The 243,793-nt window shown below is 43.4% G+C and overlaps 1 protein-coding gene and 1 long non-coding RNA gene across 3 annotated transcripts; one reads left to right on the forward strand and one right to left on the reverse strand.

Annotated features, from left to right (window-relative positions):
* Positions 1–29,691: 29,691 nt before the first annotated feature.
* Positions 29,692–224,104, reverse strand: WWTR1 (WW domain containing transcription regulator 1). 2 transcript variants are annotated; one of them, XM_033958447.1, is made up of 6 exons: positions 223,135–224,104; positions 111,464–111,603; positions 74,483–74,688; positions 41,108–41,247; positions 36,872–36,984; positions 29,692–32,549 (listed from the first exon to the last, which is right to left on the reverse strand). In XM_033958447.1, the coding sequence occupies exons 1-6, from the start codon at positions 223,542–223,544 to the stop codon at positions 32,365–32,367; spliced, it is 1,194 nt and encodes a 397-aa protein (XP_033814338.1). In that variant the 5' UTR covers positions 223,545–224,104; the 3' UTR covers positions 29,692–32,364. The 2 variants fall into 2 exon arrangements, with proteins under 2 accessions (XP_033814338.1, XP_033814339.1); XM_033958448.1 differs by lacking the exon at positions 223,135–224,104 and adding an exon at positions 152,187–152,455.
* Positions 68,780–69,880, forward strand: LOC117366710. Its single transcript, XR_004540639.1, has 2 exons — positions 68,780–68,902; positions 69,645–69,880. It is a non-coding gene; the product is annotated as an uncharacterized LOC117366710 (long non-coding RNA).
* Positions 224,105–243,793: the final 19,689 nt, after the last annotated feature.

Here is a 243,793-nt window from a genome sequence, read left to right on the forward strand (position 1 = left end):
AGAAACCACCTCTCTGAATGGGGTTGGCACTCCTCCATCAACTTCATCTATGTCAAGTTACCCAACTCCAGGCTAGAGACTTTTTAGTCAGTCTTGGGTTTGAACTCATATCACCAAAGCAGTGTAGGATTTGTAGTGTCTGATCCTTACCATTGATGGGGTGGTCAGAAATCCAGAACTGTCCCCTAAATTTCCAGCCTGGAAATGGGTAACTTGGTATCTTTGGCTCCAGAAAAAAGGACAGATTGAGACATCTGGGTCTTACTTCCATTGCTTTCAAGGCCATAGCAGAGAGATTAAATAAAAATATGGGTTTGATTCATTTACATATTTTTTATTATGGAAAGACACAGAAGATAATTTAAGAAATTTTGTTGATTTTTTTTTTAATGGTTGTCATGAAAAATTAAAATTTACCCTGCAATATGATCCTCATTCAATATCTTTTTTGGATGTGAAGATCTCTAAGACACCGAGTGCCTTCACCACCACAGTTTTTTGAAAGGATACAGACAGAAATACTCTACTGGATTATTGGAGTAGCCATCTGCAAACTTTAAAGGAGAGTATTCCATTCTCACAGTTCCTGCGGTATCACAGGATCTGTTCTACTGATGTTGATTTCAAGGAACAAGCTGGAGAGTTATACGATAGATTTATCAACAAGGAAACTGGAGTAGAATAACTATCACCAGGCTAAATTTAACAACAGGGGAATTACTCCTTTCTCACTGAGTGGAATCCAGGAAGGAGGTGGATACCTTGACATGTGTTCTGAAATTTACATCTGCAGCACTGAAGATTGACCAAGTGATCAGAAAGCATTGAAACATCTTGGCTACTGTGCCAGAGTTTGCATATAGCTGGGGGAAGAATTTAAAGGAAATGTTCTGCCCCTTGAAGTTGCCTGCACTTGAGCAGACATTTGAATGTGGGGCATTCTAGGTGTGGTGAATATTCCATCTGTGAGATCACATTGGCAGATTTGGTTATCATAAATCCACAAACCCAGCAATAATACTGTTTGAGAGAGACTCGGTCTTGTCAAACGGACTATGGGCTAGATTCACTAAGCCCACCAATCAACTTCTGACAACTTAGCGACCCCTTTACGACCCAATTTCCCTCCAACCTGATTCACTAACCTCTGTCCCGGTCATCCTCCAATCCGCGCATGCAAATGAGGGGGAACGGCATTCAAATGAAGGCAGGAAGCGATTTACTAAAATAAAAAAGCAACACCAACTGGACTGGCCGATCCAAAAATAAGTGACTCCTGAGGACCAGTCGCTGATGTCCTTTCCGACTGCCCTGCCTTCTGCTGCCCTGCTCTCTGCCCCGAATCTACTGCTCTCTCCTGCCTGCCCCGAATGAATCTGCTGCTGCCTGCCCCAATCTCCTGCTCTTGCCCTGAATCTCTCCTGCCGCCCTGCTCTTGCCCCGAATAACTCCTGCCGTCCCAACTCTCCTGCCCTTCCCCGCAGTGCAAGCCTGTGGTTTTAACCTGCAGGCTTAAAGTGGGTTAAAACCACGGGCTCACAAAAAAGTTAAAAACAGTTTTTTTTTTAATTCTCTGCCGGGCTCGGAGGGCCAACACAAATGCAGACCATCTACAGATGGTCTGCGTATGCATCAGGATCACTATAGAGCGATCTGGGCAGGCGGTTGGGGGCATGATTCCGATCACCCTCATTTGCATGAGGGCGATTCATGAATCAGCCCCTGGACACGGATTGGATTGGTGCCCTTAATGAATCTAGCCCTATGTAGTTTATCGTATTGTATGTCTATGTTAAAAAAATTGTATGTTGGACACATCTCTCGGAGGTTGTGTGTGTGGATGTTGGAACACAAAAGCAATATTAAAACTCAAACAATACCACTGTCAGCCATTCATTGCAGGGAGTTTGCTGTGTAACGCTACTATGGATAGTACCACTGAACCACGGTGGTGATTGACATAAAATGTTGCTACAAGAACATAAATGGATTTTTCGGTTGGATACATTAGAGGCTTTAATGCCCAAATTGACCGCTATCACTTTTTAGTAACCTATAGCGTGTGTTTAGCACTGGTTGTTGCGGTAACATCTCCGATGCTCGGAGCTGTTACCGCCACGACTGGCGCTACAAAATCATGCTTTGGTTTTGTAAAGGGGGGGGGTAAATTTTAAATTAAATAACCTACTTTTTTTTCATATTCTGCAAACAAAGCACATCTGAAACTGTAGGACAAGTGCGCTAACGATTTCACTTTCAATATACTACAATGTAGTATCCTTCAAAAGGAGTGTCGTGTACAGCTCTTCCAAATCTCAATGCGTTGATGTATTGCTCTTATAAGGCTTTAAAGCAGTGGTTCCCAAACCTGTCCTGGAGGACCCTCAGGCCAGTCGGGTTTTCAAGATAGCCCTAATGAATATGCATGACAGATTTGCATATAATGGAGATGCCAGGAATGCAGATCTGCTCCATGAATATTCATTAAGGCTATCTTCAAAACCCGACTGGCCTGGGGGGTCCTTCAGGACAGGTTTGGGAACCACTGCTTTAAAGTAATGCTGTATGTTTGAAAAGCATAAGGTTACTGAGATATTGTACAGTCTCTATACTGAAATATTTAACCAAAAGAGCTCTTATCAAATGCAGAGTTAATATACAGTTTATTGAAAGATATAAGCCAATACCAGAAGACAGTTCTAAAAACTTGAAATCAAACTGCTCTCTAAAACACTTTGGGGGAAAGTCTGCTGTGAGGCTCAGAATAAAGCCATTGGCTGGAGCAATACGAGTTCATATTCAGTAATCCTCTACATATATGTATATGTTTTGGAAAACAAATCATATATCTGAGTCGCAAACAATTTTCAAAACATGCTTTTACATGTTACACGTTTAAATATTATTATAAAAAACATTTGTACTGAGCCAAGGAGAATCCCTACTGGAAAACACAGCTTGACTTTCTGAATCTGGTGGCTGATTATCCCCCCGTTTTACAAAACCACGCAAGAGGTTTTTAGCACCGGCGCGCTGAATGGTCTGCGCCGCTCCAATGGTGATAGAGTTCCTATGAGCGGCGGAGCAGCGCTAAAAACCTCTTGCACGGTTTTGTATAAGAGGGGTAAATGACTGCATATTTCTTTGGTTAAATCTGCTTGCTAGTCTCTTGTGTGGTTCTTCCTGAATCTATATAACCCAGAGCCCTTAGGTGGCAGTGTGGATTGTACTTTTGATTTTGACAAACCCAAAGCGTTTGTTTTTTATTTTTCTTGGCCTCCAGTTTGTGCCTTGCACACAAATGTTTCAGTTTCAAGTTTATTTGATGTACATTATACTCATGTCTAAAAGAAATGCACATGAGGGTCAACAGACGGTTTCTCTTTGCGGAGTTCAAGTCTAGAAACAAATTGCACAGAAGTGCTATTGGTATGAATGCGAGACCTGCCTAGGCTCCAGCCCTGTTTATCTGTAAGATATATCTGTAAATACAGATCAGTACTTAGGTGGAATTTTGACATTTATGTGAATTATGTGAATACGTGTGTGCACATACAGTAAACCTCCGTGAATTTGCGGTTCGCGGACTCAGTCTTTCGTGGCATTTTCCAACCGCCTCTTCCTGGTACTAAAGTCAGGCTACGCCAGGGATCTCAAAGTCCCTCCTTGAGGGCCGCAATCCAGTTGGGTTTTCAGGATTTCCCCAATGAATATGCATTGAAAGCAGTGCATGCACATAGATCTCATACATATTCATTGGGGAAATCCTGAAAACCCAACTGGATTGCGGCCCTCAAGGAGGGACTTTGAGATCCCTGGGCTACGCCAATCAGGAGCTGCTGTGACACGCTATCTGGCATGTCAAAGCAGCTCCTGATTGGTGGCCTGACTTTAGTACCAGGAAGAGGCGGTCAGAAAATACTGAGAATGATCCCACACCTGATTTTCAGCACCCGCCGGCGCCCCAGCTGCCCTCTCCTGCCTTCAATCCGCTCCTAAACCGCATTCACGATTTTAAAAAATTTGTGGATGTTCCTGGAACGGAACCACCGTGAATTTCAGGGAGTAAAGTACTGCATTCTAATTACTTACACAGGCAGCAATGCCGAGTGTCACCTTCCTTCATTACACCACTAGTAGTAGTAATGAGTGTGTGGTGCAGTGGGTAGAACTACAGTCACAGCATCCTGAGGTTGTGGGTTCAAATCCCATGCTGCTTCTTTTAACCCTGAGCAAAGCCATTTGATCTCCCGTTGCCCAGGGTACATTAGGTAGAGTGTGAGCCCACCAGGACAGATAGGGGAAAATGCTGAATGTAAACTCTTAGGCTATAAGTGGTATATAAATATTAAAAATAAATTAATACATGTTAGTGTCTATTTTATTGAATTACTGTTAGTTGTGATGTGGTGGAGATTCACTTCATTAACTGCAAATACGTACTTCACCAAACTAAGAAGCAAACCTGGGTTAATGGGGCAAGCTCCCTTCTCCTGCATGGCTGAGTCTCTGCTGCTGAACGATGGGCTGGCCTGATTTTATATGGTATTTGAGAGGTTACATCGGTGGTCTCAAACTCGCGGCCCACCAGGTACTATTTTGAGGCCCTCGGTATGTATATCATAATCACAAAAGTAAAATAAAACACTTTCTTGATCATATGTCTCTTTAGCTATAATTAATATATTATTATTAAGACTTATCCAAAAGGAAAGATTTATAAACTTTAAAGTTTTACCTCATGCAAAATTGTCATTTCTTTAATAAGATACTATTTTTTCTGAGGCCCTCCAAGTACCTACAAATCCAAAATGTGCACCTGCAAAGGGTTTGAGTTTGAGACCACTGGGTTACATGAACAAGGGAATAGATATTTAAATTTACCATTAAGCAAATCTAGATGCTTTATTCTGGCTTGCCTGTGATGGATGCGGTTTCAATGACTGTGTAAATTTTAAAAAAAAAATGCCGAGAAATGGAAGGCCTCCCTAGGATTCCTCAAAAGCGCTTTCAAACAAGGATACGGATTTTTGCTCATACCTTTTTCAGTAGTAGATCAAGACAAGCTACATGCAGCTACGCTAGGTATTTCTCTGAACTTTCTCCGGGTTTTGAAAAGCTTCCGATATCGGGACGGCATCCGCAAATGCGCAGATGCCACGTGGTGACATTGTGCCACATCCGTGCATACGCGGATGCTGTTCCGACGAACAAACAGGTAAAGGGGGCGGGGCTGGGGCGGCACATGGGCAGAACTGGGTGGGCCTGGGGGCGTGGCCAAGGGGGGTCCGGATTTTCCTTCGGGAAAATCTGGTAACCCTAAGAGCTCACAACTGAAGTTTGCACCTGTGGCAGGTTAAGTGACTTGCCCAAGGTCACAAGGAGCAGCAGGGGGATTTGAACTGGGCACTCCTGAATGTCGAACCCAGTGCTTCTTTTACAAGATGATATTCATGGTACCAGGCAGTCCCCGAGTTACAGACGCCTGACTTATGTACGACTCATACTTAAGAACGCAGATGCGGCTGTTAAAAAAATTGTATGTTGGACACATCTCTAGGAGATTGTGTGTGTGGATGTTGGAACACAAAAGCAATATTAAAACTCAAACAATACCACTGTCAGCCATACATTGCAGGGAGTTTGCTGTGTAACGCTACTATGGATAGTAAGTTCAAGTTCAAGTTTCAAGTTTATTTAGCTCTTGATGAATCGCCTATTTTGAATTTTCTAGGCGATGTACATAATATAATAAAGCAACTTTAAACATAATAACATAAAATTCCAATAATAACTAACATGAAAAGAAGGAAATGAGGTAAAGTTACAATAAGGGCACAGAAAAAAAGGGAAAAACGAAAGGTAGGGTAAATAATTTCAAAGCACACTTTGTGAATATTAATTAAAACAAAATAGATAATTTTTAAATTTTTAAAGGTCATAAGCATCCTTAAACAAATAAGTTTTTAAGAAATTTTTAAAAGCTGAAATATCTTGTTCTATTCTAATGTACTGGGGAAGGGAGTTCCACCATTGTGGACCTGCGACAGTGAACATATCTGCTCTTCTCGTTCCGATGATTTTTAAAGAAGGGACAGATAGTAAATTTAATTCGGATGAACGTAAAGATCGTTGGGGTTTGTATGGGATCAGCGATTTAGATATGAATTGTGGTTCACTAGATGTTAGGGTCTTAAAGATTAAAAACATCAGTTTGTACAAAATCCTATGGTTAATTGGTAACCAATGCGCGTCTATCAGCAATGGGGATACATGATCAAATTTTTTGGCGTTGTAGATAAGTTTTATAGCCGTGTTTTGGACAATTTGGAGTCTCCTTTTTTCTTTTTGAGTAATGTTTAAAAATAGGGCATTACAATAGTCAATTTTTGCGATGATGAATGAATGTATTAGGATTTTTAAAGAGGAAGGATTAAGAAATTTGGCAATGGCTCTTATCTGACGTAGTTTGAAGAAACAATTTTTGACGATAGAAGAAACGTGTTCGTGATAAGATAAGTTATCATCAAATATTACCCCGAGAATTTTAATTGAGGGTTCCATACTGATAGGTAAGTTATTGAGAAGAAACGGTTTTGTAAGAGAAATGTCTTTTTTCCAGTTAAATAGAATAGATTTGGTCTTATTAATATTTAATGCTAATTTATTTGAATTCAACCAGTTATGTATTTGTTCTAATTTGTGGTTTATGGAGGCGATGTCTGTGCCACTTTCGGGATCTAAAGGAAACTGAACCACGGTGGTGATCAACGTAAAATGTTGCTACAAGAACATAAATGGATTTTTCGGTTGGATACATTAGAGGCTTTAATTGACCGGTATCACAGATTTCATAGAGCAGCATTTCCAGTGGCATAGTCTCTTATACGTCTCCTGTAGCAGATTCAAGAATGGTGCATGGCCACATTAAGAATAGTGTGTGGTTGTGTATGTTGTACCATAGAGCAGTGGTCTCAAACTCGCGGTCCGCAGGTACTATTTTGAGGCCCTCGGTATGTTTATCATAATCACAAAAGTAAATTAAAACAGTTTCTTGATCATATGTCTCTTTAGCTATAAATTACAATATTATTATTAAGACTTAGCCAAAGGGAAAGCTTTATAAACTATAAAGAGTTTTACCTCATGCAAAATTGTCATTTCTTTAATAAGACATTAACTATTTTTTTCTGAGGCCCTCCAAGTACCTACAAATCCAAAATGTGGCCCTGCAAAGGGTTGGAGTTTGAGACCACTGGCTTAACTGTAACCATGACATTCTGTTTGCCTTTGGGAAGCAGAGCTGAGCTTGTGATGTCATAATGCCTCATTCCACCAATAAGAGCCAGCCTCATCAGTGATGTCACAATGGCTTGATTGTCCTGTTCTTCCCTCTGCCCTCCAATCCAGCCAGCAGATTAACGCTATACATTCAACAAAGTATACAAACAGTTAAAAAAAGTTCATCAAGTTTCACATTTTTCAAATAATTTAGTTTTTAATACCTTCCTAAAAGAGTAATAAGAATCGACTAAAAGAATAAGAGAGCTCAACCAAGTGTGTTCATTTTCCCTGCTTGGAAAGTAAATGTTCATTCATGAAATCTCATATATCAAACAGATTTTTAAAATGCGTACGTCAACTGAGAGGAATGATATTCAGGAACTAGGCCAAATAATGCCTTGAAACAGATACATCCAAATTTGAACAAAATTCTCGCCTCAAAAGGCAACCAATGAAGCTTTTGATAAAAAGGACTCACATGATCGAACTGTCTTTGCATTAAACGCAATCTGTATCGGATCTTTTTATGGAACCCTAAATAAATTATGTTACAGTAATCAAGAACTGATAGAATGGAAGTCTGAACTACTAATCTAAACGATGTCATGTCAAAATATTTTTTGATTGTTCGTAGTTTCCAAAACAAGAGCAACTGTGGCTGAATTTGAATTTCCTCACTAAGGTAAGCCTTTATCACCCCATTTCCCCTTTTGGGTCATGTCGTTAGCAGCATGTTTAGTACTAGGAGAGACCCTGGGTGGATTATAGATGAATGAATGTAGAAGTGAAGATTATTTGAAGATGTGGTGGTGGTGGTTTTACTGCAACATGTTTCAAACTTGTACTATTTGAGTGTTCTAATCTGTGCTTATGAGGTGTTCATAGGTATTTTGCTGACGTTGTATTATATTTATTTAAATTTCTATCCTGTTGTCCCCAAAAAGCTCAGAACGGGTTACAGGTTAAACATACATAGGGCTAGATTCACTAACCTGAGATCAGTGGTGATGATGTTCCTACATAACGGTATGAAATCGATTCTAAATTCAGCCTTTTCTCTGCGCTGCTGGACTGCACTGAACCTGATTTTCCTCACCGAAGGGTTTTATAGCCTCTTAACTTTAGCAAACATTTAATAACACGACACAAAGGGAGAATGAGGCGATAACAGCATATTTGCTAATACAGAGGGTAATTAAAGATGTATGAATGTACAATTAAACCTTTTGAAGATGTGGTGGTGGTGGTTTTACTGCAACATGTTTCAAACTTGTACTATTTGAGTGTTCTAATCTGTGCTTATGAGGTGTTCATAGGTATTTTGCTGACGTTGTATTATATTTATTTAAATTTCTATCCTGTTGTCCCCAAAAAGCTCAGAACGGGTTACAGGTTAAACATACATAGGGCTAGATTCACTAACCTGAGATCAGTGTCCGATTGCAGGCAGGCTGACGAATTCACTAAAGGTCTGCATGCAGATGGGGGGGGGGGGGGGCGATCGTTGGCAAGCCCCCTACCGACCGCACGGATCGCTGGAGACCGATCCTTGATCATGCACAGACCATCTTCCTTGACTGTAGATGGTCTGCGCATGCGCTGGTCCTTCGTACCCGTCAGAGTTTTTTTTCTGTTTTTACTTACTGTTTACTATTTTTTTTTTTACTTCGCGAGCCCCTGGTTTTAACCTGTTTTAAACCCGCACTGCGGGAAAGGACAGGCGAGTTGGGGCTGAGCAGGGCTGGAGAGTCGGGGCAGAGAGCAGGGAAGCCAGAGCAGGTGAATCGGGGCAGAGGGCAGGTGGCCAGAGCAGGTGAATCGGGGCAGAGAGCAGGTGGCCAGAGCAGGTGAATCGGGGCAGAGGGCAGGTGGCCAGAGCAGGTGAATCGGGGCAGAGGGCAGGTGGCCAGAGCAGGTGAATCGGGGCAGAGGGCAGGTGGCCAGAGCAGGTGAATCGGGGCAGAGAGCAGGTGGCCAGAGCAGGTGAATCGGGGCAGAGAGCAGGTGGCCAGAGCAGGTGAATCGGGGCAGAGGGCAGGTGGCCAGAGCAGGTGAATCGGGGCAGAGAGCAGGTGGCCAGAGCAGGTGAATCGGGGCAGAGGGCAGGTGGCCAGAGCAGGTGAATCGGGGCAGAGGGCAGGTGGCCAGAGCAGGTGAATCGGGGCAGAGGGCAGGTGGCCAGAGCAGGTGAATCGGGGCAGAGGGCAGGTGGCCAGAGCAGGTGAATCGGGGCAGAGGGCAGGTGGCCAGAGCAGGTGAATCGGGGCAGAGGGCAGGTGGCCAGAGCAGGTGAATCGGGGCAGAGGGCAGGTGGCCAGAGCAGGTGAATCGGGGCAGAGAGCAGGGTTTTAGCACAAGCGACTGGTCCTCACCAGTTGCTAGTTTTTTGATCGGCCAGCCAGTCGGTGTGCCAGAAGAAAGCATAGTGAATCGCGTCCTTCCTGCTTTGCATGCCGATTCCCCTCATTTGCATGCACGGATCGGATCGGTACATAGGTTAGTGAATCGGGTCAGAGGGAAACCGGGTCGCAAATGGCTCACAAACCGATTGGTACATGATTGGTTTGCTTAGTGAATCTAGCCCATAGTATATAGTTAACAGGTTACAATTTACACTACATTGGCCATCTTTTCAGTACAATTTTCCGATACAAGTTTTTTCCTAGCTAGATACATATTAAGGGTCTAATACTAATATGCATGATATACATTTTGCCGGTTATAATTTACCCTGGTTATTCTTACAGTGCAAGTTTTATCCTAGTTGACACACAGATAGTTTATAGGTTGGATTTGCCATAGTTATAATACAAGATTTTACCTTATAAGCTTCCCTTATGTGATACATACTGGGTTTTTTCACCAATGAACTTTTCTTTGTAGTCCATAGGTCAGGGGCAGGGGGGTTAGGTGAAGCGGTATTTTTTTTTTTTAATTGTTTTCCTGACGTTGAGGAGTCCGTCAAGGGATCTGATCTGTGGGATGCAGTCGATTCCAGTGGCTCGGTATGTAGTGGAAGTAGGAACGTCGTATCTCTGTTGTTTGAAGTTCAGTGCTGTTAAATATGTATATTATTGATACTGTCATTTTTACAAATAGGTGAAGTGGAAAATTAAAATATATACTGCTACAAACTACTCCACTCGTGGAAAGCTGAGAGTTCACTCAAATGGAAGAAAAGCCCCAGGTTTTATCGGCAGAGCTCAAGCTCAAACCACCCACCACATCATTGGCAAAAACTTCCAGAAAGTGACAATCTGCTATTGAGGTTGAAATTGTTGAGGACTGAGATATTTTGCAACTCAATAACTGTGTTCCAAATGAATAAAACAGTCTGATATGTGGCCGACGTTTCATGGCACTAAGCCGTTTCTTCAGTGCTTATCGACCACTTCAGTTCACACAGGTTTGTAAAAAGTAATTGTATGATGCATATCACTTTCCTATCCACTTATACTTCTACTAGTCTTTAAGCCCGTTACATTAACGGGTGCTAGAATAGATGTGTGTGTCTTTCTTTCTTTCTCTCTCTCTCCCCTTGGCCGCTTTCTGTCTCTCTCTTTCCTCGGCTGTCAACCATCACCCCTTGCCTATTCCACCTGTCCAGCAGTAGGCCTTCTCCCTTCCTTTTACCTCCCCCTGTCCAGCAGCACTTCTTCCCTGCTCCCCTGTTCCTCTTCCCTGCTCCCCTGTTCCTCTTCCCTGCTCTCCCTGTCCAGCAGCACTCCTTCCTTTCTCCCCCTGACCCTCTTCCCTGCACCCCCTGCCCAGCAGCACTCCTTACTTTCTCCCCCTGACCCTCTTCCCTGCTCCCCCTGTCCAGCAGCACTCCTTACCTGCTCCCCCGTCCAGCATGCGGCTCCTCTTCTTTAAAACAGCCTACCGGCTGTAACGAACATCGCAGGCTGTTCTGAGGCACGGTTGACATGGTCACTGTATGTTTGGGGTTTTTTTACTGTCTCTCTGTCTTTTTAATTGGCTACTGTATGTGTGCCTTTTTTTTCCATCTATCTCCTTGGCTGTTGTTTGGTTGTTTGTATTTTTTGTTCTCTGTCTGCTTTATTTACTACAGCGTTGCGCTCACGATCTCACCCGTGTCCTAAGCGCTATCACCTCAGCGCCTCAGTTTTCAAAGGGAGAATGTATTTATTATTGATACTGTTTCATAGTGGTCCTATTATTAAATTTCAATTTGCTGATTTTTAATTTCCCTCAATTATTGCATTTATATTTAGGGGCATATTTGAACATTTTGCTATTGTTTTGCTGTTAATAAAAGTTTTATGTTGAACTTTACTTGCTGTGCACAGTTGCTTGCACCGGCCTTAGTGATCCCTGTGTCACGACTACTATTTATCATTTCTATAGCTCTGAAAGGTTTACTTACACGTGACCATACGTCCCATTATGAACGGGACCATCCTGTTTTTAGGGAGCCTATCTCATTATCCCCAAGCACAGCTTTGGGACACTGAAATGTCCCATTTTCAGAAAGAGAGCAACTGTAACAATTTAAAAAAAAGGCGCTGTGACATAGTAACATAGTAGATGACGGCAGATAAAGACCCGAATGGTCCATCCAGTCTGCCCAAACTGATTCAATTTTAAATTTTTTTTTCTTCTTAGCTATTTCTGGGCAAGAATCCAAAGCTTTACCCGGTACTGTGTTTGGGTTCCAACTGCCGAAATCTCTGTTAAGACTTACTCCAGCCCATCTACACTCTCTCAGCCATTGAAGCCCTCCCCAGCCCATCCTCCACTAAACGGCCATATACAGACACAGACCGTGCAAATCTGCCCAGTACTGGCCTTAGTTCAATATTTAATATTATTTTCTGATTCTAAATCTTCTGTGTTCATCCCACGCTTCTTTGAACTCAGTCACAGTTTTACTCTCCACACTTCTCTCGGGAGCGCATTCCAGGCATCCACCACCCTCTCCGTAAAGTAGAATTTCCTAACATTGCCTTTGAATCTACCACCCCTCAACCTCAAATTATGTCCTCTGGTTTTACCATTTTCCTTTCTCTGGAAAAGATTTTGTTCTACTTTAATACCCTTCAAGTATTTGAACATCTGAATCATATCTCCACTGTCTCTCCTTTCCTCTAGGGTATACATATTCAGGGCTTCCAGTCTCTCCTCATACATCTTCTGGCGCAAGCCTCCTATCATTTTCGTCGCCCTCCTCTGGACTGCCTCAAGTCTTCTTACGTCTTTCGCAAGATACAGTCTCCAAAACTGAACACAATACTCCAAGTGTGGCCTTACCAATGACCTGTACAGGGGCATCAACACCTTCTTCCTTCTACTGACTACGCCTCTCTTTATACAGCCCAGCATCCTTCTGGCAGCAGCCACTGCCTTGTCACACTGTTTTTTCGCCTTTAGATCTTGGGGACAATGGGATAGGATAATGACTTATTATCAACATATTTCCTTTTCAACCCCACCACTTTCATTTGGTATTTCTCCATCCTTCTTCAACACCCTCCCCCCTTTAAAAACTTGCCTTTCAGTTCGCCAGCATCAACAGAAATTCATGCAAGTTGCCTTCAACTGAACCTTTGAAATTTCTCCTCTCCCTTGTCCCGCCTCCCTCTAACGAGACCTGCTCTTCCTGCAGCATCATCTTTGACGCAACTTCCTGTTTACGGCTGAGGGAAAGTTCTGGGGCCACTGCAGGCTAGCTGTCTAAGTCGCTGCTGTCACCACCGGCGACCTCAAAGACCAGTTTGAAGGTAGGACGCTATAGATTTGGCACTAATCATGCATCTTTGTCATAACTGCATTTAGATGCCACTGTATAACATTTCTCCCTAAACTTTTCTTTGTCATAGACACAGGTAGGGAAAACACCTTTGATACATCAGGCTTTTAATGTTTTCCTATAGTAAGTTATTTTACCCTCCCATATCTAAGAATAACATTTCTTATGCTCAGGAGGAAGGAAGCCCAAGAGCAGCCGAAGGTCCCCACCAGGAAGCAGGTGGATCGGCAACACTCCTATGTTATCCTCATGGAGCCCACTGGAATAACAAAGCTAAAGCATCATATACTTTCATACAGGGTCTCTCTCCAGGACGCCTAGTGACGTATCATAATTCATTCATGAGTGTTACAGTAAGATAGCTGATAGCATTCACGAGGATTGAGAAAAGAAAATACAGTTCAAGTTAACTTGTTGCTGAATTTGGTATTTCTTATCATACGGGGTGAGAGTTATGTCAGCCTGAGAAAGTCTTTTGTGAGCTTGTTATATTTTCTCAGAGTACAATGTATGCAGATAACGGAGCCTGTATTACCTCAGAATGTCTTATGTTATTTACCAGTGTGAGAGATTATAATCATATATTATGAGAGTGTGTACATACTGAATGTGTGTTCAGTGAAAGTATGTATGAAATGTGAGAATGATTATGAGGCAGAGAATAAAAAATGGTGTACAAAGCTGTCCTTGGGATATACCCAGCCAATCGGGTTTACAGGATATCCACAAACTATGAATGAGATATATTTACAGTATATCATCTCCATTTTATACAGATATATCTAATGCTTGGCCATTGTGGGTATCCACTGGGTTGAGAATCACGGACTAGAACAAACATTTAACTCTGAACTCCCTACTCTTCCAGCACTAGCCCTTTAAAGGTGAATTTTGAATAGTGTTTCAAAAATAAGGTACCCGTTAAATGCAGATTGAAGTGCTATGGAATAAAATAGGCAAGTCCCTATTCAAAAATACTTATGCAGTCAGCACCTGATGCTAACCATCAGGACCAGATTAAAGGGTAAGCCCAGTAGGTTTGTGCCTTGAGCCTGAGGAGGACAGGGGGGCCCGTTGTGCTGCTCCAATGATGTCACATCGTCTACTGGGCCCCATAGCTCCAGCAGACCCCGTGGCCTGGCATCTACCATCTATTTTACAGCATGGCCCAACATTGCCCCACCTTCCCCCTCTAATCCACAAAATCCATCTCCCACAGCAGCAACTCCTATTGGCCACCTTGAAGATTTCTATTACTATATTGGAAGTTGCTTGGGAAGGCGAGGACAGAATATGTCAGAAAGCTCCAAGGCAACTTATCTGAGTTGCTGCCATAGGAAATGACCTCTGCAGACTGGAAGGTGAGGGGGAAGGGAGGGAAACATTGGACTGTGCTGGGGAGAAAGGGAAGAGATACTGGGCTATAGGGCTCCCTGGAGCTATTTTAAGTTTGCTCCAGGGGGAGAGGGGATGAGATAGAGGGGGAAATGCTAGACTAAAGAAGGGGTAGAGGAGCCCGGAGAAAGAAATGATAGGCCCAAAAATGGGATGGGAAGGGAGGAGAGAAAGATGGCAGACAGATACTGGATGCAGAGGGGATGAGAGAGATACTGGATGAACAGCAGTCAGACAGCAAAAGCATGTTGGTCCTGGGGATAAGAAAGAAGGGAGAAATGCTGAACAAGGAGGGGGAGATATAAATGTGGGACTGAGGGGAGGGAGAGATTTATTTATTTATTTTAGAGATTTCGGCAGTTGGAACCCAAGCACAGTACAGGGTAAAGCTATGGATTCTTGCCCAGAAATAGCTAAGAAGAAAAAATTAAAAAATTTAAATTGAATCAGGTTGGGCAGACTGGATGGACCATTCGAGTCTTTATCTGCTGTCATCTACTATGTTACTATGTTACACTTAAGCAGCTTACAAAATACAATCATAATATTAGGACATACATACAACATAAAAAAATGTAAATCTCCATAAAAATAGTTTTCATTCTCTATAATACCTCTGCATACGATGATGTCAACGATTCCATAAAGTATTAATTTTCATTTATGTATGAAATGTGAGATGTTGGATAGGGAAAAAACAGCAGGAAAGAGGAAGCAGAAATAAGATGGGGGGAGAAAGAGGAGAAGGGAGATGGGCCAGGAAGATGGGGGAGGGAAGGGGAGAGGAGATACTGAGCTACAAGAGTGGAGGGATGGGAGATACTGGAAATAGTGGAGCCAAGTGGTTGAGATCAAGGAGAGGGGTGGCAAAGAGATGAGTGAGAGGAGGGTAGTAAGTACAGAGGTAGAAATGTGATAATGAGATACAGATGAAAGGTAGCAGGGTAAGGAGATAGGAAATGGGAGTGCTAGAGCATGCGAGAAGATGAAAGTTGAAAAATTAAAAATAAAACGGTGAGAAAAAGGGTGAAATTTGAATGGACGGGCAGAAAAGAAAAAAGAGGAAAAACTAAAAGGGAATGATCAGTATTATCAGAGACAGATGTAGTGAGGGAATAAAACAAAACAGGAGAGGTGAGAAAAGCCAAATGGATGGCAGACACTGGAAAGAGAATTAGCAGAAGACACAGAAAGGCAGAAGAGAAACTGGGAAAAACATGATGGAAAACCAAAATGTCCAGACAACACAGATAGAAAAAAAGGTATTTTATTTTGGAATTTATTAAATGGAATATGTTAGCTTTGTATTGTTCGGTGGCATGGCCAGACAGGGCCCATCGAAGGATTAATCCTGCCCTGCTAACCATGTACGTGCTTTTGTAAAAAAAAAAAAAAAAAAACCCAAACAAACAAATAAACAATGTTCTGGCTAACTGAAATTCTGAATGGACAGCTCTATGGCCCAAATTTATCCATTTTAATTCAAGAGGAGCTGGGGCATTTTGCAACTGGAGGCAAACTTACATTACATTACATTAGGGATTTCTATTCCGCCATTACCTTGCGGTTCAAGGTTCTGGCAGAATCCTGCACAACTGTGCAACACGGAATTTGTGCAGCATTCTCCAGGTACACAGAAATACCTGTGTAATGCACAGAATTACTCCCTCTCGGAGCCAAAATTGCAAATCTCTGCCAGCAACATCTTCGGGAGCCTGTGTGTTCTCTGCAGATTTCCCCTTACTGCACCCCCGCCCTTAACGATGTCACTTCCTCTTTCTTCAGGCAGTTCTGCAGTAGAGGAAAGCCTGCAGAGCCGGCAGCAGTTTACCTCAGTAATCGGCATTGCTGAGGTACTGCTGGATTGGGGTCAATGTGGAGTATGGGTAGAGAGTCAGAAGTGCTGGCTGGAAAGGATAGGGGTGAGAAAGATGCTGGCTGGGAGTGGGCAGGGGCGACAGAGGTGCTGGCTTGGGGAGATTAGGAGTGACAGATGCTGGCTAGGGGGGGACAAGGATGAGAGTGGTGATGGCTGGGGAGGGACAGGTGTGAAAGAGGTGCTGGCTGGGTGTGAGAGAAGGTGAAATATGCTGGTTAAGGAAATGGCTCAGGGGGATGGGGAGAAAACATGAGATGCTGACTGGTGATGTTGGCAGAGAGAGAGAGAGAGATTCTGGCTTGAGAAGGGAAATGGGAGAAGGATGAGTTAGAGATGCAGATTTGAGGGGGTAGGGGATGGAGGATGGCTCAGAGACAGGGACACTGAAGCAATTCTGGGCAAGGAGAGGAACAGACATGGAGAAGAATACTCGGGGGAGAGAATTTAGACAGAGGCATAGAAGGGCTGCTAGACTAGAGAGTTGCACGGGGACAGAAATCTCACCCATCCCTGCCCGTCCCCACCAGGATCCTCTCCGTCCCCACCCGTCCCCGTCAGGGTCCTCTCCATCCCCACCCGTCCCCGTCAGGGTCCTCTCCGTCCCCACCCATCCCCACCAGGATCCTCTCTGTCCCCACCCGTCCCCACCCATCCCCACCAGGATCCTCTCCATCTCCACCCGTCCCCGTCAGGATCCTCTCCATCCGCACCCATCCCCGCAAGGAATTCCCTCCATCCCCGCCCATCCCCATAAAAAGCAACAATTATTTCTGACAGGATCATCAATTTCACAGTTTTTTTGTGTTTTGCGCTGCTGTTTTCCTTGTGGAATCTCTTTGGTGGAACCCTTTTTTTGTTTTCTGTTCAGGTAATTAACTTATAAACCCCCTCTTTTACTAAGGCTGACGTGTCCATTATATTATATGGATGAACCCCGCTTCCAAAGCCTTCCATCCCTGTGGGAGTCCCGTGAGCCAGAGGGGGGTCCCCGTGGGAGTACCATGGGTTAGGGGGGATTCCCGTGATCCCCGTTCCCATGCATCCCTCTATGCTAGACACAGGGTCATTGCTTGAAAAGGGGCGATTCTGACTGAGGGATGGATGGATGCATGGGAATGGGGAGAGGAGTAGCTCAAGATAGAGATAAGGGGGACAGATAGGGACAAATTGTAAAATGGACAGGCAACCCTGGGAAGACAGTTATAATAAAACAAAGAAAAGCAGAAAAAGAGACTCTAGGACCTAAGTCAGGGGTGTCAAAGTCGATCCTCGAGGGCCGCAATCCAGTCGGGTTTTCAAGATTTCCCCAATGAATATGCATGAGATCTATGTGCATGCACTGCTTTCAATGCATATTCATTGGGGAAATTCTGAAAACCCGACTGGATTGCAGCCCTCGAGGACCGACTTCGACACCTGTGACCTAAGTGAATGGAAAATTCTGTTCAGAAAACACTGTTCAGAAAACAAAAACATAGAACAAATGCTTTTTATTCTGAATTTATTGAAATGTTTTTCGACAACATAAAGGCAAAGTGAAGTACTATAAAAACAAACCAACCAAAGCTCATTAAGCTAGGCTTTTACAAAGGTGTGCTACTAGAAGAAAGTCACTAAGGGGTCCTTTTATTTAGGTGCGCTAGCCGTTTTAGTGTGCGAGAAAATCTTTGAAGGCTCTATTTTCTCTAGTATAACTTAATGAAAATACTGAATTGTACTGAAATTCTGGATAGTAATCAGCAAAAACATTGTTTAAATATTGTCAAATAAACTTGCAGAGCTTTGAATTATTTTTTTTTTTTGCGATGAATTCCGCCAGAAGTGACATTTTAGGCTGCGAGTGACGATATTCACCAGCTAACAGCAGACCCTACTTGAAACGAACAGGGCTGTTGATTACTGGGAATAAAGACAAATGGGCTGCTTCCCCTTATGCAGTAGTTTAAATACTGATCAGGGTTTGTTATTTCTTATTCTAGCTTCAACCATTAAAGCTTTTAAGTAGCATTACAATGGCTTCCGTAGTTGCAGCACGAGGCAGGAATGCTCCAGTCTGGACATGCATCAGCTTGGAGAAAACAGATTTTGTGTGGGGAGGGGGGACAGAACAAACCAGGAAGGGAAGAGTTAGATTAACCCCCCTCTTTTGCTAAGGTGCGCTAACCCATTAGCACACGCTAATCGAATTAGTGTGCGCTAAACGCTAACGCATCCGTAGACTAACATGCACGCGTTAGCGTTTAGCGCGCGCTAAATCAATTAGCGGGTGCTAATCGGTTAGCGCACCTTAGAGCTCCTTTTACTAAGCTGCCTTAGGGCGTTAACGCGTGGAATAGCGTGCGCTACAATGCTGCACGCGCTAAATGCCAACGCCAGCCTTGAGCTGGCGTTAGTTCTAGCCGTGTAGCGCGGGGTTAGCGTGCGCTAATCTGCAGCGTGCGCTGAAACCGCTAGCGCACCTTAGTAAAAGAGGGCCTAAGAAGTGTTTAAGTAAGAGGATTGTTGAATGTTTGTCAGCACAGCAGGGGGAGAAATCGATGCTGGCTTAATTTGTAGATGCCAAATTCATATTTTAAGAAATGTAACATAGTAACGTAGTAGATGACGGCAGATAAAGACCCGAATGGTCCATCCAGTCTGCCCAACCTGATCCATGGTGAGACCCCATCTGGAATACTGTGTACAGTTCTGGAGACCACATTACTAAAAAGATGTGCAGAGAATTGAGTCGGTTCAGCGAATGGCCACCAGGATGGTCTCAGGACTCAAGGATCTCCCGTATGAGGAACGGCTGGGTAAGTTGCAGCTTTACTCACTTGAGGAACGCAGAGAAAGGGGAGACATGATCGAGACATTCAAATATATCACAGGCCGTATCGAGGTGGAAGAAGATATCTTCTTTCTTAAAGGACCCACGGCAACAAGAGGGCATCCGCGGAAAATCAGGGGTGGGACATTTCATGGCGACACCAGGAAATATTTCTTCACCGAAAGGGTGGTTGACCGCTGGAATAACCTTCCACTACAGGTAATCGAGGCCAGCAGCGTGCCAGATTTTAAGAAAAGATGGGATTGGCATGTGGGATCTCTTCATGGAATAAGTTAGGGGGTGGGTCACTAGTGTGGGCAGACTAGATGGGCCGTAGCCCTTTTCTGCCGTCATTTTCTATGTTTCTATGTAATTTAAATTTTTTTTAAAAATTTTTCTTCTTAGCTATTTCTGGGCAAGAATCCAAAGCTTTACCCGGTACTGTGCTTGGGTTTCTACTGCCGAAATCTCCGTTAAAACCTACTCCAGCCCATCTACACCCTCCCAGCCATTGAAGCCCTCCCCAGCCCATCCTCCACCAAATGGCTATATACAGACACAGACCGTACAAGTCTGCCCAGTACTGGCCTTAGTTCAATTTTTAATATTATTTTCTGATTCTGAGTATTTATTTTGTATTTCTTTTTGACAACTATTGAGGCTATCTACATTCATTCTGTAGGGACAAAATGAATCTGGCTGGATTCAGCTTATTGTAGTGCATTAGATCTAAATTGCCGCTGACGTTAATAGAATTTGATTTTTTGCCAGGCAAAATTCAAATGCTACCAAATCTAGTAAAGTCAAACATATCATTAAGGACGCATTTTCTGTAAATCTTTAATAAATGCCCAATTGAAGGCAGGGAAACTTGAATACTTCATGGCCGCCAGCTCTGTGTTCTTATAAACAGGACCCAGGGAGATATAATTAAGTTCTAATAGGTGTTTATGTTTGCACTGTTCACATTTGATTATTCAGGTCTTTGTTCTAAGTAAGTATACGCTGGCTTTATACCTTCAAAATTCTAAGCTTGCCATAAAGAAAAAACATTGCAGTAATAAAATAAGAACTAAAGATTACATTTTGGGGAAAAGAAACAGGTCCCACAAGCCAACCTGACACCAAAGTCATTTAGAGAAGGCTTAAAGAAATAACGAGGAGATTACACCGTTCCTCAGAAGGAGCATTTTTTAAAGGATAATGCTTAGAATCTAGTCACCACATTTAAGAGAATACCCTGGGGCATGAGAGCAGAAACAGAAAAAAATGTATTAAGCTCGAGGCTATGGGTTTGGGAATCAAACTAATAATAATAATAATAATAATTTTATTTTGTATACTGCCATACCCAGGGAGTTCTAGGCAGTTCACAACAGATAGATGAATTACATAAAGTGCGATTGAAAAAAGAACATAACAAGGCAATCATAGGGTCAAACTAGTTTACATTGACAATTTGGGTGAGGGAAGGGCTAAATACAGAGCACATACAGTATGTACTGTAAGAGAATACAATTGGATTTATGAGAAGGGGGAACAAAGCATATTAGATGAGAGGGGGAGCAACAATCTTGGAAGGGTGGGGGGGAGGAGGGGGAAAAAGTAAAGGAAGAGGTGGGAAGCATTAAGGAGGGGGAGGGGAGGGTTAAGGATTTGATCTGTTGCAAAGAGTTTTTGATCTGTTTTCTAATGTGGAGAAGGGGAACGTTAAGGCGGACGTGGGGAGCATTAAGGATTTGGTCCATTGAAAAGTAGAGTTTTGAGCTTTTTTCTAAAGTGGAGGTATGAAGAGGCGTCAAGTATAATTTGGGTGAGCCATGAATTTAGTTTGGCCGCTTGAAAAGAGAAGGTTCGTTCGAGGAATCTTTTAAGATGACACGATTTCAGTGAGGGAAAAGCGAACATAGGCATGACGATGTTTCATTGATGTCTTTTAATGCTGACTGCAGTATTTTAAAAGTATAATGTCCAATATTTATAAGATTGTGTTGCCTCAAATTTCTGCTCTTTATAAATCATGCGTCTTCCCTTTACAACAGGACAGCTAGAGGATTGTTTGACAAAAAGACCTTTCACACATTAATACTTTGATTATGACTAAAGTTGATTCTTGCAATATCATTTACACTGGAATTTCAAAGACCTTAATTGAAAAACTACATACAACTCAAAATTGTGCTGTTTACTTTGTCCTATAGGAAGATTTACACATATCTCGCCATTCTTGAGAGTGTCTCTGGCTCCCTATCGAACAGCGAATCAAATTTAAAATTCTATTTTTGATATAAGAACATAAGCAGTGCCTCCGCCGGGTCAGACCATAGGTCCATCACGCCCAGCAGTCCGCTCCCGCGGCGGCTCAAACAGGTCATGACCTGTCTAAATCACCAGAAGGGGCCCCCATGCCACCTTGGTTTCCTGATGAGTCCTATCTTCCCATCGAAGTCCTAGCCCTCCGGTCTTGCACATGCACGACCTGGTTGGGTTTCTATACTTTCTCAGTATCCCACGATCCCTTTATCCCCCAGGAATCTGTCCAGTCTCTGTTTGAATCCCTGTACCGTACTCTGCCCGATCACTAATTATGGGGTCCTTTCACTAAAGGCGCACTAACTGATTTAGCGCATGCTAAATGCTAAGGCCCCATAGAATATAATAGACCGCCTTAGTATTTAGCGCATGCTAATCTTTGGCACATGCTAAATTGGTTTGCATGCCTTCGTAAAAGGGTCCCTATATCTCACACTCCTCTATGCTCACTTCAATTTATCAATGATCATCGATTGGTTTTGCCTGCTCCACGTAATGCCCATTTAGAAACCACGTGACACTGCTTTTTTTCATTTTGGCACCAGTATTATGGAATTCTTTACCTTTGGAGATTCGTGGTGAATCATCTTTTAAAAAAAGTTTAAAACCACGATTAAAACCTGGCTTTTTGAACAAGCTTTTTCAAAGTGATGATAGGCCTTCTTGGGATTTGATCAGATCCATCGTGATTTGATTTGTTGTGGTTTTATTTAATTTAATTTTGGTTACTATTATTTTATTGTGCTCACTGAAAAACAAGTTTGAATGCATATTTATCTAAGTATGGCTATTCCTTTCCTATCAGGATTTGTACTTCCTATTATTTTACAAAAGTAGGATTGTATACAACCTTGCTCTACTACCATAAAGGCGGCATAGTAAGCCTAAAATAAATAAATATCCTGCTTATCTTAGACTAGAGAATGACACTGGGACAAATTTTTCCCCGTCCCCGCAGGAACTCATTTTCCCATCCCTGCCCTGTCCCTGCAAGCTCTGTCCTCATTTGCACAAGCCTCATACATTTTAAAATCATAAGTGTCTGAGGCTTTTGCGGTTAACGCAGAACTCACAGGGACAGCGACAAAACTTGTGGGGATGGGGAAAAATTTGCCCCCGTGTCATTCTCTACACTGCACCACTCTAGAAATCAAAATGTACTAAAAGTGAGCCAAGTAAAAGACAATCAAGCCATTGTGACATCACTGATGAGGTTGGCTTGTAGGCATTGGTGGACTGAGGCATTATGATGTCACAATACCAGCTCTGGTTATCAGAGACTGAAACTTATTACACTATTTGTTTATTTAATTTTCTATACTAAACTAAACTAAACCTTGGGTTTATATACCGCACCATCTCCACGAATGCGGAGCTCGGCACGGTTTACAGGAAGAAGGATGAGAGAGGAACTACAGTGGAGAGATTAAAGAGTTAGGTGTAAAGGGGGAAGGTGAGAGGCCTAAGAGGGGGGAAGTGTTACAGTTTTGAGAATAGCCAGGTTTTTAGGTGTTTGCGGAAGAGTTGGAGGGAGCTTGAGGTTCGGAGAGGGGAGGTGAGGTTATTCCAGATCTCAGTGATTCTAAAGGGGAGGGATGACCCAAGTTTGCCTACATGGGAAATACCTTTTATGGAAGGGAAGGATAGTTTAAAAATTTGGGAGGATCTGGAGGAAGTAGGGGTTGGGGAGTTCCAGGATAGAGGGATAACGGCAGGAAGGATGCCATGTAGGATCTTGTAGGCCAGACACGCACATTTGAAGTGGATCCTGGGGATTACTGGGAGCCAATGGAGCTTAGACAGGAGTGGTGAGACGTGATCAAATTTGCTTTTCGCAAAAACAAGCTTAGCTGCGGCGTTCTGAATCCGCTGAAGTCTGTGGAGGCTTTTCTTGGTTAGGCTGAGGTAGATAGAATTGCAATAATCCAATCTGGAGAGGATGATGGATTGTACTAGGACTGCGAAGTGTTTTTGGTGAAAATAGGGTCTGACTTTCCTTAGCATGTGAAGGCTGAAGAAGCATTTCTTCACCAGGGATTGGAGATGTTCGTTGAAGGATAGAGAAGAGTCTAAGGTGACACCCAGAACTTTGCTTGAGAACTCGAGCTGTAATGGGGTGCCAGAGGACAATGGGATGGAGGAAGGTAGATGGTCTAATTTTGGGCCGAGCCAAAGGAGTTTTGTTTTGGACTCGTTTAGTTTCATATGCATTGTGAATGCCCAGGATTGGAGGTTCTTTATGCATGAGGATATGTTCGCGGAGAGGTTAGTGAGGTTCGAGTCGGTCTCAAGGAGGACGAGGATGTCATCAGCGTAAGTGTAAAGAGTTTCAAGGGGGGATAGTTGGAGTAGTTTCAGGGAGGACATGTAAATGTTAAAGAGGATTGGGGAGAGGGGTGAGCCTTGTGGGACACCACAAGTCGGGGTCCAGGGGGAGGATGAGGTGCCGCTCATGTTAACCATGTAAGAGCGGGAGCGCAAGAATTTGGAGAACCAATCAAGAACTATGGAGCTAATGCCTATCTCGGAGAGTTGGAAAATTAGAATGTCGTGGTGGACAACGTCAAAAGCTGCGGAGAGGTCGAATTGTAGAAGGACAGCAAACTTGTTACGAGAATGCAGTTGCTGAACCTTAGAGATTAGAGAGGCCAATAGGGATTCAGTGCAGAAGTTGGGTCTGAAGCCATATTGGTAAGGTAAGAGGATGGAGAATCTTTCTAAGTAGGAAGAGAGCTGGGTAGATATGATAGACTCGAGCAGTTTGGTGAGGAGAGGGATATTTGCTATTGGACGGTAGTTGGATGGTATGGAGGGGTCTAGGTCAGCTTTTTTCAGTAAAGGGGTCAATGCGATGTGTCCCATTTCAGTGGAGAATAGGCCTGATAATAGGACAGAATTTATGAGTTTGGTAAGAGATGTGATGGCCTGTGCAGGGATTTTCTCAAATAGGTAGGAGGGAAATGGGTCCAGGATGCAGTTGCATGATTTTAACTTGAGGCAGAGTTTAAGGGTCTGAGAATCAGATATGAGCTCGAAGACAGTCCAGGATCTGTCGGCAGGGATGGGGTTGAGAGCAGCTAGGATGGGGTTGGGTTCGGGGGGCACCAGAGAATTGTAGGAGATTGCGGGCGGGAAGGAGCGCCTTAAGGTAGAGATCTTATCATTGAAGAATTTTGCTAGGACCTCGGCTGAAGGAGATGAGGGAAGAAGGGTGGAGTCATTTTTAGTGGTTAGGGAGCGCCAAATGTTGAAAAATGTGCCATTCTGGTTTTTGGATTTGGAGTTCTTATCTCCATAGAAGTTCTTCCTTGCTTTTTTTAATATTGAGTTGTAGAGTTTGATATTGACTCTCCAGGCCTGTCTGTCAGATGAGGATTTGGATTTTTTCCATTTTCGCTCTAAGGCTCGACATTTTTGTTTCAGGTCTCTATGGAGTGGAAGGTACCAAGGGGCTTTATGGGGATAGGTGATGGATTTAGTGGTTTGGGGGGCGAGGGAGTGGTAGGTGGACTTGGAAAGGGCGATCCAGTTGTGCCAATTGTTTTCAGAGTCTGCAAGCTTGGGAATGTTCTCCCACGTAGAGAATGAAACAGGGACAAATTTATCCCCATCCCCTCAGGAACTAATTTTCTCGTCCCGTCCCCACAAGTTCTTTTCCTGCCCCTGCCCCATTCCTGCAAGCTCTGTCCTCATCTGTACGAGCCTCAAACACTTTGAAATCATAAATGTGCGAGGCTTGTGTGGTTAAGGCACAGCTTTCAGGAACGTGGCAAGGAAAGCAACAAAACTCGCGGGGATGGGGACAAATTTGTCCCCGTGTCATTCTCTATCTTAGACCTCAGAATAATGCTTGAATCTTAAAAGCATGCTTTAAATGTATTATGATAATTTAACCCTCCTTTTCATGTAGAAGCGGTCTTCTTGACCTAAAATAGTACTCAGATGTCTGTTATGCCCCTCCCAATAAATGGTACTGAACGGTCTGAACCATTAAGGTAACTTCCTCTAAATATTGGTACATACAGGAAGTGGACAAGGAAGAAGTACATCTCCATTTGCAGCTGTCAATCATGCTTTCCAAGTTGGGCACATTTTTAATTAGTGCCAATTACCATCAATTATGAGGTGTGAATGGTCAATTATCAGTACAGATTAAGCCAATTAAGTTGTGCGCATACATTGGTTATGTGCACCAATCTGCATGTATTACCTTAGGTTCAATATACTGAATTGTGGGGGGGGGGAGGGGGGGTCTGCCCTGTATGCTAAATGCAGAACAAAATGCTGGGCACATCCTCTGTATTTAGCACAGAGGATTTGGATTTATCGCACCTAACATTTAAAGTGTAACTAGTGCAAAACATTAACTGCACCTTAATAAACCTGTCCCTGTTTTGGTTGAACCAGAGCCTTTTGAAGGTAAAGGAAGAATTAACACTAAGGGCCCGATTCACTAATCTGCCTGATCATAACCGATTCTGGAAGCCAGAATATTCTAATGGGGACGATCGGAGGCACACCCCCATTCGCCGACACGGATCACTAGGTATCGATCCCGACGCATACACAGACCATCTACTTTGCCTGTAGATGGTCTGCGCATGTGTTTGCTGTCTTTTTTTTTTTTTTTTTTTACTGGCCCTGAGTCACCTGCTCTCTGCTGCCCTTCCCTGCAGTGCGAGCCCGTGGTTTTAACCAGCAGGTTAAAACCATGGGCTCGCACTGCAGGAAAGGGTTGCAGAGAGCGGGAGAGTCGGGGAGGCAGAGAGCAGGTTTATTTCAGGGCTGCAGGGTTGGCAGGACAGTTGGAAAGGACGTGAGCGACTGGTCCCCAGCACTCACTTCTTGTTGATCGGCCTGCCCAGTCGGTGTTAAAAAAGTTTAGTGAATCGCGTCCCTGCCTACTTTGCATGCACGGATCGGAATCGGATCAGTACACAGGTTAGTGAATTGGGTCGCAAACTGATCGGTACACGATCGGTTTGCTTAGTGCAGGGGTGTCCAATGTCGGTCCTCGAGGGCCGCAATCCAGTCGGGTTTTCAGGATTTCCCCAATGAATATGCATGAGATCTATTTGCATGCACTGCTTTCATTGTATGCTAATAGATCTCATGCATATTCATTGGGGAAATCCTGAAAACCCGACTGGATTGCGGCCCTCGAGGACCGACATTGGACACCCCTGGCTTAGTGAATCTAGCTCTAAGACACGTATTGATTCTGTGCTTACGTTCACTGTAATGAATACTTCACTTTGAAGCAAGTAACTGTGGGTGCAAAAAAAAAAAAAATAGAAGAAATGAAAAACAAATGAATTTCAATTGTTTTTATTTTTCTTGTACAAGATCAAAGACATAACACCAGAGTCAAACTGTGCTTACAATAGTTTGATCTGGTTGATTAACTGCATATGCCCTTGTACGCACAATATTCTAAATTTTAAAAAAAAAATTGCACACATATCATAACTAAATGAAGTAAATTAAAAAAAAAGTTGAAGAACTAACACATCAGTGGATGCAGTACATTAGAAAACAAATAGTTTATTTGATCATCCCTTTCCCCATTTAAAACAATGTACATTTAAAAAAAATCATTTTTCATAGCTCTCTCCCCCCCTACAAGAAAAGTTACATTATAGTAGTGTTATCAAACTAGGCGGTGCATTTCGTAACATTCCACTTGGAACTGCCTTCCGTGTCACCAGCATCAATGCATACCTGGTGACTGGCAGCAGCAGCCCTGGAACGTCTGCATATATTTCACATAAATAGTGTAAATTCTGTAAAACAAAATGTTATTTCACATCCTTAAATAATACAGTGAAATAAGGTTTCAAAATGAATTCAGTTTCAAGAGGATTAATGTCAACGCTTCCATCCAATCTTGGGGCTACATTTACTAAAGGGAGCTACAATGTTAGTGTGCACTATTCTGGTTAACACATCATTAGTGAATAGGTTGCACTGCATATAATGAGACCTATGGTACATACTGTGCATTAATGCATGACATCATAATGGCATCCCCTAGCCTTTAATGAACTGTGAAGTTAGAAAAGATTTAACGGGAAGATGGTTTGTGGGTGTGTCTCATCACCAAGGCTGAGTTTTCTGCTTTGCCCGACAATATCAACCATGAAGGACAGAGGAAATGATCCTTAAGGTGATGTCAGGAAGGCCCAGAGATCACTCATGTTCTGGTTAACTGTGCATTTCAGAGCACATCTACTTGACTGAGTAGGTATTGTATGAAACATCATATTGCATATACTCTAGTATAAATCGATTCAAATATACTCGAGTATAAACCGATTTAAATATAAAATAAAGTAACCTTTTTTTCTCCTAAAAAGGTTAACTCAAATATAAACTAAGGCTTTATATTCAAGTGCCCTGCCAGGCTCTAAACCTAGCCCCCTCCCTCCTTTCCCTGCCAGGCTCTGCACCCAGTGCCCCCTCCTTCCCTCCCAGATGCCGTATAGGCTTCTCTAAAGGCTGCCCTAGCCGACTCTGAAATATCCTACCTGCCTCCCACCTTGAAAGCCCTGGTGGTCCAGCGGTGAACTGGGACAGATCTTCCTATGCTCCTGCCACATGCAGAGCCACTGTCTAAAATGGCTGCCACAAGTTCCTGCGGTCTCATGAATATGCAGTAGGAACTCGCAGCAGCCATTTTAAGATAGTGGCTCTGCACGGGGCAGGAGTGGTGGGATGTTACAGATTTGGCCAGAAAGGAGGCGGGAGGGATCCCTCCTGTCCCGGCTCACTGCTGGACCAATAGGGCTTAAGCCGGCCCAGGGGAGGCCTGCAACAGGTCCAGAAGGGAGGCAGGTGGGCACGGACTTGAATATAAACTAAGACCCTCATTTTTGGGCCATTTTTTTGGCCCCAAAATCTCAGTTTATATTTTGAGTATATACAGAAACTGAAATGCTATTTTTCCTAAGGTCTCTAGTATCCGTATGCTGTAACATTATACAGTATTATACTGTATATATGAAAATGCTTGCAATTAGGGGACAAAAGAGACACTCTTCATTAATGTTTTGTCAATATAATCATCATTATTCTTTCTGATCCTTTAGGGATATTTTGCTCCTTTAGGATTTACACTTATGGAGTGATGGATAAGAGTGACGGGCTGCCCAATTCTGGTCCTTGAAATCTAATGGCAGGTCAGGTTTTCAGAATATCCACAATGAAAATGCATGAGAAAGATTTGCATACCAAGAAGGCAGTGCAGGCAAATCTCTCTCATGCATATTCATTGTGGATATCCTGAAAACCTGGCCTGCTAGTAGATCTCGAGGACTGGAATTGGGAACTGGACCCTCTCTTTCTCTTCTTACAGGAGCTGAAAACAATACCTTTGAAGCATCCTCTGCCCCAACTGGCCCAGGGGATAGGGCCAAATCCTCCACAAGGCAACCCACAGCTCTACTGGGTTGTACTTCAATCAACTTGCCCTGTTATTTTCCTAACATCAGGCTTACATAATAGTAAGGGCTATTACTAAGAGGATTTACCTCTACGACAGGCCATATATAGAATCTCAGAATATCTACCAGTTAATGTTACCTTCCTTCATCCTTTATTTCCACTTTAAGAATTGGGCATATATTACTTTCCATCCTTTCTGAAAACCAAATCTGGATATATTTCAACTCGTAAAACATATATGGGGTAATTCTATAGGCCTGCCAGGAGCTGTGTGTCACTTATGCATACCATAGGCGCCTTCAACCAGTGTTTCACACATCAATGTATTAGGTGTTATTCTATAAAATGTGCAACTCCAAGAGGGGGCCATAAAAGTGGAAGGAACCTAGGCAGACCATGGGTGTGGCACCAAGTAACAATCTTAGCTTATAGTATACTATCCATTATGTGTGTCACTTTGCGCTCTTAGGTATAACCATTTACATCTGCCATCAACATTTTATAAGGTATCACACCTAGCTTTTGGGCGTGCTAACGTGACTACAGATTTGGCACTACGCATTCCACTGTAGGGTCTCAGCCCTTTCAGGACCATAAGGATCGTAGGCCAATTTTTGTGGTTTTGACGACATTTTTATGGTAAAAAGGGCTTGCAGATGCCAAAAAATTGATTTTTTTTGTGAAATATCATTATTTTTTTTTTAAAAAAATCACACTTCTGGCTTATGGACAGTGTGGCAAGTGAATCTTCTCGTCAATCTGGCAACGACGCTAATGAATGAATGTCGGAACCAGTTTGTTTACATAAAGGCAGTATCATATGGAATCCGTACATATCAAATTTAGAACTGTAGACTATCCCAATCAAAATGTATAGGATTTTAAAGTTATGGGACAAATATGTCCCTTGGTCCTGAAAGGGTTAGGCTTCTGTGACTGGCATCATGGTTGTTGCAGATTTTTGGGTCTCACTGCATCTGGGTAAGTCGAACTGAAGCTTCAGCCATCAAATTTGTGATCAAAGGACTTTCCCGCCTCAATCACCTCAAGCCCCAGCCAATCAGGTTTGAAGACCCACTCTATATAAAGACATCACACCCTGAAGAAAGCCATAGCATGATGGCTGAAACATCAGTTCTGCCTACCCAGATGTGGCAAGACCTGGAAAACTACAACAACCACTCCATTGTAACACCTAAATCAAGGTGCCAAATTACAGAATTGCCCTTATACATTTGTCTGCTTTAAGATCTCCCTAGATAAAATCCATTTCTCAGACTCTTCTCAGATAAATTCTGCTCTACTAATAAGTGATACCACAGGGGGGCCATCAGTTAAACTGATGTTTTGACTGTGGTGCTTCCCCCTTTGCTCAGCCCCCTGACTGTTCAGGAAAACCTTCCCTCCGGTAATAATCCATTCTAGCGTCAGTAAAACAACCAATTCCTCTACATTTTCCGGTGAGAAAATACAATTGAAAATATTCATATTCAAAAATAAAAAAAAAACCACATCCCCTTCCTGTAAAGTCCTAAGATTTCATTCCCTTTCTTTAAAAAATAAAAAAAAAAGTATGCAATTAGTAGTTTGGGATACACCTTTTTGATGCGAGGTGCTCCGATTTCTCCCACAAGATAAGAGGAAAAGATTCATAAAGTTCCAAATATTCTAATTCTAAAACTGCCAGCTCTTTCCAAATTAATAATCAATATCTCCCTCCGCAGTGACCTTTGCTTCTGAATCCCCATTACAGTTCTGGTGACGCGTCAAAAGCGTGGAGGACAGTGGCTTGCGCCGACATTTGCGCGCAGGAGAAATGCGCGCCGCCGTATGATGTCTGAAAAAATTCTACAGGTAACAGCTTCTCTGCTAGCACCTTCTTTTCTAATTTCATCTCAGACCCTTTTCACTTGCCTCCTTCAAACATGACAGAAGAAATCCTTCACCGTCAACAATCCTGGTGTGTGCTGAAAGATCTATCGGACTCTGACAAATATACACCCACACGGAGTGCAAAGTCCCTTGCCTGTTATTTTTAAAAAAACCCAAACAACCCACAAAACAGGAACAAGCTTAGAGACTTGGCTTAATAATGCCTCTCACAAAAAAAAAGCGTCTCCCCCTCAAGAATGAAAATAAAAATGTTTAAACTAGCCTTCTATTATAAAACCACATGCATTTAACAAATACTTCAGAATTTGAGGACATCAGTAGCGTTTCGTGACCTGCTTGATGCCTGCTCAGATGCCCATAGCTCAGATCAAGTCGTCTTTACAGATTACATGACAGTTTTGGAGTTTAGGAATGGAGGGGAATGCTCCCAACAAAAACCTTCTCTACTCAATGGCAGAGTGGCCTTAAATGGAAATCAGCATCCAGAGAGACCTGACCAATGAATGACTTGTGTCTCTTGTAAGAATAAAGAGCTGCTTACACGTTATTGCATTATTCAAATAGCTCCACCTACGCGGTCAGTCAATGCGATGCTCTTAAAATTAAGAAACTCAACATTTTGCTTCTGTTTTTCGTGCTGTAAGCCGATCCCTGCAACTCTTCCCCGATATTGCAATGCAAACATCAGGGATCCTGTTGGCTTATATGTTATCAACAAAATTTGGTTTGCTCACTGAAATCAGTTACAAAATTATAGTGCTTTACAAAAGAAACATGTAAAATGCATTAAAAATAATACAAACAAAAGTAAATCACATTGTTCATAAAATCCATGGTAGCTAGTACCAATCTAGTCTATCCAACAATATTGTAGTAATTGTTCCTTTTTGTTACCAAACACTTTGCTACTTTCAATTTGGAAGTATTCATTATCATAAGCCATACAGTAATATACTGAACAAAAAAAAATCTACAATAGTACTGTTTATGCATGTGCAAATGTATAAGTAAAAAAAAAAAATAATATTATGGGTAAAGTTCAATTAAAAACTACTTTTTACTCCCTATACAGCGAAACCTTATTAATATTACAAAGATTTTTAAAGCTCAAGTTATAAATAGGTAAAAATGCATTTGGTACTATTGCCATAAATACAGTTATTGGACTGCCTGGATCTGGCCGATTCGGTGCAGGTTTTCAGAACCAACCTGCTCTTTACATGCCAAAGCACTGGGCCAGCCTTGCTGGTTCATTATTTAACCCAATAACCATTGTGTTTCATCTCACAGATAAAGAAAGGGTAACTTTCTATACTTCTACGTGAGCAGTAAAGGACACACAGGCCTCGCACATGTAAAAGTAGTTCTCTGGAATATTAAGAAAAAATATATATATATATTTTATATATATTTAAGTGACCAATGAGATCCAGCCAAAGATGAAAATTACTATAAAACTGTAATATATCAAGAGTCACTAAGGCAGCAAATTGGTTGTTGGATGGTTTTCTTCATGCTCTACCTTCATTTCAAGAAATGTTGGATACTGGAAGGTGAACGGATCGGTAAGACCACCCATTACAGCCAGGTGAGGAAAGGCTCCGTTTTACTGAGTACTGACTCCACATCGTTGAGAATAGGGATCAGGTCCTCGGACTCCAGAGTGCCCAGATCCACATTCGTGCCTGGGAGAGAGTCGAGGAAGTCTGGGAAACGTGTGGACTGCGGGTTCAAGTTCATTATTGGCTGTACAACGGCCTCTCCTGTAACAGAATATGATATTGCAACAGTTCGTTATCAAGTTTGGTATACAAAGTGTACAATGCAGCAAATCGGTTCCCAGGGCACCCTCCACTAATATGTGAAATGGCTTGTGAAAATTGTCAATCGCCGTTCTGCTTCTAGGAACTCTTGCCTACTAGTGGCCTATATATACAATTATCATTCCAAAGGGAAGCTCATTTTTCCACTTGGCAATGAATGTCTGTGTTCCTCTCTTATATGCCAAAACGTCTGAAAATGGGGCTGCGAGAACCCCCACCCCCAAAAAGATTTCCCTACACTAAGTTATATTTGTAAATGTTTCTGCAGGTGATGATAAAAATATTTGTGGAAAAGTTTCAATTCAAAGAGCTGTAATACAGTTCCATCACTTCTTTTCAGAATCCAGAGCAGAAAGGGTTTTTGCTCCAATACCCCCCTTTCAAGAAGCCTTCGGGGAGAAGGAAGGGATGGAATGAGCTTGGAGCAGAGCAGAGAACAGTCACTTTACTCCCTAATTCAGTCCATGTTTTCCTGTTGCTTCTGCCTTTGGCCCACCTGCCCGGCTCCACAATTCCACTTCCTTTCTTGTCTACAAATTAAACCCTATGCAAAACAGCTCATTAATTATTCGTTTTGCGAAAAGCTTGTGTATGGAAACAGCCTCGTAGGACAGTTTTTTGAAAAAATAAATATATCACTACATCTCACAGAGGTACACTTTTTACTTTCTTGCTGACTTCCACTTACAATTTGTCTAAGAAATTTGGTTTCAAATTATTTTGCTAATATCCACCATTTCCCACTGGCAGCCAGCTCACCATTGTATTACAGTATAAAACTGTTGCCAGCACTTATCTGAGTATTCAAACCAGCACCGTATAATGTCCTGATTGAAATTATGCCAGGGTTTTTGCTGATCTAACTTTACGGTAAAAAATTTTTATTCAGAGCTAAAATTGAAATACAACCAGCACTGAATAAACACCGAGATTGACACAAAATACAGTGGCACAGAAGACAAAGTCATTATTAATGTTCTATTATGACCTAAGAGTTGTTATGAGCAGTTCCTAAATCCTTAATCCCCCTTTATTAAATCTCCCTGTATTTAACCCCCCTCCCCTCCAATGGAACCAATAAACTGTGAACATTTGCTGGCGCCTGAAGCAACTTAGTTAATTGTTCAAAACATGACTGCATCAATAGAGCAAGGGTGTCCCAAAAGGGAGCCCATGTTTGTTGAAAGATCATGCCCAAATGGAAGTCCATATCAGAAGTGGAAATGCTCTCCATTCTCATCTGCGATATCATACCTGCTCCAGGTTTGCAAAGACAGCTTCAGCGGGGAAAGCCAGACCTTTAATACTGAATTACACTATTACATGTTAAACCCCCTATGGATCGTTATAAATGCCGGCTTTTCTTAATTATGATGGGAATAGCCATGCAGATGATAACAGGTAATTGGAAGAACTATGATCGCCTTAACTTTCCCTTTTGGTGGGCAAACTTATGCTACAGCTACAAATATGAAAAAATGAATGCTGAGATATTGGGGCATAATAATGTATTTAACTTGGTGTGGGGCCCATTGGCATCTTTCATTGCTTCTATATAGTTGTCATTTCTCTTTATTTTTGTCTGATTTCCTTACACATCCAGGGTGGGAATGTATCACTACTTTAAATAAAAGTGGGTTATTAGAAGAATAATTGCATTTATATTATTAAGTAAAGTGGGTGTGGGGAAAAGATTACTTTCGAATATTTGTAAGTGCTTTTCTTGATTTGTTATACGTTCAGATTCATATATATTGCACTGTTACTACTTGAAAATCAATAAAGATTTATTTTTAAAAAAATACTGATTTAAGAGTCAAAAACAGAACTGGGTTCAGAAACTACTTCATTCCCCTTGGGACTGGCAATTCTAAAGTGTAGACACCAAAGAGCTGTTCTAACTTTATAGCAGAATGAATATCGCCACTAACCAGGAAACCATCCAGATAGTGCTAGAATGGTTAGTGATCTTTTTTAGTGGTATTATCCAGATAATGTCGCTGAAAATCCACAGCGGGCTCCAGTGCACGGCACTTTAGGAACTGCTACTCCCCGGAAAAAGTGCCCTAAATATCGACCACTTTGAGTTTCATACCAAATATACTAACAAAGCCTTCATTTGTTTTTCTCATTTCTTAACAAAATAAAAAAGTTTTACATGTTTCTCTGTCCAAAATAATGAGTAGGATTGCATGTGTGTTAATAGTCACCATAAGTCTTGTTCCACTTTACATGGCCACGTGTAAAAGTATAATAACGGTCACTACACTCTGAGTGGAAGAACAGCCTAATGGTCAGAGCATCAGGATGACAACCAGGGTTCCTGGTTCAAATCCCACTACCACTCCTTGGGATCTTGGGCAAGTTACTTGGACGGTGTGGGGGTGGGGTGGGGGGAGGAATTCATTAAGGGGTGCTAGCATGTTAGCACATGCTAAACACTAAAGAAGCCCATAGGACTATAATGGGTGTGTAAAGTAGTAGAATTCCTTGATGAATCCTCCCTCTTAATATCCTATTGCCTCAGATACAAACTTAGGGGGCCCATTTAAAAAGTTGCGGTAAGCACTAATGCATGCTTATCACAGCAAAAAATAAAAAATAAAAAAAGGCATACCGCAGGGCACGCTGAGACATCCCATGGTCATTGTGCCATGTGCGCCTACTACCCATACATTAAACAATAAAATTTATTTTTTAGCATGGGAGACTGTCTGGAAGGCAACGAAGGGTGTGTTCAGTACTAATCAATTAATGCTGCTACACTGCTGCACACTAACCAATTAGTCAGTGAGCCCTTAGGCTCGGATTCTATAAAGCCTGACTAAACTTAGGCGCCAATTTGATAAATAGGCTTAATTCGGTGGTCTCCAACTCAAACCCTTTGCAGGGCCACATTTTGGATTTGTAGGTACTTGGAGGGCCACAGAAAAAATAGTTAATATCTTATTAAAGAAATGACAACTTTGCACGCGGTAAAACTCTTTATAGTTTATAAACTTCTGGCCCCCCACTCCCCGAAGGCCTGCATGTTCTCCTCTCTTCGCAGCGTCCTCCATCTTCCCCCTGGCCTTCCGGTCTTAGTTTCGGCTAATTACCGCAGCCTGCAGAGACGATCACCAGTGCTGTAGTGTTCCTTGCAGGCTGCCATCGGCTTCCGCAGCACGTTCCCTCTGCCGCGATCCTGACCCTCCTCTGATGTCAGGGGCAGGATCGCAGCAGTGGGAACGTGCTGCTGAGGACGACAGCAGCCTGCAACGATCGCTACAGCGTCAGCAATCCTCTCTGCAGGCTGCGGTAATTATTTGAAGGTAAGAGTGGGAGGCTAGGGGGGAAACCGGAGGACACTGCAAAGAGCGGGCAGTACTAGTACAGACTGCGGGCCGCAAAATAGTACCTGGCGGGCCGCGGGTTTGAGACCACTGGCTTAATTGGTGCTGATATTGGCACTCAATAGGCTAACTTTGGTCATAATTGAAAGTTAGGCGCCTAACTTGAAAAACTCACTTCTATAAAAAGTAGATGCCTAGCCCAAAGCGCCAACACTAAAACACTAAAAGTGGGTGTGGTTAGGAGCGGATCATGGGCGTGTATTCAAGTTAGGTGCCTTTTTGTGAATCAGTTGTTCATAGGCATAGAAAACCCTGGCATAAATTGGGGACGCCTAAAAGCGTGATTCTATAATGGGTGCCTAAGTTTTACAGAGTCAGTGCTGAAAGTTTTAGGCGGACTTTATAGAAACAGGGCCTTACCATCTACATAATGGGTGGCAGTAAGGGCTTACACACTAATGACCAAGCGCTAATGGCAAAACTAGAGCCTGGCCATTAATACCAAAAATAGGAAATTCAGTGATTTTACTCCAATGCTAAAAAATGGCCTCTGTGCAAGGGAATGACCCTCTTGCATGCTAAGGCCCCTCTTCTACGAAACCGCGCTAGCGTTATTTAGTGCAGAGAGCCGCACTGAATGGCCTGCGCTGTTCCCGACGATCAATGAGTTCCATTCAGTGTGGCTCTCTGCGCTAAAAGCCGCTAGCGCGGTTTCGTAGAAGAGGGGGCTAATGTACCTGAATGTAACTTAGTTTCTCAGTAGTATCTTGAGATAAGTACCAATACAATTAGCAGACTTAGAACAATATGCTTAAGTGAATAATATTTTGTTTCTTCTGGGGCACTTTGTCAACTAAAGACTCCCAAATGACAGAGAATTGTGATAGGCGATCATATATGCTTTTTTTTTTTTTTTCCCTTTTACCCCACCTGTGTCCATCTCATCCACATTGCTGAGAAAATCTTCAGGAGTGGTGGGTATACTGTAGCATCCTAATCCCAAGCCACTGTCTGTGCTCTGTTCTCTGGAATGGTATGGTCCACTGTGAATTGAAAGAAAACGACATTTCAGGAAAGATTCCGACTGCTGGATGAAATCCCCCGCTACGGTCTTGTCAAAGGGCAACTCAGCGGTCTAAAAACTAGCCTCAGGCGATCAAGCATAACATCCCATAAAAACCCACTTTTATAACGCATTACCGTTAAGTTCTCTGCGGTTTACAAAAGGACTTAGGGCTCTTTTTACTAAAGTGCGCTAGTGTTTTTAGCACACGCAGGATATTACCGTGCATTACACCGCACGCTATGCGGCTAGAACTAATGCCAGCTCAACGCTGGCGTTGGCGTCTAGCGCGCGCTATTCCGCGCGTTAATGCCCTAACGCAGCTTCGTAAAAGGAGCCCTTAATGATGTGCACAGTGAATAAATGAACAAATATGTTTTTTTAGAGATCACCTAAATTGTTGATAGGTGTTACAAGACGTGATTAGGTAGTACATATCCTTGTCCCACGATGACACTTGATAGGACAAAAGACGTTGATATCTTTTAAATTTGCAAACACAAAACTTCCCACTTAACACTTTTACAAGTACAGTGGTACCTTGGATTACGAGCATAATCCCTTCCAGGAGCATGCTCGTAATCCAAAATGCTCGTATATCAAAGCAAGTTTCCCCATAGGAAGTAAGGGAAACTTGCTTTGATATGTTCCCACCCAACCCCCCTTCCCGAGGCCAGCAGCGCTGCTCCCTCCCCACGAGAACTGGCATTGCTCCCCCCGAAGGCCCCCCCGCAAACCGGCACCCTCCCCCCCGCGATCCGGCACCCCCCCCCCATCGGGCCCCTCCCCGCTGCCATCGGGCACCCCCCCCCCGCCGCGACCTGAGGTCCCCCCAACCCACCCGAACCCTCTTCTTACTTTTCTGTAGCCTCCGCAGCGGTACCGGCATCAGCATGTCCTGTGCATGCCGGTGCCTGAAGATCTGCTTCCTGTGCTGGACCTGAGTGTTCACGTCGAACGTGAACTCTCACGTCGAACGTGAACTCTCAGGCCCAGCACAGGAAGCAGATCTTCAGACACCGGCATGCATAGGACATGCTGATGCCGGTACCGCTGCGGAGGCTACAGAAAAGTAAGAAGAGAGTTCGGGTGGGTTGGGGGGACCTCAGGTTGCGGCGGGGGGGGGTGCCCGATGGCAGCGGGGGGGGGGTGCCCAATGGCGGCGGGGGGGGTGTGCCGGATCGCGGGGGGGAGGGTGCAGGTTCGCAGGGGGGGCGCTCGCAAATCGAAGCGCGCTCGGTTTCCGAGGCGCCGATTTTGCGAATGTTTTGCTCGTCTTGCAAAACACTCGCAAACCGGTGCACTCGTAAACTGAGGTACCACTGTATATGGGATTTCTGTCCCTAGCTATCATGGTCTTCTTGAAAAAACACACATTTTATTCTTGGCATACAATGATTGCTACAGTAGCAAAAAAAGTAAAAGCTCAGACCGCATTAACCTAACATTTTTGCCATATTTTATTAAAAAGCAGTAAGATAATTTCCCTTAATATCAATAAAGTTCATAGTCTACTTTTGCCTCAATGTTCATTTCCACAGCTCAATCTGTATTATTTTGACTCCTTTTTTTTCTAAACCCAAATTATTTTACTTAACTACACTTTGTGTATTCTGCTTCAACCTTATTTGTTCTGTTCTCCCCCTTGAACACGCTATAGACTAGACTTTCCCATGCTGATAAGACTGCCTTCAGTTTAACTGCCAAACCAATGTTTTAATGTTAAAGGATATAGTTATTCATCCTGTATTAACATTTAGCCTTGAAGCCATCCTTCCTTCCGACTTAAAAAAAGATGAATCAAAGGAAGCAGATGTCTCAACTATCTTAAGTTCATCAGGGACAAGTTTTAAAACTTCAATTTTTACTATACTAAGGGGGCAATATTCCAAGGATTCAGGATCCTAATTTGACCTCTTTGAAAATGTACTAGGAATGAGGGTCAGATTCTCAAAACTCACCGGTAAAATCTGGCGAGTCGATGTAGTGGCCATAGTGAGCAAATTTTTCTTTTACGGGCAATTTTCAGCATAATCTAAACTAAACTAAACCTTAGGTTTGTATATCGCGCCATCTCCACCAGCGTAGAGCTCGGCACGGTTTACAGAGTTAGGAAGAAAGGAACTCCAATGAAGGGTTATAGGAAAGGAACAAGAAGAAAGAGAGGGACAAGGGTCCTAGAGAGCAGGAGGTGTTAGATTTTTGAAAAGAGCCAAGTTTTCAGGTGTTTGCGGAAGAATTGGAGGGAGTTTGAATTTCTGAGCGGGGATGTGAGGTTGTTCCAGAGTTCTGTGGTTCTAAAGGGGAGGGATGTTCCTAGTTTTCCTGTGTGAGATATACCTTTTGTAGAAGGGAATGATAGTTTCAGTTTTTGGGAAGATCTGGTGGAGTTAGGGTTAGAGGAGTTCCAAAGGAGTGGAATAACGGGAGGAAGGATGCCTTGTAGAATCTTGAAGGCTAAGCAGGCACATTTAAAGAGGATTCTGGAGTGTACTGGAAGCCAGTGGAGCTTGGACAGGAGTGGAGAGACGTGGTCGAACTTGCCTTTTGCAAAAATAAGCTTAGCCGCGGCGTTCTGAATTAGCTGAAGTCTATGGAGGTTTTTCTTAGTTAGGCTTATAAAAATGGAGTTGCAATAATCCAATCTAGAGAGGATGGTGGATTGAACAAGGACAGCGAAGTGAGAATGATGAAAGCAGGATCTCACTTTCCTCAGCATATGAAGGCTAAAGAAGCATTTTTTTACCAAGGAGTTGAGGTGGTCATTGAAGGAGAGAGAGGAGTCTATGATGATGCCCAGGACTTTGCTTGAAAACTCGAACTGAAGAGTGGGGCCGGAGGATAAAGGGTTGGAGGAGGGTAAATGATCTAATATTGGGCCGAGCCAAAGTAATTTTGTTTTGGACTCATTCAGTTTCATTTGTACAGATTGGGCCCAGTATTGGAGGTTCATTATACATGCGGATATGTTCTCAGCGAGGTTAGTGAGGTTCAAGTCTGTCTCGAGGAGGATGAGGATGTCATCAGCAAAGGTGTAGAGAGTTTCTAGGGGGGATAGGTGGAGGAGTTTCAGAGAGGACATGAAAATTATATGCACGCTATTTGTGTGGAGAATCACCAGTAAAGTGGGGAAGGAACTGTGCCTGGCGCTTGCTCAGATTGCTAGGAAAGGCTACTCCCTCCTTATCAAGGCTGCTCTCCCTGCCCTGATCAACTGAGCCGCAAGTCTTTCCAAGTTCTGCTGGCTCAGCTGATTGACCGGCAAGGAGAGCAGCAGAAGGAACAATCCCCCCCCTCTCGCCAACACCCCTCTCACCTGCCGCTACCCCCTCCCCTCCCCTCCCCACCCTGTACAAGATTGGCAAAATCAGACACAGCGAATAAATGTAGGCCTAATCTGGGCACCAGCACTGAAAACAGTTCATGCACTGCCCAATATTCAGACAGGCCTCTGGAAAACTGCCCAGATAAAGCAAGGGCTGCCCCTTTTGCTGCCCAACTTTTATCTGGATACATTCCCAGTTAGCAGACTGATAACAGGTAAATCCTGGCTCTTCCCCAACTCTATCCCTGGACCGCCTCAGCACTAACTAGACAGTGCTGCAGTAGCTTCCCTGGATTGTCAGCAGCACTATGGCACCACAAATCCGGAGTCACCTGACCAGCATGATTTAATCAGGCAGAAGTCCCTCCTGCCTAGTTAAAAAGTTCTTTTTAAAAAAAATATTTAACCTTCATCTTCTTTGAGTATTGAACCCTAAGATTTTAATTTCCTGATTTATCATCAATATACAAAGGGCTCCTTTTACAAAGCCACGCTAGGGCCTTAACGCACGGAATAGCGCACCCTAAATTGCCACGTGCGCTAGCCGCTACCGCCTCCTTTTGAGCAGGCGGCAGATTTTTGGCTAGCGCACTCTATAGCCAGCGCTAATCCAGTGTGCGTGCTAAAATGCTTAGCGCACCTTCGTAAAAGGAGCCCAAAGGCAGGACTGCAAATCTAACAGTGCTCGACACAGGATGCTGAAAAACGAAAACAGACTCAGGACAAAATAATTTGTCGAGTGGTATTAAAAAAAAAGGAGCAAGAAAACTTGCCTCACCTGTTAAGGAAAGGATCAGAGCCATTATTTGTGACAGATCTCATGTCCTGGGTCATGGCAGGTGTGTTCACAGCGGTTTGGACCGGGGCCGGGGCCATGTTCTCCGACTCCATAGGAAGTTGTCTACACAAAGCAGCCTCCTAGAACACAGAGAAAAGCAGAACATTTGATTATCTAGACAATGCAAATGGGAAACATTTCACAAAAGTTCCATTAAATGTACATTTATTATAGGTTATTGCATATTCTTGCCTAAGAGGAGATAATAAGAGAAAAGTTGCATGGGGAACTGAACAGTTATTTTATTTCTTTCTTTCGTTTTTTTATCCCGTTCTCCCCAATAAGCTTAGAACGGGTTACATGTTAACAGAATTTCGAGTTCACACCTGACGACGTCTACTACGAACTGGCAAGACTCAAGGTGAACAAAGCCATGGGACCGGACAATCTACACCCCAGGGTGCTGCGTGATGTCCTGCCAGAACCGCTATCAGGACTCTTCAATCTCTCCCTAGGTTCGGGGAGAGTCCCCATAGACTGGAATACAGCTAATGTCGTTCCACTGCACAAAAAGGGTTGCAGGGCAGAGGCTGCAAACTACAAACCAGTGAGTCTCACATCAATAGTATGCAAACTCATGGAAACACTAATCAAACGTAAATTAGACGCAATCTTGGATGAGGAGAATCTACGGATCCCAGTCAACACGGATTCACCAAGGGTAGGTCCTGCCAATCCAATCTCATCAGCTTCTTTGACTGGGTAACAAAACAGCTAGATTTGGGAGAATCCGTGGACGTCGTATACCTAGACTTCAGCAAAGCTTTCGATAGTGTCCCGCATCGCAGGCTGTTGAGCAAGATGAAATCAATGGGGCTGGGAGAAACACTAACTACATGGGTCAATGACTGGCTGAGTGGCAGACTTCAGAGGGTGGTAGTTAACGGTACCCTCTCTAAAACATCGGAGGTGACCAGTGGAGTACCGCAGGGCTCAGTCTTGGGCCCGCTCCTTTTCAATATATTCATATGGGGCCTAACTCAGGGGCTTCAAGGTAAGATAACATTATTCGCTGACGACACCAAACTATGCAATATAGTGAGAGACGGCAATTCACCCGATAGTATGACACAGGACCTACATTTGTTGGAGCTTTGGTCCTCGACCTGGCAGCTGGGTTTCAATGCTAAGAAATGCAAGATCATGCACCTCGGCAGCAGAAATCTATGCAGAACTTACACCTTGAATGGTGAGACCTTAGCTAGAACTTCAACAGAATGAGACTTGGGAGTGATCATCAGTGCAGACATGAAAACTGCTGATCATGTGGAGAAGGCTTCATCTAAGGCAAGACAGTTGTTAGGTTGCATCTGCAGGAGTTTCGTCAGCCGGAAGTCTGAAGTCATAATGCCATTATACAGAACCATGGTGAGACCTCATTTGGAATACTGTGTGCAATTCTGGAGGCCACACTACCAAAAAGATGTGCTGAGAGTAGAGTTGGTGCAACGGATGGCCAACAGGATGGTCTCGGGGCTCAAGGATCTATCGTACGAGGAAAGGCTGAAAAATTTGCGGCTGTACTCACTCGAGGAACGTAGGGAGAGAGGAGACATGATCGAGACGTTTAAGTATATTACCGGCCGTATTGAGATGGAAGAAGAGATTCTCTTTCTCAAAGGACCCTCAGCCCCAAGAGGGCATCTGCTCAAACTCAGGGGCGGGAAATTTCATGGCGACACCAGGAAATATTTCTTCACCGAGAGAGTGGTTGATCCTTGGAACGAGCTCCCAGTGCAGGTGATTGAGGCAAACAGCGTGCAAGAATTTAAGAGCAAATGGGATGCCCATGTGGGATCCCTTAGAGGGTTAAGCCAAGGGAACCTGTCATCAGGAGAGGGATCCCTAGGATAGTAGACTTGGGGGTGGGTCAGTAGAGTGGGCAGACCTGATGGGCTATGGCCCTTATCTGCCGTCATCTTCTATGTTTCTATGTAACACACCTATGATACATTCAAGACAACCTAACTTGCATAGAATACAGTCAAGTCGGTTAACATACATAGAGTACAGTCAAGCCAGGTTGCAATTGTTCGGTTTACAAAACAATATGTTCATCCTTGATTTATACAGAGGATCTAGTTCCAATATATATTTATTTCTTCATTTTTATTCACATAGTAATATACATTCCTTTCTTCAGTTATTTGATATACCACCTTTCTGTGGTACAACCAAAGCAGCCTACATTTTACATGTACATACAGGTACCACCACTGTCCTTAGGTGGCTTGTAATCTCAGTTTTTACACCTGGGGCAATTGAGAGTGGCTTCCTCATGGTCACAAGGAGCATAGTGGGAATCAAATCTGCCCATCGCAGTAACCATTAGGCTACTCCTCTCAATAAATTTCCAGGGCTGGACACTGGCGTCCTCTCAGTGGCTAAATGAAAATTAAGCGGTATATCAAATGTTAATAAAACACAAACATATGTAATAACGAGCCTATTGATTGTTCACAAGCAATAGGCTCGTTATTACATATGATGCATGCATGCAAATATACCAAAGCATTTTGGTCAGACATGGAAAGTTCTTGAAAATATTTTTTTCTGTTCAAATGGACATTTCACTTTCCATAGAGATTTTCAAGTCTTCTAGATATCTTCATAGATGACTCTTACTCAAAACTGTTTGATATTTTAATAACAATTGCACAAAAACATATATTGGCTAATTGGAAATCTTCCGAGCTACTTTCTGTACAATTCTGATGGCAATCGGTTTTACATCATCATAAATGTGAAACAGTGATTGCTGAAAAGCTTGGTACTACTCGCTCTCACAATAAGAACTGGTTATTATTGCAATCCTACTTGAATTCCATTACTAATCCTGTCTGCTTTATATATCTGTATGTGTATCTGGCAAAAGTTAGTGGCTCTGTCCCTCAGCAAACTTTGTGATATGCCTGTCAAACTTGTTTGTACATTTTACTGTTCTGTATTGATTACTAAAATGTAATAAAATATCTTGGGGGGGGGGGAAATCAAGCTATCAAGTTTCACAAGGTGGTTAGATTATGTGCCACAAGAAAAAGGAATGGGGCCAAGGACTGAGGAGAGGAAAAAGCACACCTGTAGGGGAAGGAATGTATCTTAAGTGAGCGTCACTCCCTCTCCCCCAAATCCAAGGGAACTGTAGTTTAGTAATTGACAACAGATGAAGACTTATATGGTCTAGATAGTGTGTGCAACAAGGCAGCCACAGTTGTATCTGGCACTTTTACACGATTTTTCACGATTAAATATTATTTTTAGTCACTTTTTATTGTGAGTGTCATACTGTTACCCGCATAGAACTGTTGGATACGTGAGCTCTAAATAAATAAAATATTGGCATCATAAACAGGGCAGCCAGCAACTGACCACATTATCAACCCCACACAGGCAATTATATGACAGTACCACTAAGGGCTCCTTTTATTAAGGTGCGCTAGGGCTTTAACGCAATGAGTTGGCGTTAGTTCTAGAAGTGTAGCGCACTTTCCCACAACAGTGCAATACAACTAATGCAATGCATAGTAATACAATAAAAGCACATTCTTCTTTCTCATGTTCATAATCATCCATTTTCCCCCATCCACCCAAACAATAATCATTCAGTATAACACAAACATATATTATCATAAATATCCTACCTTATTCTGAATAATGATATCTTCTCACCCATCCCAATTATGAATATTCAAAAATTAATTTATGACATAAAGAATCCCCCTCCCACCCTGGATATGTACCAAAGTAAAGAACAAACTGACTCACAGTCAACAAACAATTACAATGAGGTAACATAGGATGCCAATGGGCCCCATATTAATTTAAATATATTATCATGCCCTAAATTTTCAGCATCCCTTCTCTTCAAAATCACGGGCCTTTGGAACGATCTCACTATCCCGCTGCGGAACCTGGGCTCCCTCCAATTATTCCACAAACAACTGAAAACCTGGCTTTTCTCTAACATATAACATTATTTCCCCCCTTTATCTTCCCTCTATTTATATGCTCTTGTAAATCTTTCTCCTTTCTCTTCTTATATTTTTTAAGCTTTGTAAACCGTGCCGAGCTCCACTTCAGTGGAGATGATGCGGTATATAAACTTAAGGCTTAGTTTAGTTTAGTTTATTCTTTCAAATCTATAACTAGAGCAAAGACTTGCCCACCAGAACAATCACAGTTCTTCCAATTTCAAGTGATCATCTAGATGGCCATCCCTGTCATTATAAGGAAAAGACGACCTTTATATTTATCTATAAGGGGCTTAACATGTAAAATTGTACCACAAATGACTGCCTCATACGTTAGAGGAATTGATGATTCTAAAATGTTATTAATTCTTCCCCATACTGACTTCCAAAAATTGAGTATCAAAGGACAATAGAACAATAGATGATCCAGCGTCCCAATGATATCCCTTACTTTCAATTATTGCTGTTCACTACAGAACACAAACGTTTGACTGGTGAATTGGCAATGGCTTACGAAGACCCATTTTCATTCTTCCAGTTTAACAAATCCTCATAAAAAGATAGATATATATGTTAACTGAAGACTAAACAGGTAGGCTTCAAGCTAAGGTAACAGCAACATAATTTGAAAATTTGGTTTATAAGTCAATTGGAAAATAAGATAATTTTTGTGCAGATGTATTATGCGAATCAGCAGGCTATCAAAAAAAGTTCAGATCTAACCCTGCTTAAAGTCACACTGTTGTATTTGGGTACTACGAACAGCCCTTCCTCAAATAACCACACACTATATCCAAGCTGGAGAGTTTCTGTAGCTCTGAGGCTTTGACTTGCTGGTGGGGTGGCTCCAGCTTCATCTAACATTTTTGCTATATGAAACTTCTTGATGTTCCCCTAAAAAACAGCTGATGGAGAATCAAAGGAACTTAACTTGTTCCTATACAAAGCACCTGTGCTTTAAAATGCTTGGCAGCACAGCTGACAATGAGTGAAAGGGGGGGGGGGAGAGAGAGGGAGGAAGAGCAGGGGACACGAATATATGACAAGAGAGCTTGAAATGAAATGCTTAGTTTCAAGTTTCATTAAAATTTGATGTGTACGCAATGTCAAATATTTCAAAGTGTATTACAGATTAAAATAGGGGAAAGACTACAACATTTTATTACCAAATAATATACAAGATTCAATACAGACACAAAAGGAAAGGGGCCAACCAGAAGGCAGAAAGAATAGTGATGCACACCATAAAATTCATTCTCTACATGCTTTCCTTCTTGCTCCTGGTAGGAATATTTGAGTATTTTTTAAGATAAAAATCCAATTTTTAAAAAATGTATAAATTTTATTTCATTTTCTAAGAACATGTTAGAATGCCATTCCTACACTCCTGCAATGGAAAAAATTTGCACAAGCCTAACTGCTCATTGTATATGTATCAGACACTTTGTAAATAAGGCAAGACCTCAGTTCACGGGATGTTCTCAGTTTAAATGTGGCATATTCACCTGTATATTTATCTCTTTGTACAAAAATACATAAAAGCAAAGCACAGACTGCCACTGATGACTTTTAGTGGCAATATCAGGAGTGTTTTTCTCAGAGGTACTGAGGATATCAAAATGTTATTTTCTTGATCTCAAAAGAGAGGAGGAGGAGCCTAACGGTTAGCATAGTGGCCTGAGAACGTGGGGAACTGGGTTCAATTCTCGCTGCAGCTCCTTGAGGCTCTGGGCAAGTCACTTAACACTCTGTTGTCCTGGGTACAAAATATGTAAAACCGCAGTATATTAAGGTCCTGTCTCCTTTGTTATTATTACTTTTCACTGTGTATTTTTTTTAGAATTCATTTTACAGTGATTTTTATTGCCATGAGTCCAATTTTCTTAAATCTGAGGCCGAGAAGGTTATGGATTTGGTTTTCATTAATTTTTTGGCCAACAGATATCGCATCCTCTAACACAGATTAGAGACAGGTCAATATTCCGAGTTGTAAAGGGGAGGGTGCGCGAGGGGGTATCTTAAAAATTAGATCCACAAAATGTACAGAATGTGGTCGTCCATTAACTGTTAGCAGAGTCTGGGCTCTTTCATTAATTCTTGGGGAGAAAAGGTCACTTTTAGCAGGCAAGAGAAAAGGTGCCAGTACTCGGCACCCCCTGATAAAAGCCCTGTATAGGACCATTTTCCGTCTCATTCATTCAAAATGATAAAGTTTGAAGATCTGGTACTCTAACAGTGAACCTTCGTTTTATCCAATCTGAAAAACTGGTACTATGACATCATACTTTGTTGCTCGTAAACAATGAGGTCATTAATACAAGACCATGTCTTTTCAAAATTATAATGAAATTCAGCACTATGGGGGTAATTCTATAAGGAGCCCTCCCAGTTTTAGAAAGTAGGATGGCATGTAAATAGCAGTCAATGAACTCACAGAATACTACCTAGCAGAAAGTACATGCCATGATTTGATGGCGTGCACTTTGCCGTGGGCATGTGCTTAGGTGGAATTTGAACAGGTGTGGGAAGAGTGTACCGTACATGTATACAAGTAAATTATAGAATTCTATCATTTGCATTCATATGTGGTCATATCTTGGTGTGATCACAAAATAAAACAAACCACACCACGCAAACCAAACAGTATAAAAGGAGCAGAGATGACCAAACCAAACACCCCTCAAAGAAGGGGGTTGAATTCGATTTGACAATGTTGATCAGATTAAAACGTACAAAAGTTTCATGAAGAAAGGACGCAACCCGAATTGTGTTTCGGCATGTTTGCCTGCATCAGGAGTCTACCGTCATCTGAATAAACATGAATGGTAAGAAAGACAATTGCTTAAAAATTTGAAATACGTTAAAAAACAACAACCCAAAACCACAATAGGAATTCTAAGCCACGGTGTCAAACAGCACTACTCCCAGCAATCTAGGTGTGGCCATTTACAACCGCTCTAAGCCAGGTGTAGGTGATCACACCTTAAAGCAGGGGATTTTGTCTTCTCTGGGCCACTTTGGCCAGAAAAAATGTTTCTAGGGCCGCACAAACGCTGCAGCAAGACAGAGGAGGAAGCCGGCAAGACAGAGGAAAACACTGCATCGCCCTCAACCGTGGCCGCACAAAATACTTCACTGGGCCGCAGGTGGGACACCCCTGCCTTAAAGCACACACGTGTTTTGCTATTTGCACTAGTATTATGCAAAGAAAAATAAGCACCTACTTTTCTTAATAAAATAAGCACCATAACTAGTGCATATGGAAGGTGGAAGTTTGTGTGTGCTGCCTGATTGCAGCCTATTAACTATTTGGATTTTTAATGACTTTTATATATAAAAGTCACTCGGAACAACCAAAAAAATTGACCCATTTCACTCCACAAAAAGCACACACAAGAAAACAAAAAATTGTGTAGAATCGATGTCCAAGTTGATGGCTTTATTGGGACAAACAAGTAATCCACATATATACATCTAGGGCTGGAACCTCTAGAAACATATGGACTCTACACGGTAATTGTCTTCTTCAGGGGTTCCTCTGGTCCTAAAAGTGAACTTGTGGGTTAAAGCAAAGGGTCTCTACATAAAACTGACGCGCTGAAACCGACACTTTCGAGCCTGGGAGCTTGGAGCACGACTCTGTCGGTTTGAGCATGTCGGTTTTACGTAGAGACCCTTTGTCTTAATGTACACATGACAAATAAAATCCATAGGAATTGAGTCAGGAGAGGATCCAACACGGTCCGTATTTCGATTGTAAATATCTTCCTCAGGGGTCCTAAGAATGTCAGGTTCGCAGTATCAATGCAAGCAAATTAAATCTTAGAGAGCAACATAAAATTGAAGGCAGCACTGTGTTTGGAGTTGTGTTGGGTTCCTCCTTGTTCTAGGTATAGGTTTCTCTGCTTCACTCCATTCTACACCAAGACTATGGCTATTTTGTGACTTTTTTCTGTTGTTCCTTTTTTTTGTATAAGACAGACAGCCAAGGACCCATTAAGACCCCTGAGGAAGGTATTTTTAGTTTTGCCGAAACACGGCCCGTGTCGGGTCACTTGTAATTTTATATTTGTTTTTTACTGTGGGTTACTTGTGACTGTTTATATCCTTTGTGTATTGCTTTTATGATTTTTGAATGCTTATTAAGCTACAACTGGCACATCTGATCCTGTTCCTCTGTTTTAGTTCTATTGTGGAACCCCTATGGTGCTATTCGCATTTTGTTGTTTTATAGAATTACCCTCCACTAGAGAATGACACGGTGGCTGTTACCCATGGGTAGCCATGGGTAACCTGCCGAAACGGGGGAGAGAAAAGGATTGGTCGCCGCGGGTATGGGGAGAAGGCCATTCACCACCCCGTGCAGCAGTGAAAGGCCTTGTTTCCACAGCGCGGTCACCAATCGTGCTCACTCCCTCCATATTGCTAGTTGCCACTGCCGCCCAAGCATCTCCCTCTCTCCTGATCGCTGCCGCCCGATTGCCGCCGCCTGAGCATCTCCCTCCCTGTTCGTTACCTTCGCGGCAGGCAATTTCTCTAAATGTGCTTCCTACCAGCAGCCAGAGCGTTGAAATCGCATGTGGCTACCATAAAGGTAATTTCTGACACTACTGGAAGTTGCATCAGAGACAACCTTTCCTGCAGCCATACATGATTTCAACACTCTGGCTGCTGGTAGGAAGCATATTTAGAGAAATTGCCTGCCACAAAGGTAAGGAGCAGGGAGAGAGAAAGGGAGGAAAGGTGGGGGTGGAAAGAACAGATGTTGAAGGGACCTGGAGAAGGTGGGGTGTGGAGGAACAGACGCTGAAGGGAACTGGGGAAGGTGGGCTAGAGAGGAACAGATGCTGAAGGGAACTGGGGAAAGTGGGGTAGAGAGGAACAGATGCTGAAGGGAACTGGGGAAGGTGGACTAGAGAGGAACAGATGCTGAAGGGAACCGGGGAAGGTGGGGTGGGGAGGAACAGACGCTGAAGGGAAATGGGGAAGAGAGAGATTCCAGGCTATGGGGGGAGTGGAGGGAAGAAGATGGGTGGCAGACCAATTGGGGTGGGGGTGGGAGTGGAGGGAGAGATGGATGGGAGAGGCACAGTAACAGAGCATATGGAAGAGTCAGAGAAGGCAGACAGTGGATGTAAGGAAATAAATGAGGAGAAGATGAGGAAAGCAGAAACCAGACAACAAAAGGTAGAAAAAAAAATTATATTTATTTTATTACTTTAGGATAAAGTAGTATATTAGTTGTGTTGATAAAAATTTATAAACAAAGCCCTGCCAGCTGAACATCTCTTTCTCCAGTTCAGCAGCCAGAACTTTGATTTATAAGGAAGGAATAAGCTAAATATTGCAGTACTGAGGCTTGTACGGATGCTGCGGGGACGGGACAGTGGTTGTGGGGATGGGGCGAGGACATTGGTCGCGGGGACAGGGTCGGCAGTCGCGGGGACGGGGACAAATTTTTTCCCCGTGGCATTCTCTACCTTCTACATACTGAAAAATCAAATGTGAAATTTCTTTGTTAGAAGTAATGAAAGCATCAAGCTTAGTCTATCGCCTGCCTCTATTGCAGTGTCTCACAAACTCTGCGAGCTGACAGCACGCTAAATTGGGGACTGTGTCTCGAAGGCATGATGTCATCACGTCAACATCCATGCATGCACGGAGAGGCCCTCCAGACGGGGCCCTGAGATGCCAGTAGGGGGTGCTGCTGAAAAGAAAAGATGCGGAGAAGAGGAGAGACGCCAGGTAGGACGAGAGGCGCAGGCTGACTGCCTACAGGATGTGCCTCTCGCCGTGAGAGGCAGTCAGCCGGCGCTGGCACCTCTCCTCCTCCCTGGCATCTGGCAGCACACTATTTGCAATGCTCTATGGCTTCATCTTCCGATTCTAATCTAGCATTTTCTTTCAGGTTTACCCTCAAAAAAAGTTATTGCGTGTGGTATCAAACTTTTTTTTCTTCTTCAATAAAAGTTGCACATCTATTCCTATGACTACACCTACACCCTGTACCTTCTTTCCCGTCTCTGTATTTTAGGCTCTTTATGTCATATTCACACTGTCACGTATTCTTTAAGATTTAACATGTCATCAATGACACCTGCAGGAGATATGCTAAATAATAACCCCTCAAGAACCCGATGTTCAGCTACCAAATGGGGGGACTAGTATTAGAGGGAAGTAACCTTGAAAGAGATTTGGGTGTACTGGTGGATACAACAATGAAGTCAACGACGCAATGCGCAGCAGCCGCGAAGAAGGCGAACAGAATGTTGGGTATTATTAAAAATGGTATTACGACCAGAACAAAAGAAGTCATCCTGCCGTTGTATCGGGCAATGGTGCGCCCGCACCTGGAGTACTGTGTTCAGTATTGGTCACCGCACCTTAAGAAGGATATGGCAATACTTGAGAGGGTCCAGAGGAGAGCGACACGAATGATTAAGGGCATGGAAAACCTTTCATACACTGAAAGATTGGAGAAGCTGGAGCTCTTCTCCCTGGAAAAGCGGAGACTCAGAGGAGACATGATAGAGACCTACAAGATCATGAAGGGCATGGAGAAAGTGGAGAGAGACAGATTCTTCAAACTTTCAAAACATAAAAGAACAAGAGGGCATTCGGAAAAATTGGAAGGGGATAGATTCAAAACAAATGCTAGGAAGTTTTTCTTTACTCAGCGGGTGGTGGACACCTGGAATGCGCTTCCAGAGGATGTAATAGGGCAGAGTACAGTACTGGGGTTTAAGAAAGGATTGGACAATTTCCTGTTGGAAAAGGGGATAGAGGGGTATAGATAGAGGATTATTACGCAGGTTCTGGACCTGTTGGGCCGCCGCGTGAGCGGACTGCTGGGCACGATGGACCTCAGGTCTGACCCGGCAGAGGCATTGCTTATGTGCTTATGAATGAAATACGCATCAGAATAAAAAGGCAAATCAATGCATTTGTTTGTTTTCTCAAGGTGAACTGGTATACTATACATTAAATATAGCACAGTTACTTACCGTAACAGGTGTTATCCAGGGACAGCAGGCATATATTCTCACATGTGGGTGACGTCATCTACGGAGCCCCGGCGCGGACAGCTTTTCAAGCAAACTTGCTAGAAGTTTCAAGTTTGCACACTGCACCACGCATGTGCGTGCCTTCTGCCCACTAGAGGGCGCATCCCACCTCGTGGTCCTCAGTTCCATAACTAGCTTAGAAGCCATCCCCGGGGAGGTGGGCGGGTTGTGAGAATATATGCCTGCTGTCCCTGGATAACACCTGTTACGGTAAGTAACTGTGCTTTATCCCAGGACAAGCAGGCATGATATTCTCACATGTGGGTGACCTCCAAGCCAAACCAAAAAGGGCAGGTGGGAGGATGGCAATTTTAAGAAAACAGATTTTGTAAAACTGACTGGCCAAACCGGCCGTCACTCCTGGACAGAGTGTCCAGACAGTAGTGAGAGGTGAATGTATGAACCGAAGACCAAGTGGCAGCCTTACATATGTCTTCCATCGGGGTGGAACGGAGGAAGGCTATCGAAGCTGCCATTGCTCGGACCTTGTGCCCCGTGACTCGACCCGGGGGAGGAAGGCCAGCCTGAGTATAGCAAAGGGAGATGCACGCCGCCAACCAGTTAGACAGAGTGCGCTTGGAAACTGGGTGCCCTAATCGATTGGGATCGAAGGACAAGAATAATTGCGGGACCTTCCGATGGGACTTGGTGCGTTGAAGGTAAAATGCCAACGCCCTCTTACAGTCAAGCGTGTGAAGCGCCGTCTCGCCAGGATGGGAGTGGGGCTTAGGGAAGAACACAGGAAGGACAATGGACTGATTGAGGTGGAAATCAGAAACAACCTTCGGGACAAACTTAGGATGGGTGCGGAGGACCACCTTGTCATGATGGAATACGGTGAAGGGTGGGTCCGCAACCAAGGCTTGTAGTTCCCCAATCCGCCTAGCGGAGGTGAGGGCAATCAGAAACACCACCTTCCAAGTCAGAAATTTCAAGAGGGACTTGTTGAGTGGCTCAAAGGGTGGTTTCATCAGTTGAGCTAAAACCACATTCAAATTCCATACGACTGGGGGAGGTTTGAGCGGGGGACAAACCCTGAGTAATCCTTTCATGAAGCGTGTCACCAAGGGATGGAGAGACAGAGGGCGTCCATCCAGGTGTTGGTGGAAGGCGGAAATCGCACTAAGATGGACACGCACCGAAGTGGTTTTCAGGCCAGAGCGCGACAAATGGAATAAGTAGTCCAGAACCGAGGGTACCGGGGCCGATACCGGGTCCAGGAGGAAAGAAGAGCACCAGGTGGAAAACCTGGTCCATTTCTGCGAATAGCAAAGCCTCGTCGAGATCTTGCGGGAGGCTTCCAGCACTTCCCTCACTGATTGAGACAGGTCCGGAGGGGTCAGGGAACAAGAAACCAAGCTGTCAGGTGCAATGACTGCAGATTGGGATGTAACATGGATCCTTGATTCTGAGATAGCAGAGAAGGACCGACAGGCAGAAGAAGGGGTTCCCTGGCGCTGAGTTGGAGCAGTAGGGAGAACCAGTTCTGACGCGGCCACCGAGGAGCTATGAGAATCATCGTGGCCGTGGACGATCTGAGGTGTACCAACGTTCGCATGATCAGAGGGAAAGGAGGGAATGCATAGAGGAACTTCCCGTCCCCAATCGAGAAGGAAGGCATCCGCCTCCAGACGATCCCGCGAGTACATCCGAGAACAATATAGTGGTAGTTTGTGTGCCTCCGGAGAGGCGAACAGATCTACCTGTGGCGTTCCCCAGCGAGCGAAGACCTCGTGCAGAACTGCTGAGTGTAGAGTCCACTCGTGGGGTTGCAGGAGTCGACTGAGTTTGTCCGCCAGACAATTCAGTTCCCCCTGGATGTAGACCGCCCGGAGGAAGATGTTCCGGGAGGCCGCCCACTCCCAGAGGCGAAGGGCCTCGGAGCAGAGGGGCCACGACCCCGTTCCCCCCTGTTTGTTCACATAGTACATTGCTACTTGGTTGTCCGTGCGGACGAGGACCACCTGGTCCTGTACTACGTGAACGAAGGCTCGAAGTGCTAGGAAGATGGCCCGAAGCTCTAGCACGTTGATGTGACAGCGACGGTCCTCCGCCGACCACAGGCCCTGTGTGCGAAGACCGTCGAGGTGGGCTCCCCACGCGTAGTCCGAGGAGTCCGTGGTCAGAACCTTGCGAAATGGGGGAGTGCGAAACATTAGTCCCGTGGACAGATTTGAAGAGTCTGTCCACCAACTTAGCGATTTCCGCAAAAGCGGAGTCACCGAAATGAGGCGCGACTCCGGATCGCACTCCTGGCGCCATTGTGATGCGAGTGTATACTGAGGGATCCTCAGATGCAGCCTCGCAAATGGCGTGACGTGTACCGTCGAGGCCATATGGCCGAGCAGCATCATCATGCGCTTGGCCGACACCCTTGGTAGTTGAGAGACCTGGCGGCTCATCCGTACCAAGACTTCCAACCGTTGGGTCGGAAGGTAGGAGCGCAGGCGCACCGTGTCCAGCACCGCACCTATGAATTGAAGAGACTGAGCCGGCCTCAACTGAGACTTTGGAAAGTTTATCTCGAATCCGAGGGTTTGCAGGAAGGCAATAGACTGTCGGGTCGCTGAGATAACCTCCTCCCTGGTCGGGGCTTTGATGAGCCAGTCGTCCAGGTAAGGGAACACGTGGAGCCCGCGAGACCTCAGGGCTGCCGCCACTACTACCATGCACTTCGTGAATACTCGTGGGGACGCGGCCAGGCCGAAGGGCAGGACTCTGTACTGGAGGTGTAGGTCTCCCACCTGGAATCGTAAGAATTTTCGGCAGGTGGGGTGCACCGGGACATGGGTATATGCTTCCTTCAAGTCGAGGGAGCACATCCAGTCCCCTTCCTCCAAGAGAGGATACAAGACCGGGAGAGATAGCATTCGAAATTTCTCCCTGGCCAGGCATTTGTTGAGCTTCCTGAGGTCGAGTATGGGGCGCATGTCCCCGGTCTTTTTTGGGACCAAAAAGTAACGGGAGTAAAATCCCGTCCCCCACTGGTCCTTGGGGACCGGCTCGACCGCCCGAAGCTTCAGGAGAGCTTTGGCTTCGGTCAGAAGGGTCGGTAGTTGCGACCGGTTGCACCAGGCTAAACTTGGGGGACTGTCCGGTGGTGAGGACACAAAATTGAGCGAGTAGCCTTCGGAGACGATCCGGAGCACCCAAGCGTCTGAGGTAATCGCGGTCCATGCCTTCCGGAAGGACCGAAGACGCCCCCCGATAGGAAGGGGTTCTGGTGAAGGTGCGGAGGGGAACCCGCCCCGTCCGCTCAGCCCGTCAAAAGGGAGGCGCGGGCTTAGAAGGGCCCTGCGCCGGGGCTTGGGTTTGTCCCCCTCTGCCTCGTTGAGACGAACGTCTCGGAGGCGGTCTTGAGAAGGACGGGGTCGACTTCTGGGGGTACCGGCGCGGCGGAGGCCGGAAAGGTTTCTGTGGCGGGGGCCTAGGTTTGGGGCGGATCAGGGATGCTAAAGAGCGTTCCTGTTCCGACAACCGTTTGGTCGCCGCCTCCAAAGACTCGTCAAATAACTCGGACCCCACACAGGGCAGGTCTGCAAGACGTTCCTGCAGGTTTGGGTCCATGTCGAGGGTGCGAAGCCAGGCCAAGCGGCGCATGGCCACTGCGAGGGCCGACACCCTCGAAACCAGCTCAAAGGTGTCGTACACTGAATGGAAAAGGTACAACCGCAATTGAGACAGGTTGGACATAAACTTATCGAATCCTGCTCTTTTGGAGTCCGGTAACGAGTTCCGATATTGAGGAAGGTCCTTCACCATCCCACGCAAGTAGGAGGAAAAGGTGAAGGAGTAATTTAGAACTCTGGTGGCCATCAGAGTGTTTGAATAGAGGCGACGGCCAAACTTGTCCAGGGTCCGCCCCTCCCTGCCGGGTGGAACCGCCGCAGAAACCCGTGAGGGCTGTGATTTTTTAAGGGCAGATTCCACCAGGAGGGACTGGTGGGAGAGCTGCGCCTTATCAAACCCTTTCGGGGGAATCGTCCTATACTTTGATTCCATTTTTGACGGGACAGACGTGCCTGTAAGAGGGCTCGACAAGTTCTTCAGCCAGGTCTGCAGGAGGACACTGTTGAGAGGGAGTCTAGGTACCTCTCTAGGGGGAGTGGGAAGGTCCTGTTCCTCTAGAAATTCCTTGGAATATTTGGAACCTACCATCAGGTCAATCCCCAGGGCTTGGGCCATGTCCTGGACAAAAGATGAGAAGGAGGACGGCCTAGCCTGGGGGGACGGGGTTCTCGACCGTCCCACCGAGGAGCGGGGGGAGGCCTCATGGGAATACTGAGGATTCCTAACCGATCCTGAATCCCAGGATCCTCTCTCCACGGCCCTCGAGGGGGAGGGTGAAATCATCCTCCTAGGGGAGTCCCTGGGGGAGGATCCCGGGGTCCGTGGGGTCCTCTCCCGTTTCCTCGGCGAGGCGGCGCGGGAAGACTTTCCCCGAGGTGAGCGGAGGAGCCTCGGATTATCGAGGCGCAACTCCGACACCTGCAGCGCCTCGCCCCCGAACGACGAGGAACGATCGCGCCGAGGCGAGCCCCGGGGTCGCTTAGGCTTCCTCGATCGGCGCCTCGTCCGAGGTCGCCTCGAGGGCGAGGCGTCCGGGGAAGATCCCGAAGCCGAGGAGGAAAGTCGGCGCACTCTGCGGAACTTTTCTTTTGGGCGGACACTGCGCTCAGGAGGCTCCCCCGAGGTCGAGGTCCGGGGCGGGGCCGAGACCGAGGTGGACGGGGCCGCAATACCCGAGACCGAGGTCGCCGAGGCCGGGGCTCCCGAGGTCGAGGGAGCCGAGACCGGGGCCTCCGAGGCCGAGGGCGCCCCGGCCGAGGTCGACGTCGCCGGGCCCGCAGCACGCTGCAGCACTTCCAGGGCTCCCGACAGCTCCGATGAGATCAAGGCTCGAAGGAGATCCTGGAAGGCCGGAATCCCCACGAAGGTGGGGAGTTCCGAGTCCGGGGCACACTCCCTGGAGGGCGACCTCGGTCTCGAGTATTCCCTCGGGGTGTGCGGAGTCGAGGTCCGATGCGGGGCCGGGGTCGACCCACCCGCTTTGGCCTGACTCGAGGATGGCTTCTTTGCTGAAGGGGATGGAACAGAGGACTTACCCGAAGCTGGCTTCGATGACGACGGCTTCGAAGATGAGGGCCGAGGCGACGCCGAGGCCCCCGAGGACGCCGAGGCCGAGGTCAAGGCCGGGGCCGAAGCCGGGGCCGACGTCGAGGCCTTGGGCGGCGCGTCGACGGCGAACAATTCCGCCATTCTGGCCTTACGGCGACGGAGGGCCCTGTTCTGGAAGGTAGCACAGCGATCACACGAGGCTGTTGGATGTTCGGGCCCAAGACAGACAATGCACCACCGGTGAGGGTCGGTGATGGAGAGTAGTCTCTCACACCGGCTGCATTTCTTGAATCCCGTAACCGGACGGGACATCGACGAGAAAAAGAAGAAGGCCGGGAACGACCGACGTTCCCCGGCTCAGGCTTCCGGGAGCCCCCGGAGCCCAACGAAAAACAATTATTATTTTTTTTTTTTTTGTAAGACGGACGAAAAATAAAGCAGCACCGCGATTAATCCGATCAATAAACAAACTAAACGCGGCAGCTAGAAGGCAAAAACACTGGAGCTCAGATCCACAGGGCTTTCTTGCTCCGCGGAAAAATTTGAACTGAGGACCACGAGGTGGGATGCGCCCTCTAGTGGGCAGAAGGCACGCACATGCGTGGTGCAGTGTGCAAACTTGAAACTTCTAGCAAGTTTGCTTGAAAAGCTGTCCGCGCCGGGGCTCCGTAGATGACGTCACCCACATGTGAGAATATCATGCCTGCTTGTCCTGGGATAAAAAATGTTTCTGTGAGCTTCAGTATCTTCCCCTCACAGATTCCGTACAAGGTTTTCTTAAGATTAAAGGCAGCCAGTTTAGTTGAATCATACACAATCGGCCTCTTTTACAAAGCCGCGCAGCAACAGCCCCGAAGCCCTTTGAATCTCTATGGGCATCAGGACCGTTAGCGCTGCTTTGTAAAAGAGGCCGAATGAGACAGCAAAATTAGGTAAACTTTGAAAAGTTGCTTCTTACCAATTTGAAACTACTCTTTCTTAATATTTCCCATCCCCCCCCCCCTTCCTTTGGAAGGAAAAAGTATTTAGTCAAAACTGCCTACGCTGCACAAGTCCAAGCTAGCCTCGCACTCACTATTTAAAGTTTAGAAGCAGCTGGGATTCCACTCAGCCTATAATTTTTCCAGATGAACTACTATAACCCCAGCTCAGTACAGGGAATTAAGCAGCCTCTCAGCCAACCACCAATTGTTCTACTGCAGAAAAGGGGATAGGAGCTGGGCCTGAACTCAGTAAGCATGGATTTCTGGGTGTTTGCAACTTCCTCCAAACTTTTTAGCAAGCAGTTTGGGTGTGCATTTGTGTCCCTTATAACTTATGGACTTAATATTCATACAATTTGACTGGTTTACTTCAGGAGTTAACCATATGAATCTTTACATTGCAGCCAACTGGTTCTCTTTTGTCAGTGCAACTCAAGGTCTGCCTAAAAAAGATAACAGGTCAAAGAGAAGAGTGGGTGGGTTATATTTAAATGGTGAAGCGTAGTCAAAAAAAATTGCTGGTTTATAATTAACTGGATAAGTGTAATGTGATCTATGCTGGGCTTTCCCTATCACATCTTAAAAATTTATAAATAGGACTGCAGGTCAATTAAAATGTTAATCACATGATTAATTGTGTGATTAAAGGCGGGGCATAGCTTGTAGTCCATGAAGGGGGGCACGCATTTCCTCTCCCTCTACCTCACATTAGGTATCATACCTTGGCTGGTGGGGAAGCCAACGCCCTACCAGACGAAGAAATCCATTGCCAAAGCCACCTTCCTTGTACATGAACTGAGCATGCTTAGAAAGTGCAAGCGATGGCGACTGGAGGAATGCTGCCAATTGCCTCACTCCTGAAGCAATATGAGGAGGAAGGGGGCCACTCAGGCAGCAGATTTCTTCAGCTAACGGGGCTTCAGCTACGCTACCAGACATTGAAAAAGTACTGCAGCTTTGGAAGGCGCCTGAGCACAAAGGAGGTAGGCCAGGCTTCCGAGGGTCTCCCATATTTCCTTTCTCTTGGTATCAGATCCAACTCTCTCTCTCCCCCCTCCAGTCTCCAAGCCCCCAGGTCCACCTATCTCTCTCTCCTCCAGCTTCCAGGTCCACCTATCTCTCTCTCCTCCAGCCCCCAGGTCCACCTCTCTCTCTCCCCTCCCCCTCCCCTCAGGCCCAACTCTCTCTCTCCATCCTCCACTCCACCAGCTCTAATGTCCAATTCTTTCCCTCCCCCCCCCAAAGCAGCAGCTTTCCTTTTCTCTCCCTCTCCATACCCAACGCGGCTGCTTTCCCTTTCGTCATCCCCTAGACCCAACATTGCTCAGTCTACCTTTAAACACAGCCTCCCTTTAAATGCAGGCCACTGCCTGTGTAAGCTCCACAAAAGGCAGAAGATACTAGCAACGATGGCTGCGATACTGTAGGAGGGCCAGGAGCAGCAGCAGGAAAGGTGGGTAGTGGAGAATAATACGGGGACAAGTTTTTCCCTGTCTCTATGAGTTCTTTTCCTGTCCTTGCCCCATTCCTGCAAGCTCCGTCCTCATCTGCACAAGCCTCAAACACTTTAAAATCATAAGTGTTCGAGGTTTGTGGGGTTAAGGCAGAGTTTACAGAAATGGGGCAAGGGACAGCGACAAAACTCGTGGGGACGGAGCAGGGAAATTGAGTTCCTGCGGGGACGGGGACAAATTTGTCCCCGTGTCATTCTCTACTTCCAACAACTCGCAGAGCTATTTCCCAAAGCAACTACCAAAAATGCCCGCTGTCAATCTCCACCTCCATATTTAAGAAGCTGTCACACTAGTACCTATAGTAGAAGCTGTTTAATTTACCCACCACAGCTGGGCCGTAAATTTAGAGTGAACACTCGTGTTTGAATGTCTGCTTCCAGGGTGCCAAAAAGCCATTATTCATATTCGGCCAAACAGTAAAATATGCTATTTGGTACAGCTCCAGACCACAACAACAAATATCTCCAAAGCGTTCCACAGAAAGACGGAGCAATGAAACAAAAGCAAAGCTGTGGAACCGATGCTCTTGATGAAAAGGTTCAATAAAAGTCTTCACAGATAATGCAATACAACAAAAGTATTCACAAATAAAACTATGTAAATCAATAGGTTAATCCATATGAAACACAGCAATGAGTGTGGCATGGACCCGACATGGTACGTGTTTCAGTTAACAATAACCTTCTTCTGGGGTCCTGTCCAATTGTACCACATCGTTTGAATATGCCACAAAGCATATGAGAAACTGTGAACACGTGGGTTCTGGAATTCTTTGCTGGGAAATGCAGTAAAAGCAGTTGGTGAGCATGTTTCTGGAGGAAAAGTCCATAAGCTGTTATTAAGGTAGACCTAGAGAAAGTCATTGCTTACCCCTGAAAATCTGCATTCTTGCTCCTGGGAGAAGCCAAACAGTGTGAACAAGAATGCAGGTTTTCAGGGATAAGCAATGACTTTCTGTAGGTCTACCTCAGTGGTCTCAAACTTGCGGCCCGGGGGCCACATGCGGCCCGCCAGGTACTATTTTGAGGCCCTCGATGTGTTTATCATAATCACAAAAGTAAAATAAAACAGTTTCTTGATCATATCTCTCTTTAGCTATAAATGACAATATTATTGTTAAGACTTAGCTAAAAGGAAAGATTTATAAACTATAAAGAGTTTTACCTCATGCAAAATTTCTTTAATAAAACATTAACTATTTTTTTTTCTGAGGCCCTCCAAGTACCTACGAATCCAAAATGTGGCCCTACAAAGGGTTTGAGTTTGAGACCACTGGTCTACCTGGACTTTCTAGGTCTTTGGGTTTTGGCCAGGTACTAGTGACCTGGATTGGCCACCGTGAGAATGGGCTACTGGGCTTGATGGACCGTTGGTTTGACCCAGTAAGGCTATTCTTATGTTCTTATTATGGATGCACTAACCAGCTAGTACGCTGGTGATGTCTGCACAAGCTGAATAGCGCTTCCATGCTCTCTCCAAACCCCCCCCCCAAAAAAAAAAAAAAAAAACCCATGTGTTTAGCTTGTGCAAACAGCAAAACTAATGCAGAACGCTTTAGTGGGTCCTGAATTAGGCCATTTTTCCTGTGTTGAGGGAGGACCCCTAAACTACATAATCACAAAGTACTATCCCCACTAGTCTTTCTCTCCTGAGAAATGAATGAGCCCTCTCTCAAAACTATCCCATTTATGCTGGTTCAAACTGAAACTCCCCCTCCCCAACCACAGAGACAACTCCTATATACCACAAACTTGGGATCCGAGGGAAAGGCATCCCTAATCTGGAATCTCATGGCTGCAGGAACCCAAACCTATATACCACAGACTTGGGATCCGAGGGAAAGGCATCCCTAATCTGGAATCTCATGGCTGCAGGAACCCAAACCTGGAGCTCCTGAATATGGGATCCCTAACTTGGTCTGTAGGCGACAGTTTTTGAACTTTCATGTACGTGCTTCCTATAGAGCTCCTCCAGGGCTAAAATAATGGTGGTAATTCCATATGCACACGATTTACATGTATTAGCATAGGAAGTGTGCTAAAATTACTGTGGTTTTGTTTTAGAAATATTTTTGATGAGCAACCATCCTTCCTAGAGCAGAAGTAAAATCGCACACTAAAGTACACCTACTGTATTACCCCAGCTTTTCATGTTGTTGTTTTTCTCTATAAATCTGAGTTCCATAACTCTTATCATGCACGTTCTCTGCTCAGAGCCTAGCCTAAAGGGTTCCACAAAATACTATCCCCACTAGTCTTTCTCTCCTGAGAAATGAATAAGCCCTCTCTCAAAACTATCCCATTTATGCTGGTTCAAACAGAAACTCCCCCTCCCCAACCACGGAGACAACTCCCTGAAACTCATCTTCTTCCCCGGCTGGGTGTGTCTCTCCCTGAGAAGCAGCAGCTGGTGGGTCAGGAAGGGCTGGAAAGGGCCAGCCTGCCAGCAGCTGCTGACAACTCAAAAGGATATATAATGTAAGGCCTGCCAAAAGAATTCCACTCCCTTTCACCCAAACTCTCTGCGCCTCACCTCAAGTCGCCTGGCAACTAGGTCGGCACTTACTCAGCAGTTTTCTCAAGGCAGGTTACATTAAGAGAAGCAGAAGCCCCTGTAGTGAAGGACTAGCTCAGAAATAACAGGGCCTCAGAGGGCCTCAAGCTCTCACTGTAGAGAGAAAGTAAAAAAAAAAAAAATAAAAAGTCACCCCACTTAAGTGGCTACTACTATTTTGAAAAAAAACCCACAGTATCTGCAGTTTATCACTGTGCTCAGAATTATTTTACTTTTAAAAAAAAGTGCAAAGAGGCATGTTACATCAGTGAAACAAGCCAACATATTGGAAAAACTGACCACTGCACCAATGATTTTATGGTGATACATAATGACCACACTCCGGCTACAAGATATTCTGTAACTATGTGCCATCTTCAAAGGGGCATATTTTGCAGGTGAGCATTCACAATTATTAACATAAATTATAGAATACTAAGATTTGCATGTGTTCTTTAATGAACTAAGTGCAAGCACATAAAAAACATATAAAACAATGGCAGATAAAGGCCATGTGGCCCATCCACAACATCTATCATCTCTTCCTTCCCCTAAAAAATCCCACATGCTTGTCCTATACTTTCTTGAATTCAAATATAGTCCTTGCCCCGACTACCTCTGCTGGGAGGTCATGATACGTATCCACCACCCTTACATAGTAACACAGTAAATGATGGCAGAAAAAGACCCCTCGCGGTCCAGCCAGTCTGCCCAACAAGGTGACCAGAGCCTTGTTAAAATGCTGGTTGTGAAGTTGAAGTCACCACCATGCCAACCATGATGGGAATGGAATAATCTCGCAGCGACAGCTGGAACAGTACATAGATGAAAGAAAGCGTGAGGGACAATCGCGCAAGAACAAAGGAGCTCAGACAAATGTACGCAGGACGTCAGCGCGCCGGATTAAAAGTTAAGTTTGAAGCACTCCGAGGGGGTGTGATAGAACCTCCCCAGTTTACTTAGAAGTGTTGATGATGCTGTTGGGGGGCTTGGGGGAGGGGAACCCCCCTATTACAGAGGAAGGAAGTATAATTTTTTTCCTGTTTTAGGGAAAAATTACAGTCATTCCCCCCCCCCCCCCACGGTATGTGCTACGCACAAATATTAGATTAAATGTTGTGTACTGCTGACAGTGTTCAACTTACCAGTCAAGATGCCTCCCCCTCCCCCTCCAAAGCTGCACAGTTCCCCCACTCGCAGTAAGATGATCAACACACTGAATATGTTGAACCTTCACCTGTCTCTTGCCATGTGCAGGACACGTACAAGTCTGTCCAGCATCAGGCTTCTGTTCCCCCAAGCTGGATTTCCGTGAAGAAGTATTTCTTTAATTTTGAGTCCATCCCCTTCAACTTCATCTTATGCTCTCTTGTTCCAGATCTTCCTTTCAGTTGAAAGAGCTCTATGGCTTGTGTACCTATTTGCACTTAAAATACCCTTTTTTTTTTCAAAATAGACTCCAAATAGATGCATTCTTGGTGCCTAAGAATAGGCATTCTTTTATAGAATCGCCCTCTAATGGTGGAGTCACACCATCGAGCTATACAAGAGGCATTACGATAGTCTCCATTTTACATTTTGTTCTTTTCCTAATAAATCCCTGACCAGTTTTGGATAGCAAGTTCTTCACATGAAAAAAAACCTTGCTGAATCAATATGGCAGTTTGCGAATAATAAATTATGCAACATACCTTTTCTCTGTTTCTTAGAATTATCTTTAATGTCATACTGGTCAGAGACTATATGAATTAATTAGCTTTAAGAGGACATCTTCATTTCTTCCAGTCACTCTGAGGTAACGCTGCATCATTCTGCCCAGGCTTATTATAGATTAACCTAATGGCCATTTAGATGAATTAGTATTATATTGTTAGACAAAAGGGTTGGTGTCACTATACAACTGCTAACATTTCTCCATATGCTGACCCCATTTCCACCACACACCCAAATTACAGGGTGGCCATTCGTGGTAATTACTATGTTACTTTACAGCAGCTTCAAGACACGAGATGTAATTACTACAATAACTCGTGAAGAGTAGACAAGTTGGCACTACCCCTTCTATGTGGAGGATGTCTGTGAAAAATCTGCTGTGTAATTGGAGGTGGTAACCACAGCTTCCTGTTTGTTTTCTCCATAATCTTCTCTGAATTTTCGGTTCTTATTGTCTACGTTCATCAATGGAACTAACCGGCTAAAGTTCAGGACTATATGTTGAGGCCTTTTTCTAAATTCTTGTTATAGAGTTAGTTAAGGTAGGTTGAACTGTGATCATCACGATATAATTTAGTGAAGATTGACAACTTATAATTTCCTCTGGTTTTTGAGGTTACCTTAAGGAGGGTAACATTAGTATGTGATTGTACTGTAATTGATAGCGTTATCCAGGTCTCTAAACTGTGCCACAAATTAAGATCCTGCAAATGTGACCTGGACCCGTTCCCTTCCTACCTTTACGAGAAAATTCCCGCGCAGGCTATTTCATCTCTCACCAGACTTATCAACTCAGCCTTACTATCTGGCCTATTTTCCGTACAAATGGGACACATTGCCCTGACCCCACTTTTGAAAAAAAGCTGATCTAGACCCATCCTCCCCTTCCAGCTATCGTCCTATAGCAAATATTCCTCTCCTGACCAAAATGCTCGAGGCTATTATATCCACTCAGCTCTCATCTTACTTAGAGAGATTCTCCATTCTATTACCTTGCCAATATGGCTTCAGACCCAATTTCAGCACTGAATACCTGCTGACCTCTTTAATCTCAAAGATCCAACAACTTCAATCTCGTAATATTTTTGCTATCCTTCTACAATTCAATCTATCTGCGGCCTTTGATGTTGTCCACCACGATATCCTAATTTACCAACTTTCTGAGATAGGCATTGATTCCACAGTCTTAGACTGGTTCTCAAAATTTTTACGATCCCGCTCTTACACAGTTAACATGAATGGAACCATGTCTTCTCCTTGGAGTCCACTATGTGGTGTTCCCCAGGGATCACCTCTGTCCCCTATTCTTTTCAACATTTATATGTCTTCTTTGAAATTCTTCCATCTAGCTCCCTTTGAAACTCTATTTACATATGCAGATGACATCCTTTTCCTTCTCGAGATAGATTCGAACCTCACCGAAAATATAACAGCTTGCATAACGAAACTCCAATCCTGGGCCTTGTCTGTACAAATGAAGCTGAATGAGTCCAAAACAAAACTACTCTGACTTGGCCCAAAATTAGATCAGTTACCCATGCTCATTCCACTACCTTCTGGTCCCACACTGCAGATCGAATTCTCAAGCAAAGTTTTGGACATCATTATTGACTCTACACTTTCCTTTAATGATCATCTCAACTCTCTGGTAAAAAAATGTTGTTTTAGTCTTCACATGTTGAGGAAAGTGAGATCCTGCTTCCGCCAACAACATTTTGCTGTCCTTGTACAATCAATCATTCTTTCTAGACTGGACTATTGCAATTCCATCTATTTAAGTCTAACCAATAAAAATTTTCAAAGACGCTAATTTGACCATGTTTTCTTCTGTCAAAACTTCACTGGCTTCCGGTGATTTATAGGATTCACTTTAAATGTACCTGCTTAATATTCAAGATCCTACATGGCATCCCCTAATTCCACAATCCTGGAATTCTTCAAGACCTGACACTACCAGATCCACCCACAAACTCAAACTATCTTTCCCCTCGTTAAAAGGCGTCATGTATGCAGATAAATTAGGGAAATCCCTTTTCTTCAAATTCACTGAGATTTGGAATAACCTCCCTGTCCCGCTGCTGAACCTAGGCTCATTCCAATTATTCCGAAAGCATTTGAAAACCTGGCTTTTCTCCAAAACATAAAGCTATCTATTTAAAATGTAATGCTAGCTATCCTCTTCATAACCTCTAATTTCTTATTATGTCCTTCCCTCATTTATTGAATTTACCTGTAAACCATGCCGAACTCTATCTTTATGTGCGGTATGATGATGCGGTATACAAACTTAAGGTTTAGTTTAGTTTAGTTCAAGACAGCATCCTTGTATGCTGTCTTGAACTATTGTCAACGTTTTATTGTTAACCGCTTAGGTATAGGTGGTCTAGAAATTTTAGAAATAAATAAATATGCAGTTCAAGGATAAAGACATGGAGCTGGATTTCAAAATGACCATTTGCCAGATTTGACCTAGGGTTTCTGGCTTTACCAACCAGATCCTGGTCCTCTGGAAATTCACCAACTACACATTTTATGTATGTAAGCATTTTGTAAACTGTTTTGATATAAAACGGGATAAAAATTTTTAAAATAAAAAAATTTAATAAATACATATAGAAACATTTAAATACCCATGTGACATAAATATGCATGAGGGGGAGTCTCTTTCAACTGAAAGGAAACTCCAGAGTGAGAGAGTATGGGATGACGTCAAGAGGTGATAGGCTCAGGAGTAATCTAAGGAAATTCAAGAAAGCGTGGGACAGGCATGTGGGATCACTTAGAGAGAGAAGAAGATAGTGGAAGATGTGGAAGGGCAGACTGGATGGGCCATTTGGCCTTTATTTACTGTCATGTCTCTATGACAAAAAGAGACAGAAAGAGACAAAAAGAGACAGAAGTATTAACTGGAGGATAATGTGCAGAAGTTAGCGAAGGCACAGGACAGAAATGGAAAACTGCAGGAATGAAGAACAGGAGAAGGGAAAAGGGATAGGGCTTGATATACTGCCTTTTTGTGATTACTGTCAATGCGGTTTTACATGTTACATACAAGTACTTTTAAGTGAAAAAGTGAAAGAGGAGGTTGCGGGGCAGTAGTGTAGGCAGATATTCAATTTTGGGTGGGAACAAGAACCCCCCCCCCCTCCAAGTGACCCAGGGGTCTCTTTTCCACCACCTCCAAAATATATTTTAAATGCCACTTCTTCACCGATGGCAAGCAGTGAGCAATGCACACTGCCCAGCGCCAGCTCACAACCTTCTCTATGATGCAAGTTCTTGGGAATATGAGACATCACTGCTTGCTGCAGGTGAAGAAGTGGCATTTAAAAGGTATGTGAGGGAGAGATGCTGAGAGTTCTCAACTGGCAGGGCTTAGATATTTCTTACCAGCCACATACATCAAAGATCTGGGGCAACTGGGTAGGCCTGAACCCACCTGGGCCCACCCATGGCTATGGAGAACAAAGAGCAGACCAAATGAACGTACATTCTGAAGAGCTTTATTAAAATGCCAGAAGTGGCCACGTTTCACCAAAGGCTGCATCAGAGGCAAAATACAAAAAGAATCTAAAATCTTATACTTCCAGAGAGGTGAACAGACAACACGTACTTCTCTCTGGGTCAGCAAAGTATGTAAAACTGCACAGCAACAATTCTTCATCCAGAAGTAAACAGATTTACTAAAATCTGGACTAAATTAGTAATCTAAAATTTTGTAAATTTTAGATTTCCTAAAATCATAGACTAAATAAGCATATGAAAGAACCAGGAACAATTTGACGACCAGGCTAAGAAATTAAAAAAAAAAAACAAACAAAGAGAAGTTAGTTGGGTAAAAAGCTAGAAAGAAAAAGGAGTGAGAGAGACTAAAGTTTGAAAAATATATTTTTTTTAATTGACAAAACATTAAAACTAAAGTAAAGAAAGATGAATCCCAGCATGATTGTAGATATTACATACAAAAGATGACAAAGTATAAAAGCTGAATGGCTTACAATTTAGCTGCAGAGGTCCAGTTTTACAAAAATGAACAGGACTACAGTCAAGGACTGCTTTGCCTGCTCAAAACAGCAACAAAATCATGGGAGAGGTACACAGGATCCTTAACGACTGGTAAAGCATGGTTAAAATGTGCAGTCTGTAGTTCTGTAACAGGCAAAAAAATGGCCAGACCAGATGGCCCTTGCACTTTTTATGTGATGTCATATTCTCTGCTTTGTAAGTAATTTTAAGAAACAATTATCAGCCAATCGGTTTATCTCTAGTTCTTATAAAGCCATACCCTCTCTATCCCAGCTTTTTCAGTTCTGCCTTGTGATATTGCATATAAGGTCACTTAACCCTTTCCCATGTATTGCAAAACACATGCCATTGTTCTGGACCATATGAGAAAAACAAAAATAGGATAATTTTTGATATTTTTTTCTGGGTTTTTTTTCTAATTTTCTTACCATTTACTCATGCTATGCAATTTTATTGACGAGTTAATTTTTGATCTTCATTTATTCAAAACTAAATGAAGTCCTAAAACAAGCGTAGGTAAGTGTATGTAATCTTTGGGAGGCTGTTCTGGTCTGGAACACAGTGTCTCAGCTTTGCTCCAACTTACAAACTGTTCCAGAATCCACATAAGGCACATCTGATAAGAGGAGAAATACTAAACGCAAGCAAGACTGACTTTCTGACAGTGCAAGCCAAATCTTCAGCAGCTCTGGAATACATAAAATCATTCCTGGGATTGGAGTCATAAAAGCAAATCTGATGGAAGACAGTAGAAATACTTCTTATAATCTGTGGACCCCATGGAGAGGCGATGGTATAAATTTCCAGCTTTTATTTGATATTTCAACTGTATTTTGAGGAAGGTGGTACATGTATATTTTAGGTATATAAGTTCATTAAGAGCCCAATGATAGGGCTTACTTTCAAGAACTAGGTTAAAACTTCCTTCTTTCAAGAAGCTTTTGGCCAGGATTCAATTGAATCGGAGCTCATTCTTATTTTCTGATGGATTTTTGGGCCATTAATCAGAAGTTCTGTGGTTTTTTTTAATTTTTATTAGTTAATGATGTGATTTTTTTTTTTAAAGAACATAAGACTAGCCTTACTGGGTCAGAGCAAAAGTCCATCAAGCCCAGTAGCCTGTTCTCACAGTGGCCAATCCAGGTCAATAGTACCTGGCCAAAACCCAAAGAGTAGCAATATTCCATGCTACCGATCCAGCGCAAGCAGTGGCTTCCCCCATGTCTTTCCTCTGTGGGTTTTTTTTAAGAATTGTAATTTTCCCCCTTTCTATCCTTTTGTGCTACCCTTCCCCCCCCCCCAAGTAAGTCTGTTTTCGTACTGTTTTTATCTTTTATTTATTTCTAATTTTAACTGTACAACGTTTTGAAATGTTATGTAAAATGTTTTATCAAATTTTTAATAAACTATAAACTAAACTATGTATTATTGCACTCATTTAGGTGTGAGTGTTGTCCTGTACGATTGGTTTTGTATGGATTAGGTCTATCCTATTTAATGATGGAGTTCTTTTATTTTGTTTTGCTCTTCTGCAGTTTTTCACAGGTCGAGAGGCTAAGGAGACCAAGCTAACGGTCACTAGGATGGACCATTTTGGTTTTGCCTGATGTCATTTGGCCCGTGATCCTTTTCCAGTTATAAGTCTGATGTTTCTCCTCCATTCATGCAATGTGCAATATGTTAATTTACGATATAGTTCTTGGACTCGACAGAAAAGTATTATTTATAAAAATCTTCTTACAAATAAAAATAAAAATTTCTTCTTCTTATATATTATTGTACTGCAATCAGAGTGGCCAGAGGACCTTAGTTGAAGGTTTAGAAAAGTGTCCTGCAAACTTTCTCGAGCTGCGGCACACTAAAGGTAGTGGCCGTGGCTCGAGGCACCTGGGAAGTGCACGGATATCGCCGTGATGACATCACGTGCATGCGTGATATCATCATGTCGATGTCCGCATGTGTGTGAAGGCCCTCCATGCGGCCCCGATACGCCAGTGAGGGGTGCCAGAAGGCAAGAGGACCAGAGAGGATAGGTGTTGGCGCCCACTGATTGCCTACAGGACATGCCTCTCGTCCTGTAGGCAGTCAGCTAGCGCCTCTCCTCCTCCCCAGTGTTCCGCGGCACATCTGAAATCTCAGGAGGCACATTAGTGTGCCTTGGCACAGTTTGAGATACACTGGTTTAGAGTGATTGATACTACTTTTTTTGCTATAATTGTTGGAACTATGGCATGGAATAGAAATTCCAGTAAAAGAACTAGCAGAATAGCCCAGAGACTGAGGAATCTCATCCTAGCCATGATTTAATTTTTTCCTTCATCCACAGTAAAAATTGTAAAGAACATAGAGTTAGTTACGTGATGACGCCATGGAGATTATGTTTTTCCTAAAGTACTGACCAGAACAGTTTAGCAGTCCAGAAATTTATGATCTTCTACGTAGGGGTTAGATAAATGGGAGGATTAGAAATCCTGTAAATTATAACTCAAGCAACGTCCAAGTCTAAATGAAACATTCAAGTAAACAGATTATGTTATGCAACTTTCTATCTGTTCCCTTCACTTCAGGATTTGTATATAGTGTTTAAACCGTTAAACGTCATTGTGGTCCTCCCTAGATGGCCGATTAGCTACAAAAGGCAGAACAAAAATTTAAAATATAAAAAAATTAAATAAACATAATGAAAAAGGTACTAACTATTCTCAAGAAGTAGCAGTTCCCCTGTCTGCCTCTGCTTTTTGATGAAGTCGTTACATATGTAAATGACCTCTTACAAAATGATGCCTGGCATAAAGATATGCTTCATAACACGACAGCATGCAGCTTTCTGGTGGGTGTGCAGAGGTGGAGTTAGCGTGCACACACAGATTTAAGAAATACTTTGATCTACGCCAGGAATTCTAAACCCAGTCCTCAGTCTGTCAGGTTTTCAGGATGTCCACAATGAATATGCATGAGATAAATTTGCATGCACTATCTCCACTGCATGTAAATATCTCTTTTGCCTATTCATTGTGAGTATCCTGAAAATCTGACTGGTTAGGTGTGTCCAGAGGACTGGTTTGAGACCACTGATCAATGGGCGTCAGGTATGTGCCTTCATTTGCATAAGGTCTTGAGCGGGCGGGCGTGATTGTGCTTACGTTCAAGGTGCATTCTTGGCCACATACATGCTTTATAAAGATAAGTAGATGCCTGCTTGTCTTTATAAAATATTCTATAGGTGCCTATCCATGGTATGTTATAAAATTACCCTCATTAGGTACTATAGACCAGTGGTTCCCAACCTTGTCCTGGAGGATCACCAGGCCAATTGGGTTTTCAGGATAGCCGTAATGAATATGCATGGAGTAGATTTGCATGCCTGAAGCATATTCATTGCCTGGCCTGGTGGTCCTCCAGGAGAGGGTTGGGAACCACTGCTATAGACTATAAAAGATGTTTAACTGAAGATCAGTTTAAGATGTTCTATGTGAAAGGTTCTGTTTTATGTAATACTCTACCTTTAAAATTGAAGAAATTAACATCAGTCATTTCTTTTAAAAACAGATAAAAGCTTGTTTTGTTGCAAGGAAGCATACTGTATATGTCTTGTAATGATACATAAAATTTCAAATTGGAAATATATTATATAGTTTTGTAATGTCTGTTGGTTGTCGATCTTGGAATTTGATATATGAGTGTTAGTTGTAACTCACTTAGATTATATTTAATGCAAAATAAACATTTGTTAAATAAAATAAACAAAATTTAATCTGTTAAGTTTGCACAATCTTGATACAGCCAAGTCACAGAATCCTACATCATAATACATATGTATAAGGGCTAACTTCCTGAAGCAGAAGTGCATGAGGCATCCTAATAAGGTGTAGTTAAAGAACATAGAAAATTCATCAAGCTTCTATGGAGAGGCTGTGCTTTTCTTCTTTGGATTCTGAACAAGGCCGCTTATTTTGTTCTCGTTGGACACCATTTTGTGATACACTGACGCCTAGAGCTCGTAGTAAATTTTTGAATGTTTGAGCTTCTAGAGGAGACCATACTGGAATGGATTTTGTGTTCTTCTGAGGTTTGAGTGGGTTGGGGGGGAGGGGAGAGAAGGGAGGTGGGGGGAGACTTCACTGAATGTCAGGTGAAGAAGTGCAGTGTTCTGGTGTTCATTCTTTCAATTGTACACTTACATTCAGGAAAGTTTGTGTTTTATCCTGAAAATTCAATAAAATATACTTTTCAAAAAAAAAAAAAGAACATAGAAATGGGTCATTTCCGTGCTTAAGTGAACTATGAAGCTATTCTATAAGGCAGTGAGCAAGTGCTTTAGAGTGTTACTGCAAGTGGGGTGTATATGTGTACAGAGCTTGAGTTGGGCATGGGCATATCTCCAATTTACGCATGTAACTTATAGAATACTTATTTATTAGATGTGGGGGATTAGCGCTTCCATTAGCAAATAGGGCAAAATAGGAATTTACCAGAAAACAAGCTTCTTATTTCATTGCTTCTCAATGGTGGAATCATCTGCCCCACGACTTGAGTCAGGAAACAAATATTAAAGCATTTAAAACCATGCTTAAAACTTTCTATTTTCAAGAGCAGATCTAAATGTTTCAGAAATTATTCATATACAGTGTTCCCCCGCGGATTTGCCGACTCAGTTATTTGTGGTATTTTCTGACTGCCTCTTCCGGTCAGAAAATACAGGGAATGAGTCCACGAATCAGCCTTCTGCACAGCCGATTATTCCTCCTCTCTCCCCAGTCAGCCAATCAGCCTTCTGCACAGCCGATTCCTCCTCCTCTCCACCCCGGTCAGCCAATCAGCCTTCTGCACAGCCGATTCCTCCTCCTCTCCCCTCCCCCCCCCCCCAGGAGCATACCGGGTATGATTTACTGCACCCGCCGGAGCCCCAGCTGCCCTCTCCTGCCTTTTTACAGACTCAAAACCGCATTTGCCGTTTTTTGAAATTCGCGGATGTTCCTTGAACGGAAGCCCTGCAAATTTGGGGGGGGGGGGGTGAGTACTGTATACTAGAAGAAATGGATGGATGGTAGAATCCTTTAACATTATTTATTTATTTTATTGTTTATATACCACTTATAACCTAAGTGGTTTACATTCAGGTAATTTATCATATTTCCCTATCCATCCTGGCGGGCTCAAACTCTTATCTAGTGTACCTGGAGCAAGGAGGGGATTAAGTGACTTGCCCAGGGTCACAAGGAGCAACAAGAGATTTGAACCCACAGCCTCAGGGCCTATCCATGGTATGTTATAAAATTACCCTCATTAGGTACTACAGACCAGTGTAGCTCTAACCCCTGCACCATACACTACAAGAACGTTTGAGAGCATGATTGTTTGATGTTTGTTTTATATAGGTCTGTCCTATTTTAATATATGGAGTTCCTTTCTATTTGCGATATAATTGTAAAACCGCTTGGACCTGTCTTAAGAATGAGCAGTATAACATTTTTTAATAAAATATAAAACACTTGGGAGGGAAAGGAATGGAAGGAGGAAGGGATGTGTGGATATGGGATAAATGTGTAGAAAAGATGAGACCAGGAGAATACTTTAGTCATTTATGTTTCTACTTTTTTCTGAACGCTGCCAGTTCTGTTGAATGAGTTTCAGATAATTTAACTTGCTGTTGGATTCATATATTTCTAACATTCCATAATGTTTTTGTATTTGTCACCCAGTTGGCTCTTAAGATATAAAAAAAAGAAAAAAGGAATACTGTGAGCATGGAACACTTAGGTGTGCCCACTGATACCTGCCAAAAACTAGGGACACTCGAAGTTACAGAGTGATACTTTTAAAACCAATAGGAGGAAATATTTTTTCACTCAGAGAATAATTAAGCTCTGGAATGCATTGCCAGAGGATGTGGTGACAGCGGTTTTCAAAAAAGGTTTGGACAAGTTTCTGGAGGAAAAGTCCATAAACTGCTGTTGAGACAGACATGGGAGAAGCCACTGGATCGGTGGCATAGAATGCTGCTACTATTTGGGTTTTTTGCCAGGTACTTGTGACTTGGATTGGCCTCTGTGAAGATGGGATACTGGGCTGGATGGACCATTAGTCTGATCCAGTAAGGCTATTCTTATGTTCTTATGGTGTAAATGATCGCATCTAACATTAGATGAGCCAGTGTTGAATTTCATTAGTATTCTATAACAGCATCTTGGTGCAAAGGTGCCATTACAGAGCATAGAACCACTGCCACAGTGCCAGCTGAAGAGCTGCTCTGATAACTACAGCTACAAGAACTGAAAGTTTCAGCAGCTTAAAGAACCCACCCATCTTCCATCTCCATACCCCTGCTCTATGAAATAGCCACAACAAAGAATGGGATATTTCTTGGTCTTACCTGTCTTATAAGCTCCTCCTGACGCATCCTGATTCGCTCTCTTTCCATCTGGATTCTCTGCAGCCTCAGCTTCTGTTGCTGCTGCTGCTGGGAAGTCAGAGCGTTGGGCAAGTTAATCATTGCTGCTTGGGGATTCTGGGCGGGATGAGATTGCTGTGTCAGGGTTGTGCTGGACGTCATTTGTTGCTGATGCTGATGATTCATCACTAAGGTAAAAAGGATGGATATGCAGATATGACCAAATATATCACATCAGAATCAATGCTGTATTACTGTCAGATTTATGCTATGCTTTTCAAAAGTTCAACGGTTGTTACGTATAACATTAATATTCCCTCCCCCCCCCCTTTTTTTTTTTTTACAAAACCGTAGTGGGTGCTCCTAGGCATGACTCTATAAATGGCGCTTAACTTAAGGTTGACATGTACTATGCATCGCATTCCTCTGTGCTTTTTACAGAATTAGGGCCCGTGTGGACACACAAAATTATAGAATAAAGTACTTTAGTACAGTGGTTCCCAACCCTGTCCTGGAGGACCATCAGGTCAGTTGGGTTTTCAGGATAGCCCTAATGAATATGCATGGAGCAGATTTGCATGCCTGGCACCTCCATTATATGCAGATCTCTCTCATGCATATTCATTAGGGCTACACTGACAACCCGACTGGCCTGGTGGTCCTCCAGGAGAGGGTTGGGAACTACTGCTTTAGTAGGTGACTGGCTCTTAAGTGCATAAGTGCTAGTAGGATGTCTAAACGCTACTCTCTAAGGGTGCATGTTAAGTGGCATAGGAGGGAATTCAATAAACAGCACTGAAACTTAGGCACCGAAAAAATTCATCACTAAGTGCTAGCCTACAAAGGGTGCATGCCTTATACAGAATACAGCTTAGGTGCAGATACCACTCCTAACTTTTAGGCACTGGACGTATGCCTGCTGAAACCGGATGTAAATCTCAGCACCCAAGTTAGGTGCACTTAAGCCAAAGTCTGGAATTCTGTGTGCAACTTTTTGAAAGGCACCCGATGCCCCCACTGTGCCTCCTTTTCAGATATGCACTGGAAAGGTTGGGCGCTGCTCTTTATAGAAGAGCATACAGCCAGGTGTGCGTGCAACCTCTCAAAACCAATTATTGCAAATGTTACACCTATCTTCAAAAAGGATCGAGAGGTGACCCAGGGAACTACAGACCGGTGAGCTTAACCTCAGTTCCGGGGAAGATGGCCGAATCATTGATCAAGGAAAGTATCAATGAGCATTTAGAAAAAAAATAATCTGATGAGAACAAGCCAGCATGGTTTCTGTAAAGGAAGATCATGCCAAATGAACCTACTTCATTTCTTTGAGGGGATAAGCGAACAATTGGACAAGGGTGACCCCATAGACATTGTATATCTGGATTTCCAAAAAGCCTTCGACAAGGTACCTCATGTGTGCCTACTACGAAAACTGTGGAGCCATGGGGTGGTAGGGGACGTGCACAAATGGATCAGGAATTGGCCGGCGGACAGGAAACAGAGAGTAGGAATAAAGGGACGCTACTCTGACTGGAAAGGGGTCACAAGTGGTGTCCCACAAGGGTCAGTGTTGGGACCGCTGCTGTTCAATATATTCATAAATGACCTGGAAACAGGGACGAAGTGCGAAGTTATAAAATTCGCAGACGACACAAAACTCTCAAGTAGGGTCAGAACTGTTGAGGAATGCAAAGATCTACAGAGAGACCTGAACAAACTCAGTGAGTAGGCACAAAGATGGCAGATGAGCTTCAATGTAGAGAAATGTAAAGTCTTGCATATAGGGAAAGGGAACCCGATGTACAGCTATACGATGGGAGGGAGGGTACTGGGGGAAGGCAACCTAGAAAAAGACTTGGGGGTATTGGTGGATAAAACAATGAAGCCGGCGGCGCAATGTGCAGAGGCCTCAAAGAAAGCGAACAGAATGTTGGGCATTATAAAAAAGGGTATCACTACCAGTACGAAGGAAGTTATCCTACCACTGTATCGAGCGATGGTGCGCCCGCATTTGGAGTACTGCGTCCAATACTTGTTGCCGTACCTTAAGAAGGATATGGCGATACTTGAGAGGGTCCAGAAAAGAGCGACTAGGATGATAAAGGGCATGGAAAACCTTTCGTATGCTGAGAGGCTGGAGCTCTTTACCCTGGAAAAGCAGAGACTTAGAGGGGACATGATAGAGACTTATAAAATCATGAAAGGCATAGAGAAGGTGGAGAGGGACAGATTCTTCAGACTAGCGGGGACAACAAAAACAAGAGGGCATTCAGAAAAATTGAAAGGAGACAGTTTCAAAATGAATGCTAGGACGTTCTTCTTCACTCAGAGGGTGGCGGACACCTGGAATGCGCTCCCAGAAGAGGTGATAGGACAGAGTACAATATTGGCTTTCAAAAAGGGATTGGATGACTTCCTGAAGGAGAAGGGGATTGAAGGATACAGATAGAGGATAACTATACAGGATACTAAATGAATAGGGAATACACAATTTAGGTAAAGGATCACTTACAGGTCATGAACCTGGGGGGCCGCCATGAGAGCGGACTGCTGGGCACGATGGACCCCTGGTCTGACCCGGCAGAAACAATGCTTATGTTCTTATTAATCAATTAAGTTATGCATGCAATTTTAGACGTGATATATTGAATCCAGGGGATAGTGTATAAATTCAAGGGGCCGAATACGAGTGGAGAATGGGTGGAGCACCCACTTGCATGCATAAATTAAAGAATACCGCAAGTTACATGTGCCCGTGCCACATTTACGTGACTGCATTTACATCAAGTCTATAGTTGGTGTGACCTTGGGTGTGTAAATGTTAAAACATACTGATGCCGGGTTATGTAAGTATTCTGAAATGAAATCCGTGCAGCATCACACAAGCATAACAAATAAAACTATATAATTATTAGGATGCCGTACAGTCCAAAAACATTAACCCAGCATATAAAAGAATATATTCATGCTTTGCATCAGCAAAGTGTTACGGGATTCGACCACCACACCTTCACGTGTGCAGTTCATTTTCAGGCCTAGAAGCAATTGTTTTCCCTCACTTGGGGAGAATCATTGGGATGACAGGGATTTTGAGAAGGGACTGTCTCTCTATGTTGTAATGCACGGTGTCGGGTCAAAAGTGCGCCGGGACAAAGGCGCGCCCAGACAATTGAGCACAGCGCGCGCCGCCGCACCGCTCTAAATTACTGTTTTTAGCGCTCCGACAGGGGGGTGTGGGGGGGAGGAACCCCCCCACTTTACTTAATAGACATCGCGCCGCGTTGTGGGGGGTGTGGGGGGTTGTAACCCCCCACATTTTACTGAAAACTTCACTTTTTCCCTGTTTTTAGGGAAAAAGTTCAGTTTACAGTAAAATGTGGAGGGTTACAACCCCCCAAACCCCCCATAATGCCGGCGCGATGTCTATTAAGTAAACTGGGGGGGTTCCCCAACAAACCCCTCCTGTCGGAGCCCCTAAAAACTGTAATTTAAAACGGCGCGGCAGCGCGCGCTGCGCTCAATTGTCGGCGCGTGCTTTTGTCTTTCGCGCCGTTGTCTATGAACCGTAATGCACATCACTACGTATGTCTAGTAACGCTATAGAAATAAGTAGCAGTGGTAGATTTGCCTACCCCAAATGATATCGAGCCACTTGAATCGACTGCCCCCGCAGATCCCTTGAAGGACTCCTCAGCTTTAGGAAAGCAATAAAAACAGACCTCTTCGCCTAACACCATGGGCATTGTCTTTCTTATCAGGCTACTTCTTATGACAAAGATTTCCGTCCATTGTTGATTAGATCTATATCTTATAAACATTACAGAAAGCTTTTGAAGACTTTTCTTTTCTCCAAATTCTTGGCTAGGTAAATTTATTTGCATTGCATTATTTCTGTATTTCTATATTTTCCCATAGCATAATCTTTTGTTAACCACACTGAACTAAATGGGTATGCGGTCTAGAAATCTGCTATTATGTTATGTGATGTTAGCCCCCTCTCCCCTCCCCCCCTTGACCGATGGATTAAAAAGAAATGTATATTGGTACTGAATTTCAGTACGTGTCGCATAAGGAAAACTGTATTGAGAAATCCTGCACTGTAACTAGGGCAAATTTAACTTGTACTCTAATCCCCCCTCTTCTACGAAACTGCGCTAGCAGTTTTTAATTCATTGGGGAAATCCTGAAAGCCCAACTGGATTGCGGCCCTCAAGGAGGGACTTTGAGACCGCTGCTGCAAACTGTATATTATGTATATTAGTATTAGACCCCTAGTACGTGTCAAGTTAGGATAAAAACTTGTATCGTAAACTTATACTGTAATTATGGCAAATTGTAACCTGTTAACTATATTATGTATATTTTATAACGTATATTATGTATGTTTAACCTGTAACCTTTTCTGAGCTCTTTGGAGAAAACAGGCTAAAAAATGAAATAAATAAATAGTAGTAACATAGTAGATGATGGCAGATAAAGACCCGAATGATCCATCAAGTCTGCCCAACCTGATTTAATTTAAATTTTTCTCTTCTTAGCTATTTCTGGGCAAGAATCCAAAGCTCTGCCCGGTGCTGTTCTTAGGTTTCAACTACTGAAGTCTCCGTCAAAGCTCACTCCAGCCCATCTACACCAGCAGTGTTAAAGTTCCTCCTCGAGGGCCGCAATCCAGACGGGTTTTCAGGATTTCCCCAATGAATATGCATGAGATCTATTAGCATACAATGAAAGCAGCGCATGTAAATAGATCTCATGCATATTCATTGGGGAAATCCTGAAAACCCAACTGGATTGCGGCCCTCGAGGAGGGACTTTGACACCCCTGATCTATACCCTCCCCAGCCCATCCTCCACCAAACGGACACAGACCGTGCAATAGAGAGATGCAAGGGGACAGAAATCCCATCCATCCCCGCCAGGATCCTCTCCATCCCCACCCGTCCCCATCAGGATCCTCTCCATCCCCACCCATTCCCGCAAGGAATTACCTCCATCCCCGCCCGTCCCCATAAAAAGCAGCAATTACTTCTGACAGAATCATCAATTCCAGTTTCTTTTGTGTTTGCGCTGCTGTTTTCCTTGTGGAATCTCTTTGGTGGAACCCTTTTTTTGTTTTCTGTTCAGGTAATTCACTTATAAACCCCCTCTTTTACTAAGGCTGACGTATCCATTATATTATATGGATGAACCCTGCTTCCAAAGCCTTCCATCGCCGTGGGAGTCCCGTTGGCTAGAGGGGAGTCCCTGTGTGAATCCTGTGGGCCAGAGGGGGGTCCACGTGGGAGTCCCGTGGGTTAGGGGGGGATTCCTGCGGGACCCGCGGGATTCCTGCGATCCCCGTTCAGACCTCTACCGTGCAAGTCTGCCCAGCTCTGGCTTTAGCTCTTCAATATTTACTATTATTTCCTGTTCATCCCACGCTTTTTTGAACTAGTAGTAGATTTGCCCTTCGCAGCAGTACCCAAAACTGGATTATTCTTCCTGCTGTGCATCCCTTTGCATTTTTGTCCGATGCCAGGCTAAACTAAATAGACAGCACTAATGGTGCTAACTGCATTAAACATCTACCGTATTTTCACGCATATAATGCGCGCATTATACATGATTTTTACAAACCGTGCATAACCTTGCGCATTATAGGCGTGAGCGCGTTTTACAACGTTTTTTTTACATAGTTCCCTCCCCCCGACGTCCGATTCACCCCGCAGGACCGCTCACACCCCCCCCCCGATGTCCGATTCACCCCCCCGCAGGACCGCTCGCACCCCCACAGCCTCCCCCCCCCATCATGGAGAAACTTCTACCGTTCTCCTGCTGCTTCCTCTGCTGGCGGTCCCGGGCCTTCTGTGAGCCCTGCTCTGAAATGCTTCCTGTTCCGGCGGTTCCGGCCCTTCTGTGAGCCCTGCGTCTGCGCTGCTTCCTCTTCCGGCGGTCCCGCCCTTTCTCTGTCAGAGAAAGGGCGGGACCGCCGGAAGAGGAAGCAGCGCAGACGCAGGGCTCACAGAAGGGCCGGGACCGCCGGAAGAGAAAGCATTTCAGAGCAGGGCTCACAGAAGGGCCGGGACCGCCGGCAGAGGAAGCAGCAGAATGGTAGGAGCTTCTCCATGATAAGGGGGGGTGGGGAGGCTGTGGGGGTGCGAGCGGTCCTGCGGGGGGGGTGAATCGGGGGGGGGGTGCGAGCGGTCCTGCGGGGTGAATCGGACATCGGGGGGGGGGGATGCGAGCAGTCCTGCGGGATGAATTGGACGCCGGGGGGGGGGGGCATCAGGCTTTCAGGGTGTGGACAGGACTTCAAGGGGAGAGGAGAGTCGGGGTGGGCAGAGGAGAGTCGGGGCGGGCGAAAGGAGAGTCGGGCGGCGACGGGAGAGTCGGGGCGGCATGCGCGGTATACGGATATTTCGGCACGTCCTCTTGCTGTGCTTCAAACTTCTTGAACCTTGCCTTCGCTGTGTTGATCCCACAATCTTGTGCCAACGGATGAGATATTCTCTCCCAGCCCGTAATGACGTGCACAGAACCAAGACCTCTGGTTCGAAGGCATAACACAACCTACGTTATTCCCCTACGTTTAATCCCTTTTTCGTTCTCTTTCCTATATTGATTGTAGTTCTTCCCTGTACCTTCCTCTCTTTATACAGTAAGTCAGTATTGTCCCAAAAATTGTCTGTCTCCCCTTTTTCCTGTTTTTTTTATCATTGTACATCGCTTTGAATTTATGAAAAGCAATTTTATCAACTTTTAAATTAACTTGAAGCTTCATTTTTTCCCTTTTCCCCTATTTCCCCCATTAACACTTTAAGATGCACTAATTTGTAGGTTTACATGTGTTATGGTGTGAATAACAAGAAGAAAGACCTGGCGAAGCTTGAAGAATGGTCTGAAATTTGGCACCTCAAATTTAATGCTAAGAAATGCAAGATCATGCATTTGGGCTGCAAAAACCCATGGGAACGGTACAGTTTAGAGGGTGAAGACCTTTATGTGCATGACGGAAGAGCGGGACTTGGTTGTGATTGTATGTAATGATCTTAAGGTGGCCAAACAAGTTGAAAAGGTGACGGCGAAAGCTAGAAGGATGCTAGGTTGCTTAGGGAGAGGTACGGCCAGTAGGAAGAAGGAGATATTGATACCTCTGTATAAGACTCCGGTGCAACCTCATTTAGAATATTGTGTACAATTCTGGAGGACCTTCAGAAAGATATAAAAAGGATGGAGTTGGTCCAGAGGAAGGCTACTAAAATGGTGTGTGGTCTTTGTGATAAGGCGTATGGGGACAGACTTAAAGAGCTCAATCTGTATACTTTGGAGGAAAGGCGGGAGAGGGGAGATATGAGATGTTTAAATACCTACATAATATAAATGTGCATGAGTCGAGTCTCTTTCATTTGAAAGGAAACTCCGCATTGAGAGGGCATAGGATGAAGTTAAGGGGTGATAGGCTCCAGAGTAATCTGAGGAAATATATTTTTACAGAAATGGTGGTAGATGCATTGAACAGTCTCCCGGAAGAGGTGGTGGAAACAGAGACTGTGTCTGAATTCAAGAAAGCCTGGGATAGGCACATGGGATCTCTTAGAGAGAGGAAGAGATAATGGTTACTGCGGATGAGCAGACTGCATGGGCCACTTGGCCTTTATCTGCCGTCATGTTTCTATGTTAAACCAATTGAGTATGCACTAAATTTGTGAAGGCACACTAACAAATCAAATGTGAACTAATGAATATATGTGCCAGTTCTTATAGTATCTACAACATATTTCTTCTTAATGTTGCTAGCATTTTGTGTAATATGTACCATGATTAACCAAATGGATTTCGCCTTAATTGTCCTTTTCATAACAGGATATACATGGTTTATCTAAAGTGTTCTCACAATCAAAGAACACAAGTGAAATCATTCTGTTCATTATAAACAATGGTCTGGAAAACTCCGGCAATAGAGTGCAAATCATCTTCCTTTTGGCATTAAAACTTTAAACTAGAGAAGAATTCAATTGATTTTTTTCCAAATGTGAAACTGACCTAGTCCATCTTATTGAAGAAAAAAATAAAAGAGAGAGAGAACATTATGCACCACATGAGAGGAGTACGTGATTTCCCAGGGCTAATATAAGGATATTATGTTAGGTATCAAGTTTCAAGTTTATTAAAAATTTGATATACCACCTTATCAATTTATTTCAAGGTGGTCATATATTCTAAAATAGAGTAAAAACAAATAATACAAATTAACATAACTTTAACAAAAAACACATACTCGACAAAACAACAGCATACTAGACTAGACAAAACGGGTTCGAGTGGAAAAAAAGGGTAGAACTGGGCAATCACAATTCAAAGATTGTGGATTACAAAGAAATGTATATTGGTACCGGATCTTGGTATGTGTCACATAAGGAAAACTGTACTGAAAAATCCTGCACAGTAACTATGGCAAATTGTAACCTGTAAACCAGGGATCTCAAAGTCCCTTCTTGAGGGCCACAATCCAGTCGGGTTTTCAGGATTTCTTTAATGAATATGCATATTCATTGGGGAAATCCTGAAAGCCCGACTGGATTGAGGCCCTCAAGGAGGGACTTTGAGACCGCTGCTGCAAACTGTATATTATGCATATTAGTATTAGACCCCTAGTAAGTGTCAAGTTAGGATGAAAACTTGTTTTGTAAACTTATACTGTAATTATGGCAAATCGTAACCTGTTAACTATATTATGTATATTATATAACGTATATTATATATGTTTAACCTGTAACTTTTTCTGAGCTCTTTGTGGAAAACAGGATAGAAAATGAAATAATTAAATAATAGTAATACCCTGTTTCCCCGAAAATAAGCCCTAGCATAATTTTTAAAGATGCTCCTAATATAAGCCCTAGTTAAGATCAACCCCCGAATGTCCCCGACTCCATCCCTGACACTAGTGCTGCCTCATTTGCTGAAAAAATTGGACTCATCGATTCAGCAACCCCCACCCCTGCTGCTTTAGGAGGCCTCGGAGCGGAGGTATGTCAGTCTCAGGGTGGGAGGTTTGGTGGGGTTCTGCTGCACAGGGGGATGGGAGGGGAGAAAAGATGCTGTACATGGGGGTGGGGAAAAAAAGAGGAAGAAATGGGGTGGAGGAGAGGAAAAGAGAAATGAAAAAAATAAGACATCCCCGAAAATAAGCCCTAATGCATTTTTTGACCCAAAATTAATATGACTGTCTTATTTTCAGGGAAACATGGTAGTAGTAGTAGTAGATTTCGATTATTCACGGTTTTTAGCTGGCTGGCTCCTCCCCCCAAATTACATCAGCTTGCATAGAAAAATCGCCGATTCCAAGCGTTGACAGAGAAAATCGCTGATTCCCAGCACTTTCTTCACCATGTTTGCCTCTCCTTCAAGAGCAGGCCAGGTCTTCCACCATGTTATTTGCGGTTTCACTGTATTCACGATAGTTTTTAATCGAAAAGAGCGAACAACGTATGAAAAAGTTATTTGTGGTTTTTCTGTATTTGCGGTTCTGTTAATCCCCTATCACAGCAAATAAGGAGAGAGAAGTTTAATATTTTACCATTAAAAGGCCCTACATGTGACAACAGGTGAGAAGGCCCGTGCTCTACGTTACTCCATACTATTTAAAATTCAGTATAACTGGGCTGTTTCTTCACTAACTTGAAGAAAGAGATGGTAACTTGAAAATTTGTCACAGATATATTTAGTCCAATAAAATATGTATCACCTACAACTTGTGTGCTAACTATTTCCACATACCTAGCAGATTAACCTGGCAAGCACAGTTCCCAGATTTGCTGCTGTGCTTTTATTACAGCTCAAAGTTTTTAAACTAAATCCCCTTGCCAGTAAAATTATTACCATCTGAAACCTAACCTCTAAATTATTATTATTTTTTTTTACCTTTATTAAGTTTGCAAAGCTAACAAAAAGTGCAAAACAATATACATACATATATTAATAATCATAATAAGCACTTATAACCTATCAGTAACAATAATACAGAAAGAATAAAAACCACTCTCCCATCCACCATTTTCAATCAGGGAATAAAACCAATCAAAAGAGATACCCCCACCCCCACCCTCTAGATTCTGAGAAGAACCCTTTTTGAAGAAACCACAGCCAGAATAAAGAAAGAACAGAGCTCATGACTTTGGAAGAAACCTAAGGGCTGCCGCATTAGCGGCTTTATCACATGCACATTTTTAGCACGGGCTAACCCCCGCGCTAGCCGAAAAACTACCGCCTGCTCAAGAGGAGGCGGTAGTGGTTAGCGTGGCCGGCAAATTAGCGCATGCTATTACACACGTTAAACTGCTAACGCGGCTTCGTAAAAGGAGCCCTAAATTGCCTTTACTACATGAAAGGGTTTTTTTCCCCAAAACTTTAATTGGCTCAGAAGGAAAAAAAAAAACAACTCCTTCAGGGCTAAGTGTGGAATGGGAAGATCATAGGGCTACTTCCAAGCAGTTTCTCATCAGCAAGGTGAAGTGGACATCAGGCTACTTATCCCTTGTCTTCTGTGGACCACAAGCAGGTAGGAGAATAACAGTGAAACCCAAAGCAGTTTTCATTGCCTGAAGTCAGCCCTAAAATTGGAGTGCATCAGCCTTTCCAGAAACATCTGTTGAAAGTTACTGGTCATCGCCATAGTGTACCTTCTGTAAGGTACACCCTATATAGCATGTTGCCCTTTCCTGATGAGAGAATCAAATTAGCCACTATCATTATGGAAAAGAGTTTATTTTGATTCCTTCCCACGAGACACAAGTAGGGAACTCGCATTTTGTACTTTTCTGCTGTTGATTTATTGTCAGAGAGAAATCCAGTTCTCTGCTGGTGTCCTGTTGCCTGACAAGAATGAGTTGGAGGGAGCAAGGCCTGACCTTGACAACATATGTCCTGTAAGCACTAGGAACAGCAAGAAATAAAACCCAAGAAATGAACAAGCTGGGTCTTCTGTAAAAAGGTAAGCCTTACTTCACTGGTATTTCCTGAAAGGCGAAATTAATGTTTAAACCATAAGATAGTCAATGCTAGCTATACATGGATACTAAAGCAGAAACACAAAATAGAAGTAAAAGAAAAATCAGCAGTAGAAAATGTTCAAGTTCTAGATGGCACTTTTAGTAAAACAAAGATGCTTCCAGAAATAAGATTTAGTCACAAACTAACATCAAAAGGCTCACTTTTGGTATACACCCTAATCTAATCTAATACTTGGCTTTATATTACGAGTCTTCATCCTAAGAAAGCTCGACTCGGTTTAGAATAGTTAACTTAAAAAAAATAAGAGCCATAAAAGAAAAATTTCATAAAGAATTAATTTCCAAAGTGTTTAGTGAATAAAGTAGTTTTCAAAAACTTACGAAAAAATAAAAGAGAACCAGGATTTCTTATAGGGAACGGGAAGATCGTTCCAAAGTTGAGAAAACTCAAAAATCAAGGATTGGCCAAAAATCTTAACTCTTCTAATCCCTTTACTGTACTTTCAATGGCTGTTTACCAAGCCTTGTGACATCTGTTATACAACACCCCAGAGAAGAGTCACTGCAATACCACTTCTACTATTTAGAGCAAGTATATTTGTTGTAGCCTTCCTGTAATTATACTGAGGTGGGTATCCAGACTGTAGCTCCATCTACTCTCTGATGTCATTTCCTGGCACATGACTTCACAGAGGAATTTTGCCTTACAGGTCATACAAATTCTACATTAAGGGGTCCTTTTAATAAGGCACGCTAACCGTTTTACCATGCGCTAAACGCTAACACGTTCATTATAGTCTATGGACGTGTTAGCATTTAAGCGCACGCTAAAATGGCTAGCACACCTTAGGAAAAGGACCCCTAAATGCTATTGACTATGATGGAGTCACATATAGCTGCATCATGGTCTGTGTACAGTGCTGAACGTTGAACGTTGGTTCACAGGAATTTGACACTGAGTGCCAGGTCCCTTTGCATGCTTCTTCAAGAACACCTACATTCTTGAGCAGATTTCCTTCTTCATTTTCTTTTTCAGATTTTCTGAAAATTCAAGAAGATGTTAAGTTGGTAAAAGTTGACTAACTAATCTGGTAAATTTAGGCTTGTATACTTCCTGTTTGCATTTGACCGAGGTGTCTTCACTAGTGTTTTTTAATCAATTTGAAGGTTACATTAAACAAATCAATAAATTGCTCAAGAGAAATAAGTGCACGCCACTAAATAACCATCAATATACAATAAACTAACCACTTACAATGCTCGTAGCAAAAGAAGTTAGTGTAAAAGGCCTTTTATGTTAACTTCTTTCACTATGAACATTGTAAGTTAGAAGCTGTGATACTATCATTGAACATCTTTTGGTACCTTAGATTTGTGTAATTCATCAATAGTCTCTGCTGTTCACATCCAAGTCATGGATAATCATCAGGACCCCTGAGGAAGGCAAAATTGGGCCGAAACACAGCCCGTGTAGGGTCCGGTTTCTATCTTGTGAACATTTAGCATATGGTGAAACTATTAAACATCTTTGGCAAAGACTTTCTGTACCTAAGAGGCTTTCATTGTTATGACATGATATTCTAAGTGCAATAAAATATTTACACCAAGCTTCCACTACTTGTGTTTTGGGCTATAGAGGCAGTAGAAATTCAGTTACATCCTAACATGTCTGCCAGTGTATGGCCATATAATTGAGTTGAAGGGGGAGCAACTCCCAGGCCCTACCCCCATATGGGTAGCTGAAATTTCAGACAGGGCCTCTATTTCCTGGGAATGAGGTGGATATTAACCCAGCAACAGCCTGATGCTAAGTGCAATAACTGACCATAGATGGGTAGCAGTCCTTTCCTTAGGTTAACCATGTACTGCAAGATTTTATAATGAGTTGTTTTTTTAAATTTTTATATATATTTATTGCCTTGAAGTGGGTGTTGGGTGTATGTACTATAATGTTTGCTTGCAACCTGCAAATGGTTCTTGAGCTTCAAAATCCAAGCTTGGGCTGTTGGTAACAAAGCCACCCACCCTTCAAACTTCCCCATGACCAGGCCTCCTTGAACTTCTATGGCAGGAGGAGAGATTATTAACCTCCTACTGTCTTGCCCAGCACTGTCAAACTGGTATTTTCTTAATTCTGCTTCACATTCTGACTTCTATGTAGATGGAGCCATGAAGCTTGCATGATTTTGACAATAGTGGAAAACACAGCAGAAATCAAGAACCTTATCTTCTTCCTACAAAAGGGTACAGATGAGTCAATTAGACTTCTAGAACCTTGGGCAGACTAGTTTTTTTGAGGGGAGGGGGGAGGCAGCAAAGATGATAGTTTTTTTGAGGGTTCTTATTATGTGCTGAAGACAGATAAATAATCAGAATTTCTCTAAAATAGCCTTTTTTGTGTTGGAATGGGTGTGTTGGTATGCTAGCCTTCTCTCCCACCCTGATGTCATTAATTTTCTCACAAGAGAGTTCACATGCGGGACAGGAGCTTGGAAGCTCAGTATTTCTCTTTATTTAAATATGTATTTAAATTGTTCCCCAATCACACAGCAGCAGCACACTTCCTGGTGGATTACCAACTTAAGTAGCCACAGAGAGAAGAAAGAAGGAGATTGAGAAAATACTTGAGGGAGGGAAGTTCTGTGCATTTTAAGGCTGGCTACTCTCCCTGCTTCTCTGCTTCTTCCCAAACAAATGAGCTATCAACCGCTTATGTCCATATCCTGAATCAGCTGAGATTGGGGATACTGTGGAGCAGTTATAGCCTCTTCAGGGGTGATGGTCTCTGTATAAGGCTGGATATAGGGTCCACGATTGTAGGACATCCAGAAAGAGGTTCAACCCTTAGCTCTTGGACTAGGACAGTCATTGCAATGACCAGGCTAGGTATGTTGGACTGAAGGAAAATGGGTAATATGAAATATTGGTAAGTGATAAATTTCTAGATAGTTAAAAATGAAGGCTCACGGGATCAAATCCCTTCTCTGATTCCACTGGAGCTGAAGAATGAAATGGCACTTAAAAAAAAATGATTTGCTCATCCTCACATTTTAGTAGAAATCAGGTAAATTTTATGTATTATATAAACTTGGAGCAGCCTCTTTGCTTGAAATAAGTGCCCAGAATACTATAATGTTTCTCCATTTGGTGATACAGAAAAGGGCCACTAATACATATGTGAGCATGGTTCTCTTGAAAGAATAATTCAAATATAAACAAGTAGGATTAGCAGAGAGATAGGAAATAACATCATTGGTGACCTCTGGGCAACCACAGGATCAGTTTGGAGACAGTTTATTTGGGAATTGGGAAAGGCTGCTCTATAAGCATTGTGGAAGGTAGTTTCCCCAAAATGGATTTCCAATTTGACTTCAGCAATAAACATTGAAATGCTAATTGCACTGTAGCTCATGTGTGACCAGATTTTTTTTTTCAGGAACAGCCCCTACAGCTCAATCCCCTTCTTAAGGCTTTCTTGTCTGATTTGTGGCAAGTTTCTGTTATGCTTTCAGAAAGGGATATGATAGCTTTGCCACGAAAGGTGAGGCCTATAAGAACTTCACTTGTTATTTTGCTAATTGAAGGAACTAATGTGTCATTTCTGATAGTTCTCTGAAAACAGAAGGCAGTAAAACTTTTAAAATATCCTTTTTCAACACAAAAATAGGATGAGAGAGAGGTTAGAGAAACTGGGCCTCTTCTCCCTTGAAAAGAGAAGACTGAGAGGGGACATGATCGAAACATTCAAGATATTGAAAGGAATTGACTTAGTAGAGAAAGAGAGATTGTTCACCCTCTCCAAGGTGGAGAGAACGAGAGGGTACTTGCTGAAGTTAAAAGGGAAAAGATTCTGTACAAACGTAAGGAAGTTCTTCACCCAGAGAATGGTGGAGGTCTGTTATAGGGGAAAGCACCCTTCAGGGATTCAAGGCAAGGTTGGATAAGTTCTTACTAGAACAGAACATACGCAAGTAAGGCTAGATTCAAATAGGACACTGGTCTTTGAACTAAGGGCCGCTGCGTGAGCGTACTGCTGGGCACGATGGACTACTGATCTGACCCAGCAGTGGCAAATCTTATATTCTTAAGATGGAGAAGTAAAAGGACAAAAAAAAAAAAAAAGACAGAAAGAATTCTTCAACACAGCATTTACTGAATGTTCAAATGCTGAGGATCACTGTCTGGGCACCAAGACCTGCAGGTCAATGGCAGCCAAAACACACAGGTGGAAACTGTTTGATTGTACCAACTTCTGTTATTTCACTGTAAGCAGTGTCTGGACCCAGTTAGAGAATGTTTTTCCCCTCTGGAGTATTGGGCAAGTCTGTGCCATAATTCACGTGGACTGATCACAATCAGGTGTCAGGCAAAGCAGTCAAGATGAAAACCACATGTGCACAGAGGTGAAGTGAAAAACCCAGCCGTGCTGTCTTGCTTCTGCCTTAATCATGATACTGTGGATCTGAAGATAGAAAAGAAAAAAAAAATCTCTCTCTCTGCCAACAAAGAACTGCTTGTTTCACTTATTTCCCAGAAACAGCATTAGCCTTCCAACAAGGTCAGCAAAAACACCGCTTTTCAATTGGGGTGTGCAATGTTCCAAAAATCTGCAAAGTATTATGAAAAAAAAAAAAAAAGGTTGCACTAACCCTCTTTCCACACAAGCCCCTTTTATTCTGATTTCTGGGCCATCAGCAACCACACAGTAATTTCTCAACATCTTCAGGGGATGGAGGGGGGTGGCTCTTCTGCCACCATTTACGTACGCAATGTAGTACGTCATATTAGCTTCACTGGCTCAGATGAGTTTTACAGCTTTTAGTACAAAGAGAAAAGCTTGCGCTCTGCTCGACCCTGGTAAGCTGCCTGCCTGCCAGCTATGCCACCATTCTGGGAGCTGTGCTCTCTGTCACCAGCATATGAGCAGGAGGACTGGCAGCATTCAGTGGTTTCCTGGTTCACCCTTGCTCCTGGCAATTGCAGCGGCTGTGCAATCTGACTTGTTCCTGATTTCCTGTTTCCGGCCAGCTCTGCTTGGATCTGTTCCCGATTTCCTGTTTCTGGTCTATTCCAGTTCGTGTTTCTATGTGCCTCGTCTCAACCTGTCTGTTGTTACCTCTTCCTGCCAGCACCTTGTCTGTGATCTGACCTCCTTAGTCCACTGACTTGCTTTCTGGATTTGATTGTCAGCATTCAGGATGTTGCCTCTTGCTCCTCCAGGTTTGTCCACTTCCCTAAAGTTCTCTGCCTTGAATATATTTTGCTCAGAAATGAAATCTGGCCCTCAACTGCATATTAAACTGGATCCTTGTCAAGTACTCCTTAGTGGTCACGATTCACAAGTCAGTGTACTTTCCGTCAAATGTTGCAGCTACTTCAGAAAATTTAATGCAGGGTCTTTGGACCTCTTACTAAGAGTTATGTACTCCATAGCATAGAGTGTATGGGTAATAGTGAGAGTAGAGTGAACTGAACCATTTACAATCCAGCGATTGGTCAAAATTTTCACAAGATTCTAAGAAAGAGGTTTGGAGGGAGAAAGGGAGAAGGGTTAAATGTTGTTTCCTCTTGAGAAAGATTTTTGGGAAGGTGGAAAGAAGAAAGAAAGAGGCTATGCTCCTGTTCCTGAATACCTTTGGAGCTGGAGGAAACTGGACTCCTGTATATATCTGTTGGTGGATGTAGAAGACTGGCCCTGAAGGACCCTGTAGATTAGAGCATGACAAGGAGAGAGCCACCCAAATGGTGCTTGGTCCAGAAGTCCAGAAGAGAGGCGTAATGCATTGCAAAAAAAAAAAAAAAAAACTAGAAGGCATTAAGATTAATGACTCTTAAAAGGGTACCTGAAGAATCAGGGAGCCCAGCAAAGATCCAGTGACCATCCACAATCCAAAGGAGGATATCCCAGAAGTCTTTGAAGAAAAAAAGGGATCAGACCCCTTAATTATGCTTTTTGTACTTGGGCAGCTGTATCTGAAACAGTTATCACATTTGACCGCATGATTTGAAGAAACAGCAATAAAGCCTTTTATTTTGGAACACCGGTGTCTGTCCGGAAAGTCTCCTTGAACTATTGATAGGATGCCTTGGGACCTAGAGCAAAAGAATCCCTTCTCTATTCAGAGAATTCAAACAGTGGTGCCTCACACAACGAACTTAATTCGTTCCAGGAGCAAGTTTGTTATGCGAAAAGTTCGTTATGTGAAACGCGTTTTTCCATAACAATACATGTTAAAAAAAATAATTCGTTCTGCAGCATAAAATATGCTAAGATGACATAAAAAAAGATAAATTTGTCAAAATGGTGAAAATGGTGGTCTTGCTGAGGCCAAACTCTTTGACGAGGTCACACTGTTTTACCCCACATTCACTCCTTCTAATTATTTCCCGTTTCATTTCAACAGAAATCACCTTCCTGCTTTTTTTAGAAGCCATGATATATAAAAAATATTGAGTTTATCTTAAAAGGACGACTGTATACAGTGAGAGAGGGCAGTTAAGCGCAGTGACTAACGACTGCCTGCAGTGCCTGCGCGGAAGGATGCAATACATCGGCAGCTCGGGCGACTTCGTTGTGTGAAACGAAGTTCGTTGTGTGAAACGAAGTTCGTTGTGTGAAGTTCGTTGTGTGAAACGAAGTTCGTTGTGTGAATCAAGACATGAAGTTCGTTGTGTGCAGCGTTCGTTGTGCGAGGCGTTCGTTATGCGAGGCACCACTGTAGTGTGTTTACACACATATTACTTAAGCCTGGGTCTGAGGTATATAATAGGTACTTAAAGGAGGGGCTGCAATCATCACAAGTAACATAGGCTTCATCAAATAATATATAATCCCCATTTCTCAGGGACAACAAGTAGTGGAAAACTGGTAGCAAATCTCACTTGTGCCTTGTAATTTTGTTCCCCCTCCTCTTCCCCTAATCAGTCACTCAAATTAAAAAATAAAAAAATCAAACAAAAGAACCCTACTCCAAAAACTGAACAGTTCATTGAAAATTTGAAAAAGTTGTAGGAGAACAAGCCCAGTTTCATAATTTTAGTTTTTCCTAAAGCAGGCAATTCACAGTCCTAACATGAAACAGACAAAATACAATGCAATGGTGAAGATCCCTGGTGTCCCAACTGGCTTTTATCTCCAAGACATTCACAGAATCGGAACTAGCTCTACTGTTACAATTACTGTTCTTTCTGGTACCTAAATTCTACAGTCTCCCCATCCATGGCTCCACTCTTCTCACCTTGAGATGGACAACCTCCAAAAGCTATATCCACAATGTTTTTACTGGCCTTTCCTTCCCAGAAATCAGATACAACCAGTGGCATAGCTTTGTTGCCACATGGGGCAGAGCACTCCCCGCCCCATGCACCCACTGCCCTCCGGTTCATAGACAAAATCGCGCGAGACAACGGCGCGCAGACAACTGAGCGCAAGGTTGACGGCACGCCGAAGAAAAGCACTATTTTAAAGGGTTCCGACGGGGGGTGTTGGTGGGGAACCCCCCCTATTTTACTTAAGAGACATCGCGCTGGCGTTGTGGGGGGTTTGGGGGGTTGTAACCCCCCTCATTATACTTGAAACCGAACTTTTTGCCTGTTTTTTAGGGGAAAAGTTCAGTTTTAAGTATAATGTGGGGGGTTACAACCCCCCAAACCCCCCACAACGCCAGCGCAATGTCTGTTAAGTAAAGTGGGGGGGTTCCCCCCCACACACCCCCGTCGGAGCCCTTTAAAATAGTGCTTTTCTTCGGCGCGCCATCAACCTTGCGCTCAGCCGTCACCCTGCCCTCCAGTATGGGGGTGCATTGAGCAGTTGCAGAACTGCAGTCTACAGGCATGTGGCTGTTGGCTCCATCAAACCACTGCCTTAGAACAGGAAATTAGTCATGGGGGGGGGGGCAGGGGACCAGCAGAGCAAACAGCCATGCACCGGTAAGGGTAAGGGTAATAGATTTGATATACCGCCTTTCTGTGGGAACAATCAAAGCAGTTTACATATATTCTATATGCAGATACTTTTTTCTTTCCTTAGTGGGCTCACAGTCTAAAGTTCTATACCTGGGGCAATGAAGGATTAAGTAACTTGCCCAGGGTCACAAGGAGCTGCAGTGGGAACTGAACCTAGTTCCCTAGGTTCTTAGCTCATTGAACTAACCATTAGGCTCTTCCTTCCTGTAGACTGCAGCTCCACAACTTCCATACGGCGGTCGGCAAGATGGCGATTTGAGCAGACGTTGGTCTGAGAGCTCTTTTTCGAACGGCAATTTTTTCCGTGTTAAACTGTTTAAATACTTTTCTTTTCGATGCCTAAAAGAAGGGGAAAACAGAGAGGTTTTCCTCCACCTTTCTCTGGCTCTTCAACCCCACGACAGACTGCTATAACATCATATACAGTCCAAACCTACTCACCGGGTGTATCTGCTGCTGTGACTGGGGTGGATCACAGCTTGGACGGCGAACTTTCGCTGAGCCCCCGAGGACCGCACACGCCCCCAATGCCCGGCAAAACTTCGGGAGAGCGGACGCAGTTGGAGGACATGCCGAACACATCAAGCATGACGCGCACTGCACCCGAGGCTGACCCGGATGTGATTTCAGCGGTGCCGATTTTGGGACAGGAGTCGTTGCAACATGGGAGCGCCAAACCTGAGGGAACCAGCGGTGGGGAGGGTGAGGGAGCCCGGAGTTTGCCCTCTGGGGACTCAGCCTATGGAAATCTGGCAGTCATCTCCCCCCTCAAGCCGCTGGAGACACCACAGGCAGTGACCCTTGACTCTATATGGTCTGCAATTGAAAACCTGCACTCGGTTTGTACAAACTTTATGTCTATTACTTTAAACTCCTCTTCCAGGATAACCCTTTTGGAGACATCAGTTCAACAGCAGAAGATTGATTTTTCTAAATTAGAGAAACTAACAACTGAGAATAAAAATTTGCTGTCTAAACAAATGACTGATAGAATGATGTTTCTGAGGAAGATTGAAAATTTGGAAAATCAGCAAAAAAATTTGAATCTAAGGATTCTTAATTTTCCTACAGCAAAATTTATGTCTTCTCAGGAACTTTTCAAGAACTTTATGATGACAGTTTTAAAAGTATCAGAATTGAATCTTCCCCCGACACAGAGAATTTACTATTTAAAGAATGCTCAAAAAGAAAAAGTTTTAGAAGGTGGAACTGAGCAATTAGATGTATCAGCAATATTGCAATCTTCTGAAATTGAAATACTGGGTCGGGCAACATTATTAGTTTCTCTTGTATTCCTACAGGATAAAGAAATGCTGTTGAAATTATATTTCAAGTTGAAACAAGTCACCTTTTTAGGTGAAAGGGTATATATATTCCCTGACGTCTCGAAATGGACACAATCCAGGAGGAAAGAATTTTTGCAATTTTGTCCTAAAGTTATTTCAATGGGGGCAACTTTTCAGCTAAGATTTCCTTGTAAATGCTTTATTACCTATCAAGGGAATAAATATATATTTTTTGAGCCTGCCCAATTAGATTTTTTCTTAAAGAGTAAAGGGATTCCATTGCAGCCATAATGAATCAAGTGATTAGTGCGTAATTTAGTTTAAATAGTAGGTTAATATCTATGTACTGCTCTTTTCTTTACATTTTTGTAAGTGTCTCCCTTCTCCCCAGGGGGTTTTCTTTTATGTCCTGCCTACCTCCCCACTTGAGGACTATAATAATGAGTATATTGCTTTGTACATTGTTTTCAGTCTGTATTGACTTAATATATGTATTTCAGTATTTCTCTGTACCGTTTTTATTGGTTGTATAAAAATTATAAATATAAAAATAAAAAAAAATAACATGCACTTCCATACTGAACACACCTGTTGCCCTGCATTTGGTAAGCTACTGGATACAGCTAGCTCATTCCAAAGCCAATCAAATAGTGAAAAGCCTGAGATGCAGGCCCACTCTACGAGGCCTTCTCATTAGAGACACAGAACTGGGAGAAGCCTCTTCAAAGAACAAGCAAACATCTTCTCTGCCTCGCTCCGCTTTTCAACATGTCTACTCCCTTTACCGCTTTGTTAAGCTACCTATACAGAGTAGCAGAAAAGGAACCCACTCATGTGGACGGGCCACAGTAGTCAGCCACTCCCCTGGCCACTCCCAGAACTGGAAGTCTCCAAATTTTTCCTATGTCGAAGGCCTAGTAAGCTTTACAAATATTTTAATAAAGTATTTTCCCAAGCAGGGTGATAAAAACTATGGGGCCTATATTCAGCCGGTAATGCTCAGTGCTTTGCTGACCAATACCAGTGTTATGTCCAGAAATTCAATACCAGATCATGCGCAGGTTTAGCATTGAATTTCTAGGTTTGTAGAGCACCACAAAGATAGGAATGAATTTTATGTAGAAACATAGAAATATGATGGCTGATAAAGGCCAAATGGCCCATCCAGTCTGCCCACCCACATCATCCACTATCTCCTCATATCCCTAAGAGATCCCATGTGCCTGTCCCACACTTTCTTGAACTCAAAGTCTCTGTCTTCAACCTTTCTACTGGGAGACTGTTCCACGCATCTACCACCCTTTCTGTAAAAAAAAGTATTTCCTTAGATTACAACTGAGCCTATCACCTCTTAACTTCATCCTATGCCTTTCATTCTGGAGCTTCCTATCAAATGAAAGAGACTCGCTTCACATAGTTATTTAAACATCTCTATCATATTTCCCCTCTACTGCCTTTCCTCCAAAGTATACATATTAAGATTTTTAAGTCTGTCCCCATATACCTTATGACGAAAACCAATGAGCATTTCAGTAACCTTCCTCTAGACCGATTCCATCCTGTTTATATAAGAACATAAGAATTGCCGCTACTGGGTCAGACCAGTGGTCCATCGCGCCCAGCAGTCCGCTCACGCGGCAGCCCCCAAGTCGAAGACCTGTGCCCTAACTGAGACCAGCCCTATCTGTGTTCGTTCTGGTTCAGCAAGAACTTGTCCAACCTTGTCTTGAATCCCTGGAGCGTGTTTTCCCTTATAACAGACTCCGGGAGAGCATTCCAGTTCTCCACCACTCTTTGGGTGAAGAAGAACTTTCTTACGTTCTTACGGAATCTATCCCCTTTTAACTTCAGAGAGTGCCCTCTCGTTCTCTCTACCTTGGAGAGGGTGAAAAACCTATCTTTATCCACTAAGTCTATTCCCTTCATTATCTTGAATGTTTCGATCATGTCTCCTCTCAGTCTCCTCTTTTCAAGGGAGAACAGGCACAGCTTCTCTAATCTCTCACCGTACGGCAACTCCCCCAACCCCTTAACCATTTTAGTCGCTCTTCTCTGGACCCTTTCGAGTAGTACCATGTCCTTCTTCATGTATGGCAACCAGTGCAGTCTCCGGAATTGCATACAATATTCTAAATGAGATTTCACCAGAGTCTTATACAGGGGCATCAAAACTTCCTTTTCCCTACAAGCTATATCTTTCCCTATGCACCCTAGCATCCTTCTAGCTTTCGCTGTCACCTTTTTGACCTGTTTGGACACCTTAAGATCATGATATACTATCACTCCCAAGTCCCACTCCTCTTTCGTATGCATTTAATATAGTCTAACATCCATGACCTGCCAAATCAAAATGACTAGAATGTTGGGGGGTGGGGGTTCCATGTGCTCTTTAAGGATCTTGTCAGGCACTTGTGACCTGGGTTTGCCACGGTTGGAAACAGGCTTGATGCACATTCGGTCTATCCCAGTAAGGCAATACTTATGTTCTTAATAGTGTGCACTCTTCCATATGACTGTGCATTCTTTCAAGAGTACACACTACTTCTAATCAACAAATGGGGTGAAAACAACCCAAGTTACCAACTAAATCTAGAACAGCAACATCATAAAATCATCCATGGAAGGAGTAAGAAACCTAGGAGTATGGCTAGACCCAAACCTAGACATGACAATACACATCCAATGCATTATGAAAAACGCTTAGGGAAAACTCTATTGGGTCGGAGGACTAAAACCCTCCCTAACCCATCAAGCGATGTCCAATGTAGTAATATCCCTGGTACTCTCAATCTTTGACTACTGCAATGCAGTCCTGCTGGGCATCCCAAAATACATGATCAGGCAGATCCAAATAGTACAAAATGCTGCAGCTAGAGTTCTGTGGGAAAATCGAAGCAGACGAGTGTCACCCCGCTACTGAAAGTTACACTGGCTCTCGACTGAAAGAAGAGTGAAATTCAAGATCACGTTGCTGACACACAAAAATATTCATCTTTCAGAACCGGAATACCTGGCAAATAGAATAGACAACCATAAACCAACTCGCGCCCTAAGCTCAAGCTTCAGAGACATCAAACACAAAAGTGGCAGGAAAAGAATGTTCTCAGTGATGGCCCCAATGTGGCGGAACTCCCTTCTGAGGGAATTAAAACTAGAAAAGGGCACCAAAAAGTTCAAGAAGGAATAAAGACGATACTCTTCACAAAACACTTTAGCAAATAAAGAAACAATTAGGGGGAATAGCAACATGGAGGAAAGAGTAGGCGTGGAACATGAAAGGGTGAGCTCATGAATAAAAAGAAAGATGAATATATGATATACAGATGGCATAAATAGGTAAGATTTACATATATTTAATTCATATATTGTAACACCATTATTGAAGCTCATGCAAACTGCTCTGAATTGGCTCCCTAGTCATTAGTGGCAATATAGAAGCTTCCAATAAACAAACTATTTTGCAAAGAGTATGCATTCTTCATGAATAGAGTGTATTCTTTGCATATATGGCCTAATTTTATAGATGGCACTATACATTGACAGTGGACATTTGCGCATGTGTCCAACTTCAGCCAATTAGCATCAATAATCATTCTCTAAGAACATAAGAATTACCATACTGGGACAGACCGATGTTCCATCAAATCCAATATCCCATTTCCAAAAATAGCCAACCCAGGTCCTAAGTACCTAGCTCGTTCCCAAGTAGTAAAAAAGATTTTATGATGCTTATCCTAGGAATAAGCAGTGGGTTTCCCCAAGCTATCTCAATAATGGCCTATGGACTTCTCTTTTAGGAAATTATCCAAGCCTTTTTAAAACCCCGCTAAGCTAACTGATTTCACCGCATTCTCTGGCAATAAATTCCAGAAATTAATTACACGTTGTATGAAGAAATATTTTCTTTGGTTTGTTTTAAATCTACTGCTTAGTAGCTTCATCGCATGCTCTCTAGTCCTAGTGTTTTTAGAAAGAGTGAACAAGTGTTTCACATCTACCCTTTCCACGCCACTCAGTATTTTCTAGACCTCTATCAAAACACCCCTGAGCCGTCTCTTCTCCAAGCTGAAGAGCCCTAGCCGCTTTAGCTTTTCCTCATAGGGAAGTCGTCCCAAACCTTTTATCATTTTTGTTGCCCTTCTCTGTACCTTTTCTAATTCTGCTATATCTTTTTTGAGAGACGGCGACCAGAACTGCACCCAGTTTTCAAGTTGCGGCCATACTATAGAGCGATAACATTTTCATCTTTGTTTTCCATTCCTTTCCTGATAATTCCTAACATTGCGCTGAGGGTTTCAACATATCCTCAACAATGACATCTTTTCCTGGGCAGCGACACCAAATGTGGAACCCTGCATCACGTACATATAGTTCAGGATCCTCTTTGTACTTGCTCACATTAAACGTCATCTGCCTTTTTGATGCCCAGCCTTCCAGTCTCACAAGGTCCTCTTGCAATTTTTCACAATCCTCTTGCGATTTAACAACTCCGAACAACTTTGTGTCTTCAAAAAAGTTGGAGAGGGTACAGAGGCGAGCCACGAAACTAGTCAAAGGCATGGAGAATTTAAGCTACATGGAACGCCTCGGAAAACTGGGACTGTTCACCCTCGAAAAGAGAAGACTGCGTGGGGATCTAATAGAGACTTTTAAAAAATTAAAGGGATTTGATCAAATTGACCAGGAAGCAGCATTACTGACATTTTCAGATGTGACGCGGACAAGAGGTCATAGCCTAAAACTGAATGGCAGCAGGTTCAGGACAAATGGCAGGAAGTTCTGTTTCACACAAAGAGTGGTGGGCGCTTGGAATGCTCTCCCGGAGGAGGTGGTGGCAGAAAATACTGTGCTGGGTTTCAAACGCATGTTGGATGCACACCTTCTTGCAGATCATATTGAGGGATACGGGAAAACCGGGTCTCCAAAAAGGAGCACCTAAATGGGCCTCCGCGTGTGCTGATCGCCGGACTAGATGGACCTTGGTCTGATCCGGTGAAGGCGTTTCTTATGTTCTTATAAAACCAATATGACACAACCAATAATGTTCCGAACCCCACCTACATTACCAACTACTCCTTAGCAAATTAGAAAATGTTCAATCTATTCCTAAGTACTTCTTGATATCTTTTCAATATGTACTTCTTAAGATCATAGCAATTCTTATGTAATTTGCCTTGAACCGCAAGGTAAAGACGGAATAGAAATCACTAATGTAATGTAATGTAATTATCTCACTAGTTATTCCTATCTCTAGATCATTGATAAATATGTTAAAAAGCAGCAGTCCCAGCACAGACCCCTGGGGAACCCCACTATTTACCCTTCTCCATTGAGAATATTGATCATTTAAACCAGTGGTTCCCAACCCTGTCGGGTTTTTCAGGATAGCCCTAATGGATATGCATAGAGCAAATTCACATGCCTGGCACCTCCATTATATGCAGATCTCTCTCATACATATTCATTAGGGCTATCCTGAAAACCCAACTGGCCTGGGGTCCTCCAGGACCACTGATTTAAACCCATTCTCTATTGTCGGTCTTTCAACCAGTTCTTAATCCATAATAAGACATTACCTCCTATCCCATGACTTTCTAATTTACTCTGACTTCTTTCATGAGGGACTTTAAGAAAATGGACTGTAATTTTGAAGGGGGGGGGAGTAAGGTTTCGATCTTCCCTAATGTATCTAAAAGGACACAGAACAGAAGGAAGCTTTTTCTTGCTTTATGTCAGTGAGTTTTGGCTCTGAGCACAACATTTCAGCTGCACTACTCTTGTAAATGTTTAGTGAATTTACAGGAAGTAAATATATGTATTTTTGAGCCATCTCAGCTGCAATTTTTTTGGGATGGTAAAGGAACTATGGGCTTCTTTTACTAAGCTGCGCTAGCGGTTTTAGCGTGCTCTTAGCGTGTGCTAAATTGCTGCGCGTGCTAGATGCTAACGCCACCATTGAGCTGGCGTTAGTTTTTGGCGCATAGCGCGGGGATAGCGTGCGCGGCAATGTAGCACGCGCTAAAAAAGCTAGCGCACCTTATGGAGCCCTATGTCAGAAGTGAATTTCAATGTCATTGCATTTAGGGCCTATATTATTTTCTTTATTATTAATTGTTTCTTCTAGCTTCTAGATTTTTCTTACTCTTGGCCTCCTAATTGTGGGCTAACGTAAGTGCAACTAGATATATTTCTAGAGAAAATAAGTAGAATAATACACATTTCTTCTTTTTTAGGGGGAGATTGCTGTACTTTTCCTATGAAAGATTAATTTCTTTAATTTTTAATGCAATAAAAAAGTGGTCTTGAATCAGTTGTGATGGTTTAAAATATTGTACTGTATTTCACAAATAACTTCAGAATAGCCACTCCAACAGTTTTCTCCATCATTTTCAATTAAATTTTTGCTTATTTAATTATCTCAGAAGCTCTATGGTGCTCGCTGCATTTTAGGTTCCATTATGTAATGTTGCAGCCTGTCGGGGATAGCTCTGAGAGTCACGCAGCCCTCTGTGTACACAGGTTGCCCTGCTCTGATTTAGATAAACGGTGGATTCAACTGTTCTACAGAACTAAATTGGACGCGGCCATCTACACCTTGACCCCAATACTGGAATTTTAGAGAGATCTAGTTTTGAGTTTGATGTCTTGGCTCACTAATGAGAAGATGAAATTGGTGCTTCTTTAAAAACAAGAGGAAAGTCTGCACCCACTTTCATATCAGGATATGGAAACTCTAGCTCATGTGTTCTGTTGCTCTGAAACTGGATTATTGTACTGTATTCCCATTGTTCAGTGCTTCCTGACTGATTTTAAAAACTGCCCTGCAGGCGGAAAAAAAAAAAAAAAAAAAAAAAAAAGGTTACAGCACAGACTTTGAAACTAGGTCCAAACGAATCCTGAATGTGCTACTTCAAGTTTTGCACCCCTTCATACTTCAAGTTTAAGTTTCAAGTTTATTGAAAATATTTGATTTGATCGCAAAATCCAAATCCAATGCGATTTACACTTAGTTATAAAATTGGGTTAAAAACCCCCCAAAAAGTCATAATAATTAAACTAGACAGTTAATACTATTTTAACAAAACAATACATGTGAAAAAGGGAGGGGAAAAAAATTAAAGGATACAGGAGCTTTGTTCATTAGTATTTTAAGTGTGAGTAATGCTATTTTATATGTAATTCTGTGATTTACAGGTAACCAATGCTTTTCCTTTAAAAGGGGAGTTACGTGATCAAACTTTTTTCTTTCAGTGATTATTTTTATTGCGGTATTTTGAATTTGACCAGAAAGAGGCTCTATCTACTCCCTTGAAAAGTTGACTAGATTCATGTGCTTCCCAAAGGGTATATGAGGCATGTATAATTTATTTTAAAAATTTCTATTCTGCTTAGAACCTAAGCGAATTACAATAATCACATACACAATTTAAGTCATTATAACAAGACACAGCAGCTTTCACAGATCTACAAACCTAACAGCTGAATATAAAAATATAGCACAGCTACAAATATACTCAAACAAATAAAATAAGTTTTTAAAAAATTTCTTTAAAAATTTCAAATCTTGACACCACCTTATTGTACCTGCCATATGTGACCAAGAGAATTCATATTGCCTGCCATCGTACAAGCCATGTATTCAGAGAGACTCTGAACAAAGCAGCAGTGCCAAATGGACCAATCAGACACTTCACATTACAGTATAAGCTAAATTGCTCCCATTCACTCCACAATCAATAAACAATAAGAATAATAATGATAGGGAAGGAACAATCGACTAATTCAATCCACCTCAACCAGACACAGGAGAAGCCACACAATATTCACACACCTACCAACCAAAACTATCAAACGAAGAAAACTGTATGCCAACCTAATGGCCACCAGAACAGTGAAACTGGACAGACAATCTGCTGATTTCGACCACAAGACTACCTAACCTTCAAAAAAGAAACAAAAACTCTACTCTTCAAAAAATACATAAAACCAATATAATACAACCAGACATGTCCCAAACTTCACTTGCAATACTATCTACTCCTTAGCATATTAGAAAATGTTCAGACTATTTCTTATGTACTTCTTAATATCATAACAATTCTTATGTAATCCGCCTTGAACTGCAAGGTAATGGCGGAATAGAAATCACTAATGCAATATAATGTATCCTCAGTGTGAAACAATAAGCATAAGGGATGATGAAAACTCACTGTTCCAATGCTTGTTAGAACGCTCAAAAAACAAGCCACACACCATCATAGGATACGCCCAGTGTGCTGAATAGTGAAAATAAGTGCACTAAAGAATTTAAATTTAAGTGTTCACAATCATAATGAGAGCAATTTAGTCACTGAGTAACAACAAATTTTCAAAATGTGAAGTTCTGAAAAATTCCAGGCCTCCTCCGTGCAATATGTACAGAATTAATGGACACTTAGCTGGATCTTATAATAAGTTCAAGCAGTTCAGCCCCTCCTTTTGCCTCCTTTTGGTTTCAGGCAGTTGTTTCAAATGTCGCGGCTGCCTTTGATGCTGTGCGGTCGGTGTCAGTTCCTGAAGAAAGGGCTTTGTATAGCCCTGAAACCAGGTTGGTCGAAACTGCCATGAGGTTTATGATTTCAACAAGTAACCTCAGTAATCCAAAACGATTGTCAGCTTTTTTTAATGGGACAGATGGTGCGCATTTTAAGTCGCGCAGAACATCTGTCCCATTTTAAAAACGCAGAAGCCCTGACAGCAATGACAAGAGGCCGCTTCTCCTGTCGCAACAGGGTCAGAGGAGAAGATTCAACAGCTCAAGCAGCCGCGCGCGTGGCGTATCGAAAGCATGCGGCTGGCAGAAGAATTCAAGTCGGACTTGGCAGACACCTAAGGTGAGGTGGAGGGAGGGAGATGGCAGGATGCGGCGATCGGGCGGGAGGGGGCTTCTGGACCGCACGATCCATGATCGCGCATGTTCCCTCACACTAGGAAGGAGGGAGTAGACAATAGTCATGGAGACGGGGCGGAGACAGGGATGGTGGTCACAGGGAAGGGGACAAATTTTTTCCCTGTGTCATTTTCTAGATGCAGCACAAGATTGCATTACAGAAACGGATGCTTCTACTTTATCAATTTTCTTTTCCATTACAGCCAATTGAGTTTCTTGCTCAGCCACCTTACTTGTTATTTCAGACGAAAATTGACAAAGCTTTACTACTGTGCCTTGTAAAGAGTTTTCAATTGTTATTCACTACAGTCCAGACGTCTTGAAGCATTGAAACAGGAGTTACAGAAACAAATTGTTTTCCCATTGAGGATCTTTTTGGGTCCAGCTCAGATAGTTGTGGAGAAGTTGAGTCTGAACCTAATATGGAAACGGAATCATCTTTCTCTAACAAAGTTAAGATAGGTTGAGGTGGACAATTCTGAAGAGAGATTCTAGAACGCATTGACAGAGGTTGTGGTAAAAGCGGATAGCGTAGCTGGTTTTAAGAAAGGTTTGGACAAATTCCTTGAGGGAAAGTCCATAGTCTGTTATTGAGAAAGACATGGGGGAAGCCTCTGCTTGCCCTGGATTGGTATCATGGAATCTTGCTACTCTTTGGGTTTTGGCCAGGTCCAAGTGACCTGGATTGGCCACCATGAAAACAGGCTACTGGGCTTGATGGACCATTGGTCAGACCCAGTAAGGCTATTCGTATGTTCTTATGAACACAACCAATCTGCCTCCACTAGTAACCCTTTCACAGAGCAGGTAACTAGTCTGAACAAGCCAACCACAAAAAGCACAGGAGTAGAGGGAAAAACCTCCCAGTACAATCTCAAGCAGTCGTACTTAGTTAACACGAACAGGGTCTATAGTTCACAAATTTGAAAACAGATTTGGTCAGTGCAGACTACAATAAACATACACCATTATTTTAAAACTATTAGCCCAGCAGATTATAACATAGAAAATAAATAAAAACAAACAAAAAAACATAAAAGTTTCTAATTAACCACTAAAATCAATTAAATCACACAAATATCCAAACAAACAAAAACACCTCCAGGTATCATTCAAGGTTGGCTAATTGATAAAGGCAGCTCTTTTATCTTCTTTGAAAGACCAGATAATCCATTTTCAGTCTTATCTCAGGGGGGCAATATATTCCGAAGACAAGACTCCACAATTGATAAAGAGCACATCTAGCAACAAAGCAAGCCTGGCAAATTGAAGGCACTACAACACTATGGTATATGGTACTCTATGCGAATGAGCAAAAAAAACCCTCCAACTATCCCAAAAATGGAAGGAAAAAGCCTCAAACAGCTCCAGGCTAGAGAATGACATAGGGACAAATTTTTCCCCGTTCCCACAGGAACTCATTTTCCCACTCCATCCCAGTGAGTTCGTTTCTGCAAGCTCTGTCCTCATCTGCACAAGCCTCAAACACTTTAAAATCATAAGTAGCAACATTCTAGAGCTCAGATTGTGATGTCATAATGCCTCATTCCACCAATGCCTAAGCTCCGTCCTCATCTGCACAAGACGCAAACACTTTAAAATCATAAGTGTTCGAGGCTTGTGCGGTTACAGGAACGGGCAACGACAGCGACAAAACTTGCGGGGACGGGGAAAAATTTGTCCACATGTCATTCTCTACTCTAGGCTAAAAACGCTTCAAGAGCTAGAAAAAACTTTCAGCATCAGCATAAAAATCTTTCCATATCTTTTGAAGTGTTAAATTTTCTCTCTTTTATGCAATTTTTTTGACTAGAAAAAAAACACTTCGCTGACGGCATGCTTTTTCTTCTTACGCAAAAAGGTCATTCCCCACTCAACATAACCACAGCCCAAAGCCAACAGTGGCCAGTGTTTTACTCCACTTCGTCAGGGCCAGTAGACCATAGCTCTTATATTTGCTCTTAATGTAATAAAGCTCCTTTGCAACTGGATAAACTGGGAACTTGGCAAATTTAGAGGGGGAATCTGTGCAGCCTCAACAGCTCACTGCATTAATCACAACGAAAAAAAGCAACATTTTGACCTCTCCAACTGTGACTCTTGTGGTCTGCAGCATGCATTCACGTCAGAGATTTCTGGTTGCTTCAAGCCCTGCTAGGATTTGGTGCTCCTTCATCGCATTTACTTTCTTTTAATAAAATGTTTACGAGCACTTTTAAATCTTTCCCAAAAAAACACAGCTGAGGGCCGAGTAAAAGCCAAAGCAGCTTAGTGGCACAAAACACACACAAAACTTTCCATGTCATCGCAAAACGAAGCAAGGAGCACACGTGTTTTTAATTTGTTGTACAGACCAGGCCTCAGACCTGAAATACTTAAATCTGTGCCTCGAGATGGCATAGCTTCAAACAAATCTCTTTCATCCCTCCTCCCCTTCCCCCCAATTCCAAAAGCATTCACAAAAACAACGTTAAGACAACAGACAGGCACCAGCTTTTAAAAATATATTCTGAGTTTAAAGGTTCTGCACTGACTGCTGTCCAAAGGGTGGTTTAATTTGCTCTCCAGATTTCATTTTTCCTGTTATATCCGGGAGGATGTGGGCACAAGAGGCCAGATTACTGATGGAAGAGAATCATTCCCGCATAATATGCTTAGCTAAATGTCAGACCTCAGCTTGGCTTGGTGGATTCAGAGAGAGTACTACCACAAAAGTATCTCCTAACAATCAGTTTACCAGAAAAACGCTCTCGAGAAAAACAATGCCATGTGTGGAGTGTGTGGCGCAGTGGTTGGATCTACAGCCTCAGCACCCTGGGGTTGTGGGTTCAAACCCCACGCTGCTCCTTGTGATCCTGGGCAAGTCACTTAATCCTCCTTAGCCCCAGGTACGTTAGATAGATTGTGAGCCCACTGGGACAGATAGGGAAAATGCTTGAGTACCTGATTGTAAAACCGCTTAGATAACCTTGATAGGCGGTATATAAAATCCTAATAAAACTTGAAAATCCTAATAAAACCCATGTAAAGAAACTTCTAAAGCAGTGTATCTCAAATTGTGTGCCACGGCACACCAGCGTGCCTCCTGCGATTTCAGGTGTGCCGTGACACACTGGCAAGGAGGAGAGGCATCCACGTGGCGAGAGGCACATCCTGTAGGAAGTCGGCCGGCGCAGATGACTCCCCCTCCTGGCTGGCGTCTCTCCTCCTCCTCCCCGCACCTCCTAGATCCCTCCCCCGAAGCGGGTCGCGGTATGTCGGGCCTCCGCCCGCACATGTGACGTCGTTGCGTTGACATCCGCGCACTTCCGGGTACCAGCGTGCCGCCGGCCGGAAAGTTTGCAAGACGTGGTTCCAAAGGGATGGGAAGAGATGGAAAGAACCGCAGGGATGCCAAAGATGGGGGGGGATTTAGCTCACGCCTTTTCCAGCAGCAGTTCACAGGAACAGGACCTAAGTTTGTACCTCAGACAAGCCACGTTTCCACGTTTATTAATTATTAATATACCGCCCATCAATGGAGGTTGTCTAGACAGTTTTAAATTCAGGTACTCAAGCATTTTTTCCCTATCTGTCCCGACAGGCTCAAAATCTACCTAGTGCACCTGGGGGCAATGGAGGATTAAGTGACATGCCCAGCATCATATGGAGCAGCTCTGGGCTTGAACCCACACCCCTCAGGGTGCTGAAGCTGTAGCTCTAACCACTATGTCACTTCTTGCCCAAGATCACACAGAGCAGCAGTGGGATTTGAACCAGGATTTCCCCGGTTGCCAGCCAGGATTCCCTGGTTGCCTCCTCTGGCCACTAGGATACTCCTCCACTCAAAAAAGCAAGCTTTTGCAGAAACTGTGCCTGGGGTTTACATCGAGAAAAATCTAAGGGCCCAATATTCAAAACAATTTAAATGGCCAGGAAAGGCTCCTGGCCATTTAAATCGCCTGTCTGGGGATAATAGGCCATTGAAAAAGCCCAGTTAGTGCGTGAGCCAAAACTGGTTATTTTGTAAGCATTCTGGAGGCAGAGATGGCATTTAGCCAGTTTAAGATCTTCAGCACTTAACAGCTATGATAACTGCATAAATAGGACCGTCTAAAATACAGTCCTATCTTTCCCCCCTCTTTTATGAACGCATAGCGTGGGTTTTAGCGCCGGCAGCGGCGGTAACTGCTCCGACGCTCATAGAATTCCTATGAGCGTCGGTGCAGTTACCGTCGCTGCCGGCGCTAAAACCCACGCTATGCGTTCGTAAAAGAGGGGGAGTTCATGCAGTCTTCGTAGGTTGGCTACGTTTTCATGAGCTCTGTATAGCCAGAAATTCAATACCAGAGCCCAAACATGGTCCAGCGCCGACTTTCTTGGTATATAACGCCAGCGGTGAATAATCAGGCCTTAAGTGTCATATTGCTTTGCATAACTAATAACTAAATAGGCTAATGCTGGTAGGTTAGTGGTGGCTGGGTAGTATCTGGCAAGCCCACAGGTGACCTAGAAAACTCTATGTTTGGGCCACAGCTTAAAAAGGTTTGGTAGCTGCTTAGATTATTACAAAGCTTAAGGCAAGGACATGGGATGGGAAGAGGGGAGGGGCATATAAACGAACATAAATATGGGTTCTTGTAAATTAATCAATCAAGGATGGGGTAACCTTGACCAAGTGGTTACCGTATTTCCCCGCATATATGCCGCCCCAGTGTATAGGCCGCAAAAAATGCCTATACATGTTTTTAAAACTGGTAGATAAGCCGCCCCATTGTATTAGCCACGGCTCATCTACCAGTAACTGGGGCAGCCTAAAACTGGGGCGGCCTATACAATTTTAAAAAATCATCTCCCTCCCCCCCCCCCCCCCACTCACTGGACTCGCTGCTCCTCAAATCGCAGCGGTGCAGGGCAGGAGAGATCTATCCTTCTCTCTGGCCCTCTTCCCTTCTGGCACCCCCCACTGGCATCTCAGGGCCTGCCTGGAGGGCCTTCACACACACGTGGATGTGTGTGATGTCATCACGGCGATATCCGTACACTTCCAGGTGCCTCGAGCCACGGCTACTACCTTTAGTGTGCCGTAGCTCGAAAACGTTTGCTGGACACTGCTCTAGAGAGACAGTCAGGTTCTCTGGAGACATGCAGAGCTTGCCTAGCCCTCACTACTGAAAATCTGAAATAGTACCCATTACTGTAGGTCAGGGATCTCAAAGTCCCTCCTTGAGGGCCGCAATCCAGTCAGGTTTTCAGGATTTCCTCAATGAATGTGCATTGAAAACAGTGCATGCACATAGATCTCATGCATATTCATTGGGGAAATCCTGAAAACCCGACTGGATTGCGGCCCTCAAGGAGGGACTTTGAGACCCCTGCTGTATGTGGAGGGCTCCCACTCAGTTTAGAGCAGGGGTGTCAAAGTCCCTCCTCGAGGGCTGCAATCCAGTCGGGTTTTCAGGATTTCCCCAATGAATATGCATGAGATCTATTAGCATACCATGAAAGCAGTGCATGCAAATAGATCTCATGCATATTCACTGGGGAAATCCTGAAACCCCGACCGGATTGCGGCCCTCGAGGAGGGACTTTGACACCCCTGGCTTAGAGGGGACAATGTAGATCAGCTATATGTGCAGCTACTAATTAGCACTTAAGGCCAATTACCAAGTAACTGCCAATTAAGCCAATTAGATTATGCTCATGCTGATCCTAGTCTATAACTGCATGCCCAAACTTTGAGTGCCCTTTATACAATTTGGGGGTATACATGCCTTTGAACATCTGGTTCCCAAGGTTTTCAATGAAGAAAATCCTGGCAGCATACTGGCTCAAAACTCTGATAAATCCCCATTTCTCCACTCCTGATTCCCAGTGGTAAGATATTCTCACCACGGTGTCAGGTCAAAAGCGCGCCGGGACAAAGGCACGCCCAGACAATTGAGCACAGTGTGGAGGTGCGCGCCGCTCAAAATTACTGTTTTTAGGGCTCCGATGGGGGGCGTGTGTGGGGGAACCCCCCCCCACTTTACTTAATAGACATTGCGCCGCGTTGTGGGGGCGTTGTGGGGGGTTTGGGTGTTGTAACCCCCCACATTTTACTGAAAACTTCACTTTTTCCCTGTTTTTAGGGAAAAAGTTAAGTTTACAGTAAAATGTGGAAGGTTACAACCCCCCCAAACCCCCCATAACGCCGGCGCGATGTCTATTAAGTAAAGTGGGGGGGTTCCCCAACAAAACTCCCCGTCGGAGCCCCTAAAAACAGTAATTTTGAGCAGCACCCGCCTCCGCGCTGCGCTCAATTGTCCGGGCGCGCCTTTGTCTTTCGCGCCGTTGTCTATGAACCTCTCACCACATTCTCTGGTTCACGTAAACATGAGCTCTGCAAACTCTCAAATGCAAACTATTTGCTGCAGAATGGGACAGAAGCCACCCAAAAAGGAAAGACTTAGGGGACTGTAATGATTCCTTGGATTCATTCACTTTGCCAGAAGATGGCTCCATAAGAAGAACAGTCATACTGGGTCAGACCAATGGTCCATCTAGCCCACTACCCTGTTTCCAACAGTAGCCAATCCAGTTCACAAGTACCTGACATAAATCCAAATAGTAGCAACATTCCTTGCTACCAATCCCAGGGCAATCTTCAGGAACGTATCCAAACCCTTTTTAAACCCAGCTACGCTAACCGCTGTTACCATACCCCCCTGACAATGGGTTCCACAGCTTAACTATTCTTTGTGCTTGAATGGAAAAATATTTCCTCCTTATTGATTTTAAAAGTTATTTCCATGTAGTTTCATGTATTTTTGAGAGTGAAAAGTCGATTCACTTTTACCCGTTTTACGGTTGCTCAGGATTTTGTAAACCTTAATCATATCCCCGCTGAGCTGACTCCAAGCAGATGGGAAGAGGCAAAGGAGACAAAATATGACATATGTCATGTGAATATCCCAAGCTCTTTACTGCTCTATAAAAGCACACTTCCAGAAATTAGTACAGTGGTGCCTCACACAACGAACTTAATCCGTTCCAGGAGCAAGTTTGTTATGTGAAACGTTCGTTGTGTGAAACGCGTTTTCCCATAAGAATACCTGTAAAACAAAATAATTCGTTCTGCAGCCCTGTTGTCCCATAAGAATACCTGTAAAACAAAATAATTCGTTCTGCAGCCCTACATTTCCCTCCCTCCACCTCACCTCACATGCAGAGCCTGCCAGCCTTCTCCCTCACCCAGCCGCACGATCTCAAAAAGCTGTGCACGCGCAGCTGCTGGAGTTGATCAGTGTTCTCTCTCCTGCAACTTCCGGTTTCCGGTTGCGTCAGAGGAGAAGATTGAACAACAGAGCATGCGCGCATGTGCTGCTCTTTGAAAGTGTGTGGCTGGCCGAAAAAGAAAGCCGGAAAACTCGGTTTTTAAGGTAAGGTGGAGGGAGATGATGGAACACTGCATTCAGACAGGAGGGTGCTGCTGTTCCCGGCTCACATTAGAAAGCGGCGAGAGTAGTTCCGCCCCCCCCCCCCCCGGGCCCCTCGGGCGACTTCGTTGTGTGAAACGAAGTTCGTTATAGGGAGCAAGACAAAAAGTTCGTTATGCGCAGCGTTCGCTGTACGAGGCGTCCGTTATGCGAGGCACCACTGTACTTCCCATCTTGTGTTTAGTACATGAAACCTAGCACAAGCCAAAACAAGAGGTTGGGACAGGACAGCTTCAAGCGCTTCTGAGACTTAAGAACACGTGTGTAACTCTTTTTCATTCAAACGCAGATCATGTAAAATGGCTCTCTCATAAGAGACACCTCTGGAGCTTGCTTACCCTGGAGGTTGGGCTGGGAGAGTGCCATCGACCTCTGTGTCATAGGGGTAGAAGTGGCGACAGGGTGATGGTTCATATGAGGCATGGGCTGAGCCATCGTCTTTCGAGGGTCTTGCCATGTGGTGATCTTTTCAATATGACTGCAAAACAAGAGGAAGAAAACCGATTAATTACTAAACTACAAGCACAAAGCAGCTGGACCTCTCACTCATAATCGGAAAATCTGGTCACTGTTATTATCTCACTGCAACGTATATCAGATACTTGATCTTTGGTATAGGTGTGTCTTTCTCATTCTTTTCCTATAATGACAACTGTTCAGCCATTGATTTACTCTTCCAAACTGTAAGCAGATTATTGCGTCTATACTTTGAATAGATATTGTTTGTTCCCCTGCTGTATGCATAGCGTATTACTTTTCTCTCTGTGTACAACTTGTTTATTGTATTTACATTTTGTTTTTATGCATATTACATAAATAAAACGTTTTGAACTGAAAAAAAAAAAAAAAAAAGATCGGAGATACAACGAGGAATTAAGGGTTCCATCTGGAAAACGTGCTTCTCCCGTTTTATATTTTTAATTTTAATTTAAGTTAATTTAATTCTTAATTTAATTTAATTCTTATATACCGCTAATAACCGTGAGGTTTCTAAGCAGTTTACAAAAATGATGCATTAAAGATACAATATATAAAAACTAAATAAATAAGATAGGTACTTGGAAATTCCCTAACTGTCCCAAAGGCTCACAATCTAACTAAAGTACCTGAAGAAACAGTATGAAAAATAAAATAAAAAGACAGAGGTAGAGATAGAGATAGAAATGAAATATTCCAACAAGTAATGAATAAATAATTGAAAGATAGAATTTAAAATAATAATTAAAGTAAACAAAATAGAGATAAAAATAAGCATAGAGAGAGACAGAAACACACTCCAAAAAAGCATCAAGATCTTTGACTTGTAATTATTATGATCATTTAACGCCAGATCTTAAATGCCTTTCCGGAATATATGTACTGGAAAACTCAGATATCACCCCGGGGGACTCTGTGGTACCTGCTACTTTTATTTTAACCATTCAAGCAACTGTACAATTTACAGCCCAAATATCAAAAAAGAGGCTCTTGATATCCATCTTCTATACCCCATTGCTAACAATGTACCGGCAGGGAGATTCCATTTCAAAATTTACCAACAGCTCTGCTAAGTTTACAAGTTTAATAATTTGGTGGTTTTATTTGCCTTCTAGTTCAGCCAACATGAAGCACCATTCAGAAGGTTATGATAGACAAGTCTGAGGTATCAATGAAATAAGGTGGATATGCTATGATATTCCTATAATATCGTGCAACGCTGGGCTTCTAGGAACTAATAGGATTCAAATATTTTACACATGGCGTAGGCATACCAAGATTTTTCCCAAGAGTATAAGCCTGCATCACCTACAAGTAGGTTACCTTGTTAAAAAAATTAAGTGAAATGGTGTGGTGGCCTTATTAGCCCACTTTCAAGAGTAATATAATGAAATAAAACAAAAACCAAAGTAAATAAATTATTACCTTTTTTTTATTGAACTAACTCAATGCATTTTATAGTAACATAACATAGTAACATAGTAGATGACGGCAGTTAAAGACCCAAATGATCCATCCAGTCTGCCCAACTTGATTCTCTTCTTAGCTATGATGAGCTTTTGAAGGTAACCCTTCTTCTTCAGATCAGAAATAAGCAAATGTTGACAAATATCAGTACATTTAACGAAAACTGGTAAAAAGCTAGCTCCTTACACAAACCCCTGAAGAAGAGAATGGCACTCGTCCTTGTGGTGTGGCTAACTGTAAACTGTGCGAGCACATCTCAAAGGGTTCCAGGGTCACTCATTTGGGAAAAGCACGCCGCATAAAGGGATCCTTCACATGTTCATCTTCTAATGTGGTAGACATCATTCAGGGCAAAAAGTGCAAAGAGGCAGGTTGCATCGGTGAAACAAGCCAAATGCTAAAGACCAGAATTGACCTATATAGATATCACGTTAAGAATTGCAATACCAACCAGGATGTCACCTTTGTCGGACAACACTTTGGAAAAGCTGGCCACTGAACCAATGATTTTATGGTAAGAATACCAAAAGGGATCGTTAAGACAATCCAAGAACGTGAAACCTTTGAAAATCAAAATGATTAAATATTTTGACTTAACAAAGATCTTGGCTTCCTTTCCCACTAAAAAGACATTTAACCTTTCTGTCTCCTACCCACCCACCAACCCCTCCCTCTTCCTATCCCTGAAATGCTTTCAGGTTTTCCTTATATATACTGATATTTGTCAGCATTTGCTTATTTCTGATCGGAAGAAGCAGGGACCTCATCATAAAATGCATTGAGTTAGTCCAATATTTCCTATGTTTTATTTCTTGCTTGTATTTCTGAATTGATTGAATTTGCACTCTGCTCTATCCCTGTTTATAACAGGGACGATTAATGATGTTGTTTAGACATGTCTATGCTATATGTGATAATCGTAGGGAAAAGGATTTTATGTATGTGATATGGAAACCGCATAGTTGTATGCGGTATATAAATTTTTAAATAAATAATAATTATTACCTAAAAAAATTAAGAAACTCATTTATTAAGGTGCACACATGCTAACATACATTAAACCAGTGATTCTCAAGTCAGTTCTCAGGACACACCTATCCAGTCAGGTTTTCAGGTTACCCACAATGACTAAGTGTGAGATAAATTTGCATGCATTACCTCAACTGAATGCAAATCTAATTTATGCATACTCATTGTGGATATCCTGAAAACCTAATTAGCTGGTTTTTCCTGCAAACTGGGTTGAGAACCCCTGCATGAATGTAATTTAATGCACATTAAATAATTCAGGGCTCATTATTTTCTATGGGGCCTGTTTTATTGAGCAGATGCTTAACTCAAATTAATGCAGGTTAAATTGATAATACAAGCTAGCAAATAAGGAATTAAATTTGTTGATGAGAATCTAGAAACCTCACTGAGTAGAGATGTTGCTTTTATGGAAAGTGGAGATAAAATCCCTTCAAACCAGAGGCAGTATGCATCTATTGGGGGGGAGGGAATGTTCAAAAAAGTAATTTACCTGTGCAGATGGTTATTTAGCCAGGCAAAAGGTCTTATTGAAAACTGCCTAACCTACAGTTTCTGTATTTTCACGGAGGCATTCCCAGGGGCAGCGTTAGGAGAGGAGGCTACACTGCACATAGTTCGGCATTTTCAAAACTACATGTATTGTTGTTACTGGAAAACATATCCAGAAAAAAACCCAACCATGTGAAAATCATGGGCAAAATTCCAAGGGAAGGATTATACTCATTCATCCCCTTTCAGATCTGGTGCAAAATCCATGGTGACTTGGGATCCGTGGGCTCTGCGCTAGAGAATGACATGGGGACAGATTTTTTCCCCCGTCCCCGCGGGAATTCATAATCCCATCCCAGTGAGTTCTTTTCCCGTCTCTGCCCCATTCCTGCAACCTCCGTCCTCATCTGCAGAAGCCTCAAGCACTTTAAAATCATAAGTGTTTGAGGCTCGTGCAGTTAAGAAATAGCTTACAGGAATGGGGCAGGGAAAGGGACAGTGACAAAACTCATGGGGGACGGAGAAACTGAGTTTCTTATGGGACGGGGTCAAATTTGTCCTCGTGTCATTTTTCCACTCTGCACTTTTTCACATAGTTTTTAAAATTGAACACAGGTATACAGGGTACTTCTCATCACTATACTAGACTTCACTTATAGCATTTGGCCTGAAGGAGGGTGCCAGAAGTGTAAAACTGCTCCAATTTAAAAACTGGTGGTGACAGCCCATGCAAGCAAAGCACAGATCAAAGCCCAGTTGCAAAGAATTAACAGAAATTATGTAGGGGCTTAGGAAAAAAATATAAGAACATAAGCATCGCTATACTGGTCCAAGAAGACCAGTATCTTATTTCCTATAGTGGCCAATCCAGGCCATGAGTACCTAGCATTTAGAGAAAGGGAGACTGAGCAGTGATTCCCAACCCTGTCCCGAAAGTACACCTGGCTAGTCTTTCAAGATTACCAGAATGAACATTTATGAGATTGATTTGAAAATAATAGGTCTCTGGTGCATGCAAATCTGTCTCATGCAATATTCACATGGGAACAGAATTTGTCCCTGTGGATAGCCGCAGGAAACCATCCCGTGTCATTCTTTACTGTCTATCTCAACCTCGGTCCTTCTACACCAGCATTCTTCAATGCAAGGCTTGAGGGTCAGTGGCTGTGCCCAGTCATATCCTAATTCTTCCCTCTCTCCTTAAACGGCAACACAGTTAACCACAGGGGTGAGAACAGGGTCAAATTAGGTCTCCGTGCCATTCTCTATTGGAAACCCTGACTGGCTAGGTGTGCCTCCAGAACAGGGTTGAGAAATACTAATACAGCATGACAGGTGATGACTATTTTATTTATTTAATTCTTGATATACCATTTTCCTGCGGTACAATCAAAGGGGTTCACACATTGCATACAATCACTTTCATTGTCCCTAGTTTTGTACCTGGATCAATAGAGGGTTAAGTGACTTGCCCTGAGTCACAAGGAGCTGCAGTGAGAACTGAACCTAATTCCCCCAATTCTCAGCCCATTGCGCTAACCATTAGGTGACTCCTCCTACACTAAGGAGCTCATAATCGAAAGAGAAAAACGTCCAAAAATCGGCCTAAGTCGGCACTTGGACGAACATTTCTCAAAAACGTCCCAAGTGCTGATAATCAAACCGGGTTTTGGACGTATTTCTAAACGACTAAGGCCCTCATATTGCCACTCAACGTCCAAAGCTAAACGGACGTTTCGGGAGGCGTGTCGAGGGCGGGAGTCGGGCGGGACATGGGCTGGCTTAGACTTAGTCGTACAGCATGTATAACCAAAAGTGATACAGCCCACGATCGACGGAACTTGGACGTTGTGATTTAGACCATTTGAAACATGGTCTAAGTCACAAAAACCCACCTAAACTCACCAGATATGCACTGAAAACATATAAAACAGACCCCCAGCCCCATAAAAATGTTAATCACAACTTTAAAATTCAGCCTCCAGACCATCATCACCTGGCTGCCTGGCATAGGAAAGCCTAGTCGTCCAGCAGAGGCAGCTTAAGTCGTCTTGGGGGTGGGTTAAGGACCCATAGAGAGGAAGACCTATGCCCATAAGCCCCTGTAATCACTGCATTGATATTGAAACATGTGCACTGCCCTATACACCCCCAAACCCTTTTTAACTGGCATATAAGTGGCTCCTTCAGCCGTAAGGGCTATTGGGGTGGTAGATAAGTGGGTCTAGGGCAGAGGTGTCCAAAGTCCCTCCTCGAGGGCCGAATCCAGTCGGGTTTTTGGGATTTCCCCAATAAATAGGGATTGAAAGCAGTACATGCACATAGATCTCATGCATATTCATTGGGGGAAATCCCGAAAACCCGACTGGATTCGGCCCTCGAGGAGGGACTTTGGACACCCCTGGTCTAGGGGATTCTGGAGGTGGTTTGGGGGGCTCACCGTCACCTATAAGGGAGCTGTAGTGAGGAGAAGACATGTTTGTGAAGTTCACAGCAGTGCCCTGTAAGGTACCCCACTATTTAGGTGCCCTGTCTGGGTGTTCGGTCCATCACTTTGCAGGACCCTCCCACGTCCAACAGGGCTTGTTCTAGACGTTTTGGACTTGGACGGACAGTTGGACGAAAATGTGCTTTAAAGATCGACGTTTTAGCGGCTTGGACGATCAGATCTTCAGGACGTATAATTGGACGATTTTCGAAAGTCAAAGGACGTTGGACGTCTCTTTCGAAAATGGGACTTAAGCTCTTTTTGACTTTGGACAACTTGCAAAATGGACGTAAACGGACTTGGACGAACCTTTCGATTATGCCCCTCCACATGGATAATTCTGGCACAGTGACCACCTTACGGGTCAGTTCTATAATCTGGGCACATAGATTGTTATAGAATACTAGCTCAAGTTGGCATCTATGCGCACGCACTTATTCCATGTCATTAGAAAATATGTAAATATGCGTGCCTAGATATGGCACTTTGGCATATAATTTACACACGTTAAGACTAAATTCTATATATGGCACCCAAAAACTCAGCAGAGAATAAAAACAGGTTTAGCGTTACTCTATATGCCCATGACTAAAATTTAGGCACGACCATTTACGCCAACTAAAACCTGGTGTGAATGCCTGTGCCTAAATTCTGCGTGGACCGGGTGTATTCTATAACGGTGCGCGTTAATGCTTTTTTTTAATGATTTATTTATCATTTTTAAATTAATCAAACGAGTATTGTTTACACATTTGAATACAGATTCACCAAATTAAATAGGGAAATTAATCCCTAACATTATAAAAGAAAAAAGAAAACTATTATTATTTAGTCGTTAAGTTAATTTCAGCTCCTTACATCTCAGTTTCAGTTGGTGTAGAGTAGAGAATGACACGGTGACAAAATTCATCACCATTCCCATCCCCGCGGATAACCGCGGGGACGGGAACGGTGATGAATTTTGTCACCGTGTCATTCTCTATGAATTTTGTCACCGTGTCATTCTCTAGTGTAGAGCTAACTGGCTTAGCTTTATTTTATTTATTTATTTGTTCATTTTTATAGCCCATCCTCCCCGGAAGCTCAGAACGGGTTACAGTAAAATAAAAATTAGGTCAAATATTGCGCTCTCACTTTTCCAGGCAGACGCGGTATACAAACCTAAGGTTTAGTTTAGTTTTAGTTTAGAAGCAAAATTTCACGCATATATTTACGGACCATTTCAATAGCTGAGATTACTGGTGACCTTGAAAAATTTAAAATTCTAAAATTATTTTTTCTTTGATTATTTTCAATATATTCTAATTTTTTTTGAATGACAGATCTCTCTTTAACTAAGGGCTCCTTTTACTAAGCTGCGCTAGCAGTTTTAGCGCGCGCTATAATGCCACGTGTGTTAGACGCTAACACCTCCATAGAGCTGGCATTAGTTTTTCTGCGTAGTGCAGGGGTAGAACGCGCTAATCTTCAGCGCACGCTAAAAACACTATCGCATCTTAGTAAAAAGAGCCCTAAGTCTACTTGAAGATCATTCACCTGAAAAATCTGTCTCTCAAGCTTCTGAATACAGCAGTCTTGCCATATTCCCTTAGGATTTCCCCAAAGTGTTCCACTTTAGCACTGATACTACCACAATCCTTGCTTAAAACTTCAACTGTTTTTTTAAGGTTGGAGTCCATTACCTCTATTGCCCTCCAAATATCTTCTAATTTAACGACAGCTGGTTTTTCCAACCTTCTAAAAGATGATGGTATTTCTTCCCCGGGTTTTCCTTCTCCATTCTCTGTGCTGGAGATCGTTGTTAGATCTCCGGCTTGCACTTCGACCCGATGGCTTCTTAATCAATTAAATTGCATGCACAATTTGGCCACGTGGCCAAATTTGAGCACGCAACTTTAGTCACCATATACATAATCTAGGGCGGGGGAGGTAACGTACTGCAAGTGTTGGACACATCCATGCACCCTCCCCCCATGCACACCCCATTGTGTTGATATGCTGTGCGAGTTGCCTGCTAAAAGTTATAGCACAACATTTAGAGCCACATTCTACAAACAGTGCCTATCACCAGCTAACTTAATTGATTTAATTGGTGTTAACTGGTAATTGACTATTGACAATTGACTATTGGTAATTGACTATTGGTGTTAACTGGTAATTGACTATCGTAATTGACATGGTAATTGACTATCGTTAAAAACAATTAAATCGTCATAAAAAAGGCACCTCCGGGCGCCTACAAAAACAACGCCACTATTGCGCCTAAGGACACTGTAGACATGGTTTACACCGGAAATGTCCTCTACGCGCCATCAGATGTGATTCTCGGTCAAAAGCAGGCGCCAGAAATGTAGGCCTTTAAAACCCAGGCCTAAGTTTCCAGAATATACCTTCCACAATAGCCGTGATTCTGCAAATAGCGCCATATCGTGATTGGCATGCAACTGGCACCATTTTTTTTAGCCGCCAGCCAATTACGGCACCATTTGCAGAATCCAGGCTTCAGTGCCCAACTAACACTTAGTTATTGGTTACGGTTATTTTTATTGGATATATCAGTGACATTGAATAGTAATCAGGTACTGTAAGCATTTTCCCCAATCTGTCCCAAGAGGTTCACAATTTAACTATGGTACCTGGGGCATAGGAGGGTTAAGTACCTTGGCCAGGGTCACAAGGAGCAGTGCTGGGATCGAACCCACAACCTCAGGGTGCTGAGGTAGCAGCAGCTCTAACCACTAGGCCACGCCTCCACAGTCACATGTGTAAATGTTAGCATTCTAAACATTGGCACCAAGTTAAAGATTGAGGGTAGCAGTGCTACCTATATGGGAGAATGACAGATTGCACTAAACCCAGTATCAGCGTTTAATTATTTATAACTCACCCATCCCTAGTTGTGGGTGGGGAACAAAACATACATACGTGAAATATATTGCACAAATGGAGTTTCACTTAAGACGGTCACTGGGCCAACTGTATATTGGCCCTTGGCTGTTTTTTCTTGAACATAAATTAGTTTAAAAAAAAAAAACAACCCAGCAAGATATAGTCACGTTATTCTGAAATTCACATTTGGTGATATCTACATGATTCAACTTCTCCTGAGCTAACTTTGTGCAATCAATTTGCACAGGAATGGCATCATGATCCTTAATCACCTTAACCCTAAGGTACCTCTGTTAGAGAGCTAACACCTTCCCAGCCAGCCAGAAAACAGAGAGGGAAGACACAATCAAAATTAAACAGGTTTGACACGTCCCCACCCCATCATTTAATAAAGGGCACGTCTTACTGATCTAGAATCAGGTCTCAGGTACTCAGATATAAGGCATGTGCCTCTGTGTGCACGCGAGCTGTACACACTGCATACGCCCTGTCATTTCTGTATTGCTACAATGCTTTAATGAGGCCAAACACATCAACTGAAGCTAGATATATCAGCCCCTTTTAGAGACAGTATAAAAAAAAACAAACGCCATGAAAACAGCAGCTTGCACCACCTCAAAGTTATTTGATTAACTTGAAGAAATGACACACCTTGTCAATTCAAAGTTATGCCCCAATGTCTCGAATGAGGCAATTAATATCAATTAATTAAAAAAAAAAAAGTCAAAATACTGCAGGTAAAAACATACTACACGCTGCAGTTTGCAATGCTACAGTATAAATATGCTACACCCATTGAAACCTTTACACACATTACTGTCGAACCACTGAACAGCTGATTAGAAGTAATAATCATCCTCTTCACAGAAGGCCCCAAATGTAGGATTCACTAATCATGCCATCTGATCTTTTGCTCAGAATTACCAGAGACAAAATTTTCAGCACACGCCTGAGTTTACCTGGAGAAAGTCACATACCCTGTCCTCCCTGCCTTCGCCTGGATTTCTTGCCATGCCATAAGCACATGTCCTCTAGTGACCTAGACACTCATTGTTCTGCTGCCCGAGAGTCCAGCTAATCACCTTCAATCATAAAAAGGATGCAATAGAATAGGGCTGTGCCTTCAAACTGAAGGGCTGGAATAGAGAATGACACGGTGACAAAATTCATCACCGTCCCCGTCGGAAACCATCTTCATGTCATTCTTTAAGGAAAGAGGGAAGAATGGGAGTATGAATGGCCACAACCACTGACCCGCAAGCTTTGCTTTGAAGAATGCTGGTGTAGAAGGACTGAGGTTGAAAATGACAGTCTCTGGTATCCAGAGCAGATATTGTGATGTCATAATGCCTCATTCCACCAGTGCCTAAGAGCCAATCACATCAGTGATGTCACAATGGCTTCATTATCCTTGGCTCACATAAGAATCAGAGTATGAATGGCCACAACCACTGACCCTCAAGCTTTGCTTTGAACAATGCTGGTGTAGAAGGACTGAGGCTGAAATGGACACTAAAAAATGACATGGGATTATTTCCCGCCGTTATCCGCGGGGACGGGAACGGTGATGAATTTTGTCACCGTGTCATTCTCTAGGCTGGAAGACAATTCATTTGTTTTAGTACGAAAGCTCTCGGGGCCGGATTCTGTAATGGGCGCCTATTGCATGCCAATCGCTTTTACGTGCCCCATTACAGAATCGCGCTTAGCGGCGCCTAACTCTAAACTTAGGTGCCTGTAATGTAGGCCAGGGTTTTGAAGGCCTACATTATAGGCACCTAAGTCCTTTCAAGAGTCGTGGCTAGCAGCATCCAAGTTACTCTCCACCCCTAAACATGCCTATTTTATTGTTAGGCAACACTAGGCACCATGCGACAGGCGCCTATCTTTTGTAGAACTGCGCCTAAGATAGGTGCCTATCTCCCAATTAAATTTTACTTTTTTCAATTATGAGCTTGTTAAAGCTCTAGGGAAGAAATTAATGTCATAGTGTAATCCCATATAGTGTAATCATGCATTAGGTGCGAAATTTGAGTCAGGGGCTAGGGAATGGGGGGTGTCACAAGCACGAGCACTTTTTTTCACTGTGACTGCCTTTCCAACAGAGCTGTTAGCTGCCCGCCCCAGAACTTGTGCTAATGTGCAATCTCCTGAATTTTAATATCCAACCATAATTATCTGAAAACACTAAGGGCTAGATTCACTAAGCCCACCGATCAACTTCCGACCGCTTAGCGATCCCTTTGTGACCCGATTTCCCTCTGACCCGATTCACTAACCTCTGTCCCAATCATCCTTCGATCCGCACATGCAAATGAGGGAGAACGGCATTCAAATGTAGGCAGGCAGCAATTAAAAAAAAAAAAAAAAAGTGACACCGACTGGGCTGACCGATCCAAAAATATGCGACTGCCCTGCCTTCTCCCACCCTGCTCTCTGCCCTGCTTCTCTGCTCTCCGCCCCGATCTCCTGTTCTCTGCCCCAAATCTCTCCTGCCACCCCGACTCGCCGCCCCGACTCTCCTGCCCTTCCCCAAAGTGCAAGCCCGTAGTTTCAACCCGCAGACTTAAAGCGGGTTAAACCATGGGCTTGCGAAGAAAAAAAAGCAATAAAAAAAAGAAGAGTCCTGCTCTGCCAGGCACGGAGGACCAGCGCATGCGCAGACCGATCGCCCTAATTTGCATGACGGCGATTCGTGAATCAGCCCCCCCGGACACGGATCGGATCCCTTACAGATCGTATCTGATCCATGCCCTTAGTGAATCTAGGCCTAAGGTCAAAGATTAAAATCTTACTATGTAAGAGGTTTGCCACAAATTGAACTAATTCACTTCTACAGGAATTTAAATAAAATATGCCTTTAGACTTCTATACAGTCAACACTGATAAGATATTTTCCTGATTAAGGATCCTATATACTGTAGTTCATATTTTGTTTTAGATTGAATGCATTTAAAGTATGTTTGTTTTTATTTAATTGATTTTATGGTTTGTAGTCGTCATGATTTGATTCTCTGTATTTTTTTAAAAAAATTTTATTATATTACGTATGTTATTTGTAACCAGCTTAGCCTTTTAAATAATGTGGGACATAAATGTGTAGAATAAATGGTAGATGCAGACTTACAGAAAAGCTGCTAGGTATAGTGTATTGCCCATGTTGGCGTCACCATGCAGCCTAGTCTATAGCCAGCAGGAAGACAAAACTTCCAGTAAAAATCCTGGTGTATGTTTTGGCTGTAATACCACTGCCATCCGTCCAAAAGCAGGGCCAGTTATTATGGGAACTTTTAGCAAAGCAAGTCAGACAGGTTTCAGTAGACTTTATTTCTAAATTAGGTCTTTGTCTTGAACAGAAGTTAGACATTGTAAAAGGTGTGGGACAGCTGTTTTTAAGAGAAAAGGGCTAATTTTAAAATCAGATGCACTGTACCCTATTTAAAGGGATCGTTAGAAAACACATGACCACAGGATCCACCATTTATCATTCCACGGATGGTAATGACAGCGGCAAGAAACTGCATTTGATCTAAAGCTGTCCAACTTTTGTGTTTCATGCAGCTGGGAGTCAGAAGGAAAACATCATAGAAAAGATGAGGACGAAATTCTTATAAACTAGTCTCAGAAATGATCAAGGTAAAAGAAGATTATTTATTCAGATGATATCAGCTTCACATTCCAAATAGAGAGAGAGCGTGAGGAAATAACTACATCAGCTTTTAACACATAACAAGACCCGGCTTAAGAATTAGATTGTAAGACAGATATTATCCTGTTCTTAAGAGACATACAACCATCTATGCACATGTACCTGAATATATTCAAACACGGGGAAATTACTAAGCTACTACTACTTATCACTTAAATAGCGCTGAAAAGCTTACGCAGCTCTGTACATTTTGACATTTATAGATGGTCCCTAACTTGGACAGAAAAAGTCCCCCCTTGAAATGCTTTCAAAACCATCCCGACATTTATAGATGGTCCCTAACTTGGACAGAAAAAGTCCCCCCCTTGAAATGCTTTCAAAACCGTCCCAATATGCTGACTTCTCCTAATCAAGATCAGTAGAAGTCAGCATTTCGGGATGGTCTTGAAAGCATTTCAAGGGGGGACTTTTTCTTGAAACAGCCTCAGGGCGAAACATGTTGTGGAGTGACAGTCCATTCCCGATATAAGCAATACAAACGCTGAGATAAGTTTTAAACTTTATTAGTATATCAAAATAAGTTAAAGCACAATATATTTATTTGCAGTGAGCACAGAGCACATAAAAAAAAGCACAAAAATTAATAAAGAAGAATAGAATAATGGAGGTCTTATAAGGAGTAGAGGTCTGCACGGGAACGGGGATCGCGGGAATCCCGCGGGTCCCACAGGGGTCCCGTGGGAACCCCCCTAACCCACAGGACTCCCACAGGGACCCCCCTCTGGCTCACGGGGACTCCCATGGGGACCCCCCTCTAGCCAACGGGACTCCCACGGGGTTGGAAGGCTTTGGAAGCAGGGTTCGTCCATATAATATAATGGACACGTCAGCCTTAGTAAAAGAGGGGGTTTATAAGTTAATTACCTGAACAGAAAACAAAAAAAGGTTCCACCAAAGAGGTTCCACAAGGAAAACAGCAGCGAAAACACAAAATAAACTGTGGAATTGATGATCCTGTCAGAAGTAATTGCTGCTTTTTATGGGGACGGGCGGGGATGGAGGGAATTCCTTGCGGGGACAGAGAGGATCCTGATGGGGACGGGTGGGATTTCTGTCCCCACGCAACTCTCTAATGAGGAGGCCAGTGCCAATGAAGTTGAACATTAGCCATTGAAAACACTTGGCTATCGACTGGCACTTCTGAAGATCTTGCAGTAAGGACAATATGAATACTAGATATACTGTTTAGAATTGTGGAAGATATATATATGAGGCAACAGTATTTGCACAAACTTGGCTATTTGAGAACGCTATAATTAAAATATAGCTCACCTGAGAGGTTACCTGCAAGACAGCAATCCCCCACCTCACATCCCTACTTTACTCTTTTAACACTGTAGTTTACCCTGCCCTGCCTGTCATGTAGTGTCTTAACCCCACCCCTGTTTATGCTTATTTAGATTGTAAGTCGCTCATCCGTTTGTACAATGAACGGAAAGCAATGTTACTTACCGTAACAGTTGTTATCCAGGGACAGCAGGCAGCTATTCTCACTAGTGGGTGATGTCATCAGACAGAGCCCCGGTACGGACGTCTCACAAGCACGTGTTGCTTGTAGAAACTTAAAGTTTCTAGATGCCCGCACCGCGCATGCGCCGGTGCCTTCCTACCCGGAGATCCGGGCGTGTCTCCTCAGTTCAGGTAGCTAGCCTGAGAAGCCAACCCAGGGGAGGTGGGTGGGACGTGAGAATAGCTGCCTGCTGTCCCTGGATAACAACTGTTACGGTAAGTAACATTGCTTTATCCCAGGACAAGCAGGCAGGTATTCTCACTAGTGGGTGACCTCCAAGCTAACCTCAGTGGGATGGAGGGGGAGTTGGCGACTTAAGAGAATAAATTTTTCAATACTGTTTGGCCAAACTGTCCATCCCGTCTGGAGAGGGTATCCAGACAATAATGTGAGGTGAATGTGTGAACCGAGGACCAGGTGGCAGCCTTGCAAATTTCCTCGATTGGTGTTGATCTGAGGAATGCTACTGAGGCTGCCATTGCTCTGACCTTATGGGCTGTGACCTTACAAGGGAGTGATAATCCAGCCTGGGCATAGCAGAAAGAGATACAAGCCGCCATCCAGTTAGAGATGGTGCGCTTTGATACGGGTCTTCCCAACTTGTTAGGGTCGAAGGAGACAAAAAGTTGGGGAGTGGTTCTGTGTGGCTTGGTGCGATCCAGGTAGAAAGCCAAGGCACGTTTACAGTCTAGAGTGTGAAGGGCCGATTCTCCGTGGTGAGAATGAGGCTTAGGGAAGAATACTGGAAGTACAATGGATTGGTTGAGATGAAATTCGGAGACCACCTTAGGCAGGAATTTCGGGTGAGTGCGGAGGACCACCTTGTCATGGTGGAATACTGTGAAAGGTGGGTCCGCCATCAATGCCTGGAGTTTGCTGACTCTGCGAGCGGACGTAAGGGCTACAAGGAAAAGAACTTTCCAGGTGAGATACTTCAGAGGGGCCCTGTTGAGTGGTTCAAACGGGGGCTTCATGAGGTGGGAAAGGACTACATTGAGGTCCCAAACCACTGGGGGTGGTTTGAGAGGAGGGTTAACATGGAAGAGTCCTTTCATAAATCTGGCGACCACCGGATGGGCCGAGAGGGGTTTCCCTTGTAGGGGTTGGTGGAACGCCGCAATAGCGCTCAGGTGGACTCGTATGGATGTGGACTTGAGCCCAGATTGAGATAGGTGCAGGAGATAGTCCAGCACGGAGGATAAGGAAGCTCGCTGGGGTTCCTTTGACTTAGAAACGCACCATGAGGAGAATCTGGTCCATTTCTGGGAGTAGCATTGACGAGTGGCGGGCTTCCTGGAAGCTTCCAAGACTTCCCTCACTTCTTGTGAGAATTGGTGAGGGGTTACGTTGAGAGGAACCAAGCTGTCAGGTGGAGAGACTGCAGGTTGGGATGAAGTAGTGATCCTTGATGTTGAGTAAGTAGTGAAGGAAACACTGGAAGTGGTACTGGTTCCCTGCTGCTGAGTTGAAGTAGGAGGGAGAACCAAGGTTGTCTGGGCCACCGAGGGGCTATTAGAATCATGGTGGCCCGTTCGAGTTTCAGCTTGACCAGGGTCTTCTGGATCAGCGGGAATGGTGGGAACGCATATAGAAATCGTTTCCCCCAGTTCAGTAGAAAAGCATCTGCCTCGAGGCGATGAGGAGTGTAGATCCTGGAGCAAAACTGAGGCAGTTTGGCGTTGTGGGGAGCCGCAAAGAGGTCTATCTGAGGCGTCCCCCATTGCGTGAAGATTTGGTGAAGGGGGTTGGAATGGAGAGTCCATTCGTGCGGTTGTAGCAGACGGCTTAGTTTGTCTGCTAGGACGTTGTTCTCCCCCTGGATGTATACTGCTCTGAGTAAGGCGTTGTGGCGCACCGCCCAGTCCCAGACTCGTAGAGCTTCCTGGCAAAGGAGGGACGAGCCCGTGCCCCCTTGCTTGTTGATGTAATACATGGCAGCCTGATTGTCTGTGCGAATGAGGATTACCGTGTCGTGAAGTAGATGTTGGAAAGCTTGGAGCGCATTGAAGATGGCTCTGAGTTCCAATAGATTGATTTGGTGTAGTCTTTCCGCACTGGTCCAGAATCCTTGGGTGCGGAGACCCTCCAGGTGGGCCCCCCATGCGTAATTCGACGAGTCGGTTGTGAGAACTTTCTGATGGGGGGGAGAGTGCATCAGCAAACCTCTGGATAGATTCGAAGAGGTCATCCACCAAAGTAGAGACTGCCGAAGAGCAGGTGTGACTACGATGCGTTTGGATAGTGGATCGGATGTCTGATTCCACTGTGATGCCAGGGTCCACTGGGGGATCCTGAGGTGGAGTCTGGCAAAGGGTGTCACGTGTACTGTGGAGGCCATATGGCCCAGGAGCACCATCAGTTGTCTCGCCGGTATGGTTTGGTGAGTGATCACCGACTGGCAGAGGTGAAGAAGAGACTCCATGCGTTGCCGGGGCAGGAATGCTCGGAGTCGGGTGGTGTCCAGGACCGCTCCGATGAAGGGGAGGGACTGGGTAGGTTGTAGATGGGACTTGGAGAAGTTGATCTCGAAGCCCAAATTCTGGAGGAAGTAGGTTGTAGCCAAGGCCGCCGAAGTGACCTCTGGGGCTGACGGGGCCTTGATGAGCCAGTCGTCGAGGTATGGAAAGACCTGTAGACCCCTGTCCCTGAGTGCTGCGGCCACTACCACCAGGCACTTTGTGAAGACTCTGGGGGACGAAGATAGGCCGAATGGTAGCACTCGATACTGTAGGTGCAGATTTCCCACCCGAAATCTGAGGAACTTTCGGGAGGCCGGGTGAATGGGGATGTGAGTGTAGGCCTCTTTGAGATCCAGGGAGCATAACCAGTCGTTCTGCTCGAGGAGGGGGTATAGAGAAGCCAGAGTCAACATGCGAAACTTCTCTTTGACCAGGAACTTGTTGAGGGCCCGAAGGTCTAAAATGGGTCGCAGGTCGCCCGTTTTCTTCGGGACGAGGAAGTACCGGGAGTAAAACCCTCGGTTCAATTGGTCTGACGGGACCGTCTCGACCGCCCGAAGCTGAAGTAAGTTGTGGACTTCCTGAAGAAGAAGGGCGGTCTGCGTCGAGCTTGAAGGATACTCTCTTGAAGGGTGGTCCGGGGGGACCCGGTGGAATTGAAGGGAGTATCCTTCTCTTATGATGGAGAGGACCCATAGGTCCGTGGTTATGGCCTCCCATCTGTGGTAAAAAAGATGGAGGCGGCCCCCTATGGGAGAGGCCGAGGTTATGCTCCCGGGAGGGGCGTCAAAAGGGCTGGGGAGCCTTAGGTACAGCGGGTGGCTGGACTTTTTGCTGAGACTTCTGGGGGGGTTGTCTCTTCGCAGGCTGTCTCGCCGCGGGCGTTTGTCTGGGCATGTAACGCCGCTGGTAAATCAGGGGTGGCCTGGAAGGTCGAGACTGTTGAGGTTTGGGTTTGGGCCGTAGGATGGATTGAAAGGATTTTTTATGATCCGACAGCTTCTTGGTAACAGTTTCGATAGACTCATCGAACAGGTCGGCTCCAGCACATGGTACGTTGGCGAGTCTGTCCTGTAGGTTGGGATCCATATCGATAGTACGGAGCCATGCCAGGCGACGCATAGCTACCGCGCTTGCGGCGGCGCGTGCCGAGAGTTCGAATGCATCGAAGGAGGATTGCATCAGCTGGAGTCGTAATTGGGAGAGGGAGGCTACCACTTCCTCGAACTCGAATCGAGCTTGGTTGTCTATGAACGGAGTGAACTTGCGGAGTACCGGCAAGAAGAACTCCAGATAGGAAGAGAAAAAGAAGTTGTAGTTTAGCACCCGTGACGCCATCATGGAGTTTTGGTAGAATTTTCTACCAAATTTGTCCATCGTTCTTCCCTCTCGGCCCGGCGGTACAGAAGCGTAGACCTGGGAGGGATGAGAGCGTTTGAGGGAGGACTCGACCAATAGGGATTGGTGGGAGAGTTGGGGGCCCTCGAACCCTTTATGGTGCACGATGCGGTATCGAGCATCGAGTTTGCTGGGGATCGCCGGTATGGAATACGGCGTTTCGAAGCACTGCATGAAGGTCTGGTCCAGTAATTTATGCAAGGGGAGCCGGAGCGCCTCCGTTGGAGGGTTAGGTAAGTGCATGGTGTCCAGATACTCTTTGGAGTATCTGGAGCCCGTGTCAAGGGTCACATCCAGATCATCCGCCATTTGTCGGAGGAATGATGAGAAGGACAATTGTTCCGCCAGCGTCGGTCTGTGGGACGGGCTGGAGGAGGATGAGGCCTCCAGGTCTGTGGACATCGGGGAGTGACAAGGAGAATCGGGTATCGGTGTCTCCTCGTACTCCGGGCCCCTCGGAGGGGACACCTCTGTTGAGGAGTATCCCCTACGTTGCAGTTTTTTCTGCGGTGACACCTCCGAATGGCGTGAGGAGTGCCAGGATGAGTGTCTCGATCGGTGCCCGTCTCGGTGGTGGGACGGGGATCGGGGTCGTATGTGCATCGCATGGTCTCCCGAGGCCCCCAAGTGGATAGGGCTGGAAGCGGTGGATCGCAACTGGGTTTGCGATGCGGGTTCTTGCGATGCTACCCAAGTCTGGTAAGGAGTGCGGAAGAACTCTTCCTGACTATGCCCAGGGCTTCGAGTATCGAGCGGGGGTCTGGTCCCATGTTGGCGCGGAGGCGTAATGGGTTCTAATGGCGGCATATCGGTAAGCGAGGTTTGCCGCGTGGGCATCGCCGCCCTCCCCCGTTCGTCCTCGTCGGTTGTCGAGGTCGAACGGTGTGGGGGGGGGGGAGGGGGCGGACCGCCCCTTTGGGTCGGTACCGGGAGGTCACCCTGTATGGCAGCGATGAGCCCGGGTCCGATGGTCTGCATGAGCTCAACGAATTGAGCTTCCAGCACGGACCGTAGCGAAGCCGATAGGGAGGGATCCGCACCGAAAGGGGGTCCTCCTGCACGGACATCGCGCTCCTTCGAGGTCGAGTGCTTCTGCTTAGCAGCTTTCGGCACTTTGATGACCATTGGTGGCACTGTGGAAGGAAGAGGTACCTGAACCGAGGAGACCGGGGCAGGCACCGACGTCGAGCTCGTGGATGGTGTCGGGGCGAGCGATGCCGGTTTCACCACACTCGATGCAGGGGTGGTCGATGCCGGTTTTGCCCGAACCGGGGAGGTATCAGATGAAGTGGAGGCTGTGGGATCCTTAGCTGCGTCCATCTTGAACATCGATTCCCACAATAGGCAACGCCGCTTGAATGAGCGTGCCGTAAGGGTAGAGCAAGGCCCGCACGATTTCGGGATGTGGTCAGGGCCCAAACACTGCAAACAGCGCCAGTGAGGGTCCGTGAGTGAAATCGCGCGTTGGCACTTGCTGCACTTTTTAAACCCGGTGGTTGGCCGGGACATAGGCCAGAAAATCTCCGCCGCGAGGTCGAAGCCAGTGGGCCTGAGCCACGTGGCCGGCCCGTTCGACCCGCCGGAGGAAATAATCTTCTTTTTTTTTTTTTTTTTTTTTACGAAAATAAAAGAACTGTTATTAAAAGAAAGGCGAAAACGCGGACAAGGAAGGCAAATTTAACTGAATTCAGCTAGCGCATGATGAAGTTGAACTTCTCAGCTCCGCGGAAAAGAAAGAACTGAGGAGACACGCCCGGATCTCCGGGTAGGAAGGCACCGGCGCATGCGCGGTGCGGGCATCTAGAAACTTTAAGTTTCTACAAGCAACACGTGCTTGTGAGACGTCCGTACCGGGGCTCTGTCTGATGACATCACCCACTAGTGAGAATACCTGCCTGCTTGTCCTGGGATAATAGTAAATTCTAATAAACCTTGGTAATATTTAGAAATAAAACAAAGGAAATAAGGCAATACCTTTTTTATTGGACTAACAATGCATTTTATGATTAGCTTTCAAAGCCTTCTGCAGATCAATCCAATAAAAAAAGGTATTACCTTGTTTCCTTTTTTTTATTTCTAAACATTACCTCCCTACAGAGGCCTAATAAGACACTCAGACTTGATAGGGAGGGTCAGTAGAGTGGGCAGACTTGGTGGGCTATAGCCCTTTTCTGCCGTCATCTTTCTATGTTTCTATGTTTCTACCTTGAAAAGTGGGCAAACACTTGGAAACTTGGACCTAGTGAAAGATTTCTTCCAAAGGAATTCTAGAGATACTTCAGTGGCTACACTAAAAGTCACCTGCCACAGAACTCCCTAGTACCGTATATACGCTGAGATTTTTGGTCCCAAAAAATAGGGTTTCAGTTTACATTCAGTTTAGCGCTAACCCATCCTCCTCCCAAACCTGTTGACAGCCTCTGCCAGGCCTGTCGTAAGACCTGGCGGTGCAGCGGTGGGCCGGGACAGGAGGGATCCCTTCCGCCCGACTCTATGAAGTTTTACCTCCTTCCCCCCTCCCACACATACCTTTCAAATCCCTCTGGTGGTCCAGCGGTGAACCGTGGCAGGAGCGACCTTCCTTCACTCCTGCCCGTGCAGAGGCACTAGCTGATTGGCTGCTGTGAGCTCTCACGGGACAGCAAGAACTCGCAGAAACCAATCAGCTAGCATCTCTGAAGGGCAGGAGTGAAGGAAAGTCGCTCCTGCCACGGTTCACGCTGGACCAACAGGGATTTGAAAAATATGCGGGGGAGGGGGGGAAGGAGGTACACCTCTGAGAGTCAGCCAGGACAGAAGGTGGGAGGGAACCCTCCTGTCCTGGCCCATCGCTTGACCACTAGGAGTTATAGTAGGCCCAGTGGAGGCTTGTAAGGCATTGGGGGGGAGGGGGACAGAGACCAGCAGGGGAGGGAGGGGAGGATGGATGCAGATCCTGGCAGGGCAGGGAGGGAGGGGGGCTGGGTGCAGAGACTGACAGCTCAGAGTAAGGAAGGGGGCTGGATGCAGAGCCTGGCAAATCAGGGAGGGAGGGGGAACAGGGTGCAGATCCTGGCAGGGCAGTGAGGGGCGGCTGGGTGCAAAGCCTAGCAGGGCAGGGCACTGCACTTCATTTGAATATTAGCCCCTCCCCCCATGATTTATATTCGAGTCAACCTGTTTTCCTCATTTTGGGGGGTGGGGAATTACTTTGGTTTATATTTGGGTCAGTTTATATTCCAGTATATACGGTAGATCCAGATCTCTATTCACTTAGGGGTCTTTTTTTTTTTTTACCAAGTGCTAGGATGAGATTATTATTGCATTTTAAAATATTAATGCTTTTCAAGAATTGTTTTTGCATTTATTCCATCCATCTTTTCAAAGAGTACAGAATTGTAATTGTAATTTTGGGAGGGTTTTCTTTTTTATCGATGATTAGAAAGTGTTCCTTGTCTGGGGTTTCCATTTTATTCACAATTATATTTTATTTATTTATTTTTTTAAAGTTATTACTCTTTCATCCCAGTAGCAGCATTTCCACAACTAAAAGCTTCTGTTTAAAAAAATAAATCTTTATTGAATTTTCACATCTGTCAAAAAGTGCAATATTATACACATACCATAACAATAAACAAATAAGCACTTATATTCAATCAAAATCAACACAACAATAACCCAAAAATATCCCCCCTGAACAACCAAAATAACATCATGAATCACATAAATATATACCCCCCTTCCCCCCTGGATGTGCAAATACTATACCAATAAAGATAAAACTATAACAATTCTACAAAAGACATCAATGGACCCCATATCAATTTTATAGAATCTTTGCTATTCCTCCCCCCCCAAAAAAAAAACATACTACCAAGCTGTCCCGTGTAGCAGAGGTCTACCTATTTTCTCAACTGCTAAACAGCAAGTTCTTTGCATGCTCCATAAATATCCATGTCTTCCTTCAAAATACAAAACCTTGCATAGGAGCTGGATAAAATCATACAAGGTCAGTTTCACTTCTCAGAGTTTCTGCATGGTTAAACTTTAATTAGTTATGAGTACCACAGCTCCTAGATCCTTCAGCTGGGGTCAGTTCTAATGGTGATGAATTTCCTGGCAGTCTCTCTTTTGTGCAGTGTTCTCACTCACAGAAAAAGAATCGGGAAACTATACTGCGTTGTTATGCAAACACAGTTGTCATGTTAAGATAATGTCCTCTTACAGTTTGGCTACCAGTGTTTAAATCACTATAGTTGCCTTTACAGGCTCACTGGGACCAAGAGAGTGGATTTTGTGACTGAGCACTTCAAAGTAAACCGGCTTAAGGACAAGAGGGAAGCAGATGACTCACTAGCGTCAAGAGCCCACATGCTCTGACTCACTCACTGCTCTTCCCAGGGCGACAGCTTACCCTGTGCTGAACACCACCCCAGTCATCCATTTCCGGCACTCCAAGCAGGTATTAAACATTGGAGAATCTGTTTACACTTCTGCACATCAAGCCAACAAATACTGCCTAATTTTTTTCAGCACTCTGAAAGAGAAACAACCGTTTTACAGTGAAAGCAACAGAAAGAGTGCTGTGAAAGAGTAACTTAGTGATTAGAAGAGTAAGTTGATAAACTAGGAAGCCAGGGTTCAAATTCCACTTTTCTCACTGGTAGCTTAAGTAAGCTGTTGAGGACACATTGGTCACATCTGCAGATCCTGGCGACATCAGGAAATATTTCTTCACCGAGAGAGCGGTTGATCCTTGGAACGAGCTCCCGGTGCAGGTGATCGAGGCAAACAGCATGCAAGAATTTAAGAGCAAATGGGATGCCCATGTGGGATCCCTTAGAGGGTTAAGCCAAGGGAACCTGTCACCAGGAGTGGGATCCCTAGGATAGTAGACTTGGGGATGGGTCAGTAGAGTGGGCAGACCTGATGGGCTATGGCCCTTATGTGCCGTCATCTTCTATGTTTCTATGTAATAAGGGATCTATGTGGTCTCTAACATCTTTTGATGACTCTGATCTTCTTCCAATTAAGGAAGTCTTCTTCCAAATAAGGAGTCTAAGTCACAAGCATAAATGCAACATTTAGGTACCAACATTTACAGTGGGCATTGATCACCTCAAACTGGTTGAGAGATATGCGGTGCGAGAAGAAAGCAGAATAGATGTTCCAAAGGTGGCACTGCGAACAAATCTTTGGAGAAACTAGAGGGAGAGTCAGCAAGAGTTAAGAAGTGGAGGCGGGATGCTGAAGGTTGAGGGATTGGATGGAGCTAGAGGAGAAAGTGTTGGGGAGAAGAGTTAGAGAGAGTTAGAGAGAGAGAAAGAGAGAGTTAGAGAGAGAGAAAGAGAGAGTTAGAGAGAGAAAGAGAGAGTTAGAGAGAGAGAGTTAGAGAGAGAGAGAGAGTTAGAGAGAGTTAGAGAGAGAAAGAGAGAGAGAGAGAGTTACAGAGAGTTAGAGAGAGAGAGAGAGAGAGTTAGAGAGAGAAAGAGTTAGAGAGAGAAAGAGTTAGAGAGAGAGAAAGAGAGAGTTAGAGTTAGAGTTAGAGAGAGAGAGAGAGTTAGAGAGAGAGAGAGAGAGAGAGTTAGAGAGAGAGAGTTAGAGAGAGGTAGAGAGAGAGAAAGAGAGAGTTAGAGAGAGAGAGAGAGAGAGAGAGAGAGAGTTAGAGAGAGAGAAAGAGAGAGTTAGAGAGAGAGAAAGAGAGAGTTAGAGAGAGAGAAAGAGAGAGTTAGAGAGAGAGAAAGAGTTAGAGAGAGAGAGAGAGTTAGAGAGAGAGAGAGTTAGAGAGAGAGAAAGAGAGAGTTAGAGAGAGAGAGTTAGAGTTAGAGAGAGAGAGAGTTAGAGAGAGAGAAAGAGAGAGTTAGAGAGAGAGGTAGAGAGAGAGAAAGAGAGTTAGAGAGAGAGAGTTAGAGAGAGAGAGAGTTAGAGAGAGAGAAAGAGTTAGAGAGAGAGAGAGTTAGAGAGAGAGAGAGAAAGAGAGAGTTAGAGAGAGAGAGAGAGAGAGTTAGAGAGAGAGAGAGAGAGAGAGAGTTAGAGAGAGAGAGAGAGTTAGAGAGAGAGAAAGAGAGATTTAGAGTTAGAGAGAGAAAGAGTTAGAGAGAAAGAGAGAGAGAGTTAGAGAGAGAGAAAGAGAGAGTTAGAGAGAGAGAAAGAGAGAGTTAGAGAGAGAGAGAGTGAGAGAGAGAGAGTTAGAGAGAGAGAGAGAGTTAGAGAGAGAGAGAGAGAGTTAGAGAGAGAGAGAGAGAGTTAGAGAGAGAGAGAGAGAGTTAGAAAGAGAGAGTTAGAGAGAGAGAGAGAGAGCGAGCGAGATAGAGAGAGTTAGAGAGAGAGATAGAGAGAGCTAGAGAGAGAGAGAGAAAGTTAGAGAGAGAGAGTTAGAGAGAGAGAGAGAGAGAGAGAGAGCGAGATAGAGAGTTAGAGAGAGAGATAGAGAGAGCTAGAGAGAGAGAGAGAAAGTTAGAGAGAGAGAGTTAGAGAGAGAGAGAGAGAGAGAGAGTTAGAGAGAGAGAGAGAGAGAGCGAGATAGAGAGAGTTAGAGAGAGAGATAGAGAGAGCTAGAGAGAGAGAGAGAAAGTTAGAGAGAGAGAGTTAGAGAGAGAGAGAGAGAGAGAAAGAATATAAGATTGAAGTATATAAATTAGTACTTTCTATTGGAAGGAACTTGTAGGTCGAAACAGACTTTACACTAAGATGAACTTCAGCCATTTCCTACTCTATCCATTCTCTGAATATCAGTGGCATAGCGAGGGTAAGAGACGCCCAGGCGGTGGTGCTCCCCCACATCCTCCTCTCTGCTTTTCCCCCGCTCCTTCCACACCTCCTCCCGCCCAACTCGCGCTCTTCCTTCCCACCCCCGTGCCTCTAAATCTTCACCTGCATCAGCAGCTTCACTGGCCTGCTGATCGCGCTGGCGTTCCCTCCAAGGTCACTTCCAGGCCCCGTGACCTGGAAGTAATTTCAGAGGGAGCCAGGCTGGCATGCACAGCAGACTAGAATAGTCGCTCGCACTGGTGAAGATTTTTAAAGAGGTACATGGGGGAAGCGAGCATGGAGTGGTGGGATTGAGAGTTGCCAGCGCTCCCACCAAGATGGCACCCGGGGCAAAACTGCCCCTCCCCTGCCCCCTACTATGTCACTGCTGAATATGTATGTTGGAGACATAACTTGGAGAGACCAGCACAATCCATCCAAAGTAAACATGACTAAGCGTGCATCCTGAACAATGTGGGGCAGATAAGGAAGCAAAATATTTACATCATCAAGGAGGAAAGCTTTGTAATGGATCACTTCTCAAGAGTATTCCTGGGAGAAATATGGCATGAAACGTGCTATTGATACAGGACAGATAAGCCAGGGAAGTGGAAGAGCAGAGTGAACAGCATGACTGCGTTTCAGGGAGCCACCATTCAAAAACTGCAATGCCCACCAATACCAACAAAATTAACACTGCAGACAGGGCTCAGGACAGCTCTTCCAGCTGCATTTAAAATCAAAGAAGAAAACCAATTCCCTGAGGGGAAAATAAAAACAACAACCAACAACTTCTTATTTCTTAATTTAACACAAAAAGATAACCCGGTATGGAATGATACACGGCCTAGTCTAGGGGTGTCAAAGTCCCTCCTCGAGGGCCGCAATCCAGTCAGGTTTTCAGGATTTCCACAATGAATATGAATGAGATCTATTTGCATGCACTGCTTGAATTGTATGCTAATAGATCTCATGCATATTCATTGGGGAAAATCCTGAACACTCAACTGGATTGTGGCCCTCAAGGAGGGACTTTGACACCCCGGCCTAGTCTGTAGCTCTCCTGCTACATGTAAATTACAGTGCCAAAGGATCCTCTCTCTTAATGACTATCTTCCTTTCTCATTGAAAAGTTCCTGAAGTGGTGGGTTACGCCGATTTTTAAAAAGGGTTCCAGTACCAGGCAAAATGGTGAAAACAATTATAAAAAAAATAAAATTGCGGAACACGTAGACAAACATGATTTAATGAGACAGAGTCAGCATGGCGAGGAAGATCTTGCCTCACCAATTTGCTTGACTTCTTTGAAGGTGTGACTAAACATGTGGATAAAGATGAGCCACTTGATATAGTGTATCTAGATTTTCAGAAAGCTTCTGACAAAGTTCCTCAAGAGAGGCTCCAGAGAAAATTAAAGAGTTATGGGATAGGAGGCAAAGTTCAGTTGTGCATTAGGAATTGATTATCAGATAGAAAACAGAGAGTAGGGTTAAAGGGTCATTTTTCTCAATGGAGGAGAATAAACAGTGGAGTGCCGCAGGGATCTGTACTAGGACCGGTGCTGTTTAACTTATTTATAAACGATATGGAAACTGGAACGATGAGTGAGATGATTAAATTTGCAGATGACACTAAACTGTTCAAAGTTGTTAAAACGCGTGCGGATTGTAAAACATTGCAGGCAAACCTTAGGAAATTGGAAGACTGGGCGTCCAAGTGGCAGATGCAAAGTGATGCATATTGGGAAGAATAACCCAAATCACAGTTACTGGATGCTAGGGTCCATCTTGTGGGTTAGCGGCCAAGAAAGGGATCTGGGTGTCATTTTAGACATCGCGATGAAATCTTCCGCCCAATGTGCAGCAGCGACCAAAAAAATTAACATGATGCTTGGAATTATTAAAAAAGGGATGGTTAACAAGACTAAAGATATTATAATGCCTATGTATCGCTCCATGGCATGACCTCACCTGGAGTATTACGTTCAATTCTGGTCTCCTTATCTCAAGAAAGATACAGCGGCAATAGAAAAGGTTCAAAGAACAGCGACCAAAATGATACAGGGGGTGGAACTCCTCTCGTATGACTTAAAAGGTAATGACTTAAAAGGTAAAGGCTCTTCAGCTTGGAAAAGAGAAGGTTAAGAGGAGATATGATTGAAGTCTATAAAATCCTGAGTGGAGAAGAACTGGTACAAGTGGATTGATTTTTAACTCCGTCAAAAATGACAAAGACTAGGGGACACTCAATGAAACTGCAGAGAAATACTTTTAAAACCAATAGGTGGAAATATTTTTTCACTCAGAGAATAGTTAAGATCTGGAACGCATTGCCAGAGGTTGTGGTAAAAGCAGCTGTTTTAAGAAAGGTTTGGACAAATTCCTGGAGGAAAAGTTCATAGTCTGTTATTAAGACATGGGGGAAGCCTCTGCTTGCTCTGGATCGGTAGCATGGAATGTTGCTACTATTTGGGATTCTTGCTTACTCTGAGATAATGGAATATTGCTACTCCTTGGGTTTTGGCCAGGTACTAGTCACATGGATTGGCCACCGTGAGAACGGGCAACTGGTCTGATCCAGTAAGGCTATTCTTATGTTATGACATCTTAAGTCAGTGGTGAAGCAAAGATGAACTCAGGAGATCTACATGGGGAACCAGGGAACAGTCAACGTTGAGCATCCCAATCCATAGGATTGACTGGGCTGGCCGATGGATAGCAAAGCTTCTCCCAGATTTTAAAGACATGTAAACAGGGCTTTAAATGCTAAAGCCCCAAATTCTAGGATTTTAGCATATTTGTTTTTGCAAAATTGCCATTCACAATAGTAAAAATGTTATTTAAATTCAAAGTTAATGGATTATTTCAATGTCAGAAAATGCAAAGTGGCTTATTAAATTCTTATTTCCTGAGAATGTTATTTTTGAGAACTGACATGTGAAGACGAATATATTTCAATGAGGCGTACTTAACCTTTTTCTGCCGTGTCCCATAGTAAAGTTTTGAACAAGAGATTACCATGGAGTTTGCTTGCATCCAAAACAAAAAATTCCCACGAAATGAGCCACTAAAGCTGCAGGAAATCCCACAGCTTAGTACATCAGCTTCTTACTTACATCCGTTAACGGGCGAAAATGACTCAGTGGCAAGAGCTTTCAAAAACAATATCACCCCAATAAAGGAAAACATTTAGAATTAGAAAGAGGGAAGCCAACTGATCTGGTCTACTTTAACCATTAAGCTATCCATCATTTTTTCCTGGTGTACTAGTTTAAGAATGGAGTGGGGAACAGCAGCAGAAGGGGGGGGGAATCGTAGGCACAACAAAAGGTGAACATTACAATTTTTTTATTTTTTTTTTACATTTCTACAATACATCGACTGATGATTGTTCTTAGCCGTTTAACTGCAAAGGCTAAACTACCGTATTTTCACGCATATAACGCGCACGTTATACACGATTTTACAAACCGTGCATAACCATGCGCGTTATACGTGTGAGCGCGTTGTACAAATTTTTTTTTTCATTCTGAACCGGCATTCCCCCTGCGAACCGGCATCCTCCCCCCCCCCGCTCACGTCACCCCCCCCTCCAGCACCGCAAAGACAACTCTTTCCCGATTGGGCACCGGCACCGGCACCAGCACCAATGCACAGGATGTGCCAGTGCCAGTGCCCGAAGATCTTCCCTCGTTGGGTTGGGCTGGGCGGTGCGAGACAGATCCTCCTTCTTCCTGTGCCGGGCTGGACTAGGCTTTGAGCATTTGCGCAAATGCTCAAAGCCTAGTCCAGCCCGGCACAGGAAGAAGGAGGATCTCTCTCGCACCGCCCAGCCCAGCCCAGCCCAGCCCAACCCAACCCAACGAGGGAGGATCTTCAGGCACTGGCACTGGCACATGCTGTGCATTGGTGCTGGTGCCGGTGCCCAATCGGGTAAGAGTTGTCTTTGCGGTGCTGGGGGGGATGTAGGATCGTGGGAGAGGGGGGGTGACACGAGCGGGGGGGAGGATGCCGGTTTGGAGTAGGTGGGAGGAGGTTTTAGCATGCGTGGTATACGCGTGTGCGCGCTATATTAAAATTTTATTACATAAATTTCTGTTCCCCGCGCGCTATACCCGTGTGCGCGTTTTACACGGTGCGCGGTATATGAGTAAAAATATGGTATTCTCCGTAAAGAGAGAACATGGACTTCCAGACCCATTCATCATAAGAACATAAGAATAGCCTTACTGGATCAGACCAGTGGTCCATCAAGCCTACTGGCCAATCCAGGTCACCAGCACCTGGCAAAAACTGAAAGAGTAGCAACATTCCATGCCACTGATCCAGAGCAAGCAGTGGCTTCCCCTATGTCTGTCTCAATAAGAGACTATAGACTTTTCCTCCAAGACGTTGTCCAAACTTTTCTTAAAACCAGCTACACTATCCGCTCTTACCACAACCTCTGGCAACGTGTTCCAGAGCTTAACTATTCTCCGAGTGAAAAAATATTTCTTCATATTGGTTTTAAAAAGTATTTCCCTGTAACTTCATTGAGTGTCCCCTAGTCTTTGTAATTTTTGATGAAGAAAAAAAAAAATCAAAAAAAATAATCGATCCACTTGTACCTGTTCTACTGCACTCAGGATTTTGTAGACTTCAATCATATCTTACCCTTTTCCAAGCTGAAGAGCCCTAACCTTTTTAGTCTTCCCTCATAATTTCATTTAATCAAAACTCTCCTGGTTTTACTTTGTATGAAGACACAAGGAAGGGAAATTCTTCTAAGATGATAATAAATTTTCAGTACAGTAAGTACTGTCTATTTCTCAACACATTGTTAGTAAGTCAAGGGTAGCCTAATTGATGTCACAGCATCAGCTCTTGTAGAGATGGCTCCCAGAAGGCTCTGCCTTTGGCCATTATGTTCTCCGGGAAGGGGAAGGAGGTGCTGGTAGTCTAAGTAGAGGATAAAAAGGATTAAAGATCAAATTTGTGGTTACCGGTAATCTATAAATGGCACACAAGTGAGGCTACACCCCAGCAGCTGCTGACTGTATAGGGTAATTTGGTGGGTGTTTCCACACTAACCACCGTTTTCCCTGTTCGATCACATGACACCTACTCACTACTTGACAGGACCAAGAGAGACATGTTATATCCAGCACCTGTCAGTTATATGGGACCAAGGCCATCCCTGAACTGTTGTCACTGTTATCTTCCTAATCTCAGCTGTCTGGGATTTTGTCGCCTTCAGACATCTGAAGAAAGGACTTCTTTGGTCTAGAAAGCATATAGCATACAAAGCCAAAGAGCAATACTGTATGGCATTTTTGCTAAATCTTTAGTTACATTTTATTTAAATTCAAAATAGCATTTGAATATTTCTTCCATGTCTTCAGTGTGAAGGACTACAAACTGCTCTTTTTTTTCCAGGACTAGGGCCTAGATTCACTAAGCAAACCGATCGTGTACCGATCGGTTTGTGACCCCTTTGCGAGCCAATTCACTACCCTCTGTCCTGATCATCCTCTGATCCACGCATGCAAATGAGGGGGAACGGCACTGAAATGTAGGCAGGCAGCGATTCACTAACAAAAACCCTGCAACACCGACTGGGCTGGCCGATCACAAACAAGCGACTGCTGGGGACCAGTCGTTCACTGCTTTCCGACTGCCATCCCCTGCTCTCTGCCTGCTGTCCACCCCGACTTTCCAGCTCTCTGCCGTGATTTTCTCCTGCCGGCCTGCTGTGCCCCGAATTTCCTCTCCTGCTCCCTGCCCCTACACTCTGCCAATTTGCTCCTGCCGGCCTGCTCCGCGCCCCTGACTCTCCTGCTCCAAGCGCTGCCCTGGCCTCCCCCGCCCCCGCAGTGCGAGCCCGTGGTTTTAACCCACAGATTTAAAGTGGGTCAAAACCACGGGCTCGTTGGACTAAAGTTTTTAAAAAAAAGTCGCTGCTCTTCGACGCAGCGCAGACCATCTACAGATGGTCTGCGCATGTGTCGGGATCGCTACAGAGTGATCCAGGCGCTCAGTTGGGGGCGTGATTCTGATCGCCCTCATTTGCATGAGGGCGATTTGTGAATCAGCCCCCCTGGACACAGATTAGATCCCTCACGGATCCGATCCGATCCGTGTCCCTAGTGAGTCTAGCCCCTATCAATCACAAGATCACTGCCCTAGGTGCCTTCAAAGAACATAAGAACATAAGTAGTGCCTCTGCTGGGTCAGACCACAGGTCCATCACGCCCAGCAGTCCGCTCCCTCGGCGGCCCAACAGGTCATGACCTGTCTGAATCACCCCTTGGTTTCTCATCGAAGTCCTATCTTCCCATCCAATTCTTGACCCTTTGTCCCCGCACCCCTTTCAGTACCCTACGATCCCTTTGTCCCTCAGGAATCCGTCCAATCCCTGTTTGAATCCCTGTACTGTATTCTGCCTGATCACTTCCTCCGGGAGCGCATTCCATGTGTCCACGACCCTTTGGGTGAAGAAAAACTTCCTTGCATTTGTCTTGAACCTATCCCCCTTCAGTTTCTCCGAGTGCCCCCCTCGTACCCGTTGTCCCTCTCAGTCTGAAGAACCTGTCCCTATCCACTACTACTACTCCTTATTTCTATAGCTCTACCAGATGAGCACAACACTGTACACAAACACACTTAAGAGAGAATCCCTGTTTAACAGAGCTTATGATCTAGCCAAGAGAGAGAAACAAGAGAAATGAGAAATTAGGGGTGGTTTCATTTATTATGAGAATGATGAAAACAACAAGGCTATTAAACCAGCGAATAAGGGGTTAACAGTTTTAAGCAACCTCAAAAAAAGTGGGCTTTTAGCCTGGATTCAAACAGGGCCACAGAAGGAATTAACAAATGCCGTTTAAAATGGGGGAAAAAACAGCACCGTTAAAGCGCCTACCTAAATAATACACGACGGGATTGCACCTATGTAGGCGCTTTAGGCCGCCAAACGCCACTATAGGTGTGGCTAACGCCAGAGGTGGCATTAGACAGCCTAAAGCACCTCTGTAGGTGTGATTCATGACAGATATAGGCTACGGAAATGTTAAGTCCAAAAAATACCTGGCCTACATCTCCGGCGCCTATCTTTTGCGGAGGTGCAATTCTTTATAGGGTGCCAACACGTGACTGACATGCGATCGGCAGTCTCGGATACTGGCACCCTATAGAGAATCCAGGCCTCAGTGAATGCATTTATTATCCCTCCTCCATTACATGTTTTATGATGCTTTAAAAAAGGTAACACATCCCACTTGTTAAACATAAAATCAGTAAGGTAATGATCTAATTCGGTGGTCTCAAACTCGCGGCCCGCCAGGTACTATTCTGAGGCCCTCGGTATGTTTTATCATAATCACGAAAGTAAAATAAAACAGTTTCTTGATCTTTAGCTATAAATTATAATATTATTATTAAGACTTAGCCAAAAGGAAAGATTTATAATTTATAAAGAGTTTTACCTCATGCAAAGTTGTCATTTCTTTAATAAGACATTAACTATTTTGTTCTGAGGCCCTCCAAGTACCTACAAATCCAAAATGTGACCCTGCAAAGGGTTTGAGTTTGAGACCACCGATTTAATTGGTCATTAGCAAGGGCATGCAGTCAAAAATTTCATTTTAGGGGGCGTGGATGGTTCATTTTAGCATGCACAAAAACTTTTAGTGTGTTAAGAATGAAACAAAATGAAGCACATTCTTCTCCCTGCTGTACTATTTATAAACCAGAACTAGAACAACTCAAGCAGAGTGAGTTCATTAGGCAAGGCCCTGCAAAGCTTCTCCCCTAACAGGTCTTTTGATTTTGCCTGATTAGTACAGGGGAAGGTGTAAACTATAAGAGCCTTGCTTAGATGTGGCCCTTTGAATATGTGTGCACTGCATATTATTTTAACACCTGTACCACAGCCAAAATGTATGGTCGATATTAGTATGCTTTTTAAGACCTCCTACAATTCTACAACTCCACAACAAAATATGGTTTGGGTTACTCTTAATTCTGCTTTCTACTTTTATATAACTAAGGGTCTCTCTTTTTTCAAATCCTTCTTAAGCCTTACTTAAGTTTTGCAATGAAAATCAAGCCTGATGCCGCTGGATTTATGCTTCTGATGACATGCAAAGCCGGGCCAAGCTTTGAGAGAAGCCAGGGACTAAAAACTGCCAGTACATCCCGAGGTGGAAGAACCCATTTCTGTGCCCGGGATGACGCCAGGCTGTCTCTTGGCTCTTTGGAAGGTCTGACTGTTGCTAGTCATCCTTTTCTTTTGGCACCTTGTAATCGTGCACACAGCCAAAAGACAACCTGCTTCCCTCATCACTGAAGCAGGTGAAGTGACAAAGAGAGGGACAGACACCATGAGGCTGCAATGAATATGCAGTTCATACCAGCCCTTCCTAAAAGGGACCTAGAAAACTTTGTATGTTTATGATGGCCAAACAAATTTATTTACTGATAGGCAGATCAGCTCTTATATTAACATTTATCATCTGGCTTCGGCCACTGTATTTCTGCCACAAAGAACTTGAAGGGGGAGGGAAAAAAAAGCAGCCTTTATAGCTAAGAACCTACGTGGATTCCAATTCCAAGACACAGATCATTTGCAACCAACATGAATCATCCCCAAACCATAGGGAGCACAATACAAAAATTATAAGATTCCACCAGAGGAATGCGCGCTGAGAAATCAATTGCTTTGGCACCAACACTGTGCACCACTAATAGGGACTTACTTCTAACATGGCCGATTTAAAAACCTTAGGGATTGTAAAAAAAAAAAAAAAAAAAGACATTATATGAAACTGATTTGGCTCTGTGATGCAGGTTCTGATCTCAAAAATACATGTGGAAATACAGGAGGAATACAGATGGAGGAGATCTTAACTATCTCATATCTAAATTTCCTTTGGATAGAGTCAGTCCAGAGGAAGGCTACTAAAATGGTTATGTGGTCTTCATTATAAGGTGTATGGGGCAGACTTAAAAGATTTCAATCTGTATACTTTGGAGGAAAGGCAGGAGAGGGGAGATATGAGAGAGACGTTTAAATACCTACGTAATGTAAATGCGCATGAGCCGAGTCTCTTTCGTTTGAAAGGAAGCTCTGGAATGAGAGGGCATAGGATGAAGTTAAGAGGCGATAGGCTCTGGAGTAATCTGAGGAAATACTTTTTTACGGAAAGGGTGGTAGATGTGTGGAACAGTCTTCTGGAAGAGGTGATGGAAACAGAGACTGTGTCTGAATTCAAGAGGGCCTCGAACAGGCACGTAGGATCTCTCGGAGAGAGAAAGAGATAGTGGTTACTGCGGATGGGCAGACTAGATGGGCCATTTGGCCTTTATTTGCCATCATGTTTCTATGTTGGTAGGTTAGGTTGTAGAAAAGCTGTACAAAAAAACCAACATATAACATATATTTAAAAAAAATCAGTAGCACAGGATCAACAAAAATGCATCCGAATGGAAAATGCAGAGGTAAACACATCAGCCAGAGTTAAAAACAGGAGTACCTGAGGAGAGAGAAGGGAAGGAGAAAAGAAAATATAGAAATTCATAAAGATACTGTATGCACAAATGATGTCTAGCTGCCGGGCTCAACAGTTCCCTTGTTGCCATCTGTATATACTTGGAGTTTGAATAAAGGATAAACCCGTTTGGATTTTATTCTGTCTTCCCTTGGCCTCTCTCATTACTTGCTCAAATTTACACGATAGCTGAGTCAAGATGGTCAACTACACCAGCCATATTTTACGCTCAAATGTTTCTTTTGTTCATTCCTGAAATTTGTTTTTAAACACATGCTTAAATTTTTTTTTAACATGCACTAATTCAATTAACACAGGTTAACACACATTAAATCGATTAAGCTGGCCCTAATAAACCAAATGTACACTAATAAATGCACATCCTTACCAGACCAATGCTCAAATTAAGAGAGCAATCCTAAGAATTCAATGTTTCTCACTTTATGTTTATTGTACATTTGATATCCAGCTTAATGCAAAAGATTAAAACTATAGAGAAAAGAAACAAACGCAAATGTTAAAAGAAAATATATTATATTAAAAAAAAACAAACCCCAAGAAAATCACTCACTTCAATTAAAACAATAAATAAATTGTTAAAAAGATTACCTACCAAATAAAAATGGGCCTCAATCACAGGAGAAAGAATCTGATCAAGCATCATTGAATGTATCTGAAATTTTGGAAACGTCCGATAAGGACATAGTAACATCTTCCACATTGATATTAACAATAGCTCTTTCGATAGATAAAGTATGGTTATTGAGGCTTTTCTTTAAAAATAGACAGAAAGAATTTCTTGGATGTAAAATTCAAATGTATCCTGACCTTTCCAGAGAACCTCAAAAACGCCGCAGGGAATTTGCTCTTTTGAAACCAGGGATCATCCTGATGGGGGGGGGGGCTACGTTTTATCCGAGACATCCTTGCAAGTGTATCATTTGCCACCACTCGGTTAAATATGTTTTCTTTGAACCTCAACAGCTGACTGCTTTCTTGGCTTTATCCCGAATGGATGTAGAAAAATCTATAAATTAATAAGTTACTCCTACTTCAGCACTATGTATAGCATATTCTAAGATAGATATATTTTCCTAATTTCTCGCGTGTTTGAAATCTTGGATCCAAAAATTGAGGATCTGAGTCTTGTTAGCTAAAAAATGTTCTTCAGTTCTAAGATATCAAGGTATAAAGTCTTATATTTTGAAATATTAATGTCTCGTCTAAGAACTTTCTGCACAAGTGTATACTTGATTTGTAATTTGAAAATTTATAAATAATAAATTAAAAATAAATTGTTAAAAAGAACTAAAATAAACAAACTACTGCCTGATAAGCTACTCAATCTACCTTGTAATGGGAAACGCTTTTTGAAATCTAAAGTTTACAAAAGTGATTTATACTTGAGAAAAAAAATCGCTCAGCCTGAATAAAAGGTGGACGATTATTCCAAAATAAAGAGCAGATTAAAACAATATGCTGCTGATTGAGTAGATTCATAGTGAGCCATTTTTGGAGATGGGAGGACAACCAAGCTTGATTCAGTTCGCCTTAACGTTAAGCCCTTTGCATGACCCAGATTTTTATTGGACTGCACCCTTATATTTGTAAAGCAGGAAAGTGATTTCAGAGGAACTCACCAATGATCTGTTTCCTCACTGCCTCACGGGACATCAGAGAAAAGACTAAGCTCCATTTCCTGACAATAAAATCTCTCTTAAAACCACAGGCTTAGGTAACTTCAGGTGTATTAAAAAAAAAAAAAAAAAGAGGCACCAGTCTTTGATTGTAGATCCCTCCTGTGTTATGTTCATGGTAGCTCAGAGCTGGCAGGGCTACAAAGGCAGACATAAAAGCTAATACCACTTCTTGACAAGATCTGAAAACATTCAGGGAAGACAATTCCTTTGGGTCTAAAACAACAGGAGTTCAAAAACAGCCGAGACCTGCACATCCTGCTCTAAAAAAAGAAGCGTGCAAGAGCTTTCCTTCAATTCCTTCCTATACAAGTACTTACGGCATCTTTTCCAGAGTTCACAAATACGGAAAGTGAAAGGATATTTTTTTAATTTTTATCACATTTCAATTTTTAGTCCGCTGTACCTGTGGGTTGTTATTGGAATGAATTTTCAGTGATGGGGTTCAAGGAAATATAGCATAGCAAAATAGCTGTATTTTGGTTCCAAACCCTCCATTACCTATTTAGAATTTAGAAGACATTTAAAAATGTACTTGTTTATTAAATATTTGAACAACTAAGCTATTCCATTCAATTGTAATAATTTTTTTTCTTTTGTAAACCGCATAGAGCTTTACAGTCCTGCGGTATAAAGGCCGATTGTTATGTTATATTTGTTAATAAATCTTTGGCTTTAATCAGGACCCAGGTTTTCACGAGGGTGTTTTCTTGGGAGAATTTGGGGCAGATTCACCGCAAATCATTCAAATACCAAACAGCAAAAATCTGGAACTCATTGCCAATACAGACCTGGGCTACCTCGGCATACACCCTATTCTGTAAAAATCTGAAAATACGTCTCTTTCAGGAACAACTACTTTAAGCTTTAATTTGACTGAAGCTGTAGTGGCTTCCTGGTTGAAAGTTTACTTGGAAATTCATGATTTTTAAAATAATCTGATGAGTCAGGATTTAGATGCTTGTATAGTAAGTAGTAAGATACTCTTTACAGCTTTGTGTCAGGAAACAGTTAATTTTAGACAAAGGTGTTAAAAGCCACTTTGATGCAGATTGATTATTAGCAGCTTTTGATCTGATTGATCATGGAATGATTTTGGTATCACAGGTAAAACATATAATTAGTTTGAGGGTTTTATGAAGAGACATGATAATTTTGGGAATAACCTTAGATTAAGCTTTGGATATGGAAGTTCATATAAATGCAGCTTATTTTATAAATTGCACAGATTGCAACAGATTAAGCATTTGCCTTTGGATAGTTCAAGCTACAATTTTGCCAATAAGAACATAAGAGCTTTAGAATTGCCATAATGTTTCAGATTAGAGAATGACACGGGGGACACATTTTTTCCCATCCCCGCAGGAGCTCATTTTCCTGTCCTGTCCCCACAAGTTCCTTTCCTGTCCCTGCCCTATTCCTGCAAGCTCTGTCCTCATCTGCACAAGCCTCAAACACTTTAAAATCATAAGTGTTCGAGGCTTGTGTGGTTAAGGCAGAGCTTACGAAAATGGTGCAGGGACAGCGACAAAACCTGCAGGGACGGCATGGGGAAATTGAGCTCCTGCGGGAACAGGGACAAATTTGTCCCCGTCTCATTCTCTATTTCAGATCAAAGGTCCATCTAGCCCAATCCAGAACCTGGAAGAATCCCAGAATAGCAAGATTCCATTGCTATTTACCCCTAAGTCAAGTCAAGTCAATGCTCTAGCACCAGCAAGGTGGCCTTTTAGTTGGTAGGGTATTGCCTCAGGTCCTTTAGAAGCCATGGCAAGGGCAGCCATAGTGAGTTTCATTCAATGCAGTCAATCCTGAGCAGCTGCAGTAAAATCATCCTTGCAGAAATGATACTGGCTCTACTTACTAGTGCCGCCTGATTTCCGATTCGAATCGATTCACCGATTCACTTTGGGTAAATCGATTCGAGTCGGTTCCCTTTTAAAAAAAAAAAAAATCGGCCTTGCAGATTTGGTGCCCACGGATTGGCTGCTGTTGCTTCGGGGTGGGGTTACTCATGGCACAGATTGTATCTGAGGTGTGTGAGTGGGTGTTGCTCTCGTCTTCTCCCTTCCAGGAGAGAGCTATAGGTGATTGGTGGGCAGTCGTGCGGGCAGGTTAGTTCCCCCACTTCCTATAGTGGCTCATAGCTGGTGAGGGAAACGATGGGCGAGTGAAAGTTAGCCCCCCCCTTCTACTAAACTGCACTGGTGGTTTGTATCGCCGGGAGCTGCGCTGAATGCTAAGCATTGCTCCCAACTCTCATAAAGTTCCTATGAGCGTCGGAATCTGCGTGCAGCATTCAGCGCAGATCCCGGCGATAAAAACCACTAGTGAGGTTTAGTAGAAGGGGGCTTAGTCTAGAAACGGTTCCGTGTCCCCCCCCCCTCGTTGTCTGTCACAGCCGTTACGGTGAAGAAGCCAGGATGAGGTCTGGGGTCAGCAAGTACAGGAGCTAGGCTCCAGCCTGCCCAACCGCCACTGCTTTGAGTGTGAGCAGCACAGGGTGACGTAAATTGACATCACCGTCAGAAGCTTTGTGTGCACCTCCTGCTCCGGCCTCTTGTGAGTATCATCTAATAGGAGTCCCAGGGTATTAATCATCCCGGCTGGAAAAAAGGGCTTATGCTGTTCCTATGTGTATTCCCTCTTTCCCTATCATAGTAATGCAACTGTGCCTTTTCTGTGAATTCTAACAGTATTGCTAACACCATAAATGTCTGCTGAAAAAAACATAATTGGCCCTGTACTTAGTTATTCCTGCCCACACTTCTTACATGAATTGTTTCCTTACATCAGCTCTAAAAAATGAGCAAAAAGAACAAACTTTTTTGTTTGTTTATAACACAGCGCCCGTAGGAGAGGGCAAATGGGGTGAAGAGGCTGTAAAATAAACCCACTGCGATGTTTGGGAAAAAAAAAAAAAAAACAACCCCACCCAATAGGGAAGGAAAATCGAATCGAAAAATCAATTCAATAGGCTGAATCGAATTGAATTTTTCTTCCCTGAATCGGGCAGCACTACTACTTATTTCCCAGGGATAAGAGGAGGTTTATCCCAGAGTCTACCTTAATGATGGTATATGCACGCTATCTTCAGAAATATATCTAAACCTTTTCAATTATGTTAAAGGCTTTTGTTACGTCCTCCTGTAATGAGTTCCAGATCATAATTCTACATAATCCCCTCCTGCTGTAGCAAAGGTTTTGGGGTTTGGTTGAGAATTTTTGAATCTTCAGGGTCAAGCATCATGTGACAGACGAACGTTGGATGCACACCCTCGCTGCAGTTAAATTTCAGGAGGCGTTCCCTCTCGGGTCAGCGCCATCTTCAACTCTGCGATTCTATCTGGGGCTGGTGTTTAAAACTGTTTAAACTTTTTATGGTTATAGCCTGGCCGGTATCCTTGAAACGGAGTCCCGTCGGACGAGCTTCATCTTGGCTGGCTACTTTTGTGCTACATCGGAGAAGCTAAGTACTTCCTGCAATTGATTTTGTTTTTCACCTGTGCCTGCTTGGCTGATTTTGGTTGCTCACTTTCCCCGGATGAGGGGTAGAAACAGCTTTCACAACTTGTTGCATTTATTACTATTGATTTCTCACCTTTAGCACGTAGGGTTGTGCACTGGCCTTATTATATTTAATTCACACAAGGTTAGCCCAGGGATGTTTCACAGTTAATACCCTTCATTGGGTTATACTTGTGACAGCTGGAGCTCAAGGGTTCATTCCCCTGTGCGAGCTGTGTGACTGAGGGCTTTCCTTTATCACAATTATCTGTTTCTTTAGTATATTGTTGTTCGAGCTGTCTCTCCCCCTCACCCTTTATACTTTTTGGGGCAGGGGGGATTAGTTTTTAGGTAGCAAAGGTCATAACATCACAGGGTGCCCAAATAGATTTGAGTGGCAGGTATTTCCCTCCTCGAGAAACCAATAAACAAGCTCGTTAGTTTTTCTATAGGTTGTAGAAAGTGAGGGCTTCTAAATGAAGAGGATAAAAAGGTTGATGACCAAGTGCAACAACATGGATACAAGTTTATTTTGGGCTAGCCTAATGGCAGTCTCATCCCCAATTCAGAGGAGGAGACAGTCGTTGCTTAAAGGTGAAACCTAGTGGCTGGCTTCTCAGCCATGACCGACCCTGGTCTGGGACCATCACTGCAAAAAAAATCCTCCTATGTCACTTTGAGGATTTGAATACATGGGAGTCATACTAGGAAAAAAAATCCATTCCTTTGGAAATAGAACCTTCAGCATAATGGAGAACTCTTTCAGAATTCTAAGGCACACGCACTGCACAAAAATCAATGCAACTAAAAAAGGTAAAATGGCAAAACAGCATTTTTATTACTTTGGTTCCTTTAGATTGGAATGTACAACGATCTCATCTCGCTAGGAGTTCAAATAAATTAAAACTTACATTTCCTTCCCTTAGGGGTAAAAATAGAACTTTCAAGAGATTCAGCCACTCTTTCATTTTCAAACTAACTGAGCTCTGGAATGAGCTTCACTTAGAAGTCTAGGCCCCTTCGTTTTATTTCGGAAAGCTCTGAAAAACTTTCTTGTTTACTAAACACTTTGGAAACTAAGCCATTCTAGATGATGTTCATCTTCTATATTTATGCACTACTAGTCTTTAAGCCCGTTACATTAACGGGTGCTAGAGATGTCTGTCTTCCTCTGTTATGATCTTCCATCTCTCTGTTCTTCCTCAGGGTCTCCCCCCCTGTCTGCACCTCTCATAGTCCAGCATCTGCCTCCTGTCTTTCCCCTTTGGTCCAGACCTTTCTGTGTTTCTTCTGCTTACAACCCCCACCCCTTCTCTGCCTCTCTCTCCTTCCTTCCTCCCTATGTCCCCCTTACTGTCTTTCAGCCTTTGCCCCACCCCTCCCCTGAAGCCAGCCTGCCTGCATCCCTCCTGCGCCCAAGCCTGGCCTATCTGCTGGCGATACTTCCTCCCCCCCGGTCCGCTGCCACTCACCGCCCTTGGCCACCTTCCTGCCTCCTCCCAAGCAGACATTGACTCCGGCGTCACCCCACCCTCTGGCGAGAAATCGACGGCTCGGCGATCGACCGCCGCGAGACTCGAGCCCTCCACCATTTTAGGCGGGGACGGCACTTGGGCAGCGTTAACTGTTCATTTGTCCGCGCGGAACCTGGTTACGGCGGCAAAGCCCTTTTATTTATGTTTACCAAGCGGCGGACTTGACCGCGCCACAGTGCTCGCGCCAGCTGAGAGGCTGAGGCGGGAAGACGCAGCCCGTCGCGAGCGCCGAATCCCCCTCTAGAGATGAAACTTTTTTGTCCTTCTTGCCTTGGGAGGACGATTGAGCCAGGAGGGAGGAGTCGCTGGCACACGCGCCTCCAGCTAGCGCAGGCGCCGTGAGGACTGGCACAGAAGCACACCTCACGGCGCCAGGAATCACGAAGTTTGAACAGCGCATGCGTGCTCTAGGGTTTTATTATTATAGATACGTACGGTACATTACACCGAGCACCTTTTTGGCTGAAGACCCGGTCTATAGAATTAAGTTTTAGTTTAGTTTAGTCTAGTTTACTATCTTGTTAAACACAGCAAATAAACTATCCTAGTGAGAGATTTTGTAAAATATTCTATTCTGCTGAAAACTAATCATTAAGATAACTTTCCACTGTAGCCTAATCAAGCTTTATCACAACCTGGAAATGTGACCCTGGGTCCTATTAGGGTCCTATTAAGCAATAAGAAGTTTTTCAGGATCCTATTTATTTCAACCGTATTTCAAGGGAACACACTACATGTGGTTTTACTTAGGATACTGCAGTCATCTTGTACAGCTTTTCCACTGCACTTGAATATATGTTCACAGTATTTTATGTTTCCCCATTTTTTATTGCCACATACAAGATAACAGTATAACAATGACATATACAAGCACGACAACTCAAAATAGCTCTTATTAGTACATTGGTATAATATTGGCTGAGTCATAGACGTCAATAAACAGATATGCAATAAACAAAATATGTGCATGTAGCTCACATAAATCTCTCCCTAAAATCCTTCTCCCTTACTTCCCCAACTCAGAGTTACTGTAATCCTCCCATTAGCATGAGTTAAAAACCTTAGGACCTATACCTCTTGGAAAAACCCAGGTCTTAAGTCCTTTACAATCACGATTTCAAAAATGGAAAATAAAAGTCATGAACACGGTCCTGAGGAAATAAAGTAGTCAAGAGGGTAGCCTGATTGAATATCAGTCTCTGAACATTCCAGAAACACTGTAAAGTCCAAACTATCTTGGGTCAACTGATCATCCATTTTGGAAGATAACATGAAACAGTTTCTTAAACCTCCAGAAATGAAGGCAATTACATTCTGCAGTTGCAGCTTCCCTGTTGCCCTAGGCTGGGGCCTACTGCCCTAAATTAGTGGAACTCCTCTCTTTAGATGCCCGGAACTCCCCCAACAATTTACACAGAGGAGGAAGGATGACGGCCAGTGTGGCTAACGAGTGAGGTGAAGGAAGCCATTAGAGCTAAAAATGAATCCTTCAGAAAGTAGAAGAAGGATTTGATGGAAAATAACAGCACAAGGAATGTTAAGTCAAATGCAAGGCGCTAATAAGGAAGGCAAAGACAGACCTTGAAAAGAAGATTGCGCTGGAAGCAAAAACACATACTAAAAACTTTTTAAGGTACACTAAAAGCAAGAAGCTGGGAAGAGAATCAGTTGGACTGCTAGACGACTGAGGAATAAAAGGGGCTCTCAGGGAAGACAAGGCCATAGCGGAAAGATTAAATGAATTCTTTGCCTCTGTCTCCTCTCATATGAGGAAAGACTAAAGAGGTTAGGGCTCTTCAGCTTGGAAAAGAGACGGCTGAGGGGAGATATGATTGAAGTCTACAAAATCCTAGGGGACACTCAATGAAGTTACAGAGTAATACTTTTAAAACCAATAGGAGGAAATATTTTTTTCACTCGAAGAATAGTTAACTCTGGAATGCGTTGCCAGAGGATGTGGTAAGAGCGGTTAATGTAGCTGGTTTAAAAAAGGTTTGGACAAGTTCCTGAAGGAAAAGTCCATAGTCTGCTTGCCCTGGATCGGTGGCATGGAATACTGCTACTATTTGGTTTTTTGCCAGATAATTGTGACTTGACTGGACTCCGTGAAGCCAGGATACTAGGCTAGATGGACCTTTGGTCTGACCCAGTAAGTCTATTCTTATGTTATGTGCTCCGGTGCATTAGGGTCTAGTGAATGCATGATAGTTTAAACTGGATTCGGGCATTTATAGGCAGCCAGTGAAGCATGCGGTAGTATACAGAAACGTGGTAGCATAGAAAGTAAGGAACCTATTCCTCCATTCCCAAAAAAGAAGGAGCGGAAGCCTGGGTCCACCAACAAAGAATACATTTCAAAGCAACCACTCTAGGTTTCTTTATCGACAATTTTTGCCCTTTTCCCTGAACTCCCAGAGCCCCACTCCTGTCCAAAACCAAAGCCCAAGGGCTATAGGCCAGTGTATCTCAAACTGTGTGCCAAAGCACTCTAGTGTACCTCCTGAGATTTCAGGTGTGCCGTGGTACAATGGGGAGGAGGAGAGGCACCAGCGCCAAATGAATGCCTATAGGACATGGCTCGTGGTGAGAGGCATGTCCTGTAGGCAATCAGTACCTAGCCTTCTCTCTGGCCCTCTTCCCTTCTGGCACCCCCCCCCCCACACACACACACACACACACACACACTGGCGTCTCAGGGCCTGCCTGGAGGGCCTTCACACACACACGAACATCGACATGATGATGTCACACATGCACGTGATGCCATCACGACGATATCCATGCACTTCCAGGTGCTTCGAGCCACGGCTACTACCTTTAGTGTGCCGCGGCTCGAGAAAGTTGGCGGGACACTGCTACAGGCTATGAATTGCCCTATCAGATCTCTGAAAGAGGTCATCACCAAGCCCCAAAAGAGTCTTATCTTAATACATCCTCAAAACATATGCCCCAAATATGTTCACAGTATTTTAACGTTATCTCGTAACAGTTCTGGAAGGTAGGTAAAATAAATAGAATAGGCCAGTAGCCTACTGTAAACCATGATGGCATGCATTTATACCAAGATTTCAGCATGTTTCCACAACGAGCTAAATAATAAGAATTCAGAATTACTGAGCACAACCCTATGCTTACTGCAGAAGTTTCTCTATGAAGAAGTGATAGTTGCAGAAACTTTTTCTGAAAAAGGTGGGAAGCAACGAAGTGCTCCAATTTTCTTCCATATCTAAATAGCTAGAAGAGATGTATAAAAGAAAAAACAAAACAGTACATATAAAAGTTCCTGAACTAATAAGAACCTTTTGCACTTATCATCCCAACATAGCCTCTGGCTTCAGATCTATTCTTAGACCACTCTTAAAATACTTGCTGAACTCATAATCTGCTCGTCCCCTTCGGCCTGCATTTCTAGTTGCTGCAAAGGACCCTGGGTGGCTCCTCTCAGTACCCTTGAAACAGCTGGTAGGAAGCCAGCACCAGGCACTGAGCACAGCTGTTAAATCTGACTTTCTAACTTTAGCAAGGTACTTATTCTCCAATATTAATCACTTCCAGCAAGCTGCAAATCGAGGGAGCTTGCAGGAAGTGAAGCTCATGCTGATTTTGCTACTAAAAAATACATTTACAAATTTCAGGCATACAATTCTAATCAGCCCCTCCGAAAGGACACCATCTTGTAATAGTGGATGGGCCTGTGTGTTTCAATAACTTGGAGGGCTACGCTTAGGGCCACCCATATCAGACACACTCTGAGGAGAAACCAGACAGAGTGTCTCAAACTTGTGGGAGTCAAGATTGCTGTTTGAAGCAGAAGTGCTGCGAGTCAGCTCCTGTGTTGGCATCTGTTTTTTTCTCACCATTTGTGCTGGTTACAATGGGGAAGAAGAAAGGACAGATATGTACCTACACACAGGTGCAAGATTCTGTTCTTGATCTTATTCAGACTATCCTTGAGGTTGCTGGCATCATGACCTATGAATCAGCTACAGTGCCTTCGGAGGACTCAACATTTAATGAGTTGGGCCTTTGTGCAGAGTGGGTGTCTTTGAGTCCTGAAGATAGACTGGCCTCACAGAGGTCAAGAAGCAATTTGTTGACTTCCACACTGTCTGAGAAGGGGCAGGAAAAGTTAATCCTCATCAAATGGGGAGCTGGTTGATGTAGTGTATCTAGATTTTCAGAAAGCTTTTGATAAAGTTCCTCATGAGAGGCTCCTGAGAAAATTAAAGAGTCATGGGATAGGTGGCAAAGTTCAGTTGTAGATTAGGAATTGGTTATCGGATAGAAAACAGAGGGTAGAGTTAAATGGTCATTTTTCTCAATGGAGAAGAGTAAACAGTGGAGTGCCGCAGGGGTCTGTACGGGGACCGGTGCTATTTAACTTATTTATAAATTATCTGGAAATTGGAATGACGAGTGAGGTGATTAAATTTGCAGATGACACTAAACTGTTCAAAGTTGTTAAAATGCATACGGATTGTGAAAAATTGCAGGCAGCCCTTAGCAAATTGGAAGACGGCATCCAAGTGGCAGATGAAATTTAATGTGGACAAATGCCAAGTGATGCACATTGGGAAGAATAACCCAAATAAACAGTTACCAAATGCTAGGGTCCATCTTGGGGGTAAGTGCCCCAAAAAAAGAATCTGGGTGTCATTGTAGACAATACAATGAAACCTTCCACTCAATGTGCGGCAGCGGCCAAGAAAACAAACAGGATGCTAGGAATTATTTTAAAAGGGATGGTTAACAAGACTAAGAATGTTATAATGCCCCTGTATCGCTCCATGGTGCGATCTCATGTGGAGTACTGCATTCATTTCTGGTCACATTATCTCAAAAAAGATATAGCAACACTAGAAAAGGTTCAAAGAAGAGCGACCAAGATCATAAAGTGGATGGAACTCCTCTTGTAAGAGGACAAGGCCATAGCGGAAAGATTAAATGAATTCTTTGCTTTGGTCTCCTCTTATATAAGGAAACACTAAAGAGGTTAGGGCTCTTCAGCTTGGAAAAGACACAGCTGAAGGGAAATATGATTGAAGTCTACAAAATCCTGAGTGGAGTAGAAAGGGTACAAGTGGATTAATTTTTCACTCTGTCAAATTTTAAGACTAGGGAGAACACTTGATGAAGTTATAAGGAAATACTTTTAAAACCAATAGGAGGAAATATTTTTTCACTCAGAGAATAGTTAAGCTCTGGAACGGGTTGCCAGAAGTTGTGGTAAGAGCGGATAGCATAGCTGGTATTAAGAAAGGTTTGGACAAGTTCCTGGAGGAAAAGTCCATAGTCTGTTTTTGAGAAAGACATAGGGAAAGCCACTTCTTGCCCTGGATCAGTAACATGGAATGTTGCTACTCCTTGGGTTTTGGCCAGGCACTAGGGACCTGGATTGGCCACTGTGAGAATGGGCTATTGGGCATGATAGACCATTGGTCTGACCCAGTAAGGCTATTCTTATGTTCAGAGTGTGGAATGCCCCATTCTTCCCCAAGTTGGATAGAGGAGAGGTTATCGTGAATCAAGGTTTAACACTGCAATAATTTCTGGTGCTGCTAGGTTGGTTCAGCCCAGCACTGCTCTCGGTGGATTTTAGAAACCAATGGAACTGGACTGAAATTTGGGGTTATGTAATTACTTCAGATATATGCATGAACAATTTCTGGGTTCTAATGTTTGTATTTTCTCCTGATCTTTCTTGGATGACCCCAAGGCGCTGTAAGGAATTTTTTTCCTGTTATATGTCACATGGTGGTGATTTGTTATTTCTTGAACCCAAGCAATTGCTGGAATTTTTGAGGCTGTGAGAAGGTAGTTCCCTTTAGTTAGCACATAATCTGGCTATCACTTTATAGGATTCATCTGCCTTGTAGCTAGGGTTTTTCCTTTTTTTTCTATATGTATGTTTCCTGCTTGACTCCAGCAATATTGTGGACTAATGAATGATATTTGTTTCATGTTTTTTAATGTCTTTTCTGATATCTTTTTCAAGTATATGCTTATATATTAAGTTGAATCGTACAATAAAATAATTAAAAGGAAAAAAAAAAAAGAATTATAACCAGCATTACAAAAATGTCTATACCTTCAGGAAGGGCAAATGATAGATGCCAGCACTAGAATTCCAATAGGCCTTAGCTCTCATAATGAAATTACTTCCATCCCTTCCCCCAGGATTTCACACTTTTAATCCCAGGAGTGCAAAGTCAGCACATTTAATTTCTCTTTCCTCTGTTGCCACTTATCATTAGTTTTGTTTTTTATTATCATTAATGATGTCTCTTAATAGTAAACTTTGGCAACAGTTTGCTTCTTATAGCCATCAAATTCTGCTATTTTAAATTATCTTTATAAAACAATAGGACTTTGCTTGTTGTCAGTCTTTGCCATACATTATTTATTTTGGCAGTCATCAGAAAGAGAGATTTAACTGGAATTACAAGAGTCTTCAACTGCAAAGTCTGTGCTTCTTCCCTGAGAAACATCAAAATGGGATCACCAGATCAGTTGATGGAGCCAACAGCCCCCGCCCTCTGGACCTTCACTATGATCTGTGTTCAGTAATAACAGTCAGTAATCTAATCTAATTGGAGCATTTATAATCTGCTTAACCATACGGCTCAAGGCAGATTACAATAAACACAACTCGATTACAACATCTTTTCTCACAGATTACAGAAAGTAAATGAAACAATCACATCTTTTCTCAGATAACAGAAAAATGTGTAAAAATCTGGATGGACGCAGCTACTTATAGTAGATATAGTAAAAACAGGTAACATCTGAAGGAGAGATAGCATTTGATATTTCCGATTTCACATGGAAACTGGTTCCATAGCAGTGGACTAATGCCTCTTAATAACCGTCAACGTGTGGTCATTTACGATAAATTGAAGCTGGGGGAATTGACAAGTCTAATTTCCCTAGATGATCCTAGATTTCTTGAGACTGTGTAAGGGCTAATCATATCTCAATAGTAATCAGGAGCTAAACCAAAACAGTATTTAAAAAATAAACATCAATAACTTGAAATGAATCCTTACCTTAATTGGTAGCCAATGAAGTTCCACCAGCAAAGAACTGGTCCTATCATAGTAACTGTCACTTAATAGTTTTGCTGCCATATTCTGAATTATTTGAATTCCTTTTGATTTTAGTTTCTTGTAATCCTAGCAGATCAATGTAATCCTAGCAGGTCAAAAGCGCGCCAGGACAAAGGCGCGCGCAGACAATTGAACTGGGGGGGCTCCCCAACAAAACCCCCCATCGGAGCCCCTAAAAACTGTAATTTTCTTCAGCGCGCGCCTTTGTCTTTCGCCGACTTGTCTATGAACCCTTAATACCATAGCTTGCAATAACTCAGATGAGTCTAACAAAGGCTTGAGTCATCGGAGTAATTTCAAATTGAAAAAAAGATTTCTTCATGATTTTATTGATGAAAGTATCCATTTCTAATGTGGAATGAATGGAGACTCCCAAAATCTTTATGCACTATTTGAGTGGCACTTCGACCATCACTAATCAAATCTTTCTTGAGGGAAATCAACATTCTTTCCCGCTACCCATAGGATGTTTGTTTTGCTAGGGTTAATTTTTAATCTATTCAGTAGTATCCAGTGAGAGATCTTTTTGAAGGCTTGTTTCATTTCCTCCACAGTATCCTGAAAAGAAATGGTCACTGGAAATATAATGGCTATATCATCCGCGTAAAAAAAGTTATATAAATTTAAAGATTTGAGGACATATTGGAGTTCACTCATTTAACACTGAAAAGAGTATGAGGCCTATGAGTCTGTCAAATGTTCACATCCTTCCATGTGTGTACTTGTTGTTATTCTGAAACTATTCATGCTTTGGAAAAGTGGGAGGAGGAGGAAGTGGTAGATTTAAAGTAGTATACAGATACACTTGGAGATTTTATTTTGTCAGAACCACATCGCTGCTATTTTCTACACAAATTGTCATGCTGCACTTATATGGTCTTAAATACTGCTTAAAGCCAACTTATCAATTTCACTTGAAGGATCATCTATGCACGCAGCCATATCGTTATTAATCATTGCTTTTATCTTTTCCACTTAAAATTCCCAGCATGCAGCAATATAAAGTCTACCAGGAAAATTACCTTATCCATCCAATATCAATTAGCAAAATGCTGGAACCAACTACCGCTTACACTACGATCTTGTGACCACTATCTCAGGTTCAGAAAACTTTTTTAAAAATTTATCTACCAAGACAGGAAGCCAACCCTGAATTAACTGAATGGCAATTGTAAAAGCCCATTTCTAAATTGTCTAATGCAACTCCTGGGACAAAACGAAGAGCCAACGATGACTTACTTGTAACTACGTATTTGTAACTATGATCTAACTGTATTAACAGTTGTACTGCTCTACCTGTACTAGCAACCATACCGAATGCCCATGTCAATCTATCCATTGCAACTTCCTGGGTAACTGGCCCAACCTCTTAAAATGTAATCTGACCTTGAACTGAATAGGTCAAGATAGAATAGAAAACCTGATTAACATAATATAGCTCTCAAAGAGGGTTTCAATTTTACTTTGTAGGGAGATCAATTTGTGTAAAAGGTGGATTGGAGGGTGTCATAAAAGATGCTGGTCAAGAAAGGTGTTATCACAGGGTTCATTCCTGTCGGCACTGCTGTTTAACATCTATATGGCAAACCTAAGAAAGATCGTTGAACAATGGGGGGGGGGGTTGAATACAGAATATACGCTGATGATGTTCTGTTCTTCTTCCCAACTGGAAAACATAAACAGGATACTGAGCAAAGACTGAATCACTGCATGAAAAAGGTAGATTTATGGATGTCATTACATGGTTTGCCATTGAATGTTAATAAAACCGAAGTCATGTTTAACTTGAAGGATTTGCAAGTGGATTTCTTAGATGTTCTGGGGATACAAATGAAAATAAAACAGGAATTTGACAATTTTGGGAGTTTGCTTAGATTCAGCACTTACACAGGGCAGACTGATTTTGAAAACCATCCAAGGGGGGGATATGCACAATTGCATACTGTGACAGGGAAGTGCCTGTCAGCAGTTTAAACCCGGTTTTAAACCCTGCCTTGCAAAGGGCTGTCCCTATTCCTAAGCCCAGGAAACTGTCTAGTATCCCTGTGCCTATCACTAAGAGCCAACAGGCAGGGCAAGGCAGAGAGGCAAGGACAGAAACCATAACGTCTAGTTTGGGGCACTATAATTCCTTTTATGATTCCTTGGGCAAAGCTCTGACAAAACCTCTGAGAAAGAAAACCAGCACAGGCATGATTAATGAGGGGGGTGTGGCTAGCAAGCAGGACGAACCCAGAGGGAGAGTGAGATTAGGCTTGCAGCATAAAATGAGCCCAGGTGGAAACAATAGGGGGAGGGCTGAGGAGATTACGAACACGGTGGAGATTACTGGAGAGAAGACTGGAAGGAGGAATGCAGGGAAGAGCCAGGCTGCACTAAGCAGGAGAGAGCCTGCCAAGAGGTCTCTGTCCCAGACCTTAGCTAAAGCACAGCTGGTCTTACAACCCTCCCGAGTGACCAGACTTCTAACTCCTCAACAGCAGTGCAAGGAAGTAGCAAGACTTCCAGGACAGGGCTGTCCGTTAGCTGGCCCTGAAGGGAGGTCTTACCCTAGCTCAGAGAATGGTGATTCCCTAATGGAATTAGAAAGGGCGTTATCTGAGAGCAGTGACATGGAATGCAATCTCGCAGCATGGGAGCTCCAGGAGAGTCCCAGATAACGAGGTATGAATGGGGGAGGGGAATGAAAGTGAATGTTTGGAAGTAGCGTTCTTTCTCCCTTAGTCTAACTGTGAACTAGCATGAATAAATTACTTAGAGCCCGAGAGGAAAGCCTGTGAAGATAGGGAAGGAGGTGAGAACCTGTAATTAACCTCCTCAGAAAGCTGGCACGGAACTTAGAGTCCTGATATAGTTTAACCCTGAAGCAGGAACTTTGGGAGGGGACTAACAGCAGTCTGAAACGGTTGGGTTATAAAGTTCCCTAGCCCTACCCTGAGAGCTTGGGGTAGTGGGGGCATTGGGCTTCAGGTGGGACAGTGCTAAAGCTTCCTAACGATTTTTCAAACAGAAAAAGCAAAATCAGGAGAAAACGTTTTTGGTTTTATTTTTGGCTTTTCTGCCTGGACAGCAGGCTGGACTGTATGAAAATATGTTTTGTTTAAGTCTCCTCAACACAGAGGGACTGCTTGAACCCTAGTGCTGTAAACTGAGGGAAATAAACGAAAAGCTGAACTTTACCACTAACGCAGCCTCCATTAATTATTTCACTGTTTCCCAGTCGAAGTCCTCCTGGGAGCGCTTGGTCCTTACACCTGGGGCGGGAGCTGGGTTGCCAGCGCTAGGCTTACCCCCGGCCCCGCCACAATACCCTGTATAGATTAAAACCAAAGTTAACATCTTATGATTTAAGGGTGGTGGTACAAGGTTTAATCTTGCCAAAATTGGATTATTGCAATTCACTTTATCTTGGATTGACACAAGTAAAGAATAAGGCCTTGCAGTTAGAAATGAATTTGGCTGCTAGGCTGATTACGAATACACCCAGAATGGCGCACATTTCACCTGCCTTGGAACAACTTCATTGGCTCCCAATGAGACAGAGAGTACAGCATAAAGCCCTCACGATAGTAAACCAGGTTCTATATAGGTCGGCCCCAGCATGTTTTGATACATTGTGGGAGATCTATAAACCTGGAAGGACATTGAGATTGGGGGGGGGGGGGGGAGGGATGAGATTAACAGCTATTAAGAAAATGGGAGTGCGATATGTGACTTCAAAACAAAAATCGCTGGCGTACATCTGTGGAATAATCTGCCCAGACATCTGAGATTGTGCACAGAACACGTTAACTTCAAGAAACTACCGAAGACACAACTGTTCGTTGATGCCTATATGTAAGACGTAAGAATGATCCCCATGTGGTTCTGGTCATACTGCCGCCATATACTTGCAGATGCTGAATGCTGTTTATGTCTATAATGAAAATTGTCTATATTTGTGGATTTTATGGAATTTGATGGATGTTTTGATACCGGAAACCGCCTTGATTTAGGCGGTATATAAATGTGTTAAATAAATGAATACTAACAGCACAGATCAATGCCTTTAACGCACATTATTTACCGCATAACCACAGCATAAAAGCAGGCCCTGCAGTAAACACAATTCCTGTGCACTGTTAATAAATGACCAGTCTTTTTTTTTTTTTTTATTTCCATTTGTGTAAATGATGTAATATATTAATGAAAAAATAGAGTAATGGCAAGGGAGCTCCATGAAGATCTTCTAACAGTTCTTCTACTGGAAGACAGCCCTGCCAAATCCTGTGATTGTCTGCACTAAAAAAAGATTACTTGAATTAGCCTTTGGGGAACAAGGGACAATAAATAATCAAATACACCAAGGAGAAAGTTAAAAAAAATTCAGTACGATGCACTCTGTTAAACATGACTAATGATGTCAGTAAAGGCTTATGAAATTTTCCTTAAATAGCACACGCTGGAAACATTAGGGGGGTGATACATTCTGTTCACTCTTACTTACTTCTGTCCTCTTTCTAATCTTTAGCTTTGTTAATATCTGAACATTTACAGAAGATGCGATTCACAAAAAAAAAAAAAAATTTTCACAATTCAAAAGATGTTCAGACTGATCCATCACAAAATTACAAAATTAAAATAATTGCGTTCTGTGAAAAACACACTTCAAATACATACTCCATCTCTAGAAAGCCAATAAACAGCCATACTTTCACTGCTTTTAATGGCTACAAGATTTTAATCATGAGCACTCTCCACAATGTCCCATAATTCAATTTCAATAGTAAGAACATAAGAAGTTGCCTCCGCTGAGGCAGACCAGAGGTCCATCTTGCCCAGCGGTCCGCTCCCGCGGCGGCCCATCAGGCCTATTGCCTGAACAGTGGTCCCAGACTAATTTTGTAACTTACCTCTAATCCTAGCCCTAAACCTACCTCCACTCCTATCTGTACCCCTCAATCCCTTTGTCCTCCAGGTACCTATCCAAACCTTCTTTGAAGCCCTGTAGCGTGCTCCTGCTTATCACATCTTCCGGTAGCGCGTTCCATGTATCCACCACCCTCTGGGTGAAAAAGAACTTCCTGGCGTTTGTCCTAAACCTGTCCCCTTTCAATTTCTCTGAGTGCCCCCTTGTACTTGTGGTTCCCCATAATTTGAAAAATCTGTCCCTGTCTACTGTCTAATAGTGACTTATACTGTTCTGTAATACAGCAGTATTCAGATGTATCCATACACTCTCAATAAAACAAAAGGCCACAGCTAAGTTCAATTCAAAACAGCAAAGTAGTGCTCCAAAGTTGTCAATGCGCTACAGAGAAGACTGTAGTGCAGTAATGGTTAGAGATAGAGCCTCAGCACCCTGAGGTTGTCGGTTCAAACCCTGCGCTGCTCTTTGTGATCCTGGACAAGTCAATTAATTCTCTGCTGCCCCGGGTACAATAGATAGATTGCGAGTCCACCGGGACAGACAGGGAAAATGCTTGAACTATCTGCTTTGAGTGTGGTTGTATAACTACAAAAAGGCAGTACACAGTCGACTCCGCTTAAGAGCAAGGCCTCCGGACCGGACCGCCACGTGCACTTAAGCGGAGCGTACGCTTGATAGGAGTACCACTTTTTAGTCAGGCAGTCGTTTAGCCAGTATCGGCAGCTACCTGGGGTGATGGCGGCAACAGCAAGCATTGCTGAGAGGAAGGTGCTGGTGAGTAGCTCGGCACGCTGGCATAGGTCTCCCGTCTACTTGCTGCCTAGGACAGCTCGCAATGCTGTGACGTTCTAGGGAGGGAGTGGTGAGGGGATAGTAAATGTGGTGAAATAAATACAGAGGACCCGTGATGGCATTTAACCGGAGTGAAGGTAACGTGAAAGAATAGAGCTGGGACCTATGACATCAGTGCGCATAAGTGTGCTGATCAGAAGTGCAAATACCCGGAGTTTACGTCCATTGACTTTAATGTAAAAAAACCCCCAAAACCCAGGACCGTGGTGGTCGGGCATGGCTAACCTGAGCGTGCGCTTATCCTACGTACACTTAGGTGGAGTCGACTGTCTATGAATCCAAATCCCTTTCCCTTTAACAACTGCATGCTGTGGTCTACAATTGCTCAGCTCTGCAATCGTTTCATAAAAACAGCGTCGGGAGCTGGGGAACAATCTCACACAACTTCTAAATCAAAAATTACTTAACTTGGTATGGAGTTAGACTGGTTTACTTTTGCCATTACTGAAACACTTCTGTGCTTGGTTGGTTTTTTTTTGGGTTTTGTTTTTTTTTTTTTAATGTGAGCCCTACAACACCACTCTTTTTGGAATGCCAGGAAGGAACAAGTAACAAGATACTGCTAAAACGTCTTGTTCTCAGTTTTTCCCATTAACAAGTTGTATTTCATAGAGGCCTTTGAGCAGAGCAGGGGAAAGTTATCTATACTGAAATACGTTATCTCCTGGAAAATTAGTACCAGATTTCAAGCCACTATGAGTAAACTTGAATGTCGCTATTCCAGAAATGTAAACTGGTAGGAAGAGGCAAGTTAGGCAACTTTTAGTGGCAACAAAATAATGCCTAAGAGCTTCTTGGAAGGAAAAGGTCAGCCTTTCTTTATTTGAAAACTAGATAGGCAGCGCAACAGATGTTGTTTGGATGGAATAGCTCATGGTGCTAAACCAACTGCAGCAGAGTGGATGTGACACGTTTTGGGTAAGGTCTAGATCTGGAGGAAGAATTAAGCAGTGATGGCCTCTCTCCCGTATCTCGATTTACAGGTACGCCCCAACTTGATTTAAATGAATACTAGTAATGCAGTCTGGGTCAGGCCAATGGTCCATCAAGCCCAATAGCCCATTCTCACGGTGGCCAATCCATGTCACTAATACCTGGCCAAAACCCAAAGAGTAGCGACATTCCATGCTACCGATCCAGGGCAAGCAGAGGCTTCCTCCATGTCTTAATAACGGACTACGGATTTTTCCTCCAGGAATTTGTCCAATCTCCAAAGCGTAGCGACATTCGAAGCTACCGATCCAGAGCAAGCAGAGGCTTCCTCCATGTCTTAATAACGGACTACGGATTTTTCCTCCAGGAATTTGTCCAAAGCTTTCTTAAAACCAGCTACGCTATCTGCTTTTACCACTAAACTGGAAGACTGCGAAGCATAGCATGGAATCTATGTAAAAATGTTTCGTTCTTTGCAATTGCATGTGAAAAAATGATTGATAAAAGCAAAAAAAAAATCCCAGCCCAACCCATACACACATTGGTTTGCTCAAAGCTGGTCCAGGTATCAAAGCTTGCAGAATATATTTAGATAAGCTCAGTTTTCTGGACAGCATGTTGATTAACTTATAGAGGAAAAATACATTGTAACAACCCTTGTGTAGGTCCTACATAATAGATTTGACTATGAGATGTACTTCTCTTGCCTTGACATCAGTGCCTCAGTGCACTTCCTGGTGCTTCAGGCCATATCATTAGGCTATTTAAAAAGTTAAAATGGGGCATGGAACAGAGTCCAAAAGACTCCTCCAAAAATTGCCATAGAGGGACAAACTGTTTCATAATCACGTGTGATGACCTAGGATTTATTGTTGACATTTCCCATATCAAAGCAAACCAACAGTTGTTTATGACTTCCAAAATTTATTGGAAAGTAATTTATTGCACAACAGCTGTCAATCTGAAAGCATTCACCCCCCATCTGGTAGGGGGGAATTTCTGCACCTCGAATGAGAAATCCCTTCACTGCTACAAACTAGTGAGCCTCTTGCTCAGAGAGTAAACTGGCTAATCCTTAAAAAGTTTAAAATGTTGGGCCTTTGGCAATTTCCGATGACGGTGTATACACAGGAAATCTTGCCAGACAGTTGCTGTTTCCCAGCCATTTGCAAACATGGGCCCTTGCCATCAGAAACAGACAGAAAGGCAGAAATTTAGTTAAAAGAAATGAGTCTGTGCCCTAGCAAAATCCCTTCCAAAATAAAGAAACAGAGTCTGCTGGCTGCACATTAGCCCAGCTAAGAAATACTAACAGGTCCCCACCGATGCTCAATGTATCTAGACAAAGGCATTTTAAAAGGAGGCCAAGATTTGAAATAAGACATCAGAATTCAGAGAGGAACTGCCTACTCTGTGGTAGTAATTTAAGTTCCAAAAAAAAAAAAAAAAAAATCTAGAAGAAAAGGGTTTTATTCAAAGGACTACTTTATTGTACTGAGGTCACCATGAAGAAAGAGGTACTTAAAGCCGACTAATGAAATTACACATGCATTAATTAGCATGAAGATATCTTGTAAGAAAGGAAAGGGGATTTGATATATAGTACTCCCCCCAAAATTCACGGGAGTTACATTCCAGGAGTGACCACGAATTGTGAAAAACCGTTTAAAGTGATGTGGTACAAAATGCCTAATTTCTTTTAGGGCCCACCTCCCCGCTCCGTTTTTGGCTTCTCGTTGCCATGGTGATGATGCGTCGTTCTCAGCCGAGCAGCTGCTGCCATTGATCGCCGTGGGCTGGAATGCTCCATCGCGTGTGCGCGCTCTACTGCTGCAACTGCCACCGATCTCTTCTCTCTCTCCCCCCCACTCCCCAATCTCCCTCACAGCAGCCGCGCTAATAATAATCGACAGGATGAGGTGATGATGTGTGCATAGATCAAAAGCAGCAAGAAGAATAAGAAAAAAAAACAAACCCTGCGAATGACCGAGGCCGCGAACTCTGAATCATGAATTCGCGAGGGAGTACTGTACCACCTTTCTTTGGTTATAAAGTGGTTTACATGGGGGGCAATGGAGAGTTAAGGTGACTTACCCAGAGTCACAAAAAACTGCAATGAAAATCAAAACCACTTCCCTTGATTCTCAGGCTGCTGTACTAACCATTAGGGTATTCCACCACTCCTATATATTGCCACATGGATAGTCCAGAAAAGGCCCAGTATTTTTCTGCCTTTCTTTCATTATTTTGACCAACTTGGTACAGGCTTTAAAAGTGCACAAATTTCCTGTTTTGAGGATGGAAAAAAGGTCAACTGGGATAGTTTTACATGTTCTATATATAAAGCATGTTTTACACTGCCACTAGGTTTTTAATATGGTTTGGGGAGTAGCCTGGGCAAGAATTGCAGTGTACATGTGGGCTTCATAAAATACACAGGTACATGTACAGTACACTCTTATCTGCATGCACATCCAGTATTTGCCTGCCTAGTAGCAGAGGTAAAATTTGATATCTGGTTAGAAACAGAAAGCCCCATAAACTGCCCTTCCTAAGTCAATCTGATGATGTCACCCAGCAGCTGCCGCTACAGCTTGATGACATCATCTTAGCAAGACACTGCTAAAACCAACAGCAGCAGCAGCGTGTGTGGGGACCAAGACCACTCCTGCCTGTTCCTTTATATCAGTGGGAGCTTGAATTTTTGCTTCCACCACTCCTTGCTTCTTCAGTCAGCTCTGCAAGAGGGCTTACAGCGGGAGAACAGGCACTTTATGTATTTGCCTGAGAAAAAGGAAGTGCCTGTTCTCACATTTGGCTTGAAGCACAGAAAAGCAAAAGCAAACTGTGCCAAGAAGAAGGGTGCTGGGGTTTGGAGATGAGAGAAGGATTGCCTCAAATATCCCTGCTGCAATCATAAGATACAGAGAAAGAGTGAGAGAGAATGACTGGAGATGAGGGGCTGACTGTGTGGGAGGAGGGTGGGAAGAATGAGGGAGACAGGCAGAGAGGGGCTGATGCAAAAAGCTACTGTATATACTTGAATATAAACCGGGATTTTGGGGCCAAAAAATTGGCCCAAAAAGGGGGGTCCCGGTTTATATTCGAGCCAATACACCTCCTCCCAAAATTATTGCAGGCCGCTGCCAGGCTCTGCACCCTGCCGTCCTCCATGTCCTAGCCTCATACCTCTTATGCCGATCGTCGGTAGAGGTGCAGCGGGCAGGAGCGAACTTTCCAAGTTCCTGCCCCGCTGTTAACTGGCTGCCGTGAGTGTCTTTGACCGCTGAGAAGCACGAGTAGGAGCCATTAAGGAAGCAGCTCAACAGTGAGCAGCAGTGCCAAATCGCGCACCTGCTTGTGCTTCTCAGCGGCCGAAGTCACTCACAACAGCCTGTTAACAGCGGGGCAGGAACTTGGAAAGTTTGCTCCTGCCCGCTGCACCTCCGCCAACGATCGGCAGTAGAGGTATGAGGCTAAGATAGGGACGGCATGGTGCAGAGTCTGACGGGGGAGGGAAGGAAGGGTGCTGGGTGCAGAGTCTGACAGGGGAGGGAGGGAAGAAAGGAAGGGGGCTGGGTGCAATGCCTGACAGGAAGGGAGCTGGGTGCAGTGCCTGACAGGGGAAGGAGGGAGGGAAGGAAGGGTGCTGGGTGCAGAGCCTGACAGGGGGGGAAGAGAGGGAAGGAAGGGTGCAGAGTTTGACAGGGGAGGGAAGGAAGGAAGGGGGCTGGGTGCAATGCCTGACAGGGAAGTGTGCTGGGTGCAGTGCCTGGCAGAAAGGGAGCTGGGTGCAGAACCTGAAAGGGCTGGGCACTTGAATATTAAGCCACCCGACTTATATTCAAGTCAACCATTTTTCCTCCTTTTGGGGAGGGGGAAAGGGGGTCTTGACTTATATTCGGATCAACTTATATTCGAGTATATAGGGTACTTCAGGCTACAGTGCACCCTTAACAAGCAATGTACTTGCTCATTAATGGCAGTTGTATGCTGAAAGGCTACCGAACTGCCGCGGTAAACATCAGTGCATAGCATTAGAGAATGACTGTTTCCCGTGGCTAGCCACAGCAAACCTGCAGGAATGGAGGAAAAAAAATTAAAAATCGTCCGTTTGTCACGGGTACGGGACCAAACCTTTTCACCACTCTGTGGAGTAGCAAATGGCCTTGTCCCTGCAGTAAAGGATCTGCCACAAGTCGCCTACCTCCCCACCCCTCCCGGCCAGCAGCCCCCCTCCCTCCCTATCAAGGGTCCAACAGCCTCCCTCCCTCGTTTCCGATCGCGGGTCAAAACTGGAAGGGGGGGAAAAAAAAAACCTGGGTCGGCCCATTTGCGCCTCCAGCCCCAGGCCAACCAGCCTCTTTGACGTTTTATGGACAAAGAAGCAATATCGCAGACACAGGTTTGCTCCAGGACCTTCTTCCGACCGAGTCCCTCCTTTCGATGTAACTCCTATATTTTCTCCCGCCTGCTAATGGTTCAACATGCTTTAACCTTTGAATATGGATTTCTGAAATACTGTACTAGACAGAGGTACCTTTCATTAAAATATCATTCAATGGCATTAGAATAATGTAACAGTACATTCAAAAGACACTAGGAACTTTCCTTCCTGCACGTTTTGATAACTTTACCGACGACCTCAAAATGTTTAGAGCCAAAACACAATAAAGCTCTTATCTGGCGAGCTCAGAGGCCTGATCCTCAAATCATTTGACTCTCCAGAATAAGGACTTGTGTGTTCCAAGAGATTTTGTGAAATAAGAAAGCCATAAGAGGTTGACTATTCAAACGCTCAGCAGAATACAGACAAGACTGCGCAATTATACAAGAAAGTGAATACCAGAAAGAAACAAAGTTAGTGGCAAGAACAAAGAGAGCTCTGTCAACAGCCCTACAAGACAATGTACAAGAAAAGCTCCATGAGGAATTTTGTCTTTTAATTGAAGATTTATAAAGTTCTGTTGGCACTTCATGCTAAGAATTAAATTTTCTTTCCATCCAAATTACTATTATGTACTTTTTTTTTTTTTTTGCATAAAAGTCAGACAAGTTGAGACATAAGTTCACATTGATCTAATAATTATGTGTTAACTACATCAAATGGAAAGAACTGGTTTTTCCCTTTTATTATCTACCAAGACAAAAACATCCCCCAATTAAAACTCAGAGGCACAGTCATCTTCATTCTTTAACTTTTAGTTAATTACAAGGAGGGACTTCAGTTCATTTCATATGCCCTTAGAGCTGAGTCCCACCATGCAGATGAAATCATCAGAAAGCAGCTTATTAATGACCACTCAGAGACAAGCTGCACCATACAGTTTTGATTGCTTAAGTGGCATTACAAGTATTTCAACTTGACCAGTTCTAAAGTTTGCAATATGAAAATGTTCCCCTCAGGTATAGAGCGCTAGAACACATCATTACAAAGGAGGTGGGAGACAAATATCTCATGGTGCCATAATCCCAGTACCAGTTCCAGAGAAGGTAAACTAGTGGATCAGAGAACATAGTACACGTGTGTGTGTGTACAGATATATAGATGGTAGGGTTCAAAGAGGTTTAGATTCAACAGAGCTGACTGCAATCAAGCTTTATTGTATTCAAACAGCTGAATCTAATTATCAATTAAATATGATCAACTGGTTGATTAAGAAACTAAGAGGGTAGTTACTTTTCACATGGGTGATGTGAGTATTTCATAACTTTGTTCTTTAAATAAATGAAATAATAATGTAAAAACATTGGTACTCAGATTCCCTTGGTCTAATATTACAATTGGTTTAAAGATCAGAACCATTCAATATGATGTATATGCAATAGGAAAAATCTGAAAGGGCAGGGCAATTTTTTTTTTCACCTCACTGCTACATATATATTTATTTCTTGGGCTTTATTAACTACAGCAGTTACAATTTAACTTACAATTTTGTTAACAGCATAACGATAATAAAATAACTAAAAATATAAATACAATAAATGAAGGAAATTCAAAATAAAATTGAACCTTAATAGAACTACCGTGAAACAGTGTCAATTTAACAGGAATGAAATTCAAAGAACAGAGATATAAAACAATGTCAGCATCATACCTATAAATAAGCACGGATTCAGATAACAGATATGATGCCAATGCTTTTCTACAATGCAGCTTACAATACAGTACTCTCCCAAAATTTGCGGGGGTTCCGTTCCAGGAATCCCCGCGAATTTTCAAAAATCGCAAATACAGTTTTTCAGCTGATCGAAGGCAGGAGAGGGCAGCTGGGGCGCCGGCAGGTGCTTAAATTGTACTTATGAAGCCAAGCACATTTTCCGACCACCTCTTCCTGATACTAAAGTCACGGTTACACCAATCAGGAGCTGTTTTGATACGCCAGATAGCGTGTCAAAGCAGCTCCTGATTGGTGCAACTACGACTTTAGTACCAGGAAGAGGCGGTCAGAAAATACCGCAAACTACTGAGTCCGCGATTTGCGAACCGTATAGCCCAAGGGCTAAGTACAGACATATACAGTAGATGGGGACAAGATGAGTGGTACAGAGTCATTGGGATAAATAGATGGGTGGTTACACTCAAGGCAAGTTCTTTGTACAGTTAAACAGAATATAATGAACTAAGAACATAAGAAGTCATTGGGATAAATAGATGGGTGGTTACACTCAAGGCAAGTTCTTTGTACAGTTAAACAGAATATAATGAACTAAGAACATAAGAAGTTGCCTCCGCTGGGTCAGACTAGAGATCCATCGTGCCCAACAGCCCGCACCCACGGTGGCCCATCAGGTCTATGACCTGTCAGGTGTTCCTTTACTTAGCCCTATAATCCCCCTTTTTCTTCTATCTATACTCTTCCTAACCTATCTCTGCTTTTATCTGTACCCCTCAATCCCCCTATCGTTCAGGAATTTATCCAATCCTTCTTTGAATCCCCGTAGCATGCTCTGCCTTATCACAACCTCCGGGAGCGCGTTCCATGTGTCCACCACTCTCTGGGTGAAGAAGAACTTCCTGGCATTGGTTCTAAACTTGTCCCCTTTCAGTTTCTCCGAGTGCCCCCTTGTACTTGTGGTTCCCCGTAGTCTGAAGAATCTGTCCCTGTCTACCTTCTCTATGCCTTTCATGATTTTGAAGGTTTCTATCATGTCTCCTCTAAGTCTCCGCTTTTCCAGGGAGAAGAGCCCCAGCCTTTCTAACCTATCAGCGTATGAAAGGTTTTCCATACCTCTTATCATTTTCGTCGCTCTTCTCTGGACCCTCTCAAGTATCGCCATGTCCTTCTTGAGGTACGGCAACCAATACTGGACACAATACTCCAGGTGCGGGCACACCATTGCACGATACAGCGGCATGATGACTTCCTCCGTCCTGGTCGTGATACCCTTCTTAATTATATCCAACATTCTGTTTGCTTTCTTTGAGGCTGTTGCACACTGTGCCGATGATTTCATTGTTGTATCCACCAGCACACCCAAGTCCTTCTCAAGGTTACTTTCCCCTAGCAATGATCCCCCCATTGTGTAGCTGAACATCGGGTTCTTTTTCCCTGATCTAAGTTATATAGATATATACATCCATTTTAATTTTTTTAATTTCCATAAGCATCCATTGAGTAACACCCACTCATCCAGTTGCTTATAAGTCTTACTCATATTCACTGCAGGTAGAGTCTGCCCACTATCCCTTTCTGTTCTATTACCACAGATCTTACTTCATCTGAAAACCTCACCCTTACTTCCCTGCAGCTAAGAGTCACTTGTGCTTGCCCAATGCTTTGTGGAGTCAAAAATACCCTTCGGAGGGTACTTTTGCCTCCACAATCTCTGCTGGGAGGTTGTTCCATGCACCGACCATCTTTCTCGACAAGAAATATTTCCTTAAGTCCCTCGCCACAACTTCCCGGATCGATTATGTGGTCAGAGAAGGAAAACAGTGGGCACACATTGCACTCAGGCTCATATCATGACCTGGTGTCTCAGCATTTCTTTGCACTAAAAACATAACTCTTTCTGTACTTGTGAGGGCAATTATCAAAGCCATTCATGTGTGTAAATTGGCTAATTTAGAACTGCTGTCTCTCAAAACAGCTAGAAGAATGTATGTTCGTGTTTACTCGGATTTAGAAAAGACTTTTCTGGGAGGTGCCCAGGTTAGGAAGAAAAATGGTGTACATAAACTGCAGTTCCAAATCTATACGTGGGGACACGCCGGGGGGGGGGGTGCCATACCGTCTTTGGCAGGAGGGATTGGGATCCCTCCTGCCGGTAGTTGTGGGGGAATGCGTCTTTGGCAGGAGAGATTGGGCATCTCTCCTGCCGGTTCGTGGCAGTTTGGGGGGGGGGGGGGATCGCGATAGGAAAGATTAGGCATCTCTCCTGCCGCGATCGTTGCCGGGGAGGGGGGGGAAATTATGTAACCGGTATTGTTTTTGACAGACGCTGGTTACAGAATCCTGCTTTTAGGCAAGGGACTGGCCCCTCCTTCGCCTAAAAGGTCTTGTTTTGAGCATTTGGGACTTGGGCGATTTTTGGGTTGGGAATGCGTTTTAAGGTTAGACGTAGGGTGATTAAGCTGTTGAACGGAGAGGTAGGCCATTCTCAAAAAAGACCTCCTTTTGGATCTTTATTTTTTTGAGAATGGACATTTCCCTGCTGCCACTTTCAGCGTTTAGGGACTTAGGTCAAAGGAGGCCTTTTTTTAAAAAAAAATTATGCCCCTCTAAGTAGCTAGGAGATATACGAAATAAGATTTTATAACAAAGGCAGCCAAATTTAAATTTAACACAGGCCTCGACAGGCAACCAAAGAAGTCCCCAGTAATAATTTAGTCCAATAAAAAAGGCAGATAACTTCTACAATGACTAGGCATCCATGTGCTGTGCAGGGCTGCCCAAGTCCGGTCCTTGAGATCTACTGACAAGCCAGGTTTTCTGGATATCCACAATGAACATGCATGAGAGAGATTTGCATACCAAGAAGGCAGTGCAGGCAAAGTCTCTCATGCATATTCATTGTGGACATCCAGAAAACCTGGCCTGCCAGTAGATCTCAAGGACCGGATTTGGGCAGCCCTGTGCTGTAGTTTATCATCAGTGTTCTTCCATACTAAACTACTTGCAGTGCAAGAAAGGCTGATGCAAACAGACAGCAGCAAAGAACAAGGGATAACAGTGAAGGATGACTCAGTAGTGTATACACCCAAAGAAGCTGCAATTGGATTAAAAGGGAATGTAAGAAGGCAACAAAATACATTGCCTCAATAGGAAATGCAGTAAAGGGGAAGAATTGGTGGGGGGGGGGGGGGGGAAGAGAATGTGCTGGACTCAGATCGAGTGTTTGTAAGCACCAGACACAGTGGCTCCATTTACAAAGCGATGTGTAAGAAAGATGGGGTCCACTGCTGGTGGGCCTGTCTCAGAAGCACAGAAATCATGAGATGAGATGACCTCATCTAGCAACCCAGTGTTTCAGTGCCTTGGGCACACGGGGGCTCCAAGTCAACTTAATTTCCATGTGCTTACAACCGAACGCTGTGTCTTACAGTCAGGGCATGTGGCCACAGAGAAGAAACATCCAAGAGTGGCAGCATGCGAAAGGAAAGCCACAGCATCCCATATGGCCATGACAAAGAGAAAAATTCTGCATCATCTGTGTTCTCCCTGGTTACCAGTACTCAAGATAAATGAACATATTATCTAGATCAGTGTTCTTCAACCGCCGGTCCATGGACCGGTGCCGGTCCACAGAAATTTTCTGCCAGTCCGCAGGGCCGGCACCTCCATCGGGCCCAAGAGATTGTTCTGTAGCCGTTTTTCCTCGGTACGATCAATGTGGCGTCTTCGGGCCGGCTCCATGAGTGCTGCAGTGCACAAAGCCGTGGGAAAAGTCTCCTACCCGCGGCCTGTGCCTGACCCGGAAGCCTTCTCTCTGACATCGCAATGTCAGAGGGAAGGCTTCCAGATGAGGTGCGGGACGCACGCAAGGAGCTGCTTCCCACAGCTTTGTGCAATGCAGCACTCAGAGAGCCTGCCTGAAGCTAACACTGGGGGGCAGACCAGAAGGCAAGGCACATGGAAGGAGAGAGACAACAATGGTAGGGGAAATGCTTTTATTTTTTATTTTTGTGATTTTACATTTGCCCTAATTGTCTGTCCTAACTGTCTTGTTTAGGAAGAAATGCATATGTTTCTTTTCCTCTGGGGTTGTACTGCTTGCAGAGTCTTGTATCTTAGAGTTTGGTTTGTGAATATTAGTACTTTTAGTTTTTGGTCCTGCATTTGCATGGGGTTATCTGTTTTCTAGTAGGAATGAATATTGAAAAGCATACAGTGTGTTTTGTGTATTTTAATTTTGTGGTTGACCATTATGTGTTGTTAATACGATTATATTGTGTGTGTGTATATATATATGAAAAATGGATGGAAAAAATGGTGTTACAATTAGTACTCTTATGGGGGCGGGGTCTGTGGCAGAGATTGGGTGGAGATGGACACAACTTAGCCCAGTGTTCTTCAACTGCCGGTCCGCGGACCGGTGCCGGTCCACAAAATAATTATTTAATTTCCGCCGGTCCATAGGTGTGAAAAGGTTGAAGAACACTGGCCTAGATCAAGGGAAAAATCCATGTATACCAGGGAGAAGAGCTGCTGAACAGCTTTAGAACAACTAGCATCTTTCTACAGTATATTAAACTAAACTAAACCTTAGGCTTATATACCGCATCTTCTCTATAGCAGTAGAGATCGGCACAGTTTACAAAAATTAGAACAGAGAACAAATGCAATGTGGATTTGGAATAGTATGGAGAGGAGCGGAATTTTCAACTTTGAAAATAGCCAAGTTTTCAGATGTTTTCAAAATAGTTGGAAAGAGCCCAGATCGCGGAGTTGAGCAGTAAAATTATTCCACAACTCAATCATTTTGAAAAGTAGAGACTTCCCTAATTTGCCAATGCAGATAACGCCTTTCGACTTAGGAAAGGACAATTTAAAGTTTGAGTGGATCTGGTAATGTCAGATCTTGCAGAATTCCAAGACAGGGGAATTATAATTTCTGACAGACAGATCAAAGACCCAGAACCAGCACTGCCATACGAGAGACCTAGGTTCCAATCCAGAACCAGCTCTTCTGCAGCCATTGGCCTCTTCTTTTGGTCCACTTCCTCAAAGCCTCCTGAAGTTCTGTCTTATGCAGCAGGAACAAGGCAAACCCTTCATTTTTTCTTTGTCTAAGGACTAAACCAGGGTGGAGGAGTAGCCCTCTGCTCCAACCACTACACTTGGAACTGGAAAGCCCAGGTTCAAATCTCACTGCAGCTCCTTGTGGCATTGAACAAGTCAGCTTAACCCCACTGCCTTCGGATGGCCAATAAGAGTCTGCCATGAAAACCATCTTGCTTGTGGTGGCTCCCATAAGCTGTCCATGGCTTACTGCATGTGCATGAGGGCCGACAGAGAGAGAAAACTAGGCCAGCACCTAGGACCCCAGCCTTTAAAAAGCCCAGGAAGCAAAGAGAATTTTCTCCCTAAACACAGGTTCTTATATACCTCTATGACATCACCAGCTTTCTCCACAATTGTCATTCCCCATGGGGAAAGCCATCTGCAATCCCACTCCCACATCACCACCTCTGCAGCTACCTGAGTTAATAGTATTCCTGCAACAAAAAAATACATTAGGCCAGAGTAAGTTAATATCCAAGGCAGATACACTAATTCGCTGGGGCATTTTAGTGACCCACTTCACATAAGAATGGAGGGATAAATCTCCAGCCGTCTCCTTTTTTTCCCTTCTTGATTGCTAAATTATTTTGCTAAATTAAATTTTCTGGATTTTTTTTTTCTTTATATTATTTATTATGTATTGTACCATGATCTTGAATATAGAATGACTTAAAAAGCACACACAAATAATTAACCTGGAACTATGACTAAAAGCCCTTTTCCAAAATAAGCAAAATCCTAGCAAAAGTACCCTCTGGACCAAACACTTGATGTTAATTAAAAGGCGCACTTCACCTTGAACAGGCTCCTTTTAAAAGGGAACATGGATGATAACTTTTCTAAGAAGTATTTTGGTAACCCCGGCTAAATAAATATAAATTTTCTCAAAGGCTGTAATTTTTTAAGCTCAAGCTTCAGCATAGTATGTCTGGGCTATAACTTATCCCAAGGTGGCATTAGTTGCCAATGCCAAGCCCTGTGCATAAAGAAGTATTGCTCAAGCACCAAGATGTACTTTCAGTTTCCACATATTAGCCAGAAAAAACATTGCCCTCCAGGTTCCAGACGCCTACGTAGAAGAAAAGGAGAATCCAACATTTATATTTTATGCTCCAGGGAATCTGATGCCATTACTAAAAAAAAAAAAAAACCACCACATTTTGCTTTTGCCAAGGGTACAAGCTTGCCCCATAGATGAACCCGTACTGCAATAAGTTTTCATAAAACCAGAAGAAGTTACCATTTTATGTGGATTTAACTTCCATTTCAATGGAAGAAAGAGGGGGGGGGGGATCATTTTGTGGGACTTTTCTTTTTTCACCCAAACACAAAAACAGAGAAAACTGAAAGATGATAAAGACCATGTGGCCTCTCTAGTCTGCCCATCCATGCCATCTACTATCTCTTTAAGATCCTATATACTTGTCCCAAGCTTGCTTGAATTCAGATACTCTTCACCTCCACCACCTCCACCAGGAGGCGTTTCCACAGATTCATCACCCTTTCTATGAAGTAGTATTTCCTTAATTACCCCCAAGCAGTGGCATAGCGAGGGTGAGAAGCGCCAGGGGCAGTGGCACCTGTCCCCTGCCTTCTTCTCTGCTCCCACCCCCATCTGCTCCTTCCTCGCCCCCCTCTTGCCGCACACACTCCCCTTCCCTTCTGCAGTACCTCTTTAACGTCTCCGGCGTGAGCAGCATCCCCAACCTGCTGCTCACGCCAGCGCTGTCTCTTCCTCTGATGTCACTTCCAGGAAGTGACATCGGAGGAAGAGTTGACGCTGGCGTGAGCAACAGGTTGGAATTGCTGCTCACACTGAGAACATTAAAGCGGTACGAGGGAAGGGAAGGAGCGTGCAGTAGTGGGGGAGGGTCGGGGAAGGAGTGGGGAGATGGAGAGGAGGACGGGTGCCGGTACCCCCCCCTTACTACACTCTGCTCCCGAATCTGTCCCCCTCATTCCAGATCTTCTGTTCAATTGAGAGCATAAGAATTGCCATACTTGGACAGACTGAAGGTCCATCAAGTCCAATACCCTGCCTCCAAACCAGGTCCCGAGTACCTAGCTAGATCCTAAGTAGTAAAACAAATTTTATGCTGCTTATCCCAGAAATAAGCCGTGGATTTCCCCAAGCCATCTCAATAATGGCCTATGGACTTCTCTTTTAGGAAATTATCCAAACCGTTTTTAAACTCTGCTAAGCTAACCCATTTCACCACATTTTCTGGCAACAAATTCCAGAGTTTAATTACACATTGTGTGATGAAATATTTTCTCCGGTTTGTTTTAAATCTACTACTTAAGTAGCTTCATCGCATGCCCCCTAGTCCTAGTATTTTTGGAAAGAGTAAACAAGTGTTTCACATCTACTCTTTCCACTACACTCAGTATTTTAAAGACTTCTATCATATCACTCCTGAGCCGTCTCTTCTCCAAGCTGAAGAGCCTTAGCCTCATAGGGAAGTCGTCCCATCCCTTTTATCATTTTCATCACCCTTCTCTATACCTTTTCTAATTCCACCATATCTTTTTTGAGATACGGCAACCAGAATTGTACACAGTATTCGAGGTGTGGCAGTACTATAGAGCGATACAAGGGCAGTGAACAATTAACTAGACTTAATTTTAAAAAAATGGCTTAACAATAACAAATTAGCATTAAATATAAATAAAACAAAAACAATGTTATTCTCCTGGAAGAAGGACATTAAATTGAGTACTACCTTTACCCTAGATAGTACTCCTTTAGATATCGTTCCTTCGCTAAAAATCTTAGGCATCATTGTTGATGACAAGCTTTCATTTCATGAAAACACAGGGCAAACAATTAGATCATGCTTCTTCAAATTACGCATGATACGTTCCATATCTAAATTTCTTGAGCCTAAGTCAATTAATATACTGATTCACTCACTGATCATTTCCAAAATTGATTATTGTAACTCTCTCTTCTTTAATATTCCGCAAAAAGAAAAAAGGAGACTACAAATTATCCAGAACACAGCGATCAAACTGATTTATAATGCTAAAAAATTTGATCATGTTACACCCCCGATGATAGATTCCCATTGGCTCCCCATAAGCCACCGAATCACATTCAAAATATTACTATTGGTTTTCAAATCTTTAACTTATAATGAACCTCAGTTCATTACCAGAATGCTCATTCCGTACAACGTTCCCCAGACTCTCCGGTCAACCTCTAATAACCTATTAACAATTCCATCCCTGAAAATAATTGGAACTAGAAGACAGGATATGTTTTCGGTTACAGCCCCTCTTTTATGGAATTCTATACCTCAACACATAAGAGATGAAAAGGACCTCTTTTCATTAAAAAAAATTTGAAGACTTACCTCTTCAGAGATGCGTTTAATCTATGATTTTCCGATCTAGAATTCCTAATTATCTGGCATATTATTTTATATTTTACCCTCCCTCATGTTACCTTCCCTTTTACGTTTTTCAACTCTGGCAAAGAAATTGTAACTTTCTCCTCCTACCCTCCCCGATTCATGCCTTGTCTCACTTAGTAAGTTTTAATTTATGTTATTGTATTTGCTGTCCACTTTTTAATTTGAATTCTACATCGCTTAGGAAACTAAATAAGCGATTTATCAAGCATTAATAAAACTTGAAACATTACCAGTATAAACATTTTCAACTTTGTTTCCCATTCCTTTCCTGATAATTCCTAAAATTCTATTTGCTTTCTTAGCTGCTGCCGCACACTGAGCTGAGGGTTTCAACACCTAGATCCTTTTCCTAGGCAGTGACTCCTAACACAGAACCCAGCATCACATAGCTATAGTTCAGGTTTCTCTTTCCCACATGCTTCACTTTGCGCTTGCTCACATTAAACATCATCTGCCATTTTGATGCCCAGTCTTCCAGTCTCCCCCCCCCCCCCCCGTGCATAGAGATATTTAAATGTCTCTAGCATATCTTCTCTCTCCTGCCTTTATTCCGATTGGAATAGTTTATATTGAGAAAGGAAAAAAAAAAAAAGAAAGAAAGAATGCCTCCACATCCCTCTTTAGAAAGAGCTGGTCACACAAGCAGACTGAAATGAGACAAGAATGAATCAGTTCCTCAGCAGCACCTGCCACTCTAGTCTGGCTTTTCGAGGATCAGGCCCTGCATGAAACAAGAGTCGCGATACCCTTCATAGCTTTTTTTTGTCCTGGGACATGTTCACATTTTCAGCAATTAACCAGTTTAGCTTTCCTGCTTCATTATAATCAAGCCAGCCATTTACTGGAGCTTAATCTGTCTTTAGTCAAGCCCAGCCCTTTTTGGCACTGTGTTAAAAATTGTTCCCGTTTAGCAGTGTAATCTAATTGTTCCCTCAGTGGAACTGGTATAAAGCTTGATGTGGCCTTTGCTACGCTGCATCAAAGATGTTTTTGAATTGAGCTTTATATGTGCTGATTTCCTATTGTAGCTCAATAATTGTGTTTTCCTTCAGAACATTAAAAACTGGTCATTTGAGGGTTACTCTGTTTCAGCCTGCCGGCATCTTCAATTAACAAGGCCCGCCTACAGCCAAGAAGAGAGACAGGACTGTCATCCAATCAAATGTCAGCAAGTACTTGAATGACTCAACTTTGATACAATTTCCTGTAAGGAGAGAAGCTCTGCAGTTGGCAGGAAGCCTTCTCCTCCCTATGTTTCTGCATGTTTTCCAGATGGAGAAGACATGCAGGTCAAACCACGTGTGTAGGTGTATACCCCAGGAAAATACAGCAGGGTTAAATCATAAAGAGAAAAACACCCAAAAACAAAAAAACAGCTAGATGGGCAGACAGATTGCAACACAGGCAAAAAAAGGGCCTCTTCTGTGCTCGATTTGAGACCTAGGGAAACTCACAGACTAGGAAGAGGTCCCTTTCTCTTGTGTCCAGTTGCCGAGTTTAGGCCTTACTAGGTTTTCACGCACCCTCAAGAGAGCAGTTAAGCAACACTTCCAGAGGGGATAAGCAAACAGTCCACGCTTTCACAGAGATACTAGAAGCTCATCACAGTATAATTAGATTCTCACTCTACCACAATGCCAGGTCATATATTTAAGTTCTTGTTGTAGAATTGGTAAATAACCATGGAATCAATATAGAACAAAAGGCCAGGTCAAAGATGAAATGGTTGCGATAGGGAACTGATAGTATGGTGCCCTTATCTTACGTTCTTATCCTACGTTCTTACACCCATCTCCCAGCATTATATTCTCATGACATTCTAAGGGTTGAGAAGACAGCAACAGTACAATACCTCAGGCCACATCTTTCTCCTCTTTTTTGTCTGCCTGGGACATGATGTACATGTGTACAATGCATGACACCCAAGTCAGAAAGGGTCAATGGTAGAAACTTGAAAAGGGGCCCCAAAGCCTTCAAGAAGCCTGGATCATCTTCTGTTCTCTGCAGGCTTGTAGACAAATTTAATTGCCTCACTTTTTGTTCCAATTTCCAGATTATTTATAAAATATGTTAAATAGCACTGGTTCTAGTACAGATCCCTGTGGCACTCCACTATTTACCCTCCTCCATTAAGAAAAATGGCCATTTAACTCTACCATACCAATAACCAATTTCTAATCCAAAACAGAACAGGGAAGAGAGATCTAACCCTTGGGATATACCATGGGATAATGAAGAAGGTTTGAAAGCTAAGCCAGAAAAGAAAACTTAAATCAGTCTATGAGAAAGGAAGCAAGCCAACATAGAACTTGACCAGGAACCCCAAACAAAGCCAGCCTAGAGGGAAGTATAGAACGAATGATGAAATCTAAAGCTGTAGAACGAAATACAAAGAAGCGCATTGCCCTGCTTAAAAGCTAAGTGAATATCACCAAATAGTGAGGCACACATTGTCTTGGTGGCGTGTCCTAAACTAAATCCTGAATGATAGGGGTTTAAAAACAATACACTCTTAACACTTTTGCCACAAACAAAAGATGTCTGCGATTAGCAAGGTTTAATGGATCAGATGAAGACTTTTCTCAGATCAATCTTCCATGGAGAAGGGACTATGCCAGTAGTCAGCCTAGTATTGGTAGACATAGCAAGGGAAAGGAGACAATGAACAGAAATCAAGAACCAAGCATAGTATAGGGTCAAGAGGACCCTTATGAGCTAACCACCTTATTGAAGGTGATCAATGAAGGGATAGTAAAGCTAGATCAAATACTAAAGGGTAAAGGAGATGGGACTTGATATATCGCTTTTTTCTATATGGTTACAATCAAAGCGGTTTACATATTTTAGACAGGTACTTGTTTTGTACTTGGGGCAATGAGTCTCAAGGAGCTGCAGTGGGAACCCTCAGGGTACTTTAACCACTAGGCCACTCGTCCACTCCATATGGTTCAAAGGAAAAATCTTCATGAACTATTAAAGAAACTGAGTTTGGAATAGTAGAAGCAATATGCACAGAGCTATTGAATTTAACTGGAAATAACAGTAATAATGCCTGAAGCACAGTTGTTATCTTAGTAGAAAAAAAGAAAAAAAATCAGCAAAATCTAAAGTAGAAAAATCCTCAGGTATCTAAGAAACAAGAGTGAGAGAGGAGAGGTGAGAAACTAAGGTAAACGATTGGTTTGGGCGATTCATTCTTCTTTAGATCAGGATTTCCCAGTCCTGTTCTGAAGACATTTCACCAGTTGGGTTTTCAGGCAATTCACAATGAAATATAGTAAATGCAAATTTCTCTCATACATATTCACCATGGTAATCCCGAAAATCTGATTGGCTAGCTGTGTCTGTAAGGTAGAGCTTTAAATACAGTTTTAAACCACAGCGGGAACTCACTGCAGCCATTTTTGCCCTGGAGATCACTCCTGCCCTGCTTCACTGCTAGACCACCAGGTAAGGTGTGAAGAGGTCCAAGAAGTGGGAGGGAGGTGGGGGTGAGTCAGAGACGGCCCTAAAGTTATTCACGATATTTCCATATTCGCGGGTTGGCTCTGCCCCTAACCACCGCAAATTTGGAAGGAGAAGTATATATTCATTTTGCATACTGCCATTCAATGAAGGCCAGGAGAATACTACGCCATTTTGCCTATATCACATTCCCCTCTTAAACTTTCACATAACATGCCAGCTTCAAAGTAGAAGTCCAGCTCTAGGGGTAACAGACAGATTAGACTTTCAGATCGTTCAGCACTTTTAGAAATATTATTGCAGGCGGTGGCATCTGTTCCACTGTCAGTCGGGGTGCCTCGTAGCATCCTGTTTTCATAGGAAAAAATGAATGAGCCCCTCTGTTTATCCAAGATAAAGTTTAAAAAAAAAAAACCAACAACTTTGGGAACAATATTGTTGCACCAGAGGTCATTCTGACAGAAAAAGGAAACGTACCAGAATCAACATCCTCCCTCCTCTGTGAAGAAAAGCAGACACCGTCCAAAAAAATTGTTTCACAGAACATCAGTGCTGTCTGATATCAAAGCAACCTGGAACAAGAGAAGGCAATCTACAATACTAGGTAGCTTTCGCAAACAACTCTCCAGAGACCTCTATAGCTTTATTCTAATCTGTGAAGCTATACAGTAGATCTTTGGAGATGATCCATATATATTATATATCCAGGGCTCTGGAGCTGGTACACCAAACCTTCAACTCCTCTGTTTTTCTACTGTCTGGCCCTGACTGCAATTTCTACTAAGTTAATTAAATCTAAGAGAATTTTGATTAATTAAAGAACTATAGCCCAAATTTAATACATAAAGGAATATCCTTTAATACATTGGAAGTTTGAACAAAGAACCTGAACCAAAAATAAATCTAGTCAAATGAAAATATGCAATACGCTGTTCTAAGTTTTTAGTTTTGCATCTGAAATTGGTATGTTTTTACTGACTCCGACTCCACCCAAAATTGCTTTGGACTCCGTCTCAAAGCCCCATATACGAGGGGGTGCTGAAAAGTTCTCAGCCCAACCAACCAATTTCCTAAATTCTGAGTATTATTTTGCCACTGTAGCTGAAAAGACTGTCATTACATTAAGTGCCAATTTGCAGATAAAAAATTGTATATTTTGACATCGTTTCTGATCATTGATTAAACCATATCTATGTCATTCTCTTTTTTGTTGAGCTGAGAACGTTTCAGCCCCCCATATAGATATATATGAGATATATCACATATACACATACACATCATCATCTTCTTAGGATTAATAGTGCTTTAGAAGGTTATTTTTAATGGGATTTTACCCCAAATACCTATCAATTTACATAAAATAAAAGGTCCTAGCTTGTGAGATAAATATTACTACTTGACATACATTTGAGCACAAATAGTCAATATTTAAAAGCTTTTTAAAAAATTCCAGTCAAACAAAAACATGTATTATTTAGATTAAAAGTACGAAAGCTTATGAACTTCTTAGATCTCGCACAAATATCGCCTTCGCTATATTTTGGCCTGCAGTATGTTGAAGTGCACAAATCAGTTAAAGAAAATAATGCACAATTCTTCAAGAACAATAAAGCATTCATGGCCAAACTGATCCACTTTTGGAACTACTTCATTTAAAAGCAGGCTGACCTATAACATATTTCATCATTTTAAGGCTGAAGAATTGCCACAATGAACAGCAGAAGTTACAAACTTTACTGCATTGCAAGAGTTCATCAAGTATTCTAAGTTGAATAATGTGGTGACTCTTCTGCAGTTGAATTGAAGGATGACGGTTCTAAAGTACAAATGTACTGTATATATTTCTGGAGTAGTTCAAAACTGGCCTGAACTAGTAGTTCAGAGAAAACAGGAGATACCTCCTTCCCAGATCGTGGAAGGCAAGAAACAAAGAAGGTGACTGGTTGGTGCTCGATCTCCTTTATTAGATAATGTAACACTGACTCGACACCATCGTGTTTCGGCCCAAAAAGGCCTGCCTCAGGAGTCTGATTATATGAAATAAGGAGAGAGATATACTTGATGGTGCACAGTCTTGTAAAACTTTTCTTCTAGTCTTTAAAAAGACTATTTGCCCAATGATAAAAGAAGGGGGATTTTATTGACAGCAGCTGTCAAGAGTTCATTTGCCAGCTTTATAACCCGCAAACACTGTTGTAGGCAGAGCAGCAATCTCCTTGGAAAACAAAACTATTTATATGTAAATCTCTCTCATGCATATTCATTAGGGCTATCGGGGAAAACCCAACTGGCTGGTGGTCTTCCAGGACAGGGTTGGGGACCACTGGTATAAAGGAGATAGTCAGGGAGGAGGGGAGGTTGAATCATTGTGCACCTCTCAACATTTTGAGTCAAACTGGGAGAATTCGTATTTTGCACATTTTGATGACTTCTGCAGTGATCAGTGTTACAGCTTAGATCACAGGTGTGGTCCTCATGAGCCGCAATCCAACCAGGTTTTCAGGATTTCCCCAATGAATATGCATGAGATCTATTAGCATACAATGAAAGCAGTACTTGTGAATAGATCTCATGCATATCCATTGGGAAAATCCTGAAAACCCAACAGGATTGCAGCCCTCAAGGACTAACTGACATCCCTGGTTTAGATCAACTAATGACTGGGTTGCTATAGTATAAAAAATTGATAGGGGAAATATTTTAGTTTATGGAGAGATGATTTGTGTATGGAAAAATTTGGACTATGCATGTTTATTGATTCTGATCCATAGAGTTTCATGGTGAAGGTTTTATGGAGTAGGTCATCAGGTCTTTCCCCAACCCATAGCACTTAGCCACACGACTATGGGAAGAGACTGAATGGACAGTAGTACAATGTCTATTAGCATTTGCATATTTTCATTTGTTCAATAAAATATTCCTGCTAAACTCCAAATATGACAGTAGAGTAAGACTTCAAGGCTCACTTAATCTGTCCAATTTCACTCCTGGTTCTATACTACAGAGTCTGTTGATCTTTGGATGTCCCCACCTCTTCCTGCACACATTTACTGGTGTTACTGGGATCACATCAACCCTAGTCTTAAAAAAAAAAAGGCATCGAATAAGGGCCTCGCCACCACTGTGAAGGAATACAATTGTTCAGTCTTGAATATGAACATCCTTTTGGAAGGAAAGGTGCGTGCTCTCTCCTGTTTTAATTCTAAATCTGGAAGTTTGGATGGTTTTATCCAGCTCTTTAAAAAGTAGCTTGAGCAGAGATTTCCACTGCATTATAGCAATGTAGAAAAGAAAGGCCAAGATTAAAAGTTCTAACAAAATCAAAGTCTGTTAAGTGTAGGCTTCTGAGAGAACATGTCCAGGACTAATCATTACATTACATTACATTAGGGACTTCTATTCCGCCTATACCTTGCAGTTCAAGGCGGATTACAAAAGAGCTAACTGGACATTTCCAGTGAAGTTACAACAGTTTTTTTTTTTTGGGGGGGGGGTTGGTTACAAGGGAGGAGAGGTACCTGGATTAATTCCGGAAGAACTTGCAAATTGGATATTAAATTGACTGTACGTTACTGTGTGATATAACAAATAGATTACAGTTAGAGTACAAATAAGATTACGCTACATTTCAGGGATCTGAATACTTGGTTGGTGTTTTGGGGAGGAAGAGATTATTTAAGTGGAGGTTTTGGGGGAGAATTTATCTAGGAGGAGGGGGAAGGGTTGGATTAAGATATCTAGATAAATTTTTTGAAAAGTAGGGTTTTGATTTCTTTTCGAAAAGTTTTGAAGTCGCCCGTTGCCGTCAACAGGTTGGAGATGGAGTGGTTAAGTTTTGCTGCTTGCGTCACCAAAAGGTTATCAAACATCTTTTTGCGCTGAGTGCCCTTGAGTGGAGGGAAGGCAAAAGGGTTCGGAGTTCTTCTTTGTCTTGAGGTGAGGATCTGGTTTAGGCGGTTGTTTAGATTGGGGGGGGGGAGAAAGCCATTTAATGCTTTGAATAATAGACAGTAGAATTTGAATTGAATTCGTGCTTGCATAGGTAGCCAGTGAGAGTCTAGGAAGGCAGTTGTAATATGATCATATTTTCTCAGGGAGTAGATCAGTCTGAGGGCAGTGTTTTGTATAGTCTGAAGTTGTTTTATCATGTTGGCAGGACAAGGTAGATAGAGGGAATTGCAATAGTCCAGTAGACCTAAGACTAGGGATTGGACAATTAGCCTGAATTGTGCTGGGTCGAAGAATTTTCTTATTTTACGTAGATTTCTCATAATTAAAAAAGCTTTCTGGGATGTTTTATTGATTTGGGACTGCATTGTGCAGCATCTGTCTATCGTTACTCATAGGAGTTTGAGTTCGGGCTCTGCCTACTTACATTTAAATCCCTTCATTTTAAATCTCCGGCATTCATTTATAAATTACTAATTCCTTATTCTTCTAACAGAACTTTAAGATCAGATAAACAGCGATTATTAACAATTCCTTCGTTAAAAATAATTAATACACGTCGACAATACATCTTTTCAGTTACAGCGCCCCAAACCTGGAATTCTCTCCCTATCTATTTACGTGAAGAAACTAATTTGGATAAATTCAAAAGCAATCTTAAAACTTTTTTATTTAACGACGCTTTTATTATTTAAATTTATTCGGTTTTTTCTTTTATATCATTACAAGTTTCAGAATCGATTCATTTTATGCTAGAATAATTTTTTAAAATCTTTTTCCCTTTTATCCCACCCATACGTGTTTTCCCTTATTTGTTTTTTATTCTGCTCAAATATATTGTAAATTCTCCCCCTACTTACCCTAATGTTTCCGATTTGTCCTGTAATGAAATTGTTCTGTCGTGTTTGTTTGTTTTTTTGTAAATTTTATATATTGTAATTTTAAACTTGTGTTAATCGCTTTGAAATTGATAAAGCGATCAATCAAATATATATTAAACTTGGAAACTTGGTATTGGGTATTTGGTGTTTTTAATTTTCAGTTCTGTAATGGTGGGAGTTTTGGCCTTTTCGAGCAGAAGGAATTTTGTTTTATCTGAGTTTAGTTTCAGTTTGTGGTCTACCATTCATTTTTCCACTGTATCTAGGGTTATTTCCAGTTTTGCTGTAGTGGTGGGCTCTGATGGGTCGAAGGGGAGGAGTATGGTGATGTCGTCTGCGTAGCTGAAGGATGTAACACTGGCACATTTCTCATCAAGATATTCAATTGTTTTATGATGCATTCATAAATGCTGAAGCTTTACTGCATTACGGTATCAGTTCTCAAGGGACTCAACAATGCACTGATGCAAAAAGCTTACAGATAGCAAATCAAACAAATGAAATAGCAAAACTGGAAATGTATTCAAATTTCAACCTGCTTCTTTGAAACGGCCTGAATTATGGAAGTTCAATTAATATAAACACTATGCAGGTACAATATACAAACTTAAGTTATAGAAACATAGAAACATGATGGCAGATAAAGGCCAAATGGCCCATCTAGTCTGCCCATCCGCAGTAACCGTTATCTCTTTGTCTTTCCAAAAGATCCCACGTGCCTATCCCAGGCCCTCTTGAATTCAGACACAGCGGTCCTTTTACTAAAGCGCTAGTGTGTCTTAGCGTGTGCTAAATGCTAACGCATCCATTATATCCTATGGACGTGTTGCCACGCATTAGCATTTAGCGCGCGCTAATATTTAGCGCACACTAAGACGCACTAGTAAAAAGGACCCCACAGTCTCTGTCTCCACACCTCTTCCTGGAGACTTACAAATAATAGAGGCGACAGGTGACAGGCATGCAAATCTGCCCCATGCATATTCATTAGGGCTATCCCAAAAACCCGACTAGCCTGGTGGTCCTGCAGGACAAGATTTGGAATCACTGTGCTAAAACATAATGGCACAAAGCAAAAGGTGGATCTTTTTAATCTTCCTATCTAACAGGGAGTCTTTCTTGTGAGCTCTGGTCACCAGACACTGCTGCCATCCTCAACTGCTGAAGCCCAGAACATTTGTTCTGAGAACGGGGTTTGCAATTGTAAATATTTCCATCGGTGTCAGGTCAAAAGCGCGCCGGGACAAAGGAGCGTGCAGACAATTGAGCGCAGCGCGGAGGCGCGCGCCGCAGAAAATTACTGTTTTTAGGGCTCTGATGGGGGGGGCGTGGGGGGGAACCCCCCACTTTACTTAATAGAGATCGCGCCGCGTTGTGGGGGCGTTGTGGGGGATTTGAGGGGTTGTAACTCCCCACATTTTACTGAAAACTTCACTTTTTCCCTGTTTTTAGGGAAAAAGTTAAGTTTACAGTAAAATGTGGAGGGTTACAACCCCCCAAACCCCCCACAACGCCGGTGCGATCTCTATTAAGTAAACTGGGGGGGCTCACCAACAAAACCCCCCGTTGGAGCCCCTAAAAACTGTAATTTTCTTTGGTGCGCGCCTCCATCTTGCGCTCAGTTGTCGGCGCGCGCCTTTGTCTTTCGCGGGGTTGTCTATGAACCATTTCCATCATACCTCGCTATCATGCCATGAGAATGCAATCATCCAATTGGTGAAAACCTGTATATGAGTCCAGAAGTATAAATTTCATCCAAGTAGCCCCTGTGGTAGAGGAAGACACTGGCAGCTGTTCCAGGATCTTTCCCTTTACAGGATTTGATTTCTCGTGTCATCAAATTAACCCAAAATGAGTTACAATCGAATCATCATACATCAAAATCACATTAATCTAAACATCTCTCATACATCACACTCCCAATTCACTACTAAACTAATTCATTAAGCTCACTTTCCTTCTGAGATGGGCTCAAGTCTCCTCCATACAAAACAAAAAGGAACTGCAAGACAGAGGCACAAGATGCCGGTACTTTCATTCGGACAATAAGTTGTTGCGTATTATCAAACCACCTTTGTGCAAAAGACGGGACCCAACATGGACCTTGTTTCGATTAAAACATCTTCCTCAGGGGTCCCCAAACACTGGTTTGAACAGACAAAGTTGAATGTGAGAAAAGCAAAGCCTCCTACTCCTCCTCTAGTTTTGGGTATCGTTTCTGAGACTGTCACATGGAAGACCCTTAATCTGAATTTTGTGTCAGTGTATTAAGCCCCAGCACAAGCAGGGATCAGGAACCAAGAAAAGTCCATGACTTCTGCCAAGTAACATGATAAAAATGAGTTTCCACAAAGGGCCCAATTTAACGAGTTCCCTCCCCCCCAAAGGACTTCATTTATCACACCCACAGTATACTGTGACATCTTAATAACTTTGTGAAAGAGTTTATCACATGCTGTATGCAGAATTAAACAATTTTAACAGTAAGGCTCCAAGTGAACGCGGCTGATTTCTAAGTTTACTGCACCTGGTTTGTCATTTCCTGCATAGGGCCATCAAATTGGCTTTTCAAGCAGCAAACAAAAAGATCTGTCATACAGCTTCAGCATACGATGGGTGAAATGTCAGAAACAATTAGGAAAAAAAGGACTGTAAACTTTTCTGGAAATAATCCATTCTTTGTAGAGTTATGCCTACGCAAAATCCAGCATCTTTCATGCACTTGGAAATGTTGACCTTTTTGATTATCTCTACAGAATACCACACTGCTGTATGAAAGGTTTTCAGAAATCTTTTTTGTGGGGGGGGGGGGGGGGGGTTTAAAAAAATTATTTTGAAAGCTTGTCGTGCCCGGATCCTGACACTGGTTTGAAATGAGCTGCAAGACCAAAAGAGCAAGGGGGGGAACAGCTGGGTCAAGAGCAAAAAAACCACTGAAAGCAGAAGTTTTATGCATGTTAGCTTCTTTTTTTTTTTTAATCTTTATTCCTTTTTATTTCTCTCAACAAGTGTACAATATTATTACAATTAATTCACATAACTCACTTGACATTCTTATACAATATTATTATACATGTTTTAATTCCCCCACCCACCTCCCATCCCTTCCCATATCAATAAAATAATCTATCCAAACATATACATACTTAGACATCCCTCTTCCATAATACAATTAATCATACTTTAACCTATCCCTCCCCCCACCCTTTCTTCCTCAAACTTTTTTCATTTTATTATATACATTAATGTACAACAAATATATCTCATCATATTACATATATCCCCTAATATTTCATAACAACATATTTCCAATAATTTTACCCCCTTTCCTTTTCTATTCATACATATATACCATGCTTCTTATATCCATTAATCAGTTGAAATATACCGCTATTTAATTGGATTATCCTATCCCCCCACCCCCATTTCTACAAATTATCCCCTAAGGAAAAAGAATAAACCTTAATCATTATAATATTCAATTAATGGCCTCCACACCTCCTGAAACCTTTTAAAATGCCATGTTAGCTTCTTAAAATATAAAGAAAACTAGGGAGCTTTGCACCATGGTATGAAAGCAAACGACAGTCTCTAATGTTTCACTCATTCTGTCCTTATAAAAGAAATCACAGTACGGTCCTAAAACATGCACTTAGCACAAGCATCAACATGCCACTGCCTCGTTCCTTTCACGCAAAGAAATGTTAAAAAATCACTTTCTCCATATAAAAGCAGGAAGAAAACAAACCAATGCCGCAAGTCTGAAAAGTTTAAATTTGGCCCATGCGACAATCTCCTTCCATTTTAATTGCTTCCATACAATTTAAATCTGCTAGGCTCCCTTGAGCACTAGAGAGAGATCTGGTTACAAAGATGCACTTGTCCTATAATAACCTCCCCAATCAAAGCGCAGGAATTAGGAATAAAACCCACCAGACTGACTGAAACAAACAGGTTTCCAACTTTAAGGGCATATTTAAAACAGGAAGTGAGTCAAGCTTAACCGCTGGCTCTTCCATTAGGATTTACAAGAAAGCACAGCAGTAAGCTGCAAAATAATACAGTCTGTCAGCCTAGTAATAAACTGGTCTCAAAACTTCGGCCCCCATCCATCTGTCTGCTTTAACAGACTGCTATGCATGTCTGTTTCATACTAATGCACTTTGCAAACTAAGTCTATTTCCAGATCAGGGCGGCAGCACAAGGACTTCACAAAGCGGCCCTGGGACTCCACAGCTAGTCAAAAGTTTTCAGAATAAATGCAAGGATATGAAACAATATTTTTGACATTCTAAAGAACTATTTCATGGTAAAAGAAATTTGGGCTTATTTGGATGCAACAAGATCTACACAAGAAAGGAGGAGACAATTTCTTTCTATGCGACAAGAGACAAGGGCATTGGGTGCCACGCTTTTACTGGCGTTATGTACCCTTGTAAATGTAAAATATGTTTTCTTTATCCCGGAGCAACTGAAAACCTTTCTGGCATTGAAGAAAATCGCCTCAACGTAACTGAAAGATGGAATAAGGGACAGATTAAAACAGTGTTATGGCCTTTCCTGCAATAATTTTCTTCGAAATTTACTTCTCTTCAGTTTTGTACCTTCTCCCTCACACTTTTTTGTGGTCTAAGGAAGGACATGGTATATTTGGATTTAACCTTAATGTTGATAATTAGTATTCCTGCAAGAAGTTCTTCTTGTAAATTTATGTTGAAATGATAAATAAATAATAATTAGAAAAAAGAATAAATGCAAGTAATATATATATATATAAGATCAACTGGTTAAACAAATTTGAAAAAATACAGCCATTGTCCAGCTTCCTCACTTACCCAGTATACAGAACAACTGGGCATCTAGTTGGCACAGAAATGGATTATTGTAGCTATCGGGTGTGGAAATGCCAAATAACGCTCACCTTAAACCACCTCTTGTAGTTTCTCAGTATAGATACATAGGTGTAACTGCCACTGGGAAATAGGGCAGTCGCGTCTGTGATATTCACTAAATGGATTAAGGCAACAACCAGCATGACATAGATCACATTTCAAGCACAAAGCCTGGCCCTAGCTTTCTTCATTCCATCATCTGTCAAACGCCCTACAGCAGGGCGCTGCATATGGCTCAGTGGTTAAGGCTCTGCTTCCATAGGTTCAAATCCCTAATATGGTCAGGTCCCCCAGCACATATTCCTATTGGAGTGGAGGAGTGGCCTAGTGGTTAGGGCTGCAGCCATAGCACCCTGAGGTTGCAGGTTCAAGCCCAGTACTGCTCCTTGTGACCCTGGGCAAATCACTTACACTCCACTGCCTCAGGTGACAGACAGGGAGAAAGTATATAAGTGGTCTATAAATACTAAATAAAGTGTATAAGTGGTCTATGAATACTAAATAAATAAAATTAATACACTGTACAAACGCAGGCAGCAAAATCAAAAAGCCTCATAATGAGCAAATTACAAGGTGACTTCTCAGATCAGGTTGAGGTTTGAAAACAGATGTAAAGAGCAGGAGTGACTGAACCTCATAAGGAAGTTTATAATGCTGCAGCGCGCGCCGCAGAAAATTACTGTTTTGAGGGCTCCGACGGGGGGGCGTGGGGGGAACCCCCCCCCACTTTACTTAATAGAGATCACGCCGCATTGTGGGGGCATTGTGGGGGATTTGGGGGGTTGTAACCCCCCACATTTTACTGAAAACTTTACTTTTGCCCTGTTTTTAAGGAAAAAGTTAAGTTTACAGTAAAATGTGGAGGGTTACAACCCCCCAAACCCCCCACAATGCCGGCGCGATCTCTATTAAGTAAACTGGGGGGGGGCTCCCCAACAAAAACCCCCGTCGGAGCCCCTAAAAACTGTAATTTTCTTTGGCGCGCGCCTCCGTCTTACGCTCAGTTGTCGGCGCGCGCCTTTGTCTTTCGCGGGGTTGTCTATGAACCATTTGAGGGCATTTAGCATACAGTAAAAACAGCAAAGGTTGTTACAAGTATTTGTACATTATAAAATATCCAAGTTTCCAAGTTTTTGTAAATTTGATTGAACACTTATCAAAATACTAAGCATTTTACAACAATCAAATAGGGGTAAAAACAGAATTTAAAACAATATTAAACGGAAACCTTGTTAATTGAACTAAATGTTATGTGGTATCCAAGATTCTCCACACTCCTTTCCCTCCCAATAAGCATGGTCTTTTCAGCCTCTCACTTGGCACACCTTGCTCTCCACGTACAAAACAGACATTGTTGTGTAGTCCCCTTATAAGCCATGTCAGTAAATCTGATCTGTCATTCCAGTGCAGCAGCTCTAGAGAATCAAGTTACAGCATGCCAAGTTTCAAGCACCATAGCCCGGCCCTCCCAGCAGATCCCAGCGAGACTGGCAACAGGTATCCCTAATCAGACAAATAAAAAAAGCTGTTGGGGAAGCCTGGACTGGACTTTGCATGAACTATAAAAAGTCTCAAACGGCTAGCAGATTTGTGCATGATCCAAGATCATTCTTGCCGAGGCAAACCTTGCAGAATCCAGACATGGCTTACCTTTATCTATCTTGAAAATGGAACACATCACAAATGTATTAACAGACATCAAACTGCAAACTAAACTAAGTGGGTTTCATGCTGTATGAGCAGTACGTTAATCAGATTGTATTAGATTTTTTTTTTAAACAAATAGGAGGAAATATTTTTCAATCAATGAATGGTTAAGCTCTGGAACTCATTACCAGAGGATGTGGTAACAACGGTGGACATATCTGGGTTTAAAAAAAAAAAAAGGTATGGACAAGTTCTGGAGGAAAAGTCCATAGTCTACTATCGAGACAGATATGGGGGGAGCCACCGCTTGCCCTGGGATTGGTAACATGGAATGTTGTTACTATTTGGGTTTCTGCCAGGTACTTGTGACCTAGATTGGCCATTGTTGGCAAAAGGATAGTGGGCTAGATGGACCACTGGTCTGACCCAGTATGGCTATTTTTATGTTCTTAAATAACCTGTTTGATTTCGGGGGAAAATTTTGCATAAAATCTCATAGCCAATTGCCTAAATGCCAGTAAAATATGCAACTGAACCTCTACAGGTTGGAAATTTACATGTAACTACTGTCCACACAAATGTAGATGACAAGGACATGAATGGACCACAGGACCAGACACAGGCACTCACGTATCTCCCCCCCCCCTTTTGCACTCATGTGCGCATATACCCCCTCCCCTAATACATGACCTCCTACCGGTGACTACAATGTACATACTTATCCCACATTCCTCCCCAGGCAGCAGGAACATATACCTTGCACACACACACACACACACCTAACAACTAAAGGTAGCAAAAAAAAAAAAGAACCCCTCTGAAAATTCCATATTCCCTAAGGAGTGCACCTTCCAATTCTATTTGTAATGAACAGATCTTTAACTAGTTAAACATATGACTTCACAATCCAGTTTATTATACAATTGACAAAAGACATGTCCCTTTTTGCAAATACTTATTTTCCACCTCTTTCCTTATTTGAAAATGATCATCCCACCTTATGCTAATGTGCGCCAACTCTTATGACTCCACATCAGATACTTGGTAATTATGCTATTGAACAGATCCGATGTCGGAGGAATTTGAGAGATGCAGGATCTGCACAATGCTCATTTAAGTAAGGCAAAATATGCATATCCTTAAAAAAAAAAATGGGAATACAGGCTCTAGTCTAGGTGCACAGAACCATAACGTTTGCCGATAAGCCTAACTGGCCACTAAAGCAAGCAATAATATGGTTGAAAACAGAACATACTGCCACTATCAACCTTTGCATTCAAGACAGCAAGTGATGAGGAAGAAAATGTGACAACACTTCCTTGACTCAGATCTTCTACACCCAAGGAGTGGCTACCCTGGGAGGTCACTGTTGCTAATTTAAACCGCCACGCTTGAAAAAACATAAGGTTGGGTTTGTTTTGTTTTTAACATAAAGAGCTTAGATGCCAGAGTCTAGAACAGGGATTCTTAACCCATGATGCCCAAATCTCCAAGGGGTATGGAGAAGGGCTAAGAAATCTGAAACTTTCTAGAGAGTGTGAAGGAAGTTATTAAGACAGTTTGCAAAGGAATTTGCTCATAACTAGCTGGGTAACACAGCCGGTTCAAAGGACTGTGGAGCCCTGAGCCAACTTTTGCATCACCACGCCTCCCTCCCACCCCCAATGATCTAGTAGTTCTCCCTCTATTTTAAGTCTCCCTCCCTCAGCTGGTGAAAAAGGGTGCTAAAATCCCAATCCAGCATCTCTCCCTCTCCACCCGTAGAGGGAAGAGAGAGGGAGAGATGCCAGACTGAGATCAAAAAACCCTTTATCACTGGCACCCTGGGCCAGTACCTCGCCTGGTCCAGCCCTGCTGGGTAAATTCCTCAGGCTGAAAACTCAATTTAATGCTCATACACTACAGTATATCCAAGCTATATAGCATTATACAGTAGCTTTAAAGTGTCACTTTGGTAATAAAACTGTATACTACTGTAATTTTTGCAAGGTCAGCTATTAGAACTTAGGCCTGGATTCTCTAAACGGCGCTTTTGTTGACAGCTGCCTTACATGCGGCTGCCGATTGCGTGTCAGTCACATGACGGCACCGTTTAGAGAATCGAGTCTCCAGCAAAGATAGGCATTGGAAATTTTTAGGCCAGGGTTTTCAAGGCCTACATTTCTGGCACCTATCTCTGACATGAATCTCACCTCCAGAGGCACCTGCCGACACCTACCACCGCTTCCAGCATTAGCCACACCTATGGCGGTGTTAGGCTAACGCTGGCGGCGTGATTCTAGGATCATTTTCCTATTAACTTAGGCCTACCGGTGCCTAACCTAAGGCCCCATTTATAGAATTTCCCCCTTAGTGACCAACAATTAGCAACATACCGTACATAGCTGTCAGTAATCAGTAATAGACAGGTGGTTTAGGAAGGGGGTGCGAGAGTTTCATGGATCAGTTAAAGGGGTGAAGGAAACAAAATAAATTAAGAACCCTTGGTCTAAAACAAGGGTCTCAAAGTCCCTCCCCGAGGGCCGCAATCCAGTCAGGTTTTCAGGATTTCCCCAATGAATATGCATGAGATCTATGTGCATGCACTGCTTTGAATTAGAGAATGACACGGTGACAAAATTCATCACCGTTCCCGTCCCGAAATAATCCCATGTCATTTTCTAGTGTCTATTTCAACCTCGGTCCTTCTACACCAGCATTCTTCAGAGCAAAGCTTGCGGGTCAGTGGCTGTGGCCATTCATACTCTTATTCTTATGGGAGCCAAGGATAATGAAGCCATTGTGACATCACTGATGTGATTGGCTCTTAGGCACTGGTGGAATGAGGCATTATGACATCACAATATCTGCTCTGGATACCAGAGACTGTCATTCTGTAGTGTCTATCTCAACTTCAATCCTTCTACATCAGCATTCTTCAAAGCAAAGCTTGCGGGTCAGTGGTTGTGGCCATTCATACTCTGATTCTTCCCTCTCTCCTGAAAGAATGACATGACGATGGTTTCCCGCAGTTATCCGTGGGGACGGGAACGGTGATGAATTTTGTTACCGTGTCATTCTCTACTTTCAATGGGGAAATCCTGAAAACCCGACTGGATTGCGGCCCTCAAGGAGGGACTTTGAGATCCCTAGTCTAGGCAATGTTTACCACTACAGCCATTCAGGAAGGCAGGTTTCTGCTTCCAACAATCTACGTCCCTCCCTCCCCATGGATTTACAATGCAAAAGAACACACTGAAAATATTAACCAAAGGGATTACTTATAAATTATTCCAGATTCTAAAATTAAAATCTAACCCATTACTTACTTTCAGTATCACTGTTCCCCGGTGACTCTGCAATCTACAACTTTCTTCAGTGTTAAACATAATCTCAGTTAATGATCACCAGTGGCTCGATACTTATTAAAACATAAACAGTAGATGAAAAACACAGAACAATGGTTTTACTGTGTCCCTTATGGATCATGCTTCCCAGGACCTCACTTTCTCGTGGACCAATCAGACCCAGCTAGGAGTAGAGTTCATTTTAACTACCAGAAAGCAAATGTTTTTAAACAACAATAGTACCATTTAGAAGATATGCAATCCAAAGTTAAAAAAAAAAAAAAGTGATCCTGTGTTATTAAAACATGTTATCTGAAGAAAGATAGAACAGATGGTGTCCATTTTATTAGTTTTCATATTTTACAGACAATCCCAGGAATCAATAAAAATAAACAAAAATCTTGATTTCTTAACATCTGCCTTTTTCCACAACATGCGTGGGTGTTCCCATCTATTGCAGACCAAGAAATGAGGTGATTTATAAACTGCCTGCATACTTTATTTACATTTCAGATCCAACATAAAATGAGTTATAATTGTATTCTGGGACGGTGACCATGAATAATAGGAACACGTCTTCAGGAAAGCAAAATGAATTATTGCCTAATCCCAGGTAAAACACCACCTCCTTCTCTGATTATTATCCTCCTCGTCCATCCCGCCAAGTTACAAGCTTATACAGGCCCTGCAAACAGGCACGGCAGTGAACACCCCTTCCTTAATGTAGTTCAACAGAGCTGTAAAATGACCTATAAACCCAAGAATGAACCATGAAAAAGTGCTCAGTCTATGAGAAACATACACCCTACCATCCTACAACAGTTGGAGTTTAGCTAAGACAGCGTAAAAAGAACTTTCCTTTTATTGTGAAAGGACATATACCTTTAATCCTGCTAGATCCAAAGAGAACAATTATTTTGTGACTTGCTAGCCCAGAAATCTGTGAAGTGAGTGAATCGAGTTCTTTCAGTGGAAAAAAATCTCTAGGCTAAGGGGTTTTTAAGCATTAAACTCAATGCTTCCAACAAGGGTTCTTTCTGCTGGAACTTGATTCCCTCCACTCCCCACTGCTGAAGAACCTCAAACAAGACAAGGAAGAATGACAAACAACTTTAACATCTCCACGCTCTTCAATCTCTCCCTTAGTACAGACAGCGTCCCATTGGACTGGAAGATGGCTAACGTCATTCCACTCCACAAGAAAGGCTCAAGGATGAAGGCAGCAAACTACAGACCAGTGAGTAAACTAATGGAAACTTTAATCAAACGCCAATATGATACGATCCCGAACGAGGAGAATCTACGGGATCCCCGTCAACATGGATTTACTAAGGGGAGATCCTGCCAATCCAACCTGATCAGCTTCTTTGACTGGGTGACGGGGAAGCTGGATGTTGGGGAGTCCCTGGACATCGTATACCTGGACTTTAGCAAAGCATTCGATAGCGTACCACACCGCAGGTTGCTGAGCAAGATGAGTTCTATAGGATTGGGCGACACATTGAAGAAATGGGTTGGGAACTGGCTTGGAGGAAGGCTTCAGAGGGTAGTGGTGAACAGCACCCCCTCCAAAATGACGGAGTTGATCAGTGGAGTGCCACAGGGCTCGGTCTAGGGCCCGATCCTATTCAACATCTTTATAAGAGACTTGGCAGAAGGGCTCCGAGGTAAAATAACATTATTCGCCAATGACGCCAAACTAAGCAATGTAGTGGGCAAAAGCACAATGGACAAAAATCCAATGCCCGACAACATGATGCACGACCTACTCCTACTGGAGTGCTGGTCTAGGTCCTGGCAACTCAGCTTCAATGCCAAAAAATGCAAAGTCATGCACCTATGCAGCCAAAATCAATGCAAGACTTATACCCTTAATGGCGAGATCCTAACAAGAACTGTAGCAGAAAGAGACTTAGGGGTGATCGTCAGTGAGGACATGGAGGCTGCCAATCAAGTGGAGCAAGCTTCATCCAAGGCAAGACAAATCTTAGGTTGCATATGCAGGGGTTTCGTCAGCCGTAAGCCTGAAGTCATTATGCATTGTATAGATCCATAGTGAGGCCCCACCTGGAATACTGTGTGCAATTCAGGATGTGCTGAGACTGGAGTCGGTCCAGAGAATGGCCACCCGGATGGTCTCGGGACTCAAGGATCTCCCATACGAGGAATGGCTAGATAAATTGCAGCTATACTCACTCGAGGAACGCAGAGAAAGGGGAGACATGATCGAGACGTTAAAGTATCTCATGGGCTGCATTGAGGCGGAAGATATCTTTTTCAAGGGTTCCACGGCAACAAGAGGGCATCCTTGGAAAATCAGGGGCGGGAAACTGCACGGTGACACCAGGAAGTTCTTTTTCACTGAAAGGGTGGTTGATCGCTGGAATAGTCTTCCACTTCAGGTGATTGAGGCCAGCAGCGTGCCTGATTTTAAGGCCAAATGGGATCGACATGTGGGATCTATTCACAGAGTAAAGGTAGGGGAGGGTCATTAAGGTGGGCAGACTAGATGGGCCGTGGCCCTTATCTGCTGTCTATTTCTATGTTTCTATAGAACATGATGGCAGAAAAGGGTCACGGCCCATCTAGTCTGCCCACACTAATGGCCCACCCCCTAACTACCTCCATGAAGAGATCCCACATGCCAATCCCATCTTCTCTTAAAATCAGGCCAGCAGCGTGCCAGATTTTAAGAAAAGATGGGACTGGCATGTGGGATCTCTTCATGGAGGTAGTTAGGGGGTGGGCCATTAGGGTGGGCAGACTGGATGGGCCGAGGCCCTTTTCTGCCGTCATGTTCTATGTTTCTATTTGGCATGTGGGATCTCTTCATGGAGGTAGTTAGGGGGTGGGCCATTAGTGTGGGCAGACTAGATGGGCCGTGGCCCTTTTCTGCCGTCATGTTCTATGTTTCTATGAAGATAATGGTGAGTTATGCAAGACAGAGGATGCGACGTAAGGAAAGATCTCCCGCCAACTGTAGCCAGATTATACACCGGGACACAAAAGACAGATGCTTGCTGTGACTGGTGGCAATTTAAAGTGCTTCGGCACAGCAGCAAGTAGGTCATATAGTGCCAAACGTACAATTAAAAACAGCATCTTAAGGGATGTAGGGCAATATGGTTAGTAAACACCAGAACTGTACGGTCCGACAACAAAGAACATCAACATACTATTATAAATAGCATCTTAAGGGCCGTAGACAATATGGTTAGTAAACACACCGAAAACAAAATGCGTGTGTATTAAAATGTATTTCAATTGTAGTTCATTAAACATGAGAAAACAAGGCAACATATGTTGCAGGAGTTAAAAGAAGAAAAACAGAAAGGAAAAGGAACAGAAAATCAGGTCAGAGCGAGGGAAGAGCAAGTCCATGAAGGATGTGGAAAACAAGAAGGACAACCTTACACTTGGCTCCAAAAGACATATTGAGCAAGAGGAATTCAGCAAGAGCTTCAAGAGATACGGTTTCCCTTTTTTGGAAAGGGTGAGCAGGAGGCGAGCAGCAGACCGAAACCTTCGTCACTTGCAAAGATAAAAACAAAAGACACCACACTAAACGTTAACAGCACTGCTTAGAGCATTTATTGCTATTTGGTACCTTTAAGAGATTCAAGGCTCTTCATCACTTGCATTAAAGGGAACCAGCTGGTCACGGCAGTCTGCTGGGGGCTCCACATGAATAAAATTATTCATCAGAAATGAGGAACACTCTAAAACTTCTCTGCAAGTAATTTACAGATTAACTTGCGGGAAAAAAAAACCCCAACCCAAACAATATTCATTTCTTCTCTTCTATCTACCGCATGTATGAGTACAAAACAGCAATTGTGATCAAGAAATTATGTTAATATGGTCAAAATATACTGTACTATAACAATATACACTAAGGGAGGAACATTTAACTGTGATACTATATCAAATATATAAACTTACATCGCAGTTTCAAAAATATATATAACCTTTTATAAATAGTGCTCAGACCCACAACCTATTAATGTTCAAGTGAAGTGAACCCAAACATAGGCTACCATCAGACCATCGTCTCACCAGCAATGTCTGTACTACCAAAATCCAACTAATATCCATAACCAGAATATTAACAAAAAGCCACTTATCTGTTGGTGGTAGCTGAAATCGTTTGGTCACGAAACTGGCAGCGCTATGTGTGTAAACTGCTAGCGCAACACCGTTGCACTGGTGCGACAATGGTCTGATGGCAGCCTATGTTTTGGTTCACTTCACTTGAACATTAATAGGTTGTGGGTCTGAGCACGATTTACAAAATATACGGTAAACATAGCCACTCAGAAATACACCACACTTCTAGATATGTTAAAGAGGAACAATCCAGCACCAGCGGGAGCTGACTTAATTTAAGCCTTTCATTTAAGAAACTAAGGATAGGGAATGTTCTAAGCTCCCTAAAAAGATCAAAAATAAAAAAAAATCAAAAGAAGCAAACTGCCCAATAATATTAACTTGCAACAGTGCTGAGAAAGAACGAAGAACACGACTCATGAAATTCTTTCCAGTCCCTGGGTCTCTGCCCTAAAAGGGAAGAAAGGAGGGGCAGATTGAATGGAGTGGTACTCAAGCATTCCATTGGTTTACAAAGAATAATAGTGAAACAAAAGTGTGATCACATATGAAACCACTAAATGATACCGTGAACAGGTTTCAAGTTTAACCGCAGGATGCCACTGCCCCAGGGCAATAGGTACTGCTGTGTTTTCCCACCACTAGTTGGCAGTGCGTACAACAACCTGTACCAAACTGAACGGTTCAGTCATTAGGGGCTAGATTCGCTAACCCTCCGATCTGTGTGCGATTGGAGGCAGGTCGACTGATTCGCCAACCATCTGCATGCAAATGGGGGTGATCGGAGGCACGCCCCCCCAACCGACTGCACGGATTGCTAAAGCCCTGACAGTAGTGACAGGAGAAACAGCCTCCTGTCACTACTGTCAGGGCTTATGCCGGCTTTTTTAATTTTTTTTTTTTTTTTAATCGGGCAGATATTTTGCGTGTTTTAAACATGCAAAATATCTGCCCGATTAAAAAAAAAAATTAAGCCCCCCTCCCAACAAGTGACCTGAACCCCCCCAAAAATTTGCCCCACAGCCGCATTGAAAAAAATTATGGCAGGAGGATTCCCACTCCCTCCTGCAATCGGTCCAACCAAAAACTAACATAACAGCAGGAGGGATGCCAACTCCTCGAACGCCCCCTCCCCACACCTTTAACGGAGCAGGAGGGGTGCTCAATCCCTCCTGTTCCAATGCCTCCCACGACAAGTCTGAGGCCTTAAGCCACACCCCGGTGCATCCCAAGGGAGGAGCCCAAGGCGCCTCAGCCAATCAGGGCCTTAGACCCCACCCCATGCATCACACGATGCACCGGGGCGTGGCCTAAGGCCTCAGACTCGCATTGGGAGGCATTGGAGCAGGAGGGAGTGGGAAGCCTCCTGGCACAATTTTTTTTAAATGCAGCTGCGGGGCAAATTTTTTTGGGGGGTTTGAGTCATTTGTTAGGAGGGGGGGTTAATTTTTTTTTTTTAATCGGGCAGATATTTTGCATGTTTAAAACATGCAAAATATCTGCCCGATTCTAATATAAACCGGAGGATTAATATTCAAGTGCAGTGCCTTGCCTTGACCTGCCCTGCCCGGCTCTGCACCCTGTTCCCTTCCCTCCCTGTTCTGCCAGGCTCTGCATCCAGCCCACTCATTCACTCTGCCAGTCTCTGCACTCAATCCCTCCCTCCCTGCCCGGCTCTGCACCTTTTCCTCCTCCCTCCCTGCTTTGCCAGGCTCTGCACCCAGCCACCCTCCCTCCTTGTCAGGTTCTGTACCCTGTCCCCCCTCCCTCCTGATGCCTTGCAGGCCTCTACCGGGCCTACCGTAAGTCCTGGTGGTGGACTGGGACAGCAGGGATCCCTCCCGTCTCCTGTTCCAGCCGATTGTAAAAATTTTTACCTCCCCCCCCCCACCTTTAGAACCCCTGATGGTTTTACAGTGCCATGAAAACTCACGGCTGTCAATCAGCTAGTGCCTCTGCATGGGCAGGAGTGAAGGAAGGTTGCTCCTGAGGCAGTTCACTGCTGGACCACCAGGGATTCTAAAAGGTACGCAGGGAAGGTGGGAGGGAGGTAAAAATTCTTACAATCAGCTGGGACCAGGATGCAGGAAGTATACCTGTGTCCCAGCCCACTGCTGGATCACCAAGGATTTAAAAGGTACACCAGGGAGGGGGGGGGGGTGATAAAAGTTATTAGAGTCAGCCGGGACAGGAGATGGAAGGGATCCCTCCTGTCCCGGCTCACCGCTGGACCACCAGGTCTCACAGCAGGCCTGGTAGAGGTCTGCAACAGGTTTGGGAATATAAACCGAGTCCCCCATTTTTGGGCCTTTTTTTTGGGGGGGCCCAAAAATTTCAGTTTATATTCAAGTATACAGTAAATTATCTACTGCTTTTTTAAATTAAAGTTTTTCACATGCTACAACCAACATACACGGGAAAAAAGGCCACAACAAACAATCCACCTCTTCTACAAAGCCACGCTAGCGGCTGCTGCACAGCCACAGCCCCGAAGCCCTTTAAATCTCTATGGGCTTCGGGGCCGTTACCGCGCGGAAGGCGCTAGCGTGGCTTTGTAGAAGAGAGGGAATATGTTGGAAATAATACATTTCTTCCTATCAAGCCCACATCAAGAGGAGTTAAAGAGAAAATAAAAGAAAAAGGAAAATAGATATTTACTTAAGCAAGTAAAATACATTTACAAACCAATACCTATTTTTAATTTTAAAGACTTATTTCACATCCTTCTCAGCACTGTCAACATGCTCAATCTTATTTGGAAGAAATGCTTCCAAATGAGCAGGATCCCAGAAAATAAAAGAATCGGTTCCCCATGTAATCAGACATTTACAGGGTCTAAGCAAGAGGATGGCCTTACGTCGAATTTGAGTTTGTCCAGATACATCTGGAACCATTAAAATTGTTTGCCCATAGAAAAGCACAGACTTCTTTTGAAATTACTACTTCATAACTATCATCTTCTTCTCCACTGAAGACATAGAAACCACTAAAGTTGATCATTTTAATATAGGATCATGAGATGATTCTAAAACTTTTGTAAGATCAAGACTATCTGGAGTATTTATATTATCCATCTCACCCTCCTGGGCAATTTCCTTAATACCACGAGGAAAATAATATGCATTAACCACATCTCTATCATCTGTAACTGTAAGACATCCTTTGCATATATTTCCTTAGGAGAGAAAAAAAAACGGGTAACAGGAAAATTTAGTAGTCTCAAGTTAATTGCCCTCAAGATGTTCAAGTGTTTCTAATTGAAAATGGATCAAATTATCTTTAATGGATGATGCCTGTACTGACTGACAAGACTTGGGGCTCCTTTTATGAAGGTGCACTAGGGTTTTTAGCGAGCGCCCGGTAGCCAAAAATCTACTGCCTGCTGAAAAGGAGGCGGTAGTGGCTAGCGTGCTCGGAATTTAACACGCGCTATTGCGTGCGATAAGTCCCTAGCGCACCTTCGTAATTGAAATCAACGCAATCAACTACCCCATACAAACCACCCTAAAACTGCTAGGAATAACTATCGACAGATGCTGCACCATGCAACTGCAAATCAATAAAACAATACAAAAGTCATTCTTAGTCATGAGAAACTTAAGACAAGTTCGGAAATTCTTCGAGAAAACTCAATTCCAGCTCATAGTTCAGTTCTTAATACTAGGCCTACTTGACTACTGTAATATCCTCTACCTCCCATGCCCTACAACCATAACAAAACAACTATAAACTATCCAAAACACAGCACTAAGACTCATCTACTCATTAAAGAAACATGATCACATTACAGAAGCATATCTCCAATCGCACTGGCTTCCAATCCCAGCAATTTAAATTCTACTGCCTACTATTTTAGACTTTATACGGAGACAATCCAAACTACCTGAATAACCGCCTCATCCACAACACCGCAACCAGACATAGGAAAACTCACACCCCATTCTCATACCCCCCAATTAAGGAGGTCAAACGGAAAAAACTATATGACGGCCTCCTGGCCACTCAAGCAGCCAAACTAGACAACCAAATCGCCAATCTACTGACGGCTCCCTCGACTACAAGACTTTTAGAAAAGAAATAAAGACCATACTCTTCAAGAAAACTCTGAAAAAAGAAATAATACCGCAAGTCTCAAACTCCACCTACCACTAAAGCCAACTACCCCAAACAAATAACCTTACCCATTTCTCACTCTTTTTGAAAATGACCAATTTTTTTTTTTTTTGTAAGTTCTTGTTGTAAAACATCTTGGATAATTCTTTTGTAATCCGCCTTGAACTGCAAGGTAATGGCGGAATAGAAATCCCTAATGTAATGTAATGTAATGTATTTTTACCATAATTATTTTCCAAATTATTGATTCTCAAGTCCTGTTTAGCAAATTTACTAGAGGCTTCTTCAGTAAATTTGCAATAAGATGGCAAATTATCTTGTAACGACTTATCTAATTTGATTATAGCAAGCATAATATCTTTTAAGGAAACTTCTTGTTCACTTGAGGAGGAATCATTCAATAAGGAATAAGCAAAAGATATCAGAGCTGATACCTTAACTGTCTCAATTCTAACAGGTTCCAAATGCTGGGATAAGCCAGAAGAGTCCTGATCTTTCACCGATTCTTGTATAGAAAATTCCTTCTCAACCCTTGTACTGGATAGATCCAATTTTTCTGAAACAAGTTGCGGGAGTGGGGTAGGTCCTCCTGATGATAGGGAAAGTTCAGGAGAAGAAGGAAAAGACCCAGATGTAGGCGAAATAACTATAGGTGTTTATCCATAGGAACTTTTACTGGCATCTTAGTCATTTTCCCTTTAGATCCTCCCTTCCTCTTCCCCATTTACCGAGCGGAGCAGAATCCCTTGCTCAACACTCCAAAGTGGCTCTGAAGGGATGTGCCCCTTTGGCCCATGTACCACAGAGTGGTCACGACAAATATCTCAGTCTCCCAAGACTTCTCCCCAATGTCAGGAAGGGTAAAGGCGTCCAGCCAGATGCCTGCGGCTGCAGAAGTTTTCTCCCAAACTCCCAATGACTGGGGGAGTCGTCACACCAAACATCTCAGTCTCCCAAGACCTCTCTCTGACATCAGGAAGGGTAAAGGTGCCTGGCCAGATGCCTGCAGCTGCAACAGTTTTCTCCCAGAAGTTGATGACTAGGGGAGTGGTCACACCAACAATTTCAGTCTCCCAAGACCTCTCTCCGTCGTCAGGAAGGGTAAAGGCACCCAGCCAGATGCCTGGGGATGCAGATGTTTTCTCCCAAACTGCCCTTGTCTACTGCTTTCGCTGCTTGGTGTATTTGATCTAATAAGAATAATTTCATGCAGGCTCCATGTTTCAGTTGTAGAAAATCAACAAAAACATGACAGGTTGAAAGATTCTCTCATACACACGTTATCCTGAAATTTTTTGGCCTAGTTAACTTGTTAAAAGGTTGACCAGTTTGCAGTAATTTCAGAGGGTTATTCAACTACTGAAAGGTCACAAAACTGCAAGAATGTTTTCTGTAGGAGGAACTGAAAACAGAAATTTTTTGTGGTTAATTCATTTCTCGGAGTTCTTTGCCATGAAATGCAATTTCCAACAGATACACTATTCCAGGAAAAGATGAAAACTTTTTTAAATATTGAGTTAAATATGTATAATATGTAATAAAACACAAAGAGGATAATTTACTAATATTTAGTGCCTGCTGTCAGACCTGATAAAAATAACCCCCGAAAGTGACAACCCAAAAATTGATAAGTTGAGTTGTGACTACTATGCTGTTTTATCCAAGGACTGCACTCACCCTGTACCTCCAGAGACTATTTTAATCTCTGAAGGAGAGCCAAGAAATAAAACATATTTTCATTGTTTTGAATATATATATTCACCTTAATTCTTGACCCCCCTCTCTATATATTTAGAATTCTAAAATGGATTTAGAATGCAGGATCCATGATTCAAGTGCCTTGAAATTGTAGAAAACATTACATTCACAGCCTATATGTTATGTAACCTTTTCTTATTTGTCATACCATGGAGCTCAGAATTCAAAATCCACAGTTTACTTAGATCCATAGGATCTTAATCTCAGTGCAAATAGTATCCACCCTTCTGGCATTACATAGAAAACCCAAATGTATATGTTTCAAATGCTCAGGTTACAAAGAGCATCAATTTCATGTACTGTGATTACGGTGAGGAGTGGCCTACTACTTCTATTAATTATTTCTATAGCGCTACCAGACGCACGCAGCGCTGTACAGAGTCACAAAGAGTAAGAAAACAGTCCCTGCTCGAAAGAGCTTATAATCTAAACAGGCAAGACAGACACACAAGATGTCATGGATACAGTTAAGAGGAACGGTTAAACAGCTGGCTGGGTTGGAGGGCAGAGGAGAAGGGGTTAAGGATTGAAGGCTACATTAAAAAGGTGGGTTTTCAGTCTGCTAGTGGCCTAGTGGTAGAACTTCTGCCCCAGCACCCTGAGATTGTGGGATCAAATCCCAGCGCTGCTTCTTGTGACCCTGGGCAAGTCACTTAATCCTCTATTGCCCTGGGTACAAAATAAGTACCTGTATATATTATGTAAAGGGCCGGATTCTATAAATAGCACCGTTATCGGTAGCCACCTAAAAAATGGCCGCCAATCGCATGTCAATCATGCAACAGTGCCATTTACAGAATCACAGCCTACATTTTCTGTGCCTACCTTTGATGAGAATTACGTCATAGGAGGCGCCTTAGAAAGCCTAAGGCTGTTTCCAGCATTAACCACGCCTACTTCGACCTTAGGCATTCTAGGGTGCCTCCATAGATGAAGGCGCCGTTTTTCAAAGTGCCTACATAAAAATCATTTTTAAATTGTTTTACCAATTAAGATAGGCGCCGGTAGAGTGCTGTTTATAAAATATGGGCCAAACTGCTATGAATGTGTAACCACAAAAAGGCAGTATACAAGTCCCATTCCCTATATAATGTCACTCATTAGTTGAAGGCTGGAAAGGTTTAGGGTAGATTTCATTAACTTGGCAGTGCCTTGTCCTACCTGTAGGGACTGTGCCTAGCAATTGAGCATATTTACTCCGTAAGTAGTCTTAGCCCTCAGTCCTTTGCATATTCTACTCTGCAATCTGGAAGATTCTTTTTTTTTTTTTTTTTAATATTCTTTATTCATTTTCAAGATTACCTTAAGTGTTAAAAATATTCATTCACATTAACAATAAATTCATCACTTAGAAACCATCATTGATACATTACATAGATTTTTATCCCTTCCCCTTTCCCATTCCCATTCCTCCCACCCATATATTCCATTATCATATAAAACATATAATAATAATATTCCCCCCTCCCTACACCTGGAAGATTCTACACCCAAGTCATAAAACAGTCCCTTTCCACCATGGCTCATACATAACTCGAAGAAGCCAATATGAGAAAATATTGAAATGGATATATGGAGATGCAGAACATTCACTTCACAGTAGATTAACATTTTTCTCAGTTTACTGGTTTGCAATGCATCACACAAATCCTCCTCCTAAAACTTCTGTGAGCTGATATTTAGTCTAAGTAGACCCAGGACTACAGCACCTTTGGTGGGCCCGAGACAAAGAAGCATGTTGGACACCCCCCCCCCCAATCAAAATAGAAATAGAAATAAAGAAAATGATAGCCAATAAAGACCATATGACCTATACCGTCTGCTCATCCATACCATCTACTATTCCATCCTCTCCTTAAGAGATCCTCTGTGTTTGGCCCACACTTTCTTGAACTCAGATAGAGGCTTCATGTCCACCACCTCCACTGGGAGGCTCTTCCATGCATTCACCACCCTTTCCATAAATCTATCCCCTGTCACCTTCATCCTACGACACATCATTCCAGAGCTTCCTTTTAAATGAAAGAGGCCCGTCTCCTGTACATTTGTGCCATGGAGATATTTAAACATCTCTAACATACCTCGCCCTCTCCTATCTTTTGTCCAAAGTACACATATTAGGACAGTGGTTAAAAAACCTGGACCTGGAGGCATCCCAGTTAGTCAGGTTTTCAGGATATCTGCAATGAATAGTTATGAGAGGAATTTGCATGCAAATATCTCTCATGGATATTCATTGTGAATATCCTGAAAACCTGACTGGTATTTGTGATTTTATTCCTATGCATAAGATTTGACACCAAGTTAACTGACCTGGGCAAAAGACTGAGAGCTTACTGGGCTTACACATGGAAAGCAACATCATGATGTCAGCTGACGTGAACAGAAGTGCAGACGAATTTAGCAAGGTTATCAGCTCCTATTCTGACCTGAGAAACATTGATAATTTGTTATATTATAATAAAATATAACAAAGATGATTCATACATAAAACTGGTAATGAATTAACACATGTATCCAAAAACACAAAGATAGTATTCCTTATTAGTTTAAACCAAAAGCAGGAACTGTATAATAAAATAATAAATAATATAATAAAAGAATAATAAAAGAACAAGAGGGCACTCGGAAAAGTTGATAGGAGACAGATTCAAAAAAAATACTAGGAAGTTATTTTTTACCCAATGTGTGGTGGACACCTGGAATGCGCTTCCAGAGGACGTGATTGGCCAGAGTACGGTACTGGGGTTCAAGAAAGGATTAGACAAATTCCTACTGGAAAAGAGGATAGAGGGGTATAGATAGATTACTGTACAGGTCCTGGACCTGCTGGGCCACTGCGTGAGCAGACTGCTGGGCACGATGGACCTAGGGTCTGACCCAGCAGAGGCATTTCTTATGTTCTTATGTATAATCTTATATGCCTTACTCAAACAAGGGCAGAATTTTTCATATTTTAAAATTCATCCTGTTCTATTTAAACTGAAAGTGTGAGAGATTCTATCTGTGAATCCCAAAGTACAGACATTTAGGACTGTCCAGCATTTTCACACAAGAAAACCCACCATGCATGATAACGTGATCCCACACCACACCGTTTCTGAAGAAACTTCACTGGCTACTTGTACACTACAAGGCTAAATTTAAATCTCTCTGTCTGATCTTCAAAGCCCTTAAAGGAAATGGTCCAGAGTGTTTGAACAGGATCTCCCTCTACACGTTTCCAAGGTCACTAAGGTCCTATCAAGGAGTATCCTTAACCACACCCTTTCCAAAGAAAATCATGCATTGCAACAATCACCAACAAGCCTTTACTGAAATAGCATTCACACTCTGGGAACACATTCCCAGAAATGCTTTGCTCAACACAAGACTCTCTATTTCAGGAAGCAGATGAAAGCTTGGCTCCTTTGCCAAGTCTTTAATAGAAGAAGCAACTAACTTGATAGTAGAGAATGAAATGGGGACAAATTTTTCCCTGTCCTGGCAGGAACTCATTTTCCCGTGCCGTCCCCGCGAGTTCTTTTCCTGTCCCTGCCCCATTCCTGCAAGCTCCGTCCTCATCTGCACAAGCTTCAAACACTTTAAAATCATAAGAAGCAACATTCTAGAGCTCAGATTGTGATGTCATACTGCCTCATTCCATCAATGCCTAAGCTCCGTCCTCATCTGCACAAGCCTCAAACACTTTAAAATCATAAGAAGCAACATTCTAGAGCTCAGTCTGTGATGTCAAAATGCCTCATTCCACCAATGCCTAAGCTCCGTCCTCATCTGCACAAGCCTCAAACACTTTAAAATCATAAGTAGCAACATTCTAGAGCTCAGACTGTGATGTCATAATGCCTCATTCCACCAATGCCTAAGCTCAGTCTTCATCTGCACAAGCCTCAAACACTTTAAAATCATAAGTAGCAACATTCTAGAGCTCAGATTGGATGTCATAATGCCTCATTCCACCAATGCCTAAGCTCCGTCCTCATCTGCACAAGCCTCAAACACTTTAAAATCTTAAGTAGCAACATTCTAGAGCTCAGATTGTGATGTCAAAATGCCTCATTCCACCAATGCCTAAGCTCCGTCCTCATCTGCACAAGCCTCAAACACTTTAAAATCATAAGTAGCAACATTCTAGAGCTCAGATTGTGATGTCAAAATGCCTCATTCCACCAATGCCTAAGCTCCGTCCTCATCTGCACAAGCCTCAAACACTTTAAAATCATAAGTAGCAACATTCTAGAGCTCAGATTGTGATGTCATAGTGCCTCATTCCACCAATGCCTAAGCTCCGTCCTCATCTGCATAAGCCTCAAACACTTTAAAATCATAAGTGTTCAAGGCTTGTGTGGTTAAGGCAGAGCTTACGGGAATGGGGCAGGGACAGCGACAAAACTCAAGGGGACGGGATGGGGAAACTGAGTTCCTGCAGGGACGAGGACAAATTTGTCCCCGTGTCATTCTCTACTTGCTAGTCTCATACACACATGAGGGATGCACGTACTGTAGTGGGACTCGCTTATTACACTCCTACTCTAGCTGGAATCATATTCAAGAACCTTTTTCTGATTCTACATGCAACTTTCTTTAGTTAGTCCCTTTATTGTCTACCTATCTATTAGGGATAGGCACCCCCAAAGCTTTTCATTTTTGTGCTCTGTTTTTTTAAATTGCTTGTCAAATGATTGTTAAATGTATGCATGCTGCGCACATAGGGCCTGATTCTGTATAGGACGCCGATATCAGCGGCCGCCTAAGAAGCAGCCGCCGATCGCGTGTCAATCACGCATCTGCACCCTATTCAGAATAGGGCCTTCACTCCCAGGTAGACACCTTAAATGTGCCCCGCACGCTGATTTGTGCCTTCACGCCCCGCTCTCCTCCTCCAAACATACTCTCTTCCCAGAACTGCCAAATTTACAGCGAGATGCCTCGGTGCATCTTGCAATAACCCTTTTTTAACATAAGAACTGCCATCTCCGGATCAGACCTTCGGTCCATCAAGTCCGGCGATCCGCACACGCGGAGGCCCTGCCAGGTGTACACCTGTCGTAATTTATAGTCCACAAAAAATTGCACCCTCCAAAATACAGGACAAAAAAGTCACCTTTCTTTACAAAAAGGGAGAAAAGACCTCAGTGTCTAATAGGGGCTCTTTAAGCTTCCCATATAGACAGGCTAGTTTTAAAACTAGCCTGTCTATATGGGAAGCTTAAAGAGCCCCTATTAGACACTGAGGTCTTTTCTCCCTTTTTGTAAAGAAAGGTGACTTTTTTGTCCTGTATTTTGGAGGGTGCAATTTTTTGTGATTTATTTTGGGCATCCTTTTCTTGATTTTTTGGATATTTTTGTAATTTATAGTCCACCATATCCTTATATGCCTCTCTTAAGGAGATATGCATCTAGTTTGCTCTTGAAGCCTAGGACGGTCGATTCCGCAATAATCTCATCTGGGAGGGCATTCCAGGTGTCAACCACTCTCTGAGTGAAGCAGAACTTCCTGTGGTAAGCACACCTTAGTACTTACTACAACTTAGTAAAAGGGAACCTGTGTGTTCTTCTTCCCAAGAGGTGCACATGTGCAAGCTAGTATGCTTGTATGAAGAAAAAATGCATGCACTTTATGAAACGAGTGTGTTTTCTATGAAAAGTGCATATTATGCATGCATAGTGCGCATTCTTATCAGTAAACAATAGTGGTTTGAAATTGCAGACCATCTCTATTTTCTATATGTTCCGCCTCTGCTTACACCCTGTCTATTCCTGTAAGATATTCTACTGTGTATCACATTACAACTCATATTTATTAGTCGCCTATGCCAAAAATAGATCAATGTGATTTACAATTAAGCAAAGATCAATACAATTAGCGATTTACAATTAGCCTTACTGGGTCAGACCAAAGGTCCATCAAGCCCAGCAGCCCGTTCTCACAGTGGCCAATCCAGGTCACTAGTACCTGGCTAAAACCCAAAGAGTAGCAACATTCCATGCTACCAATCCAGGGCAAGCAGTGGCTTCCCCCGTGTCTTTCCCAATAACAGACTATGGACTTTTCTTCCAGGAAATAGTCCGAACCCTTCTTAAAACCAGCTAAGCTATCCGCTCTTACCACAACCTCAGGCAATGTGTTCCAGAGCTTACCGTAACTATTCTCTGAATGACTATGGACTTTCCCCAACAGGAAATTGTCCAACTATGGGCTCCTTTTACTAAGCTGCGTTAGGGCTTTAACGCGCGGAATGGCACGCGCTAGACCTTAACGCCAGCATTGAGCTGGCGTTAGTTCTAGCCACGTAGCACACGGTAATTTCCTGCATGCATTAAAAATGCTTGCGCACCTTAGTAAAAGGAGCCCTGAGAACATGAATGAACTAAAATCCAAATCTCCTATCTAGTTGTTCAAAGAACAAAGGCCCAAAATTTACATCAGGCGTGGATGTTATTCAAAAATACCATTCTGGAAGACCAGACTAGATATATTCCATGTATTATAAAAGGAGGAAAGAAGACCAAACAGCAGCCAGCATGGTTAACAAGTGAGGTGAAGGAAGCTATTAGAGTTAAAAGAGAATTCTTCAGAAAAGGATCTGACTGAAAATAACTAAACAGCACAAGGAATGGCAAGTCAAATACAAGCACTGATAAGGAAGGCAAAACGAAAGCTTGAAGATTCTGTCGGAAGCAAAAAAACACAGTACAACAGGGGTGTCAAAGTCCCTCCATGAGGGTCGCAATCCAGTCGGGTTTTCAGGATTTCCCCAATGCATATGCATGAGATCTATTAGCATACAATGAAAGCAGTGCATGCAAATAGATCTCATGCATATTCATTGGGGAAATCCTGAAAACCCGACTGGATTGCGGCCCTCGAGGAGGGACTTTGATACCCCTGCAGTACAAACTTTTTTAGATATACTAAAAGCAAGAAGCCGGGAAGAGAATCTGTTGCACCGCTAGGTGGCCGAGAGATAAAAGAGGCTCTCAGGAAAGACAAAGCCATAGTGGAGAGATTAAATGAATTCTTTGCTTTTGGTGGGGGGGGGGGGGAGTTACTGGTACCAGAAATGGTATTCAATTCTGATGAATCAGAGAAACTGGAACAAATCTCTATAAAACTGAAAGATGTAATTGGTCAATTTGACAAACTGAACAATAGCAAATCTCCTGGACCGGATGGTATACATCCCAGAGTGCTGACAGAATTGAAAAATGAACTTGCAGAGCTACTGCTAGTAATTTGTAACTTTTCTTTATAATCCAGCATAGTACCAGTTAGAAAATAAATCAATAGTTATAGGTGCCCTTATTTAGGACCAGGTGACTTTGGAAGTTTTGTTAATCTCCAAATGTACATAAAAATATACTGGAAATGCTTTGAACCTGTGGCACCCTCAGTGCCCTCCTCTCTGCCACCCAAATGCCACACTCACGCCCTCCCTTCCCACACCTCTTTAAATCTTTGTCAGCATGAGCAGCTTTTCTGGCTTTTCCCTCTGACCCGGAAGTGATATCAGAGGGAGCCAGAACGGCGCAAGCAGCTGGCCAAAGTAGTTGCTCACACTGGCAAAGATTTAAAGAGGTACATGGGGCGGAAAAGAGAGGGTGTGAGCATGTGGGGGGGGGGTGGAGAGGTGCCAGCGCCCCTACCAAGATGGTGTCTAGGGCGGTATACACCCCATCCCTCCCTTTACTACACCACTGCTTTGAACTAGTTCACTTTCTCGCTGGAAAAGTGGAGACTCAGAGGAGACATGATAGAGACATAAGATCATGAAGGGCATTGAGAATGTGGAGAGGGACAGATTCTTCAGCCTACGGGGAACTACAAGAACAAGGGGGCACTCGGAGAAGCTAAAAGGGGACAGGTTTAGAACCAACGCCAGGAAGTAGAATATGGATAAGGAAGATATAGGATGAAGAAGGATACAGTTAGAAGGATATAGATAAGGTAGGATTAAAAAAAAAAAAGGATTGAAGGGATAGAGGGGTACAGATAGAAGACTACTACGCAGGTCCTAGACCTGATGGGCCGCCGCGCGAGCGGACTGCTGGGCACGATGGACCGCTGGTCTGACCCAGCAGAGGCACTTCCTAATCTTCTCATGGGCTTGACAGTTGCTATTTTAAGACTCTGCATTCATCTCTAGCCCTAAAATCTTTTTGTTTAGTTCAAACCCTAGCCCTAAAATCTGGACTCTTGAGCACCACTGCAAGCTGATGCATTGTTAGCCTCTGTTCACTCTGTCAAACTAGTCCCAGTCAGGTGCACAAAGGAGGCTCTGAAACCTGAACTGGGGGGTCCTCCTAGCCTGATTTTCAGTGAGTATGCATGAGCGAGACTGAGGCAAAAGCATGGAAATCTAATGCATTTTGATTGTGGATATTTTGAAAACCAGGCTGGCTTGGGAATACTCCAGGACTGGATTGTTATGAATGGCCTTTACAGTACAATGTATCTAGCCCAGGGTTGTCCAGCATAAGTCCTTGAGGGCCGCAATCCAGTCAGGTTTTCAGGATTTCCCCAGTGAATTTAAATGAGATCTATTTGCATGCACTGCTTCCATCGTATGCAAATAGATCTCATGCATATTCATTTGGGGAAATCCTGAAAACCAGACTTGGCAAGAACCGAGGTTGGTCGGACACCCCTGACCTAATCGACTATACTGATTCGCTGTCTCTGCTTTTCAACACATACAAATAACAGTCTGAGCTAGAGACAGAGTTTTCCTGTTGGGTTCTGCATGGTTTCACACAAAGCCTGGAAATCTAAGTGGCAAGGCAGGTTTTCTAGACTTAGAGGCTGTTTTAAATTCAACCAAGTTTTATTTTTCCTCTGCTTATTCTGGGGATTGGCAGATTCTTATACTAACAGAGATGGCTGCCAAGATCAGCAACTGCTTATAGACTGACCAGTGAGCCCAGTCTTTCAGACTTTGGCTGCCAAAGTACTCAAGGAGTTTGGTACCTTCCACACAGGAAGAGAAACCTGGGATTTCATCTGCTGAATTACAAATTTCCTTCACGGCAGGATGGAGGGACAAATTTTCCAAAATGATATCACGCGTTAATCTGTGTTACATGTCACAGGTCCTATGCCATGCAATGAGATCTATTTACTAACAATGTATGTTACATATTAGCACATTCTAATGTGGCAACACACTTTAGTAAATCTAGTCCCGAGTGAGAAATTAAATTAAAAAAAAAATTATTCCAAGTCTGTTATAAACTTTCATCAATCTACAAAGGTATTCAAGCTTCAGAAAAAAAGTGTTACCAATATTCTGAAGCCACATATTGTAAATATTATCTTGCTAAAAAAAACACAGCATTGGAAGAGTATTTATTTGAACAACATTAGAAAAAAAACTCTATAGAGAGATACAAATATGACAGCGTCTATTTGGAAATAACCAAAAATCTAGTTCAGTTTTTCCTAACACTAAGAAAAAAAGGTCATTTAGGTTGCTCTGAGGACATCTGGAACTTCTGTCCCATAAAGATTTCCCCCTATGCATAATTTTTAGCCCATTTCAAACCTAGGTACTTATACAGCGCTTCCCAAACCTGGACACTCCACATCCAGTCAGATTTCAGAACATCCAAAATAAATATGCATGAAAAATTTGCACAGGATACACACCCTAATGCCCCTAAAAAAATTAATTTGCATAGGATGGACACCTGAATGTCCATCCTATGCAAATTACTCATTTACGGTATGTTCATTGTGGAATTCTTGTGGCTTACTAATGGGAGGTGGGGCAGATACCAGTCTGAGGAGGGGAGGCACTGGAGGGAGAGCTGGAAGGTCAAAAATCAAGAGCTTGAAGCCTTTGTGATGTGGCATATGAGGGGGGGGGGTGCAGCACACATGTAAACACTGGCCTCTGAGCTCTGGAATAGAGAATGACACAGGGACAAATTTTTCCCCATTTCCGTGGGAACTCATTTTCCCGTCCCATCCTGGTGAGTTCTTTTCCTGTCCCTGCCCCATCCCTGCAAGCTCTGTCCTCATCTGCACATACCTCAAACACTTTAAAATCATAAGTACTGTAGCAACATTCTAGAGCTCAGATTGTGATGTCATAATGCCTCATTCCACCAATGCCTAAGCTCCGTCTTCATCTGCACAAGCCTCAAACACTTTAAAATCATAAGTAGCAACATTCTAGAGCTCAGATTGTGATGTCATAATGCCTCATTCCACCAATGCCTAAGCTCCGTCCTCATCTGCACAAGCCTCAAACACTTTAAAATCTTAAGTAGCAACATTCTAGAGCTCAGATTGTGATGTCATAATGCCTCATTCCACCAATGCCTAAGCTCCGTCCTCATCTGCACAAGCCTCAAACACTTTAAAATCTTAAGTAGCAACATTCTAGAGCTCAGAGTGTGATCTCATAATGCCTCATTCCACCAATGCCTAAGCTCCGTCCTCATCTGCACAAACCTCAAACACTTTAAAATCTTAAGTAGCAACATTCTAGAGCTCAGATTGTGATGTCATAATGCCTCATTCCACCAATGCCTAAGCTCCGTCCTCATCTGCACAAGCCTCAAACACTTTAAAATCTTAAGTAGCAACATTCTAGAGCTCAGAGTGTGATCTCATAATGCCTCATTCCACCAATGCCTAAGCTCCGTCCTCATCTGCACAAACCTCAAACACTTTAAAATCATAAGTGTTCAAAGCTTGTGCGGTTAAGGCAGAGCTTACAGAAATGGGGCAGGGACAGTGACAAAACTCACGGGGATGGGGCAATTGAGTTCCTGCTGGGACGGGGCAAAATTTGTCCCCATGTCATTCTCTACTCTGGAACTAATAATACTGAGAAAATCCCACTAGTAATGGGATAACCAGAACAGGTTTCGAAAGACCAGCAAAACCTAACAACCCGCTTATTAAAATTTAAACATAGAAACATAGAAATAGACGGCAGATAAGGGCCCACAGCCCATCTAGTCTGCCCACCTTAATGTCCCTCCCCTACCTTTGCCCTGTGAAGAGATCCCATGTGCCGATCCCATTTGGCCTTAAAATCAGGCACGCTGCTGGCCTCAATCACCTGTAGTGGAAGACTATTCCAGCGATCAACCACTCTTTCAGTGAAAAAGAATTTCCTGGTGTCACCTCGTAGTTTCCCGCCCCTGATTTTCAACGGATGCCCTCTTGTTGCCGCGGGACCCTTGAAAAAGAAGATATCTTCCTCCGCCTCGATGCGGCCCGTAAGATACTTGAATTTGACCAATATAGATAACCTTACCCATTATAATAAACAACCACACAGGTGCGGAAACCTAAGCACATGCTGGTTATGCAGTGTGTCACTTTGGTGTATTTGTGTCTCATGGTCAGTACAGAAAGCCCCTCCCTGATGGCTTTGCACGCAGTTTCTAATGTAAGCTTCCTGTAGACATTTGCTGCCTAGATACAGTCAGCAATGAGCATGCAAAAGAAGTAAAGTATAAGTGTGTAACGTCAGAAGAAATAGTGCACAATATCACAGCAATTTGCAGCTCATGCCTAAAGTGTCCCCCTTCCTGTCTGTGCATGAGCACAGACCCCCCTGCCCTCACTTCGCAAGTCAAATGGACCCATCTTTCTCTTCACTCCCCATCTCTTAACCCAACTAGACTACCAAGGACTTATGTTGGGGGAGGCAGGTTGAGTTAAGGAGTAGGAAAGAAGACTTTTTCTGTGGGTTGGGGGGAGGGAGGGAGGGAATCTGCTAGACCAGTGATTCCCAACCCTGTCCTGGAGGAACACCAGGCCAATCGGGTTTTCAGGCTAGCCCTAATGAATATGCATGAGAGAGATTTGCATATGATGGAAGTGATAGGTATGCAAATTTGCTTCATGCATATTCATTAGGGCTAGCCTGAAAACCCAATTGGCCTGGTGTTCCTCCAGGACAGGGTTGGGAATCACTGTGCTAGACTACCATGGCTTACTTGTGATTCAGGGGTGGGAGGGTCAGGGGAAGGAATGGAGATTCAGTCCACTAGGGATTCTGGGTCATCCGAGGTGAAGGGTCACACTTCACCTCAGATGACCTTCAGGGGTCAATGCAAGGCAGGCTACATGCCACCTCAGACTTGGCATTACAGCTCCACTATTACATCTGGCATGTCAGAACTCCACACAAATCTATGCAACAATGCGGTTTAGCTAATAAACCATATTTATACGCATGTAACTAATGCATGCACTGAGTTCTAAAACAAAGCTTTACGCAGGGTTACTAATGGCGGAAAAAATCAAAAAAATCGCTGGATGCCCACAAAATTGTATGATCAAGCCACGCTAACCCTATGCAAAGCTTTACAACACCTTTCTACATTAAGCCCTTAGTTATCCAGTGGTGATCAGTGAGCATTACAGTATCTCTGGGAGACAATGCAAAAAGGCTCACCTGTGTGGTACGATGAAGGCCCTCAGTCTAGTTTCAACATGCCCCTCACAGGACTGAGGATGTTGTAGTCACATTTTGTTTACTGCAGACCAGGGGTGTCAAAGTCCCTCCTCGAGGGCCGCAATCCAGTCGGGTTTTCAGTATTCCCCCAATGAATATGCATGAGATCTATTAACATACAATGAAAGCAGTGCATTTAAATAGATCTCATGCATATTCATTGGGGAAATCCTGAAAACCCAAATGGATTGCGGCCATTGAGGAGTGACTTTGACGCCCCTGCTGTAGACCCTACTGGTATGTGTTATGGTTTATGATAGGGGTCCCCAAAGTCCCTCCTTGAGGGCCGAATCCAGTCAGGTTTTCAGGATTTCCCCAATGAATATGCATGAGATCTATGTGCATGCACTGCTTTCAATGCATATTCATTGGGGAAATCCTGAAAACCCGACTGGATTCGGCCCTCAAGGAGGGACTTTGGGGGACCCCTGGTTTATGAAGACTTTCTGTTTGATCAAGCTGCTTTTCAATTTCTAAATAAAAAAATAATTAAAAAAAAAAATAATAATTTACAAGGACCAAGGAGTAAGTAGTCAGTGTACTGGATTGTTAAAAAAAAAAAAAAAAAAAGTTACAGAGAATATGTCACAGATTAGCTTTCAATATGCATTTTTTTTTTTTTAAAGCAACAACTCTGAAATTGTATATCTAGCCTGCATGATCGCATGAAACCAGCTTTTAATGAAACCCAGCAAACTGCAAAAGCAAAGGTTGGCTGTCAACAGGATATAGAAACTTTGGGCTACTTTCTGCTCTTCTTGTCTGTGCTTGCCTTAAGAGTAACAGCCCAGTGGGAGGCTGGCGTCGCCTGTCCAAGGAAAGAGCTGCCACCTCTAGGAAGGAGCAAGACTGCAATTATATCTACCCAGCACGCCACTCTAAAATCACAGTTTTCATCGAGCTGTCCTTGACTGGAGAGGATCAAAACTAAGAAAACAAGACTAAAGTACCGTCTTCAATGGCTGATCAGGTTTCTTCCCCATCACACCTTTTTTTGCGCAACAACTCCCACGCTTTTGTCTTCCAATGACTATTGCTACCACCCCCACCCCCCCTCACTTTCGATCTTTTTAAACTCCTTGCCTTTTTTTCTAGCCTGTTCTTCGCTGCTTTCAATAGCATGTATTTTTCTACTCCAGGGGTGTCGAAGTCGGTCCTCGAGGGCCGCAATCCAGTCGGGTTTTCAAGATTTCCCCAATGAATATGCATGAGATCTATGTGCATGCACTGCTTTCAATGCATATTCATTGGGGAAGTTCTGAAAACCCGACTGGATTGCGGAGGACCGACTTCGACACCTGTGTTCTACTCCCTCCAGTTCTACCCACTAATGCAGGGGTGTCCAATGTCGGTCCTCGAGGGCCGCAGTCCAGTCGGATTTTCAGGATTTCCCCAATGAATATACATGAGGTCTATTTGCATGCACTGCTTTCATTGTATGCTAATAGATCTCATGCATATTCATTGGGGAAATCCTGAAAACCCGACTGGATTGCGGCCCTCGAGCACCGACATTGGACACCCCTGCACTAATGCAATCTCTAGTTACCCCGTTCCTCATCTAATCCCAAATCATCTGCCCCTCCCCCCCCCCCACTTAAGCCCCCAAATGATGTCAGAGAGGACTTTTGCCCAACTTCTTAACACCCTACCCCCAAATAATTCCAGATCGGACTTGTCTGTAACGTAAGCAACCACTGTCTACTTCCTCGAAACCACCTCGATCCCCCTTGATTTACCTGTTGATAACTGCCCCCCCCATGCAATCTCTACTTGTTCCTTTCCTCACCTAATTCCCAAATCTGCCCCTCCTTCCCACGTAATCTCTGTTGGCTCCTCCCCAATTAAGCCCCCAAATGATGCCAGAGAGGCCTTTTACCCAACTTCCCCAACTCCCACTTCTTAACACCCTACCCCCAAATCATTCCAGATCGGACTTGTCTGTAATTTAAGCACCCACTGTCTACTTCCACGAAACCACCGCGATCCCCCTTGATTTACCTATTGATAACCTGCTCCCCTCCCCCCGACACTTACTTGAGAAAGTATCTCTGGCCGGTGTGGGTGAGCGCCATCTCCCAGCCGGGCGGCAGCGGCAACTCGTCGGTCACATCATACGACTGCTGGCGGAGGTGAGCGTGCTGCTGAGCCGGGCTCGGGGTGGCCGTCGTGCCGGCCCCCAGCTGCAGGGAAGCGGGCGAGGAGTGCGAGCGGACGTGCTGCGCCCCCAGCCGGGGAGGGTGGCTGCCCGAATCCGTGCTGGACTGGCGCGAGTGCGAGCCCGAGTCGGGCTCCTTGAAGAAGGACTCGGGCAGGATCTTCTTCCTCCACGAGCTGGGCTTGGGGTTCATGACCGAGTTGAAGAGCGCCTCGAGGTCGGTGTCCAGGTCTTGGGTGACATGGATCACTTGCTGCCCCGGTGGGGGCAGATTAGGAGAAGGGTTCATCGTTTTTTTAAGACCCAGGGAAACCCGAGCTGTGCTCAAACTGATCACAAGAAAAGAGCGATGTCAAAGAAAATATTAAGGGGGGGGGGAAAACCCCACAAAAATCGGTCAGGAGTAAGGACGGGGACGGCTGCAAACAAACCCGACTGCTCGGACAAAGTTTTGCAACTCTTTGCAAAGTTCCGCGCGCTCGGGACACTGCGACGTCACAGGTCGGGAGACGTTCGCTGCCACGCGACCCTCCCCCCCCCCACGGCCGAGTTTCCCAGAACGCGATCCGCGCGCCCCGTCCCAAACAAAAACTTCGCTAACACTGGGGCTCGGGGGAGCGGCGGCGAAGGTGCCTGTGGGCGGGGCCTGGGCTGCTGAATTATTCAGGAGGTGCCGCCCCCTCCTGGACCTGTCGCGCCCGCGGGTTGCGCTGCTTGTCCCCGAGATTTCCCCGGGGGAGGGGCCTGTGCAGAAACTTCCTGCTGCTTGACAGAAGCTCTTCGGGGCACTCGGAGCCGCTGACGTCGGCTCCCTGCTGAAGCCCGAGCTTGCGGCGCTGGTGTCACTGGGAGGACTGGGCACGTTTCCCTTCTGGCCCGCTCTAACTTTTCCCTAGAGGTAGGAAGAGGGATCGTGACCATATTTGGTATCCCGAGAAAACTCTTCTCTTCTGGGCTGCTCGACCCGCTTGTGCGTGCTTAGGACAATGAGAACTTCAGGCACGTTTCCCTGCTTTAAATAGAGTGAAAAGAAGGCAGCTGTAAACAGAAATAGTACTGGGGACGTGGGAACTGTAACTCCCTGTCCAGGGCAGGATTAACCAATAGGCCAAGTAGGCACGTGCCTAGGGCCCAAAATAGTCAGGGGGGCCTGATGAAAGAGGGCATCAACAGTTGTTTTTTTCCAAACGGCGATGGGCCCCTCCAGCATCGATCTGGAACTATAATAAGGAGCAGGTTCTTATTGCGCTCCTTTGTGCGCAACTTTATGGGCAACTTTTTGAGTTACCAAAATTCTCCTTTTCCTTTTATTTATTATTTTTCTTCAGCAATACTAAAACACAATTCATTACCAAAAAGTATCACTTTTTGTTCTTCAGTTATTTAGTAATGGTCAGCTTAGTCACCAATTACGTTCCAATGAAACCTAATCAAAATCAAATCCCTGTCTTATGGGGCCATAGACCATTCCCAGCTGTCCCCTTATCCAGTTTAAACTCCTCCAACTTGACCAAATTAGTTCTGGATAATTCTCCACAATCATCCATGCCTTTTTCATCAAATCGCACAACCCTATTGCAATACAATCATTTAAAAATAGGCTTAATCAATGTTAGATCACTACGAACCAAACACCATACTATTAAAGACCTTATAACCAATCGATCAATAGACCTTTTCTGCATTGTAGAAACCTGGTTATTAGATGGAGACGAAGCATATCTTTCTTATGCTAGCCCTCCAGGCTACAAATTCTGTTTTAACCATCGCTCTGGTAAAAAGGGAGGCGGCCTTGCCATCATTTATAAATCAAATTTATCTGTAGTAGTTGAGAATACCAAAGCAATAAGTTCTATTGAATTTATACAACTGAAAATCAATACTAACCCAAATATAAAACTACTTCTATTATACAATCCACCTCCAATCAACCAGTCTACATTCAATCAGTTATTAACAATCATTTCAGATTTTGTCACTACTTCTCCATTTCCCCTTCTTCTAGGAGATTTTAATCTCCATTTTGATGATATAGCCAATTCATATACCTCTGATTTCTTAACTCATGCAAATGATCTCAGTTTTATACCATTAAAAATAGGCACAACGCATTCTAAAGGTCATATTCTTGACATGATTTTGGTCCCTTGTGAACAACTTCTTAACTTTTCAGAACCTGAAATACTCAAAGTTCCTTGGTCAGACCATAGTTTAATTCAAACAACTTTACAACTACACACCTTTCATGAATCCCCTAGGTTACCCAAAGTTATCAAAGTTAGAGATTTTCGAAATATTGAGGATTCACTTATTTTATCTCCATTACTCAATTTAGAAAAATTTAGCTCAGTATCAATAAACGAACAACTTACCATTTGGAACAATACTTGTCAATCTCTTCTAGATAAAATAGCTCCAATAACAATTCGAACTATTTCCCCTAAAAAACAAAAGAACCCTTGGTATAACTCCTCTCTTACCTTACTAAAACGTCAGCTACGCTCAGCAGAGCGTAAATGGCAATCCAAACCCACACAAAATAATTTGGACAATTACAAACAACAATCACAACACTACTGTCAAATGATTAACAATACAAAGAAACAATACTACATTAGAAAAATTTCTTTAACCAAAAATTCCTCATCTCTTTTCAAAATTTTAAAACAATTAACGATTTTCAAACACAAACCAGCATTTTCAATAGAAGATACTCCCTCTGCAAACTGTTTAGTGAGCTTCTTTCAAACTAAAATTACATCAATTAAATCTCAAATATCCAATAAAACTTCTACAAGTTGGGCCTCTACTGATATCGCAGATGACAATAAAAATAAAAAAAGTTCAAAATCATTAATAGCATCATGTACTAAGTTTATTCTTCCATCTTTAAAGGAATTAGAACAATTATTTCTATCTATAAAACTTAAAGGCTCTAAATTTGAATCCTTTCCTTCTTAAAAGGTATTTCTCATCATTTGGACCAGTTATTCTTCGAATTATTCATAAAAGTCTATCCACTTCATCTTTCCCTACAGAATGGAAACACTCAGTTCTCCTTCCGATCATTAAAGATTCCAAAATCAGTCTCAACGATTGTTCAAATTACCGTCCCATAGCCAATCTTCCATTTTTGGCAAAACTTACAGAAAAAGTAGTATTTCATCAATTATCTGACTTCATAGACAAAACTCAGGTTTTACACCCTAACCAATCTGGATTTCGTAAAAATCATTCCACAGAGCATTCCTTATTAGGTCTTGTCACATCTATTCAATATTATCTGGACCAACATAAATCTGTCATTCTCATTTCCTTAGATTTAGCAGCAGCTTTTGATACAATTGACCATCATTTATTACTCCAACGTCTCTCTTCTATTGGTCTAAGTGACCAAGTACTTGAATGGTTTCATGCATATTTCAAAGACAGATTTTCCACAGTGCACTTCAAAAATTCTTTTTCTAAACCATATCAAACAAACCACGGAGTCCCGCAAGGATCTATATTGTCTCCTTTACTCTTCAACATTTATTTGGCCCCTCTTTTAACCCTTTGTCAATCAATTGGATTCACAGTATATGCTTATGCAGATGATTTTCAACTTTTACATACCATTGACCCTACAAGTTCACATGACATATCTGACATTAATCAACAGTTATCCAAAATTCATGATTGGCTAAATACCAATCAATTATCCCTAAGCATTAACAAGACCACTACTGTACTCTTCTCAGGGAAAGAAGGATCACCACTTATTAATCCTATTTTAATTGACAATATGCCTCTTATTCAAACCAACACCACAAAAATTTTGGGAGTTTTAATAGATAACAAACTCACGTTCGGTGCACACATCAGTGCACTGGTCAAAAATTGTTTCTACAGGTTGAGGATGATTCGATCACTCGCCCCCCTCCTTGACAAATTTTCCCTCAACACATTAGTTCACTCTCTAGTAATATCAAAGTTAGACTATTGTAATTCTTTATTAAAAGGGGCTTTTTTAAAAGACATACGTCGACTTCAATTGATTCAAAATACAGCTATAAAGATAATTACTGGTTCAAAGAAATTCGACCATGTTACACCTTTGCTACAAGAAGCTCACTGGTTGCCTATAATACATAGGATAACTTATAAAATAGCTCTTTTAGTCTTTAAGACAATTAAGACCAATACTCCGGCTTTTATAGATAGGCTCCTGATTCCTTACAGTTCATCAAGAGTTCTTAGATCATCCTCCCAGTCTACCCTTAATGTTCCTTCCTTGAAAATTATCGGAACACGTCTTGCCTCTATTTTTTCGGTAACAGCACCAACGATCTGGAATTCTCTCCCTCTATACATAAGACTCGAACAAGATTTGCAGAAATTCAAGAGCAGTTTAAAGTGTCTTCTCTTTAAAGAAGCCTTTAACTGAATCCACCAAATCCATTATGAGGTACCATCCTATGATTTTCCCATTCATAAAACTATAGCATCAGTATTTCTCTCATTTGATCTCTCTCTACTACCAATTTTCTTTCCTCCCCCTCCTAATGTACTTCCCTTTTATGTACTTTTCTTTAAAAAAAATTGTATTTCTTTCCCCCCTTTCCTATTGTTTCCCTTGTTCAATTTACCCCTGTTGGTCTAATTATAAAGATTATGTATTAAAGTTGTTTTTTTTTTTTTATTTTTTCTTTTAAATTTTCATTTTAATTCTGTAAAACGCTTTGTAATTTGAAAAGCGTTTAATCAAATTATTTGAATAAACTTGAAACTTGAACTCAGCCCCCCCCCCCGATCAGCAATGCGGGTCCCACCCCGATCGGCAACGCACCTCCCCCCCCTCGACGAAAAGTAAGACGAGCAAGCAACGCGGGTAAGAAAGGCAACGGGAACTGTAATTGTGCAAGCGGTGCTGCTTGCCCAAAGCTTCCCTCTGACGCAACTTCCTGTTTCCGCCTGGGCGCATGGTGGGGCGGGGCAGGGGGGCCCAGTGTACTTGTGTAACTAGGGGCCCTCGACAAATTAATCCTGCCCTGTCTGGGGACCAGATTCTGGGTACAGAGCATAAGTGACAAGGTCTCAAAATGATGAGAGCACTAAGTGCAATACAAATCAAGCGCTTGCTGGGTGTTGAGAGTTCTCACTCGGCTAGCTTCTGTGTATGTAATGTGCTTTTACCAGTGCATCAGACCTCTAGGGGGTTATTTTTTTAAATATATATATGTATATTTCTCCCCAGTGGCATATGGAATAAGAACTTGAAGAGTTTTCTACTCACTTAAGAAGATTTTTGCATGCTCTATGCGCAATATACTGTGCCTCATTCACAAAGGTTAATTTTATTCTAAACAAACTTGCTTGGACATTATTTTGTTCTGAAGAAGAGTCACCTACCAAAGCTAATCAAACAATGCACTAACACCCCCCCCCCCTATTTTTACTACAGTCGGTAGCGCAGAACCCGCACGATAAATACTTCGACGCCCATAGGAACTGAATAGGCACCAGAGCATTTGCCACACACACGGCTGTGGGGCTTTGTAAAAAGGGGCCAGCTCAATTTTTAGTTCAAATATATTTTATTGAGCCAAACAAGATAAGTAAAGAATACACAAAAAGAAACGCCAACAAGCTCAAATTTTGTTATACAAAACTCCACACAACTCCCCACCCCCTCCCATGCCCCCCGACCACCCTTCCTCCCAAGCAAGTCCCCCCATACCTTCCCCCCCCCCAGGGTCCTCCTTCCAAATGTCACATCAACAAAGGTGAAAAATGAACACAAGATAATACAGGCATACTAACTGTAACAGAATGAGACAGGGGAACCAAAATCAACAGTTAAGCAATCGGCTGCGAGCCAGGGGAGTCATGGTAATAATAATAATAATTTTATATACCGCCAAAGCCATAGTAGTTCGAGGCGGTTTACAATGAAGAAGGGCTGGACAATCAGCGAAAATGGTACAATGTTACAATCAGATAAAATTAGGTGGTAGAGAAAAAATGGTACAAACAGAAAGAAAGATGGGTACAATTATGGCAATGAAATGGTACAGTGAAGAAGGTCAAGACAATCTGCGTAAAGGACATAGAGAGATAGAAGGCCAGGTGGGCATAGGGTCTTAGGGTATGAATCGGGTGAAAAGATTAGTTTTTAGTAGTTTCCTGAAGTTTAAGTAGGATGAAGAGCGTGAGATGATGTGGGCCAGCCAGTTATTGTGATGACCTGCTTGGAAGGCAAGAGTTCTATTTAGATATCTTTTGTAACAGCAGGTCCTTAGGGTAGGGTAGCTAAACAGGTGGGTTCTACGTGTGAGTTTGGATGGGCGGTCTAGGATAAAATGGGGTACTAAGTAAAGGGGGCCGAGCCAAGGATGGATTTGTAGCAGAAACAGGCGAACTTGAATAGCACTCTTGCTTCTAGGGGTAGCCAGTGAAGTTTGTGGTAATAGGGAGTTATGTGTTCCCATTTTTTTAGTCCGAAGATCAGTCGGATTGCCGTGTTTTGAATAATTTGCAATCTTTGTGTGGTTTTTTTGAAAGATCCCAGATGATGTTGCAGTAGTCGACTAGACTTAAGATGGAGGATTGCACAAGCAGGCGGAATGAGGGGACGTCAAAGTATTTTCTGATGGATCTTGGTAGTCCAAAAAGGTTCCCAGGTGCGCTGAAAAACGCGCCCCGGGAGAGTATTGAAGTCCGTCACATCTCGGCGTTCCCACATCAGAATGGTAATCAGTCGTCACCGCCAGATGGAGTAATCCGGTGCCTCCCCCTCAAGCCATTTCAACAAGATACATTTCAAGGCAGCGAGGACAGTCCACTTGAGAAAAGCAGCTGCTCCCCGTATACTGGGGTGATAATGGGGAACAGCTCCAAATAAGAGCAAAGGTGAACGCTGAATTTTAATGGTCCAAATGCTCTCTACAAAATGAAAAATGGCGTTCCAAAAAGATTGAATGTGAGGACAAGTCCAGAACATATGTCCCAAACCCGCATCAGGGGCCTGGCATCGAGGACAGGCCGCAGTCTCACGAAATCCAGAAAGATAAGCCCTCTTAGGAGAAACATACAAACGAAAGACCAACTTATAGTGTTGCTCCCAAAAGGTGGTATATTTTCGAAAGGCAGGCAACCTTTGGACAGCCTGCAAAAGCACATCATCAGGCAAAGCCACAGCAAGGTCTCGGGCCCAAGCATCCCGCAATTTAGAATAGTCAAACAAAGGGGACTCATCTTTCAAATGGCGATGATGGAATTTAAGGGGAACAGGCAGTTGGGAACCAATGGTAAAAGCCGTAGACAGAACCTCATGACAAGAGGCCTGCAAGGAACTAGAGGGCAAAGAAGAAATGTAATGGTGAATTTGCATATAAGCAAAATAGTCAGTAGGTGGTAGATCAAATTCGTCCCTCAGTTGTGCAAAAGACTTAATTTTGCCATCATCATCAACCAACTGAAACAGTTAGTGAATGCCCTTTGTTTCCCACCGAGCAAAACTCAGCCCCTCAATCCCTGGTAGAAATGAACTATTAAAGCGGATAGGCAAAAAAGGAGTTATAGAAGCAGATAGAGAATGGTAGTTGCAGACCCAGCGCCAAACCTTCCGCAATGGACGGTGGAGCACCTTTGCAGAGAGAGGCTCAGGAAAAGAAGAAGGAATAGAATGAAGATATGCACTAAAGTGAGTAGAGTGAAAACAGGAAAGTTCCAAAGAGGTGTTGGTGAACGCATAAGTACCCCGAAAAAGATCATTGATATGTCGCATTCCACATCCAATAGTCAAATAGCGAAGATTCAGCAAGCCCAGGCCACCCTTGTACCATGGAGCCGCCGCCCATTTGTACCAGTTCAATTTTTAAAGAAGTATTACCTTTATTCTTTTTGTTTTGCTATATTTCTTTTAATTCTATATATTATTTAAAATAAATAAAATTTTTGGTGCCATTTAGAGAATTTGGGCCTGTGTCTAAATGCTTTGAAAATGAGCCTCTATACATAAAACACACATAGGGGTCAATTCAAGAAAGGTTGCCTAAAGTTAGGCTTCAAAATTGTGTGCACTAAGCATGAATTCTGTAACAGTAATTAACACTGGGTTTTACTGAACCGCAGAAGAGCTTCTTACCACGGGTCCGGCGAGCTAAATGCTCTGACGCTCATAGAATGAACATTTTACCTCGTTGGCCCATGGTAAAAAGCTGCTCTATGGTTTAGTAAAAAGAGCCCTATTTATTTATTTATTTTTATCCCATCCTCTCAGAAATCTCAGGGCGGGCTACAAGAGAGCATAGTTTCAATAAACAGAGGGGAGCCTAACTACATACCGTGTTTCCACAAAAATAAGCCCTAGCATGATTTTTGAAGATGGTCCTAATATAAGCCCTAGTTACAATCGAACCTGAAGCCACCCTGACACTGCCTGATTTGCCATTCATCTCTCCCTTCCTCTCCTCCACCCCAATTCTTCCTCTTTCCTTTCTTTCTCCCCATGTGCAGCATCTTTCCTCGCTTCTCACCCATCCCTTTGTGCAGCAGCTCCGAGGCCTCTAAAAAGAGCGGCAGCGCTATGAACGGCCCTTCCCTCTGCAGTGTCTTTCCATCCTTCCCTCCCATCCTTCTGTGCAGCGGAACCCCACCGACCCTCCCACCATGAGCCTGATATATCTCCAACTCCAAAGCCTCCAAAACAATGGCGGCGGTGGTAGCTCTAAGCAGGCTGCTTCGTGGCCTTCTCTCTGCTGCATCACTGATGACATCTTTGTTGTACATGAAGAAAAAAAAAAAATGTCCCCGAAAATAAGCCCTAGTGTGTTTTTTGGAGCACAAATTAATAAATGGTATTTTTCGCTCCATAAGATGCACTTTTCCCCTCAAAAAAAGTGGGTGGAAAAAAGGGTGCGTCTTATGAAGCAAATGCAACCCCTCCCCTACTTTCCTTTATGACAGGTGATTTCTTTCATCAATCCTCCGATGCTTACCGGGTTGGCAGAGCATTGTAGGGGTTGTGCGTCAACGGAGGAGACATAGCTTAACGGAGGAGATGAGCAGGTAGTGGTGGGAGGGAGGTAAGTATGCCGTGTTCATGGACATCAAGCAAGAGCTCCGCCCTTTCTACTCTGGGTGCCTTGTTCAGTGAGGGCCTGCCTCCCACCTCCAGACCGGGAAGGGGGAGAAGGATGAGCGTTAGGCGCCCAGACAAAACACCTCGCAGCTTGTTCGGTGCACTCCATCCCACCCCTTTTCCTATAGCAAGAGGTGGTGGAGGGGGAAGTAGCATTGGCAGCAGAGATGGCCATGTGCGCGGGGGCGGAGCTGTACACCTCTAAATACCCATGGCCCCACCGGCCCTACAGTGTGAGGAGAGTCTTTTTGGCTCTGCTCTCCTGCTGTGTAGTGGCCTGCTTCAGCTCGTTGGCCTCTGCCCGATGGTGGCGTTGTTTCCTCGCCGCTGGTCTCACCTCCTGCTCGGAGTCTGACACAGGAAAGCTAGACTCGAGAGAGTCTCTGGACATAGTGTACTTAGATTTCAGTAAAGCGTTTGACAGTGTCCCACACCGTAGACTATTAAACAAGATGAAATCGATGGGATTAGGTGAGAAACTAACGGCATGGGTCAATGATTGGCTGAGTGGAAGACTTCAGAGGGTGGTGGTCAATGGCACCCTCTCTAAGACATCAGAGGTGACTAGCGGAGTGCCGCAAGGCTCAGTCCTGGGACCATCCCTTTTTAACATATTTATAAGGGACTTGACCCAAGGGCTTCAGGGAAAAGTAGCGCTGTTTGCCGACGACATCAAACTGTGTAATATAGTAGGTGAAAGCGATCTCACGGATGGTATGGCACAGGATCTGATCAAGTTGGAAAACTGGTCCTCGACATGGCAGCTGGGCTTCAACGCAAAGAAGTGTAAGGTGATGCATCTCGGCAGCAGAAATCCATGCAGAATGGAAAAAAATTAGCTACGACCTCAGAAGAACGGGACTTGGGAGTAATCATCAGTGGAGACATGAAGGCTGCCAAACAAGTAGAGAAAGCCTCATCCAAGGCAAGGCGAATGATGGGATGTATCAATAGAAGCTTCGTCAGCCGTAAACCTGAAGTCATAATGCCACTGTACAGAACCATGGTGAGACCTCATCTGGAGTACTGTGTGCAATTCTGGAGGCCACATTACCGTAAAGATGTACTTCGAGCTGAGTCAGTCCAGCGAATGGCCACTAGGATGGTCTCCGGACTCAAGGGTCTCATACGAGGAAAGACTGGGCAAGTTGCAGCTCTACTCTCTAGAGGAGCGCAGGGAGAGGGGTGACATGATTGAGACATTTAAGTACGTCACAGGTCGTGTCGAGGTGGAAAACGACATATTCTTTCCTAAGGGACCCTCAGTCACAAGGGGGCACCCACTCAAACTCAGAGGAGGGAGATTTGATGGTGACACCAGGAAGTATTTCTTTACAGAAAGGGTGGTGGATCACTGGAACAAACTACCGGTGCAGGTGATCAAGGCCACTAGCGTACTCGACTTCAAGAATAAATGGGACATCCACTTGGGATCTCTACGTGGGTCGAGCAGCATTCTGACTTAATGGGGTGGGACAGTAGAGTGGGCAGACTTGATAGGCTGTAGCCCTTTTTTGCCATCATCTTTCTATGTTTCTAAAAGAACTGAAAACAGAGCCCCCGGTGAATTCGGCTCCATTGGGAGTGGTTGACTGTTTCATCTTGCAGCTGTTCCTTTGCCGGCAATGGCAGTCTTGACTCTACTCCCTCTCATCAGGAGCCTGGAGTCTATGGGGCCTGACATTGGGAGATCTTCTGTGGCCAGCCTGTCCTCCTGTCTTCTAAGATCAAATGACTGTCACTCTCTTCTATACCTCCCTCTCTCTTAGGTATTTTGCTTTTCTACCTGTTGTTGTTTTTTTATTTTATCTTTCATTCTTTTAAAATATAGTTTGTACTAAAACTTCTTAGGCATTCTAGCTATATTGTAATCCTAATTTACCTAAGTGCCTTCTACTTCATGTAGATTGTTTTTTACTTATTACCATTGTTAAAATTCTCTTTTACTTCTTGTACTTATATTTTTATAACCGCATCGAACCAAAAGGAGTTTTGCGGTATATAAAATTTTATGTTAAAAGTGATGATTGATGGAGGGGGGCTGGGATGGAATTTAAAGGTGCCGGGGGGGGGGGAGGGCTGGAACAGAATTTAAAGGTGCTGGGTATATATTAGTATACAATTTGGTTCAGAATGTGTTTTTTTTTTTTTCTTGTTTTCCTCCTCTAAATCTAGGGTACGTCTTATGGTCAGGTACGTCTTATGGAGCGAAAAATACGGTAAGACCCTGTCTTATTTTCAGGGAAACACGGTAATTTCAAAAGCAGTGGGGAACATATCTACAACACATAGGAGCAGAGCAAAAACAGGCAAGTCAATCAGGTGGCATACAATGAATGATCATGGGGAATACAAGAGTCAGTTCGCTTCTAGGTCTTTAGTCCACATACAGAGTATCAGGTCTGGTTGGGTCATAGAAAGAGGAAGGTTTTTACTACTTTTCTAAGTGTGTAATCAACATTGTAAAATACTAGCATAGGTTGGCATTTATGTACCCACAAAATCATGACTGGTGTAGAATGGGTAAAAAGAACGTGTTGCTAGAGGATGTGGTAAAAGCGGTTAGCATAGCTGGGTTTAAAAAAGGTTTGGTCATGTTACTAGAGGAAAAGTCCATAGTCTGCTATTGAGAAAGCAATGGGAGAATCCACTGCTTGTCCTGGATTCAGTAGCATGGAATGTTGCTATTATTTGGATTTCTGCTAGGTATTGGTGACCTGGATTGGCAATTGTGAAACAGGATGCTGGGCTAGATGCAGTGGCCTAATAAGGGAGGTGGACTGCCCCCTCCATGCTTAGCTCATCACATGTTGGAGTGATAAGAACATAAGAATAGCCTTACTGGGTCAGACCAATGGTCCATCAAGCCCAGTAGCCTGTTCTCATAGTGGCCAATCCAGGTCACGAGTACCTGGCCAAAACCCAAGGAGTAGCAATATTCCATGCTACAAATCCAGGGCAAGCAATGGCTTTCCCATGTCTTTATCAATAACAGACTATGGACTTTTCCTCCAGGAAATTGTCCAAACCTTTCTTAAAACCAGCTACGCTATATGCTCTTACCACAACCTTTGACAATGCGTTCCAGAGCTTAACTATTCTCTAAGTGAAAAAAAAAATTCTTCTATTGGTTTTAAAAGTATTTCCCTGTAACTTCATCGAGTAAACCCTAGTTTTTCTAATTTTGACAGAGTGAAAAATCGATCCACTTGTACCCATTCTACTCCACTCAGGATTTTGTAGACTTCAATCATATCTCCCCTCAGCCGCCTCTTTTCCAAGCTGAAAAGCCCTAACATTTTTAGTTTTTCCTCATACGAGAGGAGTTCAATCTCCTTTATCATTACGTGAGATTCCAGTTACAAGTAGTGAAAAGGTTTCAGCTACTATTATGTCAGAGGAATCGAATGAAGTTAGAGCCTCTTAATTATCACATACAATTTACTCTTTTTATTGAATGCAATATGCTTTTAAAAACTCCAGTCATTATTCAACAAATACAAACCCGGCCAGCTCTAGACCCAGAATTGAATATATGGGTCTTACCAGATGTGCTGGCCATTGGAACTTATGTGAGACTTGGCCGATATTCAGCTGGGACATACATAAAGGGAATAGTAATTTTCCCTCCACCCCCTCCATTCCAAACCCCCTCACAAATTATTCTCCCCAAGAACAGACATCCTTCTCCCAAATTCCCAAAAGGAAACTCCTTGCCTGACACCATTTTGAAGAACAACCCCCAACCCCGGGCCTACCTTAAGCTCCCTGGTGGTCTGTTGGGTAGGGTAGGCTGGACAGGAGCAAACCCCACATGCTCTTGCCCTTGGTAGCTGTCTGTAAAATGGCCACTGTAACCTTTTAACAGTAATCTCAGCAGTACTTACTGCTAAAGGTTATGGTGGTCATTTTTCAGCTGGAGCTACCAGAGCAGTCAGAAGAATTTGCTCCTTCCCAGCCTATTTCACTAGACCAACAGGGAGCTTAAGGTCCAAGAAGGGGGTTGAGTTGTGTCAGGTGGTTGGGAAAAGAATGGACATTGTTGATTGGGAGAAGTGAGAGGGAGGGAAGGAAGATCAGCTTTAGGCTGCTATCTGGTAGTTATGCAGTTGCAGGTTGATATACAGTTCTGGCACCCACATAGATAACCAGGCAAAGTTAGGACTACTATTTACAATCCTATATGTTTATTTATTTAATTTTTACATGAATTTATTCCCTGTCTGTCCCGGTGGGCTCACAATCTATCTAATGTACCTGGGGCAATGGAGGGTTTAAGTGATTTGCCCAGGGGTCACAAGGAGCAATGTGGATTTGAACCCATAACCTCATGGTGCTGAGGCTGTAGCTTTAACCACTACACCACACTCTGGTTAGCTTTGCAGGAACCGGTCCTAAATACTGTTGGCATTAACATAACTGCTAGTTCCTCCCTAACTCTGTCTCTGGAACACCCCTTTCCTGCTCAGTTTTTCAATTGCCAGTTAGTGCCGCTGAATATCAGTGATTGGCCTGCTGAATTCTATTTAAGTAGGCAGGGGCCTCTCCTGCCGAGAGGCATTTCGGAACTATTCAGTCTCTCTGCTCAACAATCGATACCTCTTTGATTTCATCTTGTGAGTCTACGGGCCCTAATTTGGATATCTTGGTGGCTTCCTGGGCGGAGGACCTTCAATGCTGTTTGGCAGCCCAACAAGTACAGCAAGTATTAAAAAACATCAGGAGGGTGTCCTCCAATGTTCTTCATTGGGAATTACAACTGAAGATTGTAATGCGGCTTTATATACCGCCCGAGTGAGCATACCGGATGGGTATTACCCCAGTTCAAAACTGTCCAAATGTGCTCATGCTCACACCTCCTTGGGACATCCCCGCATTTTACAGTTTTGGTATTGCCTAAGTCAATATACTACTTCTATATGGGGCTGGCGGTGGACACCTGCGCCAAGAGCGCTTTTTGGATACTAGAATATTGCATCACAGAAGCCAAAAGGTATGACAGCTTTTGTGACACGGGTGCTACTCCTGAGTAGAGAATGATACGGTGACAAAATTTATCACCGTTCCCGTCCCCACGGATAACCGCAAGAAATAATCCCATGTCATTTTCTAGTGTCTATTTCAACCTCAGTCCTTCTACACCAGCATTCTTCAAAGCAAAGCTTGTGGGTCAGTGGCTGAGCCCATTCATACTCTGATTCTTATGTGAGCCAAGGATAATGAAGCCATTGTGACATCACTGATGTGATTAGTTCATAGGCACTGGTGGAATGGGGCATTATGACATCACAATATCTGCTCTGGATACCAGAGACTGTCATTCTGTAGTGTCTATCTCAACTTCAATCCTTCTACACCAGCATTGTTCAAAGCAAAGCTTGCGGGTCAGTGGTTGTGCCCAATTATACTCTGATTCTTCCCTCTCTCTTTAAAGAATGACATGAAGATGGGTTCCCGTGGTTATCCGCGGGGACGGGAACGGTGATGAATTTTGTCACCATGTCATTCTCTACTCCTGAGCAAGAAAGCCATCTTGATAAACTGGCTGTCCAGGTACCCGCCCTCTTAGTCAATGGCGATTGCTGCTGATAGTGCATACTTCCTTAGAACAGAGACAAGTTGGTGATCTTGAAATTGGACCTGGCCGTTCTTTTTGTCAGACTTGGGAGCGTTTCTGGATGGATCTTACTCCTCATGCATGCAGTAGATTACTGAATTTGTGATCTTGATCACAAGTTACTTTGTGTGCTCTTGGACCATCATCTCTATATGGGACTTGGGGGGGGGGGTGGAGAAGGAGGGGATTGTTTTGTGCACATACGTGAGAACACTTTGCATTTCTGGCACTTTGTTGAAAAACTTTAATATATATATTTAAACATAAAAATTGCTTTGAATATCAGGCCCACTGTGATTAAACAGTTTATGCCGTTTTACTTTTTCCTTTATGCCAGAAAGGAAATACAGGTCTCACGTGAATCATGTTTGGCCACTTGGCATAAAGCACATTCAGACCACAAACTAAACACAACAATGTACTTTTGCCAATAAAATGGCTCCTTTGGGTAACCAAAGCAGGCTATATAGGTTAGGATTTATTAGGTAGAGAACTGTGAAGGTGCTCTGCCCTCTACTGTTTACTATATAAATAACAGAGAGCATATTGTATTTTAGCTACAAAATAAAACTATAATTTGGGTCGAGGATTTGTTTATTCACTGCCATGGCGCTGGAGGCGCTGCCGCAAAGAGGGGGAAGGTTAGGGTGGGGGAAGGTATTTTAATTGCTGTATATTATTTGTTGGAATAGAGTGCAGTATGTTATATTACTTGATTGTTCATTTGTTTGCACTATGTACTGAATTTAAAAATGAATAAAGAATTAAAAAAAAAAAAAAGATAATTTCCTGTCAAGAATAAGCATTTAATTGGTGCTTAAATCCTGCTTTTGGAATGCAATTTTATTGTATAAAAACTTAACTGATTGCTTCGTTTTCTATAAGCAAGCATTGAATTATGGATGTGGCACTAAATAAATAAAAATTAGGAATACAGGACAGCAAGGTCTTTTTTGCTCACTTTAGTAATGTTTTGAACAGAAGGAAATAAGTCTTTTATCAAACTATTATAATACTCCAATTAGTTATATTTTGGATTTTTGAGTTGTTTATATTTCTAAATAATCAAGTACCATCTGATACAACAAAAACATTTTTTTCTTTTAAGGAAATTATGGGTTCAGAAATATTTTGATGTCAGTTTTTGTACTTGTCGCTTATAATTTTCCAGATAGACAACTGTAAAGCAATGTTACTTACCGTAACAGTTGTTATCCAGGGACAGCAGGCAGCTATTCTCACTAGTGGGTGATGTCATCCGACAGAGCCCCGATACGGACGTCTCACAAGCATGTCTTGCTTGAAGAAACTCAGAAGTTTTGAAATGCCCGCACCGCGCATGCGCCAGTGCCTTCCCGCCCGATGGTCCGGGCGTGTCTCCTCAGTTCAGGTAGCTAGCAGAGAAGCCAACCCAGGGGAGGTGGGTGGGACGTGAGAATAGCTGCCTGCTGTCCCTGGATAACAACTGTTACGGTAAGTAACATTGCTTTATCCCAGGACAAGCAGGCAGGTATTCTCACTAGTGGGTGACCTCCAAGCTAACCTCAATGGGATGGTGGGAGAGTTGGCAACTTAGGAGAATAAATTTTGTAACACTGTTTGGCCAAACTGTCCATCCCTTCTGGAGAAAGTATCCAGACAATAATGAGAGGTGAATGTATGAACCGAGGACCAAGTGGCAGCCTTACAAATCTCCTCAATCGGTGTCGATCTGAGGAAGGCTTCAGAGGCTGCCATTGCTCTGACCTTGTGGGCTGTGACCTTACAGGGAAGGGGTAATCCAGCCTGGACATAGCAGAAAGAGATACAAGCCGCCATCCAGTTGGAGATGGTGCGCTTCGATACAGGCCGTCCCAACTTGTTTGGATCAAAGGAGACGAAAAGTTGGGGAGCAGTTCTTTGTGGTTTGGTGCGATCCAAGTAGAAAGCCAAAGCACGTTTACAGTCCAGAGTGTGTAGAGCTGATTCTCCAGGATGAAAATGAGGCTTTGGAAAAAACACTGGAAGCACAATGGATTGGTTGAGATGAAAGTCAGAGACCACCTTAGGTAGGAATTTCGGATGAGTGTGGAGGATCACCTTGTCATGATGGAAAACTGTGAAAGGTGGGTCCGCCACCAAGGCCTGAAGCTCACTGACCCTGCGAGCAGATGCGAAGGCCACCAGAAAAACCACTTTCCAAGTGAGAAACTTTAGTGGAGCCTTGCTCAGAGGCTCAAAAGGAGGTTTCATAAGCTGAGAAAGGACAACATTGAGATCCCAAACCACTGGAGGCGGTTTGAGAGGAGGATTGACATGAAAAAGTCCTTTCATAAATCTGGAAACCACAGGATGAGCAGAGAGAGGTTTCCCTTGTAGAAGCTGATGGAAAGTCGCAATAGCACTCAGGTGGACTCGTATAGATGTCGACTTGAGACCAGACTGAGACAGGTGTAGAAGATAGTCAAACACAGAGGATAGGGAGGCTCGCTGAGGCTCCTTAGAGTTAGAACTACACCATGAAGAAAATCTAGTCCATTTTTGGGAGTAGCATTGACGAGTAGCAGGCTTCCTGGAAGCCTCCAAGACATCCCTCACCGCCTGGGAAAACTGGTGAGGAGTTACGTTGAGAGGAACCAAGCTGTCAGGTGGAGAGACTGCAGGTTGGGATGAAGCAGTGATCCTTGATGTTGAGTAAGTAGTGAAGGAAACACTGGAAGAAGGACCGGCTCCCTGCTGCTGAGTTGAAGTAGAAGGGAGAACCAAGGTTGTCTGGGCCACCGAGGAGCTATCAGAATCATGGTGGCATGGTCGGACTTCAGCTTGACCAGAGTCTTTTGAATGAGAGGAAATGGAGGAAACGCATACAGAAAGCGATTCCCCCAATCCAGCAGAAAGGCATCTGCCTCGAGGCGAAGAGGAGTGTAGATCCTGGAGCAAAAGAGAGGCAGTTTGAAGTTGTGGGGAGCCGCAAAGAGATCTATCTGAGGCGTCCCCCACTGTGCAAAGATCTGATGAAGGGGCGAGGAATGCAGTGTCCATTCGTGAGGCTGGAGGAGACGACTTAAGTTGTCCGCCAAGACATTGTCCTTCCCCTGAATGTAGACAGCTTTGAGGAAGGCGTTGTGGCGAACCGCCCAATCCCAGACTCTGAGAGCTTCCTGGCAGAGGGAGGCCGAGCCCGTGCCCCCCTGCTTGTTGACATAATACATGGCGACCTGATTGTCTGTGCGAATGAGGACCACCATGTCGTGAAGCAGATGTTGAAGAGCATTGAAGATGGCTCTGAGCTCCAGAAGATTGATTTGATGGAGGCGGTCCGCACTGGTCCAGAATCCCTGAGTGCGAAGACCATCCAGATGTGCTCCCCAGGCATAGGTCGAGGAATCGGTTGTGAGAACCTTCTGGTGGGGAGGAGTGTGAAACAGCAAACCTCTGGATAGATTCGAAGAGGTCATCCACCAAAGTAGAGACTGCCGAAGAGCAGGAGTGACGATGATGTGTCGAGTCAACGGCTCCGACACCTGAGTCCATTGAGATGCCAGGGTCCACTGAGGAATTCTGAGATGGAGTCTGGCAAACGGCGTCACATGAACTGTAGAGGCCATGTGGCCCAGGAGGACCATCATGTGTCTCGCTGAGATGGATTGGCGAGAAGACACAGACTGGCAGAGACAAAGAAGAGCTTCCAGGCGCTGAGGAGGAAGGAATGCTCTGAGGTGGATGGTATCCAGGACCGCCCCGATGAAGGGGAGCGACTGGGAAGGTTGTAGATGAGATTTGGGAAAGTTGATCTCGAATCCCAAACTCTGCAGGAACAGAACCGTGGACAGGGTCGCCGAGATGACCTCCGAGGCCGAGGGCGCCTTGATGAGCCAGTCGTCGAGGTAGGGGAAAACCTGAAGACCCCGGTTCCAGAGTGCCGCGGCCACTACTACCAGACACTTCGTGAAGACTCTGGGAGACGATGACAGGCCGAAGGGAAGCACTCGATACTGCAGATGCAGATGTCCCACCCGAAATCTGAGGAACTTGCGAGAGGCCGGATGAATGGGAATGTGAGTGTAGGCCTCCTTGAGATCCAGAGAACATAACCAGTCGTTCTGCTCGAGGAGGGGGTAGAGAGAAGAAAGGGTCAGCATGCGGAACTTCTCTTTGACTAGGAATTTGTTGAGGACCCTGAGGTCCAAAATGGGGCGCAGGTCGCCCGTCTTCTTCGGAACAAGGAAGTACCGGGATTAAAACCCCTGGTTGTGTTGGTCCACAGGGACCGGCTCGACGGCCCGGAGCTGGAGCAAGGCCTGGGCTTCCTGAAGAAGAAGGGCAGTCTGTGTTAAGTTGGAAGGATACTCTCTTGGCGGATGGTCCGGAGGGACCCGATGGAAATGAAGAGAGTATCCTTCCCTGATGATAGTAAGGACCCAGAGGTCGGTGGTTACGGTCTCCCAGCGATGATAAAAATGATGGAGGCCCTCCGATGGGAAAAACAGGGGGAGGCGGAACGAGACTGGTTATGCCCTCTGCGAGACAGTCAAAAAGGCTGAGGAGCCTTAGGGACAGCAGACGGTTGAGACTTTTGCTGAGCCTTCTGAGGGGGCTGCCACTTCGCAGGTTGCCTCACAGGAGGAGCTTGCCTAGGCTGATAACGCCGCTGATAGATCAATGGCGGTCGAGAGGGCCGAGACTGCTGAGGCTTAGGCTTCGGCCTAAGAATGGACTGGAAGGACTTTTCATGATCAGACAGCTTCTTAGTGACTGTCTCGATGGATTCGTCGAAAAAATCTGCCCCAGCACACGGGACATTTGCCAGCCGGTCCTGAAGATTCGGGTCCATGTCAATGGTTCGTAACCAGGCCAAACGGCGCATTGCCACAGAGCAGGCTGCCGCTCGGGCCGAGAGCTCGAAAGCATCATAGGCAGACTGCATCAATTGAAGATGAAGCTGGGACAGCGAGGCAACCACCTCCTCAAACTCAAACCGAGCCTGGGACTCGATGTAGGGCGTGAATTTCCGAAGCACAGGTAGAAAAAATTCAAAGTAGGTGGCAAAGTGGAAATTATAATTCAGGACTCGAGACGCCATCATAGAATTCTGATAGATGCGTCGTCCAAACTTATCCATGGTCCTGCCCTCGCAGCCCAGAGGCACCGAAGCATACACCTGGCCAGGATGAGACCGCTTGAGCGAGGATTCGACCAGGAGGGACTGATGAGAAAGTTGAGGCCCCTCGAAGCCCTTATGATGCACCGTGCGGTACCGAGCATCCAATTTTCCAGGGACCGCAGGGATAAGTAAGGAGACTCAAAGCACCTCATGAAGGTCTGGTCGAGGAGCTTGTGCAGAGGTAGGCGTAAGGACTCGGCCGGAGGACGAGGCAAGTGCATGGTATCGAGGTACTCCTTGGAGTATCGAGACCCAGCATCGAGGGTAATGTCCATGTCATCCACCATCTGTCTGAGAAACGAGGAAAAGGACAGTTGGTCCGCCAGTGCCGGTCTTCGAGAAGGACTAGAAGAAGTCGAGGCTTCGGGCTCCATAGAGGCCTGTGAGCAACAGGGTGAGTAAAACACCTCGGGGTCCTCGAACTCTGGGCCCGGAGGAGGAGACCCAGCCGAAGCAGAATACCCCATCCGAGGCAATTTCTTCTGGGGTGAGACGGTCGAGTGTCGAGAGGAATGCCTCAAAGAGTGTCTGGATCGATGCCCCTCTCGATGCCTGGAAGGGGATCGAGCCCTTCTGTGAGAATACTGGTCCCCAGAAGCCTCCAAGGAGCAGATAGGACTCGAGGCCGTCGATCGGAGAGGCGGAAGAGTCGGC

The sequence above is a fragment of the Geotrypetes seraphini genome, chromosome 9 (assembly GCF_902459505.1).
Source record: "Geotrypetes seraphini chromosome 9, aGeoSer1.1, whole genome shotgun sequence".
Taxonomy (NCBI): domain Eukaryota; kingdom Metazoa; phylum Chordata; class Amphibia; order Gymnophiona; family Dermophiidae; genus Geotrypetes; species Geotrypetes seraphini.

Excerpts from the sequence above, each read along its gene's own strand:
- WWTR1 (XM_033958447.1), bottom strand. The coding sequence starts at position 223,544 with ATGAACCCTTCTCCTAATCTGCCCCCACCGGGGCAGCAAGTGATCCAT. Across the intron at positions 74,689-111,463 it reads CTCCCAGCCCAACCTCCAGG|TGATGAATCATCAGCATCAG; the intron begins GTAAGCAAGCTC and ends TTTTTACCTTAG. Across the intron at positions 32,550-36,871 it reads TGTGGATGAGATGGACACAG|GAGAGGCCGTTGTACAGCCA; the intron begins GTGGGGTAAAAG and ends ATTCTGTTACAG.